At 36.2% G+C, this 257,834-nt stretch overlaps 2 protein-coding genes, 1 long non-coding RNA gene and 2 pseudogenes across 8 annotated transcripts; 2 read left to right on the plus strand and 3 right to left on the minus strand.

The window, feature by feature from the left end:
• Positions 1 to 49,201: 49,201 nt before the first annotated feature.
• On the minus strand, positions 49,202 to 69,486 carry Afp (alpha fetoprotein). Its single transcript, XM_004838012.2, has 15 exons — positions 69,322 to 69,486; positions 68,286 to 68,337; positions 67,124 to 67,256; positions 64,868 to 65,079; positions 63,457 to 63,589; positions 62,474 to 62,571; positions 60,829 to 60,958; positions 59,003 to 59,217; positions 54,625 to 54,757; positions 53,899 to 53,996; positions 53,235 to 53,373; positions 51,548 to 51,771; positions 50,411 to 50,543; positions 49,680 to 49,734; positions 49,202 to 49,353 (listed from the first exon to the last, which is right to left on the minus strand). The coding sequence occupies exons 1-14, from the start codon at positions 69,404 to 69,406 to the stop codon at positions 49,690 to 49,692; spliced, it is 1,830 nt and encodes a 609-aa protein (XP_004838069.1). The 5' UTR covers positions 69,407 to 69,486; the 3' UTR covers positions 49,202 to 49,353; positions 49,680 to 49,689.
• Positions 69,487 to 82,182: 12,696 nt separating this feature from the next.
• Alb (albumin) lies at positions 82,183 to 100,434 on the minus strand. Its single transcript, XM_004838013.4, has 15 exons — positions 100,270 to 100,434; positions 99,503 to 99,560; positions 98,553 to 98,685; positions 95,879 to 96,090; positions 95,170 to 95,302; positions 94,227 to 94,324; positions 92,363 to 92,492; positions 91,068 to 91,282; positions 89,846 to 89,978; positions 87,632 to 87,729; positions 86,346 to 86,484; positions 85,531 to 85,754; positions 84,129 to 84,261; positions 83,456 to 83,523; positions 82,183 to 82,342 (listed from the first exon to the last, which is right to left on the minus strand). The coding sequence occupies exons 1-14, from the start codon at positions 100,388 to 100,390 to the stop codon at positions 83,482 to 83,484; spliced, it is 1,869 nt and encodes a 622-aa protein (XP_004838070.1). The 5' UTR covers positions 100,391 to 100,434; the 3' UTR covers positions 82,183 to 82,342; positions 83,456 to 83,481.
• Positions 100,435 to 104,609: 4,175 nt separating this feature from the next.
• LOC147830271 (septin-2 pseudogene) lies at positions 104,610 to 105,023 on the plus strand (annotated as a pseudogene).
• A 4,944-nt stretch (positions 105,024 to 109,967) lies between these two features.
• Positions 109,968 to 196,795, plus strand: LOC110347553 (uncharacterized). 6 transcript variants are annotated; one of them, XR_002392255.2, is made up of 7 exons: positions 109,968 to 112,578; positions 141,149 to 141,230; positions 144,028 to 144,133; positions 146,756 to 146,866; positions 189,287 to 189,442; positions 191,093 to 191,127; positions 191,677 to 196,795. It is a non-coding gene; the product is annotated as an uncharacterized LOC110347553 (long non-coding RNA). The 6 variants fall into 6 exon arrangements; XR_015441653.1 differs by having other exon boundaries at positions 109,968 to 110,124; positions 191,677 to 196,793; XR_015441664.1 differs by lacking the exon at positions 189,287 to 189,442 and having other exon boundaries at positions 109,968 to 110,124; positions 191,677 to 196,793.
• LOC101705443 (translocation protein SEC62 pseudogene) lies at positions 177,416 to 179,060 on the minus strand (annotated as a pseudogene).
• Positions 196,796 to 257,834: the final 61,039 nt, after the last annotated feature.

Genomic DNA, 257,834 nt, shown 5'->3' on the forward strand with positions numbered 1-257,834 from the left:
TTGGATTCTCCTCATTTGCATTTAATTTGTCAAGCCAAATGGATTCATTCTGCTGGGTTTCCTGGGGTTGTGATCCTCATTGTCTTTTCCTAGGGTACTGTCTAAAATTTTTTGGAGTGCTGTTTTGGTATTCATGAAGTTCCTGAGGTGCTCTTTATCATGAAAGTATCTTATTTCCCCACCAATTTTGAAAGATAGTTTAGCAGGGTACATCAATCTGGGTTGGAGGCTGTTTTCCTTTAGGGTTTGAAATACATCACTCCAAGCTCTTCTTGCCTTGAGGGTTTGCATTGAGAAGTCTGCTGTGATTCTGATGGGCTTTCCTTTGTATGTGATTTGTTTCTTTTCTCTCATTGCTTGTAGAATTTTATTCTTCTGTTGGATTTTTGGAATCCTAATTATTATATGCCTATGTGTAGATTTTTTTTTATCAAGGCTAGCTGGAGTCCTGTATGCCTCACTTATCTGTATGTCAAGTTCTTTTCCCCTCCTTGGGAAGTTTTCTGCCATCACTTCTGTGAACAGTTTTTTTATGTCGTCTACACTCTCTCCTCTTTCTTCATTGACTCCAATCAGTCTTATGTTATTCTTCTTTGCATCATCTAGCAGCTGCTGGATTGATTTGTCATGTTCCCTTACAATTTTAAAGCAATTTTTCTTTTCCTGGTCACTAATTGCAATCTTATCTTCTATATCAGAAATTCTATTCTCACATTGGTTCATTCTGCTGTCCAGACTTTTGAAAGAGTTTTTAATCTACTGGAAATCTGTTTGTATCTGTTTTATGGATTCCATTTGTTTCCTATGTTGAGGTTCCATCATGTTTCTCAGATCCTCTATTTTTTTTATCTGTGTCCTCTCTAGATTTATTAATCATGTCTTGCACCATGAGCACAATCTTTGCTGTTATCTGAGAAATTATTTCTGATTTCATTTTTCCCAGATCCTCTTTTGTTGGCAGTTCAGAGAGTCCAGGTGGTTCAGTATCAGATTGTTCCATCTCGTTTCCCTTTGGGGTTGCTGTAGGTGATCCGGAAGTCTGTTTTTGACACTTATTTAAATGTCTTCTCATTTCCACGGTGAGGGGGGTGCTTTTGGCCCCTGCATGGCTCACCTTCTCTGCCCTAGGAGTGTGGGTTGGTGGTGGGGGAGCTTCCATCCAGGTGCTGGGACCAGCTCAGCTTCTCTGCCTTAGGAGCATGGGATGGTGGCAGGGAAGCGTCCTTCTGGGTGCTGGGACCAGCTCCGCTTCTCTGCCCTAGGAGCATGGGATGGTGGCTGGGGAACTTCTTTACTGTTTATCTCTATTTCTTATTTTGTAATAATATGCATTTGGGTGCACAAAAGTCTTTATTGCCAAGCACAACAGAAATCCTTTTTTAAAAATTAAGTTTATTACTACAATTTAGATATACATAATTATCACATTCATCACAGGTAATTTGTACCCGTACATGATATATTTTGATTCCCCTTTTTTTCCTATTCTACTTCCCTCCCTTCAACCCCTCTTCCCCTCCTTATTTACAAAGCTCTATTTCTATTTTATCCTTCTTTTCTTATTTTTTTCTTTCCCATTCCTTTTCCCCACCCCCCAGTTCCCATTTCCTATTGAATAATTTCTTCCTATTTCACAATATCTATTATACGGGTCCTAACACTTTCAGTTTCTCACATCAGACAATGCAATGGAGTACTACTCAGCCATAAAGAAGGATACACTTAAGACATTTCTAGGTAAGTGGATGCATCTTGAAACCATATTTTTCCTTCTATGTTGTTGTTTGTCTTATAACTTTTTGCTGCAGGGAAATTAAACATTTTTACATGGAGACCTGTCCAACACTGTACTTGTCCTGGCTGGAATTCTGAGTATCCCAACCTCAGCTCTGAATGAACTCTGGTTTGGTTCACTTGGCAATTTTGTCTCTTTCCCCTAGGTGTTTGCCTGACTATGCTCACCAGAAGGCAAAGGCTCTGAAGCTGGCTCGACCCTTGTCTCTGAGAACCTGAACATCTTATCTTCAAGGGAATGGTGTGAATGCTCTCAAGGTCCCATTTAGTTGCTCAAAGATATGAAAAAGGGACAGATAAAAAGTCCCTATCAGTCCTACAGTATGACATAAAAATGTTTGAATCAATCGCCTATATTAGTTTTTTCACCTGGATTAGTTAATGAAATAAATTAATTCATGAATAATGAAGCATACCAAGACAGACAAACATACAGAACACACAAGGAAAGATTCAGGTATTGGGATGAAATTATCTAACACTTACATGAAAAATATTTTTTTCAAGTTTAGCTTCAGTATGATTTTGTTACACAATACTGTATTTTAGGTATTCTTAAAATGATCCAAAGGCATCATGGGGAGAGGAGTGCTTGAGTCTATGGAATTTGGTCATTTTCTCCTCCTTTTTCTAGGGAAAAGTAGATACTGAGAAAGCAGAACAGGGTAACAGGAAAGAAGCCATGAGAGAAAGGGAAATATACCCTTGTGCACATAGGGAAAAGGTGTCTGTTCCCTCCTTGAAGATGCAGTCATACACATCTGCTAAGCAGTGGGCAGGGTGAGCTGGATTCCAGCCACCACTTGGCCACAAATAGCCTGCACAGCTGTAACCAACATGTCTCCAGGGGTGTTCACTCTGATGTCATGAAACCTTTCACCAAGAAGCTCAGGCCATGACCTTGCATACCTAGGGTGGAAGTCCCAAATTCTTAGTCTTTATGAAGCTGATGTCACTCCTCTATAAATACATCTTAAACCTCAAATAGTCTTATTTAGAACATTTCTCATATAATTTTGAAACTATTTTATGTATCATGCAGGATGATTCAAATAAGTAACTAGATTATTGTTTTAGGAATCATAGTATTCAGTGTATAAAAAACAGATAATAGAAGATCAATTTAAACTGCAACATTTTAATGAACTTTATAAATCAGCTTTTTTTGAGATATAATTGAGGTACATAAGTTGCATATATTTAAAGTGTACTGCCCAGGTGTGAGAGAGAAGACTCAAGCATACAGAAGTGTGGTGATGGTGGGGAGCCAGTGGACAGAGAAGTGGATGCAGGGGGCTAGACAGCTGATGAGTGACTCTGATCCAAACATCCTTAGGAGAGAATGAATGACTGGACACCATTTTGGGGTGGCACCCCCTGAACCTAGGATACAGAGCAGACACCCAGGATCAGAAAGCTGAGGTCAAGCCAGCAGAAACACCCATAGTGTTGTGGGCTGAACAGCTCAGGTCACAGGGCCAAATCTAGAGACCACAATCAGCCTGAACTTCTGCAAAGATTAATTAGGATCCCACCCTATTCCTACTATAGGCTTGATGGACATATATATCACCATTCCCTAAAGCCTAAAGCAGGCTTGCTGGGTTCATATAATATGGATTTGAGCTCTGTCTACTTCCTTTGTCTACCACTAACAACAGAGACATGCTCTGAAATGGACACTGCCACAAAACTATAGACCCCAAAGACCATCACAGGCTTGAAATCACAGAAACTTGAAGGTTTTTTGTTTTGTTTAGTTCTTATTTTTGTCTCTTCCTTCCTTATTTCCCTCCTATATTCTTCACCAGGCTCCAAAAGTGTAGGTAAACTTCCTTTGTCTTCACTTTGCTTCTAATCTCTTTCCTTTCTATATCTCTATTTTTTTCTGTCCCTTTTAAATTTTCTCCCCAGAGGGTAAAATCATTCAATTGAGGTTATATTTACTGTACAGTTTTCTAGATTGTTTTAGATTTTGTTATATAACTATAGTTATTGTTCCTATGGTTAAAGGTGACAAATTAATAGTTACCACAGTGTCATTTTCTAGGCTATGCTAGATCCTATTTTTATTACTGGTTGTACTACTTTACCCAAGGTGACATAGTAGTTCTAATTAGTTCTTCTTCCTTTTATGCCAAGACTGAGATTGTCTGAGGGTCATAAACAATACTATAGACCAGTACAAAAGAATAAAGCAACCTATTAAAAGTAATTTACAAGCACCAATGTAGAAAATAAATTTTTAAAAAATAGAAAAATGAGGAGACTTGGAAGCAAGATGCAATCCTAGACTTTCAGCTCACCTAAGGCAAATTCAGGGGGTGATGAGGTGAAACAAATGAAAAGCCATTGACCTGAACTCTCTGAAATGGTAACAGTGGAATTAACAAAGCAAATGAATGAGGCTCTAGAAATAAACAAATCAGAAATAATTTCTTAGGTAATTAAAGAGATGATAATCATGAATAAGGACATGATTAGTGAATCTAAACTAGATATTGATTAAAAAACAGAGGAAAATGATGAAAACCATGAATGTACAACATAGAAAAGAAATGAAGTCCATGAAACAGATTCAAAGAGATATCCAGGAGATGAAAAATTCTTTTGAATGTATACACAGCAGAATCAACCAATGTGAGGACAGAATATCAGATCTAAAAGACAGGTTTGCAGTTAGTGATCATGAAAAGAAAGACTTTTTAGCACAAGCAACAGCCAGAGGCAGGCCCGGATACCATCAGTAAGTGCACACAGATCCCAGTGAGCACGGGTGGACCACAGCGGTGTGGCTTCAGGCAGATCCAACCAGAACTCCACCCTGACCCCAGGGGCTTGGGGCCCAATCCCAAGCCAAAGGGATGCCTGGAAAAGAGTTGCACAGGCACACAAGTAACAGCCAGAGGCCAGCACCCAAACCATCAGTAAGTATGCATAGACATTAGCCAGAAGACTTCTCCAACACTAGGAACTGGGGTGCACTGCCCAGCCAAAAGCCCTCCCACACAAAAGCTACATAGGGGAGCAGGCCCTAGCCATAGGCATGCCTAGATACCATGCCAAGTGTACACAGGCCCCAGCCAAAAGCCTGCCCAGACAACAGATCAGTTCAGGGATCCAGAAGGCAACCATTTTGAACCCAGAAAAGAGTGCACTGGTCAGCAGCAGAGAACAGGCTCCTCCATGGCTTGCTGAGAATTGAAATCCACTGGATGAGCAAAAAAATTGCCTCAACAAGGGCACAGCAGGGAGAATCTGTTGAAATGAGAAGACCTGTAAACAAATCTCAAAACCAGACTTGCAGATCACCAAGAGCAACCCCAAAGGACAATGGGATAGAACAATGTGATACTCAACCACCTGGACACCCTGAACTGGCAATAAAAGAGGATCTGGAAAAAATGAAATCAGAAATAATTTCTAAGATAAGAACAGAGATTGCATCCATAGTGAAAGACATGATTAATAAATCTAGAGCAGACACAGAAATAAACACTAGAGGAGCAAAGAAACATGGTGGAATCCCAACATAGGAAACAAATGGAATCCATAAAACAGATGAAAACAGATTTCCAGGATATTAAAAACTCCATTGAAAGCTTATACACCAGAATGAGGCAATGTGAGGACAGAATATCAGATATAGAAGAAAGGATTGCAATTAGTGCCCAGGAAAAGAAAAATTTCTTTAACATAGTAAGGGACAATGAGAAATTAATCCAGCAGTTGCTGGATGATGGAAAGAAGAAAACCATAAAACTGATAAGAGTAAATGAAGAAAAAGGAGAGAGTGCAGATGACATAAAAAAACTTCACACAAGTAATAGCAGAAACCTTCCCAATTAGGGGAAAGAACTTGACAGACAGATAAGAGAGGCATAAAGGACTCCAACTAGGCTTGATCAAAAAACATCTATACATAGGCATATAATTGTTAAGATTACAGAAACTCAACAGAAGAACTAAATTCTACAAGAAGTTAGAGAAAACAAACAAATCACATACAAAGGAAAGCCCATCAGAATCACAGCAGACTTCTCAATGCAAACCCTCAAGGCTAGAAGAAAGAGGAGTGACGTATTCCAAGCTCTAAATGAAAACAGCCTCCAATCCAGACTGATGTACACTGAAAAACTATCTTTCAAAATTGATGTAGAAATAAGATACTTTCAAGACGAAAAACACATTCGGAATTTCATGAATACCAAACCAGCACTCCAAAAAATTGCAGACAATATCCTATGAAAAGATGATGAGGATCACAACCCCAGGAAGCACAGCAGAATGAATCCATTGGGTGCAACAAGAAATTAAATATAAGGGGGGGGGAATTCAACAAAAAGAAAAACTCATGACAATGATAAGTCAATACGTATCAGTTATAAGCATCAATGTTAATGGTCTCAACTCACCAATCAAAAGAAATAGACTGGCAGAATGGGTCAAGAAGCAAAATCCAACAATACGCTGCATACAAGAAACATTCTTAGTTGAAAAAGAAACTCATAGACTGAAAGTTAAAGGGAGGAAAGTAATACTCCATGTGATGAGAAACCAAAAAAAAAGCAGGAATGGCTATCCTCTTTGCAGATCAAGTTGATTTCAAACCAACACTGATCAAGAGAGACAAAGAAGGACACTACATCCTTGTAAAGGGAACAATCCAAGAGGAAGAGATGACAACCATAAATATCTATGCACCAAACACTAGTGTGCCTCACTATATAAAACAAATAATAATGGACATGAAAACTCGTATATGCACTGAAAGAATAGTAGTCGGTACCTCAATAGGCCACTGCCAAAAATAGACAGATCAACAAGACAAAAAAAAAAAGAAATGAACAAATGAACTTAACAGATGGTTACAGAGTGTCCCACACCAAAAAAATCAGAGTACACATTCTTTTCAGCTGCACATGGGTAATTCTCCAAAATAGACCACATACTCATAGAACATGTTTAAGTAAGTGGGAAGGAATTGAAGTTATCCCTTATGTATTCTCAGACCATACTGTGATGAAATTGAAGATCAATAGCAAAATAAACCTCAAGAATTTTATAAACACATGGAATTTGTAAAACACACTTCTGAATAACCAGTGGGTCACAGAGGAAATTAAAGAAGAAATCATACAGTTCTTTCAATTAAATGACAATGACAATACAACATATCAGAATCTATGGGACACAATGAAAGCAGTCTTACGAGGGAAATTCATAGCAGTGAATACAAATATTAGGAAAACAGAGAGAGCCCAATTAAACAACCTGATACTGAACCACAAGCTTCTAGAAAAAGAAGAGCAGGACAAACCCAAAGCTCATACAAGGGAGGAAATTATAAAGATCAGAGTAGAAATGAATTCAATGAAGACTATTAGAATGATATAAAAAATTAATGAAGCCAAGAGTTGGTTCTTCGAAAGAATAAAAAAAATTGACCAACCCTTAGCTGACCTTATCACAAAAAGGGAAGAAAAGGCCCAAATCCATGCAATTTGGAATGAAAAGAGTGAAATTAAAACAGACCCAGAAGAAATCCAGAAGATCATCAATACCTACTTCCAGAACCTATATACCAATAAGATGGAAAACATAGAAGAAATGGACAGATTCCTAGATGCGTATGAATTACCAAAGTTGAGTGAAGACCTAAAAATTTTAAACAACAAAATATCAGTCAATGAATTTGAAAATGTAATTGAAAACTTATCAACTAAGAAAAGCCCATGTCCTAATGGCTTCACTGCTGAATTCTAAAAAACATTTAGAGAGAATCTACTGCCACTACTATTTAAACTCTTCAATGAAATTGAAAGGGAAGGAATACTCCCAAATTCATTCTTGGAAGCAAGCATCACCTTGATCCCCAAAGCAGAGAAAGACCCAAGCAAAAAAAAAAAAAAAAAAAAGAACTATAGGCCAATCTCACTAATGAACTTAGATGTAAAAGTCCTTAAAAAGATACTGGCAAATTGAATGCAGAAGATTGTCAAGAAGATCATCAACCCTGACCAAGAGGGATTCATCCCAAGGATTCAGGGATGGTCCAACATATGCAAATAAATCAATGTAATGCACTATATCAATACAGCCAAGGAAAAAAACCATAAGATCATCTCAATAGATGCAGAAAAAGCATTTGAAAAAATCCAACAAGCATTTATGAAAAAATCCTACAAAAAATTGGAATACATGGTCTCTATCTCAGTCTGATAAAAAAAAAATCTATGAAAAACCAACAGCCAATATCATGCTAACTGGCCAAAAACTGAAATCCCTCACACTAAAATCAGGAACAAGACAAGGATGTCCACTATCACCACTCTTGTTCAATATAGTTTTGGAAACATTAGCCATGGCAATTAGACAAGAGAAAGAAATAAAAGGAATAAAGATAGGAAATGAAGAAGTCAAATTCTCATTCTTTGCAGATGACATGATACTCTATAGAGAAGACCCCAAGAACTCCACCAGAAGTCTTCTAGATTTTTTTTTAAATTGTATTTTATTGGTGCATTGTAGGTATACAACATAATGACATTCTTCATTGGAAATTTGCACCTTTACATAATCTCTCTTGGTCCTTATTTCCCCATTCCCCTGCCCTCCCTTCAAACCCTCTCTCTCTCTCTATTTACAAAGACTTTGTTTCCATTTTTTCATTTTCTCATATTAATTTCATTCCCTTCTTTCCTTTCCCCTACCCCTCCCACTTCCCCTTCCTCTTAATCTCTTTTTTCCCTATTTCACATTATCTATTATACCTTTTATTCCTTATTCACACTTTCAGTTTCTCATACTAGAAAAACAATTTGACGGGCCGGGGATATAGCTCAACGGTTCCGGTGCCTGCCTTGCAAGAGCAAGGTCCCAAGTACGATCCCTGGTACCAAAAAAAAAAAAATATCAACCATGTATTTAGGGCCAGGGATTTAGCTCAGTGGTTCCACTGCCTGCTTTGCAAACACAAGACCTGAGTTCCATCACTGGTACCAAAAAAAAAAAAACTAGAAAAATTATTTGGTATTTACACATGTGTGTCCTGTTTATTTCACTTAAGAGTATTGCCTCAATGTGCATCCATTTAGCTATAAATATCTCCAATTTCAGGTTTTTTATGGCTAAGTGCTACTCCAATTTATAAAAAAGCACATTTTCTTTATCCAGTCTCCACCTGATGAGCATTTTGGTTGCTTCCAAGTTTTAGCTATTCTAAATTGTGCTGCTATGAACATGGATGCACATATATCAATGTAGTATGATTCTTTTAATGCTTTGGGGAAGATACCCAGCAGGGAAATAGCTGGGTCAAATAGGACTTCCAGTTCTAGTTCTTTGAGGTACCTACATAATGATTTCCGCAGTGGTTGCACCAGTCGACACTCCCACCAGCAGTGGAGCAGGGTTCCTCTTTCCCCACAACCTCATCAGCATTTGTTATTGGTTGATGTCATGATAGCAGCCTCTTTCTGGAGTGAGGTGGAATCTCAGTGCTGTTTTCATTTGCATCTCTCAAATGTCCAATGATGTTGAATATTTTTTCATATGTTTATTTGCTGTTTCTACTTCTTTGAGAAATGTCTGTTCATTTCAGATGCCCATTTTTGGATTGGGTCTTTAAATTTGGGAGGTCTGATTTTTTAAGTTCTTTATAGATTCGAGTTAGCAGATCTTTGTCTGAGGAACAGCAGGTGAAGATTTTTTCCCACATTGTGAATTGACTCTTCACACTGCTGATGGTTTCTCTTGCTGTGCAGAAGCTTTTTAGTAAGAAGAGATCCCACTTGTTGACTGTTTGTGCTAGTTCATGGGCAAATGAGGTTTTGTTCATAAAATCTTTTCCTAGGGCTGGGGATTTAGCTCAGTGGTTCTGGTGCCTGCCTCACAAGTGCAAAGTCCTGAGTTTGATTCCCCGGTACCAAAACACAAAACAAAAAACAAATAAAATCTTTTCCTACACCAATGTCTTCAAGAGTTCTACATAACCTCTATTCAAGCCAATTCAGCATTTCTGTTTTAATATTAAGATCTTTAATTCATTTCAATTTTAGTTTAGTACATGGTGAGAGATATAGATCTAGTTTTAATCTTTGGCAAGTTGAAACTCAATTTTTCCAGCACCATTTATTAACAAGGCTATGTTTCCTCCAGTGAGGGAGTTTGGCTCCTTTGTCAAAGATGAGATTACTGAGTGTGTCTGGCATTTTTTTGGCATCTTCTAATCTGTTCCACTGGTCCTCTATTCTGATTCTTTGTCAGTACCATGCTGTTTTTGTCATAGTACCTTTGTAGTATAGTTTCAAGTTGGGGGATGTAATACCCCCTGCCATGTCTATGTTACCTAGAACTGCTTTTGCTATTCTGCATTTCTTCTTGTTCCAAATGAATTTTTGGATTGTTTTCTCAAGGTCCATGAAGTATGCTGCTGGGATTTCAATTGGGATCGCATTTAATCTATATAGCAGTTTTGGAAATATGGTCATTTTCTCTATATTGATCCTTTCTACCCAGGAGAAGAGGATGTCTTTCCATTTTCTAATATCATCTTCAATCTGTCTTTTCAGAGTGCTATAGTTTTCAGAGAAGTGGTCTTTGATTTCTTTCATTAGGTTGATTCCGAGATATTTCAGTTTTTTGGATGCTATTGTGAGAGGAATTTTTTGCTCTATTTCTGTCTCAGTGAGTCTGTTGTTCATGTAGAGGAAAGCTATTGTTTTCATGTATTGAACTTGTATGCAGCTGCTCTACTGAATTTGGTTATTAAGTCTAGAAGACTTTTGGTGGAGTTCTTGGGGTTTTCTATATACAGTATCATGTCATCTGCAAAGAATGAGAATTTGACTTCTTCATTTCCTATCTTTATTCTTTTTATTTCTTTCTCTTGTCTAATTGCCATGGCTAATGTTTCCAAAACTATATTGAACAAGAATGGTGATAGTGGACATCCTTGTCTTGTTCCTGATTTTAGTGTGAGGGATTTCAGTTTTTGGCTAGTTAGTATGATATTGGCTGTTGGTTTTTCATAGATTTTTTTTATCAGACTGAGAGACCATGTATTCCAATTTTTTGTAGGATTTTTTCATAAATGCTTGTTGGATTTTTTCAAATGCTTTTTCTGCATCTATTGAGATGATCTTATGGTTTTTGTCCTTGGCTGTATTGATATAGTGCATTACATTGATTTATTTGCATATGTTGGACCATCCCTGAATCCCTGGGATGAATCCCACTTGGTCAGGGTTGATGATCTTCTTGAGAATCTTCTGCATTCAATTTGCCAGTATCCTTTTAAGGACTTTTGCATCTATGTTCATTAGTGAGATTGGCCTATAGTTCTCTTTTCTATGCTTAGGTCTTTCTCTGCTTTGGGGATCAAGGTGATGCTTGCTTCCAAGAATGAATTTGGGAGTATTGCTTCCCTTTCAATTTCATTGAAGAGTTTAAATAGTAGTGGCAGTAGTTCCTCTCTAAATGCTTTTTTAGAATTCAGCAGTGAGGCCATTAGGACATGGGCTTTTCTTAGTTGATAAGTTTTCAATTATGTTTTCAATTTCATTGATCGATATTGTGTTTAGAATTTTCAGGTTTTCTTCATTCAACTTTGGTAATTCATACGCATCTAGGAATCTGTCCATTTCTTCTATGTTTTCTATCTTATTGGCATATAAATTCTCAAAGTAGGCATTGATGATCCTCTGGATTTCTGCTGGATCTGTTGTAATTTCACCCTTTTCATTCCTAATTGCATGGATTTGGGCCTTTTCTTTCCTTTTTCTGATACGGTTGGCTAAGGGCTGGTCAATTTTGTTTATTCTTTTGAAGAACCAACTCTTGGCTCCATTAATTTTTTGCATTCCTCTCTTAGTCTCCATTGAATTCATTTCTGCTCTGATCTTTATAATTTCCTCCCTTGTATGAGCTTTGGGTTTATCCTGCTCTTCTTTTTCTAGAAGCTTGAGGTTCAGCATGAGGTTGTTTAATTGGGCTCTCTCTGTTTTCCTAATATTTGTATTCACTGCTATGAATTTCCCTCATAAGAGTGCTTTCATTGTTTCCCATAGATTCCTATATGTTTTATTGCCATTGTCATTTAATTGAAGGAAATTTCTGATTTCTTCTTTAATTTCCTCTGTGACCCATTGGTTATTCAGAAGTGTGTTTTTTAAATTCCATGTATTTAGGAAATTTTTACAGTTTCTTTTGATATTGATCTACAGTTTTATCACACTATGGTCTGATAATATACAAGGAATAACTTCAATTGCTTTGCACTTATTTAAACATGTTCTATGAATGAGTATGTGGTCTATTTTAGAGATCAACCCATGTGCAGCTGAAAAGAATGTGTATTCTGATTTTTTTGGTGTGGAACACTCTGTAAACATCTGTTAAGTTCATTTGTTCAAGAGTTTGATAGGGTCCTAGTATTTCATTACTTATTTTTTGTTTGGTTGATCTATCCATTTTTGACAGTTGGTTATTTAGGTCCCCCACTACTACTGTATTAGTGCACATATTACTTTTCATGTCTGTTAGTATTTGTTTTATATAGTTGGGTGCACTAGTGTTTGGTGCATAGATATTTATGATTGTCATCTCTTCCTCTTGGATTCTTCCCTTTACAAGGATGTAGCGTCCTTCTTTGTCTCTCTTAATCAGTGATGATTTGAAAACCACTTGATTTGCAAAGAGGATACCTACTCCTGCTCTCTTTTTGGTTTCCCATAGCATGGAGTATTGTTTTCCAGCCTTTTACTTTCAGTCTATGAGTTTCTTTTTGAATTAAGTATGTTTCTTGTATGTTGCATATTGGATTTTGCTTCTTGACCCATTCTGCCAGTCTATTTCTTTTGATTGGTGAGTTGAGACCATTAACATTGATGGCTATAACTAACATGTATTGACTTGTCATTGTCATGACTTTTTCTCTTTGTTGGATTCTGCCCCTTTGCATTAAATTTATTGTTGTGCCTGATGGATTCATTCTCTTGTGCTTCCTGGGGCTGTGATCCTCATTGTCTGTTCCTAGGATATTATCTAAAATTTTTTGGAGTGCTGGTTTGGTATTCATGAAGTTGCTAAGGTGCTCTTTGTCATGAAAATATCTTATTTCTCATCAAATTTGAAAGACAGTTGTGCAGGGTACATCAATCTGGGTTGCAGGCTGTGGGCTCAGAATATGTAGCTCCAAGCTTTTCTAGCCTTGAGGGATTGCATTGAGAAGTCTGCTGTGATTCTGATGGGCTTTCCTTTGTATGTGATTTGTTTCTTTTCTCTAACTTCTTGTAGAACTTTGTTCCTCTGTTGGGTTTCTGGAATCTTAACAATTATATGCCTATGTGTAGATTTTTTTTATCAAGGCTAGTTGGAGTCCTATATGCTTCACTTATCTGTATCTCAAGTTCGTCTCCCCTGCTTGGGAATTTTTCTGCCATTACTTCTGTGAACAGTTTTTTTATGTCATCTGCACTCACTCCTATTTCTTTGTTGACTCCAATCACCCATGTTCTTCTTCTTTGCATCATCTAGCACCTGCTGAATTGATTTCTCATGGTCAATTACAATTTTGAAGCAATTTTTCTTTTCCTGGACATTAATTGCAATCTTATCTTCTATATCTGAAATTTTTTCCTCACATTGACTCATTCTGCTGTGTAACTTTCAATGGAATTTTTAATCTCCTTTGAGTCTCTTTGTATCTGTTTTATAAATTGCATTTTTTTCCTATGTTGAGATTCCATCATGTTCCTCACCTCCTCTATTTTTTTTAATCTGTTTCATTTCTAGATTTATTAATCATGTCTTGCACTATGGGCACAATATCTGGTGTTATCTGGGAAATTATTTCTAATTTCATTTTTTACAGATCTTCTTTTGTTGCCAGTTCAGGGAGTCCAGGTTGTTGAGTATTAGAATGTTCCATCTGCTTTCCCTTTGGGGTTGCTGTAGGTGATTCAGAAATCTGGTTTTGAGACTTCTTTATGTGTCTTCTCATTTCAGTGGGGGTGGGGTTGCTGTTGCCACCTGCACAGCTCACTTCCTCTGCACTGGGAGTGGTGAAACAGTGACCTGGAAGCCCCTTCCTCTGGCTGTGAGCAGTGGAATGGCATCCTGAAATCTCCTACCTCTGGGCTGGGAGTAGTGGAAGGGAGCCCAGCAGCCCCTTCCTCTGGGCTGGGAGTGGTGGAACAGTGGCCTGGAAGCCCCTTCCTCTGGAAGTCTTCTAGACTTAATAACCAAATTCAGTAGAGTAGCTGGATAATAGGTTAATGCACAAAAATCAATACCTTTCTTCCACACGAAAAATAGACTCACTGAGGGAGAAATAGGGCAAATAATTCCTTTCACAATAGCATCCAAAAAATTGAAATACCTAGCAATCAACCTAACAAAAGAAATCAAAGACCTCATCTCTGAAAATTATAGCACTCTGAACAGGGAGAATGAAGATGATATCAGAAAATGGAAAGACATTCCCTGCTCCTGGGTGGGAAGGATCAACATAGTGAAAATGGCCATATTTCCAAAACTGCTATACAGATTAAATGCAATCCCAATTGAAATCCCAGCAGCATACTTCATGGACCTTGAGAAAACAATACAAAAATTCATTTGGAAGAAGAGATCCAGAATAGCAAAAGCAATTCTAGGTAACAGTGGCATGGCAAGGGGTATCATAATCCCCAGCTTGAAACTCTACTACAAAGCTACTGTGATAAAAACAGCATGGTACTATCAAAGAAACAGACCTGAGGACCAGTGGAACAGATTAGAAGATGCCAAAAAAATTCCAGACACACTCAGCCATCCCATCTTCGAGAGGTGAGCCAAAGAGCCTCACTACAGGAAAGATAGCCTTTTTAATAAATGATGCTGGAAAAATTGGGTTTCAACTTGCCAAATATTAAAATTAGGCTTATATCTCTCACCATGCACTAAACTAAAATTGAAATGAATTAAAGATCTTAATATCAAAACAGAAATGCTGAATTGTCTTGAACAGAGGTTATGTAGAACTCTTGAAGACACTGATGTAGGAAAAGATTCTATGAACAAAACCTCAGTTGTCCATGAACTAGCACAAACAGTCAACAAGTGGGATCTCTTCTTACTAAAAAGCTTCTGCACAGCAAGAGAAACCACCAGCAGTGTGAAGAGACAATCCACAATGTGGGAAAAAAATCTTCACCTGCTGTTCCTCAGACAAAGATCTATTATCTCAAATCTATAAAGAACTTAAAAATATCAGACCTCCCAAATTCAAAGACCCAGTCCAAAAATGGGCATCTGAAATGAACAGACATTTCTCAGACAAAGAAGTAGAAATAGCAAATAAATGCATGAAAAAATGTTCAACATCATTGGACATTTGAGAGATGCAAATGAAAACAGCACTGAGATTCCACCTCACTCCAGAAAGAGGCTGCTATCATGACATCAACCAATAACAAATGCTGGTGAGGTTGTGGGGAAAGAGGAACCCTGATCCACTGCTGGTGGGAATGTCAACTGGTGTGACTACTGTGGAAAACAGTATGGAGATACCCAAAGAACTAGGACTAGAAATCCCATTTGACCCAGCTATTCCCCTGCTGGGTATCTTCCCCAAAGAATTGAAAGAATCATACCACAGTGATATATATACACACCCATGTTCATAGCAGCACAATTTGTTTTTCTTTTTGTTTTTTTAAATTTATATATTTATTGGTACATTTTAGGTATAAAATACATTTACATTTATCATTGGGTGTTTGTACCTGAACACGATGTATCTTAGTTCTTATTTTTTCTCCCATTACCTGTGCACCCTTCACCCCCTCCACCTTTCCCTTTTACACAGACTTTGATTCCATTTTTTTTCTTTCTCATAATTTTTCCTTTCCCTTCTTCCCTTTCCCCTTCCCCTCCTGCCACCTACAAACCCTTGGAACATTTCCTATTTCAAATTATCAATTATTAATTTTAATCATTTTCATCCTTATTTACATTTTCAGTTTCTCACACAAGAGAAACTATTCAGTATTTATACATGTGTGTCCTATTTATTTCACTTAAGAGTATGGCCTCAATATGCATCCATTTACCTATAAATGTCTCTAGTTTCTCATTCGTTATGAGCAGCACAATCTGTAATAGCTAAAACTTGGAAGTAGCCCAAATGCCCATCAACTGGAGACTGGATAAAGAAAATGTGGATTTTTTAATAAAATGGAGTACTACTCAACCACAAAAAATCTGAAATTAGAGACATTTATGGCTAACAGGATGCACATTGAGGCAATACTCTTAAGTGAAATAAACAGGACACGTGTAAATACAAAATAATTTTTCTAGTGTAAGAAACTGAAAGTGTACTAAAAGGTATAATAGATAATGTGAAATAGAAAGAAAAGCAGCAAAGGGGAAGGGGAAGTGGGAGGGGTAGGGGAAAGGAAAGAAGGGAATGGAATTAATATGAGAAAAGGAAAAAAATGAGAAAAAAGTCTTTGTAAATAGGGAGGGAGGGGTTGAAGGGAGGACCAGGGAAGGGGAAAAAATAAGAACCAAGAGAGATTATGTAAAGGTGAAAATTTCCAATGATGAATGTCATTATATTGTATACCTAAAATGTACCAATAAAATAAAAATTTTTAAAAAAGATTCCAGAAACCCAACAGAAGAACAAAATTCTACCAGCAGTTAGAGAAAAGAAACAAATCACATACAAAGAAAAGCCCATCAGAATCACATCAGACTTCTCAATGCAATCCCTGAAGGGAAGAAGAGCTTGGAGTGACATATTTCAAGCCCTAAATGAAAACACCTTCCAACCCAGATTCATGTACCCTGCAAAACTACCTTTCAAGTTTGATGAGAAATAAGATACTTTCATGACAAAGAGCACCTTAGCAACTTCATGAATACCAAACCAGTTCTCCAAAAACTTTTAGACAATATCCTCAGTAAAGACTACGAGAATCACCACCCCAGGAAGCCCAGCAAGATGAATCCATCAGGCATGACAAGAAATTAATTGCAAACGGGGAGAACCCGACAAAGAGAAAAAGTCATGACAGGGATAAGTCAATACATATCATTTATAACCATCAATGTTAATTGTCTCAATTCACCAATGAAAAGATATAGACTGGGTCAAGAAGCAAGATCCAACAATATGTTGCATACAAGGAACACAATTAATCCAAAAAGAAACTCATAGACTGAAAGTTAAAGGGAAAACAATACATCATGTGACAGAAACCTGAAAAAAAAGCAAGAGTAGCTATCCTCTTTGTAGATCATGTGGATTTGAAACCAACACTGTTTAAGAGAGTCAAAGAAGGCCACTACATCCTTGTAAAGGGAACAGTTTAAGAGGAAGAGATGACAATCATAAATATATATGCACCAAACACTAGTGAGCTCAACTATATAAAACAAATACTAATGGACATGAAAAATCAAATAAGCACTAATACAATAGTAGTGGGGTACCTCAATACCCCATTGTCACAAATAAATAGATAAATTAGACAAAATATAAATAATGAAATACTAGCACTCAAAGTCTTGAACAAATGAATTTAACTGATGTTTACATAGTGTTCCACCCCACAAAATCAGAATACACATTCTTTTCAGCTGCACATGGGTCATTCTCTAAAATACACCACATACTCACTCATAGAACATGTTTAAGTAAGTGCAAAGGAATTGAAGTTATCCCCTGTATATTAACAGACCATAGTGTGATGAAATGAGAGATCAATAGCAAAAGAAACTGCAAGAATTTCATAAAAAAATGGAAATTGAAAACCCACTTCTGAATAACCGATGGGTCACAGAGGAAGTTTAAGAACAAATCAGACAGTTTCTACATTTAAATGAAAATGGCAATACAACATATCAGATTCTATGGGATACATGACTGAAAGCAGTCTTATAAGGGAAATTCATAGCAGTGAATACTCATATTAGGAAAACAGACCAAGCTCAATTAAACAACATAATGCTGAACTTCAAGCTTCTAGAGAAAGAAGAGTAGGACAAATCCAAAGCTCATACAAGGAAGGAAATTATAAAGATCAGAGTAGAAATGAATGCAATGAAGGCTAATAGAATGATACAAAAAAAATCAATGAACCAAAGAGTTTGTTCTTCGAAAGAATAAATAAAATTTATAAACCCTTAGCCAACCTTTTTCAAAAAAGGAAAAAAGACCCAAATCCATGCAATTAGGGATGAAAAGAGTGAAGTTACAACAGATGCAGCAGAAATCCAGAGGATCATCAATACTTACTTTGAGAACCTATATGACAATAAAATGGAGAACACAGAAAGAATGGACAGATTTCTAGATACATATGAATTACCAAAGTTGAACCAAGAAGACCTAAATATTCTAAAGAACCAAATATTAATCAATGAAATCGAAAATGTAATTAAAAACATACCAGTGAAGAAAACCCTGGATCCTGATAAACTTCACTGCTGAATTCTATAAGACAATTTAGAGAAGAACTACTGCCACTACTCTTTAAACTCTTCAGTGAAATTGAAAAGAAAGTAATACTCCCAAATTCATTACCAGAAGCAAGTATCACCTTGATCCCCAAAGCAGAGAAAAACTCAACTAAAAAAGAGAACTATAGGCCAATTTCACTATAAGCATAGATGTAAAAATCCTCAATAAGATACTGGTAAACAGAATGCAGAAGATCATCAAGAAGATCATATATCTTGACCAAGTGGAACCCATCCCAGGGATGTGGGGATGGTTCAACATATGCAAATCAATAAATGTAATACACTATATTAACAGAGCCAAGGACAAAAAACATATGATCTCAATAGATGCAGAAAAAGTGTTCAATGAAATCCAGCACACATTCATGATAAAAACCCTACATATTAGAATAGACAGTCTCTATCTCAACCTGATAAAATCCATCTATGAAAAACCAACAGCCAATATCATACTTAATGGTCAAAAACTGAAATCCTTCACACTAAAGCCACAAACAAGACAAGGATGTCCACTGTCACTACTCCTGTTCAATATAGTTCTGGAAACAATAGGCACAGCCTTTAAACAAGCCAAAGAAATAAAAGGAATAAAGATAAGAAACAAAGAAGTTAAAATGTTATTATTTGCAGACATGATTCTGTATATAGAAGACCCCAACAACTACACCAAAAATCTTCTAGACTTAATAACCAAACTTAGTACTGAATACATGGTCAACGCACAAAAATCAATAGCTTTCCTGTACACAAACAACAGACTCACTGAGAGAGGAACTGGAGAAACAACTCCTTCCAAATAACATCCAAAAAATGAAATACCTAGGAATCAACCTAACAAAAGAAATCAAAGACCTCCACTCTGAAAACTATAGCACTCTGAATAAAAGAGATCAAAGAGGATATCATAAAATGGAAAGATATCCCTTTCCCCTGGGTAGGAAGAACCAACATAGTGAAAATGGCCATACTTCCAAAACTGCTATATAGATTCAATTCAATCCCAATTGAAATTCCAACAGCATACTTCACAGTACTTGAAAAAAATCAAAAATTCATCTGAAAAAATAAGGGACCTAGAATAGCAAATGAAATTCTAGGAAACAAAGACAAGGTAGGGGGTATCACAATCCCCAACTTGAAAGTATACTACAAAGATACTGTGATAAAAAAAAAAAAAAAAGCATGGTACTGGCAAAGAAACAGACCTGAGGACCAGTGAAACCAATTAGAAAATGCAGAAATAACTCCAGACATATTAAGCCACCTCACCTTCAACCCAGGAGCCAAACAACGGGAGGAAAGATAGCCTCTTTAATAAATGGTGCTGGAAAAATTGGATTTCAATTTGCCAAAGATTAAAACTAGACCTATATCTCTTACCATGAACTAAACTAAAATTGAAATGGATTAAAGATGTAAATATTAAAATAGAAACACTAAACTGGCTGGAAGAGAGGTTAGGTAGAACTCTTGAAGACATTGGCATAGGAAAAGATTTTATGAGCAAAACTTCAGTTGCCCATGAACTGGCACAATCAACAAGTGGGATTTCTTCTTATTAAACAGCTTCTGCACAGCAAGAGAAACCACCACCAGCATGAAGAGACAACCCACAATGTGGGGAAAAAATTTAACAGCTCTTCTTCAGACCAAGGTCTACTATCTAGAATATGTAAACAACTTTAAAAAGTCAGACCTCCCAATTTAAAGACTGAATCCAAAAATGGGCATCTGAAGTGAATAGACATTTCTCAGACAAAGAAGTAGAAATAGCAAATAAACATATGAAAAGATGTGCAACATCACGGGTCATTTGGAAGATGCAAATGGAAACAACACTGAGATTCCAGTTCACCCCAGATAGAATGGCTGGTGCATGAAATCAACCAATAACAGATGCTGGCAGGGCTGTGGGGAAAAAGGAATCTTTCTCCACTGTTGGTGGGAGTGTACACTGGTGCAACCACTGTGGAAATCAGCATGGTGATACCTCTAGGATTAGAGGTCTCATTTGATTCAGCTATTTCCCTACTTGGTATCTTCCAAAAAGAATTAAAAGAATCATATATCAGAGCAATATATATGCACCCATGTTCTTAGCAGCACAGTTTATAATAGCTAAAACTTGGAAATAGCCCATTTGCCCATCAACTGCAGACTGGATAAAGAAAATGTGGGTTGTTTTTTTTTAATAAAATGGAGTAATGCTCAGACATAAAGATTCAGAAATTAGAGACATTTATAGCTAAATGGATGCACATTGAGGTGATACTCAAGTGAAATAAATAGGACACATTGTGTAAATACCAAATAGTTTCTCTGGTGTGAGAAACTGAAAGTGTAAATAAGGATCAAAAGGCATAATTGATATTGTGAAATACAAAGAAAAGGTGCAAAGGGAAAGTGGGAGGGGATTGGGGAAAGGAAAGAAGGGAATGGAATTAATATGATAAAATGAAAAAAATGGAAACAAAGTCTTTGTAAATCGGGAAGGGTGGAGGGGTTGAAAGGAGGGCAGGGAAATGGGGAAAAAACAAGAACCAAGATAGATTATGTAAAGGTACAAATTTCCAATGATGAATGCCACTACATTGTATACCTACAATGTATCAATAAAATTAATTTTAAAAAGTAACACATTTAACTCAAAAAAGAAATTCATAGACTGAAAGTGAAAGGATGGAAAACAATACTCTATGTGACAGGAACCCAGAAAAAAAGCAGTGGTAGCTATTTTATTTCCACACAAATTGAATTTTAAGGAAAGACTGATCAAGAGAGACAATGAAGGTCATTACATGCATGTTAAGGTTATACTTCAAGAGGATACAATAACAATCATAAATATATATGCACCAAATGCCAGCATGCCCAACTATATAAAACAAATAATTACAGACATGAAAAAATCAAATAAGCACTAATACAATTGTGTAGGGGAACCTCAATACCCCACTGTCACAATTAGATCAACTAGACAAAAAAATCCACAATAAAATAACAGAACTTACCCAAATCTGTGAAACAAATGGACTTAATAGGTGTTTACAGAGTGTTCCATTATGCAACATCAGAATACACATTCTTCTCAGCTGCATACAAGACCTTCTCCAAAATAGGCCACATACTTTTTCACAGAGCATGAACAGTAGATGTTAAGAATTCAAATTATCTCATGCATATTATCAAACCATAGTGCAATGAAATTACAAATCAACAGCAAAAGAAACCAAAAAAACTGCATAAACAAGTGGAAATTAAATAATACCCTTCTGAACAACCAATGATTATAGATGAAATTAAAGAAGAAATTAGACATTTTTTATATTTAAGTCATAACGTCAAAACAACATACTGGAACTTATGGGACACAATGAAAGCATTCTCTTCAAGTGGAATTTATAGCAGTGAATTCCCACATCAGAAAAAACAGAGCAAGCTCAAATAAAGATCCTAATATTGAACCTCAAGCTACTAGAAAAAGAAGAGCCAGTTAAACCCAAAGCACATATGAAGGAGGTAATTTTATAAAAATCATTGCAGTGGGCCAGGGATTTAGCAAGCCCAACGTCTTAAGTTTGATTCCTGATACCAAAAAAAAAAAAAAATCTGCAGGAATCAATGAAATTGAGATTAAGAAAACACACACACACACACACACACACACACACACAATCAATAAATTGAAGAGTTGATTCACTGAAAGATTAAATAGTATAGAGAAACTCTTAGTGAAACTTATCAAATAAAGGAAAGAAAAGACTCAAATCCATGCAATAAGGAATAAAAAGGGTGAAATCACAACAGATCCTGTAGAAATCCAGATTACCAATACCTACTTCCAAAACCTGTATTCTACTAAGATGGAAAACACAGAAAAATTGGACAGATTCCTAGATACATATGAATTACCAAAACTGAATCAGGAAGATATAAAAATTTTAAATAATCCAATATTAATCAATGAAATTGAAAATGTAATTTAAAACCTACCAACAAAGAAAAGCCCAGGTCCTGATGAACTCACTGTTGAATTCTACAGGAAATTTAGAGAAGAACTATTGCCAGTACTCCTCAAACTCTTTAATTAAATGTAAAAGGAAGTGGCACTCCCAAACTCATTCTTGGAAGCAATCATTACCCGGATACCCAAATCAGAAAAGGATCTAACTGAAAAAGAGAATTACAGGCTAATCTCTCTAATGAACATAAAAAAAAAAATCCCCAATAAGATACTGCCAAACAGAATGCATGAAATCATCAAGAAGATTTTACACCATGATCAAGTAAGACTCATCCCAGGGTTGCAGGGATGGTTCATCATACACAAATCAATAAATGTAATATACCACGTTAACAGAACCAAGGACCAAAACCACGTGATTATCTCAATAGATGCAGAAAAAGCATTTGACATAGTCCAACACCTATTCATGTTTTTAAAAAACCCTGCAGAAAATTGGAATAGAATGTCTTTATCTCAATCTGATAAAAGCCATCTGTGACAATCCAAGAGCCAACGTTGTACTAAATGATCAAAAATTGAAAGCTTTCACTCTGAAACCGTGAACAAGACAAGATGTCCACTATCGCATATATATTATTCAATATAGTTCTGGAAACAGCCAGAACAATTAGACAAGAGAACAAAATAAAAGGAATGAGAACAAGAAAAGAAGAGGTTAAATTATCATTATTTGCAGATGACATGGTACTCTACACAGAAGACCCCAAAAGCTCCACCAAAAGACTTCTACATTTAATAAACAATTTCAGTAGCACAGCTGGATACAAAGCCAACACTCAAAAATCAATAGCATTCCTGTACACAAATAACAAAATGACTGAGAGAAATTAGGGAAACCACATCTTTCACATTAGCATAAAAAATGAAGTGCTGAGAAGTAAATCTGATGAAGGAAGTAAAAGATTTTTACATTGAAAATTACAGTTCTCTGAAAAAAGAGGTCAAAGAGGATATCAGAAAATAAAAAGATATTCCTTGTTCTTGGGTATGAAAGCCAACATAGTGAAAATGGCCATACTTCCAAAATTGCTAAGCAGATTTGATGCAATCTCAATCAAAATAACATACCTCACAGAATTAGAGAAACCACTCCTAAAATTTCATTTGGAACCAGAAGAGACATAGAATACCAAAAGCAACTCTGGGCAGCAAAGGCAAGGCAGGGGACATCACAATTCCCTACTTGAAATTATACTACAAAGTTACCATGATAAAAATAGCATGTTACTGGTGGGGAAACAGACCCAAAGATGAATGGAACAGATAAGAAGATTCAAAAACAATTGCCAACACATTCAGCCACCTTATCTTTGACACCTTATCTTTCACTGGAAGAAAGATAGCCTCTTTAATAAATGGGGCTGGAAAAACTGGCTTTAAATATTTCAAAGATTAAACTTAGACCCATCTCTCTCACTTATCTAAAATCAAAATGGATCAAGGATCTAAATATTAAAACAGAAACACTAAATCTGCTGGAAGATATAATTGGTAGAACTCTTGAAGACATAGAGGTAGGCAAAGACTTTCTGAACAAAACCCCAGCTGCACAAGAAATAGCACCAAAAATCAACAAATGGGATCACATCAAATTAAAAAGCTTCTGCACAGCAAAGGAAACCATTAATAGAATGAATAGACAACCTACAGAATGGGAAAAAAATTTTCCAGCTACTCCTCAGACAAAAGAGTAATATGTAAAAAATATAAAGAATTCAAAAAAAATCAGACCCCCTCAAATTTAAAGACCCAATCCAAAACTGGGTATCTGAAATGAATAGACACTTCTCAGATGAAGAAGTACAAATAGAAAATAAGTACATGAAAAAATGTTTGACATTGATGATCATTCAAGAAATACAAATTAAAACAACACTGAGATTCCATCTCATTTTGGAAAGCATGGCTATCATTCAAAAATCAACTAATAACGAGTGATGGTGGAGCTGTGGGGGGAAAGCAACACTTCTCCAGCTGTTGGTGGGAGTGTAGACTGGTGCAATCACTGTGGAAATCAGTGTGGAGATTCCTCAAAACCTAAAACGAGAGGTTCCATTTCAACCAGCTATTTCCATTTTTGGTATCTTCCCAAAAGAGTTAAAGCATTATAGCACATAGATATATCCACACCTATGTTTATAGCAGCACAGTTTGTAATAACTAAATCTTGGAAATAGCCCAAATGCCCATCAACAGATTAGTGCATAAAGAAGATGTGGAGTTTTTTTTATACAATGGAGCACTACTCTGCCATAAAGAAGATTAAACTTCAGACATTTCTAGGTAAATGGATGCACCTTGAGACCATACCCTTAAACAAAATAAATTGGACACATTTTTTAATATCACATTCCCTGGTGTGAGAAACCAAAAGAGTAAAGACAAAACTGTGTAATGGATATAGAGAAATAAGAAGAAAATGTTTAAATGGGAAGGAGAACAAGGGAGAGAGGAGAGGGAAAGGAAGGAAATGAAAGAGAAGAAAATAGAGAATAAAAGAAAAAATGGAAAAGTTTTTATAAATGAGGGAAAGAGGAGTACAAGAGAGAGGAGGGGATTGGGGGGAAAAGAAAAATCAAGATAAATTATGTAGAGGTAGAAATTCCCTATGGTGAATGTGATCACTATGTATATCTAATGTGTGCCAATAAAATTAATTTTAAAAATAAAGTGCACTATTTGATAAATCTCAAGTTATGCTTATACCCATGAAATCATCGTCATAATCAAGATAGGAAACATATCACTTACCTCCAAAAGTTTCATCTGGATGTTTAGTAATCCATCTTTCCTGCTCATTCCTTCTCTCCTCAAGAAACTACTAATCTACATTCTGTTATTATAGTTTGCATTCTCTAGACTTTTATATAGATAAGCATTTTGGGATTTTTATTCATTCATTATTATTTAGAGAGATTCATATTCCCTGTGTAGTATGTCAGTAGTTTATTTTTATTGTTAAATAATATTTTATTATATGGATATGCCACAATGTTTTTAGAACTTCACTTAGTCATGTATATTTATATAGTTTCTAGTTTGTAGTTGTTTTAAACCACCTGAAAACATTGTGTATATATGTATATATATATATATATATTATCCTATGAACATATATATTTCCTTTTCTTCTGAGTAAATATTTGTGAGTAGATTTGGATAAAATAATATATATATAGGTTTAAATTTGTAAGAAACTTTTTCTGATTATTTGAATTACATGTCCATTAGTGTTTTATGAGTTCTAGTCCTTCAAAATTCTCTTCAATAATTGGTATTGTCAGTATTTTAAATTATAACCATTCTAGTGAGTGCACACTGGTAGCTCATTCTTTCTTCTTTAATTAATATTGAATTATGTTCACCATATTTTCATCTTCTTATTTGCCCTCTATGCTATTTGGGCTGATTGTCTCATTATTCAGGTTTAGGAGATTTTTAATGTATTCTAGAAATAAATGCTTTTAACAAATATATGCTTTGTAAAAAATTTTTCCTAAGGCCAGGGATTTAGCTCAGTGGCACCATACCTGCCTGGCAAACAAAAGGTCCTGAGTTCAATCCCTGGTACTGGAAAAAAATTTTCCCAAACTCTGATTCATATCTTCTTTCTGTTAGTGGTGTCTTTTTTATAGAGCAGAAGGTTTTTAGTTTTGATGAAACCAAATTTATCAATTTATTCTTTTATGGATTATGTTTTTGGAGTCTTAGAAGATTTTACTATCTCGAAGTTCCAAATAATTTCTCTTTAGAAATTTTATAGTTTTAGTTTTCACATCATAATCCATTTTAATTAATTTTTATAATATGCTTCTTTTTTCATACAGATTTTTAGTTGTTCTAAGACCATTTGATGGAAAAACTATTCTATCTCCCCTGTTTTGTCTTTCTGCATTCGTCAAAAATAAGTTATATATAGGTAAGTTTTTCTGAACTCTTTATTACATTAAACTGTTTGAATTTATACAAATATTATACTCTTTTGGTTACTATAGCTTTGTAATAATTATTAAAATAAAATACTCAGCCCTGTTACTTTCTTTTTTTGGCATAAATTATTTCATTTTTTAAAAATTCTTTTATTGGTACATTGTAGGTATAAAACATGTTTACATTTCTCATTGGGTGCTTGTATCTGTACATGATGTATCTTTGTTCTTAATTTTTCCCCATTACCTGTGCACCCTTCCCTCCCTCCACCTTTCCCTATTTACAAAGATTTTGTTTCCATTTTTTCCTTTTCTCATAATTTTTCCTTTCACTTCTTACCTTTCCCCTTCCCCTCCCTCTTCCCCTACCCCTTTAGAACTTTTCTTTCTATTTCAAATTATAAATTATTCATTGTAATCTTTTAATTATTTACACTTTCAGTTTCTCCCACAAGAGAAACTATTTGGTATTTACACATGTGTGTCCTATTTATTTCACTTAATAGTATGTCCTCAATATGCATCCCTTTAGCTATAAATGTCTCTAGTTTCTCATTCTTTATGCCTGAGTAGTACTCCATTTTATTTTTTTTTTAAACCCTACATTTTCTTTATCCAGTTTCCAGTTGATGGGCACTTGGGCTGTTTCAAAGCTTTCGTTGTTATGAACTGAGCCACTATAAACATGGGTGCACATGTATCACTGTGGTATGATTCTATTAATTGTTTGGGGAAGATGCCCAGCAGGGGACTAGCTGGGTCAAATGGGACTTCTAGTCCTAGTTCTTTGAGGTATCTCCATACTGATTTCCACAGTGGTTGAACCAGTCTGCTCTCACACCAACAATGGAGAAGGGTTCCCTTCTCCCCACACCCCTGCCAGCATTTGTTATTGGTTGATTTCTTGATAGCAGCTATTCTTTCTGGAGTGAGGTGAAATCTCAGCATTGTTTTCATCTGTATCTCTTGAATGACCACTGATGTTGAACATTTTGTCATAAGTTTATTTGCTATTTCTAATTTTGTCTGAGAAATGTCTGCTCATTTCAGATCCCCATTTCTGAATTGGGTCTTTGAATTTGGGGGGCCTGATCTTTTTTCAGTTCATTATATATTCCATATGGTAGTCCTTTGTCTGAGGTACAGCAGATAAAATTTTTTTCCTGCAATGTAGGTTGTCTCTTAGCTCTGATGGTGGTTTCTCTTGCAGTGCTTTTTAATAAGAAGAGATCCCAGTTGTTGATTCTTTGTGCTAGTTCCCCTACCACTGAGGTTTTATTCAAAAAGTCTTTTCCTGTGCCAATGTCTTCAAGAGTTCTGCCTAACTTATCTTCCAGCAAGTTTACTGTTTCTGTTTTAATATTTAGATCTTTAATCCACTTTGATCTTAGTTTAGTGCATGGTGATAGATATGGGTCTAGTTTTCATCTCTGGCAGGTTGAAATCCAATTTTTCCAACACCATTTATTAAATAGGCTACCTTTCCTCCGATGAGGATGGTTGGCTCCTTTGTCAAAGATAAGGTGGCTGAGTATGTCTGGAGATGTTTCCGCATCTTCTAATCTATTCCACTGATCCTTGGGTCTGTTTCTTTGCCAGTACCATGCTGTTTTTTTTTATCACAGTAGCTTTGTACTATAGTTTCAACTTGGGGATTGTGATACCCTCTGCCATGTCTCTGTTGTCTAGAATTGCTTTTGCTATTCTAGGTCTCTTCTGGTTCCAAATGAATGTTTGGATTGTTTGCTCTAGTTCTGCGGAATATATTGTTGGATTTTCAATCGGCATTGCATTAAGTCTATATAGCAGTTTTGGAAATATGGCCATTTTCACTATATTCATTCTTCCTACCCAGGAACAAGGGATGTCTTTCCATTTTCTAATATTCACTTCTATTTCTTTTTTCAGAGTGCATAGTTTTCTTTATAGAGGTCTTTTGCTTCCTTTGTTAGATTGATTCCTAGATATTTCATTTTTTGGGTGATGTTGTAGAAGGAATTGTTTCTCTAATTTCTCTCTCAGTGAGTCTGTTATTTCTATACAAGAAGGCTATTGTTTTTTGAGTGTTGACCTTGTATCCAGCTACTCTACTGTACTTAATCTGTCAATTAAGTCTAGAAGTCTCTTGGCAGAGTATTTTGGGTCTTCTATGTAAAGTATCATATCATCAGCAAATAATGACTGTTTAACTTCTTCCTTTCCTATCTTTATTCCTTTCATTTCTTTCTCTTTTCTAATTGCTGTGGCTAATGTTTCCAAAACTATATTGAACAGGAGTGGTGATAGTGGGCATCCTTGTCTTGTTCCTAATTTCAGCATGAAACTTTTCAGTTTTTGACCATTTAGTATGATGTTGGCTGTTGGTTTTCCATAGATAGCCTTAATCAGGTTGAGATAAAGACCTTGTATTCCAATTTTCTCTAGCATTTTTATCATGAATGGGTGTTGGATTTTGTTAAATGTCTTTTCTGCATCTATTGAGATGATCATATGGTTTTTGTCCTTGGTTCTGTTAATACAGTGTATTACATTTATTGATTCATGTATGTTGAACCATCCCTGAATCCCTGGAATAAATCCAACTTGGTCAGGGTGTATGAACTTCCTGATGACACTCTGTATTCTGTTTGCCAGTATCTTGTTGAGGATTTTTGCTTCTATGTTCATTAGGGAGATTGGTCTGTAGTTCTCTTTTTTTGGTTGGGTCTTTCTCTGGTTTTGGAGTCAAAGTAGCACTTGCTTCCAGGAATGAATTTGGAAGAATTTCTTCCAGTTCACTTTCATGGATGAGTTTAAAGAGTAATGGCAATAGTTCCTTAAATGTCTTGTAGAATTCAGCAGTGAAGCCATCAGGACCTGGGCTTTTCTTTGTTGGTAATTTTTTTTTTTACAGGCAAAAATACATTTTAATATACTGAAAGTGCTTCCATGTGAGATCCAAAATGACATCCAAGATCATAAACATGACATCCAAGATCATATTCTTTATGGTAATTCTCAGTCTACGGTAGCTAAAATTGTGAAGTCTTAGTATAATTCATTTAGGCTGAATTTCTTTTTTTTTAAGTTTTGTTTTGTTTTTATTGCTACATTGTAGGTATATAACACAATTACATTTCTCATTGGGAATTGTACCTTTACATAATGCATCTTGGTTCTTATTTTTTCCCCATTCCTAGCCCTCCCTTCACCCCCTCCACCCTTCCCTATTTACAAAGACTTTCTTTCCATTTTTTCCATTTCTCAGCATTTTTCCTTTCCCTTCTTTCCTTTCCCTTCTTTCCTTTCCCCTGCCCCTCCCACCACCCCTACCCCTTTGGACCTTTTCTTCTTATTTTGCATTATCAATTATTCATTCTAATCATTGGTACATTTTAGGTGTACAATATAATGACATTCATCATTGGAAATTTGCAACTTTACATAGTCTCTCTTGGTTCTTATTTTTCACCCTTGCCCAGCCCTCCCTTCAACCCCTCCAGTCCTCCCTATTTACAAAGATTTTGTTCCTAGTTTTCCATTTTCTCATATTAATCCCATTCCCTTCTATCTTTTCCCCTAGCCCTCCCACTTCCTTCCCCTTTGCCCCTTTTCTTCCTATTTCACATTGCCTATTATACATTTAGTCCTTATTTACACTTTCAGGTTCTCACACTAGAGAAACTATTTGGTATTTACACATGTGTGTCCTCTTCATTTCACTTAAGAGTATTGCCTCAATGTGCATCCACTTAGCTATAAATGTCTCTAATTTCTCATTTTTTATGGCTGAGTAGTACACCATTTTATTAAAAAACCACATTTTCTTTATCCAGTCTCCAGTTGATGGGCATTGGGGCTGTTTCCAAGTTTTAGCTATTACAAACTGTGCTGCTATGAACATGGGCACACATATATCACTGTGGTATGATTCTTTCCATTCTTTGGGGAAGATCCCCAGCAGTAGAATAGCGGGGTCAAATGGGACTTCCAGTCCTAGTTCTTTGAGGTATCTCCATACTGATTTCCACAGTGCTTGCACCAGTCTACACTCCCACCAGCAGTGGAGCAGGGTTCCTCTTTCCCCACAGCCCTGCCAGCATTTGTTATTGGTTGATTTCATGATAGCAGCCATTCTTTCTGGAGTGAAGTGGAATCTCAGCATTGTTTTCATTTGCATCTCTTGAATGACCAGTGATGATGAACATTTCTTCATGTATTTATTTGCTATTTCTACTTCTTTGTCTGAGAAATGTCTGTTCATTTCAGATGCCCATTTTTCGATTGGGTCTTTAAATTTGGGAGGTCTGATCTTTTTAAGTTCTTTATAGATTCGAAATAGTAGACCTTTGTCTGAGAAAGAGCAGGTGAAGATTTTTTCCCACATTGGGGGTTGTCTCTTCATGCTGCTAGTGGTTTCTCTTGCTGTGCAGAAGCCTTTTAATAAGAAGAGATCCCATTTGTTGATTGTTTGTGCTAGTTCATGGACAACTGAGGTTTTGTTCATGAAATCTTTTCCTACACCGATGTCTTCAAGGGTTCTACCTAACCTCTGTTCCAACTGGTTCAGAGTTTCTATTTTAATATTTAGATCTTTAATCCATTTTGATTTTAGTTTAGTGCATGGTGAGAGATACAGGTCTAGTTTTAATCTTTGGCAAGTTGAAACCCAATTTTTCCAGCACCATTTATTAAAGAGGCTATCTTTCCTCCAGTGAGGGTATTTGGCTCCTTTGTCAAAGATGAGATGGCTGAGTGTGTCTGGTGTTGTTTTTGCATCTTCTAATCTGTTCCACTGGTCCTCAAGTCTGTTTCTTTGCCAGTACCATGCTGCTTTTATCACAGTATCTTTGTAGTATAGTTGCAGGTTGGGGATTGTGATACCCCGTTCTATGTCTCTGTTACCTAGAATTGCTTTAGCTATTCTGGGTCTCTTCTTGTTCCGAATGGAATTTTGGATTGTTTTCTCAAGGTCCATGAAGTTTACTGCTGGGATCTCAATTGGAATTGCATTAAATCTACATAGCAGTTTTGGAAGGATGGTCATTTTCACTATTTTGATCCTTCCTACCCAGGAGCAGGGGATGTCTGTCCATTTTCTGATATCATCTTCAATCTCTCTTTTCAGAGTGCCATACTTTTCAGAGAAGAGGTCTTTGATTTCTTTTGTTAGGTTGATTCCTAGGTATTTCAGTTTTTTGGATGCTATTGTGAAAGGAATTATTTGGCCTTTTTCTCTCTCAGTGAGTCTGTCATTGGTGTAGAGGAAAGCTATTGATTTTTGTGTGTTGACCTTGTAACCAGCTACTTGACTGAGTTTGGTTATTAAGTCTAGAAGACTTTTCGTGGAGTTCTTGGGGTCTTCTATATAGAGTATCATGTCATCTGCAAATAATGACAATTTGACTTCTTCATTTCCTATCTTTATTCCTTTTATTTCTTTCTCTTGTCTAATTGCCATGGCTAATGTTTCCAGAACTATATTGAACAAGACTGGTGATAGTAGACATCCTTGTCTTGTTCCTGATTTGAGTGTGAAGGATTTCAGTTTTTGACCATTTAGTATGATATTGGCTGTTGGTTTTTCATAGATGGCTTCTATCAGTTTGAGGTAGAGACCATCTATTCCAATTTTTTGGAGGGTTTTTATCACAAATGCATGGTGGATTTTGTCAAATGCTTTTTCTGCATCTATGGAGATAATCATATGGTTTTTGTCCTTGGCTCTATTGATATAGTGTATTACATTGATTGATTTTCATATATTGAACCATCCCTACATCCCTGGGATGAATCCCACTTGATCAGGGTGTATGATCTTCTTGATGATCTTATACATTCTGTTTGCCATTATCTTATTAAGGATTTTTGCATCTATGTTCATTAGTGAGATTGACCAATAGTTCTCCTTTTCAGTTGGGTCTTTCTCTGCTTTGAGGATCAAGGTGATGCTTGCTTCCAGGAATGAATTTGGGAGCATTGCTTCCCTTTCAATTTCATTGAAGAGTTTAAACAGTAGTGGCAGTAGTTCCTCTCTAAATGTCTTGTAGAATTCAGCAGTGAAGCCATCAGGGCCCGGGATTTTCTTAGTTGATAAGTTTTTAATTACGTTTTCAATTTCTTTGGTTGATATTGGGTTGCTTAGAATTTTTAGGTCTTCCTCATTCAACTTTGGTAATTCATATGTGTCTAGGAATCTGTCCATTTATTCTATGTTGTCCAGCTTATTGGCGTACAGGTTTTGGAAGTAGGCATTGATGATCCTCTGTATTTCTGCTGGGTCTGTTGTTATTTCACCCTTTGCATTCCTAATTGCATGGATTTGGGCCTTTTCTTTCCTTTTTCTGACAAGGTTGGCTAAGGGTTTGTCAATTTTGTTGATTCTTTTGAAGAACCAACTCTTGGCTTCATTGATTTTTTGTATCATTCTCTTAGTCTCCATTGCATTGATTTCTCCTCTATTCTTTACAATTTCCTCCCTTGTATGAGCTTTGGGGTTGTCCTGCTCTTCTTTTTCTAGAAGCTTGAGGTTCAGCATCAGGTTGTTTAACTGGGCTCATTCTGTTTTCCTAATATGCGCATTCACTGCTTTGACTTTCCCTCGTAAGACTGCTTTCATTTTGTCCCATAGTTTCCGATATGTTGTACTGTCATTGTCATTTAATTGAAGGAATTGTCTGATTTCTTCTTTAATTTCCTCTGTCACCCATTGGTTATTCTGAAGTGTGTTGTTCAATTTCCACATGTTTATGAAATTTTTTGAGTTTCTTTGGCTATGGATCTCCAATTTCATCACACTATGGTCTGACAAAATACAGGGGATAACTTCTATTCCTTTGCACTTACTTAAACATGTTCTATGTGTGAGTATCTGGTCTATTTTGGAGAATGACCCATGTGCAGCTGAGAAGAATGTGTATTCTGATTTTGTGGGGTGGAAGACTCTGTAAACATCTGTTAAGTTCATTTGTTCAAGAGTTTGATTGAGTTCTAGTATTTCACTACTTATTTTTTGTCTAGTTGATCCATCTATTTGTGACAGTGGGTGTTGAGTTCCCCCACTGCAATTGTATTAGTGCATATATGACTTTTCATGTCCATTAGTATTTGTTTTATATAGTTGGGTGCACTAGTGTTTGGTGCATAGATATTTAAGATTGTCATCTCTTCCTCTTGGATTCTTCCCTTTACAAGGATGTAGTGTCCTTCTTCATCTCTCTTAATCAGTGTTGGTTTGAAATCTACTTGATCTGCAAAGAGGACAGCTACTCCTGCTTTTTTTCGGGTTCCTGTCGCATGGAGTATTGTTTTCCACCCTTTAACTTTCAGTCTATGAGTTTTCTTTTTAATTAAGTGTGTTCCTTGCATGTAGCATATTGTTGGATTTTGCTTCTTGACCCATTCTGCCAGTCTATTTCTTTTGAATGGTGAATTGAGACCATTATCATTGATGGCTACAACTGAAACTATTGACTTGTCATTGCCATGACTTTTTCTTTTTGTTCGGTTCTCCCCCTTTACATTTAAGTTCTTGTCATGCCAGATGGGTTCATTCTGCTTTGCTTCCTGGGGTTGTGATCCTCAATGTCTGTTCCTAGGATATTGTGTAAAATTCTTTGGAGTGCTGGTTTGGTATTCACGAAGTTCCTAAGGTGCTCTTTGTCATGAAAGTATCTTATTTCTCCATCCATTTTGAAAGATAGTTTTGCAGGGTACATCAATCTGGGTTGGAGGCTGTTTTCTTTTAGGGCTTGGAATATGTCACTCCAAGCTCTTCTTGCCTTGATGGTTTGTGTTGAGAAGTCTGCTGTGATTCTGATGGACTTTCCTTTGTATGTGATTTGTTTTTTTTCTCTGACTGCTTGGAATACTTTGTTCTTCTGTTGTGTTTCTGGAATCTTAACAATTATATGCCTATGTGTAGATTTTTTTTGATCACGGCTATTTGGAGTTCTATATGCTTCACTTATCTTTATGTCAAGCTCTTTTCCCCTGCTTGTGAAGTTTTCTGCCATTATTTCTGTGAAGAGATTTTTTATGTCATCTCCACTCTCTCCTGTTTCTTCATTGAGTCCAATCAGTCTTATGTTATTCTTCTTTGCATCATCTAGCAGCTGCTGGATTGATTTCTCATGTTCCCTTATAATTTTGAAGCCATTTTTCTTTTCCTGGTCACTAATTGCAATCTTTTATTCTATATCTGAAATTCTGTCCTCACATTGGCTCATTCTGCTGTGTGGACTTTCAGTGGAGTTTTTTATGTCCTGGAAATCTATTTGCATCTGTTTTATGGATTCCATTTGTTTCCTATGTTGGGATTCCATCATGTTCCTCAGCTTCTCTCTAGATTTATTAATCCTGTCTTGCACTAGGGGCACAATTTCTCCTTTCATCTGAGAAATTATTTCTGATTTCATTTTTTCCAGATCCCCTTTTGTTGCCAGTTCAGTGGGTCCAGGTGGTTGAGTATCAGAGTGTTCCATCTCATTTCCCTTTGGGGTTGCTGTAGGTGATCTGAAAGTCTGGTTTTGAGACTTATTTCCTTGTTTTCTCATTTCGACTGGGGCAGGGGGCTGTTAGCACCTGCACGGATTACCTCCTCTGAGCTGGGAGAGGTGGGACATGGGCCGGTAGCACTGGTAGGTATGGTGATGCAAAAGCCCTTTCCTGTGGGCTGAGAGCAGGGAGAGGGATGGCGGCCGGGAAGCCCCTTCCTCTGGACCACGAGCAGTGGAATGGCAGCTCAGAAGCCCCTTCCTCTGGGCCAGGATCAGCAGGACAGAAGGTGACCCAAAAGCCCTTTCCTGAGGGCTGGGAGCAGGGGGAGGGATGGTGACTGGGAAGCCCCTTCCTCTGGACCAGGAGCAGTGGGATGGTTGCTCAGAAGCCCCTGCCTCTGGGCCTGGAGCAGCGGGACTCAGTACCTTGGTGTCATTGTCTCGTGTCCTCTGCGTCTTTGTAGTGTGGAACCAGGTGGCTGCCCGTCTGCTGCAGGGTGATTTGGCATGTTCTGTGTGACTCACGACCTCGGTAGGGCGTGCACAGACCTGCCTGTCTGCAGCAGGCTGATTCGGCGTCTTCCGCACGACTGTTGGTAAATTTTTAATTATGTTTTCAATTTCATTCATTGTAATTGGCATGTTTAGAATTTCTATATCTTCTTCATTTAACTTTTGCAATTCTTTATGTGTCAGTAATCTTTCCATTTCTTTTGTGTTTTCCCTTTTATTAGAGTACAGGTCCTCAAAGTAGGTGTTGATCCTCTGGATTTCTGCTGGGTCTGTTGTGTCTTCACCTTTTTCATTCTTAATTGCATGGATTTGAGATTGTTCTTTCCTTTTTTGATAAGGTTGTCTGGAGGTTTATCAATTTTATTTATTCTTTCAAAAAAACCAACTCTTTGATTCATTGATTTTTTGTATCATTCTCTTAGTCTCCATTACATTGATTTCTGCTCTGATCTTTATAATTTCCTCTCTTGTGCTAGCTTTGAGTTTATCATGCTCTTCTTTTTTTAGGAGATTGAAGTTCAGCATTAGGTTGTTTATTTGAGCTCTTTCTGTTTTTCTAATATGGGCATTTACTGCTATGAATTTCCCTCATATAACTGCTTTCATTGTGTACCATAAATTCCTGTGTGTACTGATATTATGATTTACTTGTACAAACTGTCTAATTTCTTCTTTAATTTCCTCTGTGACCCATTGGTTGTTCAGCAGGGTGTTATACAATTTCCATGTGTTTCTGGGGGGGTTTTAGTTTCTTATGCTATTGATCTCCAATTTTATTGCACCCTGGTCTGATAATATACAGGGGGTAACTTCAATTCTTTTACATTGACTTAGACATATCCTATGAGCTAGCATGTGGTCTCTTTTGGAGAGTGACCCATGTGCAGCTGAAAAGAATGTGTACTCTCAAAGAAGGTGAGCCAATCCCAGCACCCAGAAAGAGGCTCCTCTGCTGCCATTCCATGCTCCTAGGGCAGAGAAGGTGAGCCAGTCCCAGTACCTGGAAGGAGGCTCCCCCACTGCCATTCTACGCTCCAAGGGCAGAGAAGGTGACCCAGTTCCAGCACCTGGAAAGAGGCTCCACTGCCACTATACCATGCTCCTAGAGCAGAGAAGGTGAGCCAATCCCAGCACCCAGAAGGTGCCTCCCCCACTGCCATTCCATGCTTTGAGGGCAGAGAAAGTGAGCCAGTCCCAGCACCCAGAAGGAGGCTCCCCCACTGCCATTCCATGCTCCTAGGGCAGAGGAGGTGAGCAAGTCCCAGCACCTGAAAGGAGGCTCCCCTGACACCATTCCACACTCCTAGGGCAGAGAAAGTGAGCCAGTCCCAGCATGCAGAAGGAGAGTCCCCTACCACCTTTCCACATTCCTAGAGCAGAGGAGGTGAGCCAGTCCCAGCACCCACAAGGAGGCTACCCACCACCATTCCATGCTCCTAGGGGAGGAAGGTGAGCCCCCCTCCCTGTGGAAATGAGAAGACATGTAAACAAGCCTCAAAAACAAAGATCACCTGCAGCAACCCCAAAGGGAAAACAGATGGAACAATCTGATACTCAGCCACCTGGACTCTCTGAACTGGCAACAAAAGGGGATCTGGAAAAAATGAAATCAGGAAGCCCAGCAGAATGAATCCATTGGGCGTGACAAATTAAACACAAAGGGAGACAATCCAACAAAAAGAAAAAGTCATGACAAGGCTTTTAAAACTTTTGACTTCATCTCCCTAATGAGTGTATAATTCAGTATTATTGTACTGATTAGTATTTTTCTGATTCTAGTGTTGCACACCATTCCTTCTGCTATACTGTTGATTTATCATCTTCTTATGTCTACTTTTTAATTGGGTTGTCTGTTAATGAGCTCTAAGAATTCTTTATATATTCTGAACATAGGTTATATGCATTGTAAATATGGTCTGTTTAAGGCCTACTTTTCATTTTAATGATGTCATTTAAAGTTCTAAATTTTGATGGAATCTCATTTATCAATTTTTTCTTTTATACATCATGTTTTTTGTATCCTAGGTAGTTCTTGCCTACCGTAAATTCATAAATATTTTCCCTTATAATTTCTTCTTAAACTTTTATACTTTTAGGCTTTCTTATTTAGGTTCATAGATCCCTTCAAGTTATTTTTATGTAAGGAAATAAAAGGCTGAGGTTAATTTTTTATATACAGATACCAGGTGTTCTAGTGCCATTTGCAGAAAACAGTATCTTTTCCTTGGCTCTCGAATTGAGTTTATATTCTATAAAATGCTAATGTTAAATAATCTTTCAAAATTCAGTGGACCATATATGTGTGGTTCTATTTTTCGATTCTCTGTTTTATTCCAATGATCTATATGTCTTTCCTTACACTAACACTGCCTTGATTACTGTAGCTTTAAAAGAAGTCTTAAAATTAGGTACTAAACATCTTCCAACCCTGTTTTTGTTGTTGTTGTTGTTTTGTTGTTTTTTTTCTTTTTACTTTTCTAGGTTCTTTGTTCTCCTACATACCTTTTAAATTTCAATATCCAATTCTTCATTTATAGCAAGTATACATAGACCTGAATTTTTATATATACCTTGTGTTTTCTAATCCTGCTAAATTCAAATACAAGTTCCCAGGGGCTCCTAGAGATTTCTTAATATTTTCTCTGTAGATGATCATTTCATCTACATATAAAGATTTTGCTTCTATCTTGCCAATCCTATCCTAATTGTGTCATTTTATTACCAGACTATTTTGATTTGGGCCTATGTTTCAAAGTTTAATGGACAGATGAAGAGTAAGTATATCTGCCCTTGTTCCCCACCTTAAGGAGAAACCATTGTATCTTTTCCATTCATATAAGGCATTCTTGCTATAAGTATGGAGTACATGTCTTTATTTTTTTTTTTAATTCTTTTATTGGTACGTTGTAGGTATACAACACAATTACATTTCTCATTGGGAATTGTACCTTTACATAATGCATCTTGGTTCTTATTTTTTTCCCCATTCCTAGCCCTCCCTTCACGTCCTCCACCCTTCCCTATTTATGAAGACTTTATTTCCATTTTTTCCATTTCTCAGCATTTTTTCCTTTCCCTTCTTTCCTTTCCCCTGCCCCTCCTACTACCCCTACCACTTTGGACCTTTTCTTCCTATTTCACATACATGTCTTTAATCTGTTGAGAAGATTCTGTTCTACTTCTAGTCCTCTGATAGCTTTCACCTTGAACAGCTGTGGAATTTAGTTCAATACTTTTTCTCCAACTAGTGACAGGATCATATGGCTTTTTCCTTTCCTCTGTTAAAAGGATGACTTTTGGGGGTGGATCTTCCAATGCTGAACCAACGTTGTCATCCCTGTAATAAAACCACTTTCTACATACTGCCAGATCTGACTTCTAATAATTTGTTTTGTTCAACAAATTTCTATCTATGTTCATACTTTTTTCTTCTATTATCTTTATCCAGTTTTAGGATTAGCACAATGTTGAGTTCCTAAAATGAGTGGAGAAGTGTTCCTTTATTTTCTACTTTAAATGTTTGATATAATTTATCAGTTAAAATGTATATGATCCTGTTGTTTTCATATAGGTAGGTTTTCAAGCTAGGAATATACTTTCTTTAATAGGTGCTATTCAAATTTGATATTTCCTCCAGAGTTAGTTTCATTAATTTGTCTTCCAAGGTACTTCTTAAAAGTTGTCAAATTTATTTCAAAACAGATTTTTGAACTGTGCTTTCTATATCCTTTTAAATTCTGTAAAATCTGTGCTAATGTCTCCTAGGTCTGGATATTTTAATTTTAAAAATATATAATTGATATTGTGTAATAGGAAGTAACGGTCTAAAGGAACAGGGGAAGTGGGAGGGGTAGGGGAAAGGAAAGAAGGGGAAAGAAAAATATGAGAAAAGGAGAAAAATGGAAACAAAATCTTTGCAAATAGGGAAGGGTGGAGGGGGTGAAGGGAGGGCAGGGGAAGGGGGAAAAAATAAGAACCAAGAGACTCATGTAATGGTACAAGATCCCAATGATGAATGTAACTGTATTTTATACCTAAAATGTACCAATAAACTTAATGTGGAAAAAAATTTTTAAAAAGAATGTGTATTCTGAATTTATGGGGTGGAACACTCTGTAAACATCTTTTAAATCCATTTGTTCAATGGCTTGGTTCAGTTACAGAATTTCATTGTTCACTTTTTGTCTAGATGATCTATCTATTTGTGATAGTAGGGTATTGAGGTCCCCCACTGCAATTGTATTAGTGCTTATTTGGTTTTTCATGTCCATTAATGTTTGTTTTGTATAGTTGGTGTCATTTGTATTTGGTGTATATATATTTCTGACTGTCATCTCTTCCTCTTCGATTGTTCCCTTCACAAGGATGTAGTGACCATCTTTGTCTCTCTTAGTTTTGTTTTGAAATCTACTTTGTCTGCAAATAAGATTGCTACCCCTGCTTTTCCCCAGGCTCCTGTCATGTGGACAACTGTTTTCCATCCTTTTACTTTCAGTCTATGATTTTCTTTTTGAGTTAGGTGTGTTTCTTGTATACAGCATATTGCTGGATTTTGTTTCTTAATCCATTCTGCCAGTCTATTTCTTTTGATTCGTGACTTGCAGCCATTAACATTGATGGTTATAATTGATAGATATTGACTTGTCCTTGTCATGATGTTTTACTGTTGTTGGCTCTTTTACTTTTTATTTTCCCCCTTTCCTTTTAGTTTCTAGCCTTGCTTGGCTGCTTCCCTCTGTTGGGCCTCATGGAATTGTGACCTTCCTTGTCTCTTTCTAGGATATTGTTTAGTATTGTCTAGAGTGCTGGTTTAGTGTTCATGAAATTTCCCAGGTGTTCTTTGTCGTGGAAGTATCCAATTTCCCCATCAATTTTAAAAGATAATTTTGCAGAATACAACAATGTAGGTTGGAAGTTATTTTCTTTTAGGGCTTGAAATACTTCTCTGCAGGCTCTCCTTGATTTGAGGGTTTCTGTTGAGTAATCTGTTGTCATTCTGATGGGCTTTCCTTTGTAGGTGATTTGTTTCTTTTCTCTAACTGCTTGTAGGATTTTGTTCTTCTGTTGGGTTTCTGGGATCTTGACTATTATATGTCCAGTTGTAGATTTTTTTATCATGGCTAGTTGTTCTATATGCCTCATTTATCTGTATGTCCAATTCTCTACTTCTGTCTGGGAAGTTTTCTACTATTACTTCTGTGAACAGTTTTTTTATGTCAATTGTACTTTCTTCTGTTTTTTCGTGGACTCCTATGAGTCTTACGTTACTCTTCTTTGCATCATCTAGGAGCTGCTGGATTGTTTTCTCATGGTCCCTTACTATTTTAAGAAATCTCTGTTTTCTTGGTCACTAACTGCAATCCTGTCTTCTATATCTGATACTCTATCTTCACATTCCCTTAATCTACTGTGAATGCTTTCAATGGAGTTTTTAATCTCTTGGATATCTGTTTGAATCTGTTTCATGGATTCCATTTCTTTCTTATGTTGGGCGATCATGGTTTCCATTTCTTTCTTATACTGGGCATTCATGGCTTCCAGCATGGTTCTGAGCTCATCTACTTTTTTATCTATTTCTGTTCTAGAGCCTCTAATCATGTCTTTCACACTGGTCACCATCTCTGTAGTTCTCTGGGAAATTATTTCTGGTTTGAATTTTTCTAGAGCCTCATTCATCTGTTTTGTTACTCCCTGTGCTATCAGTTCAGGGTGTCCAGGTGTTTGATTATCATATATTTCCACCTAATTTCCCCCATGATTTGCCTTTTGTGGGGTGCAAGCCTGAGTTTGTGCCTTGCTTAAATGTCTTCTCATTTTTGCTTTTGGTACTGTCCTTGGTTTAATTCCCTGGTTAATTCTTCAAAATTGCTTATTGTAAGTATCTTTGTAGCTTGTGTTTAGAACCCTTGTGGAATGATTGCTTTTCAGAGGTGTCTTCCAGATATAGCTCGTGTTTAGGTTTTGAGTCTCTAATGACTCTGAGGCTATCTCATTTTCATTATACCAGGAAGGCAATCACAACATGTTAACCCAAATGATATAATCAGCAACACCATAGCATCAAGCACAGCTTAGAAAATAACAGTTTGTGAAAGTTATTAATCTATTACCTTTAACTGTGTGAATTAAATCAAAATTGAGGACCAACCCAACATATGTTTATAGTGAATAAACTCTTCAATATAGCAACTTTACCCTTTGGGATAGGGATTTAGACGGGGTTGGGGAGGGAGGAACAGATAGGTAGAAGGATCAGGAAAGGTTAGCAGTGAGGCCAGAAGACACAGGATGATCTCACAAACTCTAAGAAACAGTTGAAGGCAAGAAGAAAAGGCAGAATGAAAGAATAAAGACATGAACAGAACCACCTAACAGCAATAGGGAGGTGAGATACTGTATTTACTTTCCTTTAAAACTAATGATAATTGAGAAAAGGAAAAAGAGAAGAAAAGAAAAATAAAGGAGAAATCCAAATTAGGTCCAGAAAGGAACAAAAAGCAAGATGAAGAACAATGTGGGACAGTGAGAGAACAAGAGAGAGAGAAAGAAAAGAGAAAAGAAAGGAAAAAAAGAAGAGAAAAATAAAAATTTGAAAAGAGTAAAAAAAATTAAAATTAAGAATTAAAAAGAGAAAAAAATTTTTTTTGCAAATAACAGAAAATAAAAATGAAGGGCCTCCTTCAGGATGTGCCTCTGCTGTCACAATAGACAACATGGGCTGCAGTGTGCAGATATAAGTCAATGAGTCTCAGCAAGCCATTAGCAGACCTGTGAGATTCAGACAGATTTCTGGCTGTTAGTCCCAAGTTGAGCTCCCTGTCCTCCTGCAGGGTTGAACTCTGCAAGATTCTACTACAGGTTCCAGTTGCTCTTCCCCTGAAGATAGTCCAGGTTCCAATGGGAGGTGATGATCCCTCCAACTTACCAAGTATGGTGGTCTGGTGTGCCTTTATTGCAGAGATTCTCTACACTTGTCCACTGGGCGTCAGTTTTCATCAAGGAGCCTGAGAGACACCCTCTTTCTGTTGCTCACTTCTGCTTTATCTTGTGGAGCTCAGGACAGTGGCCTTTATGACCCCCTGTGCTTCTGTGGTGTGGAACCATGTAGCAGCAGAGTCAGGAGGCCAGGGAGGTGGGCAGGGCCTTGCAGGCGCCCTTGGCTAAGCTGGTTGCATTGTGCAGTGTGCAGGGATGGAGTGGGGCCTCCAAGCTGTGCCGGAGTCCTCACCCTGTACCTTCTCAGCCCTGCTACTTTCTTTTTCTTTTTAAGGGGTATTTTGGCTACTCTAGATCCTTTACATGTCAATCTAAATTTTACAATTAGTTAATTTCAAAAACATGGATCTGATAAGTGAGGCACACAAGCTTAAACACTGTATGGCTTCTCTTATATGAGAAAAAAATATACAACAGGAAATTGGGAAAATTCAAATAATTCTGTAAATTATCGATCTCATTGTTACAAAAATATGTTGACATATGCTAATTTGTTTCATTTATAATACTAGTTTCTTTTTGTTCATTGAAAAAAAAGTTTTATCCATTTGTTTCTTCTTTGTAAGAGAGAATCTTTTTTTTGTCTAATACCTGTATTCTGAGTAACATTTTGGCCATTCTTTTAAGATTATGTCACACAGTACATTAGCTATTGTTATTCTCTAATTACTTTGTTAGGAAATTTTGTTTTATTTTTTCATAGAAGTCAGAGTACTTTTTATACTTTATTAATATCTACTTGAATTACATTAAAATAAAAAACAAGAAAAAATGGGGTCTGAGATTTTGGTTAGGATTGTACTATGTCTATGGAACAATTCAGGAAATACTGATATCTTACAAACACTGTACACTTCTTCTAAATGTCTCCTTTAATCTTTCTCGGTGATATTTTGTGGTTTGCAATAAACAAGACATTCACTATTTTTGTAATATTTATCTCTAAGTGTAATGTATTTCTTTTTTTTTTTTTCTTTCGGTACCAGGCGTTGAACTCAGGACCTTGCATTTACATGGCAGGCGCCAGAACCACTGAGCTAAATCCCTGGCCCCTAATGTGATGTATTTCTATACCAGTATAAATGGTAATTTTTAAAGTTCAATTTCCAGATGTGCATTGCTAGTATATAAATATACAAATGATTTTATTAGTAATGTTTTTATTCCATAGTGATCACATTCCTTATGGGGAGTTGGTGCATGCACACCACACATTTTAATTACTTTTTGTTTTGTCATCCCCTTCCCCTCCCCACCATCCAATTGATTTTTGTTTATTATTCGTATCTTGCTAGTTCTCTTAGCATTTTTGTAGATTACATTTGATTTTTTACAAATAAAATCATGCTATATCCAAGTAAAGACAATTTTAATTCTTTCTGTCCATTCTAGGTGTCTTGTTTTTCTCATTTCATTTCTTTGGTTAGAACCTCAAAATATAGTGTCAACTAGAAATAGAGACGGAAGACGGCTTAATACATTTTCCTTTTCTTAGACAAAAGTAGTCAGCCTTGTTCAACTAAATGTAGCCTTAGCTGCACACTTTTATATGTTCTTTACCAGTATTATGGCTTAAATATGAAGAGTTGGCCAAGACTCATTTAGTGAGTGTTTGGTCCTCAATACAGATGAGAGATCTAGAGAGCTGACTGAACTGACTTCATCAATGGGTTAATCTATTCATGAGCACATGGCTGAATGGGCTTACTGGGACTCGGGGCCTAGCTGGGTGAAGAAGTTACTGGGAGTATGCCTTTAGGATGCATCTTGTCCCTGGCTCTTTCCATTCTGACTCTTTCATTCTCTGCTTCCTACTGCCAAGAGGTGACCATTCTCCTTTGCCATGGCTCCCTGCTATGATGTTTCTTCCTTGAAGCCAGCTGGCCATGGACTGAAACCTCTAGGAATACAAGCCAAATTAATCTTTCCTCCTCTAAAGTGCTTTTCTCAGATATTTGTCACTGTGATGAAAAACTAACACATCCAAACAAATATCTCTATGATGCTTATTGTCTTCCAGGCATGGTTCTAAGAAGTGAACTAAACAAATAAAAATTCCTGTCTTTGATGAGCTTATACCTTATTGGAGGTAAGTAGAAAATAAACACACAAGTAAAGTCTAGCATTTCTCAGATAGCTAGAGGTGGTGCAGGAGATAGAGGTGGGGTATGACTAAAACAGGCAGTTGAGGATGACACGATCATTCAGCAGATGTCAAGGAAGAGAAGCTTGAAGTTGGAGTCAGAGTGAGCCTGATACATACCTGAGGATTTTCCAAGTGAGAAGAATCACAGGAGCAAAACTCTGTGCAGAAAAATCAGTTGGTAACTTTGAACAATAGCAAAGAGGTCACTGTGCCTGTGCAGCAGATTAAGAGAAAAAGTCAGATGGTGCAACCACTGTGGAAATCAGTATGGAGATACCTCAAAGAACTAGGACTGGAAGTCCCATTTGACCCTGCTATTCCACTGCTGGGGATCTTCCCCAAAGAATTAAAAGAATCATACCACAGTGATATATGTGTGCCCATGTTCATAGCAGCACAATTTCTAATAGGTAAAACTTGGAAACAGCCCAGATGCCCATCAACTGGAGACTGGATAAAGAAAATGTGGTTTTTTAAAATAAAATGAAGTACTACTCAGCCATAAAAAATGAGAAATTAGAGACATTTATAGCTAAGTGGATGCACATTGAGGCCATACTCTTAAGTGAAATAAAGAGGACACACATGAATAAATTCTGAGTAGTTTCTCTGCTGTGAGAAACTGAAAGTGTAAATAAGGACTAAATGTATAATAGGTAATGTGAAATAGGAAGAAAAGAGGCAAAGGGGAAGGAACTGGGAGGGCTAGAGGAAAGGATAGAAGGGAATGGGATTAATATGAGAAAATGGAAAACTAGGAACAAAATCTTTGTAAATAGGGAGGACTGGAGGGGTTGAAGGGAGGGCTGGGCAAGGGTGAAAAATAAGAACCAAGAGAGACTATGTAAAGGTGCAAATTTCCAATGATGAATGTCATTATATTGTATACCTAAAATGTACCAATGATTAGAATGAATAATCGATAATGTAAAATAGGAAGAAAAGGTCCAAAGGGGTAGGGGTAGTGGGAGGGGCAGGGGAGAGGAAAGAAGGGAAAGGGAAAATGATGAGAAATGGAAAGAAAGTCTTTGTAAATAGGGAAGGGTGGAGGGGGTGAAGGGAGGGCTAGGAATGGGGAAAAAATAAGAACCAAGATGCAATATGTAAAGGTCCAATTCCCAATGAGAAATGTAATTGTGTTGTATACCTACAATGTACCAATAAAAGAATTCAATAAAAAAAAAAGAGAAAAAGTCAGAAATACATGAACATATAGGATCATTGTACAACTTTGGAGTTTACTCTGAGGAACATGGGAAGCACACTAGAATGTGGGAAGGTTTGGAGTGAAAACATAATGTATTTACATGTGCACAGGCATGTCTGACCCTCTGGCCATGACTGGACGCACCTGAATTGATGATCAAATCCAGGTGCAGTTCATTAAATACCATCTCCTTCTTGAAAACACATGTGCATATCTTCAGGCTGGATTTCTACCTTGATTTATAGACTCATGTGTCAGTTTCCTTCTTAATATTTGCATGCTGGTGGTAATCCACAGACTACTCAGATTTATCACATGTCTTTCCCCTGTCTTGTCCACTTTTCTGTTTGCTCAAGCCAGGAACCTTGGAATAATCAGTGATTCCTCTCTTCCAGGTTTTCCTCCACGTTTAATCCATGAGCAAAGTCTGTCAGCTCTAAATTTAAAATATATCCAGAATTTGACTATGTCTCAATAGTCATTCCACACCCAGTCATGCCCCACTTGGATTATTGCAACAGCTTCATAATTCATCTTTTTCCCAAGTATCTTTGCCCTCCTCCAGCTCCATTCTCAACATCATTATCAAGGTGATTCTTTACTCCAGCTTGTTCAACTCAGAGGCTGCAGTTTATAGATGCCTGAATGAATTTAGATTCAGGAAGAGCTGCTTGAGATCCTTCATTTAGAGGTCAAAAAGCTGAGGAGGACACAGCAAAGAAAACTAGAAGTAACCAGTGATGTTGGAGGAAAATCCAGAAATCATAAGAGAAAAACGTTTCAAGGAAAGGAATCAATTGTGTGAAATTCTACTGACAGAAATCAGGTAACAGAAAAACAAAGAATTGATTACTGAATTTTGTAGATGAAAAAATCACTGGTAATCTTGACTGGAGGAGTCATTATTTGCCTAACTTGTCCTGTGAAGAAGTAGAGATGTTTTAAAATCTCCAGTTTACTGGTGTTTATAATAATGTATCCTCATACAATAATTATTTTTAGTTCAGTGAAATGTAATTTGGTTTTATATATTTTCTGAATATATTTCAATGAATGTCAGCTGGCTTATAGATTTTCCTAAGAGTTTTGTCTTCATATGAACTTCATTTTTATTTTCATTGAACTAAAATTTTAAAAAATAGGGGCCGGGGATTTAGCTCAGTGGTTTCGCCGCCTGCTACGCAAGCACAAAGACCAGAGTTTGAGGCCTGGTACCAAAAAAATAAAAAATAAAAAATATATATATTTCCATGTTTAATGCTTTTATATTGAATTCAATTTTATTTTACTGTGGTCTCTGAATAATTCTGAATAGTCTTTCTTTTCTTTTTTTGAGACAGAATCTTGCTGTGTAGTTCAGGCTGGCCTTGAACTCACTATGTAGCCCAGGCTGACCTCTAACTGGAACTCAAGGCAATCTTCCTGCTTCAGTCATACAAGTGCTAGGATTATAGGCATGTGCCACCACACCCAGCATAACTTTCAGAATTACATCAAAATCCAACAAAGTTCACAGATTCTGCATTTGAAATGAAGGAAAAATGCAAAGAAGAAAGCAATATAGATGATACAAAGCATGTGTAGGAACTAGCTTTAGTGATAGGTGGAAATTAAAACTGAAAAAAATTGCATGAATCTACAGGCAACACTTTCCATTGAGTCATGAGTGTGACATTTTAGGGGCTCTACTTCTAGTGTAAGATGTGGATCAGCAGCTATTTCTGTCCATAGTTTCCCCTTTGCTGCTATAGCCTCCCTCGTCCTCGCAATAAGAGTAGAGAAAATTGCATACATACACTGTTTGCAAAAGAGGGTAAAGGGTGTAACTTCAACTTTCGTGGGTAAGGAGCCATGAATTAGGGTAAAGGATTCTCCCATCTCCTGCCCATGAGATTATCTGACCTATTTCAGAGGTAAAACTGAAAGCTCATTTCATTTTCAAGAGTAATAGTTTCTCCTGGAGCATGGGCCAAAGCGTGAAAATAATTTTTAGATATATATTCAAAGCTGATACTATAAACAGTCTCCCTGCTGGTGATCTGGTCTTTTGTCACCATTTACTGACTTTACCCCTCGCTACTCTTTCTTCTACCCACCACCCCCAGTACGCTCTCTCACAAGTTATCTTCCTAAAAACTAACCACTGATGATACTCCTTTGCTTGTAATATCTTTGGTCTCCTGTTACACACTACTGTCCAGCCGCTTGGGAATTTGGCTTAGTGTTCCATAGCTTCTGTATCTTGCCTGATGCTCCAAGTCCATCTTCTTTTCCTACCCACCCTGTGCTCACCTAAAACTATTCCTTATGCTTTGGAACATACTGTCCTTTGAGCCATAGTATCCACTTTCCTGAAATGGCCTTCTCCTTTACTCCAAATTATTTATGCCTCATTCTTCTAAGATTCTCTTTCAGTGATTATGGTACTTTCTCCAACCAGAATGGTCTTACAGCCCTTAGATTCCCTCACACATTTTCTGTACCTCTCCAATGCTCACAGTCTTGTGGCATTGCTATTTGCTTCCTTCTCTACTGCAATAACTGGAGACAATGACAATACCCAGAAATGGGCCTTCTACCCAGGGAGTGGCAGGAGACAGTTGTGGGATAAAAAGAATAACTGATAAAAATATTAATTGTGATGGAGACCACCCTGAATGAGCTACAAATTCATTAACTGGCTTTTCATATTAAAAGTTTGAGTCTGCTTACTAGCCTACAATGACTTGCCTAAAGAACCAGCAGTTGGTGTGTGGGAATGGAAAAACACCCAACCACTTGTTACAGTGGAGGTCTCAATGATCCGTGACACTGCAATGTCTTGGATGTCAAGACAGTAGTGCAGCTAAGGGCAGCTTGACTTGTACAGAAAACTCCTATAGAGGCAAAAATTAATCCATGGGAAGAAACAAGTTTCCCATTTACTTATGAGCTGTTCTTGCTAGATTGTCTCATTCCCTTTTTGCTAGGACCCTGCTTACATCAGTGCTCTCCATTCCACTGTTCCCTATATTGGCCTTTGCCCCTTCAAGAAGCTGTGTGTTCAATAAATAGTGACAAACTCCAGAAGACAGTGTCTCAGCCTGACAAAAGTTTTGATTGTCCTGGGCCCCCCATTCATGTATTAAGATCTTGTCTTATCTTTTATTATCCTACCACTGTACCCTGGTCAGGTGATTGGAGGTCTGACCAGCCTCTAATATAATTGCATTTAATAGAAACAACTTTAGCACAGTTGATATGTGTGTTAACATGTCTGTAAATAGAGAGCTCAATAAGATTAAGAAAAAAATTGATGTTAAATTTTTATGAATTCTATAAAATCATAATTTCTCTTCTCATCTCCAGATATGTTAGAATACATAAGTGGTCTTTGAGGAATGATGGGCCCTGGAAGTGCCCAACAGTGCTTAACTTGTAAACATTTTCTCAGGTCACCAGGTAGCCTCACCTTTAGGGTTGTAAATACCTTTGGGTGGCATTATCCTGCTACCATAGACAATACTGAATGCTTTTTGAACAGAATGTGCTTCAGATAATAGTAAACGCAACTAGAGAAATTTTCTATAAGGTTTCATAAATAATCAGACAAGAAACATTTGGAGATACTTTATTTCTATCATAGGAGATATCTCACATAAAAATCTTCATCAAAAAAATCTTCATCATTTCATTTATTTAAAGTATTGTTATTTGAAATTAAACTGGAGTTCCCACCAAACCACAAAGACTCTCTCCTCTTCCCTCTGCAATATAGACAAAAATTTATATTAAGTGCTAATTAAGTGAACAGATACAGAAGGTAACAGGGTACATTATTCTATAGCAGGAAAATGGAGACAGATAGTGAGGACTTCCAATGGCATTCTCTGAAGGCTTTGAAGTGAACTAAAAGAATTTTGCATTTGATGAGTTACTAACATTTTAGACATAATTTTGTTCCAATATGTTTTAATTGAATTTCATTGTATTTTTTGAGAAAACTAAAGTTACTTCTCAGGATCAATCTCACATGGAATGATATTTGAAGAGAATCAACATAATATGTAGATTTATGTGAATTTTTTGTTACCTGAAGTAATTTAAACTCCCAAAGAAGTACGAGTTTTTGAAATCAGTTTTGGGCCCTAAAAAATTAAGAAATAATAATTAGATAAAGGAATGGATGGTTATGCCAGTCCCACAGGTAACTCCCACAGTCTACAGTGAATTCACTGGTTTGTGGATTAATCAAATTAAAAATCAAGAAAGTAAAGACATACACCTCTGATACAAAAAACTGGGAAAGCAGAAACCAGGAAGATAAAAAAAATGTAGCCAATTACCAACCCATCTCAAACCACTAAGTAATTGCAATAAGATCAGCCCTAATTACTACTTGGTTAAAATACAAAGGCTCACTCCTAAATAAGTTCAAAAGCACTTTCCATACATATTCTCCCTATATCCCATTTATATAACTAATTTACCATTAAATTATTTTAATCCTTTTAACTAAATTAATTTTAAGCCAGAATTGTCTAAATTGTAATTGATTATTTATATATTCACTTAATAGTTTTTCCTTCTAGGAAATAAGTCAAAATTACTAATTTTCTTAATATATTTTAAAATTAGAATTCTTAATATCTGACAAAAAATGTTATTATTTTTTATATCTCATAAAATACTTCCATCTATTTTTAAATGAAATTTAAATCTTCTAACATTGTTTTTAAAGTCACAGACTTTGGGCTATTGTTTTAATTCCTCACTACAGAAGATTTCCCCAAGCATTCTGAGAGGGAAGCAAGCCTCACAGACCTCTTCTGCAAAGCAGGCTTCCTGCTCCTGATGGTGGCAGCACTTCTCCAAAAAGCCAGAGAAATCTTGAATGATGGTCTCAAGCTGTCCCTCTGTTATCTGCACTTTCTGCTTCACAAGATTAATGAGAAGCCTATAATTCAAAACAAGGAAATGTTTTATACAATGGTTTTTTTCTAAAGCCTTCCTAGTAGAGAATTTTCAGAGCCCAGAAGCCATGATGCCATCAACCCATCACCAGATGCAGCATGCACTCCTCATCTAAAGCACTTGCATCAGGAGGAACCAGGATGGAATAGGCCACATACTCTCTGGCCTGGACTTGTGCACTCCATGGGTACAACACTATTTCACAGTTCTGCCATTCTTCTATGTAGTTAAACATCTTTCTTGCATGCCTAGTATATTCTTTCCTGTTCTCTCTCCTAAAGTGTGTCTCATTCATCCTCAGCAACTCATATTTCCAGTCTCTGCAACCCACCATGGTCACACCTTTCCCTAGGCACTGATAGCCCTGGTGACTTGTTCCATAATGCATTCCTCTTGAAACTATTATTGCCTGAACAACAGGGAAAGCTTGACAGAGGAAAGAGCATTCTCAGTGTTCCTGAAACACACCTCAGACTATGATGGAGAAAAAGGAATGAGCAGTTTCCCAAGGAAGGAAGACCATTTTCAAAGCAAGTATTAAAATGCATGGGTGTTTGAAGAACGTAAGTTCAACTGATCTGCAAGACTATCGCCATTAGAGAATGCCTCATGTCATGAAACAAAATATATATTTCATTTCTTAACATCCACACTGTATTACATTTAATTATGCTCTTTAAAGCATAAAGACTTAATTCCATGATTCCTATGCTCACAATGAATGTGCCAGACTTACTATAAAGATACATCCTAACTCCCCAAGAGAGATTGTTCCTTTTCCTTAGCCCTAAAATGCATCATGAGAAGTTACAATTGAGACAATTTTGCAACAGCAAATACTGAGACAAAGCTATTTTTGAAAAGCGTCTTAATCTCTTTAAAGGTAAAATATTCTAGTGAGGGGAATGTGAGGGTTGCAAAGCAGAAGTCTCAACTGCTTCCTGGCATTGTTGGGCTTCTCCATGCTAGAAAATAACAATTTCTTACTCTTGCTTCATTTCTTGTAGTGCTACACCATGAGCTTGGCACAGATCTTTATGGAAAATGAATTTGTCAGCAGAAAATGGTGGGGAGACATATGTTTCATCCACCACCAGACTGCTGAAGCATGGTCTTCTGTTGGCATATGAAGAATTGCAGCAAATGCCCACACCAGGATTCACGGGACTTGCATCATGTCTGATACACAACTGTCCAATAATAAGATCAGCCTGGTTGGGATAATGAGAAAGAAAACAAAGAGATTGACATTTACCACAAGGTGATTTAGATTTCCAGAAAGCTCTTGTGATAATTTAATGCCTAGCAAGTTATAATTAATATTATAGGAAAGTTTGATGTCTGTGTAGCCACCTACACGAGTTTACTGTCTGATGTGTTGCCATATTATAGATCCCTGTGTTTCCATATTTATTTAGGAAAAAACACATGCATTTAGCATTTAGCCACAGATGTGACACTGAGAACAGTCCTTCCACCTTTTGGTCAACTATTTGAAACAGGCTTCCAGTTGCACAGGGGCTTATTTTCTGTATTTATGAAGTTGAACTTTACTTTAAGACACAGTGAGTCACTATCTGAAGGTAAGACTAGTCCTTTCACATCTATCTATCTAGACCTACATACATATATAGATACATGCATAAAGCTAATAGAAAAGAAATAGGGCCAATGTGTGTCTTTAAGATTTTCCTTTCTTCACCTTCCACACTTAAAGATATTTCTTAAATACCTAGCAGTACTTTCAATAAATATTAACATGTTCTGTGTGCATACTATATATCAGCCCAATGTTGCATGACTCAAATTATTTAAAGACAGTCACCTCATGAGGATGGTACAGTTTTTACTCGTAAATGTCAGATAAAACAGCTCATGGTTGGTGACAGCCAGTGTCTGTCACCTATGATGTGACTCATAAGTGGAGAAAGGAGCTTGGGAAGGAAGTTGACCTCCAAGGTCTGCACTCCTGCATCATCATGCTCACAAGGAGAAGGCTCAGCCTAGTTGAGGTGACCCCCAGCCACAGGAAACCCTCATTTTGCAGCTAATATTTTGTGAAAAGTTCCAAGATGTGAAAATTAACTAGCAAATAATTCCCCATTGTCAAGATGAGGGAGGAAATAAACAATTTTGTTTACAGTGGTGACTCTAAGGAAAAGAGTAATTTAAAATTCAATCTGTACTCACATGTATGGCATGAGTGACAAAGAAGTGAAGATTATTAGAATTACTAAGTGGAAAGTCATCCTACTCTCCAGAACATGGGACTTACTCTATCATGTTCCCTACACCCTGTCAAAGGGAATAAATTGTTCCTAACAATAAGATTATATACAAACAGCAAAAATCTAAATGACTAATTTTAGTCTGTCAAAAGTGAAGCTTTTCCTCTTTTCTAACATTAAAGTAAGCATTTAGTGAAAAAATAAAGGAAACCATGGAGTTAATAACATAACAGTCATTCCATCTTTGCTGTGCTTAACGTTCACACAGACATTGCTGAATGAACTGACTGTGCTTCCCTAGCCATCCTAGGACAGGAAGGCCAGCCACAGCACCATTCAGAGCCGAGTTCTTAGGACAGCTCTAACCACAACTCACGGAACACACCTAAAAGGCCATCGCCACATTAGCACAAAGGAGATGGGACTGAAGAAACCCAATCACTCACCGCTCCTTCCCCACAGGCCAACTGCTTGTCCCCACTGAGTTGACAACATGTGGCTGCTGTGGTCACCATTTTCCTGGTGAAGGCCATCAGCTCGGATGAGGTCAGCTGGGGGGCTTTCTTCGTGTAAGCAATGAGAAACCTGAAAGAAGCATTTTCCCCATTCCTGTTAATTTATTCATGAGTTTTTTTGACTCCTTGCTTCTTCTCACAGACCCTTCTCTGGTGTCAGAAGACAGGAGGCATTTGGACCAGGTTTTGAGATGTGCTCTACTCCCATTCACCCAGTCTGTCACCATGGGAAGGCAAACCCTGAGCGGGAGGCTGACTTCTATTTTCAGTCCCGGTTTCATTGATTCTGTGATTTCTTGGTGTTTTCACTGTGACAAGCTATGGCAGAGTGGATATCTTTACTGCAAAAATCTGCAGGATTTGGGGCACCTGCAACCAGTTCCACAGACCAGACTGTGCAGGCCATCCCTGCCCCTCCCTAAAAGGAAGAAGGGGGAGACAACCTTCTCTTGGAAACAATTAAGTCATCAGATTTTCCTGACTTCCATCCAAAAGGGCCTGAAACTAAAGGAACCACTACACTCTAATTTAGATTATATTCCCTTTACCTGTTAACAATTTTAAATCACTGAAAACACTGTTTACAAGGACATACGCATTTTGCAGGTAATATTCTCCAAGTTTCTGGAAGAGGCTACAGCTTCGAGTTGCCATTGTTTGACTCTCCTGGACATATTTCTGCAGTTCTTGTTCCTGAAAGCACAGTGTTATTACAAACATTTTTCTTTCTTTGTGAACATATAATTTTGAATATAAAATTGACCAATCTTTTATTCTACTATGAAACCATTCTGAGAGGATTTTTAAATGTTAAAGATGGTAAAGCATGAATTTTGAGAATTACAGCAAATGGACTTTGGAGGACACTAAATTTAAAACTTTGTGAATCACAAAATTATTTGGTGGCAGAACTCAATTTGGAGATCAAATGTAACAGTTCTTTTATACAGAATTCTTGTCTTTCTGAAGCTATTGAAAAATGAATATTCATTTTGTACATCAAAAAACTTTTGGTCAACATTTTTATTTCTTAAGTAAGTCAGTTGCCAATTACTAATTAATAACTACTTAATATCTAGATTATCAATTCATAGATGTAACTAGATATTTCCTTATAACTTGATGCTTTCAAACAGCTTGCTTATTTATTTGTTTATTTATTCATTTATTTTTGGTGGTGTTGCTAGGGATGGAACCCATGTTCTCACACAATAGGCCAGCACTCTACCACTGAGCTACACCCCCACCTCAAATAGTACTTTTAGTGGATGATGCTTACTCTAGATTTTCAGATTCTCCCTAAAATTCTAGAACAACTCACCCCTTTATTCTGGCATTCAAGAGTGTTTTCAGATTGGAAACACTTCTCCAATAGCTCCTGGTATCCATTAGCAACTCTTAGTATTATTGAGACAGCAAGTTCAGTATGTCTCCGTGAATATTCATGAATAAAACTGAAATATGTGGATAAAAGTATCAGAAGTTATTGGAACCCAGACAAAATGAATATATGTATAGATAGAGAGGGGGAAGAGGGAGGGAGTTCAAAATCATAAATAAAGCTGGACATCAAATATAATTTGAATTCTATGACTATCTATATAATACAAACTATAGTTCCTCAAATTGTCCTGTAAAATGGTATTTTATTATCTTTTGCACCACACTTTGGCTTTTCAATTGTGGAGTTTATGTTCATTCATTCAATAAATATGTCTTCCAGTGCTTTATGCTAACATTGTTTTAAGGAACCTATGCTATATATGATGAAATGTCTACACTCTGAAAGCACATATTAGGTAAACAAAAACATTAAACAAGATGTAGTTCATGTTTCTCAGGCAGTGATAAATCAATGAAGAGGACTAAAGAAAGGTGGAAAAGAGGAAAAAAGGTGGCCCAAGTGGAGGGGCCACTAATTTAACACGTGGTCAAGGGCAGCTGCTCTAGATGGCTCACCTGGCCAGTGTGATGGCAGTACCCTGGAAGATTTCTATTGCAAAGGCTCTTTGCAATGAAAGAATTGCTTCTATTAAACAAACAACTTTAGATGTACATAGATGTGTAAACTTAAAGGTAACTCTTGAACTTACTAATTGTATCTCCAAGTTATAGAAATTGGTTGTATTTAGTTCTACCACCACTAAATTTTCTCTTAAATGTGGTCTTTGTTCTAGTTTCTGCAATTTTATTTAGCAGTATGAACAATGTGCAATAGTCTAATTTTAATGCAACAAAAAAGTAATGTCTTCAGAGAATATTAAAAGGAAAACCAGATCATCATTTTCATTACCATGTTAGAATCAGACTCCTAAATTGAGAAAGACCTTTGGAGGTCATTAAGAATAATGTCCTAAGAGCTTTGCATATCCCTCCTCTACTAGTGTTCATGGGCACACATGCCAAAGGAAAATGTATTAACTTGACTGCTTGCTTCCCTTAAAGGCAAATAGAATAAGAATATAGCCTACAAATTATATTACAGTAGAGTAACGAGTTTGTTTCTTTTTGAGACAGGGTCTTGCTATGTAGTTCAAACTAGTCTTAAACTCACTACACAGACCAAACTGCTGGCCTCAAATTCATGATGATCTTCCTGCTTCAGCCTCCTTAGTGCTGGGACCACAGGTGTGCATCAACACATCTAGTTTAAACTATTGTTCTGCAAATGTCTCTAAACATGTTTTTACTTTCTTAAAAAAATAAAACTTGTAAAAATCCTTAATAAGATACTGGCAAATAAAATGCAGAAGATCATCAAGAAGATCATACACCCTGACCAAGTGGGATTTCTCCCAAGGATACAAGGATGGTTCAACATATGCAAATCAATAAATGTAATACACTATATTAATAGAACCAAGGACAATAACCATATGATCATTTCAATAGATGGAGAAAATGCATCTGACAAAATCCAACACCCATTCATGATAAAAACCCTCAAAAAATTGGAATAGATGGACTCTACCTCAATCTGATAAAAGCAATCTATGAAAAACCAACAGCCAATATCATACTAAATGGTCAAACACTGAAATCCTTCACACTAAAATCAGGATCAAGACAAGGATGTCCACTATCACCACTTCTGTTCAATACAGTTTTGGAAACATTAGTCACAGCAATTAGACAAGAGAAAGAAATAGAAGCAATAATGATAGGAAATGAAGACCTCAAATTGTCATTATTAGAAGATGACATGATAACTCTATATAGAAGACCTTAAGAACTCTATCAAAAGTCTTCTAGACTTAATAACCAAATTCAGTAAAGTAGCTGGATACAAGAACCACACACAAAAATCAATAGCATTCCTCTACATGAACAATAGACTCACTGAGAGAGAAATAGGGCAAATAATTCCTCTCAAGATGGCATCCAAAACACTGAAATACCTAGGAATCATCCTAACAAAAGAAATCAAAGACCTCTACTCTGAAAACTATAGCACTCTGAAAAGGGAGATTGAAGATGATATCAGAAAATGTAAAGACATCCCTTGCTCCTGGGTAGGAAGAATTAACATAGTGAAAATGGCCATATTTCCAAATCTGCTATATAGATTCAATGCAATCCCAATTGAAATCCCAGCAGCATACTTCACAGACCTGGAGAAAACAATCCAAAAATTCATTTGGAACAAGAAGAGACCTAGAATAACAAAACCAATTCTAGGAAATAAAGACAAGGTACAGGGTATCACAATCCCCAACTTAAAACTATACTGCAAAGCTACTGTGATAAAAACAGTATGGTACTGGAAAAGAAACAGACCTGAGGACCAGTGGAACCAATTAGAAAATACAGAAACAACTCCAGATGTACTAAGCCACATCATCTTCAACCCAGGAGCCAAAAAAACCTCACTGAAGGAAAGATAGCCTATTTAATAAATAGTGCTGGAAAAACTGAGTTTCAACTTGCCAAAGATTAAAACTAGACCTATATCTCTCACCATGCACTAAACTAAACTTGAAATGGATTAAAGATCTAAATATTAAATTAGAAACACTAAACTGACTGGAAAAGAGGTTAGGAAGAACTCTTGAAGACATTGGTGTAGGAAAAGATTTTATGAACAAAACCTTAGTTGCCCATGAACTAGCATAAACAATCAACAAGTGGGATCTCTTCTTATTAAATAGCTTCTGCACAGCAAGAGGAACCACCAACAGTGTAAAGAGACAGGCCACAATGTGGGAAAAAATTTTCACCAGCTGTCCCTCAGACAAGGGACTACTATCTAGAATCTATAAAGAACTTTAAAAAATCAGACCTCTCAAATTTAAAGATGCAATCCTAAAATGGGCATCTGAAATGAATAGACATTTCTCAGACAAAGAAGTAGAAATAGCAAAAAAACTTAAGAAAATACGTTCAACGTCACCGATCATTCGGGAAATGCAAATTAAAACAACACTGAGATTCCACCTCACCCCAGAAAGAATGGCTGCCATCATGAAATCAACCAATAACAAATTCTGGTGGGGCTGTGGGGAAAGAGGAACCCTGCTCCACTGCTGATGGGAGTGTAGGCTGGTGCAACCACTGTGGAAATCAGTATGGAGATACTGCAAAGCACTAGGATTAGGTCTCATTTGAGGTCTCATTTGACTCAGCTATTTCCCTGCTGGGTATCTTCTCCAAAGAATTAAAAGAATCATACCACAGTGGTATATGTGCACCCATGTTCATAGCAGCACAATTCGTGATAGCTAAAACTTGGAAACAACCAATTGCCCATCAACTGGAGACTGGATAAAGAAAATGTGGGTTTTTTATAAAATGGAGTATTAGCCATGAAGAATGAGAAACTAGGGACATTTATAGCTAAATGGATGCACGTTGAGGTGATACTCTTAAGTGACATAAATAGGACACATGTGAAAATACAGAATAGTTTCTCTAGTATGAGAAACTGAAAGTTTAAATAAGGACTAAAAGGGATAATACATAAGGTGAAATAGGAAGAAAAGGGACAAAGGGGAAGGGGAAATGGGAGGGGTAGGTGAAGAGAAAGTAGGGAATGGAATTAATATGAGAAAAAGAAAAATGGAAACAAAATCTTTGTAGATAGGGAGGGGTGGAGGGGTTGAAGGGAGGGCAGGGGAAAGGGAAAAAAATAAGAACCAATATGGATTATGTAAAGTTGCAAATTTCCAATGATGAACATCATTATATTGTATACCTTAAATGTACCAATATAATTAATAAAAAATAAAACTCATATTCAATAAATAGCAAATAAATTGTTCCAATAAAAGATCTTCTATCTAGCAATATCTATTGAGATGTATTTTGGGGAAACCTTTTGAGCATTGATAGCAAAAGAGCAAATTCTTAATCATGAGCACTTCTCCTTATAAAATATTTATAATATATTTGAAAGTGTAATGGTGACTTTCAAAGCACTAACCAATACAGTGATAATGCTTCTTATTCCAAAGAAATTGATATAAATAAAATGTATCTTCATAACTGAGCCAGTTAACAGCAGTAGTGAAAGCCTACTTATTACTGGATCCCATTCCCTGTCCCCTCGTTATCAGCTGGCATCCATTTCGCTCAGGACATCACAACTAGCACCCTCACATAATCGAGTTGAAAGCCCTGGCCCTCGCCTCCCCTTCAACACCACAGAGACCCAAGGTCACTGGAGAGCCAGGGCGTGGACGCACACTGCCAGCACGCCTTACCTTGCCAAGAACATTGTTTTCTCCCCTGGGGAAAATCGGCCGAAATCTCTGTCTCCTAGGAACTTGCTCAGGTCTGATGAGAGACCCTCAGGTTTGTCATCGTTTTCTGCATGGATTATGCAGTGGCCGAGTTCAAGGAGGGGCAATTTACAGCATTCTGCTATTTTGCTGGACAAAGTGTCTTGCTTAGAACAGATGTACGACATTATTTTCTCCTGTTACGGGAAAACAAAATATAAACTTAAGGTTTATTCTCTAAGGTAGAAACTCAGCCGCTCTGAGGAGACAGCGCTTTCGGAGACAAAGTGTGTGCCAAAGAGAGCTCTCTCCTCCTTCTGCCTTTCCTCCTCCTTTCTGATCACCACGTGCTCAACTCCTCCACAGTTTTCAGTTGAACTCCACTGATTTATTTTAATAGAAACCCTTCAGAACAAGAGGTGAAAGAATGCGCTACTCAAGTCAAACAGCACTTTCTACTGATACTTAAATTTGCCCCTGGGCAGCAACGGAAGCTGGTGTGGTAGACCAAGAGAAAAAGCTTTCTTCCCTCAGAGCCGCCTGCACTGACCCAGCGAGTCCTGCAGAGGGCGATGTGCAGACGAACTGGATAAGCGTCTGCGTTCTCAGGAGGGACAATTACAGCTCATTACTCTCAGGTGTTAAAACCCACCCTACATAGCAGACTGAAATCCATTGTTCCACTTTGAAGGAAAGAGTGGTTCTGAGCTCCAAAAATTTAAAACCTAATTATTAAAATGACTGAAAATCAATAAGATTGCCATTGAGAAAACTGCTCTCAAAGAAAAATGAAATAGTTCTTGTTGCTGTTTCTAATAAGGAGGTAAATTCTTCCACAATAGCTGGGCAGCCTCTCCCAGGTCCTCTTCCACACTCCTGCCCTTGCAGCACTCAGGGGCTGAATTTCTAGCTGCCCTGGCCTCAGCATACTGCTGAACCCAATCTGTCTGGCCAGAGACCTGTAGGAGGTGACTGTGGTAAGCACTGCATCTTCATGGCCATCATGGTTCAGCCTGGTTTTCAAGCCATGTGAACATCTGAGAAAGTGGTCCTTAGTACCTTGGAGAGGGTGCATCTCAGGAGACCACACAAGGCAGGATTGGGGTGGCATTCTCTTTCACAGCACCCAGGGGGCCCAAGATAAGCCCCAAGTAGTCACGCTTCTTCGTCTCCCTGACTATGGCACACTCCAGAAATCTGGAGCTTTGGGGTTTTGTACTCAACTTTCCCAAAGTCCTTTATTCACACATCTCTTTCGAGTGTCCTTTTTGTTGTACTTTTTCACCCCACACACTATAAGAATGCCTTTCATGTGATAGGTGTTCCAGAGATAACAGTAAGCAAAAGACCAACTCCAGCAAGTCACTGTCTTCTCTCCTATCAAACTATAAATTCCCTGTCATCAACTTATGCCTTCCTCACAAATATCCCTCACTGTGTCTTGTAATAGGAAGTATTCATTATATATTTGTCAAGTGAAGAAATGCAGGGATTGGAAAACAAATGCCTTAAAGATTAAGAGCTCCACTCCCCCTCCAAGATCTTACATTGCTGCCTCCTGAGAGATCACATCTTCTTTAGAAAAAGTGGATGGGTCCTTGTCTCACAAAATGGGAGCACCCCTAAAGTGAAAACCAGGATCAAAGATAGTTTAAAACTGTACTATCAAGAAGTCTGACACTCACTTGGTACCCTGATGACCATTCCATGACCAACCCAAGCTAGAGAGCCTTCTCTCTTTTAAAGTGAAACAGAAAAAAAGAAAAGGGAGAGGAAGTAGATCACTGGTAGGAAGCAAAACTCCTCACCCCATCATGCAGACATTCCAGCACGTTTCCATGGCAGCATTCCTCATGGATGTGGGCTACATCCAGGACCAGTTTCTGAATTTCAGAAAAATTCGCTTTCGGAAACTTCTGACTCAGTTTAGTAATAGTTCTAGGAGAGGGGATTTAAAAATCAATATTGGTTACCTATCAAAATGCAACAGTATTATTAGAGAATCACTACAGTTAAAGCTTCAAAGAGAAAGAACTAAAATGTGGTGGTGTTTAAAAAGAAAGGAAATGTGCCCTAAGTCTTGGGAATTTCTGCTCCATCTTTCAAGTCAGTAGTTCTGTGAATCATAACCTGGGCCCAAAAATGGTTTGAAAGTAATTTATCTTTTGCTTAACCCTTCCTTGGGAATTGATATGAGTTATATCTTTGCATTGTTCATCCCTGATGCTGAGCATTTGGATCATTGTGATGAGTGGAAAGACATATTAAAAATTAAGAAATTAAGAAGTAGAAAATTATTAAGTGAAAATATAATTTTCACTTGGGAGCTAAAAAATACTTCTAGGAATCTAGGGCAGGTTATGCATGTGCAAATCAATGAAATGGAGGAGGAAAGAGGAATAGACTAAGCACTCCCAACATGTCATCATGCCAAATCACATAGAGTGCCAGAGGGAAGTGAAAAATAAAAATTCTGGCTCCTTCTGCTACTCAATTCAATTTTAAGAGATGTCTGTGTGAAGCTGTTGCTCACTTGAGCAAATCAGTTTTTGCTACTGATGAAGATGGATTCTCTTTGTAAACTTAGAACATTTAACTTTAATCATTTACAGGTAAATTTTAAAGTTATTCTAACCAGATGTTAATTTCTATTTTATTACTAAGATTAAAAAAGTAGTTCATGAATCAGTCTTTAAATTTCTAATAGATTTGGAAGGTAGCTAAAGAATAAATCTGACCTCTTCCAAGAAATACTTTGCTTGGTCTTTGGAACTACCTCTATGACTCAAAACTTTCATGTAGGTGTCCACTGTGTACAATGTTTTAATATGTCATTTAACAAACAAACTCTGAATGCATATACTCACTCCTTACTGGGAGCTCAGATGTTTTCCCATATTAGAAATATTTCATGATAAAAGAGTAAATAGTACTTTAAACCAGTTATGCACTTTCAAATTTTCCCCTCACCAGACAGTAAACTCCAATACTACTGTCTCAATGGAATATTTTAAGAGGTAGCAACGGTTGACACAATGAACCTTATAGCAGGAGAGGAAGCATAATTAATATAAAGAGTTGCTTGTTAAATCACACATTTTAAATGATTCTCAGCAAAGCTCAACTTTGTTTGCAGAGAAGCTAGAAAAACATGGTCTAATGAGGTATAGTTTGATTTCAGGAGAAACTGAATGAGCTTTCCAAACTGTAGGCAACTAGTATACACTTTAATATTCTCTTCCATACACTGGCTGAATGAGGCTTTAGAGAGCATTAGGTAGCAGAATGGTCTGTTAGCTTCTTTCTAGTCGATCAAGATTTCATGATTCTAATCACAGTAGCCTTCATAAAGGCTTCCGTCTCCATAACAGCAATGATGGGAAAAGGGAACCTGAGTGGCCAGAGAGTATTTTACAGACTACAACCATCTCTCTAGCTAAAGATTAAACTTACACGGCTTGGAAGTTCCGAGGCCCAAAATTTCTGATTATTGCACATACATGTTGATTTAATAAGCTGCTTTCACTTAAATCTTTTGTAATTGATGTTGCCTAGATGTAGAAGAAATAAAATGTTAAGGAAGCTTGCATTTTGTAAACTGTAATAATGAGGAAAACAACAAGTGTAAGTAAAACATAAAGCTCCATAAAATGTTTTTTGCTAAAAATTATAAATGTCATGCACATTTGAAGAACATTATTTATTCATTCATTCTTTTAGTTCAGTTTATATGTATCTATGCAAATCAGATTTATTAAAAATACCTCAAAGAAAAACATTTTGATGTTGGTATCATGAAAAAACTTTTATAGTTTTAAAATACATTGATGCCTGCTGATTTCTGCTCAGTTACATAAAATAAGATTGTATCACAGCCTGACATTGAGAAAAGTCATGATTCTTATGAAATTTTTGTGAAGCTTTTGGAGGCAAATAGATAATTGTGGTTATTTTCTAGCTATCTGAGCCAAGAAAGCTATTTTTTTCTCTAAACCTAAGTTTCTTTGTTAAGTGACAATAATTTATTAATAAAATTTATTCTAAGGACTAAAATGATAATGAATATAAAGCATTCCTCACAGTTCTCATGAGAACAGTGTAAACATTTGCTCTCTGCTTCTCATCCTCCTCTTCTCCGCCCTTGTCTTTCCCCTTTCTGCTCACTTTCATTCACATGCATCTTTCCCTTTGTCTTTTCTTCTTTAACCCACCAAACTCATTTCCTGAATAATTATTGTGTTGGCAGAATGAATGAATGAATGAATAAAAAACAGAAAATTCAATTTTAAACACAAAGAATAACAGATCTCTGAACTATGCTCTGTTCTGAAAATGACATCCTTCACGTAAAGCATATTTTCATTTTTTTAACTTTGGTTTTTACTGAGTCACAGCCAGACTGTACATTGGTTCAGATATTCATGCAAATGTAATACCTGTGTTTGGAAACATTCAGCTGCATTTTCAGCTTTGCAACATGATGGAAATATTTTGTCATAGCGAGCAGCCAAAGAGAGAGCTGTAGGTGTGTACAGGAAGGGATGCCTCCTCGATACCTCATAGATGTACCTGTGAAGAGAGCCAAGGGGTGTTCAAAAGCATAACCACCAGACTACTACTGCTTGGAGCTGGGCTCTGGAATTTAAAAGTTCAGGTAACAGCAACAGCAACAAAATTGGACATTTTCTTTACTGTATTCTTTAGGGGAACATGGTGCTATTTTTCCAGATATTTTCAAGAAAAATACTCACTAAAGATCTTCAGGGGGACAAAAGAGCTAACACACAATATGAGAATTTATTTTGAAAAAAATAGGCAGGAATGCTATGATTCATATTATAATAATTTTTTTCCACTAAGTCTTCTCAAACATGTTGAGGAATCAGCAAAGCCAGACCTCGGCTAAACAAAGCAAAATCTTGGACTCTTTTTTCCTATTCAAATGCAGAATGGAATTATCCACCCTGGCTCTATCCACTGAAGAGACAAGAGGAAATACTCTTCCCCAGGTTTAGGCAATAACATGGAAGACAGATGCAATGATAAGCAAGACACAGATTTTCGTAACAGAAAACATGGGTTCAAACGTACACGCAGCATGCCTTCACCCTGCTCTTTACCTTCCAGATTTCCATTTCCTCATTAACAAAATTAAAAAAGGAAGAACAATGGAGAAGAACGGAGAAGCAATATCAAAAGTTGCTGGTTGGGCCGGGGATTTAGCTCAGTGGTTTCTCCACCTGCTGCACAAGCACAAGGACCCTAGTTCAATCCCCGGTACCAAAAAAAAAAAAAGTTGTTGGTTGGGCCAGGGATTTAGCTCAGTGGCGCTGGGCCTGCTTGCAAGCACAAGGTCCTGAGTTCGATCCCTGGTACCAAAAACAAAAAGTTGTTGGAGATCATTAAGCCAATCCCTGGTGCAATGAACATTTGTTCCTACAACATTCTAGGTGCTCAGTACACCTTATTCTTGTTTATCCATCTAAATTATGCCTTTCTCTAAATTATCCCTTTCTCTAATTTTTTTCCTATTTCCAGGCAATTTGTTAAACACAAACCATCAATATTTGGCTATGGATGAAATCACTTTGTGCAAAGTTAATATATTCTTGGGCAAGGTAAAATTGAGAGATTAAAGGGAAATACCAGCTGTGTCCCCTGGAACTACAGGCAGAGCTGCTGGGTCAGCTATGAGTCTTGTCTGTGGTTAGCATATGTGTCTGCAAAGTTGTTCTCCTGAGTGTCTTACACAGGCCTTTTCAGATACAATCTCAAGTGTTATTCTGACTTCTTCATAGAAATACCACATTCTACTTTGTACTGCTCCCATTCTGGGGTCTTCCTTACTTGTTTATGAACATCTCCCTGTTTTCTTCATATACTTTACAACTTGTAACCACATCTGGAGCTTGCAAGGGTGGAATGGATACTGTAGCAGCCTTTTTCCGTGCAAGAAAACACTTGTGCCTTTCTTCTTCACTGTGGGCACAGCAGTCTGCAAGTCCATACTTTCCAGCAATTGCCCTCTCATGGCAGATTTCTTCCAGAAATGCAGATAGCTGTTAAGAAAGCTCTTACGTTTAGGTGAAAGACAATCAACTTGACTTAAAAACTCTGTAAAATAAATGAGGAGTTTTCTACTATCCAAAAATCAGAAAAAAAAGATTTCCCATATAATGCAAATATATTTATTGTCAATCTGATAACACAGCTTTCTTGCCTTCCTTTTGGGAAATAGAATTTGAATTTCCCAACTTGAGTAATAAGCATGAGTATTAGACAAATTTATTTTTTTAAATAGAAAAGGTCATAAATTTTTTTTGTCTCTCTCCCTCGATTTTAAATTATTTTATTTTTCGCTTTTATGTTTTCAACAATTTGGCCCCAGGATATGTAAGTTTTATCTTTTTATATAAGCCATGTTTCAGAAATAGATACTCATTCCATGTGGCTTTCTAATGACCAGACATTGATCTAAAATTGGACATTATTTTTATTTAAAAATAAAAACAATTTCAAGATGGGATAAAACAGAAAGTCTTTTGATGGGTCACAATTACAGATTTAGCTAAAATGCACATAGTTCCTTCTTTGATGCTTTAATTTTACCAAAATCAGATGAAGATACCACTATTTTAAAGAAAGCCCCTGAGGAATATGTGTGTTTCATTGCTCTCAGAAAACTAAAATCTTAATTAAGACTTCTAATTCACAGTTCACATAAAAATACTTTAACTTTACAGTGATAAATCACCAATCTGTAGCATTACCTTGACCCTCTAATTGGACATAAAGCTGCAACTGGGAAAATATTCTGCATAATGTATATATATACAGCTTTAAAGGATTATCAGAAAAAGACATAAATATAGGTGAAAACAGAAATCTTTATTAATTCAGAAATTTCAGAGTTGGAAAGCACTTTATATCTTAAAAGGCAACTCTTCTAAAATGTTCCACACATTTCAACAGTATGAATTCTGTAGACATTCCATTCCATAGTTGGATATCTCCAATCAATATAAAGTTCATTTCTTTGTTGAGATAAAATAAACAACAACTATTATTTATTGAGCTTGTATATTGGGACAACTTTTTATTAAAAAAAAGTATTCATTGTTTATCTGAAATTCAGATTTGTTAGGTATGGTGATCCATGCCTGTAATCCAAGCTACCTGGGAGGCTGAAGCAGGAGGATGGTAAGTTTGAAGCTCTGTCTCAAATTAAAAAATTTAAAAAGAGAGGTGGCCTGGGCATATAGCTTAGTGGCAGAGTGCTTGTCTAGCATGTATGAGGAACTGGATTCAATCCACAGCATTAGTTAAAGAAATGAAAGTAAAATTTAGACTTACCAGAATATTCATTTTGATGTTATTGTTATTTTGCTAAATCTGGGAAGCCTAATCATGTGCTGTGTGCTTCATGTTTATTGTCGTATAATGAAACTGCTAAAGACATCAGCACTGGAGCCAGAGAGCCTGTTCTAAATCCCGGTGCTGTCATTTCGTGATTCCTTTAAGGAAGTTAGCCTCTCTGTCAGTTTCCTCAATTGGAATATTAGTGTCAAACCCATAGAATTATTATAAAGATTTAATAAGGTAATATTTGTAAATAAAGCTGAATTCCGCCAGTGAGAACTATCCAGAATCTCCTGACTCCCTGGACAACTGTTCTGAATCTTCAGTGCTATCCTCCATACCATAAGATAACTTGATTATCAATGTATTTGTAGCAGTCCCTAGAAGAATGCCAACCACACTGTGTACTACTACTATTATACCCATCTCCATGGCAAGTTTGAATTGGACTTAATATTAGCCCTGATGTCATAGATGAGAAAGCTGAAGCTTTAAGAGGTAACATGCCTGTAGTCAAATAATCTTATTCTGGAACCTTGACTCTTAATCATTGTGTTACATTGTTTGGTTACAATAGCCACTCACTTTTTTCAACTGCATTCTCCAGGAATTCCAAATTATTCAAACTTTCCTTTCACACAACAGATCTTCACATCTTTAAACACATCCCTTTCCTGTGTCTTGTCTTTCACATGCTAAATTTTGGTCAAGTATCATAGTGTACTTTACTTTTTACTCACTTACCCGGTTTTCGAAACACTCTGCAGGCTGCTCACTGCCAGTGGGTTTCTTGACTACAGTCAATAAGTCGGTCACCATTTTGCTTACTTCCTCATAAGTGGCTTCTTGGACAAATTGGGCAAAGAATATGGTAGCTCTGAAATAAAAATGCCTGAATTCTTAAGGAAGAGACTCATATGGGGCTTATTTTTCTAAAATATCATTCCATTTGTTTGTTTTCTTTTCTGTTTATATTCTGACTTGATTAGAGAGTGACCTGTTCTAAAAATTAGATTCTAGTCATCAAAAAAGAAATAGTAGTGCTTTTTTGGTCATCTTCCTCTGTAAGTATACATACAGCTATTAAAAATAAAAATAAGTGGATTTCCCAAAAGAATGGCTTCTCTTTCTCAGTCACTCACTCTTTTAATACACCCATAATTATATTCTTTACAGTTTTCTTCTTTTAATTTAAGCAAAGTCATAATCATTAAACCTCTGCCTCTGTCTTACTCTTAGCACAATGAAGTTCTGCTCCAGGACCATGGTTCATACACTGACTCAAAGCAGTGTTTGCACAGGTTTCTATGTGCATGCAGCAGCAGCAACACATGCCTTTAGGTTCCCTGTTAGAAATTTCAGAAATATGGAACACAGCAACAGCATTCAGAGCACAATTTGCTCTCCAATAAATAAAAAATAGAATATTTTACCTCCTATAGTTTGCTATTAAGATTTAAACAATATGCAGAAAAGAGAGCATTATATTATAATTCTACTGGTATTGATGAAAAATTTCTGAATTTTTACATAGTTGTCACTGATCAAAAATTACTCTGCAGTTTCTAAAATCTTATTTAGTTTACTCCATGGAATTCCAAATACTTTTTTTTTGGTACCTGGGATCAAACTCGGGACCTTGCACCTGCGAGGCAGGTGCCCGGAACCACTGAGCTAAATCCCCAGCCCAACTCCATGGAATTTCAAATAATCTAGAGATTAGCATCTAAGGCATTGACCAAAGTTCAACTTCTTCAGTATCACTTTATATTAAATAACTTTTCTGAAATTGTCCTATTTGCTTTTGCAATCTAAAACTCATAGAGCTAACCAATTTCATTTAATTACCTAACTGAAATCATCTTGTTTTGCATATGTAAAGTGCATTTATCTTGGCAAAACTTACATGTCAGCCAAATTCATCTCTGAAGAACACTGGGAGGAATCCAATGTGGAAGCTGAAAACAAAACAAATTTATGAAAAGTGCTGTCTTCAACAGCAAGCAGGAAAGCAAACATTGCTACTTGTAAATGTACTTGTTAGAATTATAGACTTTAGAACTGGGAAGACATCAGGAATAACCTGTCTAAACATCTTAATTTTATACTTGAGAAAACTAAATAATAAAATTATAAGAATTATTTACAGTAGACCTAATACTTAAAGTCTAGGTTTCATGGTTTCCAGTTGTTTCATTTCCCTCTGTATTCAAATGCTCTAATGGGCTTGGAAATCAAATAATATTAAAAATATTGTTTATGCATTCTTTTAAACACAATTATACTACAGTTGGCACTTCCAGATGCCAGTCACAGTATTACTGTTTCAGATAGTCAAATAACCCATTTTCCTGAATTAATGAAGATGCATCCAACATGGTGGTGCAACACGTGTAATGCCAGCTCTCTGGGAGACTGAGACAGGAGTATGGTAAGTTAGAGGCCAGCCTGGGTGATGGAGGGAGACAGTGTTTCAAATTAAAAATGGGCGGGGGAAGTTACTCAATGCAAAGGCCTTGGGTTCAGTCCCCAATACTGCCAAAAAGAAAATAAAGATATCATTTATTTTATGAGTCTAAGGAGAATCTGTATGTGAAGGAGACTGGATCCTGGCTTGTTGTGTGTGTGTGTGTGTGTGTGTGTGTGTGTGTGTGTGTGTGTGTGCAGTGTATAATGTTGGTATACTTACCAATTAAATACTCTACAAAAAATTAATTCAACATGGAATATACAAATCATCAATCATATGATTATGTTAAGCCCTGCTATGATTTTGTAAAACTCTTATTATAAGTCTTTCTTTCATTTACATATAATCACCAGTTGAATATTTTTCTTCTGTAGAACAATAAACGTGATACATAATTAAAGTCAAATGAATAATTATGAATTTAAGAATTTAAAGAATTTAGAGAAAAGGCAAAAAACGCAAAGTATCTCACCTATTCCATATGCATTTTTATGCAGTGTTCTGGAGTCAGTAAAACGTAGTAGGAAAATTAAAATAAGTGACACCAGCCACTTCATGACTGCTTGTTATCTCACTGTTGGCAGTGGTGATAGGATAATTACAATCAGGCTCAAATTCTCTTATACCTTTCACAGGCAATGCCTGTTAACTAGTAACCTTTTGTTGGTATATCCATTACTTTATTTCCTTAGGTTGAAAATGGGATGATTTGCCAATAATTAACAGCACAGGGTTATTTGTATTTTATGTTCAAGGACAAAGACCTCTTCTGAGTAGAAAAAGGGGAAAAATTTTGCAAATTCATTTCATTTTACAAATATAACAAATATTCTCTCAAACTACAAAATATTCAAATAGACGATTTTCCCTTAAATACAGAATAATTAATTCCTTTCAAATTAAAAGGTTAATGTCATTTTTGGAGTTTGTTTGTTTGGGGTTTTTTTGGTTAATGTCATTTTTAAAAGACTCCAGATTTAGCAGGCAACTAACTAAACAGAGTAATTCTTTTAAAATGTCAACTGAATGCCTATCATACAACAGGCACTAAACACATTGTTTGACGAATTCAAACTCCTTATTAAATAATAAATTTTTGGTCTTGTTCATCTTCTGCTTTGTATGGCCACTCTGCGTGTTAACAGGAATAGGTCTTGCTCATGCACTCAGCAATCAGAGGTATTACTGACTGGTTTCCCACTTGATTCCAGAGCAGTACTCATGAAGTACAGCTCTCCTATTCCTGAAGGATGATTGTACTCAAATACATGAAAACAAAGCATTAGTTATGAGGAAATGACTGATGCATCACTAAAAATATAATTCTATGACACAAATTATGTACAGCATGGCTAAGTACAGGCAAAAATATTCCAAACCCTTTCACAGGACCTAGTCCATAGACAAGATTCAGTAACAATTGCTGAATGAATAATGAGTGCATTTATTCAAAGACATTAATTTAAGGTGGAGGAAGAGGTCCCATTTGGCAAATCCCAGGTTCTGTAAGTTCTGAGATCTTTCTCTGTGGGCTCCAATTTTTCCTTTATATCCTTCCTTGGTCCTGAGGATATATCTCTCCTCTCCAAGTTGTAATATTCCAGTGTCTGGATTCCAAATCTCAGACAGGTTGATTTGTTGCTGTTTGCTGCTCTGCCATCTTCTCAGAAATCTGCTCTGAGATCTTTGTAACTTTACAAACCACATTTCAGGTTTTATTCTAATATATGTATAATCTGCAATTACTGGATAATTCAATTTCATCACCTTGTCAAAAGGTTAGCGGAGGGATTGAGGATTTAGCTTGGTGGTAGAGCATTTGTCTAACAAGCTTAAGGACCCAAGTTTGGTCCCCAACACCAGAATAAATAATAAATTAATAAATGCTGTTAGAAGGAACATGTAAAAGTTCCTGACAAGTAGCAGGCCCTTACTAAATTACCATTTTTTCAATATTATAAATACATATTCAAATAAACACATAACTACAACAAAACAATGCGTACACATCGGGCTAGAGGTGCGTGATGTCAACTGTCAATTCCCTGAAAGGCTGACACCTGGTTCCTGTCAGCCCAGGTCTTATTTGGATCTTTCTCTGATGTGGAGCTGGTTCTGTGTCACCCTAACTTCCTTTCCTATGTTAGCCAAGCAGACTTCTACTGTTCCAGGCCACAATTGTAGCAGCAGATTAGCATCATGGCTAAATACATGGTTTTGGAGACTAGGTTTGAGTTTTTACCAAGTCTCTTATTGGCTATATGACTTTGAGTGGGTTACTTAATTTGTCTGGGCTTTATTTTCATCATCTACAAAATTATAATAATATCTCTCTATTATTAAATACATTAGTATGTGTAAATGGATCATAACAGAGCCTGGCCCAGAGTACAACTCCAGATGAGGGTTTTATTTATTCATTCAACAAGAATGTTAAGTCTGTATACCAGACACTGTATTTTGCTGGAAATAATCAACCACCTGCACTCTTCCTAAGCCTACCTTCTGATAGGAGAGGCAAACAACTGCACAAGTAGCCACCACTTGGAATGATGGCTGTTGTGATGACAGGAGTGAACAGAAAACACCATACTGAGTATCTTTGGAGGGGTCAGAAAGGCTTCCAGGAGGAATCAACATCAGAGGAGAGACAGAAAAAAAGGTAGAAGTAGAGCAAATCAGGAGAAGACAGGATGGCACAAGTACGTAGATAGCAATGGAAAGGCCCACAGTAAGAGAGAGCATGATACATTTAAGGAATGAGAAGAAACTCAGTTTCCATCAAACACAAGGTTTAAGAATGAGGAAACTCACTCCGCAGAGGAAATTTCTGGCAACTTGACAGGGCTCACATCTCAAGGACCTTTAAATCAAGTTTACACCTCACACTGAGGCAATCAGGGACCACAAAAGGGAGCTAATAACAATTGTGTTTGTATTTTGAAATTGCCTTTAGTGTTATAAATAGGACAAGGCTGTGATTAAAGGGAGCAAAGGAAAGCTGTTACAATAATACGTTCCAGTAAGTGGCCTGGCTCAAAATAGTGCTAATGGGAGATAAGAGGTATGGATAAATTAAGTACTATGAATGAGACAAATTTTAAAAACTTAGTAACTGAATACATGTCCAGTTGGGGGTATATTAGCTTATGAGAGAGTGATCAGTTTATCCAAACAGTCCTAGTCTGTGCCTGTTGACTCAATGTAATTAATAGCCAAGCTCCCCTCTCAAAACCATTCTAGGCCCACCAACCTGTTTGCATGTAGAAGCATCTTTAAACTATAAATGCAGAGGTTTGTGGGCATCTGAATAGTACTTCTTGTCCATGGAACAAGAATGGGGAGCTAGAGATCAGAGATCAGAACTTCTAGAGGGTTGTTGTAGCCATATGAGCAGATGAAAGAGTGAATGTAGTAAAAAGAGGGCCTGTGAGAAAGACCAGATTTACAAGCTGAGCAGAGATAAGAGGAGCTTTGAACCAGACTGTGTATGCTACTGCAAACAGTCCTCCATTTGTCTGTGCCATTGCTCAAAGTTGAGTTCTAAGTACAGAGTTCACATCAGATAAGTTGCATTGCTCTCATTCTGATTCTGTTTACTTTGTCATAAATCTTTGAAGCTGCCCAGAGACAGCACAGCATGGCAAGCTGGACTTCGGAACCAGAAAGATTCTAGTCTAGGTTGTGACAATAATTAGCCATATGACATCAGACAAATAATCTGTCTTGTTTTTAATTTTCTCATAAAAATAAAAATATTCCCTCTAAGGATATTTTGATTCATAGATGAAATAATGTACTTTACATGCAGGCATTTTTAAAACATATCACCAATTATTATCATTATTAGCATTGGTTTAGTGAAAAATATTAGATATATTCTTTGTCAAAGCAGTCGAGCTGTACATGAGGGTTGTTAAAAAATGCCTTCTTTTCCTCACTCTTTGAGGACACCATTTCATTTCTTTCTGTGTTGGTATGGTCGGGAGTTAGTTTGCAAATGTGTTTTTTAAATATCTATTCCCCTTTCCCATCAATGCTTGTAAAAAACAGTACCACTCTTTAGGGTCTACATCACTCTAACTAGAGAAAGCCTTCTTACTTTTGATAGCTTATAACCCTTTTTAGGTTGTTTTCTCATGGAGCATCTTATTTGACTTTGTAGCATAGTCATTTGTGAGTTACGCAATTCTTTCTAGACAGTTAACTTCTTGGAGTCAGGGACTCCCCTTTGTGCTGTTTCTCTAAATATAAGGAAGTTGGAAGTTATGATCTGGATCTATCACATGTTTCTAAGGATAATTTAGCATGAAAAAGTTTCAGTCTTATAAAATCCAGTTTATTCAATATATAACCTAATTATAGGACAATGAATGTATTAGCATAACAATGTAGTGGGACCATTAAAAAAAACCCTAACTACAGGTGTCTTTATTATTTTCAGTGCCATTAGTTTATTAGCTTAGCAAAATTTTCTGCTTTTCCTTTTCCCCACCCTGTGAACATGGTGCTTACTAAAATGCTCACTGTTCTCTTTAAAAGAGCAATAGTATAGATGTGCAGTTTCCCTAATACAATTTCCATTTTAAATGTATTGTTCCATTTATCCTTTCTTTTAAGTAGTTCACTAATTGTGCCAAATTTATGTAGTGATTATTGTAATTTGGAATAGGAATTGTGATGCAAGCAATACAAATGGTTTTCCTCGAAAGAAGCAGTCACAGCAGAACACTAATCTCCAAATGAAAGGGTTGATACAGTTATTTGCTTTGGAGGTTGGATATTTTATTCTTTTTTCCTCCCTCATCCTTTTCACTTCCAGATTCTAATTAGTTGTTTTTTTTTAGGTAATTCTGATATAATCAGTAAGTTTATGTTTTAAATACTGTGTGCTTTAAGAATGAAAATGGGACCAATTTGTCTAAGAATTTGATTTTAGGGTACTATAAGAATATTAGGAAGAGATATTCAACTGGTGTTTATTCTAATTGTCTTCTGGGTGTCATCTGTGTTCCTATTTTAAAAAATAATTTAGAATTCTGCTTGCCCTTTGCAGCAGTCTAAATTTGGAATTTAATGAGCATTAAGCTGTCTTGGAAGAGTATACCTATTACTAGGTGCATTTTGGAATGAGATATTTTATTGGCATATAATTATGGCCATATGTCTCAGATTTTCTGAGGTGAACCTAATTTTAGGTACCCATTTTTGTTGATAGAACACGTGATCCCATTATTTGGGTCCCCCCCCCCATAGAAGCCTCTTTTATCCATATAGATCATACCAGCATTTATCCCAGATCAGGGTTAGAAGCTGATATGGGTATTACCTCTGTTTTTCTTAGTGTGTTTCATTGCCCACTATCATCTTTAAAAAAAAAAAATGAAAATATGGTGCCTTCCCTCCCTCCAGAAGATTGACAAATAGTTCCTTTTATTTACTGCTGCTGTGGAGTGATGAGATATGCACTTTACTCTTGAAGACTCAGCAAAAATGCTTTTCATTCCCAGTATATCCACAATAGATCGCATTTAGGACTTCAGAAAATTTAACAAGCAATCTTTGTTTTTATAGATATTAATGTTGACCCTCAGTTCAACGTTGTAAAAATAAGTAAAGCTGGCATTTATCCTCCCCCCATCTGTGGCACAGCATACAAAAATGTACCTCAATAATGTTCTATTAAAAATGGGACAGGAGCCTTACATTTTCATAATTTCCCAACAATGTACCACCCTGTATTTGCCTCAAGGGAAAAGTTTTAGCTAGCTAAAAAGTACTTCCCAAGTCCCCTGTGCTGTTCCTAACCCATAGTGCCCAAGTGTTTTGAGCAATGTGTAGTGTGTGTGTGTGTGTGTGTGCGTGTGTGTGTGTGTATATATATCTATAGTATGTCTATTTCAAGAATATATATATTCTTGAAATAGACATACCATTGGAGACATCGTTCAGAAGTAACTGATATATTGGCATCTCATTCATATTTCTGATATATGAGGTATATGGTACTAATTACCTTTTCCTTGATGTTTGCCAAATCTGAATAAAGGCATTGGTATGAAAAAAAATCTCTTTTACCTTTATATGCTATCTTTTCCCTGTTCTGAACTCCATTATTGCCTACTCACAATTGCTTTTTTTTGGTCTCTTCTTGCTTAATCTCTTTTCTAGTCCTGGCTTTCATGTCCCCTCTTGCTGATTTTAAGCAGAGCAAATAATTCTCCCTTTGTATAATTTGACCTCATTTAGAACATGCTCTAGACTAGAAGAGTTCACCTTTCATATTTGTTTTCAAAGTATTTTGCTCAAAAAAAAGTTCATTTCCTTCATCAAAGAGATTTTACTGGCCAGGGATTTAGCTCAGTGGCTCCGCCTCCTGCCTTGCAGGCACAAGAACCCAAGTTCGATCCCCGGTACCAAAAAAAAAAAAAAAAACATGTTTTCTTCCTCTACAGCAGGAACAAACTGAGAAGAGTCAGAGTCAGATTGGGAAACTGATCTGCCCACCAAACTTAAAAGGACAGAAGTATGTCAAGGTCAATAGGTGAACAAAGACATCAATAAGGTCAAGCAGAGATAGAGCAGTGAAGAGTCAATTCAAAATAGATTTCATGAAAAAAAGTATGCTCCATTAACACCACTTGTCCTTATCTGAATTGGCTGCTTAAGATAGGCGGGACATGGGTCCTTAAGACAGCAGAACCCATCCACATACTCAAATAAATTGTAAACTACTTGAAAACACTGCATGCTGCGAGCATGTCCTAAAAGTTGTAGAACAATAATTTGCACAGATACAGCCCTTCCTAAGTACTTGTCCTGTGAAGACTTTTTAACTTGGAGTCCTTCTCTTCCCAGCTTCTGTAGTGTATGTAGGAAATAATAAAAGGAGTAAAAAGGCCTTATGCTATCATCAACATAGTTGCTGGATACTCTTTCCTTAGTGTGCCTGTGTTGCTAACAAAGTATCTGAGACTGGATAATTTATAAACAATACAAATGTATTTCTTTGTTCTGGAGGCTGGGAAGTCAGAGATCAAAGCACCTGCAGATTATGTGCCTGCTGCACGTACATTCTTCACTGATAGCGCCATCTAGGTGTCCCTGTACAGCAGAAAGGAGGGAAAGACAAACAGCTAGGACACGTTTGTTAACCTCTTTTACAAGAGCACTGATCCATTTATAAGGGCATACTTAATCACCTCACAAAGTGCCCTATTTCTTACCGTCACATTGGGCGTTACAACCCAACCTATAAATTTTGGAAGTACATATACATTCAGACCACGGCATTGAGCAACATTAGTGATGACCCATTGTTACAGGTGACTCAGAAAGCCCCTGACATGGTCTAGAGATTTTACACACTATTATTGATGTTTTTGCCCCTCCCATGCATATGTTGAAGTCCTAACCCATGACGCAATGGTACTCAGAGGTGAACCCTTGGAACATAATTATGGTTGGGCTCTGGTAAGATCTTTGCCTTCATAACAAGACAGCAGTTTGTTCTCTCTGGCCTGTGAGGACATAGTAAGAAGGAGGCCATAGATAAGCCAGGAAGAAAGTCTTCAACAAAATTCTAACTCTTGGGCCAGGGATTTAGCTCAGTGGTTCCGCCGCCTGCTGCGCAAGTGCAAGGACCCGAGTTTGATCCCCGGTACCAAAAAAAAAAAATTCTAACTCTTAGACTTCCTAACCTCCAAATTATAGAAAGTAAATTTCTGTTAAGTCACCTAGTCTTTGGTATTTTTTATGTCACCTGGAGCCGAATCTTAACCCCCCCGATACACTCATACTGTGAGTATACATTCTTCTCATGGGAAATAATGAGCTTTAAAACTAGAATTATTATCTATTATTTTGAAGCAAATCCTGCTACTTTGCAGATGATAGACTACATTTCTAATTAAGCCTTATTTATTTAAAAAATAATGAAGGAGTGAAGGGAGGGAAGGGGGAAAGGAAAAACTATGAGAAAAGAAAAAAATGGAAATGAAATCTATGTAAATAGGGAAGGGTGGAGGGGGTAAAGGGCACACAGGTAATGGGGGAAAAAATAAGAACAAAGATATATCATGTACAGGTACAAGCACCCAATGATAAATGTAAACGAATTGTATACCTAAAGTGTCCCAATAAAATGTATCAATAAAATTAATTTAAAAAAAGAAAATAGCTCTTATTTTTAATGTATCTGAAAAAGAATAAGAAAATACATGCTCTTCAATATTCTGTGGAGAGTAAGAAATTTAAGAGATTCTTCTGTAGCCTTACATTTCTACCATGAGAGAAGTAATAGAATGAGTCAGATCAAAGCCTGGCTCCCATGCTCAATGCCCTGTTTTTTTCCTCACTTGGCCTCAAGTAATGCATTGCATCAGTAGTCCATCTTCATCGCACAGTTAGAGGGGTGAGACAGCCATCACCCAGGACCACTCTGAACATGGAAGAGCCACTTAGGTGGTGGGAAGAATCAGTGGAGCTGATACTAAGATATTGCTTGTGCTATTCTGTAATATTTTTTCTTATTGCAATTTTAATAACCAAGGATTGTCTTTCCCTTCATGTAGAAGCATCTTAATTTTGGCACATATTCTTCTTGACAGCTGTTGGAGCTTACTGCCTCTGCTCTCATGGCCTAGTGCCAACCTCAAAGCCATAGACTAACATCACCTGGAACTTCAGAGTGTGCATCTGCCTGTTATATTCACTATATATCACTAGAAGATGATGTGACTCCTGCCACTCAGCTGTGTGGCTCTTCAAATCACCAACCAACTTATGACATGGGGTGAGTGAGGGCTTTCCCCAACTAAGTAGCGTAGACTCCTTTGCTGTTATTTACAGAACACCAAGTCCACAACTCCTTCATCCCCAGTGCCACTCCTCCTTAATTCAGTTAAGACCAGCTTTAAAAAAAAGACAAAACCAAGTTTGTAGTGTCTACATATTAGTTGACTAGGTAAATGAAGAAAGAAATTAGGAAAATCAGAACTAAGTAACATGAATGGAGACAGAGTAAATATGGACAGATGATCTTTCAGTTGTATGCAAATTTTTAAGTGATGGGAGCAACTGTTTTATAGTCTAGAGTTGAAGAAATTGCGCAAGGTTCACATGATTAAATACAATAGACAAAATGACTAGTACTCCAACTATCCATCAACAATTATGTGTAACATTTTACTAAATATTAAGAATCTCTCATAGATCAGAAGATTCTTCCTTTCCCAGAGTATATCTCATAATGCTTAAAGCACTTTTCTTTGGTGCTGTTTATCTATAATTAATTAATTATTTACACAGAGAAAGAGAATTTGGATCATCCTAGATCAATTACAGTGACGCAAAAATGACACCACCATTACTAAATTTTTAAATATGAAGCTCTTGATGTGTTTGAATTTGGGGAAATTTTTCATTATGTCACATTATTAAATAAAATGAACCATTATTACTATCTTATAGTACAAACTTTCACAATTCAAATTTGGGTAAAATTCATTTTACTATATTTGCTATTTTGGAATTCAATCTGTGACTTCTAATTTTTGTAATTATACCATGATGCTGTGGCATCTACACATCACTAGATGGGAGGAATTTTTCAGCACTGTGATAATCTCATGGGATCATCACTAGGTGATGTAGGTGCAGTTTGTCCTTGACTGAAACATCATTATGCAATATATGATTGTACTACCTTCTTTATTGTCAAAAGTATCTCAATATTAGCTACTTTTGTATTTCTAATCCCAAGAAAAAGGTACCAATGTTGTTCTTATTCATTATTTAATGGCTCTTTGGAGTCTATTTGTATTCATACAGATACATCTTCTTACCTCTACAGTTCTCTTTTACCATTTATTTAATTTAATTCTGGTTATATTATTATTTGTAATACTGCATCATTGATTATATCACCACAAATTCTAGCTTCCAGAGACTCTCTTATACGTTACATTACACTTCTATGTTGACAACTATAAATGCCAAGTGTCTGGTTGTGTCAAATTTATCTCTCAGATTTCTTGAGCATAAATATAGAACAATACATCTTCCAACCCTGTTTTCTAAACAACTATTGCATGATAACTACAATTCTAGAATGTGATTTCTTTCAGGGTTTGTTGCACCCCTGCCTTACACAGACACCCAAGATGAAGAAAGGTGATGGGCCTATGGTAAAGCAAGAAGAGTGATCACATTCCTGAAGGGGTAGTTAACAGGGCTTAAGACCAAGCCAGGAAAACACAATGTAACCACATCATGAAGGCAAGAGAGGACATAAATTAGAAGGGCCCACTGGAATGGAAGATCAATAGTCTCTTCAGCCTCTGGAAGAGATGAGTAAAACCACCCTTGAAGATGGCAACATATTTGATGGAAACTGGAGTGACCACTGTGGGTACCACTGGCAGAGAGAGTACTGTACAAAGGCTCTCTGAGGGCCAGGGATTTAACTCAGTGGTTCTGCCGCCTGCCTCACAAGCGCAAGGACCCAAGTTCGATCCCCGGTACCAAACAAAGGCTCTCTGATACCTTTATGTACTGTGTCGGTACACGCCACTCTATTCAAACACGGGATGGAGGTGCTAAATGTACCCACATATCAGGTTAAGCCCAAGAGTCTGTCAAGGGCTGGGGATTTAGTTCAGTGGTGCCTCCGCTTGCCCCTCAAGCGCAAGGACCTGAGTTCGATCCCCGGTACCAAAAAAACACCAAGAATCTGTCAAAAACGAGGGCTCTAAATTCATCTTGTGTTCAACATGAGTCCCCCCAAATACTATCATAATCTCACTGAAGAAGGCAGGCAAAATGGAGCTGATCTAAATAAGTTTGTAAAATTATATTTTTCCTGAAAACTGTAATACTAAAGACAAAACGAACTGTATACAAGCACTGTACTCCAGTTGGTAAATTTGGTTTTCATGGAGTTGTGGGTCAATACTTTTTAAACTTCTTTACATTTATGGTGGGGTTGAAAGAACATATAAATGGAAGGTAGATACAGTATGAGATAAGTTCTCACTGTCAAAGAGGAAATTTACAGATAGGCCAGGGGGAGGTTAGAATGAACCTTATGGCTCTGGATTAGAGTCAGAGACCTCAGCATGCCTCAGACTGAGCTACATAAATGGATAGATACAGAGACACAGAGATGCAGAAACCATTAGCTATGTGCATGGGAGGGGTTACTATTCCCACCTACATTTCTCAGCTCTCTCCCCTGAAAAGACAGAGAAGCGGTGATAACCTATTAGCAATTAGCACTTCCAGTGCTCCAATCTTTGTTAACACCATTCTCTGATGAAAATAACCAGATCCCCTTGAATAAATGACTATTTGAAGGACCGGGGGATGAAAAATACAATATAAACCTGCACCTTCTTGTAGTGCCAGGAAGTAAAGAGCATTTAAAAATCAAATTCTGGGGAGGTGACCATTAATTATAATTGTCAACCTGGTTGAATTAAGAGATGGCTAGCAGATTAGAAAAGCATTTTTGGATGTGTCAGTGGGTCATGGAGATGTCACCTGGAGTCTGTCTGGTCTCCGACTCCTTCCTCTCTGGCACTGTTCCCCTGATCTGCTTCCTGCCCTCATGAAGTGATCAGCTATGCTCCACCACTCCCTCCTGCCCAGATATTCCTGCCTCAGTGCCAGCTTACCATGGGCTACAACCATGAGCCAAATCAACCTCCTTTAAGTCGTAGGTGTTGGGTACATGGTCCCAATGAAAAGGTCAACTAATACCGGGGGCACATCAAGGGATATGGGAGCCAATGGCCAAAGATGGAATAATTGCCTCAGTAAAATATACAATGTAGCCTTCAATTATAGCCCAATTTGTAAAATACATACATATTGTGTTCCTATTGATATGAATAATTGAATAAACAGCAAATCTTTCTTATCAAAGAATTCTGAATAAAATATGTAAGTATTCCCCCTTCCAGAAGCTTAATCTCCCTCCATCGCTCATTTTGAATGTGAGCTGTATTTTGTCACTTGCTTCTAAAATATGGACCATGGAAGGGGAGAAATAAGAGCTTTACAGTGGAGAAACCTGGCAAATACAACCATAACCATGTGATCAACCTCCTATTCTCAGTGAAAAGCCATATTGATAATACAGGAGGTATTTAGACTCAAATGTCTGAGATCATCTGGGGACTTGGTTGTCTCCATAGGAAGCAGGAGAAGCTAGTCTGGGAACATGACATCTTGGAGCATCTTTTTCCAAAAGCTTGAAGTCTCCCTCACTGCCTGGACTGACTGCGATGGCAGTGCCATCCAGGCAAGGACATAGATTTGGTCCCATGTCAACCCAGTTGTGTGGCACTGCCTTACTCAGAACTGCCTGTGTCTGCCTTCCAGACCTTCAACCAGCCAGGGACCCCAATATCCCTCTCCCTGTGTGGGCTCACTTCTGTCACAAATGTGATCAAATATTTGATTTGTTTGATGGGAGGCAAAAGCAGGGATTGTGAGGGCCTGAGGAGTGGGATGGTATGAGTGTGGAATATAAAAGGAATGAGAAGGAGATTTTTAAACTTGGTACCATGGCCTTTTGCAAGTATCATATTAAAAATAAAATTGTAAAGCATTACTACTACCATCAAATTATGGAGTACATACAGTATGAACCCAAGTCTATACAAATTAAAAATAAACAAATTGATATGGTTATAAATGACTAATTTCATAGACAAAGCTCTGTTAAGTCTGTAAATTTGCAGACAAAAGTACGATATGAATAATTTCCTCTGGGAACAGGTAAAACAGGCATGCATTTGGGTGAAGTTTTCTTACAAGAAACACTTACTCTCCAACTCATGCTTTTCTTCAACTCAGTATGCCTTAGTTATTCCTGATTCATTCATCCAGCTCGCCTAATCACCCCCACTAATAATGCTTTTCTCAACTTTTTTCACTTTTCATATATTGGCATCCTAAGATGCCTTGCATTTCTCCTAAAATCACTAGCTTTTCCAATTCAATAACCACCTTTAAAGTCATCTCTATTTTTGTCCCTCACTATTTCTTATAGAGTCTCAGAAGTAAAGAAGACCCACACTTTGTTACCACTATCTATACCACAGTTCCCATTCTTTCATTCAGAATTATAATAATGTTAAAATGTTACATGAAATGTTTATAATACACAACTCAGAAAATTCATGTTTATTTGCATTAGTTAGCCCATAAGCAACTAGAAATCTTTTACTGAAATGGAACCGAAGGGAAAATTGAAATTTTCACAGAATCTACAAAATTTTCAGGATGGCAACACACCTTCAGAAAATAATAGTCTTGGACCACCATGTTAGATTCTTTTCATTTTTATTAATTGCAACACAGAAAAGAGATCAAGTGTTTAAAGAAATTTGTGTTCCTTGGACAGGGTGTTGGTTTTACAGCAACAGAAAAAAAAAAAAACAGATGAGGAAGTTCTGACTCTTCATCTCTCTTTTTCTCAGGGTAGGCTGAAAAACAAAAGGAGAAATCTAAGTGCTATTCAGAAAGTAACATGTATTTTTAACTCTATTAATATAAATGCTAAATCGCTTACATAGTCTTTTGGCAATTTTACCATTGAAAACAATTTTCGCTGAATTGCCCTTTTGTGGACAAGTACAGAGAACACACCCTCTACCTCACAGCTTCCATCACACTCGTTTCCAAGTCAGAGACCTCTTTTATCACTTCTCAAAATTATTTAACATGTACTTCTTACCTAAATTATTACAAACAAAATGTATCTTCTTAAAAGAACGCCAGGAAGAAAATTCTTCCTCTTACTACTGAAACAAATCCCACTTTGAAATGACCAAATTTTGGACCTACAGTGCTATATCTTTGCCTGAATGCACAATAAGTAGTTATTATCATATGGGTAAACAACTTGTCTTTAATAGCAACTTGATTCATTGTTATTCTACTTTTTAAATCCCCTCTAAAATATTACAAACAAAATAGATCAAATACACTTATGTTCACATCGGGGTCTTTTGCTATAAGAAGAGACATTCTACTAAAATTTAGTGTGCTAACACATGAAAATGACTAGATTATTCTTTATAAAGTAGAATTACACAAAAAGTTGATCCATCTACCTTTCAACGAAGTGAATTTATTGAACTGTTAAGTTGAACCATATGAAATCATTGACATTCAACTGTTTCTGCCCTATAAAAATGCCCTTCCATATGCTTCAGCATATTGCCCAGTGTCTCCCTGTAGAGCTCTCACTAACATGAATGACTCTGTGCACTGGGTCATACATGTCAGAGTAGAACCATAGCTTATTCTTAAACTTCGCTTTCAATTTTAAATTTTAGGTCCACCCCTCAGTAGCTTCACCCTTGGGTAAACTACTTAGCCTGTGCTTTTATCTGTGTGTACATTTTCTCATCTATAAATTGGGAAGAATAATAATACTCAACTCAGCCACTAATTTGAAAATTAAATCAGTAAATATACATGTGTAAAGACAAGAATGGTGGTAGCTGTGCTAGACTGTATGGTTTTTGGCAAATGGTCACTATTTGCAATTTCAATAACAATTACAATTTTTTAAAAATCTAAAGTATAGTTACCTGAGATATTTGTGCTTGTGATGTTTTTAGGAGAAGGTATCTTTACATGCCTGAACAAAGTTTGAACCCTGAATGCAAAGAAATGCCAGATTTTGGAAAAATATTAGCATTATTATTGGAATAAAAATTGCATTTATACAGTTATTGGTGATTACAAAGTGATTTCACATGTATCCTATCTTTTAATTTCAATTTACTCCCAGAATCTCTAGAAGGAAGTTGAATATCATCTGCTGACCCCAAAAGAATTTTTTATATTATTGTCAGGTCACAGGAAGAAAATCAACTGATTCAGATATTTAAATGTAAATACCCCCTACACACACACTAACCTGTAAATATCAATCAAAGTACAACTAATACTTTTCAGGAAAATGTTTAAATAATTGCTTTACTGATCAAAATATTTCAAGCTTTAGAAATATTTTTATCTATATTCATAAACATCATAAACTTGAAAATGGAAAGGCATTATAAATATTTAATATTATGTCACAGTGAAGCAACTAGTTACATCCAAGAACTACTTACATCCTTCTGTAAGAAAATTGTATGTAAAACAAGATCTCTAGCCAAGAGGTCCTTCGATATACAAATCCCTAACCCCAACCGTTACCAAATTCACTAAAACAGAAGTTTAGACACATTGAAATGAAAAAAAAAAAAATCATACCTCTTTTGAAAAGCAGTCGTCCTTGTTCTCAGCATGGCAGCACTTTTCTAGGAAAATTCCAAAGTTTTTCATAATATCTTTCATTTGCTCCGCTGTTGCCTTGGGCTTGTGTTTCACCAGCTCAGCAAGTGTCCTGCATTTAAAAAGAAGAAACAACAGGAAAATGTTTACTCACATAAAGAAAAATGGAGGCAGTAAACATGGTGTAACACCATTTAAGATTAAACCCTTGAAGCCAAACATCTCTGAGTTTGAGGCCCAGCCACTGAATGCCTTAATATTCTCATTTACATATGAGAATAATGAAATTCATTTACTACAGTGGTATGAGGATCAAATATTGTAACTGATGCAAATCACTCTATGTTTTATGTAGTCTTAATACATCACTGGAAAAGACTATGTGGCTGCATTTGGATATTATTCAGATTTTAGAAGTGATGTCCTATTAAATTCCATAGCTATTTAAGAATTTTAAATGATTTTTTGAAATTTAATTATCTTGGCTTTATTTACAAAGCTTTTCAACTGAGAAACTTCATATTTGGTCTTTGAAATTTGCCTCATTCAAAGTTAACAGTGGAAGGCAACAGGAAATAAAACTATGCAAACAAGTGGGAGCTGGTGTTTCTTGTTCACTGCCATCTATAGAGACAACAATGCCAGAGACAGAGAGAGAGAGAGAGACAGAGAGAGAGAGAGAGAGAGAGAGAGAGAGAGAGAGAGAGTTGTAGAGTCACGATGGCAATGCTATTATTTTAAAGTCCAGACCGTGATCACAGGACATCATAAATACCAGCAACTTTCTGTTGTTCAATTTCATGCTATTTAACCCCTTGTGACAATAATAGAGCAGCAAGGCTCAAAACTTGCATTTCTAGGTGATTTATCCAAGTTCTATTCTCAAAAGTCACATTTCAGAGGTTTGTCTTATTGTAAGGTCACCATAGAGTGAACTTAAAATAGATATTCTTGCCTAGAATTTTTACAACTAATTTGCTATCCTTCACAAATTGAAAGTTAATTGTTCAAGTTTTTCCTTTGGACTTGGCCTAGGATCTCATTCTACTGTGGATTTTGGAACAATGCTACTCTGAATAATATGCAGGTAAGATTGTGATATAGTTTTTTGCTAAGAAAAAGCCATTTATTTCATTCTTGACACATTTATCAGCTCAATGAGGTCAATACTTAAGTCATTTAATATAATCATACTTCATAAAAGTTTCTCATTTCACTCTGCGTTAGGGCTGGGGATTTAGCTCAGTGGTTCTGCCGCCTGCCTCGCAAGCACAAGGACCCGAGTTCAATCCCCGGTACCAGAAAATAAAAAAGTTTCTCATTTCAGTTGACATCTCACTATCAAGACTACAATCACAGGTGATAAGGAAATAGTCCTCACATTTGTTTCATGATTTGTTGCTCCTCCTCCGGAAGGGTGCATACGTCTGCATGGATGGTGAATGTTTCATCAGTAAATTGTTTGGGAACATATGTTTCATCAAGTTGCAGAGCAGAAAAACACGGTCTCCTGTTCACCAAGGACTCAGTGCAGCATTTTGTGACTCTATCGCTCACTGGTGTCTTCTCATGCAACACGCACAACCGATTCAGGATTAGGGCCAGCTAAAGAACAGGAAAGACAGCAGAAATTGGAAAAGAGCAAAATTGAAGTTTTCCATGAACATCCTCTTTCCAGTACTCCAAAAGAAGTGCCATATGTACCTAGCAACATTGAATCCCAAGCTGGTTGAGACAGTGATTTATCTTTGGGACTAAACATAAGACACTTTAAAAATTCATCTCTCTTTTAATTAAGTATATCTACATTTAAGAATAATTACTTAAAAAAATAAGTGATGAAAATAATTTGAGATGATATAGTCTTGATATGTTTTGAAGTGAGGAGGAAATAGTCATACTAACATATTAAACAAAAACCCTGAAGAAAGTAAAAATTTAGAAAATGCCAGGATAGAATATTAAAAATTCATGAATTTTTAAAAAGAAGGTATCTTAGATATCTTATCTAAATCCCAATTTTAATAGAATAATATAAATAACCAATTTCTGGCTGCCACTACTGCAAGCACGTGCGTGTGCACACACACGCACAGACACACACAGACACACACTCATGCAACCCTGCTTCTGGAAGTTAGCTTTGTCAATATACTTAAGAACTCATCATTAACTATTATGTTTGAAAAAACTCACATAGTTTTCAGTGCAGGGCAGCCGCTTTGACTCTGGAAGTGCACAGCACTTGGTTCCCACTTTTCCTAGGTTTCTTGAAGCCTCTACGAGAGTTGCAGTTGATATCTGAGGTATTTTCTGGGTGTAACGGACTACGAGCCTTTAAAAGAAAACAGTCCATGTGTTTTCAGCTAGGCACTAAACTGTCCTTTTTAAGTAGATCAAGCAGAGAAAATTCAGCTATAGTCAATTCCAATGTTCTTTTTCATTCACCAAGGAATCCTCATCTCCAGAGCGGTAGTATATCACAGGAAGAACTTGTTCTAAGCAACTATATAATAATCATATAATCTTAGGAAAGAAAATCACTTTATTGTAATTCAGTGGCATTAATATACTTATTATTGCTTCTTTCTTAAATTCTATAGAGATCTTAATATATATCAGTACTGTGAAAAACTTGAAAGATATGGGTAAAAAAAATGGGAGGAAATGTACCTGCCTCAATAAAGATAATATAAGGTCTAAATTAAAAGAAGTAACATGTGCAACAAAGTTGACACATTATCTAACATGTAATAATCATTTATGCCAATCATTTCTGGAAGTCAGTGCTTGACTATAATCTACTCAAGGGAAGAAACTATGCCTTCTTTGCTGTTATTATGCCTAGCACATATAGTTAGAAGTGTGCTAAATAAATATCTCAAAATGTAATATTCACATCAGTTTTATTATACTTTTATGTTCAGCTATTATATTAGTTATTGGTCTATAACTATTTAAGGCCTATTGCTTCTTGTTCTGTAAAATACTGCTAGTTTTATTTGCACATAAACTATCCCTTAGCCAGGCGAGGTGGCTCACACCTCTTCACACTCGGGAGGCCGAGGCAAGAGGATCACTGAAAGTTCAAGGCCAGCCTGCACTACATAGCAAGACCCTATCTCAAAATAAATAAATAAATAAATAATAAATAAATAAATAAGTAAAATTTTAGAAGTCATAAACTATTCCTTAATTTTCAAGTGACATCCTGAGTTCTAATATACCAAGACTCGGTATTGCCCTTCCAGCTTACACGCTCTCAGTTTCAAGACCAATTTTTTAGACTGGACACAAATCTGGGCCTCTCCATCTCACCATCTGTTTTATGTTTTCTCTCCAGACCTTTTTGATAAGGAGAGATTAAAAGTATATAATTTATTTTTATTATTAAAAGTCATATGCCAGGTGACTTATACATTAAGTCTTAAATAATTACAAATTGATCAAGAGAATATCCTCTAAAATACAAAACTACTTACGCATTTTGGAATCCATACTCTCCAAGCTTCTCATAAAGTTCACAGTTCTGTTGGACTAGATTCTTAGGCTCATCTATAAGAGGCTGAAGCTCATGAAACTGGAAGATAAAAGAACTGTGTTTCAAAAAACAGTCAATACTGGCGAGGATGTGGGGAAGAGGGAATTCTCCTATGTTGTTGGTGAGCATGCAAACTAGTACAGTCGCTATGGAAATCAGTATGGAGACTCCTCAATAAACTAAAAATATAGTCAGCCAAAAAACGTATACACACTTCAGCAGTTTGTCATACTAACAAATGTCTGGAAGCTGATGGCCTCCATTTTGAGCACCTCTTGTTATTGTAGAGGCCAAAAGTAACTTACATTAATCTCATGATGTCTCAGTAAATTTAGTATTAAAATATTTATACAAGTTTTCCTTTTCTGATGTATACATTTTTTTTTTTTTGGTACCAGGGATCCAACTTGGGTCCTTGTGCTTGCACAGCAGGCGGCGAAACCACTGAGCTAAATCCCCGGCCCTGATGTATACATTTTTTTTGGTGGGCTCTGTATAAATACCGTTTGATTCAGATATATCTCTCTTGTGTATATTCCCAAAAGAAAGGCATCATATTATAGCAGTTCATGCATACCCATGTTTATATATAGCAGTCCACTTTGTGACACTTAAGCTCTGGAAACAGCCGAGATGACTTTTAAAAGATGAATGGATAAAGAATATGTGGAATATATACACAATGGCATATGATTCAGGCATAAAAAGAATAAAATCCTGTCATTTTCAGGATAATAGAAGGAATTTGAAACCGCCACACCAAGCAAAATAAGCTGGACTCAGAAAGTTAATATGGCATGTTTTCTTTTTAAGGAGAAACCTAAAATATAAATTAATTAATTAAATAAAAGAAAGATGATGGAAATTGGATAGTAGACCCTTGGAGATGGGGAAGATCAGGGGAAGAGAGGAAAAAAAGAAAAAGGAACTAAAAATGATCAAGAAATGCTAAATGAATATATTTAAAGGCTATTTTGTATTTAAAGTATGCACATGGATATAATGTTTAAAAAGAATTGTGTTTATACTATTCCTTCTGAGAACCAGATACAAGTCATTTCTCACACCTTACATATTTTGCTCAAAATCACATGAGCAGATCTTCAACATGTCTGTCCCACTGCATTCAAATTGTCCCTTTCATTTGGAGAAACTGCACAATGTAGTAGTTAAGAATCTTCAGTGGCTGTCTTTGAGCCAGGCTACCTGACTCATTTCCTAGTTGTACAACTTCACTTACCCTCTCCAAATTTCAGTATCCTCAATTCTACAATAAAGGTGAAGATACTGCTCACCTTACAGAATTGCTCATAAACTAAGTTAGTGACATTAAAGTAGCACCTGCTACACAGGAAAAGTTCAATAAATGACAACTGCAGTGTTGTTGTTATTATTGTTGTTCTTGTTGTCATTATTATCCTATCTCTATAGTTGGACCCTGAGCTCACTGAGATAATAAATTTTGCCATCAGCATCAGCTGCACTATGGTTCCTGGCTTCTTGGTAGAGGAAAGAATGACTTTCTTCTGGTTATGAATAACTTGGAAACCATTATCTATTCCAATAGGCACTCTAAAATCCTACATGACAGATTTCTTCTAATTTAACTTCTTGTAAGTTTATTCCTAAGCTTTCTCAAAAAATTTGAAAGCTTTCCAAAGAAATAGATTCCAAAAATGCTACATTGAAATCCAATATTTTGCAAAATTAATGTGCACTAAAAAATGTTTTCAAATGCTGTAAAGAAATATATTTCAAAACTTCCTTTAAGATATTTCCAGTATTGAGTAAATCTTGGCATCAGTTTAATTTGCTTGATATCTAAGTTAAATCTCTCTTAATTGTCATTTAGGTTTACTTTATTTTATTTTGTCCTTAGGAGTATAAAAAAGAAAAAATTATGGTCATGATTTTGTGAAATTAGAGATTGCCCTTTTCATAGCTTTCTTTTCTAGACTGACTATTCTAGGATTTATTAACCATTCTACTTAAGATTATTTTTCCTAAAAAGTTTAAGAACACAGAATCAGATCCATTTCAGGGGAATATCCAGATTTCACAATGTATCATTTCACAAAGTTGTGTTACTTTTTTTTCTTTCTCTTTATTGAAATCGTCAAAGAGCTACATTTTTCTTTTTCTGAAAGAGACCTACCGCTGTGGCATAGCAGGCAGGAGGGTCAGCTTCAGCACAGCACTTCTCCAGTTTGGCTTCATAGGCCTTGGCAAGTCTCAGCAGCATTCCAATAGAGTAATCAGGGTTCCTTCTTGAATATTCGAACAAAAACCTAATTAAGATGAACACAGATTTAGTCAGCAAAGAGCTAGAAAAATCACATAATTAACCTGGAAAGTAACTCTGGTTCCACATGTCTGGACTTGACTAAATCCCATGTGGTAAAACTTGGTGATAGGTCTAGAGTTAAGGATTCTTCCATTCAATTTCTGGATCTATCACTTATCTTACATATTATCTTAGGCAACTTACTAAAACAATTAGAGCCTAAATTTTCTGGTCTATAGAATGAAGATAATAACGGTATCTGTCTCATAAGGTGGGCTGTGAGAAATATATAGTATACTCTGAAAAACACACACATCTTGGCTAATGTAAAATGGTACCTGCCATTTTTACATATTTTAGTTTGATTTGATCTACATCTCAAAAGATTCCAGTAGGTGTAGAGACATTTATTGACATTTTCTTTTTCCTCTCCATACAATGAAATCTTGTAGGGTGCCTAATTTTACTAAGTATTATTTAGTGCATGGGATCCTAGCATGATCCAACAATGAAATGTAAAATTTATCACTACACTTACTGGCACCATATAGTAATTTTTCATTTAATTTCATCTACCTTGCCATGCTACCGAGCTTCTTGTCTTTTCAATCAAATGTAAAGCACCTGGTATCACACTCCATACTTTTTATATGTCTTTGCCACCATTATATAGATGGATAGATACAAAGAAATAGGTAAAATGGTTTTAAATGGTTGATAACCAATGTATATTCATATATATATTAGATTTTTAAGAAACACCCTTAGGATGAAGAAATGATTACAGGAATATATCACAAAATTTACATATACATAATTTATATACACACAGACTATTTCTAGAGATATTTCCAGAAATATTTCCAAGGAATACGGAATACTGAGCTTCTGCCATGAGTGTGTATGTGCTAGACCATGACAATGTTTCAACTTAATCACTTTTTTTCAAGTAACTTTAAAGACTGGAAGAGGGAAGGATGAAGGATTCTGAGCATCACGGAAATTGTAGTAACTCCAAAGCAAAGCCTAGCATACATTCCTAAACCATAAAACCATATGAAAGTTATGAAAGGATAATTTTTAATCTACTCACGTGCCCAAGAAGACATCCTTTGCTCCAGTGTAGTGTGTGCAAACATCTCTATCCTCTATAAAGTCAGTAGTTAATTCAGGCAAGCCATCAGGCAGCTCATCTCTTTCAGCCTCCATGATGCAGTGGGCTTTTTCCAAAAGGGGCTTTTCACAGCATTCCTTCAGTTTACTGGAGATTGTCTCTTGATTTGCACAAATGTACTTGACCAGAGACGCCTGAAAGCAAGTTGAAAATTGTTCAACATAAATTAATATTCTACACTTTCTCCCCAGACCTTACATTGGTAAAGCACAGTCATTATATCCTAAGACTCAGTCACAACCAAGTACACCCATGAACATGTTCTCAGTCAGTGCTCCTAAGCTTGGGGACTCAGAAACAGTGACTGGCTAAAACATTCCCACTTAATAAAAAAGACAAATTAGGAACAAGTTATAATAGCTTATTTATTTTAATTAATTTCAGTTATTATTTTATGTTTCTACTGTTGAGGCATTTACCCTTTTTAACTAAAATTTAGTGCTATTTTTCCAATTATTCTTCCCTAAATTAAATTCAGGCATTTTGAAACCAAATAATTAAATAAAATGTAAGAGATTTTTGAAAAATGAGTCAAGATCAGTCATAAGCCTTGCTTAAAATATGTAAAATACTGCCTTTAATTTTCCAGAAAGTGTCATATTAAATTAAGGTTCTGTTGTTATTTGGTTATTTTTTATTTCACTTTTTATTTATTAGTGCATGTTTGCAGTGCATAATGTTTACGTTCCTTGTGTGAAACTGGTATGTGTACATAATGCATCTTAATCCCTTTTTGATCCCCTTTCCCTCCCCCTCCTCCCGCCATCTCTTGGTCCCCTTCTCATTTTAATTTTGAAGAAAGGGAAACAACATTACAAGTTTAGGGAGAAGGAGACTATGTTAAATAACACAGAGAAAGAAAACAGAGGGGAAAAAAACATATCTTTTAAAGTCCTTTTCAGATACTGACCCTTCTCCAACCCTACCTATGCTTGCAAAATACCTTAGAAATCTACCTTTATAGCTGTTTTGCTTCAGATTAAGCTTTTATTCTTAGTTAGAGTGACTAGAAGGGGTTACAAATTAGTCAATGAATTTTTCAGGGCACTTTTTAAAAAGTTAAAAAAATCCCAAGCAGAGAAAACCTGGACATAGAGCAAATGAGAGCACAGAAGACCAGGCAATCTCTGTCAGTTGTCACCAAAGACACCAAACATCTTCCTTCTACCCACTCAAGCATGTGAGCTACCAAAGATAAATTAATGAGTCTTTACCCTGTCAGCTGCACATTCAAGCAGGTCACCACGGCAGCATTCCTTGTTGACTTTGGTAAGATCGTTTACTATTCTGGAAATTTCTATAAATTCAGCTTTGCAAAATTTCTGGCTCATTCGAGCTAGTGCCCTAAAACAGAAATTTCCCCCAATCAAAATATTATTTTTATGTATACTTTATGTCAAAGTACTAGGAAAAATACTACTGTATATATTACAAGAAAATTCAAGGCAGATTTAGAAATAGACATAGTTTTTAAAATTCATTAGTTATTTTAATGCTAGATCTGAGCCAAATTGTTATCTTTTTCCTTAGGCAGAATTATTCCATTATAAGAGTATGTGTGGTATGGAAAGCTAGTGATTCATAAAATCAGAAATCAAACAGGAATTCTGAAAGGGGCAATTTAGTCTGAGAAGCATCAAGTTTGCAGCCCACATCTGATTTCCAGATCCGGCTGTATCACTTCTTAGTAGTGTGACCCCAGACAAGTTACTTAGCCTCCCTGGGCTTTAGCCTTTGCAGTGTGCTAAAGTAAAAAACTATTTTTTTTTAAAGGCAGCAAGAAAGATGATGGGAGAAAAGCTAATTTAATTGTACTATCCCCAAATAACTGTTTCTTTTGGCTAGCCCATTGTGGTTTATTTTGGGAAGGAAAAAACTTGCATCAGATTCCAAGAGTTGGACTATTTTGAGGATTCTTAGATAATGCATATGAAAGTATTTTATAGTCTAGAAAGTATCATAAAAACTTATTAACCTTTTTTCTTAACTAAAACATTCTTTCTGACTTCTAAAGATCTCTGAGAAAAGAAAATTCATAGCTTCTATAGAATTACGGTCTATTTATTAAGCACACCTTTACCAAGAGATTGATCCAGCACAGCCTCTCTCTATGATAAGATGTAAAAGTCTAATATCCTTATTTTTTTCCAAAATCATTTTTAAAAGCCAGGTTAAAGAGACTTCTTTCCCAGAGCCAACCATAACTTGTATAACTAATTTTTCATGTTGAGGTTGTTTAGTTTACCTATTTGGCTGTTTAGAGTTGTTTGAATGGTAGGAATGATGAGAAAAGAATATTCAGTGGGTAATTTCTTGAAAGCATGTATAATGTCTATTACTTTCCGTTTCACTCCTATATTAAAAATTCATTGTTGGCTAACAGATAAGGAGTTGGAAGGACTGGTTGTATTTTTCACAGCTCAGATATTGAAGAATGGTCCCAGAATCAACTAAACAATATAAAAAGAGACCCAAACAAAAAAAAATCAGATTTGAGGGGAAGAATTGGATAAAATAAAATAAAATTTAATAAAAAAAAAAAAGAATTTGGGCCAGGGATTTGGCTCGGTGGTTCTGCCACCTGCCTCGCAAGCACAAGGTTCCAACTTCGATCCCTGGTAGCCAGCTTGAACTAATAACAAGACTAATATCTCAAAACACCTCCCCCCCAAAAAAAGGAAGGAATAACTTTGACTTAGTTGATGGCTACATTTAATTGTTAGGACATAAAAAGACAAATAGACACTTTCAGATCATTGCGTGTAAAGATAAAGAAAAGAACATGACCATAGCTCTATAAAAATGATGGACCATTAAAATTAGATTCTCAGGTTTTATAAATAAATAGTATTTAAATATCTGTCTCTTTTGGGATAATAAATGTACACTTCTAAATTCTTTGATAATTCAAAAATATAAGATGAAAACTAAGGTCAAATTGTAACTGATGTTCTGGTTTTTTACTCTATCATCTTTTCACATTTTAGATAAAAAGGTTTATTTGAAAACACTGTGTAAATGCTAAACCATTGTCATCTGCATTATTATAAAGGTACAAACTGTCTTAAAAATATTTACCATGCTTTGAAAGCTCTTTCCCCAAATTTCTGGATACTGGCACACTTGAGTCTCTGTTGGGCAGCTGAAGTCAGTGCTTTTTCTTTCAAAGCATCCAACTACAGAAACAAATCAGTATGAAAAAATTAAAACAAAAATATTCATAAAATACCCCTTCATAAACTCAGACAAGACAATGCCAAATTGAATTTTAAGACTAGATTAAACTTACAACTAAATTCCCAAGTATTCCTTTTATCAAATAATATTTTGCCACATAAGAAAAGGAAAAAATCAGTGTTGTCATGGTAGAGGCGCTAGGTAGTTAAAAAAAATATGGGGCCAGGGATTTGGTTCAGTGGTTCCAGTGCCTGCCTCAAAAGTGTTAGGTCCCGAGTTTGATCCCTGGTACCCCCCCCCCCAAAAAATCATGGACACACTGCCAGGGAAACAGGATCTAAAATAAGCATGTACTTATATTCCTGGTTATATCTTTGCTGACTTCTTAATTTTGTGCATAATTCATTTCAGCTCCACCCTCCAATTCTATAACATCAATGAAACTCCCCAGAAAAGAGAATGAAGCACATAATAAAATATTTACAGAAGAAATAAAATGAACTTTGGCTTTTAACTACAGTGAAATTTGAATTTCTCCCCCAATAAAAAAATCTTAACATAAACAGAAATGGTGACCCCTACAGCAATCACCAACAAGGAAAGTGATGAATGTTTAGTCAGGTGCACAGTGATTCCTGGCAGATCAGGAATCTTGTAAGGAGGAAGGAGGAAGTGAGAAGCTTTCAGGAAAAATAAAAGGTCTTTTGAGGATATGCACAAGGAAGGTGTTTTTGACCATGTGAGGAAGTTTTATCAAATTTTTAGGTTTCCTAACCTTAACCCTAAAATGATCAAATTCTGAAGTTACGTATCAAGCAGCTCTTTTGTTCTCCTGTGGGGTTACCTTTGGTGTCAGGCAGGTAGCTTTGTCAGCAGCTTGGCAGCATTCTGTCAAAACGTCCATGTACCTTTCAGCATAGTAAAGGAGTTCTGGGGCATAAAAGTAAGGATGTCTTCTGGCAACTTCATATAAATAACTAAATTTTAAAAAACAAGTAGTCATTTTCCCACAGCACAGAATATTAGAGGAATAATCATAATCAGAATTCCTACCAGAGCCTGGGAGACCCAAACATGTAATTTACAAGTTAAGCTCTATTTGTGCCTGGTGGCCTTGTCTTTGTTATCCTGAAAAAGAAAGTTGTGTGTTTGTGTGTACATGTGCTCACATCATATAGTAAATGGATAAATGTTGGTGATCTAATGTTGCTGAAAAAAATGAAATCAGTCCTGAGAACACACACACACACACACACACACACACACACATTCTATATATTTTTTTTTCTGAGAAAACAGAACATCTTAAAACCTGTTAATCTCAAACTTTTCATATAGGTCATATTCTGTTAAAAGATTCTTGGTCAATAGGTCATATTCTGTGTTGCATAGAATTTTGTGGTATCCAATATTATCACTTCAAAAAGCATTAGAAAAACAAAACTTCCAACTCTCAATGTTGAAAAGCTCTTTGAATATGTAATTGCTATAATGAGTGTTGACTTATTACTCAATAATTTTTAATTTTGAGATATAGATATTTGATTACTTACTGTCCCATGAAAAGCTGATTGTCTTCATTGAAGGAGGTACACATAGCCTCGGGCTCCGGCCGCTTAAATGGAGGAAGGGCAGGATTGTCCTCTTTGTGTTCCAGGAAGCACTCATTTCTCTCAGGTTCTTGTTTGGCACAGCAGTCCGCTAACGCTCCGTAAGTTTCACGGAGAGTCTGAATTGCACATAATTTATCTCCAAATAGAGTATGCTAGATGAGAGAGAGAAGCCTTCAAATTAGCTGGCAGTATTTTATTTTCTTCATAGCCAAAGAACAATATAAAATATTTAACATCCAGGTAAAGCTTGTTAGGAAATCATTGTATGCACATAATGTACACATGTATAGAAACATCACATGGCACCCAATATTTACAATTTGTTTATATGCACCAGTTAAAAATGTCTATACAAAAAATTTAATGAAATGTTAAAAGTTTTAAACTACAGAAAAAGGAAGTCATGAAAATCACTCTCCTCTCCTGCAGATTTAACTTCCTTTGACTATCTCTGTGTAATTTTTATAACAATCAACTGCCACAGTATTATTTATAATAAATAAAAGAAAGGGCAAATGAAAGTTAATGACTTTGACATTTATAGCTAAATGGATGCATATCAAGGCCATACTCTTAAGTGAAATAAATAGGACACACATGTGTAAATACCGAATGGTATCTCTAGTGTGAGAAACTGATAGTGTAAACAAGGGTTAAAATGAATAATTGATAATTTGAAATAGGAAAAAAGGTCCAAAGACGAAGGAGTGAAGGGAGGGGAAGGGGAAAGGAAAAGAGGGAAAGGAAAAACTATGAGAAAAGAAAAAAAAATTGAAATGAAATCTATGTAAATAAGGAAGGGTGGAGGGGGTGAAGGGTGCACAGGTAATGGCAAAAAAAAAAAAAATAACCAAGATATATCATGTACAGGTACAAACACCCAATGATAAATGTAAACGAATTGTATACCTAAAATGTACCAATAAAAGAACTAAAAAAAAAAAAAAAGAAAAAGAAAGTTAATGACTTTGAAGAACCTAACACTAAAGCCTGGGAGAGGGATCTTTAGAAAAAAAATCAAGGGAAACCAGCCTTAGGTGTAGCCAGAGTGCACAGTGGAAAGGGAGATGTTCCAGTTTCCTGTTGGTCTGCTCCTTTTCGAGAGGCCTAACTATTCTGCAGGTAGCATTTTAAAGTGGGGAGTAATGCAGTCTATTATACATTGTTACAGAATTAAAATATAGATTTTTTTGTTCTAGAAATATTTATTTCAAAACACTCATTCATTAAATAAACCCTTTGCTTCATTAGTTTTTATTATAAAAGTCACTGTAACCTCACAGTAAATATACTGCACTAGACAGAATTTATTAATTTTTTAAAATGAGTTTTAAAAAAAATTCATCTATAGAATCATAGTATTATGGAGTTGAAGTGCTGACTCTACAATGAGAAAGAATATCCAAATGGAAACAAGAAGAAGAAGGGTTTTAGTGCTAAATAAAAAATGGTCCTGGCCCTAGAGGCATATATAAATTGAACAGTGGGAGAAATACAGGCCTTTTGTCTTGAAAACTTACCTGGAAATTTTAAAAGTTTGAGTTCTTCAAAATGATCAAGTACCCTGCTTTTTACTGTATATAAAATATTAGTATTCATAAAATGAAGAAAAAATAGCTGCATTATTATTTAACCCAGATAATATAATTAGCATAGATATTAGCACTTTCTGAACATAGTATCAAGCCATTGTCTCAGAGATATTAGTGCTTCTGTGTTCATTGCAGCATGCTTCACAATAGTCAAAATATGGAAGCAACCTAAATGTCCATCAGCAGATGAATGAATAAAGAAAATGTGGAATGTACATGCAAGGGAATTCCATTCAGCCCCTCAAAGAAGTCTTCAACTGGCAGCGACATGGATGAACTATGAGAACAGCGTACCAGTGCATAATTCCATTAATATGAAGTATCAAAAATAATCAAGTTCTGAGAATCAAAGAGTAAAATGATAGTGTCCAAGGCATGGAAAGAGTGGGAAATAGGAAGTTAACCAACTGCTATAAAATTTCAATTAAGCCAGATGAATAAAGGCTAAAGATTTGCTGTGTAATACTTCGTAAATGATAAAACATTTAAGAAGGTAGATTTTATGTCGTTTTCTTACCACAATAAAACAAAGTTAATAAGTACATAAAAATGCTTTCACTATTAGTCTTTATGAAAAGAAAGCCAACTTCAGATATTGAAACAAGATTTAACAATGACATATTTCCATTTAAATAAACTGCCACTATTGTGTATAGTCTCAATGAAGAATTGTTTTTAAAACTGTCAGCCAAACTAGGGAATCTCTGTCCCAATGGCTTTACAGTTCATAAATAATTTTTTTCCATTAAGTTTATTGGTACATTTTAGGTGTACAATACAGTTACATTCACCATTAGGAGCTTGTACCTTTACATGATGTATCTTGGTTCTTATTTTTTCCCAATTCCCCTGCCCTCCCTTCAATCCCTCCAACCCTCCCTACATAAATAATTTTTGAGTGTGATTTACAAATTTGTTCATTTAATAATAATTTTTGTTAAAAATAAGGAATTTTTTTCTTTGAAATATTCAAGAATTGCTTAGAGGAGAAGAAAGAATACTTGAAATCATAATGTACGTACAATTGATTTGTCACAATTTTCAGCTGATTCATCAGCAACACATGTTTTTGCAAAGTCAGTCACTTCCTTCACTAATTTTATGTGTTCTTCAAAGGAGCACTTCTGGAGATACTGAGAAAAGGTAATCAGTGCCCTGAAATAAAAGACATAGAGACATGTACCACAACAAAACTTTAGTATAAATGACTTCTGTGGTAGGAAGCAAATCATGCATATGTATATGATCTGTATATTAACATGGCTCTTTTACAATTTTCCAGAAAACCTATTCATATGAGGTATTAGGTGAGGCCTAATGTAGTATATGTGGCTTCCTCCACAAAGAGGATATGTATTTCCACCTTGTCTAACTGTATCTGTGTGCATAGCACTGGACACACATGTTTAAGGCAAACAAGCAGATATATACTAAATAGATCTATGTGTCAAGACGAAGCATTACATAAGTCCTTTGAGTTATTTAAAACAAAAACACAAAACCCGCGCATCTCATTTAATCAGGCTGTATGATGATACTGACCTTTAAAAAATAAAAAGTTTTACTAGGTAAAAAAATTATCAAAATGTTCCTAAGAAACTATGGGACTGCTTGCTATGTAAAGGGATTCCTCTTTAGAAAGTAGGCTGCCAAAGGGGCCATATACTACAGTCCTTTCCACTGTTGCATGAATCCCAGAGTTTCAGTGTACAATAGTAGTCACTAGCCACATATGACTGTATAAATTTAAATTAATTAAAATTAAATTCAATTTGATTTTTTGTTCCTCAGTGTCCATATTGAAAGTATTCAGTAGCCACAGGGGGCCAGTGGCTACCAGAACAGACATATAGAATATTTCCATTAATGGAGAAAATTCTGCCAGATAGCACTGGGCTAGAATCTGAAGTATGAAGACTTTAGAGTAATAGCCAATGCCATCAGGAACATTAAAGTTGAATCTTTAACTTACAGGCCTTTGAAATGTTTTTCTCCCAAATCTGTAAATCGATGAGCAATCTCACTCTTGTCTGAGGGAAGGGAGAAAAAAAACATATGATATGTTTAAATACTAAGAAAAATAATTAGTTATGATGCTGATTTTAATACTTTTCCTTTTAACTTATTTATTTGCTTCAAAATATTAAACAATGATCCCTACAGAGAATCTTACAATGATGGTGAACTATATTTTCTAAATCTAAAAAATTATTCAGACACCAAGAATACTATTTTTAAAATCATTACTTATAACTTTATAAGTATTACAGCTTTATTACTATAGATATCCTATAAATTTGAATAAGATTTATTGCTTTGTGGTGCCAATGTACAGCTACTGAAAAGACATTCTAAAATAAAAGTAAATATAACTGTAAGTACTCTACATAATATTAATAGTATACTTTTCTTTAATAAAACGTGGTGCAGTGGATAGGCCTTTGAGATAGATATTGATTCTGTCTTCAGCTCTATTCTAAAATTTAAGTCATCTGCCTCACATTCCTTTAAATGCAAAAGAAAGTTAAAGACACCAAACAATTCTCACCATTTCCTTACCTAAGATGTTTAAGATAAGTTAATAGGGCAACCACATACTTTATTTTGTTCATCAATATAAAATATCATCATATTCTAGAAATAAATACTAAAAGAAAACTTAATTCTTTAAAAATATAGAATTCACTGAAACTTTCACTAGGAGAATAAAGTTAAACAATGGGAAAAGGAAATTCTTACGTGCTTCTCGACGAAACACACCCCTGGAATAAGCAGAGCTGAAAAGTAAGAGAAGGGAAATAAAGGTTACCCACTTCATTGTGCCTAGTGCTTGTGGGGTTGATAGAAAAGTGGAATGCATGGCACCAAATCAGCCCTAATATACTTCTTTAACCAATAATTGTAGATTATTAACTAGATTCATCTGGTATTTCATTGGCTTCCAAGTGATTACAAAATCACAATATTCTGGCCAAAAAATTGTTTGACTAAATCCCTTTCGTGTGTTTGCCACCCAGAACTGTTTTCTCCGTAGGACTTTGTCAACTCATTAAAGTTATGTAAAATGTCTTATCAAATTTTACATAAGAGTTTAAACGATTTGTACCTACTATTCTTTGCCATGTTCTCTATCTGCTCTTTTCCATTTGAACATTTTAAATTTTGATATTTGCAAAACTTCAACCAAACCAATGACTTTGTTTGGAAGTAAGACATATTAAAAGAACTAAGACCCAAATTACATTACTAATTCCAAGTATGATTTTATCCAGGTAATTAAAAATTTAGACACACATACATGCCTTTCATTCTTCTAAAATTGTTCTATCTGAAAAGATTATGTTGCCTCAAATGAAAACTAAGAAAAAGCCATAGCAACAGGAATAACTAAAATAGATATTTAGAAGTTCCATGTTCCTGTCCCAGCTCTGGTCTACACATAACACAGGTCCTGAGGTGGGACTCCTAGATCCAACATGAGGATCTCTCTTGGGACTTTTCAGTCAAGGAGACTTTGGGAAGAAAATGGACACAAATGACAGTGACGATCTTTGCCATTATAGTATGCACAAGGTCAGGCTGAGCCCTGACTATACCTCTAGAGGTTGTGCAAATCCTAGACCTGCAGCAGACATCTGATTCTTTTCATTACTCTTTTGTACTTTTTTCCCTTCTCCTTTAATAAAAAAAAAAATCACAAGTTCTTCTTCAATGTTACTCTAAGTTGCAAAATAGACTTAGCATTATGTATAAAAACAAAGCAAAGCAGAGATAAGTTTTTTAAATGTTTAAAAGATATTCCTTCCCCACTGCACCTTCCCAAGATGTCCATCTGTGCCTCAGAAGAGCTCTACCTTTTGCACTGGAGGTGAAGAACTACTGCTATTAACCAGCAAGAAATTGACTTTCTCTGACACTATAATTAATTATTATAATTATAATTAATGAAAAATAATTAGTATCCAGCCAGTCGTTTCACTTCATTAGATAATTCAGTCAAAACTGTCAGTCAAGTTGCCCCATGACTTCTCCTATAGAATGAGTATTAAAGAGAACCCTCACTTTCCCTGGACAGTCACACTGTGAAAGAAAATCCACTTTCTATGATCTTATTCTATTTCATCTCTGGGGAGGGGTACTAATGAAGTAGTCAAGCACAGAGGAGGGGAAAATAGATGAGAGATAGAGATGGAGTTTTATTAATGACTCAAAGGAGTCCTGAGAGGGAATAGCAGGCTTATCTTTCAAGCCGCGGATGAACAAAAGTAAAAGAACATATTCTTGTAGAATTTTTTCCATTACATTCCATTTTATAAAAAGCAAAGAAACCTACAGTGGAAAAGAGACAAACTATTCTAACTTTTTAAATACAAAAGGTAATTTTTTCTTGGATAAATTTTAAATTTTTCTTTTAAATTCTTAAAGAAGAGTGGGCACTATTTATTTAAAGTCATGTGCCAAACCTAGCCTTTCCCTAATGTGACTCCCGAGGCATAAGCAAGCATGCCGTTCTTATTGGATAATATATTTGCATTGCTAACTCATAAATTCAAGCCTTGGTCACTCAAATACATACATTGTATATTTTCACATTTAACAAATGAAAAGAGCAATATTTACCCATCTACCTTGCATTGCAATATTATAATGTCATACGACGGTAAATGCCAACAACCTATCAAACAATCAAATTCATCATGACAGGAGAAAAACTTTGGATTGATTTTCCTATATTTAATGAATATCCCATTGCTTCAAAATATAAAATTGATAACACATGAAACATCTTTCCTTAACAGTATTAATATGGTGTTTTGCTTGTGTGTACCCTTATTAATGATAAGTACATACTTAGAAACTAAAATTGGTAATTCTTAACACAAACTGCATGTTTAAAACTCATCTTAATTAATAAGCTCTTGAATAGATGTATTTATGGGTTCTCAAATAAGAATTCTTATATTTTTCACTGAAAATCCTTGCATTAATTCTGTATATGCTGTATTCTTCCAGTTTGTTTTGTTTTTTTATTTTATTTTTTCACATAGAAAGGTTTCTTTCCTTGACAAAAACATAAAATGACATATTATGAATGGAGAGAGAAACCTAGTTAGTGAAGTCTAAAGCTTATACCCTTTTAAAAATCTGTCAAATACTCCAAATCTATAATGAGAGGAATAAAGCTCATAATTATTTCTAAATATCCTATTGTTCAAATGTTTAAATCCTATTCTCAGTCAGTCATCCAAGAACTTTGGCATGAAGGTAAATCAAATCCCACAGCTTTGTTATAAGGAGGGCGATTCTGCAGGTGGCCTTTCCCTCCTCACTTCTCCCCTAGATTGTGATGCAGCCAGTCACTGGTCCACGCTGTTAGCACTTTCTGGTGACCAGAATCAGAAGTCAACTAAACCATTTTTTTAATTAAAAAAAAAGGTCTAAAAAAAGCTCTGGAACTAAAAAGTTCTGAAATAGAGTTCTAAATATAGTTCTAAAATTCAGGTTCTAGGTAAATAGAAAAATAGCTCCAATGATTTTTAAATGTTCTCCAACGTTTATATGAAAAGTTTAATACTAGAGAGTAGTTAAGAAAATTGCTTGATTTGGAAAGAATAAGAGTGCATTAATTTAGAAAAGAAAAAATACCACAATTAAAATGAAGATATAACTAGGACTTAAACCAGGACTCAGTCACTTTTGTCCTTTGTTTTTCATTTTGACAAGATGGAAAAGGCAAAGCTTTGAACTACATGAATTATCTTGTTGACCTGCCCCTCACTTCCTTGCCACCCCAATTATGACCTGAAACTGACAGCCTCCCTCTCCCCTCAGGTTCCTAAAGCTTCTCACAGACACACTCACACCTCCCGCTGGCCATCTTTTTGGCCCAGGCTTTATGACATCTCCCTCTGGTATAAAGTACTACTTCTAGATCTCCTCTTGGAAATAAGGCTAAATGTATCATCAAAATATAACAACAATTTCTAATAATATCTCCAGTATTTTAACAAGTAGCCACTTAACCACAGCCATTCCAAAATACAAGAAGGATGGATTCATTTGTAGAGAAAGTTGAGGACTGGAAAAATCTCCTCTTAACATTCTTCCTATGATGCAATGGGTGTATGCAGGCCTTACCTATCACAAAGGGCCTCGACTGCCTTCTAAAAAACACAGAAGGGTAACAATTAAAAGACCATTAAGTATCAAACAAACAAATTGAAACATAACATGCTATTTAATTTCTTATTCACTTAGGAAAATATATTCCCAATAAAAAATAAGGAAATTACCCAAAATGTATGTGTTTATATAGGCTTTCCAATGTAAGTTAAAAAAATGTAATCCAAATATCATTTGTTCCCTGCCTACTCCATAAGCTGTCCCCTGCCTACTCCATAAGCCATCCCCTCCAACAATCCCCTTGAATCAGGGAGAAATACAGTTTGCTGAAAGTTTCATTGGAGACAAAGAGAAAGTTTACATCCCAAAAACCATACTGAGAGGCAAGTCTGTGGTTCATTCACTAGGTGACTGTTGTCTGGCTGGTGGTCAGTGGATAGAAGAAATCATGAAAGAGTCTAAGATGATATCTAAGAAGGGGTAGACATCATGAAAGACATCTAAGCAATAACTAATTCTCCTTAAAAGTCCAGAAAGTTCTGGCTCTGTTGAACTTGCAAATCTTCCCAATGAAACCCATGGAAAATTGTGAAAAAGGGGTTTTGAGTAAAATCAACCCTCATAAATAGAGTATTTCCTAATTCCCCAGAAAAAAAAATCATACCTGTAGCTACAGAGAAAACTGAAAGAACTGTCCATTCGGGCTGCACATTACCCTGTTGGACACACCTGCCAACTTGGCTATCGTGATGCCATCAATTACAGAAATTGTTCTAAAGCTATTATTTCCTACATTAAGGAGTAGTTTGAATGGTATCCACATGAAAAAAGTAGTTGAACAGACAACACATCATTGAAAACAGGGGCACTGTGACTTTTATTTTACTATACCTCTTGGACATGGATGTAAGTCCTTAGATGTGGCATTTATAGATGTGATATACAGTAAGGTGAATATGTCCCTGTCATTGCAAAAGCCAACCCTCACTGTGAAGGAACAGAAACAGTTGAAGGAAAGGGTTCTAGGTAAAATTGAAAAACACAACATCAAAATCCATTTCTTATCTGATGCAGAATCAGGATCCAATGAGAATTGTAAAAAGCAGACTAGATCTCTCAAGGCCAGTGTCCTATTGTCTGTGGTTGGATCCAATCAGCAGATTGAACCTAAAGGCAAGAAGCTCAGAGGCTGCCTGTATTTGTGGGGTACTTTGTATATAAAGAGCCCAGAACACAACTATCTGGAGCTGAGAACAATGCACACCACTTACACGCAGGATCCCCAGGATGTGAGCCAGGACCTTCACCGTGAAAACTATTCTAATAAACTGAAAAAAAAGGAGGCAAGTGAGTGCAGGATGATAGCATGAGAAAAGACCAGATCTTGCTAGAAAAGGAAGTTGGACTCCACTGCCTGCAAGAAATGCTGACAAGGATGTGGGTGCAGATGGAGACATGGATACCGGCAGGGATGGTGTGACAGAGTTCTGTGAGTCACAAGTAGGACAGTGGCTCAGACTGAAAAGAAAACATTCCAAATAAATATTACAGTGTGTGTTCTCATGAGATCACTGGAAGGGTGCCCATCCATATTTTACAGGACCTATGTCTGAGAATTTAATTTGCTTAACTTTTGATGTGTTGGTTTTTTTGTGTAAAGTACATTTGTATTTCATTTCCATGTTATACTTTTATTTTGTAGGATGAACTTTCATTTTCTTTTTTCTTAGCAAACCAATATGTTAAAATTGATTTCCAAAAATCAGTCAGCATGAATAGTTATTATTGACTTTCTTTGAGTTAGTCGGCCTAATAATTACATTGTTCAACACTCTTGATTTACATCTAGAACATTCAGACTTACCCAGAATGTTCCTGTGTGGTAGAGTTTTAGGGATGAGTTTTTACACTACTGTGTACCTAGTAATATATAAATCTGTGCTGACTTTAGGAAAGATATTTACTTATCAAGTAGCACCACGTGACGACAACTTTCTGGATTTTATGTTTGTATACAACATGTAAGACCCCAGTTTTGCTGCAGTAGTTCAATATCATGATTCATCTGCACATGTACACATTTGTTAACAAAATAAAACAATTCTCTAATGAGATAAATGCTTATACTTAAGTAGCTTTTAATTATTAGTACATATTAATTGTACAAAAAGCAGGTTTCTTTGTGACATTTTCATGCAGGCATATAATGTTCTTTGATCATCTCTACCCTCCCTCTGGCCCTCCTTAGCACCATACCTTAACCCTTGCCTTTCCCTCTTTCCTTGCTTTTTCTCCTTCCCTTTCCCCTTCCCTAACAATCTCTCTTCTACTTTCATGAGGTTTTCTTCTAGATTCCACATATGAGAGAAAATATATGATACAGGTATTTCCGACTCTGGATTATTTCCTAAGATAATCATCTCCGTTTCATCCATTTTCCTGCAAAATAACATGGTTTTTTCCTCTATATGGTTATATAATACTCCGTGTGTATATATACATTTTATTTATCCATTTTTCCATTGACGGCCATTACTATTTTATTCTATTCTATTACTATTGATTCTATTATTTGGCTATTGTGAATTATCTCCTCATAAACAAAGGTATGTAGGTCTCTGTGCTGTATGTTAATAGTGGTTGCTTTGGAAATGTGCCCAGGAGTGGTACAGCTGCACTACATGGTAGTTCTATTCTTATTTCTTTGAGAAGCCTTCTTATTGATTTATAATGGCTACACTAATTTACATTCCCACCAACAGTATAAAAGACTACCTTTTATCCCCATATTTTTTATTTTTTGTTTTCTTGATAGTAGGCATTCTGACTAGGTGAGAAGCAATTTCAATGTAGTAAAAAACTATAAAACAATTTTTTAAAATAGCTTTTTCAAAACAGTTTTATTCATGAGTTTTAAGAAGTCTTTGGATTCTAATAGTGAGTCATTTTTAAATTACCATGCAGAGAACTTGCCATAAGCCACTTTTTCTAGTCTTCTCCACTCACACTTGTCAAGTGGTGCTACAGAGAAAAGCAAGTACCTATGAGCTCCAGTTTTTATATTAGAACTAAGATTCTTCACTATGTAATAAGAATCTGAGATGTAAACCATTTTTGCTCAGTTGAATTAGAAAATATTTTTTTTAGGAAAATTGGCAGTTGATTTGTTTAAAAGATAGCCTTTTCTGTTTTATACTCCACTTTAATGTAATTTCTGTATTTACTGTAAAGATGGGCCTCAGCATTGGAAACCTGGGTCCTTTGGTCAGCATACTCTGAAACCACACTTGTCCCTGGGCAGTGCTCTTGCCCCAGGTCTCAGCCCTGCAAAGCCCAGGCACTCACCAGGTTTTCTGCCACTGGTCCTATTTCAAATGATTTTCCACTGGGAGGAAAATATCAGTAGTCATTTATAAATGACAGTGCAGACTGCCTCGTGTATTTTTAGCCACTGTTATTTTCTTCACTTCTGAGATTTTTCTCAAGTCTCTCTGTGTGTGGGATAAGAATGAAAGGCACTTCAAATCTGTAGCTGAGCTGCTCAGCTGTGCCCACAGTCAGAGCTGCACATTGGTCTGTCTTTTGTGCACTGTGGCTTTGCCCTTCCCTCTCTCTTTCCTCCTGTGTCTCCCTGTAGTACACTCCAGGAGTCACTTTGTTCATCATTTCTACTGATGTCTGGAAATTCAGCCATAGAAAGAGCCAGCTAAAGGGAGACATTTGCAGAGGAAGCAAGTGCTGATTCAGGCTTGTCTTTTTGCTACAACAAGACTTGAGATGTTGAAAATGCTTAATTTAAGGATAAGACAAGATTGGGAGTTGGGGTGAGCTTCCTGTTATTATTTTGGTCAGAAAAAATAAAATATGATAGTCAAAAAGTATTATTTACATAGATGGACCACAGAAAACAATTTGATGTTCTTGCTAACTTTGCCCCTTCACTGTTGCATAATTGTGAATGGTCAAAGGCTGTGTGTTCAAGCTCATTCTGTGAAGTTCTTACCAAGAAAATAGTTCTGTGACTTTAAAATATATTCACTCAGAGTCAATTATTTCGGTTATTTTGACATTTGTAAAACTTCACTAGTAAAAGCTGAATAAAAAGCATTTTCAAGTGACCAGTGGAAGCCTCATATATGTTTGAGTAAAAATACTAGTTAGGGTGACATACCACTTCACAAGGGTTACACTGTGACACTTCTAAATACCCTTTTGTTTCGTTACCCAAACCTAAATTTTTTACTTTTTCTGATTGATGATTGCTTTTTAACTAAGAGATGACCAGTATCTATATAAATATATTTTGAAATGCATATTTTACACAGTTTTGTATCAATTTAAACTATCCTTTTCAATGCAGCACTATTGTTCAGATAATGTGTGTGAATACCCACCCGCCTACACTCTTCTTTGGCTTGTCCCATCTCTGAAGCCCCTTTCCCCAAAGCTCCCTTTAGAAAAGGGCTCTTTTTCATGCCCTGTCCTCATGTTAGATTGGGCGTCTGGAACTTATGTCTATCTCCACTCAGATTTCTTAAACATTTTTTTCAAATCTCTCACTCACCCTGTGGTTTAACTCAGTCCAATGTCAGTTCCCAGCTGCAAACTTCGACAACCAGATCCGTGTACATTTCCATATGAATCAATTCGGATAAAATTATCTTTAAGGGCCCTTCTCCCATGAATATTCTGTGTTTTGCATGCAATAGTCTAACAGAATGAGAACAGTTACAACTGGTAGGAAAGTCTATATAAATTTCAGGCATTGCCAGCATGGTGGCACATGCCTGTAATCTCAACACTTGGGAGGCTGAGGCAGGAGGATCACTGCAAGTTCAAGGCCAGCCTTGGCTACATAGTGAGTTCAAGGACAGCCTGAACTGTATAGCGAGAATCTATCTAAAAAAAAATAAAGCAAAAGACTCCTATGGATTCTAATTATCCCTCTATTTATCACAATGTTCTTCTTTGGTGTTTCCACCAGGTAAACACATGAACACTATCCACTGCAAAATAAGTTTCAGGCATCGCAATCCAAACTCAAGAGTGTGTTTATTCCTAAACTGCACAGTTGCTTCTTGGGCATTACCCTTTATGTAGATTAGTTTAATATTTTTTTAAAAAAGAAAAATTCATTTAAACTTGTCTAAACTCTATTAATAAACTATATTAATTAATAATCTGTATCTTTTTATCAACTTTTACCAATGAGAGAAATATGTAGCTAATGTGTATAACCTATGTGTATCCAGTTCATAAATTAATAAAAATAGAATATATAAACATATGAATAGAAATTAATACTCATAACTCCACTCATTATGATAGCTATAGCTGGAAATCAAACAAATGACTGCACTGTTGAGTTTATTCACATCCTGTATTTTTCCAAATGCAATTCAAGACTTACTACCCAAAAGAAGCTCAAAGTTACAAAAACAAACTATTTTGTTCTGTTGCTAAAATTCCTGTGTTGAAATCAAGTAAAGAATGTTCTCACTAAAAGGTTATTTTTTCCTCTTTGATATCTTCTAAACTTTCACCAGTTTTCCATACAACTAAAACTTGGAATTGTAGTTCTGGAATGTTCATGAATTTTTCAAGTAGCTATATATGGGCTTACCTTGATAAACTGATGACTTGATCTGAAAAACTTATAATTTTTAAGAAATATATCAAATAAATAATTGGCCTATGCTGTCTCTTTTTATAAGAAGTTCATCTCTAGCTTAAACTATGTAGTATGAATGATTGTGAAATATTATTGTGTATATAAACATTGAATTGTTTAAAATTAGTTTCTCATTATATGGACATTGAAAGGAGTAAAATTCTTTTATTAGAATAATTTTTATGGACTTGAGACTTTTGTTTGCAAAACAGTTCACTCAACACTACTTTGTTGTGAGAGAAGTATGGATTCAAACAGAATGAAGAAGGAATTTCAGTAACATGATTCGCAGCTGTGATGTATTCAGTACACTTAACACCAACAGCTTAAATAAGTGAGTGAAATGCATATCACTACCAATACAATTTTAATTTTTACATTTACAATATTTATTCTTTCGTGCATTAAAATGATATAAATTAGTCATTCTGCGTTTAATGTCTTAAAGGCAGAGGCAAATGGCTGTACTGATTAGTCCAAACTTTTTTTAAGTTATTGGAAAAGCTGATTCAAAAGTGCACATGAGGAATGATGGTATCTAAAAACAAACATTGCTCTGGCACCAACAAACACAATATTTATTCAAGAACAACAATGTTCCTGCTGACAGGGCACAAGGTACAAATGGTCATTTCTACTTATTTTAAGAAGTGCAAGCGAGGCATGGTGGTCCACTCCTGTAATCGCAGCACTCAGGAGGCTGAGGCAGGAGAATTGCCATGAGTTCAAGATCAGCTTGGGCTACACAGTGAGTTCAAGGCCAGCCTGAACTATATGGTGGGATCCTGTCTCAAAAAAAGGTGCCATTTATCCTTTTATTTATACTCAAAATTTACTGAGTGTCCACTCTATGCCAAGCATTTACTAGACTCTAAAGATACAAAAGATTAATAAGACACGTTTCCTGGCTGACAGCCCCACAGGGGAGACAGACACACTGGAAGATAACTGTTGTGCAATAGAAGTTACTGTCTATGTAGAATATGAGCCAAGATTAAGATGATAAAAAACTATAGAGGAGGTGCTCTCAATCCAAGGCAGTCTCAGACATAAATAAGAGTTGTAGGTTCTAGCCTCTTTCGCTACTATGCAAACTCAATAGACTAAAATTTCAAATTTGTATTCACTGGGCTTATTTGCACTAGTGAAGGAACTGTATCTGGAGAACTGGGATGAATAGACAGATGACCGAGGGAGGAGGATATGAGGATATGTAATTTGTAAATGTTTAGTAACAGACCAAATCAAAGAGTTAGGCTTCAATGTGGGAAACAGTGAAGCTTCCCATAGAAACTTTATGAAAAGAATGACAGACTGATTGGAAGGAAAGAAAAGCAGAATTTGCAATTATTTGACTCTTTGCAGGTAAAGTTAAGTATGTGGATATATTCATTTTACTATTACAACCCCCCCCAAGATAATATACTTGTAAAAAGCTACACATTTTCCATGGGGAGTTTGTCTAAAATAACTGGTAAAATTAGCACCCCCTGAATATTTAAAGATGAAACAGAGTTCCAGATTCAACAGCATTCACTTAACCATGCCATGCATGTAGAAATCTGAAAGGGTTTTCCTGGGGATGCAAAGTGTGAGCTGAAGATATTTATTTCTTTACTTTTTTCAATTTATTAAGACAGTCTCTTGCTATGTCATCCAGGCTGGCCTTAAACTCCCAGCAATCCTCCTGCCTCAGCCTCCCAAGTGGTGGGATTAGAGGTATGTACCACCATACCTGCTGAGAATTTTTAAATGATTGCAAATAATGAGGGGTAAAATAGCCCTTACAGTAGAAGGAATAGAGGATACAAATGCTTGAGGCATAAAAGAGCCTGAGAGGCCAAAGTTAGAGGGAAGCACAGTGAAGGACAAGATAGAAGAGCAGGAGATGGCTTTGTGCATTCTCTTAATATAATGAGTATTTTGTTTTTTATTCAAGAACAATCAAAATGCTGAATGAGTTAAGCTCAATGACATAGTCTGATTATGCTTCAGAAATATTGCTCTGGCTACATTCCAGGGGAAGAGTTTTGAGAGGCCAAGAGTATAGGTGAAGACTAGTCAGGGACAAATGCAATAATCTTACTAACAGAGAATGGGATCCAGGATTGTGTTAGTGCTGTAAGAATGGAAAAAAGTAGAAATATTAGAGAGAAATTTAATAGTTGTACTGACATTTGACCTAAGCAAGACAGCCCTTTCTCTAAAATCTAATGCTTTAGAAGACTCTCTCTGGTCTCTGCCAGCTATATTCTGCATCAGAAGGCAAAGGGTTCACAAAAGCAAGGGTGTGTATTCACCAAACCCACTCTTCTTCTTCCTCTAGGTCATTATCTAGGCAGCCTGACTCTGCAATTTTCTATCCAAATAGCCCTGAGTCTCTTCTAAGGCCTGAGAGCTTACATGAATGTATCTTAGAGTAGACAGACAATATCAATTATACATTTACACCTAAGCCTGCACAGTGGCCAGAGGCAACTGTTTAGAGGGGCAAGAACAGAGCTAGAACATGAGGAATGAGGTTTCCACAGAAGGGGAGTGGCCAAAAATATGGTGAATGTTTAAATTTTTTAAATTTTTTGACAGTAAAAGATACGTTGCCATTAATTTCTCTCAGAAAACTCCTCCTTACTTCAAACACACTTATCCCAGCATTCTTTCTGAAGCAGTTCTGGAAGTACTCCTTCATGAGTGTCTTCACAAGGTACAGTAAAAAATACAGCTAACACCATTGCCAAGTGGCATCTGACAGAAAGGTGGGCTTGTAAAAACATTAGTGTGTTCTTTCCATTTTATTCACTAAATCTGGCACCATGTGACTTCTTGTCCTTTCCTAGACAAGTGGGAAAAATCAAGACAATGTTATGCTAAGAAGCACAAGGGAAGAAAATGTTTTAAAGGACAAAGATAAATAGTCACAAATATTACTGATAATGATAGTGGATAAGAATTGAAAAACCATCTGTTGCATGAGTGTTATTGATATTCTTAAAAGAGCTGCTTTTAGCAGAATGATGAGACCAAAAGCCAGACTACAACAGATACAGAAGCACGTGGAAGGTGAAGAATAAGAAACTGGCATTGATAATTCTCCCAAGAACTTTGAGTGTGAAGGGGAAGCTGAAGAGGATTGGCAGCCAATGAAAAGTTCTGCTTCTGAGCATTTAGAAGTCAATGAATAAAACTACACTGAGAGGCAGATATTCAATACGCAAGAGAGAAGAAGCAGTTGAATTCTTGAAAAAGTTGAAGGGGTAAGATCAAAAGTACAAAAAAAGATAAGAAAAGCTCAAGTAGCAAAGCTGAAAGAAAAGAGAATCAGATGGGTGTAGGTATAATTAGATTAGCTCAATTAATATCAGAAAGATAGAGGATATCCACCTGAAGTTTCTCCAATGTTTTCTCTGTAAATTGGGAGTGGATAAGAGAAGAGTTTGGGGTTGAATATTTGAGGGAAATAGACATTGAAGTAGTCTTAAAGAGTGAGAGAATGTCCTGAGCAAAGATGTATAGTCTTGGACTCAATTGAACTGTAAGATACATCTATCCATGGCATGCATATTCCTCTCCTACCCCTCACTAGACCTCATAACGACCTTGCTCATGTATTTTCCTGCCCTCTGCACACCTGTCCTCCTCCAAACCACCCTTGACCTTCCTAGAAATAGAAGCATTTTAGAAGGGCTGTGTCCATGAATTCCTCGTGCATGGAATCACAGTCAGGTGACAAAGTGGAGAGAATAACCTGAAGCTCTTCAGTCTCACCCCAAAAGTCCCATCTCACTAGGACAGAAGGTTAACTGTCCCTTGTAAACAGCTGTTGGGGCCTGAACTTTGGCATTTGAACTTTGGAATGTATATTCTGCTGTTCAAAAACTTTTTTTTCTCTTTCTTTTTTTGGATCATGGAATTTGCTACTTTGATATTTCCATACAGTTGAAATGCTACAGTTGTGTCCCAACATAGTAAGTTTCTTGAAAGCATGAACCCTGTCTCTTGCTCGTTATATCTAACAACTGATCTAGCACATGCTTTGCATCAAGGAGCCACTCAGAACTTCCATTGACCATCAGTTTAATTTGATTGATGAAGAAACAACAGCACCCATATGGTCAATGGGTCTAAGCAACTTGATATCACCTCTTCTCACATTTTTCTTTTCTCATCAGGGTGTAATGTATGAATATGATTAAAACATGAAAGTCAACAGGTCAGCAGAAGCTGTCTTACACCCATTGTAAGACCAAAGGAAGAGACTCCAGACATTCTAGCAATCAGGCATACTTTTCAGTCTCTTTCAAAAACCCAGTGATGTACCCCATTGGCCCAGTAGTCCCAGGCTTTGTCCCATATATTGGCCAATAGTTATAAAATGTGCTCAGGGCTGGCACTTCTTTGCCTTCTTCATCCAAATTCTCAATTTAATATTAATTCCCCCTTATTTTTTCTATTCCATTTAAATTAATAACCAGAGGGGATATTGGAAAACTCAAATATGAAGATCTTTCCTCAGCATCAGCCACCCTGGGGAGCAGGTCATTTATTGTACAGTAACTTGCTCATGGCCACTTACCAGACACATGCAATTGCTTCTTAATGAGCCAAATTAGACAAAAAGCTACAATAGCCTAAGTGCACTTTTCAGAGGTTATTCTTTGGCTCATTGTCACTAAGACTTAAAATTGTGAATAAGTCTAGGAAACAGCAAATATGAAATGTGTCCACAAGAATAGAAAGGGGAACATATTGGTGATATTTCTTTACTCAATGGGAAAGATCAGGTGTAGTCAGACATTAACATAGATACCCTTCATTTTAATTCAAAACGTATGTGGTATGTGATAGAGTAAGTGATTGGATTTCATTCTAATGTTCTTTGTTATCCACCCACTAGGAAAAAGTTTAACTTATTCACGTGTTGGAAACTGCTCTTCTATTCCCTATAAACTGAAGCTTATTTTCTAATGCCATATGGCACAACTCCAAAATCTCTATTAACTTTGACTTTTCTTCAATAACAAGATCCTGAATGTCAAAATCTCTCAAAGAATATTACAATATGATCCTGATTTCTTACTATCTTTGGAACAATTTTCAAACAGGGTAATTCAATAAATTTAGGGTGCAGTAACAGCAGTTGTTAGTGAAATAAAATTAATGGACTGTAATTGATTAAAATACATTACATGTAGGAGGATAAGTACCATTCTGTGAAATGTGTGCTAAATGTCTATATTCATTTACCATGTAAAATCTGTTTCTTCCTAAAGTCACTGTCAAAAAGTTTGGGAGCTCCCTTCCTTCTCAAGAATCTCATTTGATATCAGTTCAGTGCATCATTACATTCAAAACCTCCTCATGGGTCATTGTCCCCCATGACCTTTACCTCATTTTCTTTGAATTTACTCATTTGACTTGTAATGCTATAATTCTCCAGGTTACCCATCTTAATAACTTTGGAATAACTTTATTATCTTCTTCCCTTAGCCTCCAGTATCCAATCTGTCCCTGAAAAGTTTTGACCTAGCATTTAGTTTTCCTTAGTTGAGAAGTTTTAATCCATCCTCATGTTTATCTTTATCTTCCAGTACATTGACACCACTCTGACTCAAATTCTCACAAAATCATTCCTGAATTATTACAACGAACTTTTAAAAGATGTTCATACTTCTAGTCTCTCTACTCTGATTAATCCTAAAACTTTCCTCTCCTTAATAGACTTTAATGGCTCTCCATTAATATTTTACATAAATACCAAGTTTCTTACCTTGGCATTCAAGTGGTCTGCACTCTGATTCCACTATTTTATAATGTTCCTGAAAGAAGAAGCTCTGTCTGGGTCCATCATGGCAATATCCCTACTGGCTGACACAAGACTGGCACAGAATGTGTTCAACAATATTTTTGCGTAGATAAGTAGATGAGTGGGAAAAAATGAAGGAACAGTCTCTGTATAATCTTTTATTTCTCTTTCACATATAAATTTATCCATTGTCTCAACCATGGTTGTTGTAACATTCTTTGCAAATCAACAAAGTATAAAATATCTAACACAGTGAGATGTATGGAATATTATGCATTCATTCCCTTCTTTCCAGCATGCTACATTCATTTCTGAACAAATTCTCTGCTTGTTGGGCTGTCCTCCCCCTGCTCTGTGTCTCTCTTAATCCCCTCATTTTCTCAGAGCACATCTTTGGTTTTTCTCTCCTTCAGCATTGAAGTATTCTTTATTCTGATAATCTCTCTTGGTTTTCATTCTATATATCTTAAATTTATATGGTTTTATTAATTTGTAATTATTTGATAAGACTATTTGTCCTATTCATTGTATTCCTCATATAATATCAGTTCAGTGTCATATACATAGTGAATAGACATTTACCCTGTGAATTAAAGAAAATAAGTAAAATTTTTTCGAACGGATTGTATTACGAAGAAAGAAAAGTGGTTACATGTTCATCTCTAACAAATTTTAAATTCACATAAGTAATCATATGCATTCCTTACACATTGGAAATTCTCCTTAAATATTTTTGAGTGGATGAATGTGTAAACAGTCTTCATCCACAAGGTGCCCATCAACTTCTTGATATCCATGAAAGTTTAATAAAAGTCCATGAGTTTATTGTCCATGATAATTGCAAATAATAATAATAGAAGTATAGCATTTATTTATGATACAGTTTCAAATACTAAAATCTCAAGTGTATTTACATTTGATTAGAAATATACTAACTGTACTGAAACACTAAGTGTGTATTGAGAAAGAGGACAACAGGCACTATCTGTTCATTTAGCAAAAATTTATAAAATACCTACAATGTGCCTGCCTTGGCCCCTGCATTAGCATGTTTGCTGCTCTGCAAACCTTATTTCAGGGCAACTCAGTCTCACTTCACAATTGAGGAGACTAAGGTTAAGGTAAAACAACTAAGATTAAGTAATGTTAAGAGCAACAAAGCAGAAATTACAAACTCAGGCAGTCTTGAGTCAGAAGATTGGCCTGGATTAGATTTCCTCACACTACAAAGAAATAAATTAGGATAGTCTCTCTCTTACAGTCCCTAAAAACTATGGCACTAGCAAAGCTACCTCTACTGTTACTGGCCATGGACAATTTGGAGGAGGAAGATGTGTTTGCTCTGGCATGAAATTGCACCATTTTTGTCTTGTACTTTATTCTTTGTTCTTCTCTAAGGGCCATAGAGGCCTTGGTTTATACTTTCCTGTAACAATCCCAGTGACTATAGCAGTAAGACAAATAGTTGGTAGAGGAAGCAGCAGAGCTAAAGAAGAAAGGACACTGGCAACCACTTTGGGAATGAGACAAGATCGTATCTGTGACTCAAATGAAATATTGTTCAACCATTAAAAAAAGAATGAAATCTTGTCTTTTGAGACAAGCTGGATGGAACTGGAGATCTTTATGTTAAGTGAAAAAAAGCAGGCACAGACAAGTACTGCACAATCTCACTCTTATGTGGAGTCTAAAGCAGTTGATCATGAAAACTGAGAGTTAAACGGTCATTCCTAGGAGACAGGGAGAGTAGGTAGAAGGGAGGGATAGGGAAATATTAATCGGTGGGTACTGAGTTACAGCTAGACACGACCAAGAAATGCTGGTGTGCCATTGCACAATAGAGAGACTGTAGATAACAAACACACACTGTACACTTTAAAGCAAGAACAAAGGTTTTAAAAGTTTTTGCCACAGAGAAATGTAAATGTTTGAGGAGAGAGATATGTTTAATCTGATATAAACATTACACAATGTATACATGTATCAAATGGCCCTCCACTTAAATATAATTTTTATGTATCAGTTTTGTGTATCAGTTAAAAATAAATTTAATTAAATTTATAAAAAGTATCCATAACTATTTAAAATTTCAGAGAGTTTCACAATAGATCCAAGTTGGAATCCACTATTTCACATTTCTTTGCTATTTTAAAAACCATCATGCAGAGAGAAAGTGAGCCAGTCCCAGCACCAGGAAGGAGGCTCCTCCATCACCATTCCATGCTCCTAAGGTAGAGAAAGTGAGCTAGTCCCAGCACCAGGAAGGAGGCTACCCCACCGCCATTCCATGCTCCTAGGGCAGAGAAAGTGAGCCAGTCCCAGCACCAGGAAGGAGGCTCCCCTGCCGCCATTCCACACTCCTAGGACAAAAAAGGTGAGCCAATCCCAGCGCCCAGGAAGAGGCTCCCCCGCCACCATCCCATGCTCCTAGGTCAGAGAAGGTGAGCTGCAAAGGCACCAGAAGCACACCCCCCAGCCTGTGGAAATGAGAAGACTCGTAAATAGGCCTCAAAAACAGACTTCCAGATCACCTACAGCAACCCCAAAGGGAAATGAGATGGAACAATCTGATACTCAACCACCTGGACTCCCTGAACTGGCAACAAAAGAGGATCTGGAAAAAATGAAATCAGAAATAATTTCTCAGATAACAGTGAAGATTGTGCCCATAGTGTAAGACATGATTAATAAATCTACAGAGGACACAGATTAAAAAAATAGAGGATCTGAGTAACATGATGGAATCCTAACATAGGAAACAAATGGAATCCATAAAACAGATACAAACAGATTTCCAAGATATTAAAAACTCCATCGAAAGTCTACCCAACAGAATGAACCAATGTGAGGACAGAATTTCAGATATAGAAGATAAGATTGCAATTAGTGACCAGGAAAAGGAAAATTGCTTTAAAATTGTAAGGGACCATGAGAAATCAATCCAGCAGCTGCTAGACAATGTGAAGAAGAATAACATAAGACTGATTGGAGTCAATGAAGAAACAGGAGAGAGTGCAGATGACATAAAAAAGCTGTTCACGGAAGTGTTGGCAGAAAACTTCCCAAGCAGGGGAAAAGAACTTGACATACAGATAAGTGAGGCATATAGGACTCCAACTAGCCTTGATCAAAAAAAAATCTACACATAGGCATATAATAGGATTCCAGAAACCCAACAGAAGAACAAAGTTCTACAAGCAGTGAGAGAAAAGAAACAAATCACATACAAAGGAAAGCCCATCAGAATCACAGTAGACTTCTCATTGCAAACCCTCAAGGCAAGAAGAGCTTCGAGTGATGTATTACAAGCCCTAAAGGAAAACAGCCTCCAACCCAGATTGATGTACCCTGCAAAACTATCTTTCAGAATTAATGGAGAAATAAGATAGTTTCATGATAAAGAGCACCTCAGGAACTTCATGAACACAAAACCAGCACTCCAAAAAGTTTTAGACAATATCCTAGGAAAAGACAATGAGGATCACAACCACAGAAAGCCCAGCAGAATGAATCCATTGGGCTTGACAAATTAAACACAAAGGGAGACAATCCAACAAAAAGAAAAAGTCATGACAAAGCTTTTAAAACTTTTAGCTTCATCTTCCTAATGAGTATATAATTCAATCTTGTTATTGTTCATGATTAGTATTTTTCTGGTTCTAGTATTGCACACCTTTCCTTGTGCTGTACCAGCTATTTATCATCTTTTTATGTCTACTTTTTAATTGGGTTGTCTATTAATGAGCTGTAAGAGTTCTTTACATATTCTGGTCATAGGTTATATGCATTGTAAATATGGTCTGTTTAAGGACTACTTTTCATTTTAATGATGTCATTTAAAGTTCTAAATTTTGATGGAATCTCATTTATCAATGTTTTTTTATACATCATGCTTTTTGTATCCTAGGAAGTTCTTGCCTACCCAAAATTCATGAACATTTTCCCTTATAATTTCTTCTTAAAGTTTTATAGATTTAGGCTTTCTTATTTAGGTTCATAGATCCCTTCAAGTTATTTTCATGTATGGAAATAAAGGATTGAGGTTAATTTTTTATATATGGATACCAGGTGTTCTAGTGCCATTTGCTGAAAACACTATTGTTTCCTCAGCTCTTGAATTGAGTTCATATTCTATAAAATGTTAATGTTAAATAATCTTTCAAAACTCAGTGGACCATATATGTGTGTTTCTATTTCTAGATTCTCTGTTTTATTCCAATGATCTATATGTCTTTCCTTACACCAACACTGCCTTGATTACTGTAGCTTTAGAGGAAGTCTTAAAATTAGGTACTAAATGTCTTCCAACACTGTTCTTCCTTTTTTTTTTTAACTTTTCTAGGTCCTTTGTACTCCTACATAACTTTTAAATTTCACTATCCAATTCTTCATTTATAGCAAGTATACACAGACCTGAATTTTTATATATTCCTTATGTTTTCTAATCCTGCTAAATTCAAATACAAGTTCTAGGGGCTCCTAGAGATTTCTTAGAATTTTCTCTGTAGATGATCATTTCATCTACATATAAAGATTTTGCTTCTACCTTGCCAATCCTATGCTAATTGTGTCATTTTATTGCCAGACTACTTTGGTTTGGGCCTAGGTTTCAAAGTTTAATGGACAGATGAAGAGTAAGCATATCTGCTCTTGTTCCCCACCTTAAGGAGAAAGCATTGTATCTTCTCCATTCATGCAAGGCTTTCTTGCTGGAAGTATGGAGTACATGTCTTTAATCTGTTGAGAAGTTTCTGTTCCACTTCTAGTCTCCTAATAGCTTTAACCATGAACAGCTGTGGAATTTAGTGCAATACTTTTTCTCCAACTAGTGTCAGGATCATATGGCTTTTTCATTTTCTCTGTTGAAATAATGACTTTTGGGGGTGGATCTTCCAATGCTGAACCAACACTGCCATCCCTATAATAAAACCACTTTCTACATACTGCCAGATCTGACTTCTAATAATTTGTTTTGTTGAACAAATTTCTATCTATGTTCATACTTTTTTCTTCTATTATCTTTATCCGGTTTTAGGATTAGCACAATGTTGATTTCCTAAAATGAAGGGAGAAGTGTTCCTTTTTTTTGTCTGCTTTAAATGTTTGATATAATTTATCCATTAAAATGTATATGATCCTGTTGTTTAAATATAGGTAGGTTTTCAAGCTAGGAATATACTTTCTTTAATAGGTGCTATTCAAATTTTGTATTTCCTCCAGAGTTAGTTTCATTAATTTGTCTTCCAAGGTACTCCTTAGAAGTTGTCAAATTTATTTCAAAACAGATTTTTGAACTATGCTTTCTATATCCTTTTAAATTCTGTAAAATCTGTGGTAATGTCTCCTAGATCTTGATATTGTAATGTTAAAGATGTATAATTGATTTTGTGTAATAGGAAGTAAAGGTCTAAAGGAGCAGGGGAAGTGGGAGAGGTAGGGGAAAGGAAAGAAGGGAAAAGAAAAAATAAGAGAAAAGGAAAAAAATGGAAACAAAATCTTTGCATATAGGGAAGGGTGGAGGGGTTGAAGGGAGGGCAGGGTAAGGGAAAAAAATAAGAACCAAGATACTCATGCAACGGTACAAGATCCCAATGATGTATGTAAATTTATTTTATAACTAAAATGTACCAATAAACTTAATGGGGGGGGAATAAAGTAAAAATGATCATGCAATGGCTTATTTCATATTTTTACTAATATTTTTCAATTAACACTTTGCCAGTGCTAGAAGACATATCAAAAGAGTACTAAAAACAAAATCTTTCTAACCTACCCTACCTTGTTTTACGGCAGAAGATTAGTTTTTAATTTTGTTTTCATTTTACTTTTACTGGTGATTACCTTTCAAGCTAAGTATGAAACTTCTGTAGAATTTGTTTGAAGACAGATGGTTGCTCAGATACAAAACTGCTGGATTAAGCAGAAGCAGAGTGTACTGGAATGACAAATACAAATGCAAGCCAGGTGAAGGCAGAAGCCAGAAAAAACAAGTACTCAGGGGAATGAATATTATTTTAGTAATAATTATCTAGAGGTTTTCTTAGTAAGCTATACAGCCACCCCAAAGAGCTACTGCTGCACATTTTTATTTCTTTCATATTTATTCACTGAGTTCAGTTAATGACTGTCTAGTGTCTTATTATATTTCCAGTGTCTGTTCTAGATACTTCATGCAATATTGTCCTGTACTGATTGAGATCACAAACTTAAGGATAGATGTCCCAAGTTTAAATGCCAGCTCCACTGCTAGCTGGCTCAGGGGCACTGGGAAAGGCACTTCAATATTCTGTGCCTTCATTTCCTTTCCTGATCATTTGGATAATATTACTTCATGTAGCAGTTACGAGGTCTAAATTAGTTAATGCATGTCAGTTACAAACAGTTTCTGGCATATAATGACAGGATGAATTTTAACTAACATCATCATTATTACTATGGACAAAAGCAAGCTATAATCAGTATAGGGTTTTACTTCAGAATCATTCAAACAAAATTGCAATTACAGATGTACATGCAAGAGCACCTAAGTAGCAGGGTGAAACAGCATGTGCCTAGCCATACACTGCCCTATTGTACTGTAGGTTGTCCACTCAGGATGGAAGAAAAGTCGCTGGGTCAGAGATGTGACTTAATCTAGATCTTCTAAAATGAGTACCACCTTGATATTTTACTGTCTTCATTATTTAAATCAATTCAGTTTTAAGAGAATAGAGCAGAATTTTTATATTGGAAAAGCCCTTAGAGATAGTTGGTCCCATTCCCTTTGTTTTACAGATAAGAATATAAAGACCAGTTAGATAAACAATCAACAAATATTCTTTGGTAACCTATTATGTGCCAGCCTCTGTTCCAGGTGCTAGAGATTCACTACTCTATAAAACTTATACATTCCTTGACCTAAAGGAGCTTATGTTCCAGTGGGAAAATAGAAAATAAATAAGTAGTTTCATGTATTTAGATGAGGTTAATAAAATCAATTGCTGTGAGTATGCTCCCTGAAAGTCTATGGTAGGAAAGGGCTGTCTCAGGAAGTGACACTCGCGTTGAGATCCCAGTGATGACAAGCAGAGTGAAGCTGGGGCTGGAGACACAGTAAGCAAAAGGGCTCTATGAGAGGATGAACAGAAAACCAGAGTGGCTTATGTCAAGTGAACAAGGGAGAGCAAGGGGTGAGGTCCAGAGTGAGGCAGAAGCTTGGGTCTTCAGGCTCAGTAAGGAGGTAGAACTCAGTCTGGTTGTTCTGAAAAGTTACGGGCCATTTCTTAAGAAACAGCATGACGAGATCTATTTAAGTTTTAGAAAGACTATCAGAATGTGATGGGCCACAGTGGGCAAGGGCAGAGGTCAGGCTGTAGTCCAGACAAGAGATGCTAAACGTCTAGATCAGGATTATAACAAGGGAAATGGTGAGCAGTGGTCAGATTCTGAAAGTGTTTGGGGACTGGAGCTGCCAGCAATTACTAACAAATGAGATGTGAAGTGCCAGGGGAAAAAATAAACTCAGTTATGACTCAGGTTTTGAATTAAATCACTGAGAGAATGCTGCAGGCACAGCAGATGGAAAAGAGTAGGTGAGAGTATATATATTAGAATTAAAAGAAACAATAGTTCCATGTGACCTTGTTATGCTAGACATCCTGATTGAAATGTCATGTTGCTCAATACAGAAATGTAGAACTCAGGAAAATTTGTCTGTGGATAAAAATTTGGAAAAAGTACATAGATAGTTTAAAGCCATAATTTTAAATAAGATCATCAGATCACCAGAAAGAGTATAGATAGGAATATTTGAATGGTAAGGGTAGAATCCTTGATACTCTAATATTTAGAAGTCTGGGTAGGGGAGAAGCCAGAGAAAGCCAATGAACAGGAACCTCTGTGAGGTAAGAGGTAGCCAGGAATGTGCATAGTGTAGGCCTAGGAAAGAAAACTCATACACAAGCATTGTGATGCTGCTAGTTAGTAGTCAAATTAGAATGTACATGGTAGTCTTGTAAGCAATTTATATGAACCTTGAAGACGGCGGAGACCTTACATTCTTAGTTATGGTATCTCTCTATCACAAATAGTACTTAATGGAACTAAATATGTTGAAAATTATGGTGAGATCAAGTTATTGATTATACATAAATGAAACAATGAAGTCCAAATTTGTCTTGTTAAGGAAGACAATAAGCTTCCATTTTTGCTTACTTTAGTCCTATTGGGTTCTGTGTAATACTACTTGATTATCTTCATGAACAATTATTGATTAATCATATCACACTAACCAATGACATAATTACATATCTAATAACATAATATCTATCATAGTAACCATACCTATACATCTTGACCCTAAGTCTAGATAATGTTGCGTAAAGAATGAGATATACTTATAATTGATATAGACAATGAGTAAATTCAATATTCTTACCAGGGAGTTTGTGTTGTATTAGAAACTATTTTCTTTTTTTGAATGAAACACATAAAAACCTACATGAGCATATTAACTCCTTGGAAAGATTTTATAAATTAAAAGCAATGATGTCAAAAATCTGTGATACAAAAAAGGCAATAATAAGTGCCAGAGATGTATGCAATATGCACTTTCATTCAACCCTGCTACTTTAAAATTTTGATATATATAAATATTCAATACCTTAAATTTCAAAATCAACTATGACCATGCTTTATGTTTTTTATACACAAAAACTTCTGAAGAAATATTTCAACATATTAAAGAATGGGTTCATTTAAAACTATAATATCAGCTCATCTACCACTGAAGGCCACTAGCCTGATGTTTACACTATAATCCTTTACCACAGATAATTTGCAAAGTCTAGGCAGATAGCAAATATTCTCCAACCCTAATCAACAAAGAGTGAACTATGTCCATTGAAAAGTATACTCTAGGCAAATGAATTACAGAAAGTCCACAGACTGAAAAGTGCCTTCCAAGGACTAGCCTCTCTTTAGGAGAAGGAGGAATGCTGAGTCTGGAATTTGTGTGTCAATTGAGAGATGTCCCAGGTAGAGGGTCATCAAACAAATCCAATCACTGTACTGTGTGGGTGATAGCCGGCAGCTCTGGAAAGCTCCTGATAAACATGATAAAACAATTACCCACTTAAATATGACAGTGATAAAATTGGGAAAAATACATGTTTTATTATGTCTTACAAGTTTTACTGAGCTTATTTATAACACATCAATGGAGAGATATTTGTAAGGTACAATATGGTAAAGTAAAACCAGAGTACATTGTCAGTTTTCTGTAGCACCTCTTTCAATGTGACAAAAATCCTAAACCTTTGCAATGGTTGCAGTGTTGCTCGAAAAATTTAAAAAGATTTCAGCTACATTAGGCTTATTTCAGAGAATTATTTTCGTGTCCAATCTCCTGTTAGAAGCCCATGATGTTCAAGACTTTCACACTGCCACCTCTGTATTCAGATTGAGAAGTGAGTAAGAATGTAGTCTGCCTGGGTGTAATCATCCCTCTACCATTTACTAGTTTTAGCCATTAGACAAGTTAACTTATTGTGCTTCAATTTCCTCAACTATAAATTGAGGGCCATGAGTTCATTTTGAAGGTTGAGAAATTTAATATAACTAAAGTGCCTAGAAAATACCAGGCACATAACAAGATGAAAATGTATCCATTTCAGCAGGTTCAACACAGAAATTAATTTTGCTTATAAATATTTTACTCTGAAATAATTTATTATCATTTACCTATTTCATAGACAAAGGACTAGCCAAAGGATCAGGTGTTTATGAAAAAAGTCAGGCTTATACAGGTCACTCTATGTACATGTGGGAGCAGGGCTCTTCCCACATCAGGTGCAGTAGCTCTCTTGTCTGATGCTTCTTTGCAGGAACAGACCTGGGCACACTTGGCACAGCCCATGGGGCACGATTATCATCTCTTCTTGCAGGAGATGCATTTTCACTTTTTGCACATACACAAGCTGACACGGGTGCCTGAGCTGCCAGTAGCATGGGAGGAGTTGAGGTCTGTATCGAGCCCAAGTGAGATGGGAAGTCCCGTACAGAAGGTGAAGTGGTAGGACGTTTCTGGAAGGCAAGGGAAGGATGTCTCCTCTCAATGTCGCTTTTCATTATTGTACTGGAAGTCCTGCCTGAAAAGTAAAACAGCAAGTTACCACTACTTACCTATTAGAATGGCCAAAATCCAGAACACTCACAATACCAAATGCCAGAAATGATATAGAGCAACAAGACTTCCTGTTCATTGCTGAAGGGAGTGCAAACTACACAGCCACTTTAAAGAGGAATTTTGCAGTACCTTAGAAAATGAAGCATATCCTTATGATATGATTCAGCAATTGTACTACTTGGTAGCTACCCAAAGAACTTGAAATTTTATGTCCACACGAAAACCTGTGCATAGATGTTCATATCATCTTTATTCACAAACACCAAAAAAAGTTTGCAATAACCAAGATATTCTCCAGTAGATAAGTGGGTATATACACTATACTACATCCAGACAAGAGCATACTATTCAACACTAAAAATAAATGGGCCAACAATCCATGCAAGCACATGGAGGAAACTTGAATACGTATTACTGACTTTAATAAACTGGTCTGAAAAAGTTACATACTGCATGACTCCAACTATATGACATTTTGTGAAAGGCAAAACTATGGAAACAGTAAAAAAGATCAGTGGTTACCAAAAGTTAATGGAGAGGGAAAGATGAATAAGCAAAACAAGGAGAAGTTTTAGAATAGTGAAACTACTCTGCATAATACTATAATGATGGATGCATGTAATAAGTTTTTCTAATCCCATAGAATATACAAGAATGAACCCTATTTCGTGTAAACTGGATTTGGAGTGATGATGTGTCAATATAGGTTTACTGAATATAAAAAATTGCCAGTGTGATGGGAGGTATTGATAATGGAAGACATAATGCAAGTGAAAGCAAGGGAGAATCTGTACCTTCTGCTTAACTTTGATGTGAACTTAAAATTGCTCTAAAAATAAAGTCCATTTTTAAAAACTAGGGGAAGTTTTATTCTTGCAAACTACTTTATTTACAAAACACACTCTCACACTTGCCTACATGTATTGAAGTAAATTAAAACTAATTTTGTATTAAATATTTATCTACATCTCCCTAAACTTTTAGCAAACACCAGCGGTTTCACAAATTCATGTTACATGAAAATATTCAAGATATCTAATAACTTCTTATTTAACCTGATCACCTGAAATCACTACCTATCATTTTTATTTCATTACTAATTATATTCATAGAATTTAATAAGATGAATTAATATTATATGTAGTTAATTATTTGCAAAAAAAAAATCAAGTTTACTTTTAGATACATTATCCTCCTTGGGCCGGGGATTTAGCTCAGTGGTTCCACCACCTGCCCCACAGGCGCAAGGACTGGAGTTTGATCCCCAGTACCAAAAAAAAAGATACATTATCCTCTTTGAAGCGCTGATTGTTGTAGTTAATCATTCCACCAAATACTCAATGCCTGCTGTGTGCCAGGAATTGTACTAAAAGTTAAAGCAAAGGCCCTGTTACCAATGAACAATTGTTAAATAAGACCAACAATAAATCTTTCAGTGTGTGGATTTTAACACCTTTTAATAAAATTCAGTATATATGTAGAATACAGACACGTGATTATGCAACCAGAATTCTACAGTTTACAAAAATCTTGGAAAATAAGAAAGGCTAGTGAAATTCCATTAATTTGAAAATCCATAAGAATAGCTACTCAATTATTCATTTTAATTAAATATCTCTCATGAAATTGAAAACTGACCATCTCATAGTCCATTGAGTTCACATTATTATTCAATCTTAATATACTATTAGTAGTACATATAGCATCAATTTAATAACTATAGGGAAGACAAAAAAGAAGAACATAAAATATCTTTTGCAAGAGATTCTTGATTTTAGATATGTTAAAATGATAGAACACATATGCATTTTAGATTAGAGAACTATAATAGTTTAAGAGTACATTTTAAAATCAGTATTTATTTCTATCCAAAAATATTATTTGTTCTATCACTTGAATGCAAACAGTGTAGGTCTAAATGGCCCCCTTTCTTAGAAATTCATAGACTTGGAAGATAAAAAATAGTGGAGTAGGGGCTGAGGATTTAGCTCAGTGGCACTGCACCTGCCTCACAAGCACAAGGTCCTGAGTTCGATCCCTGGTACCAGAAAAAAGAAAGTGGAGTAAAGGCTGATAGCAAAATGTAACCTCTCCAGAACCTGGAATCAAAACATCTTAGCAAACAACAACTTAGCAAAGAGAAAAACAAGTAGAGCTCCAGGAATCAAGAAAGAAATGACAGGGAAGGTAGAAACTACAAAGAAACTGAAGAAAATCCAGATTTTAAAAAATGAGGCAGTTTGAAATGCTAACCATGGCTCCTAGGGAGGAGGTCCTGTATCACCAAACACAAAGTAAGCCTAGAGAAGAAACAATAGATCAGCAGCACTAGCCCCCAAAATTCCCATAGTTATTTCAAGTTGTAAAAATAGCATGGAGTTTTATACTGAAAGTAAGTCCTTCTGTATGACAGGGTAGAGTTGGAGAAGAGATTCACTGTGGCATGTGCCATATTTGAGATATATATAAGAAGCCATTTGGGGAAGGGGTTTATTGCTTAAAATTGAGCTACTCCAGGAATCAGAAGTCACAGAATAACTATACTTTGGGTTCCCTGGGGACATTCTATCACAGTGACTGGGTGGGATATGTCCACAAGGGACAGTCAGGATAGTCTCAAGTAGTCAGGATAGTCTCAGATCCACTGAGAAATTTAAGCAGCAATGTACTCAAATTGTGAATGACATGGTTGTCCTACCCTCTGTGGTAAGAATCTAATCCAATCATGTGATTTTCTGAGTTAATCTGAAAATGCAGAAATTATATCCAGAATTAAATCTGAAAGTGCAAAAATTAAATCCAGCAGATTGCTGGAGCCCTCCTCACTGCCTATTTCCAGCAAAGAGCTCAGTGGTCTGTTTGTTTTTCCCATCTGCCAATGTGATTAGGGATATGCCTCAGTTTGGACAGTTGTCACATCCTGGGGTGTATGGACAGAGAGGTATCTAGAGCAAAGGAAATACAACACAAACTCACAGGATGTACAGGTAGTCAGAGATGGAAGTGACTTGGGATGCACAAAAGGGCACAAACACTAATAGCCACTGGAATGAATACAATGCTAAGGGAGACACCACATCATTGACTGATCATGCCCAGTAGGAAAGGCAGGCCAGGACTCGTACTCACACAACAAAAAGTGGGCATGGAAACAAAACAGGCCCTAGTTGTGACACACTATCCCCCACTCACATCTAGTGTATCTACCTGACAGGCCCTAGAAAGAAACCATTCACCCAAACATTCCAAAGAATTTTTTTCTTTGTACTCATTTCTCTTTCCCTTTGATTTTGGGGGAAGAGTTGTTTTTGTTTCCTTTTTCCTATCTTTTGCCCTCTCTCTCTCTCTCTCTCTCTCTGGTTTTTTTATTTTTCTTTTCTTTTTCTTGTTTGCTTTTTTTGTTATTTTTATCTAATTCTATTAATTTTCTTTTATTTTAATTGAATTTTTCCCTCACTTTTTTCTACTCTTTCTCATCTTCCTTTTCTTTATCTTTCAAACTTTATTTCTTTCATTTCCCTTTCCCAACATCTTCCATTTTTATTATTACTATTGTTTTATTAATTTTTACCTATTCTTTTCTAATGTTAATGGTGGCATACTTATTGTTTTTAGTAGATATTTACTGTATGTCAATATCTGGCTTGTCTTTATTTCTACACTGTTATTGCAGATCTCTTTTCTGTTGCTAAGGATAGTATAGTTGTAGCTATTATTGGTTCTTATGTCATGTCAACAACCAGTTTGTCTTTGATTCTATAATTATTGATTTCTATTGTTAATGGTGGCATAGTTGTTCCTTTTAATTGTTTTTTACTGTGTATGAATATCTGGTTTATTTTTGTGTTGTCAATATTACCGCAGTTTGTTTTCTCCTCTTTGAGTGGTGCTGGAGATCAGGCCCCCAGAAGAAGATTGGATTCTAAGAAGACCTCAAATACTGCACTGAATAGGTTGAAGAGAGGTATTAACACCAAACATAACTAAACCTAAAGACAGATCAGAGGGAGGCAGAATCTTCACAGTAATCAGAGTTTCTCTACCCTAATTGATCATCAACCCACAGAACAAAAACAATAAAAACATGAGCTAGCAAGGAAAAAAAATGCCCCCAAGTCCCTAACTTCTGCAAAACTAATCTCAGACACTGATGTACAGGAAGCTGTAGACAATGAACTTAAAAACTAAATGATCAAATTGTATGAAGAAATATAAAAAAGTATAAATGAATACATAAGATGTTTAATGAGCTCAAAGGGGATTTAATTAAAAGATAAAAGATTTTCCCAATAAAATTGTCCACAAGCTTTAAGAAACAAACAATAAATTAATTGAGCTATGCAAGACAATACAAGACATGAATAACTACTTTGGAAAAGAATTAGAAAGTACAAAAAAAAGCAGAGATAGACTACATGAAAAATTAAAAGGAAAGTATGGGTAGCTGACTTGATCAGTGTGAGGATAGAGTGTCAGAAATAAAAAACAAGGTGGATCAAAAATTCAATAATAATATAAAAATGACAAGACACCACAGAAGCTCAATTGAACAGCTGCCTGATAACTCAAAAAACTAACCTCAGAGTTATAGGAATAAAAGAAAAATTAGAAGACAACTCAAATGTTACAAAAATTATTCATTAAAGTCATAGCAAGATTTTCCAAATTTAGAGAAAAATTCAAGTATAAGAGGCATATAAACCCCAAACAGCCATGACCATAAGATAATCATATGGCATCATAATCAAAATTCAACAAAAGGAGAGAATACTGAAAAAACAGCAAGTATCTACAAAAACAAGCCTATCAGAGTAATTCCAGATTTCTTAACATAAACCTTAATGACCAGGAGAGTTTGGAGCAATGTTTTTCGACCCCTATATGAATATAATTGTCGATTCAGACAATTATTATATCTTACAAAATTAGCCTTCAAAATTTTTTTTTCCCCATTAAGTTTATTGGTACATTTTTGGTATAAAATACAGTTACATTCATCATTGGGATCTTGTACCATTACATGAGTATCTTGGTTCTTATTTTTTTCCCCCTACCCTTGCCCTCCCTTCAACCCCTCCACCCTTCCCTATTTGCAAAGACCTTGTTTCCATTTTTTTCCTTTTCTCATATTTTTTTCCTTTCCCTTTTTTCCTTTCCCCTACCTCTCCCACTTCCCCTGTTCCTTTAGACCTTTTCTTCCTCTTACACAATATCAGTTATACATTTTTTAAATTACAATATTAAGATCTAGGAGAAATTACCACAGATTTTACAGAATTTAAAAGGATATTGAAAGCATATTGCAAAAATCTGTTTTGAAATAAATTTGACAACTTCTAAGAAGTACCTTGGAAGACAAATTAATGAAACTAACTCTGGAGGAAATATCAAATTTGAATAGCACCTATTAAAGAAAATATATTCCTAGCTTGAAAACCTACCTATATGACAACAACAGGCTCATAAACATTTTAACTGATAAATTATATCAAACAATTAAAGCAGAAAAAAGAAGGAACACTTCTCCCCTCATTTTAGGAACTCAACATTGTGCGCTAATCCTAAAACTGGATAAAGATAATAGAAGAAAAAACTATGAACATAGATAGGAATTTGTTTAACAAAACAAACTCTTAGAAGTCAGATCTGGCAGGATGTAGAAAGTGGTTTTGTTATAGGGATGGCAGTGTTGGTTCAGCATTGGAAGCTCCACCCCCAAAAGTCATCATTTTGACAGAGGAAAGGAAAAAGCCACATGATCCTGTCACTAGTTGGAGAAAAAGTATTGGACAAAATTCCACAGCTGTTCATTAGCCTTCAAAATTGACGGAAAACAAATACTTTTCAAGGTAAAGAAATACGTGACCAACATTGCAGAAAATACTTAAGGGAATCCTACTGAATGAAAGAGAGGCCACCAGTACCAAAGAGCCCAAAGGAAAGTAGTTAAACAAAAGCAAAAAATAAAAATCCCAGAAAAATAACACTGGATTCAACAAACACCTTACAATAATAACTTTTAATGCCAATAGTCTCAACTCTCCAGTCAAATGACACAACCTGGCAGATTGGATCAAAAATAAAAAGCAACCACATATTTCCTACAAGAGACATACCTTATTCAAAAGAAGTATGTGGCTGGGGATTTAGCTCAGTGGTGCTGCCACCTGCCTCGCAAGTGCAAGGTCTCAAGTTCAATCCCCAGTACAAAGAAAAAAAAAAAAAGGAAGCAGATGGACTGAAAGTGAAAAGGTAGAAAATGATATTCCATTCAACTGAATAACAAAAACAAGTGGTAGAAGCTATCTTATGTACAAACACACCACACTTAATCAGAAAAGATAAAGACAGGAACTACATACTGGTAAAGGAAAAAATTCAACAGGAGGAGATAAAAATTGTAAATATATATGCACCAAAGATCAATACACCTACCCTCATAAGAGAAAAGCTATTGAACTTAAAAGAACAGACAGACACCAGTACAATCATATTGGGGGACTTCAACACCCCACTCTTACAACTAGATAGATAAATGAACAAGACAAAAAAAATCAACAAAGAAACATCAGAGTTAACCAAACCATTGAAGAGTTAACCAAACCATTGAAAAAGTGAACTTAATAGAAATCTATAGTGTTTCATCCAACAACAGAGTACACATTTTTCTCAGCAGCAAGTGGAACTTTTTCCAAGGTAGACTATAACTTGGGCTACAAAGCTTTCTTAAGTAAATACAAAAGAATTTAAATAATCCCCTGAATGCTATCAGATCATGGCAAAATGAAGCTACAAAACAACAAAAAAGAAGCCACAGAAATTATGCAAACTTGAGAGAAGCTCAGCTGGTCCCAGCACCTGGAAGGAAGCTCCCCCGCTGCCATCCCAAGCTCTAAGGCAGAGAAGGTAAGCCACATGGGACCCAGAAGCACCCCCCCACACACACGTGTAAATGAGAAGACACATAAAAAAGCCTCAAAAACAGACTTCAAGATCACCTACAGCAACCCCAAAGGGAAACGAGATGGAACAATCTGATACTCAACCACCTGGACTCTCTGAACTGGCAACAAAAGAGGACCTGGGAAAAATGAAATCAGAAATAATTACTCAGATAACAGCAAAGATTGTGCTCATGGTACAAGACATGATTAATAAATCTAGAGAGGACACAGATTAAAAAAGAGAGGATCTGAGGAACATGATGGAATCACAACATAGGAAACAAATGGAATCCATAAAACAGACACAAACAGATTTCTAAGAGATTAAAAACTCCATCAAAAGTCTGTGCAGCAGAATGAACCAATGTGTGGATAGAATTTCACATATAGAAGATAAGATTGCAATTAGTGACCAGGAAAAGGAAAATTGCTTTAAAATTGTAAGGGAACATGAGAAATCAATCCAGCAGCTGCTAAACGATGCAAAGAAGAATAACATAAGACTGATTGGAGTCAATGAAGAAACAGGAGAGAGTGCAGATAACAAAAAAAAAAACTGTTCACAGAAGTGATGGCAGAAAACATCCCAAGGAGGAGAAAAGAACTTGACATACAGATAAGTGAGGCATATAGGACTCCAGCTAGCCTTAATTTTAAAAAGTCTACACATAGGCATATAATAGTTAGGATTCCAGAAATCCAACAGAAGAACAAAATTCTACAAGCAGTGAGAGAAAAGAAACAAATCACATACAAAGGAAAGCCCATCAGAATCACAGCAGACTTCTCAATGCAAACCCTCAAGGCAAGAAGAGCTTGGAGTGATGTATTTCAAGCCCTAAAGGAAAACAGCCTCCAACCCAGATTGATGTACCCTGCAAAACTATCTTTCAAAGTTGATGGAGAAATAAGATACTTTCATGATAAAGAGCACCTTAGGAACTTCATGGATACCAAACCAGCATTCCAAAAACTTTCAGACAATACCCTAGGAAAAGACAATGAGGATCACAATCCCAGGAAACTCAGCAGAATGAATCCATTGGGCCTGACAAATTAAACGCAAATGGGGGAGAATCCAACAAAAAGAAAAAGTCATGACAAGGCTTTTAAAACTTTTAACTTCATCTCCCTAATGAGTGTATAATTCAATCTTATTATTGTACTGATTAGTATTTTTTTTATTCTAGAGTTGCACACCTTTCCTTGTGCTATACTGGCTATTTATCATCTTCTTATGTCTACATTTTAATTGGGTTGTCTATTAATGAGCTCTAAGAATTCATTATATATTCTGCTCATAGGTTATATGCATTGTAAATATGGTCCGTAAAAGGACTACTTTTCATTTTAATGATGTCATTTAAAGTTCTAAATTTTGATGGAATCTCATTTATCAATTTTTTTCTTTTATACATCATGTCTTTTGTATCCTAGGTAGTTCTTGCCTACCCTGAATTCATAAATATTTTCCCTTATAATTTCTTCTTAAAGTTTTATACTTTTAGGCTTTCTTATTTAGGTGCATAGATCCCTTCAAGTTATTTTCATGTATGGAAAAAAAGGGTTGAGGTTAATTTTTTATATACAGATACCAGGTGTTCTAGTGCCATTTGCTGAAAATACTATCTCTTCCTCGGCTCTTGAATAGAGTTTATAGTCTATAAAACACTAATGTTAAATAATCTTTCAAAACTCAGTGGACCATATATGTGTGTTTCTATTTCTAGATTTTCTGTTTTATTCTAATGATCTATATGTCTTTCCTTATACCAACATGGCCTTGATTACTGTAGCTTTAGAAGAAGTCTTAAAATTAGGTACTAAACGTCTCTGAACGTGGTTTTTTTTTTGTTGTTTTTTTTTTTCTTTTTACTTTTCTAGGTCCTTTGTACTCCTACATAACTTTTAAATTTCAATATCCAATTCTTCATTTATAACAAGTATACACAGACCTGAATGTTTATATATACCTTGTGTTTTCTAGTCCTGCTAAATTCAAGTACAAGTTCTAGGGGCTCCTAGAGATTTCTTAGTATTTTCTCTGTAGATGATCTTTTCATCTACATATTAAGATTTTTCTTCTACCTTGCCAATCCTATCCTAGTTGTGTCATTTTATTGCCAGACTATTTTGGTTTAGACCTATGTTTCAAAGTCTAATGGACAGATGAAGAGTAGGCATATATGCCCTTGTTCCCCACCTTAAGGAGAAAGCACTGTATCTTTTCCATTCATACAAGGCATTCTCGCTGGAAGTATGGAGTATATGTCTTTAATCTGTTGAGAAGTTTCCGTTCCACTTCTAGTCTCCTGATAGCTTTTACCATGAACAGTTGTAGAATTTAGTCCAATACTTTTTCTCCAACTAGTGACAGGATCATATGGCTTTCTCCTTTCCTCTGTTAAAATGATGACTTTTCGGGGTGGATCTTCCAATGCTGAACCAACACTGCCATCCCTATAACAAAACCACTTTCTACATACTGCCAGATCTGACTTCTAAGAGTTTGTTTTGTTAAACAAATTTCTATCTATGTTCATACTTTTTCTTCTATTATCTTTATCCAGTTTTAGAATTAGCACATTATTGAGTTCCTAAAATGAGGGGAGAAGTGTTCCTTCTTTTTTCTGCTTTAATCATTTGATATAATTTATCATTTAAAATGTTTATGAGCCTGCTGTTGTCATATAGGTAGGTTTTCAAGCTAGGCATATACTTTCTTTAATAGGTGCTATTCAAATTTTGTATTTCCTCCAGAGTTAGTTTCATTAATTTGTCTTCTAAGTTACTTCTTAGAAGTTGTCAAATTTATCTCAAAAAAGATTTTTGCAATATGCTTTCTATATCCTTTTAAATTCTGTAAAATCTGTGGTAATTTCTCCTAGATCTTAATATTGTAATTTAAAAAATGTATAACTGATATTGTGTAAGAGGAAGAAAAGGTCTAAAGGAGCAGGGGAAGTGGGAGGGGTAGGGGAAGGGAAAAAAGGGAAAGGAAAAAATATGAGAAAAGGAAAAAAATGGAAACAAGGTCTTTGCAAATAGGGAAGGGTGGAGGGGTTGAAGGGAGGGCAAGGGAAGGGGAAAAAATAAGAACCAAGATACTCATGTAATGGTACAAGATCCCAATGATGAATGTAACTGTATTTTATACCAAAAATGTACCAATAAAGTTAATGGGGAAAAAAAAAGAAATTATACAAACTCATGGAGATTAAATAACACTTTATTGAATAATCAGTGAATCAGAGAAGAAATCCAGGAAGAAATAAAAAATATTCCTAGAATTAAATGACAATGGAAGCACAACATACAAAAACCTATAGGACACAATGAAAGCAGTTCTAAGTGTGAAGTTTATAGCTGTATATACACACACAAAAAGAATAGTGATCCCAAATAAGTAAGCTAATGATGCATCTAAAGGTGCTAGACCTTATGAAGATCAGAGCAGAAATTAATGATATGAAACTAAAACAAAAAGATACAAATGACCAGCAAGTCAAAGAGTGGATTCTTTGAAAGAATCTGAAGGGGACCTTAGGAGATGGGAGAGAGGAAAGAGGTAGGGGAAATAAAAGGTATCAAGATGCCATACATATATGTACCAATTCTCCCATGATAATTGTATTTACTGTATAATACAAACATACACTAATAAAAAAATTTAGAAAAAAATAATAGACAACTTTTTCTGGAGAAAATGTAGTAAAATCAAAGCTTTGCTTCTTTAAATAACAAGTTACTACAACTTAACAATTGCTATTAGTACATCCAAAAAACTGAAATACCTAGGAATCAACCTAACAATCTGAAAAGAGAGATTGAAGATGATATCAGAAAATGGACAGACATCCCCTGCTCCTGGGTAGGAAGGATTCATATAGTGAAAATGGCCATCCTTCCAAAACTGCTATATAGATTTCATGCAATTCCAATTGAGATCCCAGCAACATACTTCATAGACCTTGAGAAAGCAATCCAAAAATTCATTTGGAACAAGAAGAGACCCAGAATAGCAAAAGCAATTCTAGGTAACAGAGACATGGCAGGGGGTATCACAATCCCCAACCTGCAACTCTACTACAAAGCTACTGTGATAAAAACAGCATGGTACTGGCAAAGAAACAGACTTGAGGACCAGTGGAACAGATTAGAAGATGCAGAAACAACGCCAGACACACTCAGCCATCTCATCTTTGATAAAGGAGCCAAACACCCTCACTGGAGGAAAGATAGTCTCTTTAATAAATGGTGCTGGAAAAATTGGGCTTCAACTTGCCAAAGATTAAAACTAGACCTGTATCTCTCACCATGCACTAAACTAAAATAAAAATGGATTAAAGATCTAAATATTAAAATAGAAACTCTGAACCAGTTGGAACAGAGGTTAGGTAGAACCCTTGAAGACATTGGTGTAGGATAAGATTTTATGAACAAAACCTCAGTTGCCTGTGAACTAGCACAAACAATCAACAAATGGGATCTCTTCTTACTAAAAGGCTTCTGCACAGCAAGAGAAACCACTAGCAGTGTGAAGAGACAACTCACAATGTGGGAAAAAATCTTCACCTGCTCTTCCTCAGACAAAGGTCTACTATCTCGAATCTATAAAGAACTTAAAAAGATCAGACCCCCCAAATTTAAAGACCCAATCCAGAAATGGGCATCTGAAATGAACAGACATTTCTCAGACAAAGAAGTAGAAATAGCAAATAAATATATGAAAAAATGTTCAACATCACTGGTCATTCAAGAGATGCAAATGAAAACAACACTGAGATTCCACTTCACTCCAGAAAGAATGGCTGCTATCATGAAATCAACCAATAACTAATGCTGGCAGGGCTGTGGGGAAAGAGGAACCCTGCTCCACTGCTGGTGGGAGTGTAGACTGGTGCAAGCACTGTGGAAATCAGTATGGAGATACCTCAAAGAACTAGGACTGGAAGTCCCATTTGACCCCACTATTCCACTGCTGGGGATCTTCCCCAAAGAATTAAAAGAATCATACCACAGTGATATATGTGTACGCATGTTCATAGCAGCACAGTTTGTAATAGCTAAAACTTGGAAACAGCCCAAATGCCCAACAACTGGAGACTGGATAAAGAAAATGTGTTTTTTTAATAAAATGGAGTACTACTCAGCCATAAAAAATGAGAAATTAGAGACGTTTATAGCTAAGTGGATGCACATTGAGGCAATACTCTTAAGTGAAATAAAGAGGACACACGTGTAAATACCGAATAGTTTCTCTGATGTGAGAAACTGAAAGTGTAAATAAGGACTAAATTGTATAATAGGTAATGTGAAATAGGAAGAAAAGGGGCAAAGGGGAAGGAAGTGGGAGGGCTAGGGGAAAGGATAGAAGGGAATGGGATTAATATGAGAAAATGGAAAACTAGGAACAAAATCTTTGTAAATAGGGAGGACTGGAGGGGTTGAAGGGAGGGCTGGGCAAGGGTGAAAAATAAGAACCAAGAGAGACTATGTAAAGGTGCAAATTCCCAATGATGAATGTCATTATATTGTATACCTAAAATGTACCAATGATTAGAATGAATAATCGATAATGCAAAATAGGAAGAAAAGGTCCAAAGGGGTAGGGGTAGTGGGAGGGGCAGGGGAAAGGAAAGAAGGGAAAGGAAAAATGCTGAGAAATGGAAAAAATGGAAATAAAGTCTTTGTAAATAGGGAAGGGTGGAGGGGATGAAGGGAGGGCTAGGAATGGGGAAAAAACAAGAACCAAGATGCATTATGTAAAGGTACAATTCCCAATGAGAAATGTAATTGTGTTGTATACCTACAATGTACCAATAAAAGAATTTAATACAAAAATATTGCTATTAGAATTGGTTGGCTGATTTCAATACCCCACAGATCACATGTACCTTCTCACATATTCTATCAATTCTGATTAGATGTTAAATTTATAGATCGTTGGATGGGATGTAGCTCAGTGGTGGAGCACCTGCCTAGCATGCACAAAGCCCTAGGTTTGATCCTCAGCACCAAAATAAAATATAGACAATTAAGCCTGATATGGTGACATATAGCTGTAATCCCAGAACTCTGGGAGGCTAAAGCAGGATGACTGGAAGTTCAAGTCCAGCCTGGGAAACTTATCAATGTAGCGAGAACTTGTCTGAAAATATAACATAAAGGGCCGGGGATATAGCTCAATGCAAAAGCCCTGGGTTTAGTCTATAGTACTGAACAAAAAAAGATGTATAGAATACTGCATTCTAATGGTCTGGTCTCAGCTTAAGGAATTTTAAAAATAAATTGTAACAAATTATGTGTTTATAAGAATAGGCCACAACAGGCATGCTACATAATAGGAAAACTATAGAGCTAATAAATTCTAGACGTGTTTTAACAAAATTTAATTCAATTTGACTCAAATTAAAACATAAGGTGGTGCAACTATCACCACTCCTATTCAATATAGTTCTGGAAACATTTGCCACAGCAATTAGAAAAGAGAAAGAAATAAAAGAAATAAAGATGGGAAAGGAAGAAGTTAAACTGTCATTATTCGCTGACGATATGATACTTTACATAGAAGACCCAAAAAACTCCGCCAGAAGACTTCTAGACTTAATTGACAGATTCAGTAGAGTAGCTGGATACAAGGTCAACACTCAAAAAACAATAGCCTTCTTGTATAGAAATAACAGACTCACTGAGAGAGAAATTAGGGAAACAATTCCTTTTACAATAGCATCCAAAAACATGAAATATCTAGGAATCAGTCTAACAAAGGAAGAAAAAGACCTCTACACTGAAAACTACAGCATTCTGGAAAAGGAGATTGAGGAGGATATAAGAAAATGGAAAGACACACCTTGTTCTTGGGTAGGAAGAACAAATATAGTGAAAATGGCCATACTTCCCAAACTACTATATAGATTCAATGCAATGTCGACTGAAATTCCAACAATATACTTCACAGAACTAGAGAAAACAATCCAAAAATTCATTTGGAACCAGAAGAGACCTAGAATAGCAAAAGCAATTCTAAACAACAGAGACATGGCTGGGGATATCACAATCCCCAACTTGAAACTATACTACAAAGCTACTGTGATAAAATCAGCATAGTACTGGCAAAGGAACAGACCTGAGGATCAGTGGAATAGATTAGAAGATACAGAAGCAACTCCAGACCTACTCAGCCACTTCATCTTTGACAAAGGAGACAACCATCCTCATTGGAGGTAAGATAGCCTATTTAATAAATAGTGTTGGAAGAAGTGGATTTCAACCTGCCAAAGATTAAAACTAGACCCATACCTATCACCTTGCACTAAACTAAGATTGAAGTGGATTAAAGATACAAATATTAAGACAGAAACACTAAACTCACTGGAAGATATGTAGAACTCTTGAAAACATTGACACAGGAAAAGACTTCATGAACAAAACCTCAGCAGCATGGAAACTAGCAGAAAGAATCAACAACTGGGATCTCATCTTATTAAAAAGCTTCTGCACTGCAAAAGAAACCACCAACAGAGCTAACAGACAAGCTACAATATGGGAAAAAATTTTTAGCAGCTGTACCTCAGACAAAGGACTACTATCTAGAATATATAAAGAATTGAAAAAAATCAGAGCCCCCAAATTCAAAGACTCAATTCAAAAATGGGCATCTGAAATGAACAAACATTTCTCAGACAGAGAAGTAAAAGCAGCAAATAAATATATGAAAAAATGTTCAACATCACTGGTCATTCGAGAGATGCAAATGAAAACAACACTAAGATTCCACCTCACCCCAGAAAGAATGGCTGCTATCAAGAAATCAACCAATAACTAATGCTGGCAGGGTTATGGGGGAAAAGGAACCCTTCTCCATTGCTGGTGGGAGTGTAGACTGTTGCGACCACTGTGGAAATCAGTATGGAGATACCTCAGAGAACTAGAACTAGAGGTCGTATTTGAACCAGCTATTCCCTTGCTGTGTATCTTCCCAAAAGAATTAAAAGAATCGTACCACACCGATATATGTGCACCCATGTTCATAGCGGCACAGTTTGTACTAGCTAAAGCTTGGAAGCAGCCCATGTGCCCATCAACTGGAAACTGGATAAAGAAGATGTGGTTTTTTAATAAAATGGAGTACTACTCAGCCATAAAGAATGAAAAACTAGAGTCATTTATAACTAAACGATGCATATGGCCATACTCTTAAGTGAAATAAATAGGACACACATGTGTAAATACTGAATAGTTTCACTAGTGTGAGAAACTGATAGTATAAACAAGGGTTAAAATGATTAAAATGAATAACTGATCATTTGAAATAGGAAAAAAGGTCCAAAGATGAAGGGGTGAAGGGAGGGGAAGAGGAAAGGAAAAGAGGGAAAGGAAAAACTATGAGAAAAGAAAAAAAATAGAAATGATGTCTGTGTAAATAGGAAAGGGTGGAGGGGTTGAAGGGCACACAGGTAATGGGGATAAAATAAGAACCAAGATGCATCATGTACAGGTACAAACACCCAATGATAAATGTAAATGAATTGTATACCTAAAATGTACCAATAAAAGAACTTAGGAAAATAAATAAATAAATAAATAAATAAATAAATAAATATAATAAAACATAAGGTGGTGCAAGCACAAGGACCCGAGTTCAATTCCCCGGTACCAAAAAAAAAAATAAATAAAATAAGGTGGTATTCGGAGAGCTTGCAAAAACAAACTAAGAGATATGTATACCAGTCAAATAATTAGAGAATTGGGTAGAATATAAATAGTATGAGACCTGATTCATTAGACCTAATCACGATCATCCTTCCACACTAAATATCCTTTTAAAGGTTAAAATATATGAGACAATATACAATAAACCTTTAAAATGGTCTTCCTAACTCATAATTTAACTTTCTGTATTACCACAGTAATGAATTACTGGGAAATGCTGTGAAAAACAATCCCCCAAAGCTGTGGTGAAATCAATCAGAGGCCCGATTGGCCTCTTAGGTGAGTATCTGGCATACAGGAAATGCATACTAGATATGCATGCAATGTGTGAGAGAACATCCCAACATCTCCAATTAAAATGCATGCCTTGGCACAATTACAAGATTGTACATGGGTAAAGTCTTTAAATGTGCTTGTAAACCATGAAAATGTTGAATATTTTATTTTCCACTACTCTTTTCTTTATCTGTTTTCATCATTAAAGATAGATCTTCATTGGTCATTGCGGATATGTCCTTCACTGGGAAAGTGACATAAAAAGTAAATTCATTGTCTGAGTGTCAAGAGACTCAGTTGACCTCAACAAAGAACTAATAGATAACAAAATCTTTATAGAAAATGGAAAATGGTTTTACATAAATGATCCATATAAGAAATAGCTGTCCTTGACCCAGCACATACATACTACTGTGCACATGTGATGGGTTGCATCATGGCCACTTCAAATAAAGACGCTTAGACTTTACTTGAGGTTTTTATTCCTGTGTAGCCCTGAGAAAGTCAAAGATCTTCGATCTCAGTTCAGCTTGGTAGATCTTCTAATTCAAAGTAGCTCAATAATTTCATTTCCCTTCTGAATTTTGGTGACCAGCAGGATTAAGCTGACTGGAAGACAGTGCAAGTGAGACTTGGGGAATATTGAAAGTCTCTGTATCTGCTGCTCAATTTGTTGCCAATTTATAATTGCTATAAAAATAAGCTCTATTTTTAAAAATGAAGAAAAGTTGCATTCTTGCACAGCTGCTTTATCTATAAAACACACCTGAGGCCCCCCCCAAACACACACACGTGCACAGCTACAGGTGCAAACTAGATTGAGTTGACCTGCATATAAAGTGATGTGGAACAAGTGATTCAACATTTTTATGTCTTAATTTTATCCTCCATAAAATGAAGAAATTGGGCCAGGTCTCTTTCATAATTTTGATTCTTCTGAAACTATTAGAAAGTATATATCTATGTAAAAAAACTAACCCGTTTTATAGAGTCAGGCCTGGAAAGAATAAGGAAGGGGAAATGAATATTCCCCTTCAAAGGCACATAACAGCACTTATGCTGGACCACGCAGCACCCTGCTCTACTTCACACATATGTGCATATCTAATCCTGATCATCAAAAAGTAGGTGCTATTACTATGCCCATTTAACAGATGAGGATCCTGAAGCATCAGGTTAAGAAGTGTAATTTGTTCAAGGATTATAAATAGTAGGGTTAGGATACAAATTCAGGCAGCTTGGCTTCAAAATCAGTGCTCTTATCCACTCTGCTACATGCCTAAGAGTCTCAGAGCCCACATTATCTACACGGAGAACACGGCATATTTCAAACTCATGGGAGTTTTCCAGCAACCCACACATTAACCAAGGACATAGGGTGGGCTGAACAAACATGTAGTCTTCATAAGGAAACCAATCTCAAAACTCCTGACACTGAAAATTTGACCCCCCAAAAATACTGTAACTCTGACATTCCATTTACCATTATATTGATATTTGCTGATATACTTTGAAAATGTAATTCTCATGAGGAATTCAAATATTTTGTCCAGCCTTCTTAGTACAGTCTAAATTTCATCTGAATTTTCTTCCTGCCTTTCAAAGACCTTTAATGGACCTAGCTACTTACCCTTAATTTATAAAATGTCTTTCACTCTAAGCTGTAAGATACTTAAAGATTGGGACTTTATTCATCTTAATTCTCACTCTGTCTGCAGTGGGTAAGATACTAGACATTCAATAAGAATTTATAAATGAGTGAATACAAAACCAACAAATGTTTGCAGAATTACTAATACAAAATTTTAAACTCTTTTTTAGAAAAACAGCCGATTTTCTTGTTTCCTTTTATTGCAACAAAATTACATGTTTATTACCTGTAGTATCTATTGATCAGTTTATTTAGTATATGACAAATCACCACCTGAATTTTCTGACACAGGCTGATTTTTATTTGATTTTGCATATTAATATAATATTATATTATATTATATATAATTATATTTATTATAATATAATATAATATTATATTATATATAATATAATTATATTTATTATAATATAATATCAATATAATCTTTAACCCTGACATATTGACACATGCCTATCATACCAGCACTGTGGGAGGGTGAGACAGGAAGATCCCAAGCTTGAACCCAGCCTGGACACTTTGGAGGAAGGCGCTGGAACCACTGACCTAAATCCCTGGCAAATAAAACTTTAAAAAGGGCTAATTATAACAGTCCTGGGTTTGATCCCCATGACTATGATTAAACTTGCAAAGAAAAAAGAAATTATTTCACCATGAATATTTATCTTTTGTTCAAAATGTGATCTTTAAAATTTAGTAAAAGCAGTACTAATCTTTCATTCCAGGATCTTACAAGAACTGTAATAATGCTATTTATCAATAAGGTTAAATAATTCTAACAGGACCAGTAGGCAATAAGGAAAGTCCAAGGAGAACAAACTTGCCCAAGATAAAAATACTCATAAGTGGTAGACCTGGATGGAAACCTCATTCTTCTAACTTGGAGTAAGAAGCTTTCCATTGTCTTAGTAGTCATTTAAAATACCTCCATACCCCACAGAAGAACAGGAAGGTTCACTAGCTATTGCCCAAATATACAGGAAATACATTTGTTATGTATAGTCATCAAATAAAATTTTGTCATAGCAACATCTGCCCCCAAAATTTATTTTATTTTTATTTTTAAGGCGGATAAAAGGATGAAATTAGGAAATAAGAATTGTGGTTTGGTTATGATTTATAAAATAGCAGTGAAAATCTGTCTTTCAGAAACCATTAAATAAAACTGAGAACTTATCAAATGAAAAGAGGAAATTGAGCAAAAAATCTGAAGGTGCAAGCTAAAGGGAAATTACAAGACAACCCAAGCATCAAGGTAAACATTAATGATTAAAATGTGAGTAGTGAGTCTCAGATTTTAAAACTTGTACTTAAGAGAGTCAAGGTTATCACTCTTTCTCTAAACAAAGTCTGAAGCCCACGCATGGTAACCTTTGACATTTTAACCAAGTATCACCAGGGCTGCCTGATTGCTTCAGTTTACACTGGTCAGAGAACTTTGAACTGGCCAATTTTGTTTGGAAAACATGTAGATTTTGTATCTCTTTAAGTTAAACAAACCCTTGGACATACACACATGCTGTGTAGTGGGTGTTTTCCCTAAAATGGAAAATTTCATTGGCAAGGAATTGAATGAAGAGTGCAAACCAAATCTAAATCCCCAGGATGAAAAAATACTTACATGTCCTATCTTTTCTATCATATACATCTTATATGAAAAGATACTTCTACGTTTCTGTTTTATTCTTCAAGAAAATGATCTTGTATGATCTTGCATTACAACCATTTAGAAATTAATGTTAAAATACCTTATTATGATATAAATATCATAAACCTCATTCTCTTTGCTTTACAATATCCTTTATTGAAATGCAGAGGTGTTCCTAAACAAATTTCTGGTTACCGGTATAATTCTGTTTTTCTGTTGAATTTTGTTAAAATATCAAGGTTTATTTTTATGGCGAAAAATGTAAATGCTTGATAAATTAAAGCCACGTAAGTCTATATCATAGAAAATTTGTTATTTAATTAGATAAATTAAACTAATTGTTGATAAATATTGACAGTATTGTCCAGAATATTAATATTACTACTAGGCTATGATTACTATTTCTCTCAGAGTAAAAATTCTAAAGAGAAAGTAAACGGCATTCTATTTCCCTCTTTTTTTTTTTTTTTTTTTGAGATAGGGTCTTGTCACGTAGTTCAGACTAGCCTTGAACTCATTATGTAGCCTAGGCTGGCCTTGAACTTGCAGGGATCCTTCTGCCTCTGCCTCCCAAGTGCTGGGATTACAGGCGTGCATCACCACACCTAGCTTTCCCTCTTTATTGAAGATTGAAAAACATTTAGATTTTGTGTTTGCTGTTCTAGGTTTTTCAGACAAGGCTAGATGTAAGAGAAACCTGGAATAAATGTAATTATTAATAATGCAAAAACTACCTTATTGCAAGCACTAGAATAACAATGAGGCCAGCCATGCAAACAATTCAAGTGAATTGCCATTCTTGCTTTTTAATTTCCTAGTTTTAATTCAATCGTGAGCAGATATGAAAGCTGAGGTCTAATTTACACATCTAATTTGATATAGTCCAACTTGTATGACCAGCTCATAATGCAAAAGGAGCTAAAATTCAGTGGGAGTTCCTTCCCTCTATACCTCAAACTAACATAAGTAGTATTAAACCTTTCAATAGCATAGATATTCTTGTTGTTTACCTTGCAGTGACAGATGTTTAATTTCCAATACCCTCCACATGTCATTAGGTGGAGCATGCCTACCCAGTTCACCACACAACCTCATTCCCAGCAATCTAACACTCAACCTAATTCAGACATTTGTGTTGTACTGCTCGGTCTTGGTAGGTTGTTGAGTTTCTAACTGCTGTGTTAAACTGACTTATGTTACATCAGAGCAAAGATAGCTTTGTTATCATGAAAACTAAGGAGAAGCTAGTTGGGTTTTCAAGTCTAGGAACATTTTCAGGGTTTTTTGTTTGTTTGTTTGATTGTTTGTTTTGTTTTTGTACCAGGGATTGAACTCGGGACCTTGCACTTGGGAGGCAGGTGGCAGAACCACTGAGCTAAATCCCTGACCCCATTTTCAGTTTCATAAGCCTTACCACCCCCCACCCCCAAAAAGAAAAGAGTAATTACAGCCATCCATGGAGTGTCAGGATTCCTGGAGTTCTATAAACCTCCCTTCCGCTCTGGCAAAGGAATCTGAATAGAGGCTCAGTGAGGCTGAGTGAGGCAGATCCCACAGAAGGTAGCAGAACGCTAAGATGCGATGTCCTGAGGCTTGCCCCACTCATCTCTTACAAGACACAAGAATCAACACATGAGTTGGTTCTTAACAAAAATTTTCAGTGTATCTTGTGAGATCCTTCCCTAAGGAAAAGTTCTATTCATGAGTCCTACTAGCACAATGACCTGATGATGACATTTGTTTAGCTACTCACTTCTTCAGTTTCCTCCAGAAGACTACTATCTCCATCATGACTTTGAAATTGCATTTCAAGTCACCATATTCAGTCTCAACAGGAAATAAGTTGCTATTCAGTGGCAATGAAAGGATAATAGTCAATGAAATTTAATTCATCTCTTCTATATTATCTCAACAAAATTACATTATTCTTGTTCCTATCTTCTTTATGACACAGTTGTGACCAAAGGACTTCTTTGCATCCTATTGATCAGTGGAGAAGTGATTTTATTTTTAATTCTTTCAATTTATTTGTAATTCCTGTCTCTCTCCTTCTCTTAGTTCTGTTTCATTATAGTAATGTATTAATACAAGCAATCCTGTACACTCTCACACATATTTTTGTAGAATATCATACACATTTTTTATCCTATTTCACGCCAAAACTTATAATGGATTTTTATTTCTATAAAATAAAATCCAAATTCTAATGATGTGTTCACCTCTGTTTAGCAGAAAAAGGGAAGCAGCTGAGAAATGAAAACTTTTCAGAATCTTAATCATTTGATGAACTTGAGATGACAAATGAAAGCTCTTTTAAAACACTGAGAATTCAGCAAATTGGTAAGATACAAGATGCCACTAGATGAAAGGTTTACACAATTAGTATCTGATAAATGCTCATCAATGAGAAGGGCAGCCAGATTTCAATTGGAACAAGGAGATATAAAGAAGAGGTAAGAATAAGGCAGTATATAAAGGTTGGGAGGTGAAACCATGCTACTGAACAAAGCAGGAAAACAAGAAGGAATGAGAACTTAGAGATGACTTGAGCTTTAATCTTGTTCACCCACATCTCAAAAGGTAAATTTGAATAGTCTCAACCTACAATGTTTGTTTTCTTCTTTTACAGAACTTAGATAGGGAGAAATTTGAATGTAAATAAGGGACATTTCAGTCTACCTAAAAATAAAATAAGTAAACTTTCCAGAAATTTAAAGTTCAAAAGGAATGAGAATAAGATAAATACATCACTAATGTCACTAGGAGACTTATTATCTCCTAAAAACGAAGAAGATGGAAATTCAGATAGGTTGAAAAGAAAGCCAAAAATAGTTTTGCAGTATTTCTCATTTGGAATTCTTAGAAAAGCTCTCTAACAAGTACACACCTAAGCAACATGGAAAGGCCCTTGTAGAGAAGAAATAAGTTCAATTACATAGTGACAAGACAGTTCTAAGTGGTCTAGGGCATTGTGTCTTGAAAGTTTATGATCACATCATACATGAATGAATGAATGAGAGATACGTGCACTAAGGTCATATGTCCATTCATGGGTCTGAAGTTGGGGTAGAAGAACCCTATTTCGTGAATTCATCTGCTATGATATGTGAAGACAACCAAGTCTGGTCCTCTCAGAGCTTCACAAACAGAAGGTTGAACTGTGGCATTTTCAGCCACACAGGGTTTGAAATATCCACACAGGACTGTAGAGATTTGTAGAATAAAATAACTAAATCCAAGAACACTGAACAAAAGACTAAAAAGTACTCTAGAATACTAAAATTTAGAACCTTACACTTGGCAAATTTATGATAATTCCTTTAGTTTCCTTTAGGTTATCTCCAAATTTCAGAATTCTGATAGAAATGAAGCCCTGAGGAGGACCATCATTCTTCCCTGAGTATAACATTGCCTTGGGGTAAGAACATGGTATTTTGAGCAGTTCTAGGGAAAAGTCATCCAAACCATGAAGAGGTAACAATCCCTCTGGCAGCAGTTTATCAGAAAATCCAATGTCGCAAGGAAAATCATCTAGAACATTCACAGCATGTCTTATCCTAGGGAACCCACCCCCGCATGTTTGTCTACACTGTGTTCTACCACAAAACCTCACCAGGCCAACTGAGAGCTTGTTGACTTTGGTCATGAAATTCTAACCACTGGAATTAGAGGTCATGTTAATATATTATTGTTTCAAAAATAATTAAAATAAAAATTGAACAAATATCAAAGACATAAAGTAGTCATTTTTTAATCTAATCATTGATAAACTTTGTTCAATTATCATAGTAATCATAGAAAAGTATAGCCAATCCTACAAAAGATGATGTTTAAAGTCCCATATTCCAGATACTGTTTCATATAATTGAGGCAGGAGGTGTTCTGGTCTATTTCAAAAACAGCTGCTGCTGAAGTTGGTCCATATTCTGACCAATCTTGAATCACACTGGTTATAGTTACAGAGTAGAATGAATAACTTCAGCAATGTCTTTTAAAAATTACTTCTATCTCTGATTATTTATTTTTGATTTTTGAGATAGGGTCTCACTACGTAGCCAGGCTAGCTTTGAATTCCTGGTGATCCTCCAGTCTACTTTGGAGATCTGAGGCTCAGTCCCACTGAAGACTCCCTGAAAGACTGTGTGGAACATATTTGAAAACTGTTAGAACTCCATCACTTATTGATTGAAAATTGTTTCTGGGAACGTTAATTCTCAGCCTTCCCCCATGCACCTACTTGCAATACCTTATGGGCTCAGGACATAATAAGCTACCAATAAATATTCATTAAATGAATAAATAGAATATGGAGAATTTTCTGGAGATACTAAATAAAATAGAAATAAGATGAATAAAATAAATAGGACACACGTGTAAATACTGAATGATTTCTCTGGCGTGAGAAACTGGAAGTGTAAATGAGTATCAAAATGTATAATAGATAATGTGAAAAAGGAAGAAAAGGTCCAAAGGGGAAGGCGAGGGAGGAGGGGAGGGAGGAGGGGAAGGGAAAAAATATGAGAAAAGGAAAAAACAGAAACAAAGTGTAAATAGGGAGAGGCGGAGGGGTTGAAGGGAGGGCAGGGGAATGGGGAAAAAATAAGAATCAAGATATATCATGTACAGATACAAATTCCCAATGATGAATATGATCATATTTTACACTGAAAATGTACCAATAAACTTAATGAATTTTTTAAAATAAAGAAATCCAGAAAATGTTTTAAACTTATTAATATTTTTAAAAATTAGGACTTCTGGGAAAATGGTAGAGTGGTAAGCAAACAATAGCTCAGCCTCTCTGAGGTTGAGAATCCAGATATTGGAAAATAAATTGGGGAAGAGAAAAAAAAAAGAGGAAAGTTGGTCTCAGGGAATCAGAAACACTCTGATGGAAAAATTAAAACTTACAGAGAAATGGGAGAGAAAAAACACAACACAGAAAGAGAAGGGACAGTCTGCATTTTCTCCCCAGCCCTGCCTTGTAGCTATAAATGAAGGTCAAATCTACAGAGACACAGTGAAGGTGGGGGAGTCCAGAGGACTTGAGGGAGAAACACCAGCAAGTACAGACCGCTGTGAGCTGGATATTGTAAGCTGAAACAGCTGGAAAATGACTCCAGTCCCAGCACTTGCCATACCACCTAGAGAGAGTGCTTAGTCAGAGGCCATTCCCAGAGAGTTGATTGCTTGAATCTGGAACTCAGAGCAGTCACAGAGGGCTTCAATTTGGGCTTCCAGTATTGCATGCACACAATGACTGGGTGAGAGACACCTGTGAGAGACAGCTGTGGTCAGGGAGCCATGTAAATCCCACTGCCTGCCGATGCCTCCATGCAGCACACAGGTGGGATGTGACTGCTTTTTAATCCACCAGCATGAGCAGGGACGCATCTTGACTTGGACACTCCCCTGAAATTGTAGTTCTCAGAAGAAAATCACACGTTCAAAATCACAGACAAATTTTGTTGTTGTTGTTGTTGTTGTTGTTGTTGTATTAGGGAGGGGGCTTTGATTTTTTGTGTTTTTGTTTATCTTGATTTTTTGGTTTTTGTTTTATCTGCTATGTGCAATGCTTTTAGTTTTGGTTTGGTTTTGGGTTTGTTTTTTGTTTGTTTGTTTGTTTGTTTTTCTCTCCTTTCCTCCTTTCTTTGCCAGTTTATTGGGGCTTGGAGAATTTTCCTTTGTCCTTCTTTGCTTATTTTTTTAAAGTTAATTTTATTGGTACAATTTAGATATACATAATGTTCAGGTTCATCATAGGAAATTTGTACCTGTGCATAATATATCATGATTCTTTTTTCTCCAATCCCCTCACCTCCCTTCAACCACTCTTCCTGTTATTATTTACAAAGCTTTGTTATTATTTTTCCTTTATTCTCTTTTTTCTTTTCCTTTCCTTCCTTTTTTCTCCACCCTCTCTTATTACTTTTCCCACTTGAATATTTTCTTCCTATTTCAACTTATTTATTATACATTTTGGACCTTACCCTTTCAATTTCTCACATCAGAGAAACAATGTGGTATTTAAATGTGTGTCAAATTTATTTCACTTAAGAGTATGGTCTCAAGGTGCATCCATTTACCTATAAATGTCTCAAGTTTATCCTTCTTTGTGGCAGAGTAGTACTCCATTGTGTAACTAAGAACCATACTTGCTTTATCCATTAGTCCATTGATGGGCATCTGGGCTATTTCCAAGTTTTAGCTATTACAAACTATGCTGCTATAAACATGGGTGCACATATATTACTGTGGTCTGATGCTTTTAGCTCTTTCGAGAAGATACCAAAAACAGGAATAACTGGGTCAAATTGAACCTCTAGTTTTAGTTTTTTGAGGAATCTCCATGCTAATTTCCACAGTGGCTGCACCAGTCTACACTCCCACCAACAGCGGAGAAGTGTTCCTTTTTCTCCACATCCACTCCAGCATTTTTTATTGGTTGATTTCTTTTTTCTTTCCTTTTTTCTTTCTTTCTTTCTTTCTTTCTTTCTTTCTTTCTTTCTTTCTTTCTTTCTTTCTTTCTTTCTTTCTTTCTTTCTTTTTTGTATGAGGGATCAAACTTGGGGCCTAGAGCTTGCCCAGCAGGCGGCAAAACCACTGAGCTAAATCCCAGGCCCTTATTGGTTGATTTCTTGATGGCAGCCATTCTTTCTACACTGAGATGGAATCTCAGTTATGTTCTAATTTGCATGACCAGTAGTCTTGAACATTTCTTCATGTATTTATTTGCCATTTGTACATCATCATCTGAAGAGTGTCTATTCATTTCAGATATCCATTTTTGGATTGAGTCTTTAAATTTGGGGGTCTGATTTATTGAGTTCTTTATATATTCTAGATATTAGCCTTGTGTCTGAGGAATAGCAGGCAAAAATTTCTTCCCACTCTGTAGGTTGTCTCTTCATTCTATTGGTGTTTAATTTTACTGTGAAAAAACTTTTTAATGAGACCCTTTGTTGTTGATTCTTTGTAATATTTTCTGTATGATCAGGGTTTTGTTCATAAACTGTTTGCCTATACCTATATCTTCAAGAATTCTACCTAGTCTACCCTCTAGCAGATTTAGTATTTCTGTTTTAATATTTGTATCTTTGATTTTAATTTTGTTTAGTGCTTGGTAAGAGATAAGGGTCTAGTTTTAATCTTTGGCATGTGAAAAGCCAGTTTTTCCAGCACGATTTATTAAAGAGGCTATCCTTCTTCCAGTGAAGGTGTTTGGCCCTTTTGTCAAACAAAAGGTGGCTGCGTATGTTTGGAGTTATTTCTGCATCTTCTAAACAGTTCCATTGATCCTCAGGTCTGGTTTTGTTTTGTTTTGTTTGTTTGTTTGTTTGTTTTGTGGTGGGTTTTTTTGTGCCAATACCATGCTCTTTTTATCACTGTAGTTTTGTAGTATAATTTCAAGCCAGGGATTGTGATGTCCCCTACCTTGACTTTGTTAGCCAGAATTCCTTTTGCTATTCTATGTCCCTTCTGTTTCCAAATGAATTTTAGGATTTTTTTTCTCTAATTCTGTGAGGTGTGCTATTGGCATTTTGATCAGGATTGCATTAAATCTGTGTAACAATTTTAAAAGTATGGCCATTTTCACTATGTTGGTTCTTCCTAAACAAGAGAAAGGGATATCTTTCCATGTTCTGATATCCTCTTTGATCTCCTTTTTCAGAGTACTATAGTTTTCAATGTAAAAATGTCTTTTACTTCATTTGTTACACTGATTCTTAAGTATTTTATTTAATATTTTATGCTAATGTAAAGGTATGGTTTCCCTAATTTCTCTCTGTCAGTTTGCTATTTGTGTAAAGGAATGCTATTGATTTTTAGATTTTTTCCTTAAATTATTTATTGGTACATTTTAGGTATACAATACATTTACATTTATCATTGGGTGCTTGTACCTGTACATGATGTATCTTGGTTCTTATTTTTTCCCCATTACCTGTGCACGGTTCACCCCCTCCACCCTTCCCTATTTACATAGACTTCGTTTCCATTTTGTTTCTCTTCTCATAATTTTTCCTTTCCATTCTTTCCTTTGCCCATCTCCTCCCACCACCCCTACCCCTTTGGAACTTTTCCAAAGTATCGATTATTAGACATTAATCCTTTTAATCCTTATTTACACTCTCAGTTTCTCACACTAGAGAAACTATTCAGTTTTTACATGTGTGTCCTATTTATTTCACTTAAGAGTATGGCCTCTATATGCATCCATTTAGCATAAATGACTCTAGTTTTTCATTCTTTATGGCTGAGTAGTACTCCATTTTATTAAAAAAAACCACATCTTCTTTATCCAGTTTCCAGTTGATGGGCACTTGGGCTGCTTCCAAGCTTTAGCTATTACAAACTGTGCCACTATGCACATGGTTGCACATATATCTCTGTGGTATGATTCTTTTTATTCTTTTGGGAAAATACCCAGCAGGGGAATAGCTGGGTCATATGGGACCTCTAGTCCTGGTTCTCTGAGGTATCTCCACACTGATTTCCATAGTGGTTGCACCAGTCTACACTCCTACCAACAATGGAGAAGGGTTCCTTTCTCTCCACCCCCCCACCAACATTTGTTATTGGTTGATTTCATGATAGCAGCCATTCTTTCTGGGGTGAGGTGGAATCTCAGGGTTGTTCTCATCTGCATCTCTCGAATGACCAGTGATGTTGAACATTTTTTCATATATTTATTTGCTGCCTTTACTTCTCTGTCTGAGGAATGTCTGTTCATTTCAGATGCCCTTTTTTGAATTGAGTCTTTGTATTTGGAGGGTCTGATTTTTTTCTATTTCTTATATATTCTAGATAGTAGCCCTTTGAGTTACAGCCTCTAAAAAAATTTCCCACATAGTAGGTTGTCTGTTAGCTCTGTTGGTGGTTTCTCTTGTGGTGCAGAAGCTTTTTAATAGATGAAATCCCAGTTGTTGATTCTTTCTGCTAGTTCCTACGCTATTGCACTTTTGTTCATAAAGTCTTTTCCTATACCAATATCTTTAAGAGTTCTACCTAACTTATCTTCCAGCAAGTTTAGTGTTTCTGTTTTAATATTAAGATCTTTAATCCACTTCGATCTTAGTTTAGTGCATGGTGATAGATATGGGTCTAGTTTTAATCTTTGGCAGGTTGAAATCCACTTCTTCCAACACCATTTATTAAATAGGCTATCTTTCCTCCAATGAGGGTGGTTGGCTCCTTTGTCAAAGATGAAGTGGCTGAGCATGCCTAGAGTTGTTTCTGCATCTTCTAATCTATTCCACTGAGCCTCAGGTCTGTTTCTTTGCCAGTACCATGCTGTTTTTATCACAGTAGCTTTGTAGTATAGCTTCAAGTTGGGTATGGTGATACCCCTAGGCATGTCTCTGTTGCCCAGAATTGCTTTTGCTATTCTAGGTCTCTTCTGGTTCCAAATGAATTTTTGAATTGTTTTCTCTAGTTCTGTGAAGTATATTGTTGGAATTTCAATCGGCATTGCATTAAATCTATATAGTAGTTTTGGAAGTATGGCCATTTTCACTATATTGGTTCTTCCTATCCAGGAACAAGGTGTGTCTTTCCATTTTCTTATATCCTCCTCAATCTCCTTTTCCAGAATGCTGTAGTTTTCAGTGTAGAGGTCTTTTTCTTCCTTTGTTAGACTGATTCCTAGATATTTCATGTTTTTGGATGCTATTGTAAAAGGAATTGTTTCCCTAATTTCTCTCTCAGTGAGTCTGCTATTTGTATATAAGAAGGCTATTGTTTTTTAAATGTTGACCTTATATCCAACTACTCTGTTGCTATTGAATTTTGAGTATTGACTTTGTATTCATCTATGCTATTGAATTTGCTTATTAAATGTAAAAGTCTTTTGGTGGAGTTTTTGGGGTCTTCTATTAGAGTATCATGTCATCCACAAATAATGATAATTTAACTTCTTCCTTTCCTATCCTTATTCCTTTTAATTCTTTCCCTTGTCTAATTTTTCTGGCTGATTTTTGTAGAACTATAATAAATAGAAGTGGTGATAGTGGAAATCCTTGTCTGGTTCCTGAACTTAGAGTGAAAGCTTTCAATTTTTGACTGTTTTGTATGGCGGTTGGCTGTTGGTTTGTCATAGATGACTTTTAAAAGGTTAAGATAAAGACCATCTATTTCAATTTTGCATATAGAGCTCTTATCATGAATGAGTGTTGGACTTTGTCAAATGCTCTTTCTACTCTACTGAGATGATCATGTGGTCTTTGTTCTTGGCTCTGTTAATATAGTGTATTACATTCATTGATTTGTGTACGTTGAACCATCTTTGCATTCTTGGGTTGAATCCTAAATAGTCATGGTGTATAATCTTCTTACTGATTTGCTGCATTCTGTTTGCAGTATCTTATTGAGGATTTTTGTGTTTATGTTCATTGGGAGATTAGCGAGTAGTTCTCTTTTGTGGATGGGTCCATCTCTGGTTTTGGTATCAGGATAATGATTGTTTCTAGGAATGAGTTCAAGTGTATTGCTTCCCTTTCCATTTCATTAAAGTGTTTGAGGAGTAGTGGCAGTAGATCTTCTCTAAATTTCCTGTAGAATTCAGCAATGAATCCATCAGGACCTTGGCTTTCTTTGTTGGTAGGTTTTTAATTTTATCTTCAATTTCATTGACTAATAGAGTTATTTAGAATTTTTACATCTTTTTGATTCAGCTTTGATAATTTATATGTATCTAGGAATCTGTCCATTTTTTCTGTTTTCCATCTTACTAGAATACAGGGTTTGGGAGTAGGTATTGGTAATTTTCTAGATTTCTACAGGATCTGTTGTGATTTCACCCTTTTCATTACTAATTGATTGGATTTCAGACCTTCTCTTTTTTGATAAGGTTGGTTAAGGGTTTGTCAATTTTATTTAACCTTTCAAAGAACAAATCCTTCAATTCATTGATTCTTTTATTGTTTTCTTACTCTCCGTTGCATTGATTTTGGCTCTGATCTTTATAATTTTATCCATTGTACAAGCTTTGGGCTTGACTTGCTCTTCTTTTTGTAGAAACTTGAAGTTCAACATTAGGTTATTTAAGCTCACATTGTTTTTCTGATGTGGAAATTCACTGCTATAAATTTCCCTCATAAGTCTGCTTTCATTGTGTCCCACAAGTTTCAGTATGTTTTATTGGCATTATCATTTAATTGTAGACACTAATTTCTTCTTTAATTTCATCTATAGTCCATTGGTTGTTTAATTCTCATATGTTTATATAACTTTTTATTTCTTTTGCCATTGATTTCCAGTTTCATTGCTTTATGGTCTGATAATATGCATAGGATAATTTCAATTCCTTTGCATTTCTTAAGTATGTTCTATGAGCTAGTATGTAACCTGTTTTTAAAAACATACTGTACACAACAGAGAAGAATGTGTATTAGGATGTTGTGTGGTGGAATACTGTAAACATCTACTAGGTGCATTTGTTCAAAGGTTTGGTTAAGTTCTGGTATTGTTTTGTACCTTTTTTATCTAGTTGATCTGTCTATTGGTAACAGTGGGGTATTGAGATCCCCCATTACAATTGTATTAATGCTTATTTGTTTTGTGATGTACATAAATATTTATTTGATATAATTGTCTGTGCTGGTATTTGGTGCATATGTATTTATGATTGTTATCCTTTCCTCTTGGAGTATTACCTTAACAAGTATGCAGTGACCTTGTCTCTCTTGATCAGTCTTGGCTTGAAATTCACTTTGTGTGCAAATAGAGTAGCTATCTATACTTTTTCGGGGAAGGAAGGGGTTTCTGTCACATGGAGTTTTGTTTTCCATCCTTTGACTTTCAGTCTATGAATTTATTTTTAAGTCTAATGTGTTTCTTTTATGCAGTTTATTGGTGGATCTTGTTTCTTGATGCATTCTATCAATCTCTTCCCTTTGATTGATAAATTGAGACCACTTATATTGACAGTTATAACTGATATGTATTGACTTGTCCTTGTCATATAATTTTTCTGTTGTTGGTATTGAGAACAGTTATCAAAAGCCCTGGCTTTGATGTGGTTGTTGTCCAATTCAGTTTGCAACTAGAATCATGGAAAGAATTAAGTTCATGGACCAAGGTACCACTGTACATATTGGTTAAGGGAACTATTCAACAGGAAGACATAACCATTATAAACATATATACTCCAAATACTGGTGAAACATTGAAAATAACCACCAGTAGACTTAAGAAATCAGACAAAAACAAATACAACATATTGGCAACCTTAACATCACAGTGGCACAAATGGACAAATCAACTAGACAAAAACAAAAAACAAAAAAACAGAGTTAAATCAAATCTTTGAACAAATGAACTAAATAGATATCTACACAGTGTACTACCTAACAACAACAGAATACACATTCATCCAGCAGTACATGGGAAATTCTCCAAAAAGAATGCTTATGTAAAAACAAAAGAATTGAAATTATCCTGAGCATATTATCAAATCATAGTGCAATGAAACTAGAAATGAAATGCAATGAAATAGCAAAAGATATCACATAAACTATGCAAATACATAGAAAATAAACAATACCTTCTTGAATAATCAATGGATCACAGATGAAATTAAAGAAAAAATTAGACAATTTCTACAATTATAACCAAACAATGAAAGAGGCTTATAAAGAAAATTTATAGTGGTGAATTCCAACATCAGAAAAACAGAGTGCATGCAAATCAATGACTTAATGATGCAACTCAAGACCTTAGAAAAACAAGACCAGTCCAAATCCAAAGCTAATACAAGGAAGGAAATTACAAATATCAAAGAAGAAACTAATAAAACTGAGACTAAAAAAATCAATTAATTGGTTCTTTGAAGAATAAGCAAAATAGACAAACCCTTAGCCACTCTTACCAAAAGAAGGAATGGAAAGGGCCAGATCTATGCAATTATAAATGAAAAAGGTGAAACAGATTATGCCAAAAATCCAGAAGACTATTGCTAACTACTTTTAGAACCAGTACTTTTTTTCAATTAAGTTTATTTGTACATTTTAGGTATACAATACAGTTACATTCATCATTGAGATCTTGTACAAGAACCAGTACTTTAATAAAATGGAAAATTCAGAAGAACTGGATAGATTCCTAGATATATATGACTGCCAAAGCTAAAATAAGAAGACATGTAAACCCTGAATAATACAATATCAGTCAATGAAACTGAAGAAGTACTAAAAGGGAAAAATTTACACACTAAGAAAAGACCAAGTCTCAAAGGATTCATGGACGAATTCTACATGAACATTAGGGAAGATATTTTTCAATATCAATATTAATAAAACTCACACTCCCAGCCCAGAGGAAGGGGCTTCTGGGCCACCATTCCACCACTCCCAGCCCAGAGGTAGGGGCTTCCGAGCCACTGATCCACTGCTCCCAGCCCAAAGAAAGGGGCTTCTGGGCTGCCATTCCACTGCTCCCAGTGCAGACATAGGGGCTTCTGGGCCACTGTTCCACTGCTCTGAGCCCAGAGGAAGGGCCTTCTGGGCCACAGCTCCACTGCTCCCAGTGCAGAGGAGATGAGCCGTGTGGGGGCCAACAGCAACTCCCCAATCGAAATGAGAAGACATCTAAACAAGTCTGAAAACCACACTTCCAGAACACCTAAACCAACCCAAAGGGAAATAAGATGGAATGACTTGACACTCAAATACCTAGACTCCCTGAACTGGCAAAAAAGAGGATTTGGAAAAAATGAAATCAGAAATAATTTCTCAGATAACAGCAGACATCATGCCCATAGTTCAAGACATGGCTAATAAATCTAGAGAGAACACAGATTAAAAAATAGAACAGGGGCCAGGGATTTAGCTCAGTGGTTTCGCCACCTGCTGTGCAAGTACGAGGACCTGAGTTCGATCCCAGGAACCAAAAAAAAAAATAGACGAGCTGAGGAACATGATGGAATCCCAACATAGGAAACAAATGGAATCCATAAAAAAGATGCAAACAGAATTCCAGGAGATTAAAAACTCCATTGAAAGTCTACACAACAGAATGACCCAATGTGAGGACAGGATTTCAGATATAGAAGATAAGATTGCATTTAGTGAACAAGAAAAGAAAAATTGCTTCCAATTGTAAGTGACCATGAGAAATCAATCCAGCAGGTACTAAACAATGCAAAGAATAACATAAGACTGATTGGAGTAAAAAAAGAAACAGGAGAGACTGCAGATGACATTGAAAAACTGTTCACAAAAGTAATGGCAGTAAACTTCCCAAGCAGGGAAAAAGAACTTGACATACATTGGGGCCGGGGATTTAGCTCAGTGGTTCCGCTGCCTGCCTCACAAGCACAAGGTCCCAAATTCGATCCCCGATACCAAAATAAAAAAATAAAAATAAATAAAAAGAACTTGACATACAGATAAGTGAGGCATATAGGACTCCAAAGACCCTTGATCAAAAAAAATCTACACATGGGCATATAATTGTTAAGATTCCAGAAAGCCAACAGAAGAACAAAGTTCTACAAGCTATTAGAGAAATGCAACAAATCAAATACAAAGGAAAGCCCATCAGAATCACAGCAGACTTCTCAATGCAGATTCTCAAGGCAAGAAGAGCTTGGAGTGATGTATTCCAAGGCCTAAAGGAAAACAGCATCCAAAACAGATTGATGTACCCTGCAAAACTCTTTCAAAATTGTTGGAGAAATAAGATACTTTCATGACAGAGAGCACCGTAGAAACTTCATGAATACAAAACCAGCACTCCAAAAAATTTTAGATAATATCCTATGAACAAACAATGTAGATCACAACCCCAGGAAGCACAGCAGAATGAATCTATGACAAGAAAGTAATGTAAAGAGGGAGACTACAACAAAAAGAAAAACTCATAACAGTGATAAGTCAATACATATCAGTTATAACCATCACTATTAATGGTCTGAATTCACCAATCAAAAGAATTTCACTGGCAGAATGGGTTAAGAAGCAAGATCCAACAATATGCTGTATACAAGAAACACACTTAATTCCAAAAGAAACTCATAGATTGAAAGTTAAAGGGTGGAAAGCAATGCTCCGTGCAACAGGAACCTGAAAAAAAGCAGGAGTAGCAATGCTCTTTGCAGATCAGGTGGATTTCAAACCAACACTGATTGAGAGAGACAAAGAAGGACACCAGATCCTCGGAAAGGGAACAATCCAAGAGGAAGAGATGACAATCATAAATATCTATGCAGCAAACACTAGTGCACCCAACTATATAAAACAAATATGACTGGACATGAAAAGTCATATATGAACTAATACAATAGTAGTGGGGGACCAAAATACCCCACTTTCACAAATAGATAGATCAACCAGACAAAAAATAAGGAATGAAATACTAGAACTCAATCAAACTCTTGAACAAATGAACTTAACAGATGTTTACAGAGTCTTCCACCCCACAAAATCAGAAAACACATTCTTTTCAGCTGCACATGGGATGTTCTCCAAAATAGAGCATATAATTGCTCATAGAATATGTTTAAGTAAGTGCAAAGGAGTTGAAGTTATCCCCTGCATATTATCAGACCATACTGTGATGAAATTGGAGATTAATAGCAAAAGAAATGGGAAAAATTACATAAACACATGGAAATTGAACAACACACTGCTGAATAACTAATGGGTCATAGAGGAATATAAGAAGAAATCAGACAATTCCTACAATTAAATGACAATGACAATAAAACATATCAGAATCGACTCCAGGTAAGCAAGGGGCAGATGCAGCTCCTGCCCAACTCTCCTAGGCCTTGGTGGAAGGGGGCTGAGAGCTCACTCCCCGATCTGGCCCTCTGTATGCCACTCAAGGAGGGTGGAGACCTTAGAGGACAGCCACTGGCTCAGCTCTCTCCTGGCCACACATTGCCACTGTGCCTGAAGTGAGAAGTCACTGTGGTCAAGAGCTGACCATGGAGTCACACAGAACACGTCGAATCAGCCCGCTGCAGACAGGCAGGTCTCTGGATGCTGTACCAAGGTCATGAGTCATATGGAACATGCTGAATCAGCAATCCACTGGACAACCCCCACCCCGCTCCTCTGGCCTCTTCTCTATACAGCCAACTGGTTCCACACTACAAAGACACAGAGGACACCGGACCACCAGACCACTGTACTGGGTAAGTTGGAGTCATCTTCACCTCTAATCAGAACCAGGACTATCTTCAGGGGAAGAGCAGCTGGAACCTGTAATACAACTCTGCAGAGTTCAACCCTACAGGAGGGCAGGGAGCTCAACTTGGGACTTGCAGCCAGAAATCTGCCTGAATCTCACAGGTCTGTGACTACCTTGCTGAGACTCATTGACTTATATGTGCACATTGCTACACACATTGTCTATTGTGACAGCAGAGACATACCCTGAAAGAGGCCCTTCATCTTCATTGGTATTTTTTATTCCCAAAATTAGTATTATTAGTCTGTTTTTTCTCTTTTCTTTTCTTTTGCTCCTCTTATCTTTAGTATTTTTCCCTACTTGTTGCAAATATTTGTTTTCCTCTCCTTTTTTTCCTCTTTTCTTCTTTCTTTTCTCTTTCCTTTCTCTCTCTTACACTCACACTCCTGCTCTCCCACATTGTTCATCTTCCCTTTTTGTCCTAGTTTTGGTCCTCAGTCGGAGTTCTTCTTTATTTTCCTATTATTCTCTTTTTCCTTCTCACCTGTGTCCTATGACCACACTGCTAACCTTCCCCTATTCTTCTTCCCATCTATCCCTCCCTCCCCAACCCCTTCTAACTCCCCATCCCAAAGGGTAAAGTTGTTATACTGAAGAGTTTCTTCACTATATGTTGGGTTGGTCCTCGATCTTGATTTAAGTCACACAGCTAAAGGTGATAGATTAATAACTACCACAAAATGTCATTTTCAAAGATGTCCTTGATGCAACGGGGTGGCTGATTGTATCACTTGGGCTAAGGTGTTGGTATTGATCTAGTCAATGAACCTTCCTAGTAAAAGGAAAATGAGATAGCCTTAGAATCATTAGAGACTCAAAACTTAAAGACCTGCTATATCTGGAAGACATCTCTCAGAAGAAATCATTCCATAAGTGTTCTAATTACAAGCAACAAAGATACCTACAATAAGCAATTTCAAACTATCAACCCAGGAGTTAAAACAAGGACAGTACCAAAAACAAAAATGAGAAGACATTTAAGCAAGGCACAAACGCAGGCTTCCACCCCGCCAAGGGTACATCCTGGGGGAAATGAGATGGAAAAGTCCCATAACCAACCACCTGGATACCCTGAACTGATAGCACAGGAAGTAGCAAAACAGATGAATGAGGCTCTAGGAAAATTCAAAGCAGAAATAATCTCCCAGATATCTACAGAGATGGTGAGCAGAGAGAAAGACATGATTAGAGGATCTAGAACAGATACAGATAAAAAAAAAAGAAGAGCTCAGAAACATGCTAGAAGCCATGAATACCCAGCATAAGAAAGAAATGGAAACCATGATCTAACAACATAAGGAAAAAATGGAATTCATGAAACAGATTCAAACAGATATTCAGGAGATCAAAAACTCCATTGAAAGTATCCACAGTCAAATAAGAGAATCTGAAGATAGAATATTAGATACAGAAGACAGAATTGTAGTTAGAGACCATGAAAATAGAGATTTCTTAAAAATAGCACAGGACCATGAGAAATCAATCCAACAACTGCTAAATGATGCAAAGAAGAATAACATAAGACTGATAGGAGTCCATGAAAAAACAGGAGAAAGCACAATTGACATTAAAAAACTGTTCGGAGGGGCAGTAAAGCTCAGCAAGTCCCAGCACCCGGAAGGAAGCTCCCCCGCTGCCATCCCAGGCTCCTAGGGTGAAGAAGGTGAGCCAGTCCCAGCATCCTGAAGGAAGCTCCCCACCTCCATCCCAGGCACCTAGGGCAGTGAAGCTCAGCCCGTCCCAGCACCAGAAGGACGCTCCCCCGCTGCCATCCCAAGCTCCTAGGGTACAGAAGGTGAGCCGTGTGGGTACCAGAAGCACCGCCCCCCCGGAAATGAGAAGACACATAAGCCTCAAAAACAGACTTCAAGATCACCTACCGCAACCCCAAAGGGAAATGAGATGGAACACTTTGATACTCAACCACCTGGACTCTCTGAATGGGCAATAAAAGAGGATATGGGAAAAAGGATATCAGAAATAATTACTCAGATAACAGCAAAGATTTTGCTCACGGTGCAAGACATGATTAATAAATCTAGAGAGGACACAGATAAAAAAATAGAGTATCTGAGGAACTTGATGGAATCACAACATAGGAAATAAATGGAATCCATAAAACAGACACAAACAGATTTCCAAGAGATTAAAAACTCCATCAAAAGTCTGCACAGCAGAATGAACCAATGTGAGGATAGAATTTCAGATATAGAAGATAAGATTGCAATTAGTGAGGAGCAAAAGAAAAATTGCTTTAAAATTGTAAGGGAACATGAGAAATCAATCCAGCAGCTGCTAGATGATGCAAAGAAGAATAACATAACACTGATTGGAGTCAATGAAGAAGCAGGAGAGAGTGCATATGACATAAAAAAACTCTTCACAGAAGTGATGGCAGAAAACTTCCCAAGCAGGGGAAAAGAACTTGACATACAGATAAGTGAGGCATATAGGACTCCAGCTAGCCTTAATCAAAAAAAAAACCACATAGGCATATAATAGGATTCCAGAAGTCCAACAGAAGAATAAAATTCTACAAGCAGTGAGAGAAAAGAAACAAATCACATACAAAGGAAAGCCCATCTGAATCAAAGCAGACTTCTCAATGCAAACCCTCAAGGCAAGAAGAGCTTGGAGTGATGTATTTCAAGCCCTAAAGGAAAACAGCCTCCAACCCAAATTGATGTACCCTGAAAAACTATCTTTTAAAATTGATGGAGAAATAAGATACTTTGATGATAAAGAGCACCTCAGGAACTTCATGAATACCAAACTGGCACTCCAAACAATTTTAGACAATACCCTACAAAAAGACAATGAGGATCACATCCCCAGGAAACTCAGCAGAATGAATCCATTGGGTGTGACAAATTAAACACAAAGGGACACAATCCAACAAAAAGGAAAAGCCATGACAAGGCTTTTACAACTTTTGACTTCATCTCCCTAATGAGTGTATAATTCAATCTTATTATTGTACTGATTAGCATTTTTCTGATTCTAGAATTGCACACCATTCCTTGTGCTGTACTGGCTATTTATCATCTTCTTATGTCTACATTTTCATTGGGTTGACTATTAATGAGCTCTAAGGATTCATTATATATTCTGGTCATAGGTTATATGCATTGTAAATATGGTCTGTATAAGGACTACTTTTCATTATAATGATGTCATTTAAAATTCTAAATTTTGATGGAATCTCATCAATTTTTTTTCTTTTATACATCATGGTTTTTGTATCCTAGGTAGTTCTTGCCTACCCTGAATTCATAAATATTTTCCCTTATAATTTCTTCTTAAAGTTTTGTACTTTTAGGCTTTCTCATTTAGGTTCATAGATCCCTTCAAGTTATTTTCATGTATGGAAAAAAAGAGTTGAAGTTAATTTTTTATATACGGATACCAGGTGTTCTAGTGTCATTTGCTGAAAACACTATCTCTTCCTCGGCTCTTGAATTGAGTTTATATTCTAAAAAATGTTAATGTTAAATAATCTTTCAAAACTCAGTGGACCATATATGTGTGTTTCTATTTCTAGATTCTCTGTTTTATTCCAATGATCTATATGTCTTTCCTTACACCAACACTGCCTTGATTACTGTAGCTTTAGAAGAAGTCTTAAAATTAGGTACTAAACGTCTCCCAACACTGTTTTTTTTGTTGTTGTTTTTTGTTGTTTTTTTTCTTTTTGCTTTTCTAGGTCCTTTGTACTCCTACATAACTTTTAGATTTCAATATCCAGTTCTTCATTTATAGCAAGTATACACAGACCTGAATTTTTATATATACCTTGTGTTTTCTAATCCTGCTAAAGTCAAGTACAAGTTCTAGCGGCTCCTAGAGATTTCTTAGTATTTTCTCTGTAGATGATCATTTCATCTACATATACAGATTTTGCTTCTGCTGCCAATCTTATCCTAATTGTGTCATTTTATTGCCAGACTATTTTGGTTTAGACCTATGTTTCAAAATCTAATGGACAGATGAAGAGTAGGCATATATGCCCTTGTTCCCCACTTTAGGGAGAAAGCATTGTATCGTCTCCATTCATAGAAGGAGTTTTTGTTGGAAGTATGGAGTACATATCTTTGATCTGTTGAGAAGGTTCTGTTCTACTTCTAGTCTCCTGATATCTTTTACCATGAGCAGCTGTAGAATTTAGTCCAATACTTTTTCTCCAACTAGTGACAGGATCATGTGGCTTTCTCCTTTCCTCTGTTAAAATAATGACTTTTGGGGGTGGAGCTTCCAATGCTGAACCAACACTGCCATGCCTATAACAAAACCGCTTTCTACATACTGCCAGATCTGACTTCTAATAGTTTGTTTTGTTAAACAAATTTCTATCTATGTTCATACTTTTTTCTTCTATTATCTTTATCTAGTTTTAGGATTAGCACAATGTTGAGTTCCTAAAATGAGGGGAGAAGTGTTCCTTCTTTTTTCTGCTTTAATTGTTTGATATAATTTATCAGTTAAAATGTTTATGAGCCTGCTGTGGTCATATAGGTAGGTTTTCAAGCTAGGAATATACTTTCTTTAATAGGTGCTATTCAAATTTTTTATTTCCTCCAGAGTTAGTTTCATTAATTTGTCTTCTAAGTTACTTCTTTAAAGTTGTCAAATTTATTTCAAAAAAGATTTTTGTAATATGCTTTCTATATCCTTTTAAATTCTGTAAAATCTGTGGTAATGTCTCCTAGATCTTAATATTGTAATTTTAAAAATGTTAACTGATATTGTGTAACAGGTAGAAAAGGTCTAAAAGAGCAGGGGAATTGGGAGGGGTAGGGGAAGGGAAAAAAGGGAAATGAAAAAATATGAGAAAAGGAAAAAAATGGAAACAAAGTCTTTGCAAATAGGGAAGGGTGGAGGGGTTGAAGGGAAGGCAAGGGAAGGGGAACAAAATAAGAACTAAGATGCTCATGTAATGGTACAAGATCCCAATGATGAATGTAACTGTATTGTATACCTAAAATGTACCAATTAAGTTAATGAGGAAATAAAAAAAAATAAATCTGAAGTGCAAATTGCCAGACAATTCAGAAAAAAAAAAAACAACTGTTCAGAGAAATAATAGTGGAAAACTTCCTAGGCAGAGGTAGAGAATTGGACATACAGATAAATGAGGCATCTAGAACTCCAACTAGCCATGATCAAAAAAAATCTTCATCTAGACATATAATAGGCAAGATCCCAGAAACCCAACAGAAAAACAAAATCCTACAAGCAGTTAGAGAAAAGAAACAAATCACCTAAAAAGAAAATCCCATCAGAATCACAGCAGACTTCTCAACACAAACCCTCAAATCAAGGACAGCCTGGAGTGAAGTATTTCAAGCCCTAAAAGAAAATAACTTCCAACCTAGACTGTTGTATTCTGCAATATTATCTTTCAAAATCGATGGGGAAATTAGATATTCTATGACAAAGAACACCTGAGAAATTTCATGAACACCAAACCAGCACTACAAGCAATTCTAAACAATATCCTAGAAAAAAGCAATGAAGGTCACAACTCCATGAGGCCCAACAGAGGGAAGCCACCAGGCGAGGTAAGACTCTAAAGGGAAAGGGGGAAAAAATAAGAAATAAAAGAGCCAACAAAAGTAAAACAGCATGACATGGATAAATCAATATCTATCAATTATAATCATCAATGTTAACAGCCTCAATTCACTAATCAAAAGAAATAGACTGGCAGAATGGATTAAGAAGGAAAATGCAACAATATACTGTATACAAGAAACACACGTAACTCAAAAAGAAACTCATAGACTGAAAGTAAAAGGATGGAAAACAGTTCTCCACATCACAGGAACCCAGAAGAAGGCAGGGGAAGCAATCTTATTTGCAGACAAAGTAGATTTCAAACCAAAACTAATTAAGAGACAAAGATGGTCACTACATCCTTGTGAAGGGAACAATCCAAGAGGAAGAGATGACAAACCTAAATATATATGCACCAAACACAAATGCCCCCAACTATACAAAACAAATATTAATAGACATGAAAAACCAAATAAACACTAACACAATTTTAGTAGGGGACCTCAATACCCCACTATCACAAATAGACAGATCATCTAGACAAAAAGTTAACAAGGAAATTCTAGAACTGAACCAAGCTATTGAACAAATGGACTTAATAGATGTTTACAGAGTGTTCCACCCCACAGAATCAGAATACACATTCTTTTTGGCTACACATGGGTCATTCTCCAGAAGAGACCACATGTTAGCTCACAGGACATGTCTAAGTAAATGTAAAAGAATTGAAATTACCCCCTGTATAGTATCAGACCATAGTGCAATAAAATTGGAGATCAATAACATAAGAAACCGCAAAATCCCAACAAACACATGGAAACTGAATAACACCCTCTTGAACAACCAATGGGTCACAGAAGTAATTAAAGAAGAAATTAAACAGTTTTCTCAAGCAAAGGAAAATGCCAGTACAACATTCAGGAATCTATGGGACACAATGAAAGCAGTTCTACATGGAAAATTCATAGCAGTGAATGTCCATATTAGGAAAACAGAGAAAACGCAGATAAATAACCTAATGCAGAACCTCAAGCTCCTAGAAAAAGAAGAGCATAACAAATCCAAAGCTCATACAAGAGAGTAAATTATAAAAATCAGGGCAGAAATCAATGCAATGGAGACTAAGAGAACAATACAAAAAAATCAAGGAATCAAAGAGTTGGTTTTTTGAAAGAATAAATAAAATCAATAAACCTTTAGCCAACCTTATCAAAAAAAGGAAAGAAAAGGCACAAATCCATGCAACTAAGAATGAAAAAGGTGAAGCCACAACAGATCCAACAGAAATCCAGAGGATCATCAATACCTACTTTGAGAACCTCTACTCCAATAAAATGGAAAATACATAAGAAATGGGCAGATTCCTAGATACATACGAATTGCAAAATTTAAATGAAGAAGATATAGAAATTCTAAACACCCCAATTACAATGAGTGAAATTGAAAATGCCATAAAATATTTACCAACAAGAAAAGCCCAGGTCTGGATGGCTTCACTGCTGAATTTTACAAGACATTTAAAGAAGAACTAATGCCATTACTCTTTAGATTCATCAAGGAAATTGAAAGGGAAGCAATACTTCCAAATTCATTCCTGGAAACAAGTGATACTTTGATTCCAAAACCAGGGAAAGATCCAACCCAAAAAGAACTACGGGCCAATCTCCCTAATGAACATAGATGCAAAAATCCTCAACAAGATACTGGCAAACAGCCGAGGGTCATCAAGAAGATCATACACCCAGGCCAAGTCAGATTTATCCCAGGGATGCAAGGATGGTTCAACATTCATAAATCAATAAATGTAATACACCATATTAACAGAGTCAAGGACAAAAACCATATGATCATCTCAATAGGTGCAGAAAAAGCATCTGACAAAATCCTGCCCCCATTCATGATAAAAACCCTACAGAAAATTGGAATAGAAGGTCTTTATCTTAACCTGATTAAGGCTATCTATGAAAAACCAACAGCCAACATCATACTAAATGGTCAAAAACTGAAAACATTCATGCTAAAATCAGGAACAAGACAGGGATGCCCACTATCACCACTCTTGTTCAATATAGTTCTGGAAACATTAGCCACAACAATTAGAAAAGAGAAAGAAATAAAAGGAATAGTGATAGGAAAAGAAGAAGTTAAACTGTCATTATTTGCTAATGATACAATACTTTACATAGAAGACCCAAAAAACTCCTCCAGAAGACTTCTAGACTTAATTGACAGATTCAGTAGAGTAGCTGGATACAAGGTCAACATTCAAAAAACAATAGCCTTCTTGTACAGAAATAACAGACTCTCTGAGAGAGAAATTCAGGAAACAATTCCTTTTTAAATAGCATCAAAAATATGAAATATCTAAGAATCAATCTAACAAAGGAAGCAAAAGACCTCTACACTGAAAACTACAGCATTCTGGAAAAGGAGATTGAGGAGGATATAAGAAAATGGAAAGACATTCCTTGCTCCTGGGTAGGAAGAACCAATATAGTGAAAATGGCCATACTTCCAAAACTGTTATATAGATTCAATGCAATGCCAATTGAAATTCCAAGAATATACTTCACAGAACTAGAGAAAACAATCCAAAACTTCATTTGGAACCAGAAGAGACCTAGAATAGCTGAAGCAATTCTAAGCAACAGAGACATGCCTGGGGGTATCACAATCCCCAACTTGAAACTATACTACAAAGCTACTGTGATAAAATCAGCATGATACTGGCAGAGGAACAGAAATTCAGGCAGATTTCTGGCTGCAAGTCCCAAGTTGAGCTCCCTGTCCTCCTGTAGGGTTGAACTCTGCAGAGTTGTATTGCATGTTCCAGCTGCCCTTCCCCTGAAGATAGTCCTGGTCCTGATGGGAGGTGAAGATGACTCCAACTTACCCAGTACAGTGGTCTGGTGGTCCAGGGTCCTCTGTGTCTTTGTAGTGTGGAACCAGGTGGCTGTACAGAGAAGAGGCCACAGGAGCGGGGGGGTGGGGAGGTGTCCAGTGGATTGCTGCTGGGGCATGGGCTGATTCAGCTGTTCTGCACAACTCATGACCTTGGTAGGGTGTCCGCAGAGGTGCCTGTGTGCAGCAGGCTGATTTGGCATGTTCCGTGGGAGTCGCGACCTTGGTATGGTGTCCACAGACCTGCCTGTCTACAGTGGGCTGATTTGGCATGTTCCACGGGACTCGTGACCTTGATATGGTGTCCACACACCTGCCTGTCTGCAGCGGGCTGACTTCACATATTCCGTGTGACTCGCAACCTCTAGCAATGTTTTAATATTTTTCAAATAACTGACCATTTCCTAAAGAAAGATAAAACTTCCACAGCTTGTGCAAAGTTGTATGATAGGCCATAGTCTTTGCTTCCAAGGTTTGGGTTGGGCACACAAGAGATTCAGAGCCTGACAGAATTGTCAGTTTTAGTATAACTTAATCTGAGGGTGTAGGACAAGGATCATAGCTAATGTTGTGTTCCTTATGCTCTGTTTTGCTGACAATACACTTTACATAGAAGACCCAAAAAAACTCCTCCAGAAGACTTCTAGACTTAATTGACAGATTCAGTAGAGTAGCTGGATACAAGGTCAACACTCAAAAAACAATAGCCTTCTTGTACAGAAATAACAGACTCTCTGAGAGAGAAATTCAGGAAACAATTCCTTTTTAAATAGCATCAAAAATATGAAATATCTAGGAATCAATCTAACAAAGGAAGCAAAAGGCCTCTACACTGAAAACTACAGCATTCTGGAAAAGGAGATCGAGGAGGATATAAGAAAATGGAAAGACATCCCTTGCTCCTGGGTAGGAAGAACCAATATAGTGAAAATGGCCATACTTCCAAAACTGTTATATAGATTCAATGCAATGCCAATTGAAATTCCAACAATATACTTCACAGAACTAGAGAAAACAATCCAAAAATTCATTTGGAACCAGAAGAGACCTAGAATAGCAAAAGCAATTCTAAGCAACAGAGACATGGCTGGGGGTATCACAATCCCCAACTTGAAACTATACTACAAAGCTACTGTGATAAAATCAGCATGGTACTGGCAAAGGAACAGACCTGAGGATCAGTGGAATAGATTAGAAGATGAAGAAACAACTCCAGACATGCTCAGCCACCTCATGTTTGATGAAGGAGCCAACCACCATCATTGGAGGAAAGATAGCCTATTTAATAAATGGTGTTGGAAAAACTGGATCTCAACCTCCCAAAGATTAAAACTAGACCCATACCTATCACCATGCACTAAACTAAGATTGAAGTGGGTTAAAGATCTAAATATCAAAATAGAAACACTAAACTTGCTGGAAGATAAGTTAGGTAGAACTCCTGAAGACATTGGCATAGGAAAAGACTTCATGAACAAAACCTCAGCAGCACGGGAAGTAGCAGAAAGAATCAGCAACTGGGATCTCATCTTATTAAAAAGCTTCTGCACTGCAAAAGAAACCACCAACAGAGCTAACAGACAACCTACAATATGGGAAAAAAAATTTTAGCAGCTGTACCTCAGACAAAGGACTACTATCTAAAATATATAAAGAATTAAAAAAAATCAGATCCCCCAAATTCAAAGACCCAATTCAAAAATGGGCATCTGAAATGAACAGACATTTCTCAAAGAAGTAAAAACAGCAAACAGATATATGAAAAAATGTTCAACATCACTTGTCATTCAAGAGATGCAGATGAAAACAACCCTGAGATTCCGCCTCACCCCAGAAAGAATGGCTGCTATCAAGAAATCAACCAATAACAAATGCTGGTGGGGTTGTGCAGAGAAAGGAACCCTTCTCCATTGTTGGTGGGAGTGCAGACTGGTGCAACTACTGTGGAAATCAGTATGGAGATACCTCAAAGAACTAAGACTAGAGGTCCCATATGACCCAGCTATTCCCCTGCTGGGCATCTTCCCAAAAGAATAAAAAGAATCATACCACAGTGATATATGTGCACCCATGTTCATAGTGACACAGTTTGTAATAGCTAAAGCTTGGAAGCAGCCCAAGTGCCCAATGTAAAGCAGCCCAATGTAAATGAATTGTATACCTAAAATGCACCAATAAAAGAACTAAAGAAAAAAAAAATAACTATGGTAAAATCTATAAGAACTCAGCTAGAATTTTAAATTTCTTAGTGAGATTTGTCCTTCAAATTATTTCTTCTTACAGCTAAAGCTAGAGAGACTTATGACAAAGTATCACTTATAGATAACCTTTATTAATGAAAAAAATCTAAGAGTCAACAGGTTACAATCACTCACTAGTTCAATATCTAAGTGTGACTTTCTCCCCAACTTGCCCTTCCATTCTAGTGTGCTCATGCTTAGATTTTGCATGCTCTAATTTCTTTAAAAATCTGGTTTATTATTGCCTATAGGCTGCCAAATTCAAAGTGATCATACAGATAATATCAACAATAAATGTGCTAGACATTTTTTTACCAATATCCACCATCTCTTTTTTTGTACTGGGGATTCAACTCAGGACCTTGCACTTGGGAAGCAGTCACTGGAACCACTGAGCTAAATCCCTGGCCCTATTGGGGCTACCATATTAACAAGCATGCCCTTCCTGTACTCCCTTTCCTAATGGGAGGCAGAGTTCTGGCAAAAATAGACACAGGGGTTGCAAATATCTTAACATAAACACAGTTCTATTACTCCCTATCCCAAGAGCTAAATGAAGGTATAAAATGTAGCTGACTCTCTGGTCATGCTGCAGTCCCAAATCAATTTCCTGGCAGCTGTGATACTCCAAACCAGAAGAGCTCTAGATATAATACCAGCAGAAAGAGGGGGAACACACCTCCTCCTGGGGGAAGAGTGCTGTTATTTTTTCAATCAGTCTGGCATTGTTGGAGACAAGGTGAAGGAGCTCAGGGAGTATATAGAGAAACGTAGATTAGACCTAGACTGGCTATGCTCTCTACCAGGATACTTCGACCAATGGATTCCCTGGCTTCTTCCTTTCCTGGGGCCCCTTCACTATCCTCTACGTAATCCTACTTTTTGGACCCTGCCTCTTTTGTTGTCAAAATTTCCTGCAGGAGTGATTGCAGAACTTTACCAATCAGACAGTCGGCAAACTCATTATGACTGATTATCAGCCTCTCATCATGGGAGACCACACCACCATCATGCAGGACCCAGACCTGTTACCCTTTATCAATGCCCCTGTGTCATCAGGAAGCAGCTACAGAAAAGAGACCTCCACCCCTATTCCATAATAATATCGAGTCTGGAATGATAGAGTTCTCTGATAAAGATAAAATGGCCCAAACAACCCTGCATCCTAAAATGGCCCCTGACTATAGGAAATGAGTCACTCCAGAGAGAACAAAGACCTGCTCTTTCCCACCTGACCCCCAGTCATAGCCAATCATCTGCCTCCACCACACCCCCCCAGCCCTTATAAACCTCACCCAGCCAACCTGTGGTTGCTGCGCTCGCCATTGTTCAAGACAGCCCGGCAGCTCTGCTACTTAATAAAAGTCCTCTTTCGGTGTAGAAAAAAAAAAGAAAGAAAAGAAATTAGATCAATAAATGTCAGATAAGCTAGGTAAAAATTAATCAGAAATTCTAGGTCAGATAATGCAAGAAATGAAACTGGAGAGAAGCTGAGCCAGTCCCAGAACCTGGAAGGAAGCTCCCCGCTACCATCCCAGGCTCCTAAGGCAGAGAAGCTGAGCCAGTCCCAGAACCCAGAAGGAAGCTCCCCACTGCCATCCCAGGCTCCTAGGACAGAGAAGCTGAGCCAGTCCCACAACCAGGAAGGAAGCTCCCCACCTCCATCCTAGGCTACTAGGACAGAGAAGATGAGCTGATCCCAGAACCCGGAAGGAAGCTCCCCACCTCCATCCCAGGCACCTAGGGCAGAGAAGATGAGCCAGTCCCAGCACCCAGAGGAAGCTCTCCTGCATCCATCCCAAGCTCCTAGGGCAGAGAAGGTGAGTCTTGTGGGCGCCATAAGCATCCCACCCCATGGAAATGAGAAGACATAAAAACAAGCCTCAAAAACAGACTTGCAGATCACCTACAGCAACCCCAAAGGGAAACGAGATGGAATACTCTGGTACTCAATCACCTGGACTCTCTGAACTGGCAACAAAAGAGGATGTGGGAAAAATGAAATCAGAAATAATTACTCAGATAACAACAAAGATTTTACTCATGGTGCAAGACATGATTAATAAATCTAGAGAGGACGCAGATTAAAAAATAGAGGATCTGAGGAACATGATGGAATCCCAACATAGGAAGCAAATGGAATGCATAAAACAGACACAAACAGATTTCCAGGAGATTAAAAACTCCATCAAAAGTCTATGCAGCAGAATGAACCAATGTGAGGATAGAATTTCACATATAGGAGATAAGATTGCAATTAGTGACCAGGAAAAGAAAAATTGCTTTAAAATTGTAAGGGAACATGAGAAATCAATCCAGCAGCTGCTAGATGATGCAAAGAAGAATAACATAAGACTGATTGGAGTCAATGAAGAAAGAGAAGAGAGTACAGATGACATAAAAAAACTTCACAGAAGTGATGGCAGAAAACTTCCCAAAGAGGGGAAAAGAACTTGACATACAGATAAGTGAGACATATAGGACTCCAACTAGCCTGGATCAAAAAAAAAATCTACACATAGGCATATAATAGTTAGGATTCCAGAAATCCAACAGAAGAACAAAATTCTACAAGCAATGAGAGGAAAGAAACAAATCACATACAAAGGAAAGCCCATCTGAATCACAGCAGTCTTCTCAATGCAAATCCTCAAGGCAAGAAAAGCTTGGAATGATGTATGTCAAGCCCTAAAGGAAAACAGCCTCCAACCCAAATTGATGTACCCTGCAAAACTATCTTTCAAAATTGATTGAGAAACAAGATACTTTTGGGAGCCGGGGATTTAGCTCAGTGGTTTCGCCACCTGCCTTGCAAGCGGAAGGATCCGAGTTCGATCCCTGGTACCAAAAAAAAGAAGAAGAAATAAGATACTTTCATGATAAAGAGCACCTCAGGAACTTCATGAATACCAAACTGGCATTCCAAACAATTTTAGACAATACCCTACAAAAAGACAATGAGGATCATGACCCCAGGAAACTCAGCAGAAAGAATCCATTGGGCCTGACAAATTAAACGCAAATGGGGGAGAATCCAACAAAAAGAAAAAGTCATGACAAGGCTTTTAAAACTTTTAACTTCATCTCCCTAATGAGTGTATAATTCAATCTTATTATTGTACTGATTAGCATTTTTCTGATTCTAGAGTTGCACACCATTCCTTGTGCTATACTGGCTATTTATCATCTTCTTATGTCTACATTTTAATTGGGTTGACTATTAATGAGCACTAAGAATTCTTTATATATTCTGCTCATAGGTTATATGCATTGTAAATATGGTCTGTTTAAGGACTACTCTTCATTTTAATGATGTCATTTAAAGTTCTAAATTTTGATGGAATCTCATCAATTTTTTTTCTTTTATAAAACATGGTTTTTGTAACCTAGTTAGTTCTTGCCTACCCTGAATTCATAAATATTTTCCCTTATAATTTCTTCTTAAAGTTTTATACTTTTAGGCTTTCTTATTTAGGTTCATAGATCCCTTCAAGTTATTTTCATGTATGGAAAAAAAGGGTTGAGGTTAAACTTTTATATACGGATACCAGGTGTTCTAGTGTCATTTGCTGAAAACACTGTCTCTTCCTCAGCTCTTGAATTGAGTTTATAGTCTATAAAATGCTAATGTTAAATAATCTTTCAAAACTCAGTGGACCATATATGTGTGTTTCTATTTCCAGATTCTCTGTTTTATTCCAATGATCTATATGTCTTTCCTTACACCAACACTGCCTTGATTACTGTAGCTTTAAAAGAAGTCTTAAAATTAGGTACTAAACATCTTCCAACACTGTTTTTGTTTTTGTTTTTGTTTTTAACCTTTCTAGGTCCTTTGTACTCCTATGTAACTTTTAAATTTCAATATCCAATTCTTCATTTATAGCAAGTATACATAGACCTGAAGTTTTATATATACCTTGTGTTTTCTAAATTCAAGTACAAGTTCTAGGGGCTCCTAGAGATTTCTTAGTACTTTCTCTGCAGATGATCATTTCATCTACATATAAAGATTTTGCTTCTGCCATGACAATCCTATCCTAGCTGTGTCATTTTATTGCCAGACTATTTTGGTGGGGACTAGGTTTCAAAGTTTAATGGACAGATAAAGAGTAAGCATATCTGCCCTTGTTCCCCACCTTAAGGAGAAAGTATTGTATCTTTTCCATTCATACAAGGCATTCTCACTGGAAGTATGGAGTACATGTCTTTAATCTGTTGAGAAGTTTCTGTTCTACTTCTAGTCTCCTGATAGCTTTTACCATGAACAGCTGTGGAATTTAGTCCGATACATTTTCTCCAACTAGTGACAGGATCATATGGCTTTTTCCTTTCCTCTGTTAAAATGATGACTTTTGGGGGTGGAGCTTCCAATGCTGAACCAACACTGCCATCCCTATAACAAAACCACTTTCTACATACTGCCAGATCTGACTTCTAATTGTGTTGTTAAACAAATTTCTATGTTCATACTTTTTTCTTCTATTATCTTTATCCAGTTTTAGGATTAGCACAATGTTGAGTTCCTAAAATGAGGGGAAAAGTGTTCCTTCTTTTTTCTGCTTCAATTGTTTGATATAATTTATCAGTTAAACTGTTTATGAGCCTGTTGTTGTCATACAGGTAGGTTTTCAGGCTAGGAATATACTTTCTTTAATAGGTGCTATTCAAATTTTATATTTCCTCCAGAGTTAGTTTCATTAATTTGTCTTCCAAGGTACTTCTTAGAAGTTGTCAAATTTATTTCAAAACAGATTTTTGAAATATGCTTTCTATATCCTTTTAAATTCTGTAAAAATAAGTAAATAAATAAAAATTTAAGAAAATGAAACTGATGCGTTGATCATAATGATTACATGCATGTTGCAAGAGTTAGGACAAAATTAAATCAAAATTGAGATAAACACATCATATCAGTTCACAAATCCTTCAGGAAAACATAAAGTGTTTTTATGGCCACTAAAATAATTGAAACCAAAAGAGCATTAAATTAGGGAACAGTAAATTAGGAAATAAGCAATGTCCTAATATAAGGTGTTACCAAATAACACTTTTAATCTATTTAATGAAAAAAATTTTAAATTAACTTTATTGGTACATTTTAGTTATACAATATAATGGCATTCATCATTGGAGATTTGTACTTTTACCTGATATATCTTGATTCTTTTTGTTTGTTTGTTTTCTTTTATAGCCTTTATTTTAAATTGATATTTTAGAACAGTAAATTACCTTTCACAGCAGTGCCTCCTGGTCTGAAAATACAGTACCCCATTTCTAAATGCAAAGATTTAAAATAAATCAAAATGAACATTAAGACGTACAAACAGCTACTTTTAAGTCTGCTCTTATTTGATAAGGATCAGTTTTTACTTATATTCAAATACATGGAATGTTGGCACAAAACTGAAACTGCTGTTGAAAGATTACAGATGTTCTATGAGTTATCGACACTCCCATTTCTCTAAAAACATAACCTTACATAATCTTAATTTTACAAATTTAATTTTTGAGAAATATCTAAATAATAAGTAACAATTAAAATAAAATGTTTTATTTGTAAATTATGTACAGAATATACTTTACGCTATGACAAGGAGATGGGGAAGAAGAGCCATCACCTTCCAACCAATGCTGTTTGCTTTCCTGCTGGAGATGACCATCTTTCTCTGAATCAAGTGTACAATTCAGCTTGGATTTCCTAAGTTGGAAAGGAGAATTTGTAGCTAAACCAAAAATATTCCTGCACTGTTATTAGTTGGCTTATTTCCACCAAATGTTTTTGATCCCTGCTAACTCAGAATCTTTAAGAAATTTCTGGTAGAATTTTATAATGAAATTCTGTAATTTTATAATGAAAAACAAAAGCATAACTATCAAGAACAATGAGTAAGTATTTCAACCTAAAAAAATTGTGAAATGGCTGAACTATGAATAATCTGAAATGTTGGAGTTTATTCTTTTTGATTAACCTAACAGTAAAAAGCCAAATATCTATCAAAAATGCCCTTAACCTAAAGGTCATTGTGAAAAATGCATCTTTGATAACTATCAAAATGAGACCTACTTACTGTAAAATTATCAAATGCATAAAACTTATTAATGGCTTTAGACAGTACCAACATTCTATAAAATGAAGGACTGAATAGAACTGCTTGGTTGTCAAATACTTTCAGCGAATGAACTTAAAGAATGCTACAAATGCCACATGTACAGTATAATGATCTGCCAACATAGAAAATCCAACCTCTTCCACTTATTCAGTCCCCAAATTAGTCAGATTATGATTTCTCATGTGAAGATTTAGGTGTTCCTCCATCATTGTCTTCTTCTTCCTCCTCTTCACAATTCCCATCTGTTTGCTGCTCCAGTTCCTCTTTTGTGATCATTTCAAAATCATTCCCATTTCCACTACTGTGTTGGGATGTGTCATCTTCCCTCCTGTCACTGTCTGTGTCTGAATGCCATTCTCCACCTGAGCCTTCTGTTCCACGACTTCCTGGTCCTACTTTTTCCTTCTTCATCTCCCTTTTTCTCACTGTCTGACTTTTCCTCACTGTCAGACTTCTGCAGTTTTTTGGTTTCAGATTTTTCATCTTTCTTTAAGTCTGCTTTTGGTCCTTTGTATTCATGTGTGTACAGAGGCCTGAAGGAGTCAATGAAGCCCACATCAGCAGTCAGATTAGGCAAGAACCAAAAGTGGTGCCTTCCTCCAGTTATAAGCCAAATGATGAGAAACAGAATGCACCGAGCAACAGCAAGGAGAAGAATGCTGGCTATAAAACAGCCTGCACCCACACTGTGGTAATAAACACCTACTCTCATTTCTGTTGGCCAAAGTGGGAAGAGGATGGCTGCTATTCTGGAATCGCAAGAATTAATCCCATGACAAATGTTTTAATATGAACTGGGTCATAGATCCACGCATAAACCTCATTGCCATCCAGAAAAACTTGATCATCATGTGGTTCAAGTTTGAAATTTTTCTTAGTTTCCTTTTTTTGGGGAGTTCCTGGAGTTTCTCCTTTTTGGAATCTTTCTTTTCACCGTCTTTTCTCTTTTTCTTTTTTTGTCTTTTCTTCCTTTATATTTTCTTTCTTACTCTTTTTATCTCTTTTCCACTGTCAGCTTTTCCTTTATCTTTTTCTTTCTTTATATCTTTATCATACTTCATTTTCATTACCTTAAGTGCTCAGTGAAAAAACTTTCTTTAAAAGTCTGTTGCAGTAGTCAACTACAGACTCCCTGGTTGTAAATAAAGCTTCCTCTCCTTTCTTGGCTTTTGCCCACTTTGAATCCAAAAGGCAATCCATTGCTTTTGAAGCAATAAAATAATCAACATGGTGACCCATCATATTGGTGGATTTTGTTGGACAATTGAATCAAAGATACTTGGCTACAGCCTTCTCTTCTTTAGATGGTTCACCAACTTCCTGAATCCACTTCTTGTGCCACCTGCGTTCCGCCATGTTGGCTGCTCCACCCGGTTCCTCCTCTATATCTTGATTCTTATTTCTTCCTCCATTCCCCTGCCCTCCCTTCAACCCATCCATCCCTCTCTATTTACAAAGACTGTTTCCATTTTCTCATGTTAATTCTATTCCTTTCTTTCCTTTCCCCTTCCCCTCCCAATTCCCCTTTCCCTTTGCACCTTTTCTTCCTATTTCACATTATCTATTATATATTTTGATGCTTATTTACACTTTCAGTTTCTCACACTAGTGAAACTATTCAGTATTTACACATGAGTGCCCTATTTATTTCACTTAAAAGTATGGCCTCTAAAGAAAAGGAAACTGGAGACATTGATAACTAAATGGATGCATATTGAGGCCATACTCTTAAATGAAATAAATAGGACACACATCTGAAAATACCAAATAGTTTCTCTAGTGTGAGAAACTGAAAGTGTAAATAAGGATTAAAATGAATAATTCATAATTTGAAGTAGGAAAATGTCCAAAGGTGTAGGGGTGGAGGGAGGGGAAGGGGAAAGGGAAGAAGAGAACGGGAAAATTATGGGAAAAGAAAAAAAAATGGAAATGAAATCTATGCAAACAGGGAAGGGTGGAGGGGGTGAAAGGCCCACAGGAAATGGGGAAAAAATAAGAACTAATATACATCATGTACAGGTACAAGCACCTAATGATGAATGTAAATGTATTGTATACCTAAAATGTACCAAAAAATAATTTTATTAAAAAAATATGGCCTCAATGTGTATCCATTTAGCTATCAAAATCTCTAATTTCTCATTCTTCATGGCTGAGTAATACTCCATTTTATTTCTTTCCCCCCCCATTAAGTTTATTGGTACATTTTAGGTACAAAATACATTCACATACATCATTGGGATCTTGTACCATTACAGGAATATCTTGGTTCTTATTTTTTTCCCTTTCCCCTGCCCTCCCTTCACCCCCTCCACCCTTCCCTATTTGCAAAGACTTTGTTTCCATTGTTTTCCTTTTCTCATATTTTTTCTTTTTCCTTCTTTCCTTTCCCCTACCTCTCCCACTTCCCCTGCTCCTTTAGACCTTTACTTCCTATTCCACAATATCAATTACACATTTTAAAAATTAAAATATCAATACCTAGGAGACATTACCACAGATTTTACAGAATTTAAAAGGATATAGAAAGCATATTTCAAAAATCTGTTTTGAAATAAATTTGACAACTTCTAAGAAGTACCTTGGAAGACAAATTAATGAAACTAACTCTGGAGGAAATATCAAATTTGAATAGCACCTATTAAAGAAAGTATATTCCTAGCTTGAAAACCTACCTATATTTAAACAACAGGATCATATACATTTTAACGGATAAATTATATCAAACATTTAAAGCAGAAAAAAAAGGAACACTTCTCCCTTCATTTTAGGAAATCAACATTGTGCTAATTCTAAAACTGGATAAAGATAATAGAAGAAAAAAGTATGAATATAGATAGAAATTTGTTCAACAAAACAAATTATTAGAAGTCAGATCTGGCAGTATGTAGAAAGTGGTTTTATTATAGGGATGGCAGTGTTGGTTCAGCATTGGAAGATCCACCCCCAAAAGTCATTATTTCAACAGAGGAAATGAAAAAGCCATATGATCCTGACACTAGTTGGAGAAAAAGTATTGCACTAAATTCTACAGCTGTTCATGGTAAAAGCTATCAGGAGACTAGAAGTAGAACAGAAACTTCTCAACAGATTAAAGACATGTACTCCATACTTCCAGCAAGAAAGCCTTATATGAATGGAAAAGATACAATACTTTCTCCTTAAGGTGGGGAACAAGGACAGATATGCTTACTCTTTATCTGTCCATTAAACTTTGAAACCTAGGCTCAAACCAAAACAGTCTGGCAAAAAAATGACACAATTAGCATAGGATTGGCAAGGTAGAAGAAAAATCTTTATATGTAGATGACATGATCATCTACCGAGAAAGTACTAAGAAATCTCTAGGAGCCCTGAGAACTTGTATTTGAATTTAGCAGGATTAGAAAACACAAGGTATATATAAAACTTCAGGTCTATGTACACTTGCTATAAATGAAGAATTGGATATTGAAATTTAAAAGTTATGTAGGAGTACAAAGGACCTAGAAAAGTTAAAAAAGAAAAAAAAAACAGTGTTGGAAGATGTTTAGTACCTAATTTTAAGACTTCCTGTAAAGCTACAGTAATCAGCAGTGTTGGTGTAAGGAAAGACATATAGATCATTGGAATAAAACAGAGAATCTAGAAATAGAACCACACATATATGATCCTCTGAGTTTTGAAAGATTATTTAACATTAGCATTTTATAGAATACAAACTCAATTCAAGGGCCGAGGAAGAAATACTGTTTTCAGCAAATGGCCCTAGAACACCTGGTATCCGTATATAAAAAATTAACCTCAACCCTTTATTTCCATACATAAAAACAACTTGAAGGGATCTATGAAACTAAATAAGAAAGCCTAAAAGTATAAAAGTTTAAGAAGAAATAATAAGGGAAATTGTTTATGAATTTAGGGTAGGCAAAAACTATCTAGGATACAAAAAACATGATGTATAAAAGAAAAAAATTGATAAATGAGATTCCATCAAAATTTAGAACTTTAAATGACATCATTAAAATGAAAAGTAGTCCTTAAACAGACCATATTTATAATGCATATAACCTATGAGCAGAATATATAAAGAATTCTTAGAGCTCATTAATAGACAACCCAATTAAAAAGTAGACATAAAAAGATGATAAATAGCCAGTACAGCACAAGGAAAGGTGTGCAACTCTAGAATCAGAAAAATACTAATCAGTACAATAACAAGATTGAATTATACACTCATTAGGGAGATGAAGTTAAAAGTTTTAAAAGCCTTGTCATAACTTTTTCTTTTTGTTGGATTGTCTCCGTTTGTGTTTAATTTGTCACACCCAATGGATTCATTCTGCTGGGCTTTCTGTGGTTGTGATCCTCATTGTCTTTTCCTAGGATATTGTCTAAAAATTTTGGAGTGGTAGTTTGGTATTCATGAAGTTCCTGAGGTGCTCTTTATCATCAAAGTATCTTATTTCTCCATCAATTTTGAAAGAGTTTTGCAGGGCACATCAATCTGGGTTGGAGGCTGTTTTCCTTTAGGGCTTGAAATACATCACTCCAAGCTCTTCTTGCCCCAATGGTTTGCATTGAGAAGTCTGCTGTGATTCTGATGGGCTTTCTTTTGTATGTGATTTGTTTCTTTTCTCTCACTGCTTGTAGAATTTTGTTCTTCTGTTGGATTTCTGGAATCCTAACTATTATATGCCTATGTGTAGATTTTTTTTTTATCAAGGCTAGCTGGAGTCCTATATGCCTCACTTATCTGTATGTCATGTTTTTTTCCCTGCTTGGGAAGTTTTCTGCCATCACTTCTGTGAACAGTTTTTTTATATCATCTGCACTCTCTCCTGTTTCTTCATTGACTCCAATCAGTCTTATGTTATTCTTCTTTGCATTGTCTACCAGCTGCTGGATTGATTTCTCATGTTCCCTTACAATTTAAAAGCAATTTTTGTTTTCCTGGTCACTAATTGCAATCTTATATTCTATATCTGAAATTCTATCCTCACATTGGTTCATTCTGCTGTGCAGATGTTCAATGGAGTTTTTAATCTCCTGGAAATCCATTTGCATCTGTTTTATGGATTCCATTTGTTTCCTATGTTGGGATTCCATCATGTTCCTCAGATCCTCTATTTTTTTTATCTGTGTCCTCTCTAGATTTATTAATCATGTCTTGCACTATGAGCACAAACTTTGCTGTTACCTGAGAAATTATTTCTGGTTTCATTTTTCCCATATCCTCTTTTCTTGCCAGTTCAGAGAGTCCAGGTGGTTGAGTAACAGATTGTTCCATCTCATTTCCCTTTGGGGTTGCTGTAGGTGATCTGGAAGTCTATTTTTGAGGTTTGTTTATGTGTCTTCTCATTTCCAAGGGGTGGGGGGTGCTTCTGGCACCCAAATGGCTCACCTTTTCTGCCCTAGGATCATGGAATGGTGGCAGGGGAGGAGCCTCCTTCCGGGTGCTGGGACTGGCCCACCTTCTCAATACTCCATTTTATTTTTTTTTTTTAAAAACACATTTTCTTTATCCAGTCTCCAGTTGATGGGCAACTGGGCTGTTTCAAAGGTTTAGCTATTACAAACTGTACAGCTATGAAGATGGGTGCACATATATCTCTGTGGTATGATTCTTTTAATTCTTTTGGGAAAATACCCAGCAGGGGACTGGGTGGGTCAAATGGGACCTCTAATCCTAGTTCTTTGAGGTGTCCCCATACTGATTTCCACAGTGTTTGCACCCATCTACACTCCCACCTGCAGTGGAGAAGGGTTCATTTTTCCCCATAGCCACAACAGTATTTGTTATTAGTTGATTTCATGATAGCAGCCATTCTTTGTGGGGTAAGGTGGAATCTCAGTGTTGTTTTCATTTGTATCTCTCAAATGACCAGTGATGTTCAACATTTTTTTTGTATGTTTATTTCCTGTTCCTACTTCTTTGTCTGAGAAATGTCTGTTCATTTCAGATACCCATGTTTTGATTAGATCCTTAAATTTTGGAGTTCTGATTTTTGTAAAGTTCTTTATGTATTCCAGATAATAGCCTTTTCTCTGTGGAACACACATTGTGGGTTGTCTCTTCATGCTGTTGGTGGTTTCTTTTGCTGTGCAGAAGCTTTTTAGTAAGAAGAGGTCCCACTTGTTGATTGTGCTAGTTCACACGCAACTGAGGTTTTTTAAAATGAAATATTTTGCTACATCAATGTATTCAAGAATTCTACCTAACCTCTCATCCAGCCGGGTTAGTGTTTCTGTTTTAATATTTGGATGTTTAATCCATTTTGATTTTAGTTTAGTGCATGGTGAGAGATATAGGTCTAGTTTTAATCTTTGGCAAGTTGAAATCCAGATTTTCCAGCACCATTTATTAAAGAGGCTATCTTTCCTCCAGTGAGGGTGTCTGGCTCCTTTGTCAAAGATGAGGTGGCTGAGTGTCTGGAGTTGTTTCTGCATCTTCTAATTGCTTCCACTGATCCTTTGGTCTGTTTCTATTCCAGTGCCATGCTGTTTTACCATGGTACCTGTGTAGTATAAATTCAAGTTGGGAATTTTTTTATACTCCCTATCTTGTCTTCATTGCCTAGAATTGCTTTTGCTATTCTAGGTCTCTTATTCCAAATGAATTTTTGGATTGTTTTCTCAAGGTCTGTGAAGTTATGCTGCTGGAATTTCAATTGGGATTTCATTGAATCTATATAACAGTTTTGGAAGTATGGCCATTTTTACTATATTGAATCTTCCTTCCCAGGAGCAAGCAATGTATTTCCATTTTCTTATATCCTCTTTGATCTCTTTTTCCAGTCTGTGATAGTTTTCAAAGTAGAGGAATTTTAATTCTTTCATTAGGTTGATTCCTAGGTATTTCATTTTTTTGGATGCTATTTTGAAGGGAATCATTTTTCCAGGTCCTTTTTCAGTGAGTCTGTTGTTCATATACAGGAAGGCTATTGAGTATTTTGTGTTGACTTTGTATCCAGCTACTCTACTGAATTTGGTTATGAAGTCTAGAAGACTTTTGGTAGAGTTCTTGGGGTCTTCTATATAGAGTATCATGTCATCTGCAAATAATGACAATTTTATTTCTTTGTTTACTATCTTTATCCTTTTATTCCTTTCTCTTGTCTAATTGCTGTGGCTAATGTTTCCCAAACTATATTGAAAAGGAGTGGTGATAGTGGACATCCTTGTCTTGTTCTGGATTTTAGTGTGAAGGATTTCAGTTTTTGACCATTTAGTATAATAATGGCTGTTGGTTTTTCATACATGACTATTATCCGGTCGACATAGACACCTTCTATTCCATTTTTTGCATGGTTTTTATCATGAATGGGTGTTGGATTTTGTTGAATGCTTTTTCTGCATCTATTGAGATGATCATATGGTTTTTGTCCTTGGCTCTGTTAATATACTGTATTACATTCATTGATTTGTGTTATGTTGAACCTTCCCTGCATCTGTGGGATGAATCTCACTTGATCAGAGTGTATAATCTTCTTGAGGATCTTCTGTATTCTGTTTATCAGTATCTTATTGAGGACTTTTCCATCTATGTTCATTAGTGAGATTGATCCATGCTTCTCTTTTTTGGTTGGGTCTTTCTCTGCTTTGGGGATCAAGGTGATGCTTTCTACTAGAAATGAATTTGGGAGTATTGCTTTCCTTTAAATTTCATTGAAGAGTTTAAACAGTAGTGCCAATAATTCTTCCCTAAATGCCTTGTAGAATTCATCAGTGAAGCCATCAGGGCTGGGCTTTTCTTAGCTGGTAAGTTCTTACTTATGTTTTCAATTTTGTTGATTGATATTGGGTTGTTTAGAATTTCTAGGTCTTCTTCATTCGACTTTGGTAATTCATACAGATGAATCTGTCCATTTCTTCTATGTTTTCCATCTTATTGATGTATAGGTTCTTGAAGTAGGTATTGATGATCCTCTGCATTTCTGCTGGGTCCATTGTAATTTTATCCTTTTCATTTCTAATTGCATGGATTTGGGACTTTTCTTTCCATTTTTGATAAGGTTGTCTAAGGGTTTGTCATGTTTGTTTATTCTTTTGAAGAAACAACTCTTGCTTCATTGATTTTTGCATCATTCTCTTATTCTCCATTGCATTGATTTCTACCTTGTGTGAGCTTTGGGTCTGTCCTGCTCTTCTTTTTCTAAAAGCTTGAGATTCAGCAACAGGTTGTTTATTTGAGCTTGCTCTGTTTTCCTAATATGAGTAATCACTGCTATAAATTTTCCTCATAAGACTGCTTTCATTGTGTCTCATAGTATCTCATATGTTGTATTGGCATTGTCATTTAATTGTAGAAACTCTGATTTCTTCTTTAATTTCCTCTGTGACCCATTGGTTATTCAGAAGTGTGTTGTTCAATTTCTATGTGTTTATGAAAGTCTTTCAGTTTCTTTTGCTATTGATCTCTAATTTGATTGCACTATGGTCTGATAATATACAGGGGATAACTTCAATTCCTTTGCACTTACATAAACATATTCTATGAGCAACTATGTGGTCATTTTGGAGAACGACCTGTGTGCAGCTCAAAATAATGTGTATTCTGAATTTGTGGGGTGGAATACTCTATAAACATCTGTTACGTTCCTTTGTTTAAGTGTTTGAGTTCTAGTATTTCATTGTTTACTTTCTGTCTAGTTGATCTATCTATTTGTGACAGTGGGGTACTGAGTTCACCTACTAGTATTGTATTAGTGCATGTTTGATTTTTCATGTCCCTTAGTATTTGTTTTATATAGTTGGGTCCACTAGTATTTGGTGCATATATATTTATGATTGTGATCTCTTCCTCTTGGATTGTTTCCTTTATAAGGATGTAGTGTCCTTCTTTGTGTCTCAGTTAGTCTTGGTTTGAAATCCACTTGATCTGCAAAGAAGATAGCTACTCTTGCTTTTTTTCAAGTTCCTGTCACATGGAGGATTGTTTTCCACCCTTTCAGTTTCAGTCTGAGTTTCTTTTTTAATTAAATGTATTTCTTGTGTCCAACGTATTGTTGGATCTTGGTTCGTGACCCATTGTGCCAGTCTATTTCTTTTGATTTATCTGGAATTCTGTCCTCACATTGGCTCATTCTGCTGTATAAACTTTCAATAGAATTTTTAATCTCCTGGAAATCTGTTTGCATCTGTTAAATGGATTCCATTTGTTTCCTGTGCTGGGATTCCATCATGTTGCTCAGCTCCTCTGTTTTTTTTATCTGTGTCTGCTCTAGGGTTATTAATCATTTCTTTCACTATGGACACAATCTCTGTTGTCTGAGAAATTATTTCTGATTTTATTTTTTTGAGATTCTATTTTGTTGCCATTTCAGGGAGTCCAGGTGGTTAATTTTCAGATTTTTCCATCTCTTTGCCTCTTGGGGTTGCCATTGGTGATGTGCAAGTCTGGCTTTGAGGCTTGTTTAGGTGTCTTACCATTTCAACCATTGCAGCATGCTGTACATTTATTGGGATGACTTTTTGTTCTCCCAGTGGACTTCAATTCTCAACAAGACTCAGAGAGGCATTCTCTCTACTGCTCACCACTTCACTACCTGGCTTCAGAATGATGACCTTCTCAATCCCCAAGCTGGGCTGCTGTCTGGACAGGCTTCTGTCGGCAGCCTGCATGCACTCAGTGATGGTACTGGGTAGGCCTCTGGCTGGGACCTGCACATCTGTTTTCCAGGCAGGCCTTCATCTAGGGCCTGTGTGCAAAAGCTTCTGTTGTCTGGTAGGGTGCTGGATGGGGCCTGTGCATCTGCATTGCAATTGTTTGGGTGGGCTTCTGGCTGGGGCCTGTGCCTCTTCCTATTAAAATTTTATTTTGACTTAAAAAAAGAAGTGGGGAAAAGAGTTGAGAGTTTTCATTTTTCTTATGTGCACTTTTCTTATTCCTTGAAGAATGTATCTGGGTGTAGAAACTGCTATGCGAAATAGTGTTACAGAGGCTAACAACACTGTTGATAAAATAATTTACCAAGAGAAGCAGTAAAGTGTTTAGTGGGTATGCAAGACAACAATAGATGGAATGAAAAGGATGTATGCTACTCACTTTCTCATCTTGGAGCCCTATTCTAGACACCCCCAGTTTACAGGATATTCAGTTTATTTTGTCTCATGGTAAGAGATTCTGTTGGGGTGGCTATGAGGCAGAAGTGGCATGGTGGAAAGGTCTGGAGGAGGAAAGCTCCTCACATTATGGCATCCAGGAAAGAGAGGGAAGGAAGGATCCAGGGATAGATCATACCCTACTTCATACCCACAGTGACTACCTCTTCTGACCAGGCTGCAACTTTCCACACAACATTCTGCCATCAGTTGATCCATCCACTGATGATTACATCACTTCTATGACCCAATCACCTTCCAAAAGCCTCACCTCTGAATGCATGATGTTTTGTGAGGGCATTCTCTATTTAAACCATAACAATGTAACCCAGGAGTAGAAGTAGTGCTATTTTTATTGGGTTTTGAAAGAAAGAGAGATTGGCTTGTGTTGTATAAGCATGATTGACAACCTAGGTCCTTTCTCTGACCATGAGATTATTCCGGCATTAGAGCATATCCTTTGTGTTAGATAGCAGGACAGCTGAACCATGGTAACTCAGCTTATTTTGAGATGGCTGCTGGTCCCATGTTTCACATTCCATTCACACCTGCTAAGTGAACAAAGCCAAATGTGTGACACTTGGAGATAATTCTCATCTTTAGTAACTGCTTCAGGCAAGACATGGATGGAGAGGGCCCCCAGTTGATTTGTTGAGCCATTAGGATCCATCAGACTAGGTGGGGAATAACCTTTCTGGGCAGCCCACTCTAAAGAATAAGTGGAAGATTCCAGTGAGAAACATAGGGGTCCATATTAGATCATCATCTGTAATCCCATGGATTCTAACCTTGTGGAGACAAAAGTATGTGAAAGAGACTGTCATTGAAGGGCCACACCTTCTGGTTTTGGAAGCTTATTTTTAGATCAGATGATGTTGCAAAAGAAAATGAAACACTTTCTTTTGAGAGAGTGGGCATTAAATTTTGACCAGTTTTTGAGAAGGTACCTCATGGATGAGTCAGAGCAGAGAGAGGACACAAGACACATGGCAGGTTCTATCTAGGTGCAGCCTCTTCCTAAAAGACATACCTAGGGGGAGAGTAATACCTTTTATTTGTCTGAAAGGGACCTAAGATGCACTCTAAACTGTCTCACCCCAATAGAGAGCTTCCAGAACTGAGGCTGACTGTGCTATCTTCAAAGCCCTCAAAGTGATCTTTCTGGATCAAAAAGAGGGTATGCAAGAGGAGAATCACCACTGTGGAGCAGCACTGAACCTAATGCCAAGTGCCTGTTGACCTAGCATATTGGGAAGTCGAGTCTGGAAAGATCATAAAGAAAAGGGAAGGTGGGGTGAGCTTTTCACAACATGAGTAGATTTAAGCACCATGAGCTACTGCTATTGGCTGCACCACTGGTTGAGAGTTAGTATACCTAAGTGGCAAGGAAAACAAACCTTGCTCCTCATGGGTCCATGAGGACACCTCAGTTATCTGCTTTCTGATCAGAGACCGTATTATAGCCAGAGATCCTCAGTTGCAAATAGAAAGCACACCCCACCTTCACCCCCGCCCCTACCACAAAGGATAAGAGAACTCCAGAGAATGTACTGCTGAAGGTGAAGGCAAATAGGAGCCTTTATGTAGGTCAGTGGTGGTGAACCTGTGCCATGCATGTCACAGCCAGATGTTTGTTATCACTGAAAGCTCTAAAAGTTTCTCCATCACTGCTTTAGGTCCTACTGGTGTGTAGCCCTGACTAGAAGCCTGGTTTGCTGTCATGTAGTCAACTGATCACCAAAATATTTGGAAGGAAATTTAGAAGGGGCAGTGTTTGCACCTGTGGGAGCCACCAAAACGCCAAGAGAAATGATGTTATAGAGATTACTGGTGTAAGTGTTCAAGTGATTTACCAAAACAGAAACTGAATCAAAGAAAAGTTTACTAAGTGCTCTGCACAACAGCAAGTGGGATATAAGGGAAGTTTGCAGAACAGGTTTTGTGGTATTTTTTGAGGGAGATGGAGGAGGGAAAGAAAGAATGCATAACTTTGAGCAAGCACAGTCATTCGTCCTCATCAGCCTGTGTCATGAGCAGTTCACATCATGGTCGTGAGCTTGCCCCATGGCTTTCCTGCAACATGTTCATTGTGTAAGATGTTGGTAGGGCTGAATCATGGTAACTTCATTTTGAGATGACAACGGGACCCAACATAGCTGTAGTTTATCCCGTAATGGACATAGCACAAATCCTGTATTCAAAGTGTGAGTGTTTGACGTTGGTCAGTCTCAGAAATAAAAGCAAAATAGTCATTTAAATTAGGAAAACATAGAATAAAATTTTGTTCAGATGATGACAGTCATAGTTATGAAGCCTGAGCCCATCTTGTTTCTTACAATGGCACTTGTGGCATCTGCTCTGTAGTTACTGTGGGCTTCAATGTATGGTTTCTGTGGAGATTGCATGTGTACTGAGCAATTCATTTTTAAAAAGTTATATTAGTACATGTATGTGGTACATGAAGATTGCATTCATCATGGGGAGTTTGTGCCCATACATAATGCATCTTAATTCTTTGTTGTACCTAAAAAAGTTGGGTCAAATATTTTCATTTGTAGTTTGACTTTCAGTTATTTTCTATAGGATAGCAAATCCAGGAAAATTATACCTGATGTGATTCTGGAGGCATTAAAATAATGGTCCAGCAGTGTTCAATTATATGTAAAGCAAAAAGTGAATGGTTTATTTATTAAAATCTTATTAGAATGATTTAATATAACCTGATTAAAGAGATGAATTTCTAGAGGGATAAATGCTACATTCAGACTGTTCCAAAAGGAAAAGGGATAAATCAATGCTATGGAATTGAGACTAAGTCTTAAGCCAATGAAAGTAAATCTTTTCCTTCTTTTCTGGAGCAAAGTAAGTTATTTATTTGTTCTCAATTACTGATTCCTTTTTCATCCTCAGTCCAATATCTCTTGGGTAAAAATACCAAAGCATTCTCCCATATGGAATCAGGTATATTACCCTATTGCAAAAGTGGTGTTTTGCATCAAATACTAAAGTTTTAGAATGCCATATTGTAAAAATGAAATCCCAGAAACAATCTATACTTTCTCTGTTGGTGGTTTAGAATTTAATATAGTTGTCTATTTGTTCTAGAAATATAGTTTTGTCTATCATAATTTTCATTAGCTTACATTAATTAAATTCTGTTGCTTTAGTCAAATATGTGAAGCTGAACTGTATTCTTCTCAGATTAAAAAGAGAAATACCTGAAGATGGAAAATATAGCCCTGTGGTTTTCAGCAATATGACAGATGTATTTCTCAGGAAAGTAAAATATTTGTTGTACAATGATCAAATAATATCCAGAATTTACTTAGGGAACAAATGAAAATCAACTTAGAAACTATGAAAATGTCACAATATTGTTTGTCTGAACTCTATTTTTCTTGTCTTTTCTTTTCTTTCATTTTTTAAATTTTGGCATTGTCTATAATGTCTCCTTTTGCTTGGAAAATATCTTTGGTAAATAGTCTGCCCTAAACCCTGCTCCACTTCCAGACAACAGGTGAGAGGTTTTATTATTCATATTAAAGAAAAAGTTTTGTTACTAAGAAAACATATTATTTGCAGTTACACACAATTTTAAAGGAAGAAAAATTCCTTTAATAATCTTGAAGTAAAAATATGTAAAAATTCTTTCATTTGGTTTTTGTTTTTGTTGGCTATACTAGATACATACAGTAGAGATATAATTATAAAGGAATCTGTATTACGGGCTATGCACTGAGCGTTCAGACTTTCTTTACCCATCCTTAGCTTTGCATCTGACTCACCTGGAACTATTCTTTGCTTCTCTACATTACAAATATTCTGAGTAGTTTTGAGTGTCATTACTGATTGAAAAAATGTATCATAAGGAATATAAGTGATTTTCCTGAAATCATACATTGGTAAAGTAATAAAGTTTGTTCTGTGATACAAATAACTTGCACTTGATTTTCTAATCCTAATTGTTGAGAGAAACCAGTATTCATGTTTTTTAAACCAAAATCCTCTATTACTTCTTTTATTCAGTGGAATAATTTAAATTTTCTTTTTTCTTTTTTGGTACCAGGGATCGAACTCAGGACCTTGAGCTTGAGAGGCAGGCTGCCGAACCACTGAGCTAAATCCCTGGCCCGTGGAATAATTTAAATTTTGATATATAAATTATTTTTTGCTTTAAAATGCTTTATTGATACCTTTTTGCTTTTGTGGTTGTTTTTATGCAAAAACTGTGACGAATCAAACACATTCAAATTTATACAAAGTATGACCTTTATGCAACTGTGGACAAAATATAAATCTCATTTGAAAATCAGTGCTACAGCTATAAACATAACATTCACCAACATGAGAACAATGTTATCACCTTTAATAACCACACCCCCTTGATTTTTCATAGCAGTCTTAATTCTAGATATTTTGTCTTTTACTCTTCATAAATGGAACTGAGTTTTTATACCATGTGGCCAGGATTTTGGTTAGGAAAACATTAGCTTTGCACAGGACATCCTTGGACTTAATGTAAAGGGAGATGCAGATGAAAACAACCCTGAGATTCCACCTCCCCCACAAAGAATGGCTGCTATCAAGAAATCAATCAATAACAAATGCTGGCGGGGATGTGGAGAGAAAGGAACCCTTCTCCATTGTTGGTGGGAGGGCAGACTGGTGCAACCACTATGGAAATCAATGTGGAGATACCTCAAAGAACTAGGGCTGGAGGTCCCATTTGACCCAGCTATTCCCCTGCTGGGTATTTTCCCAAAAGAATTTAAAAAATCATACCACAGAGATACATGTGTACCATGTTTATAGCGGCACAGTGTGTAACAGCTAAAGCTTGGAAACAGCCCAAGTGTCCATCAACTGGAAACTGGATAAAGAAGATGTGGTTTTTTAATAAAATAGAGTACTACTCAGCCATAAAGAATGAGAAACTAGAGTCATTTATAGCTAAATGGATACATATTGAGGCCATACTCTTAAGTTAAATAAATAAGACACACATGTGTAAATACCGAATAGTTTCTCTAGTGTGAGAAACTGAGAATGTAAATAAGGATTAAAAAGATTAATAACTAGTAATTGATACTTTGAAATAGGAAAAGGCCCAAAGGGGTAGAGGTGGTGGGAGGAGATGGGAAAAGGAAAGAATGGAAAGGAAAAATTATAAGAAAAGAAAAAAAAATGGAAACAAAGTCTATGTAAATAGGGAAGAGGGTAGGAGTGAAGGGCGCACAGGTAATGGGGAAAAAATAAGAACCAAAATACATCGTGTACAGGTACAAGCACCCAATGATAAATGTAAACATATTGTATACCCAAAATCTACCAATAAAAGAATTTAATCAAAAAAAGAGAAAATATTAGACATTGTTCATTTACAGCATTCAGTTGAAAGAGTCCAAATAAACTTATCTGAAATGTAGGTATGATGTAAAGCATTTGACACACAAATGGTGTGAAGGCTTTTTTAATCACACATACTATAATCTCACGTGATTTGGATAAACAAGTCTTTTTAAACTGTCAACAATTCTAATTTCAGAGCAACTATCAAAAGCCCTAATTTGAGAAAAGAAAATCTCAATTTGGTGAGATTAGATGAAATAGTAATTGAGTAATTTAGGTAGGCATGTTCTTGATATTTATTAGAGAATGTGATAGTTTTATTTGCATCGCACATTTACCTAAGAGAAATGATAAGACAGTTGCTCAGATAGCGTTGCATGTACAGGCACTTCTCACTCATAAAATTTAAATGAAGACATAAGGACCAAGAATATAGGTAATTACTCAAAGTAACTGTCCTATTATATTGCAATGAAAGATGTAAGAATTCTTTAATCATAGTAGTTAATACAGCCAACTAGTATCACACTAATGCATCCTGTATGATCCATTTTAACTGATTTTATAATTTTATAAAGTTTGTAACACACTTTATAAATTCAGTGACAATACAAGACGATATATCTATGTACTTGTATACATACTCACATGCATGTGCACAGATACACCCACACAAAGTGAAGTAACTCCTATTTCATATCTTGGGATAAATTTTGCTGCAACAGAACCCAAGAAAAGCTAAAGTTACTTGTAAGAAAGAACAGCATGATTACAAATTATACGTATACATATATGTTGTATATTCTATACAACGTATTGGTATAATAAATATATAATAATATCCACACATACTCTATCCACAATTGCAACATTTAGAAATTTAGTCATGTAAATACATATAATTATTTTCTTTTTCATCTGTCATTCATCTATTTACCTATACATCAATACATCTATTCAAAATTAGTATTTTTATTCATTTATTAAGTGCCATTTTAAAATTGTATATATTTATTGAGTACAATGCTATATTTTCATATATGTATGTACATTTTATGATAATCAAATCAGAGTACTTATCAAATCCACCTCAGGCATTTGTCACATCTTTGTAATGAGAATTTGTTTTTTGTAGTACTGGTGACAGAAATCAGGGGCACTCTACCATTAAGCTACATCCCTAGCCTTTTTTTTTTTTTTTTACTAAGACAGGCTATTGCTTATGCTGGCCTTGAGTTTGTAATCCTACTGTTTCAGCCTCCCAAGTAATTAGGATTACAGCAACTGTCACTGTACCCAGCTTTTGGTGAGAACATTTAAAAAATTTCCTCTTAGCTATTTTGAAATATATAATATATAATGTCTTATTGTTAACTATAATCACTCTACCATGAAATAAAATACAAGAACTTGTTCTTCCTATCTGTTTGTATCTTTTACCTTTTGACTACTCATCCCACCCTTACCTCTAAATAACTGCAATTCTTACGGAATAATTATTAACTGGAACTTGTTTTTATGAAGTTTACTTTCTAATACTTGGTATTCACTTGTTTTCTTCAACCTAGTAACAGACATATGGATCTATGTTTCTATCCATTTACTAGTCGATGTTAAAAATGAACGAAAAAGTAAAACACATGACACATCTTTAGGAAGCATCCAAATGAAAGCATGAAAGAAATATGTGGTACTACATATTAAGTGCTAAATTATTTTATTAATATATTAATTGATACTGAAATACTGAAAAGTCATTTATTTCAGCTAGAGAAGACAGAGTACATATTGCCTGTTGAAAATTACCATGCATTTCATAAAAGAAAGAAAGGGACATATTACTGTAGAATTGTTTAACTTATACCTCTTTAAGCAAACTCTCACTTCTTTATATGATATGCCAAAAGACAGGAATAAGAAAATATGGAATGAATTATTAATGTAAAAACAGTAGTGGAATGAAGAACAGAATCATATTAAATGTTAAGTGGCAAAAAGAAAACTACGTCTTCAAAGTAATTATAAGCAATTATTATGACAGAAATGTGGGCAGAATACTCCTTTTTTATTCTTGGTCTCTGTCCAGCACAGCAAACATTAAGTCCTGTGTTTCATGTCTGACATTCAGGGTACATAGTTGTAAAATGTGAGTTTCAAACAGCTTGGACAGCCATGCCTTTATGGTCTTGCCAGTTGTATCCCAAATGGCTTTTCTGTTGAGCAAGCTCCTCTCATGGCCTTCTTCAGAAGAAGTGTCATGTTCTTGGCATCTCTGACATCTGTGGTCTCCACTGGACCTTTGGCTTCATTCCACAGGTTCATCTACATCCCACTTACAGGTTCTCTACCTGGCCTGTTTGGCCTTCCTTTGTGATATGAGCAGAAGCCTCTCTGACTCCACAATTCTGACATTTTGCATGCTCCCAAAACCAGCATCATGTAGGTGATGCCAAGATATGTTGTTAAAAGAAGCAGTAATCTGGCCCATTTTGACTATTGCTGCAGTGGTCTTTGAGTATCTGAAGTCAGGGCACAGTGAAATAAATCCCAAGGAACAAATTTCCTAGGAGGCCCTTCTTGAGCAGGTTTTCTAGTGACTCTCTTCTCAAATAAAAAGTTGACACTTTGCATAACTGAGTGTGCAATGGGGCTAGGGAAGGTAGGGTGGGTCTTATTGATTCTGAGATTACCTATAGTTATCTTTATCCTTGTCCCTCTAAAAAGAGAGTTGGTTTCTTTTTAATTGTGCTAATTTCTTTAAGCAGCCACACCTGCTTTGACTCCAACTTTAGAAATGTGTATTTCTGGGCCAAACTTTAAGTTTTTAAAACTTTTCTGCTTTATGTTTTGGCCCTGAATTTCACTCTAAATATGATGAAAAGCAACCAGCAATACCCATGCCACAGCCAGAATGTTGGGAAGTCTTGAAATTTTCTCTGCCAAAAATTAGTTCACTGACCTTAATCTCGGTCTCTTGCAAAGTTCTGGGACATGGACAAAATTTAGGCAAGTTTTCTGCCATAGTATAACAAATAAATGTCTATTGCAACAGCCAGTGAAGTTCTTGTTACCAACTCAAATCATTTCTATCAGTGGTCTCCTGAGTTCTGAGCAGAATCAGCCTAGGCTGTTCTTACAGCATTCTAGGGTTTCTCCTGTCCACATCCCCAGTCTTTTCTAAAGTCTCCCCACAAACCACTTCTAAAGTACCATTACCTCTTTGTCAAATATAGACATGACAGTGATCCCACTTATCTGGTACCGGTTTCTATATTACTCAACTTTTACACACAATACATGATACCTATAGTTTAATCAAAGAAAGCCTTAATTTGGGTGACAAATGTGAGGAATTACATCCAAAGTGGGTAGGGAAGGAACATCATGTGGAAAATATGTGGTGGGGTGAAAATACTTCATCCATGGTTGGCTGGAAAGAGAGCTGGGTAGTAGCACTAGACAGGAATGGAACAATCACGTATAATACCTAAGGTCACACCTCCATCACCCACCCAGACACACCCGAAAAGATATTTTACTAATCTGCTAGGGATTGTTTAATATAATGAATTTGACACATCAGGATTCATTGTCATCAAACCAATGTGCTCATACCTCCCACTTTAGGAAACAAAGCCTCACCAGCAACTTTGAAGTTTCCTTTTCTGTTTTCCCTAAATATAGCCATCTTTTTTCCCTTACACAGATACTTACCACTTTTTACTTATATTTTATTATTAGTTCTACCATAAATTATTATTACACTTACTAGGATTTTGATGTTTGTTAACTATTTATATTGTACATCTGTATTAAACAGCATCTTATTTTCCTAACCTTTATAGTGTTTTCTCTATGCATGCTGAAGTGTCTTGTTCAGTTTCACTGCTGTAAGGCTTTACATAATGTAAATATATCATAGTTATTTATTTTCTAATTTTTCCATTTTAAAATATTCAGAATTTAACATTTTTCTTATTAATATTGACATTGTTTTCTCATGGCCAACTGTGAGAGTTACTGTAGAGTTTGTATATAACAGTAGAATTCTGTTAGTCACAATTCACATGCATCTATCATAGTTTAAATGGCTTTATCAAGCTACTATGAGATGGATGAGCATCTTTCACCTGTTATTATTCATGTAGTCTCCACTGTGAATGCTTGTATATTCACAGCCACTGCTTACTTATTTCTTTTACATATTTCTCCTTCCATGTGTGTAGTAAAAAAAATTTGTCTTTTTAACTTAATTTTTCATTTACAATCTAGATTTGTAATTTTAATGTGTTGATATCTTTGGAACTTACCCAATTATGAAGTCACACTATGTTCTATATATTTTTGTAAATATTGTCAAATTTTACTTTTTTATACTTGTGTCTAATCTTTCTATATTTGCTTTTTTTATTTGCTTTTTAGAGATACAATTCTTGTTTTTTCCATTTGACTAACCAATGCTCCAGTACCATTAATGAAATTAGTACATTATTACTCATAGAACTGCAATAATATCTAATCAATATGCTACAATCCCATGTCCATTTAGGACTACTTTTCCTTACTTATTGGCACTCACTCTTCTTTTGGGAAGTGTCTGTTCATTTTATTTCCCCATTTACTGATTAAGTTACTTGTTTTTTTCAATTAATTATTAGTAGTATATGTTTGTGATACATAAAAGTATATTCATCTCGAGTATATCTGTAAGTGTTCATACTTTACCTCATACTCATCATCCTCCATCTTCATATTCCCTTCCCACCTCCCACTTTCCTGTCATCTTTCTTCTATTTTGTTCCTTAACTTATGCTGATTTCTTGTACCTTAGGTTGAAAGTCTTTCCATTTTTTACATACAGTGTACCGTTGACTTACAAACTCAATCAATTCCAGAGGTGTGGTTGTAACTAAGTCAATACAGCTGAGATCTGGATGTTTACCTGGATACAGACTATAGATAACAAGAGGCAGATGAATCTTCCATACCTAATTAACTCAAGTTGTTCATATGTATGACTGGTTGTAACGAGGTTCCACTGTATTTTGGGTATTAATTCTATGTAACAGTAGTTGCTGGCATAGACTTTATCTCATTCTATAGGCTTTCTCATCATTCTGTTGATGGTTCCCTTTGATATACATAAGTTATTTTATTTTGATATAATTATATTGATTGATTCTTTCTAGCATTTCCTGAGCTAATGCAGTCCTACTCAAGAAATTATTATGTATTTATATCTTGAATTATTTCTCTTAGATTTTCTTCTAGCAGTTTCAAAATTTCAGATATTCCATATAGGTCTTTGATCCATTTTGAGTTAATTTTTGTATGAGGTAGAGATCTAATTTCAAATTCAATGTGGAAATCCAGTTTCCCAGTGCCATTTGTTAAAGGGGCTGTCTTTCTTCCAAGGCATTTTTTTTCAGCATTTTTGTGAAAAGTCAAATGATCTTAGCTATGTGGACATATTTTAGAGCCCTCTATTCAATTATATTGTATATTTTTCTTTTTTGCTTTTGTTATTGTGTCTCTGGAGTAATAAAAAGTTGTGAAAGTTTTCTTTTTGCATTGTTGTTCTTAATTACTTGACTTCTTTGGTTCATTAGAGATTCTACTGAATTTAAGGGTTGATTTATCTAGTTCATTAAAGAATACCTTTGGTATTTTGATGTGAATTTCACTGGATATAGAGACTGGTTTTGATAATATGGCCAGTTAACAATATTGATTATACAAATACATAAATATGAAAGATTTTCCATATTTTAGTGTCTTCCATAATTTCTTTTTTCAGTGTTTCATTGTACAGGTCTTTTTTTTTTCTTTTTTTCCCCCATTAACTTTATTGGTACATTTTAGGTATACAGTGCAGTTACATTCATCATTGGGATCTTGTACCATTACATGAGTCTCTTGATTCTTATTTTTATCCCCTTCCCTTGCCCTCCCTTCAACCCCTCCACCCTTCCCTACTTGCAAAGACCTTGTTTCCATTTTTTTCCTCTTCTCATATTTTTTCCTTTCCATTTTTTCCCTTCCCCTACCCGTCCCAATGACCCTGCTCTTTTAGACCTTTTCTTGCTGTTACACAATATCAGTTATACATTTTTGAAATTACAATATTAAGATCTAGGAGACATTACCACAGATTTTACAGAATTTAAAAGGATATAGAAAGCATATTACAAAACTCTTTTTTGAAATAAATTTGACAACTTCTAAGAAGTACCTTGGAAGACAAATTAATGAAACTAACTCTGGAGGAAATATAAAATTTGAATAGCACCTATTAAAGAAAGTATATTCCTAGCTTGAAAACCTACCTATATGACAACAGCAGGCTCATAAACATTTTAACTGATAAATTATATCAAATATTTAAAGCAGAAAAAAGAAGGAACACTTCTCCCCTCATTTTAGGAACTCAACATTGTGCTAATTCTAAAACTGGATAAAGATAATAGAAGAAAAAGTATGAACATAGATAGAAATTTGTTTAACAAACTCTTAGAAGTCAGATCTGGCAGTATGTAGAAAGTGGTTTTGTTATAGGGATGGCAGTGTTGGTTCAGCATTGGAAGCTCCACCCCCAAAAGTCATCATTTTAACAGAGGAAAGGAAAAAGCCATATGATCCTGTCATTAGTTGGAGAAAGAGTATTGGACTAAATTCTACAGCTGGTCATGGTAAAAGACATCAGGAGACTAGAAGTAGAACAGAAAATTCTCAACAAATTAAAGACATTTACTCCATACTTCCAACAAAAATTCCTTCTATGAATGGAGACGATACAATGCTTTCTCCCTAAAGTGGGGAACAAGGGCATATATGCATACTCTTCATCTGTCCATTAGACTTTGAAACATAGGTCTAAACCAAAATAGTCTGGCAATAAAATGACACAATTAGGATAGGATTGGCAGCAGAAGCAAAATCTTTATATGTAGATGAAATGATCATCTACAGAGAAAATACTAAGAAATCTCTAGGAGCCCCTAGAACTTGTACTTGAATTTAGCAGGATAAGAAAACACAAGGTATATATAAAAATTCAGGTCTGTGTGTACTTGCTATAAATGAAGAACTGGATATTGAAATTTAGAAGTTATGTAGGAGTACAAAGGACCCAGAAAAGCCAAATACAAAAACAAATACAGTGTTGGAAGATGTTTAGCACCCAATTTTAAGACTTCTTCTAAAGCTACAGTAATCAAGGCAGTGTTGGTGTAAGGAAAGACATATAGATCATTGGAATAAAACAGAAAATCTAGAAATAGAACCGCACATATTTGGTCCACTGAGTTTTGAAAGATTATTTAACATTAACATTTTATAGAATATAAACTCAATTCAAGACCTGAGGAAGAGATAGTGTCTTCAGCAAACGGCACTAGAACACCTGGTATCCATATATAAAAAATTAACCTCAACCCTTTTTTTCCATACATGAAAATAACTTGAAGGGATCTATGAACCTAAATGAGAAAGCCTAGAAGTATAAAACTTTAAGAAGAAATTATAAGGGAAAATATTTATGAATTCAGGGTAGGTAAGAACTACCTAGGATACAAAAAACATGATGTATAAAAGAAAAAAATTGATAAATGAGATTCCAACAAAATTTAGAACTTTAAATGACATCATTAAAATGAAAAGTAGTCCTTAAACAGACCATATTTACAATGCATATAACCTATGAGCAGAATATATAAAGAATTCTTAGAGCTCATTAACAGACAACCCAATTAAAATGTAGACATAAAAAGATGATAAATAGCCAGTATAGCACAAGGAATGGTGTGCAACTCTAGAATCACAAAAATACTAATCAGTACAATAATAAGATTGAATTATACACTCATTAGGGAGATGAAGTCAAAAGTTTTAAAAGCCTTGTCATGACTTTTTCTTTTTGTTGGATTCTCATCTTTAATTTGTCACACCCAATGGATTCATTCTGCTGGGCTTACTGGGGTTGTGATCCTCATTGTCTTTTCCTAGGGTATTGTCTAAAATTGTTTGGAGTGCCAGTTTGGTATTCGTGAAGTTCCTGAGGTGCTCTTTATCATGAAAGTATCTTATATCTCCATCAATTTTGAAAGATAGTTTTGCAGGGTACATCAGTCTGGGTTGGAGGCTGTTTTCCTTTAGGGCTTGAAATACGTCACTCCAAACTATTCTTGCCCCAGTGGTTTGCATTGAGAAGTCTGCTGTGATTCTGATGGGCTTTCCTTTGTATGTGATTTGTTTCTTTTCTCTCACTGCTTGTAGAATTTTATTCTTCTGTTGGATTTCTGGAATCCTAACTATTATATGCCTATGTGTAGATTTTTTTTGATTAAGGCTAGCTGGAGTCCTATATGCCTCACTTATCTCTATGTCAAGTTCTTTTCCCCTCCTTGGGAAGTTTTCTGCCATCACTTTTGTGAACAGTTTTTTATGTTATCTGCACTCTCTCCTGCTTCTTCATTGACTCCAATCAGTTTTATGTTATTCTTCTTTGCATCATCTAGCAGCTGCTGGATTGATTTCTCATGTTCCCTTACAAATTTAAAGCAATTTTTCTTTTGCTCCTCACTAATTGCAATCTTATCTTCTATATCTGAAATTCTATCCTCACATTGGTTCATTCTGCTGTGCAGACTTTTGATGGAGTTTTTAATCTCTTGGAAATCTGTTTGTGTCTGTTTTATGGATTCCATTTATTTCCTATGTTGTGATTCCATCATGTTCCTCAGATCCTCTATTTTTTTATCTGTGTCCTCTCTAGATTTATTAATCATGTCTTGCACCATGAACAAAATCTTTGCTGTTATCTGAGTAATTATTTCTGATTTCATTTTTCCCAGATCCTCTTTTGTTGCCAGTTCAGAGAGTCCAGGTGGTTGAGTATCAGAGTGTTCCATCTCGTTTCCCTTTGGGGTTGCTGTAGGTTATTTGAAAGTCTGTTTTTGAGGCTTGTTTATGTGTCTTTTCATTTCCACGGCGCGAGGGGGGGGTGCTGCTTCTGGCGCCCACGCAGCTCACCTTCTCTGCCCTAGGAGCTTGGGATGGCAGTGGGGGAGCTTCCTTCTGGGTGCTGGGACCGGCTGAGCTTCTCTGCCCTAGGAGCCTTGGATTGAGGTGGGGAAGCTTCCTTCCAGGTGCTGGGATGGGCTTACCCTCTTCTACAGGTCTTTTCTTTTTTGGTTACATTTATCCACAGTATTCGTTTATCAATTGGTTTAGAAGTTGTCATGAATGAAATTGTTTTTCTGTTTTCTTTCTCAGTAGGATTGCTACAAGTTTATTAAACAGTTGAAGAATTTTGTATGTGAGCTCTTATTCTGCCACTTGATGAACTTGTTCATTAGTCCTTTAAATCTTTCATTGGAATCTCTAGGGTCTTGGAAGTATAGAATCAAATAATCTGCAGATAGGAATAATGTCACTTTCTCCTTTCCTGTTCGTGTCATTTTATTTATCTTTTTTTATTGCTCTGCCTAAATTTTCTAACACTATGCTGAAAAAGAGTGGTAAGTGGACATCATTTTTTTGTTTCTGATTTTACAGGTAATTTCTGTTCAGTGTTCCACTAGTCAATATGATGTTGGAAGTGATTTTGTCATAAATAACCTTTATTTTGAGAGAAAACTCTTCTTTTTTTTGGTTCTTCAGATATTTTTTCATGAGGCATTATTGAATTTTGTCAGTTTCTGTCTATGGAGATTGTCATACAATTTTTGAAACTAAGTGTTTCTATATCACATTTATTGTTTTAAATACATTGAACCATTTTTCATCCATGTGAAAAAAAAGCAACTGGATCATACTGCATGACATTTAAAATTTGTTGTTGAATTGGATTTCCACATTTTTTCTTTTGGACAAGGTCTCAAATGTAGTCTAGGCTCACTTTGAAATTGTCTATGGCCCGGGGTGGACATAAGTACTGTTCTGGGTTGACCGATGGGGTAATGCTAGCTTCCAACAGTGGGTTTGGCAGTGCGCCTTCCCTTTCCATTTTATGTAAGAGTTTCAGAAGTAGTGGGGTTAAATATTCCCAGGGATTTGGTAGAATTCTACTGTGAACCCTGGAGGTACAGGGCTTTTCCTGGTAGAGCTATTACTGTTTCTGTTTCATTGCCTGTTATTGACCTTTGTAAAGTTTTTATATCTTCTAGACTCAATTTGGGTAACTCATATGTGTCTAGGGACATTTTAATTTCTTCTAGGTCACTCAATTATTTGGATTAAAAGTTTTTGAATTTTTTAGTCTTCTGGATTTTGTCAGTGTCCATTATGATTCCATGTTTTCATTTCTTTATTTTTTTCTAAGAAGAAAAAACTAAACTTTATTTTTGTTCATGCAGATTCTTTTTTTAGGTTTTTTTATTAGTACATGTTTGTAGTAGGTAATGGTTACATCCATCATGGGGAGTTGGTACGTGTACATGATGCTTCTTAACTTTTTTTAACCCCTCCTCTAGCCTTCCTGCCCCTCCCAGTATTTCATGGGTATATTTGTAATATATGGTGATTACACTCCTCATAGGGACTTGATGCATATACAAACGACTTCATACCCCAGTTTTAATCTCCTTTCCCCATCACTCCCTCTACCTACATCTCATAATCCCATTCCCATTTGTGAAAAATCCATCTCCCTATTTCCCATTATATATCATATATTTTGCTTTTTATTTATATTTTTTAATTCTCATATAAGAAAATCCATGTGCTATTTAAACTTGTGTCTGATTTATTTGACTTAACATTATGGTCTCAACGTGCATCTGAAGAAAACTAGCAAAATTACTGGTTTCATATATATGTATATACGTTGGTACTGGTGATTGAACTCAGGACCTTCCACTTGTGAGATAAGCAGCAAAACCACTGAGCTAAATCCCCAGCCCCTCCCACATATTTTTGAATTAATTATATTGGTACATTTTAGGTATACATCATAATGACATTCATCATTGGAAATTTGTACCTTTATGTAATCTATCTTGGTTCTTTTTTTTTCCATTCCCCTGCTCTCCCTTCAAACCCTCCATCCCTCCCTATTTACAAAGACTTTGTTTCCATTTTTCCATTTTCTCATATTAATTCCATTCCCTTCTTTCCTTTCCCCTATCCCCCCCACTTCCCCTTCCCCTTTGTCCCTTTTCTTCCTATTTCACATTACCTATTATGCATTTATGCAGATGGCCAGAGATCTTGAACATTATTTCATGTATTTATTTGTTTTTCTTCTTCTAAAAAGTCTCTGATCATTTTAATTGAACATTATTTGACTGGATCTTGTATTTGAGGGGTCCAATTTTCTTTTTAGTTCTTTATATATTCTAAATGTTAGTCTTCATTCAACATCACTGGTCATTCAAGAGCTGCAAATGAAAACAACGTTGAAATTCCACCTCACTCCAGAAAGAATGGCTGCTGTCATGAAATCAACCAATAACAAATGCTGGTGGGGCTGTTGGGAAAGAGGAACCCTGCTCCACTGCTGGTGGGAGTGTAGACTGGTGCAACCACTGTGGAAATCAGTATGGAGGTACCTCAAAGAACTAGGACTGGAAGTCCCATTTGACTCCACTGTTCCCCTGCTGGGTATCTTCCCCAAAGAATTAAAAGAATCATACCACAGTGATATATGTGCACCCGTGTTCATAGAAGCACAATTGGTAATACTTAAAACTTAGAAGCAGCCCAATTGCCTATCAACTGGAGACTGGATAGAGAAATTGTGGTTTTTTCAATGTTGATTTCCTAAAATGAGGGGAGAATTGTTCCTTTCTTTTCTGCTTTAAATATTTGATATAATTTATCAGTTAAAATGTATACAAGCCTGTTGTTGTCATATAGGTAGGTTTTCAAGCTAGGAATATACTTTCTTTAGTAGGTGCTATTCAAATTTTATATTTCCTCCAGAGTTAGTTTCATTAATTTGTCTTCCAAGGTACTTCTTAGAAGTTGTCAAATTTATTTCAAAACAGATTTTTGAAATATGCTTTCTTTATCCTTTTAAATTCTGTAAAATCTGTGGTATTGTCTCCTAGTTATTGATATTTTAATTTTAAAAATGTATAATTGATATTGTGTAACAGGAAATAAAGGTGTAAAGGAGTAGAGGAAGTGGGAGGGGTAGGAGAAAGGAAAGAAGGGAAAAGAAAAAATAAGAGAAAAGGAAAAAAATGGAAACAAAACCTTTGCAAATAGGGAAGGGTGAAGGGGGTGAAGGGAGGGCAGGGGAAGGGGAAAAAATAAGAACCAAGAGACTCATGTAATGGTACAAGTTCCCAATGATGTATGTAACTGTATTTTATGCCTAAAATGTACCAATAAACTTAATGGGGTAAAATAAATAATCAAGAAAATGTGGGCTTTTTATAAAATGGAGTACTACTCAGCCATAAAAAATGAGAAATTAGAGACATTTGTAGCTAAATGGATGTACATTGGGGCGATACTCTTAAGTGAAATAAATAGGACATACATGTATAAATACCGAATAGTTTCTCTAGTGGGAGAAACTGAAAGTGTAAATAAGGACTAAAGGGTATAATAGACAATGTGAAATAGGAAGAAAAGGGACAAAGGGGAAGGGGAAGCGGGAGGGGTAGGGGAAAGGAAAAAAGGGAATGAAATTAATATGAGAAAATGGAAAAATGGAAACAAAGTCTTTGTAAATAGGGAGGGATGGAGGGTTTGAAGGGAGGGTAGGGGAAGGTTGAAAAATAAGAAGCAAGAGAAATTATGTAAAGGTGCAAATTTCCAATGATGAATGTCATTATATTGTATACCTAAAATGTACCAATGATTAGAATGAATAATTGATAATGTAAAATAGGAAGAAAAGGTCCAAAGGAGTAGGGGTAGTGGGAGGGGCAGGGGAAAGGAAAGAAGGGAAAGGGAAAATTATGAGAAATGGAAAAAATGGAAACGAAGTCTTTGTAAATAGGGAAGGGTGGAGGGGGTGAAGGGAGGGCTAGGAATGGGAAAAAAATAAGAACCAAGATGCATCATGTAAAGGTACAAGTTCCCAATGAGAAATGTAAATGTATTGTATACCTAAAATGTACCAATAAAAGAATTTTTTTAAGAAAAAATGTTAGTCTTCAGTCCAAGGAATAGCTGGCAAAATTTTTTCCCATTCAGCACGTTGTCTCTTCACCCTGTCAGTTGTTTCCTTTCCTGTGCAGAAACTTGTTGTTTGATATGATCTGATTTATTGATTCTCAGTGATCTGTCTTGTACCATTGGGGTTCTGTTCAGAAAATCTTTGCCTATGTCTATGTCTTCAACAGTTTAACTACTTTATCTTCCAACAAATTAAACATTTCTCTCTTAATATCTTTGATCCACTTTGATTTTAGTTTAATAAATGATGACAATTATGAGTCTAGGTTTAATCATTGGCATGTGGATAGCCAGTTTTCCCAGCACCATTTGTTAAAGAGGCTGTCTTTCCAGAAGCCAAAATTTGCCCCTTAGCCAAAGAAAAAGTAGCTGAATGGTTCTGGAAAAAAAAACAGACCTGAGGATCAGTGGAACTGATTAGAAGACGCAGAAAAGACTCCAGACACACTCAGCCACCTCATCTTTGACAAAGGAGCCAAACACCCTCACTGGAGGAAAGATAGCCCCTTTAATATATGGTGCTGGAAAAATTGGCTTTCAACTTGCCAAAGATTAAAACTAGACCTATACCTCTCACCATGCACTAAACTAAAATCTAAAAGGATTAAAGATCTCAGTATTAAAACAGAAACACTAAACCGGCAAAATGAGAGGTTAGGTGGAACTCTTAAATACATTGGCATAGGAAAAGATTTTATGAACAAAACCTCAGTTGCCTGTGAACTAGTATAAACAATCAACAAGTGGGATCTCTTCTTATTAAAAAGCTGCACAGCAAGAGAAACCAGCAACAGCATGGATTGACAACACACAATGTGGGAAAAAATTTTCACCAGCTATCCTTCAGACAAAGATCTACTATCTAGACTATATAAAGAACTTTAAAAACTCAGACCTCCCAAATTTAAAGACCCAATCCAAAAGTGCACATCTGAAATGAACAGACATTTCTCAGGCAAAGAAGTAGAAATAGCAAATAAATACATGAAAAAATGTTCAACATCACTGGTCATTCGAAAGATGCAAATGAAAACAACACTGAGATTCCACCTCACCCCAGAAAGAATGGCTGCTATGATGAAATCAACCAACAATAAATACCAGAGAGGTTGTGGGGGAAAAGGAACGCTTCTCCACTGTTGGTGGGAGTGTAGACTGGTGCAACCCACTGTGGAAATCAGTATGGAGATACCTCAAAGAATTAGGATTAGAGGTCCCATTGGATCTGGCTATTTCCCTACTTGATATTTTCCCAAAATAATTAAAAGAATCATCCCACAGCTATATATGTGCATCCATGTTCATAGAAGTACATTTTGTAATAGGTAAAACTTGGAAACAGCCCAATTGCCCATCAACTGGAGACTGGATAAAGAAAATGTGGGGTTTTTTCTTATAAAATGGAGTATTACTCAACCATAAAGTGTGAGAAATTAGAGACATTTATAGCTAAATGGATGCACATTGAGGCCATACTCTTAAGTGAAATAAATAGGACACACATGTAAATAACTGAATAGTTTCTCTAAGTGTGAGAAACTGAAAGTGTAAATAAGGACTAAAATGTATAATAGATAATGTGAAATAGGAAGAAAAGGGGCAAAGGGGAAGGGGAAGTGGGGGGGATAGGGGAAAGGAAAGAAGGGAATGGAATTAGTATGAGAAAAGGAAAAAATGGAAACAAAGTTTTGTAAAGAGGGAGGGGTGTAATGTTTGAAGGGAGTACAAGGGAATGGGGAAAAATAAGAATCAAGAGAGATTATGTAAAGGTGCAAATTTCCAATGATGAATGTCATTCTATTGTATACCTAAAATGTACCAATAAAATTAATTTTTAAAAAGATAATGTAGCTGAATGTGCCTGCAGTTTTTCTGCATCCTCTGTTCTGTTCCATTTATCCACATGTCTGTTTTTTTGCCAATACCATACTATTTTTTATCACTATAGCTTCGTAGTACAAATTTAAGTTCAAAATTGGGGTTCCTCCCACCTTGCTTTTGTGGCTTAGATTGCTTTTGCTAATCTGGTTTGCTTCTGGTTCCATGTGAATTTTAGGATTGCTTTCTCCAGTTCTGTGAAGAATGCTATTGATATTTTGATTGTCATTGAATTAAATCTGTATATCAGTTTTGGAAATATAGCCATTTTATTATATTGTTCTGCCTATCCAGGAACAGGGGATATCTTTTGATTTTCTGATGCCCTTTTCAATCTCCTCTTGCAGAGTACGATAGTTTGAATTTTAGAGGTCTTTCATTTCCCTGGTTAGGCTAAATCTAGATATTTAATTTTTCTTTATGCCATTATGAAAGGTGTTGTTTCATTCTACCATAACTTTAAAGTAACACCAATGTTTCTCAAATTATTCTATGAAATATTAAGGGAAGAAATACTTCTAACTTGATCCTATGAGAATGACATCACCCTGACATTGAAAATAGGCAAGGGCACACACACAAAGAGAAAATGATATATAATGTCCTTGACAGGTTTAGATGCTAAAATACTCACAGACCAAATTCAACAACACATTAAAAAGTTCGAACACTGTAATCTAGTTGATTTTATTTCTAAGGATGCAAGAATAGTTCAACATATGCAAATCAATAAACATAATACATCACATAAATACAATCAAGGATAAAAATCACATTGTTATGACTTGTGTCTAGATGTCCCCCCAAAGCCTCATGAGGTCATAGGTGGGGCTTTCCAGAGGTGGCTGGATTTAGAGTATGTAATGCTGGGACTAAATGTGTGATCCTAGGATTAAGGATGAGTGATTACTAAATTAGTCCACTGATTGCTTTGGCGTAGTTCTGAGTGTGGAAGACTCACCTTGGGTGTAATTACTACCCACACTAAGGGCATGTAGTCTGGATAGAATATAAGTTACAGAAAAAAGTCTGCTGCTGTAGCTTACAGCTTGCTGTTTTGTACTTTGTTGTTTTGCTGCCTTTCTGCATTCTGCCTACCATGAACTTTTGCTCATCTGGGTTGCTCTCCTGCCATGCCACCCTGCCTTGGAGCTAGCCATTTATGAACTGAAACCTCTACAAACTGTGAGCCAAAATAAATCTTTCCTCCTTTTACCCTGGGTGTTGAGTATTTTGTCTCAGCAATGAGAAAAGTAACTAAGACACACATGATCATCTCAATTGATGCAGAAAATTTTCTCAACAAAATTCATCATCTCTTCATGGTAAAAACCTTATAAGAAACTAGATATTGAAGGATCACACCTCGATGAAATAAACACTATCTATGACAAACTCATGGTCAACATCATTCCCAATAAGGAAAATCTGAAAACATTTCTTTTAAATCAGAAATGATACAAGGATGTCCGCTCATCATTCCTGTTCAATATAGTACTAATTGATAGGGTAATTGCATAAGAGAAAGAAATAAAATGGATGCAATGGAACTTCTGATAAACATTGTTTTCTTTCAGTTAAAAAAAAACTACCAGTATTTTAAATAAAAATTGTACTTTGTGTTAAAAAAAATGGATGCAACAGGAAAGAAGGGAAGAAGTCAAATTATCCTTATTTGAAGAAAATATGGTTCTATATTTAAAAGACTCTAAAAATTCTACCCAAAAAATTTGGAGCTGATAAATTCAGCAAAATAACATGTTACAAAATCAATAGATTTTTTGTACACCAATAATGAACTTGCTGAGAAAGAAATCAGTTCCAATTGCAATAGCTTTTTAAAAATGAAATGCCTATGAGCAACATAACCAAGGAGGTGAAAACCCCCTACAATGAAAATTACAGAACTCTGAAAAAAGAAATTTAATAAGACACTAGCAGATGGAAATACCACCCATGTTCATGAATTGGCTGAATTAATATTGTCAAAATGCCCATATTACCAAAAGCAATCTACAGATTCAGTACAATTCCCATCAAAATTCTAATGACATTCTTCACAGAACTAGAAAAACGATCCTATAATTATGTGGAAACACAAAATTGCCAAAAAGCCAAAGGAATTCTAAGCAAAAAGAACAAGACCCAATTTCAAATTATATTACAATGCTATAGTAACAAAATGAATGTGGTGGCACCCATTTGTAATCCCAGCACTTGGGAGGTTGAGGCAGTAGGATTATCATGAGTTCAAGGACAGGCTGGGCTAAGAGTGAGTTTAAAGCCATCCTGATCCACAAAGTGAGACTCTGTCTCAAAAAACAAAAAATAGGGCCGGGGATTTAGTTCAGTGGTTCCACTGACTGCTTCGCAAGCACAAGGTCCCAAGTTCAATCCCTGGTACCAAACAACAACAACAACAACAAAAGAAACAAACAAAAAACCATAGTAACAGAAACAGAATGATACTGGCACAAAATTAGACAAATAGCCTATGAAACAAATCCAACCAATCACAGCCATCTGATTCTTTTCAAAGGAGCCAAAAATAAGAGTAAAGAGAGTCTCATTAACAAATGGTGCTAGGAAAACTGAATATCCACCTGGAGAAGTTTGAAACTAGATTCCTCTTTCTCTCCCTGAACAAAAATCAGTTCAAAATAGATCAAAGACCTAGGTATAAGATCTAAAGCTCTGAAATTGCTAGAAGAAAAAATATGACTCACTTGAAGTTGTAGGTGCAAAGAATTCCTGAATAGAGCTCCAATAGCACAGGAAATAAGAACAAGAGTCAACAAATGGGATAATATCACATTAAAAGTTTTTGCACAGCAAAGGAAATAATCAACATAGGGAAGAGACAGCCTAGTGAATGGGGAAAAGTCCTTGTCAACTATTTTTCCAACAGAGGATTAATATCTAGAATATATAAAGAATTTTTTAAACAACACCCCAAAATCAAATAGCTCAATCAATAAATTGGCAAATGAATTGAGCAGACATTTCTCAAAAGAAGAAGTAGAAATTGCCAATAAACATATGAAAAAAAGTTCAATACTTTTAGCCATTAGAGAAATGAAAATCAAAACTACATTGAAATTCAATCTCACCCCAGTCAGAATGGCTATTATCAAGAATACATAAAAATAAATGTTGGATGAATGTGATCATTATGTATATCTACATGACAACAATAAAATTAATAAAAAAATTTTAAAATAATAAATGTTGGTTAGGATGTGAGGGAGGTGGGGGGACCATTCTGCAGTGCTAGTGGCAATGTAAATCATTACAACCACTATGGAAATAAGTATGGAAGCTCTTCAATAAATGAAAAGTAGACCCCAAAGACACTGAAAAATAACAACTTAGGGAAGAAAAGAAGGAGGGAGATGTATCTCTGGAACCCAGGAAGGATCTGAGGGGAAAATTGGAGCCTATAGAGAAATTGAAGAGATAGACTACAATGCAGAAAAGGGGGGGGGGCAGTTTGCACTTTCTCCCAGGCTCCTGGCTCATGGCTTGTAAGAAAGGAAGATCAAATCTACACAGACATAGCAAAAGCAGACGATTCCATTGTAGTTAGGCCAACAACCAAATTCTCTGAGAATGCACTCTAGTATTGTTAATGTCACAAAGGCAATCTGAGTGTTGACTTACAGAGAAATAGTGACAATTATGTGACCCAGCTGTTGTAGTACACAGGAACTGCTGCTCTATTTCACTGATAGATGTCTTGTGAAGGCCTCTGGAGTTGCCTTCTTCGGTGAAGTAACTCAGATGCACAAGCTTAAATATTGCACGGTCTTTCATATATATAAAAAATGAAATAAAAGAAGGATAAAAGGAAAAAGGGAAAAAATATTGTAATCCAGTATGGACAATGTATCTAAAAGCGTACATTTTTTTTAGTGTACTTTGACTTAGTACAATTGCCTTACATATGTTTTATGTTCTTTAGCCTATTTTTGTTTTTAATCTGTATATGTGATAATTAACTTTATGAAGTCTTATAAGAGAAATAAATGACTCTGACTCTGATGCTGGAAAAGTAAAACAGGGGTGGAGGGAGGGGAGAAAAAGAAGGGAATTGAAATATGTTATGTATATGTACCAATTCCCAACACTGAATGTAATCATTATGTACAGTAAACATGTCCTAATAAAAGTAAAAAAAAAAAAAAAATGACCCCATTCTACCACTCCTTGGTGTATACCCAGGAAAATTAAAGCCAGCCTATTATAAGGACACCTGCATATCCATGTTTATTGCCACACTATTAACAATAGCCAAGATATGGAAGCACCCTAGGTGTCCATCAACAGATGACTATCTAAAGAAAATGTGGTATGTATACACAATGGAGCATTATACAGCCATAAAGAATAATGAAATTATGTCATTTGCAAGAACCTGGATGGAACTGGAGATCGTCATGTTCAGTAAAATAAGCTAGACCCAGAAAGACAAGTATTGAATGCTTTTTCAAATATGAGGAATCTAAAAAGATGACAGGAATGTAGGCAGAAGGCTATTATCAGACAATAAGAAGAAAATAAGGAGATGGAGGATGTGAGGGAGGGTAATAGGGGATATATATGATAAAAATTATGCATGTATTAAAATCCCACAGTAAACCCAATATTTTCTAAAATTAAGCACTAATAAAATATATTTGAAATAAAGACTAAAATTAATAAGGGTAATTAATACTGTAAAGCACTATTCAGTCACTAATACTTCTTTTCTTGAGTTGTTACTGTACTGCTTTTTGTCTCCCTGCACCACACTACTAATCTACTTTCTAAGAAAGGGCACCTCAACTCTATGTCCCTCGGAGCAGAGCCCCAAAATCATGCATACTGAGCATGTTTTACAGTTGTGCATGGTTATATTTTTATGGCGACTCCCCTCTGCAGCACTCCCTGGGGCAAGGGCGCCCTCTCCTGTTGCATCTTCGGCTGTTTACAATCCTCTACAGCTTCCTTTTCACTTGAGCCACTGTGAATAAGGCCTTTGAAGCTCTCTCCCAGGAATAATGTGAAAGGGAATATTTATTAACATTTTTTCCGTATGGAACGGAAAAGAAGCCTAGCATCTTTTTTTTCTGTTACCAAAACCACAAGAGTGTTAATGTCTGCAGTTTGTAGATTTGTTTCTATATCCTGGAAAAATGCTTACTCCTATCTTCTGAGCACTTGCTATTATTGTTTTTAGATTTTTGGGGGTTTTTTTAAATTATGTTAAAAATATAACAAATTATGATGTAGGAGCTGAAGTAAGGTAAGTATAAACCTACCATGCTCTTTCTCATAGTGGTCTATATTTAATTATAGATTCCTGCCAGGGATTTAACTCAGTGCTTCCTCTGCCTGCCTCACAAGCTCAAGGTCCCGAGTTCGATCCCCGGTACCAAAAAAAAAGGTTCTAATTATAGATTCCTAGCAAGGATTTTAAGAGGTTGCTTGAAAGTACATTATTTGATGTGTGCAAAAAAGACCACAAGCCTTTGCAGGCAGTCCAACTAGATAAATTTTTAAAAAGCATTATTGTAGAAAGAAATTTCCTTGTATTCCTGGAGAAGGACTTTGCATGGAATTCTTCTGCCTCCTCCTGCCGTGGTCCTCCACAGGCACTTTTGTTTTACTTTTTCCTTTTTGAGCTTCATGGGTTTTTTTTATATACATTGTGAAATGAGCTCCAAATACATGACTGTTTTATAGTCAAAGTAGAAGCCTATCTTCTGTCACTACACATCTAAAAATGCCACTGGATACACATGATGAATATACACCATAAACTGGTATGCTGCTCCCCAAATAAACGAATCTTTATTGAGCTCTTTCAAGTTAATAAAGATGATAAGTTTCCAAATTTGGAAAAAGATAATCATTAAAAATTACTGCAAAGTCACAATCATCAAGACTATGCAGTATTGAAATAAAGATAGATGTACATATAAGTGCAATAGAATTGAGAATCCAGAAATAAATCCATACATTTATGGCCAACTGGTTTTCAGCAAGGGTGCCAAGATCATTCAATAGTCTTATTAACAAATTGAGCTAGTAGAATCACATAGTCACACATAAAATAATGAAATTGGACCTTTGTCTCATACCAGATACAAAAATTAACTCAAAATAAATCAAATACTTAAATGTAAGACCAAAAACCATTAAGATCTTAAGAAACAGTTTCTCAGATAAAATACCAAAGCCTTGAAAGAAGTACAGCAGACAAATTATAAATAGTACTAAAATGTATACAGCTCCTTATGGTGAACTCCATATAGATGATTGATTGTTACAGAATTCTTTCATTGACTTTTACCACTCAACAGTCTCTATCATTCTGAGTTAGTCTGAAAGGAAAACTTGAGGGTTTTTTTCAGGGATGTCAATTTTATCTTCTTCATCAGATTTTAGAAGTCTCACTGACTATCTTAAATAGGTAATTACCTCTTGTAAATACTTTTAAAAACCACAAATAGAGAATATAATTTAAATGCAGATAGATGGTTAAAATTTAAATTATATATATACTATTAATAATGTAAGTCAATCTTATAGAAGAATGCAATGGAATAGTGGTCATTAGAGACTAGGAAAGACAGCGGAGGAACAGAAATAATTTCAGTAATAGTCACAAAATGAAGAGAGAAGGAATTATTTCTGAGTTTTTTGGCACAGTAAGGTAGCTATAGGTTAAAACAATCTATGATATATTTCAAAATGACTAGTAGAGTACAAAATTCCCAACACCTAAAAATAATGTGTTGATGAAATGAAAATGTTTATTGCCCTAATTTGATTATTCAGTATCTGCATTGTACTCTGTACCTACAAAGATGTGCAAACATTATTTCTCAATAAAAAAGAAATCCAAGTATCTTTAAAGTAAACATAATCAGATGTCAAATAATATTAATAATAGACTTTCAGATATTTTTTCTCATCTTGACAAGACGAATAAAGAGAAGTAAGCTTGAAGAAACTGAAGGAGAGAAAAGGCTACAAATAGACAAAAATAGGACCTCTGAGCCTTTACACTTTTTTTTTTTTTGGTACCGGGGATCGAACTCAGGTCCTTGCACTTGTGCAGCAGATGGCGAAACCACTGAGCTAAATCCCTGGCCCGCCTTTACCTTTGACATAGAAAAAATTTGTGGACTAAGATAATTTGTGACATAACTGCAGTAATAGCTTAGATTTTATAAAGGCTTTTTGGTTTTGTATCTTTTTTTTTAAGTTGAGACTGCTCTAAAGGAATTTACCTGAGGTATCAAAATGGGTAGAGTGACTTCATGTTTTTTATTTTGATATGAAAATAATTTCATAATGTAGTGCACAGAAATAAAATACTATCATATCTAGAGTTAAAAGATTAACTTAGATAAGTAAAGACTTTTTAACTTCTTAAAATGAACATAAAAATGACCATGGTTTCAAAACAAAAAAGTAAACTACTACATAGTAAAATCCTTGGGATATCTCCAAAGTGTATCAGAAGGGAAATGTAATGCCTTAACTGCATTTAGAGGGACTTTTAAAGAAAAGAAAAACCAAATTTATTAAATAAGCATATGAGTTAGAGAAAAAATAGAAAACCCAACAAAATAGTGGGAAGTATGTAATAAGGCCCCATCCAGAAAAAGAAGAACTAGCAAACAATAGAAAAGAATGAAAAGTCTGAAATTTAGCTATTTTAAAAGGCTGATAAAGTAAATACGCTTTTAGAAATCAAGAGAGACAAAAGAAAGTCACAAAAACGAGCAATATTGGGAATAAAAAGATGAGAGCTAAGTACAAATAAGGAGAAAATTCTTAAAATGTTAGAATAATTTAGGTTTTTGCCAATACTTATTATGTCTGTAAATAGTTTGCTTTTAATTTTAATAGATAGTTGTCACATGGTTCTAAACTCAAAATACTCCAATGCATAGAGAAAAAATTCTCTTCCCCACTACATTCCCATCTACTCAGCATTTCTCCCAAAGTCACCCCAGAATTATCACTTGTGAAAACTTTCAAAGATATTTTATTCATTTAACAGTTAATACAAATGTAACTTCTTTGACCCTTTTGCTCACTCATGAAATAAATTTAGTTGGTAGATTTAAAAGATCCCCCCCCCTTGGACAATAATTTGTAAGCCTATTTCATAAAACTTTCAACAGCTAATGTTTGTCATATGTAAGTGTTTTCTGATAATAGAAAATGAGAGACAGTTGCCCATACCAAAGAGGACTTGCTTACACAATATCTGTCCCTGCTCTTTTAATGAAGTAAAGCCATATAAAATTGCTATAGTTCCCAAACTCTCTCTCTTTTTCCAACCCAGTTGTGATTTGAACACTGCCATCCACCTTTACTCATTTATTAAACTTTAATTTGGAAGTGAATCAAAGAAAAGGAGTCAGAGCGTCTACTTTGCTGCACTGTACTTGACAAATTCATTGTTTCCTGAGCCAGTAGCTGAGCAACAGCATCCTGACTGCAGGTAGCTTCCTGATTCACAAAAGTTATCAGATTCTGGGCCGGGGATTTAGCTCAGTGGTTCCGGTGCCTGTCTCGCAAGCGCAAGGTCCTGATTTCAATCCCCGGTACCAAAAAAAAAAAAAAAGTTATCAGATTCTGGAACTCCAACTAGAGAAGATTCAGTGCCTTCCTCATCATGGCAGAGATAGCAGCTTCAAAATTTTCCAAATGCTTGCTTGTAGCACTAGAAGTATCTTTGTGGTTTTTTTTTTTTTTTTTTGGTACCAGGGATCAAACTTAGTCCTTGCACTTGTAGGGCAGGCGGCGGAACCACTGAGCTAAGTCCCTGGCCCTAGAAGTATCTTCTTTAATGACCTAGTCTTGCAACATAGATTTAGTCATAGTTTCTGGAAATTAAAATAAAAACTCTTTTTATAACCCTTGAAATATATGTCAAAGTAAACCATTTAACATCCTGAGGGGGCTTGGAGTGTAGCTCAGTGGCAGACTACATTCTTGGCATAAGAGAGGTCTGGGTTTGATCCCAGGCACTTGACCCACCCCCAAAAAATCCTACAGGATAAATCTCTTTTTATCTAAGGTGAAACTGTTATTTTTAACTGAAACCTGACCAATCTGCAGTTCTACTCCAATTTACCTTAAAACTGAAAAAGACAATACAAGAATGAAAGGGCCAGGATTTAGCTCAGTGGTGCTGTGGCTGCCTGACAAGTGCAAGATCCTGAGTTCTATCCCCAGCACCAAGAAAAAAAGGGGGGAAATTACATGTCTCATTTATAAGTATGGATTTAAAATGTTAAATAAAATAACAAATCAACTCTAGCTCCTAAGAAAGGAAATAGAGATATTCAAATAGGTTTTATTTTAAGAACTCCAAAATGGTTTAACTGATATGATTCACCACAACAACAAATTAAAAAAAAATTTATGATTATTTTAGTCAACATGAAAATACATTAGAAAGAAATCAACATACATTCATGATTTTTAAAAATGAAAACCAAGAATAAAAGAAAATGTACTAACAGTCATTTTTAAAAACCTTCCATATACAACACACTTAATGACAAAATACTAGAAATATGCTCTTTTACCCATAACACACAAATGAAAAGTATAACCTCTGCTTTCCAAAAATGTACTTGAGCTCTGAGACAATAAGATCAGAAAAAAATAAATATTGAAAAGAATGAAAAAGGTAAACAGCAACAAATCAACCTCTGCAAGATTCAGAATCTAGACACTTGAAAATAACAACTTGAGGAAGAAAAGAAGAGAGGGGGATCCCCAGAACCCAAGAGGGATCTGAAGGAAAAATTGGAACCAACAGAGAAAGTGAAGAGACAGACCACAACACAGAAAAAGAAGGAGGCAAACTCCACTTTGTCCCCAGCTTCCAGTATGTGGTGTGAGAGAGGATTGAGTCTACAGAGACACAGTGAGGCTGGATGACCCCAGAAGCTTCCAGGGAGAAATGCACCAGTGGAACAGAGCAAGAGATGCTGTGAGCTACAACAGCTGGCAAGTGACTCCAGTGTAGTCAAGTACAGTATCCCCCGGAGAGGGTTCTTGTCCAGATGTCATTTTAGGGAGGAGCCAACTGAAATCAGGACTCAGAGCAGCAATGTGTTACCTTTATTTTAAGTCTCCCAGTGTTGAAATCCCACAATGACTGGATGAGGAAAAACCACAGAAGATGTATAGGGTCAGTGAACCAAGGTAAGACCATCAAAAGACACCCAGAAGGTTGTAGATTGAGCAACTCAGACCCAAACCACACAGCCAGTGGACAGGATCAGCCTGAACTTCTGTGGAGTTGATAGCACCAGAATCGACACCCCACCCTAAACCTACTACAGGCTTGCTGGGATTATCTCACACCCTCCACTAATATTGTTGCAGACTTGCTGGGATCGTGGAGCCAGGATCTAGGCTATGTCTGCTGCCTTTCTCTACCAGTAACAGCAGAAACACATCCTCAATTGAACACTACTACAAAGTTGTAGACCCTAGAAGATAACCACAGGCTTTAAATTAAAGTCTCCTTTTTTTCAGTTTTCTTTGTTTTTTTTTTCTTCTTGATTGTTTGTTTTTGTTTTTTCATGAGTGTGAATGTTGGGGTTTTTTTTTATTTTTTTTGTTTGGTACCAGGGATCAAACTGGGGTCCTTGGGCTTGCAAGGCAGGCAGCAGAACCACTGAGTTAAATCCCAGGTCCATGAATGTTGTTTTTAATAATGTTGTTTTGTTTTGTTTTGGTCTTTGTTTTTTCTTCTTTCTTTTCTTCCTGACTTCTTCAACGGTTTTCCAAAGCTTGGTTAATGTTCCTTTGTTTTTCAGCCTGTTTGTAATCACTTTCTCTTTATTTCTTTATTTTTTTTCCTTTTATCCCTTTTAAATTTCCTCCCCTGAGTGTAAAATCACTCTTTTGAGTGTATAGTTATTGTATATAATTTTCTGATTTGTTTTAGATTCTGTTACATAACTATAAAACTTGTTCCTATGGTTAAAGGTGGCAAATTAACAATTATTGCAGCTTCTCAAATTCTATATTGAGCTTGATGCTATTTTTATTACTGATTGTACTACTTTAGCCAAGGTGACTAGTTTCTGTGATCAACTGATCTTCCTTGTGTGCCAACAACTAGATTATCTGGGGGACATAAACAATACTATAGTCCACTACCAGAGAACTGGGTACTAGGCCAAGCAGAATGCAACCTTTCATCCCTAATAAACAGAAGAGACAGGATCATGGAACAGACTCAAGGCCAAAGTCCAGCTATGCCAAGAACACATCTCTGAAAAGTAGTCATTTCCTAAAGAGGTCTCGATACTAGTAATAAAGCTACCTACCATAAGTAGTTTACAGGTCTAGATGCAGAAAACAAATTTTAAAAATAGAAAATGAGGAAACATGGAACCAAGATGCAGTCCCAGATCCCCAACTCACCCAAGACAAATCCAGGGGGCACTGAGATGGAAAAGGTAACAGTGGAAGTAACAAAGCAAATGAATGAGTCTCTAGAAAAACACAAATCAGATATAATAACACAGATAACTAAAGAGATGATTACTATAATGAAGGACATAGTGATTCTAGAGTAGATGCAGGTAAAAAAAAAAAAAATAGAGGAGCTTAGGAAAGTGATGGAAACCATGAATGTCCAATATAAGAAAGAACTGGATTCCATAAAACAGATTCAAGCTGATATCCAGGAAATTTAAAATACTATTGAAGGTATGCACCATAGAATCAAACAATGTGTAGAATGAAAGACTTCTTAAAAACAGTAAGAGACCACAAAAGCTGAATCAAACAGCTGTTAAATAATGCAAAGAGGAATAACATAAGAGTAATCAGAGTCAATGAAAAGTCAGAAGATAGCACAAAGGACATAAAAAACCTGTTCAAAGAAGTTATAGCAGAAACCTTTTCAAGCATGGAAAAAGAATTTGACATACAGATTAATGAGGCATATAAAATTCCAATTAGATAAGATTTAAAAAATATACCAAATAATATAATGGTTAAGATTGCAGAAATTCAACACAAGAAAAAATATTAAAAGTTCTTAAAGAAAAAGAATCACCTATAAAGATAAACCCATCAGAATCACAGATTTCCCAAAATAAAAACTTATGTCAAGGAGAGCTTGGAGTGAGTTCCTTAAAGAAAATAACCTCCAACCCAGGTTGATGTACCCCACAAAATTATCTTTCAAAATTGATGGAGAAATAAGATGTCTGTATGACAAAGAACAAAACAATGCCCCAGTTGAAATGAGAAAACATGTAAACAAGACTGAAAAGCAGCCTTCTAGATCACCTACAGCAACTCCAAAGGGAAAGAAGAAGGAACGCTCTGATGCTCAACCACCTGGACTCACTGAACTGGCAACAAAAGAGGATCTGGAAAAAATGAAACCAGAAATAATTCCTCAGATAACAGCAGAGATTGTCCTCATGCAAGACATGATTAATAAATCTAAAGAAGAGCTCAGGAACATGATGGGATCCCAACATAGGAAACAAATTAAATCCATAAAACACATGCAAACAGATTTCCAGGAGATGAAAAACTCCACTGAAAGTCTACACAGCAGAATGAGCCAATGTGAGGACAGAATTTCAGATATAGAAGATAAGATTGCAATTAGTGAACAGGAAGAGAAAAATTGCTTCAAAATTGCAAGGAACTACCAGAAATCAATCCACTAGCTGCTAGATGATGCAAAGAAGAATAGCATAAAACTGATTGGAGTCAACAAAGAAACAGGAGAGAGTGCAGATGACATAAAAAAATTGTTTACAGAAGTGATTGCAGGAAACTTCCCAAGCAGGGGAAAAGAAATTGGTATACAAATAAGTGAGGCATATAGGACTCCAGCTAGCCTGGATCAAAAAAAAATCTACACATAGGCATGTAATTGTTAAGATTCAAGAAACCCAACAGAAGAACAAAGTTCTACAAGCAGTTAGAGAAAAGAAACAAATCACATGCAAAGGAAAGCCCATCAAAATCACAACAGACTTCTCAACGCAAACCCTCAAGGCAAAAAGAGCTTGGAGTGATATATTCCAAGCCCTAAAGGAAAACAGCCTCCAACCCAGATTGATGTACCCTGCAAAGTTATCTTTCAAAATTTATGGGGAAATAAGATACTTGCATGACAAAGAGCACATTACGAACTTCATGAATACCAAACTACCACTCCAAAATATTTTAGACAATATCCTAGGAAAAGACAACGAGAATCATAACCCCAGGAAGCACAGCAGAATGAATCTGTTGGGCCCAACAAGAAATTAAATGCCAAGGGGGAGAATCCAACAAAAAGAAAAATAAGTCAAAAAATAATAAATCAATACATATCAGTTATAACCATCACTGTTGACGGTCTCAATTCACCAATCAAAAGAAATAGACTGGCAGAATGGGTCATGAAGCAAAATCCAACAATGTGCTGCACACAAGGAACACACTTAATTCAAAAAGAAACTCAGACTGAAAGTTAAGGGGTGGAAAAAAAATTACTCCATGCAGCAGGAACCTGAAAAAAAGCAGTAGCAGCTACCGTCTTTGGAGATCAAGTGGATTTCAAACGAACATTGCTTAAGAGAGACAAAGGACACTACATCCTTCTAAAGGGAACAACCCAAGAGAAAGAGATGACAATCATAAATATATATGCACCAAATGCTAGTGCACCCAACTGTATAAAAAAAACACTAAGAGACATGAAAAGTCATATATGCACTAATACAATTGTAGTGGGGGACCTCAACACCCCACTGTCACAAATAGATAGATCAACTAGACTAAAAATAAGTAAAGAAATATTAGAACTCAATTGAACTCTTGAACAAATGAACTTAACAGATGTTTACAGGGTCTTCCACCCCACAAAATCAGAATACACATTCTTTTCAGCTGCACATGGGTCATTCTCCAAAATAGACCACATACTCACACAGAGAACATGTTTAAGTAAGTGCAAAGGAATTGAAGCTATCCCCTGTATATTATCAGACCATACTGTGATGAAATTGGAGATCCATAGCAAAAGAAACTGGAAAAATTTCATAAACACATGGAAATTGAACAACACACTTCTGAATAATCAATGGGTGACAGAGGAAATGAAAGAAGAAATCAGACAGTTCCTTCAATTAAATGACAATGACAATACAACATATTGGAATCTATGGGACACAATGAAAGCAGTCTTATGAGGGAAATTCATAGCAGTGAAGATGCATATTAGGAAAACAGAACAAGCCCAATTAAACAACCAGATGCTGCACCTCAAGCTTCTAGAAAAAGAAGAGCAAGACAACCCCAGAGCTCATACAAAGGAGGAAATTATAAAGATCAGAGGAGAAATCAATGCAATGGAGACTAAGAGAATGATACAAAAAATCAATGAAGCCAAGAGTTGGTTCTTCAAAAGAATCAACAAAATTGACAAACCTTTAGCCAACCTTATCAGAAAAAGGAAAGAAAAGGCCCAAATCCATGCAATTAAGAATGAAAAGGGTGAAATTACAACAGACCCAGCAGAAATCCAGAGGATCATCAATATCTATTTCCAGATCCTATACGCCAATAAGATGGAAAACTCAGAAGAAATGGAAAGATTCCTAGATACATATGAATTATCAAAGTTGAACGAAGAAGACCTAAAAATTCTAAACAACCCAATATCAACCAATGAAATTGAAAACGTGATTAAAAACTTATCAACTAAGAAAAGCCTGGGCCCTGATGGCTTCACTGCTGAATTCTACAAGACATTTAGAGAGGAACTGCTGCCACTACTGTTTAAACTCTTCAATGAAATTGAAAGGGAAGCAATACTCCTAAATTCATTCCTGGAAGCAAGTGTCACCTTGATCCCCAAAGCAGAGAAAGACCCAACCGAAAAGGAGAACTATAAGCCAATCTCACTAATGAACATAGATGCAAAAATCCTTAAGAAGATACTGGCAACTAGAATGCAGAAGATCATCAAGAAGATCATACACCCTGATCAAGTGGGATTCATCCCAGGGATGCAGGGATGGTTCAACATATGCAAATCAATCAATGTAATACATTAAATCAATAGAGCCAAGGACAAAAACCATATGATTATCTCCATATGTAAAGATACAATTCCCAATGAGAAATGTAATTGTGTTGTATACCTAAAATGTACCAATAAAAGAATTTAACAAAAAAAAAAATGAGTAAGTGAAAAACAACAACAACAACAACAAAAAACAAAGGAAGATCAGCTTGTTGTTCCCTCCTTCGTGTCCACAGGGAAGGTCAGCTGGGCCTCAACCCTTATGTCTAGTTTTCTACAGTCATGGTGAGTGTCTTATGACCTAAACATTTGACAACAGTTACCAGATTAGTCTACATGATTTATTGGAACCAGGTCAAAGTAGATTGCTCCTGCTTTATAAACTCACTCAGGGTTGAATAAGAACTAGGAAAAACCAGTTCCTCCGAATGGGTAGAAATTTGAATATTTCAGGTAATTTTCCATTTTTTGTGGAATGGGTTGCCAAATTGAGAATCTGCACTCACTCATGGTTATTTGGGTGGAACTAAAAGGAAAAAAGATTAGAGTCATAGAGGCAAGGGGGTTTTACAGATTAAAATACATGAATGGACCTCTTGTAATGGGCCCAGAATATAATATTGTCCCAAGTGAAAGTTCATCAAAAGTCCGTAGAGGAAGGTGTGTTCATCCCCCATCCCCCACCCCCGGCCATTGAACTCAGGTTCTTGTGCTTGTGAGGCAGGCACAGCACCACTGAGCTAAATCCCTGGCCCTAGAGAAAGTTTTTAATAATCATATAGGCAAGATGACAATTGCTGTAGCGGTCAGTCGCTTCATTCCAAAGTCATATCATAGCTTTCCTAGTAGGGTCATGAATTAAATGATAACCTTTGGGGACAGAGGCTATATGAACTTATCTCCAGGTCTTACTTGTGAAGGCTTATTTGGGTACCAGATTGCTGAGTCTCCAGCTTGTCAAGAGCAAAAACTTATCAATCTTTTATGTGATATTTCCATTGGTCTTCTATTGTTGCACAAAAAGCACTACTAATGTAAGAGATTATAATAACAAATATTTATTATTTCACAGTTTCCATTGGTCATGACTCTGAACATGGCTTACCTGAGTAATTTCCTCAGTGTTTCATAAGGCTGTTTTAAAAGTATTGGGCTGACTGCATTCCATCTGGAAGCTCCCTTAGGGAAGAATCCAATTCTAAACTCTATCACACTGTTGACTGTAGAACTAGGGATCCTGGTTTTTGCTAGCTTGAGATGTAGTCTCCTTGAACACGGCCACTTACTTCATCACACCCACAAGCAGAATCGTCTTCATCAACATAGAGTCTATCTATCATAAAGGTCCCTGTACCTAGAAGCTTCACCCTTGGTTTACTGCTCTTCTGTAGGTGTTTTGAAATTGTTCTTAATAATGTTTCCACAAAGGGCTTTGCATGTTGCTTTTACACTGGTCCTCACAAATTAGGTAGCCAGTCATATCTCCAAGGAAATTACATTTAGTCTGCTAGAATGGAGACTTTATAATATAGTGCAATCACAAGAATGCCACCTGTCATGTTTCCTATATAATATAATCACAAGAGTGACATTGTATCAACTTTGTCATAGTCTATTGGTTAGGAACAAGTCACAGGTGCCACCCACACTTGAGGAAAGCAGATTATAAAAGTGTGTGAATACAAGCAGGTGGGGAACATGAGGACCACCTCTGGGGGCTTTTTGCTTCTGTACCATTAACTGGAGTAGGGCAAGTGAAGAGCAGGTAGCTAGAAAGGATTCAGATTGAATTTCTGTGCCTGCCATGCTTTTGTTAGCACCACTATTTCTTAGAATTTTAAAGTGTGTTATATTCACAGTCACTGTATTCCATACAGCATTGTTTCTCAAGACTTGATTTTACAGGAGGAAGGAAGATGGCAGGGTGGTGAGTACCAGCAACATATCTTCTCCAAGACAAAGTGCCCAGAGTATGGAAATCAACAGCCCAGAGAGAAAACAGAGTGAGTGAAGGGCACATAGGAACCACCAGGGAACTGACAGAGGAGAAGAAAATAGGATCCGTTACTACAGAAGAAATAGCTCACTGACGCAGACTGAAGATGATGGTGGGGAGGCAGCAAAAACAATTTTGCTGCACACTGAAAAATGGAGACTGGATTTGGGACAGAATTTTATGTAATAGGAGGCAGCAATGAGAACGTGAGACAATGTTTCCCGAGTGGCCTCTTCCAGAGTCAACAATTGGTGAATGAGGGGGAAGGTAGTCCCAGCACACAATGGTGCAGGAGCAGCAGCAGCAGCAGCAGGCAGGTAGGATTGCTATCTTAATTCAAAAAGCTCAGGGTTTGAATTTGGAATGGCCCCAGGGCTAATTCAATGCCAATGTCCTGGAGTAGAAGCAAGGAAGAGCTCCTTCACAGTAGTGTGTTGACAGCTGCACAGGAGACTGGGGCAAATTCTGCTGAAAAGTGGGGACTGGGACTAATCAGATTAGCCACTAAGGACTAGTGGAGGCCCCTTGCTCTGCAACCAGAGGCATGGGATGGGCAAGTGCTTTGGCTAGCAAAGGCATAGGGACATTCCTGCCATGTCCTGTGACTGGCAGCACAAGTAGGCAAGCAACCCTAGCCAGCTACAGGACAAGGGCCCCCCCACCCCGAACCAGTTCTAACTAATCTGTGGAGTGGAACTGAGAAAGCCACAAGGTCCAGGAGGGGCTGTTCACCAACCTGGGAGCAGCCTCAGGCTGGCTCCACCAGAGTGTACCACAACAACTGGGAGAGTGGTGTGGAGACAGCCTTGGTGGGGAGGTGTGGGTGAGCCACCCTGCACGATATGTGGGAAGTTGCTGGCTGAAGAATGGCCACAGTCTCCACAACTGGAGGTCAGAATGAGCCCTGTACTCAGCACTGATTTGGTGAGGTTACACAGCACATTTTCAGGCAATATTGGGGTCTTTCGGAGACAGTAACCCAGAAATGTGGATACCAGAGGAATTTTAGTATTTTTGTTTGTTTGTTTATTTGCTTGACTCACTTTCCTTTATCTTTTTTTTTTATTGTTTAGGTTTTTAACCTTTATTTTTGTTCTGTTTTACGCATCCTCTTTCTTTCCCAAACTATCTCTCTTGATTTTATGATATTTTCATGTGAATGTACGGTGTCTCTTGTCTTTCTGGTTTGCTTCAATATTCTTTCACTTTCACCTTCATTCTTTCTCTCTCAACAGAGCCAAAGATAAAAGTCACATGATCATCTTTTGACAAAGTCCAATACCCATTCATGATAAAACCCTACAGAAAGTTGGAGTAGATGGTCTTAATCTTAATTTGATTAAAGCCATTTATGACAAACCAACAGCCAACATCATACTAAATGGACAAATACTGAAAGCTTTCACTCTAAAATCAGAAACAAGACAAGGACATCCATTTTCACCACTCTCATTCAATATAGTTCTGGAAACATTAGCAAGAGCAATTAGTCAAAAAAGAAATAAAAGAGATAAGGATAGGAACGGAAGAAGTTAGATTACCATTATTTGCAGATGACCTAATACTCTACATAGAAGACCCCAAAACTCCATCAAAAGACTTATAGATTTAATAACCAAATTCAGTAGTATAGCTGGATACAAAGTCAACTCTCAAACATCAATAGCATAGGGACGGAGGCGGAACTTCACTGTCAAACGCAATTGGCTTTCTGAGTTCGATGATAGTCCTAGAAATTTTGGATCAGCCCGCTGCAGACAGGCAGGTCTGCCCACACCCTGCCGAGGTCCCCAGTCTCATAGAACACATGATGAATCAGCCCGCTGCAGACAGGCAGGTCTGTGCACGCCCTACCGAGGTCCTGAGTCACACGGAAGACACCGAAACACCCCACTGCAGACAGGCAGCCACCTGATTCCACATTAGCAAGGCGCAGAGGACACCAGACCACCAGACCAGGGTACTGAGTCCCACTGCTCCTGGTCCAGAGGAAGGGGCTTCCTGGTCACCATCCATCCAGCTGCTACCAGCCCACAGGAAAGGGCTTTTGGGTCACCATCCCTACCGCTGCTCCCGGCCCCTGTCCCACCTCACCCAGCTCAGAGGAGGTAATCCGTGCAGGCGCTAACAGCATCCCGCCCCAGTCGAAATGAGAAAACACATAAATAAGTCTCAAAACCAGACTTCCAGATCACCTACAGCAACCCCAAAGGGAAATGAGATGGAACCCTCTGATACTCAACCACCTGGACCCACTGAACTGGCAACAAAAGGGGATCTGGAAAAAATGAAATCAGAAATAATTTCTCAGATAATGGGAAATTTGTGCTCCTAGTGCAAGACATGATTAATAAATCTAGAGAGGAGCTCAAGAACATGATGGAATCACAACATAGGAAACAAATGGAATCCATAAAACAGATGCAAATAGATTTCCAGGAGATGAAAAACTCCATTGAAAGTCTACACAGCAGAATGAGCCAGTGTGAGGACAGAATTTCAGATATAGAAGATAAGATTGCAATTAGTGACCAGGAAAAGAAAAATGGCTTCAAAATTATAAGGGAACATGAGAAATCAATCCAGCAGCTGCTAGATGATGCAAAGAAGAATAACATAAGACTGATTAGAGTCAAGGAAGAAACAGGAGAGAGTGCAGATGACATAAAAAATCTCTTCATAGAAATAATGGCAGAAAACTTCCCAAGCAGGGGAAAAGAGCTTGACATACAGATAAGTGAGCCATATAGGACTCCAAATAGCCTTGATCAAAAAACATCTACACATAGGCATATAATTGTTAAGATTCCAGAAACACAACAGAAGAACAAAGTTCTCCAAGCAGTGAGAGAAAAGAAACAAATCACATACAAAAGAAAGCCCATCAGAATGACAGCAGACTTCTCAACACAAACCATCAAGGCAAGAAGAGCTTGGAGTGACATATTCCAAGCCCTAAAAGAAAACAGTCTCCAACCCAGATTGATGTACCCTGCAAAACTATCTTTCAAAATGGATGGAGAAATAAGATACTTTCATGACAAAGAGCACCTTAGGAACTTCGTAAATACCAAACCAGCACTCGAAACAATTTTACACAATAGCCTAGGAACAGACATTGAGGATCACAACCCCAGGAAGCAAAGCACAATGAACCCATCTGGCATGACAAGAAATTAAATGGGGAGAACCCAACAAAAAGAAAAAGTCATGGCAATGACAAGTCAATACGTTTCAATTATAACTATCAATGTTAATGGTCTCAATTCACCAATCAAAAGAAATAGACTGGCAGAATAGATCAAGAAGCAAAATCCAACAATATGCTGCATACAAGAAACACACTTCATTCAAAAGGAAATTCATAGACTGAAAGTGAAAGGGTGGAAAACAATACTGCATGCGACAGGAACCCGAAAAAAAAGCAGGAGTAGCTATCCTCTTGGCATATCAAGTAGATTACAAACCAACACTGATTAAGAGAGATGGAGAAGGACACTACATCCTTGTAAAGGGAAGAATCCAAGAGGAAGAGATGACAATCATAAATATCTATGCACCAAACACTAGTGCACCCAACTATAAAACAAATATTAACGGACATGAAAAGCCATATATGCACTAATACAATTGTAGTGGGGGATCTCAACACCCCACTGTCACAAATAGATAGATCAACTAGACTAAAAATAAGTACGGAAATACTAGAACTCAATCGAACTCTTGAACAAATGAACTTAACAGATGTTTACAGAGTCTTCCACCCCACAAAATCAGAATACACATTCTTCTCAGCTGCACATGGGTCATTCTCCAAAATAGACCACATATTCACACAGAGAACATGTTTAAGTAAGTGCAAAGGAATTGAAGTTATCCCCTGTATATTATCAGACCATAGTGCAATGAAATTGGAGATCCATAGCAAAAGAAACTGGAAAAATTTCGTAAGCAAGTGGAAATTGAACAACACACTTCTGAATAACCAATGGGTGACAGAGGAAATGAAAGAAGAAATCAGACAGTTCCTTCAATTAAATGACGACAATACAACGTATCGGAAACTATGGGACACAATGAAAGCAGTCTTACTTATGAGGGAAATTCATAGCAGTGAATATGCATATTAGGAAAACAGAAGGAGCCCAATTAAACAACCTGATGCTGCACCTAAAGCTTCTAGAAAAAGAAGAGCAAGACAACCCCAGAGCTCATACAAGGGAAGAAATTATAAAGATCAGAGGAGAAACCAATGCAATGGAGACTAAGAGAATGATACAAAAAATCAATGAAGCCAAGAGTTGATTCTTTGAAAGAATCAACAAAATTGATAAACCTTTAGTCAACCTTGTCAGAAAAAGGAAAGAAAAGGCCCAAATCCATGCAATTAGGAATGAAAAGGGTGAAACTACAACCGACCCAGCAGAAATGCAGATGATCATCAATACCTTCTTCCAGAACCTATACGCCATTAAGATGGACAACACAGAAGAAATGGACAGATTCCTAGATACATATGAATTACCAAAGTTGAATGAAGAAGACCTAAAAATTCTGAACAACCCAATATCAACTAATGAAATTGAAAATGTGATTAAAAACTTATCACCTAAGAAAAGCCCAGGCCTCATGGCTTCACTGCTGAATTCTACAAGACATTTAGAGAGGAACTACTGCCACTACTGTTTAAACTCTTCAATGAAATTGAAAGGGAAGCAATACTCCTAAATTCATTCCTGGAAGCAAGTGTCACCTTGATCCCCAAAGCAGAGAAAGACCCAACCAAAAGGGAGAATTATAGGCCAATCTCACTAATGAACACAGATGCAAAAATCCTTAAGAAGACACTGGCAAATAGAATGCAGAAGATCATCAAGAAGATCATACACCCTGATCAAGTGAGATTCATCCCAGGGATTCAGGGATGGTTCAATATACGAAAATCAATTAATGTAATACACTATATCAATAGAGCCAAGGACAAAAACCATATGATTATCTCCATAGATGCAGAAAAAGCATTTGACAAAATCCAACATGCATTTATGATAAAAACCCTACAAAAAATTGGAATAGATGGTCTCTACCTCAAACTGATAAAAGCCATCTATGAAAAACCAACAGCCAATATCATACTAAATGGTTAAAAGCTGAAAAACTTCACACTAAAATAAGGAACAAGACAAGGATGTCCACTATCACCACTCTTGTTCAATATAGTTCTGGAAACATTAGCCACAGCAATTAGACAAGAGAAAGAAATAAAAGGAATAAAGATAGGAAATGAAGAAGTCAAATTGTCATTATTTGCAGATGACACGATATTCTCTGTAGAAGACCCCAAGAACTCCACCAAAAGTCTTCTAAACTTAATAACCAAATTCAGTCAAGTAGCTGGTTACACAGTCAACACACAAAAATCAATAGCTTTCCTCTACACCAATGACAGACTCACTGAGAGAGAAATGGAGCAAATAATTCCTTTCACAATAGCATCCAAAAAACTGAAATACCTAGGAATCATCCTAACAAAAGAAATCAAAGACCTCTTCTCTGAAAACTATAGCACTCTGAAAAGAGAGATTGAAGATGATATCAGAAAATGGACAGACATCCCCTGCTCCTGGGTAGGAAGGATTCATATAGTGAAAATGGCCATACTTCCAAAACTGCTATGTAGAGTTAATGCAATTCCAATTGAGATCCCAGCAGCATACTTCATGGACCTTGAGAAAACAATCCAAAAATTCATTTGGAACAAGAAGAGACCCAGAATAGCAAAATCAATTCTAGGTAACAGAGCCATGGCAGGGGGTATCACAATCCACAACCTGCAACTATACTACAAAGCTACTGTGATAAAAGCAGCATGGTACTGGCAAAGAAACAGGCTTGAGGACCAGTGGAACAGATTAGAAGATGAAGAAACAACACCAGACACACTGAGCCATCTCATCTTCGATAAAGGAGCCAAACACCCCCACTGGAGGAAAGATAGCCTCTTTAATAAATAGTGCTGGAAAAATTGGGTTTCAACTTGCCAAAGATTAAAACTAGACCTATATCTCTCACCATGCACTAAACTAAAATAAAAATGGATTAAAGATCTAAATATTAAAATAAAAACTCTGAACCAGTTGGAACAGAGGTTAGGTAGAACCCTTGAAGACATCAGTGTAGGAAAAGATTTTATGAACAAAACCTCAGTTGCCTGTGAACTAGCACAAACAATCAACAAATGGGATCTCTTCTTATTATAAAGCTTCTGCACAGCAAGAGAAACCACCAGCAGTGTGAAGAGACAATCCACAATGTGGGAAAAAATCTTCCCCTGCTTTTCCTCAGACAAAGGTCTACTATCTCGAATCTATAAAGAACTTAAAAAAATCAGATCTCCCAAATTTAAAGACCCAATCCAAAAATGGGCATCTGAAATGAACAGACATTTCTCAGGCAAAGAAGTAGAAATATTAAATAAATACATGAAAAAATGTTCAACGTCCCGGGTCATTTGAGAGATGCAAATGAAAACAATGCTGAGATTCCACTTCACTCCAGAAAGAATGGCTGCTATCATGAAATCAACCAATAACCAATGCTGGCGGGGCTGTGGGGAAAGAGAAACCCTGCTCCACTGCTGGTGGGAGTGTAGACTGGTGCAAGCACTGTGGAAATCATTATGGAGATACCTCAAAGAACTAGGACTGGAAATCCCATCTGACCCCGCTATTCCACTGCAGGGGATCTTCCCCAAAGAATTAAAAGAATCATACCACAGTGATATATGTGCACCCATGTTCATAGCAGCACAGTTTGTAATAGCTAAAACTGGGAAACAGCCCAAATGCCCATCAACTGGAGACTGGATAAAGAAAATGTGGTTTTTTAATAAAATGGAGTACTTCTCAGCCATAAAAAATGAGAAATTAGAGACATTTATAGCTAAGTGGATGCACATTGAGGCCACACTCTTAAGTGAAATAAATAGGACACACATGTGTAAATACCGAATAGTTTCTCTGGTGTGAGAAACTGAAAGTGTAAATAAGGATTAAATGTATAATAGGTCACGTGAAATAGGAAGAAAAGGGGCAAAGGGGAAGGAAGTGGGAGGGCTAAGGGAAAGGACAGAAGGGAATGGGATTAATATGAGAAAATGGAAAACTAGGAACAAAATCTTTGTAAATAGGGAGGGCTGGAAGGGTTGAAGGGAGGGCTGGGCAAAGGTGAAAAACAAGAACCAAGAGAGACTATGTAAAGATGCAAATTTCCAATGATGAATGTCATTATATTGTATACCTAAAATGTACCAATTATTAGAATGAATAATCGATAATGTAAAATAGGAAGAAAATGTCCAAAGGGGTAGGGGTAGTGGGAGGCACAGGGGAAAGCAAAGAAGGGAAAGGAAAAAATGATGAGAAATGGAAAAAATTCAAATAAAGTCTTTGTAAATAGGGAAGGGTGGAGGGCGTGAAGGGAGGGCTAGGAATGGGGAAAAAACAAGAACCAAGATGCATTATATAAAGGTACAATTCCCAATGAGAAATGTAATTGTGTTGTATACCTACAATGTACCAATAAAAGAATTTAATACAAAAAAAAATCAATAGCATTCCTGTTATTCCATGAATAACAAACTCACTAAGAAAAAAGTTAGAGAAGCAACACCTTTCACAATAGCATCAAAAAAAAGAAAGAAAGAAAGAAAGAAAGAAAAGAAATATCTAGAAATTAATCTAATGAAGGAAGTAAAAGACCTCTACATTGAAAACTACAGTATTCTGAAAAGGGAGATGAAAGAAGGTATCAGAAAATGGAAAGATATCCCTTGTTCTTTTATAGGCAAAACCAATATTGTTTCCAACACTGTTATACAGATTTAATGCAATCCCAATCAAACTACCAAGAGCATATCTCACAGAATTAGAGAAAACAATCCTAAAATTCATTTGGAATCAGAAGAGACCTAGAATAGCAAAGGGAATTCTGGACATTAAAGACAAGGCAGGGGGCATCACAATCCCTGGCTTGAAATTATACTACAGAGTACTATGATTCAAAACAGCATGGTATTGGTAAAAAAAAAAAAAAAAAACAGACCTGAGGATCAATGAAATAGACTACAAGGTGCAGAAACAACCCCAAACATATTCACCCTCCTTATCTTTGACAAAGGGCCAAACACATTCGCTGGAAAAACTGGCTTTCCACATGCCAAAGACTAAAATTAGCACCATTTCTCTCACCATACACTAAATTAAAATCAAAATGAATCAAAGATTTAAATATTAAAATAGAAACACTAAATCTGCTGGAAGAGAGAACAGGTAGAACTCTTGATAATATAGGTGTAGACAAAGACATCACAAAACTCTAATCTCATGAAAATAATACAAAGAATCAACAATTGGGATCTGCTCCTACTAAAAAGCTTCTGAATAACAAAATAAATCACAGAGTACAGAGAAAACCCACAGAGTGGGAAAAAATTGTAGCCAATTGTCCCTCAGACAAAGGACTAAGATCTAGAACATACAAAAAAAAATTGACCCCTAAATTTAAAGCCCCAATAAAAAAACAAGCATCTGAAATGAATAGACGCTTCTCAGATGAAACAAACAGCAATATATGAAATAAATATATGAAAAAATATTGAACACCACTGGTCATTCTAGAGATGCAAACTAAAAGAATGTGGAGATTTAATCCCATTCCAGAAAGAATGGCTAATATCAAGAAATCAACCAACAAAAAATGCTGATGGGGCTGTGGAGAAAAAGGAACTCTTCTCCACTGTTGGTGGGAGTGCAGACTGGTGCAACCGCTGTGGAAATCAGTGTGGAGCTTCCTCAAAAAACTAGGATTAGAGGTCCCATTTGACCCAGCTATTCCTCTTCTGGCTATCTTCCAAAAGAATTAAAAGCTTCATACTACAGCGATATATGTACACTCATGTTTATAGTGACACAGTTTCTTATAACTAAACTTTAGAAACAACCCACATGCCCATCAACTGATGAATGAATAAAAAAGATGTGATTTTTTTTACACAATAGAGTACTACTCAGCTACTAAGGATAAACTGGAGACATTTATAGCTAAATGAATGCACCTTGAAGCTACACTATTAAGTGAGATAAATTGGACAACATATGTAATTATCACATTGTCTCTCTGGTGTGAGAAACTGAAAGTGTAAATAGGGACCAAAATGTATAACAGATAATGTGAAATAGGAAAAAATTGTTCAAAAGGAAAGGGGAACTACATAGGAGGGAGGGTGAAAGGAAAGAATAGGAAAAAGAAAAAAATGAGAAAAGAAGGAAAAAATGGAAAAAACTGTAAATAAGGAAGGGAGGAGGAGTTGAAAGGAGGGGGCAATGGGAAAAAAGAGGAATCAAGATACATCATGGACAGGTACAAACTTCCTATGATGAATGTGATCATTATGTAAATCTAAATTGTACCAATAAAATTAAAATAAAAACTTGATTTTACAGTTTACAATTGATACCTTACCCTTTACCTTAAAAGATTGTTACCAGATGCTGGGGAGTCCAGTGGTCCTTTCCAGGATCTTGTCCTGTTCAAAAAACTGGATGGGACAACCAAAGAACATAAAAGTTTAACATGTACTAAAAGTAGTAGAAGAAAAAGAAGTGTAAATGAAGCTCAAGAAAAAGAAGTGGTCTGAAGAGAGAAAAGATACCCTCTTCACAGAGTGGGCAACTGCAAGAGTGAGAAAACAGGGGCCATGTGGCCATTGACTGTCGTGTTTTATATCCTCCTTCTGATGTCAGATCCAGGCATGCCAGGCAGGGCTCTGAAGTGTTTCTGCACATGTGTCCTGGAAGTGATGGCCAGAGCTCCTAATTGACAGGTCACACCCATTTTCCCTGCCAGTTTGCCATGCCCTAATCTCCTGCCTTAGACTCTCAGCATGTTCTACAGTGCTAGGTAGGATAACATTATCTTGGAGGATCAGCATGTTGTCCAGCATGATTCATTATGTGATTTTAACTAGAAACCAGAATGTGGGGCTGTTTTTCTGGTAACCAGGATGTATCATAGGCTTTGGAAGCAATGACCATAAGTAGCGGTTCACACAATTACACCAATGTTCTACCTATAAAGATTTTTACATCTTCCTATATATTTTTTACTGGTTTAGTTATTAATAGCTAAGAGATATTACTAACTGAAAGATAAATACATAAAATATATCACTTAATATCTAACAAACATTATGTGTTTCCACCAGAGGACATTTAGTTCAACTATATTGAAAATGGTCACACCAAATGGCTGTTTTGAATAATTCATGCCTCTTGACAAACAGAGAAAAGGGTATTGGCAGAGGTGGTTGATGCTATTTTTTTTTTTTTTTTTTTTTTTTTTTTTTTTTTTTTTTTGGTATCAGAGATCAAACTCAGGACCTTGAGCTTCAGAGGCAGGTGTGGCACCACTGAGCTAAATCCCTGACCTGGTTGATGCTATTTATGAAGGATAATAGGTTTGTTGCTATGTAATGAGGGCTAAAAAGAATTGATAAATTGCTTCATTCTTTAAAAAAAAATTTTTTTGAAGACAGAGTCTTGCTCTGTAGTTCAGGCTGGCCTTGATCTCACTATGTAGCTCAGGCTGGTCTCTAACTCATATTGATCCTCCTACTGTGGCCTCCCAAGTACTGTGATTATAGGCATGTGCTACCACAGCCAGCATTCTTTTTACATTTTTTTCTTTTAGGTACTGGGGATTGAACTCAGGGTCTTGAGCTTGCAAGGCAGGCTGTGGCTTTTTACATTTATTTTTAAAATTAATTTTGTCAGTACACTTTTTATGTACATAATGATCACATTCATTATAGAAAATTTGTACCTGTACACAATATATCTTAATTCTTCTTTTCCTCATTCTCCTCACTTTCCCTCAATCCTTCTTCCCCTCTCCATTTAAAAAATTTTGTTTTTATTGTTTTCCTTTCATTCTTTTTTATGTTTTATTCCTATTCTCTCCCTTTTCTTCTCCTCCCATCTCTCTTTTTTCCCTTTCCATTTGAACATTTTCTTCCTAGTTCTCAATTATCCATTTGGGGTTTTTTAACCCATTGGATGTCTCAACAAGAGAATATTTAAACATATGTATCTGATTTATTTCTTCTAAAAGTATAATCTCAAGGTACATCCACTTACCTAAAAATGTCTCAAGTTTATTAGTCTTTATGGCTGAGTAGTACTCCATTGTACATAAAAGCCATGTTTTATTTATCCATTCATCTATTGATGGTTCTGGGCAGTTTCCAACATTTAGCTATTACAAACTGTGCTGTTATGAACATGGGTGTGCATGTATCACTGTGGTATGATGCTTTTAAATCTTTCAGGAAAATACCAAAAAAGGGGAATAGCTGAGGCAAATGGAACCTCTAATTTTAGTTTGTGAGGAATCTTTATATCAATTTTCATATTGGTTGTACCAGATTATGCTCCCACCAAGAGTGGAGAAGGGTTCCCTTTTCCCCACAGCTCTGCTAGCGTTTGTAATTGGCTGATTTCTTCTTCTTCTTTTTTTTTTTTTTTTTTTTTGTACTGGGGATCAAACTTGGGTCCTTGCACTCATGCAGCAGGAGGTGAAACCACTGAGCTAAATCTCCTGCCCTGTAATTCATTGATTTCTTGATAACAGCCATTCTTTCTGGGATGAGATGGAATCTCAGTGTTGTTTTAATTTACAGCTCTCAAACAACCAGTGATATTGAACATTTTTTCATATATTTATTTGCTATTTGTATTTCTTCATCTGAGAAGTGTCTATTCATTTCAGATGCTTGTTTTTGTACTGGTCTTTAAATTTGGGGGGGGCAGTAATTTTTTTGAGTTCTTTATGCATTATAGATATTTCCTTTCTCTGTGGCATACCTGGTAAAAATAATTTTCCCATTCTCTGAGTTGTCTCTTCACTCTGTTGGTAATTTCTTTTGTTGTGCAAACCTTTTTTTAATATGATGAGATTCCATTTGTTGATGCTTTGTAATATTTCCTGTGTGATTGGGATTTTGTTCATAAAGTCTTTGCCTACACCTATGTCATCAAGAGTTTTACCTATTTTATCTTCCTACGGATTGTTTTTGTTTTATTACTTAGATATATGACCCATTTTGATTTTAGTTTAGTGCCTGATAAGAGATATGGGTCTAGACTTAATCTTTGGCACATGGAAAGCCAGTTTTCCCAGCACTATTTATAAAAGAGGTTAGGGCTGGGGATTTAGCTCAGTGGTTCCGCTGCCTGCCCTACAAGTGCAAGGACCAAGTTCAATCCCCAGTACCAAAACAAAACAAACAAACAAACAAACAAAAAAAAACACCAGTGGAGGTGTTTGGCTCCTTTGTCAAAGTTAAGGTAGCTGAGTGTGCTTGGCGTTGTTTTTGTATGTTCTAATATCTTCCACTGATCCCTGGGTCTTTTTCCCCCTAGTACCACATGGTTTTTATCACAATAGCTTTGTAGTATAATTTCAGGTTGGGGTTTGTGATGCCCCTTGCCTTGCCTTTATTGCCCAGAATTGCTTTTGGTATTCTAGGTCTCTTCTGGTTCCATATGAATTTTAGGATTGTTTTCTCTAGTTCTGTTGGTATTTTGATGGAATTGCATTACATTTATATAACAGTTCTGGAAGTATGATCATTTTGAGAATATCCAGAAACAGGGAATATCTTTCCATTTTCTGATATCCTTTTTCATCTCCTTTTTTCAAAGTATTGTAGTTTTCAATGCATAGGTCTTTCATGTTCTTTATTAGATTGATTCCCAAGTGTTTCAATCTTCTTGACGCTATTGACAAAGTTGTTGTTTCCCTAATTTCTCCTTCAGTTATGTGTGTACAGAAATTCTATTGATTTTTGATTGTCGAATTTGAATCCTGCTATGCTACTGAATTTGGTTATTAGATCTAGGAGTCTTTTATTGGAGGTTTTTGGGTCTTCTTATGTAGAATATTATGTCATTAGAGAATAGTGACATTTAACTTCTTCCTTTCCATTATGGCTTGTGTCTAGATGTCCTCCCAAAGCCTCATGCAATCATAGGTAGGCCTTTAATTTAGTTTTTATTTTTTGGTGCTGAGGATCAAACTGAGGATCTTGTGCTTGTGAGGCAGGCACAGTGCCACTGAGTCAAACCCCTGGCCCATAGGTAGGCTTTTTAGAGGTGGCTGGATCTGGAGTTTGTGATGCTGGGATTAATGATGTGTTTACTGTCTAATTTTTAAAATTTAATTTATTATAAAAAATTTTGGGGTGGTACTGGGAATCAAACTTGAGACTTTCCACTTTTGAGGCAGCCAGCCACACCTCTGAGCTAAATGCCCAGCCCATGTGTTTACTTAGTCCACTGATTAGTTTGGCATTGTTCTGAGGGTGCATAATGGGAAGACCCTGGATAGAATGTAAGGGACAGAAAGAGTGTAACTGCCAATTCTTTCTGCTTGCTGCCTCTTTGCTACTTCATTGCTTTGCTGCCTATCATGAACTGTTTCTCTTCCATGATGCCCCTCTGCCATGCCACCCTTCCTTGGACCCAGCCAACTATGAATTGAAACCTCTACAAATCGTTAGTTACAATAAACTTTTCCTCCTTTAACTTTTGGTGTTGAGTATTTTGTTTCATCAATGAGAAAAGTAACAAACACTTTTCTATCTTTATTCATTTTATTTCTTTTTCTTGTCTAATTGTTCTGGTTAATATTTCCAGAACCCTATTGAATAGCAATGGTGACAGTGAACATCCCTGTCTTGTTCCTGATTTTAGAGTAAAAGCTTTCAGGTTTTGACCATTTAGTATGATGTTGACTGTTGGTTTGTCATAGATGGTTCTCATTAGATTGAGATCAAGAACTTCTATTCCAGTTTTCTTGTAGGGTTTTTATGATGAATGAGTATTAGGCTTTGTGAAATGCTTTTTCTGCATCCATTGAGAAGATCATGTCATTTTTGTCCTTGGTTCTATTAATGTGGTGTATTACATTTATTGATTTGCATCCCTGCTTTCCTGGGATGAATCCTACTTAGTCATGGTGTATGATCTTCTTGATTATTTGCTCATTCTTTTTGTCAGTATCTTATTGAGAAATTTTGCATCTATGTTCTTTAAGGAGATTGGCCTGTAGTTCTCTTTTTTGGTGGGATCCTTCTCTGTTTTTGGTATCAGGGTGATGCTTGCTTCCAGGAATGATTTTCAGAGTACTGGTTCCCTTTCATTTTCATTAAAGAGTTTGAGGAATAGTACCATTAGATCTTCTCTAAAGTTCTTGTAGAATTCAGCAATGAATCTGTCAGCACCTGGGCTTTTCATAGTTGGTTGTTTTTCACTACCAGGGATTGAACTCAGGACCTTGCACTTGCGAGGCATGTGCAGTGCCACTGAGCTAAATCCCTGACCCCCATAGTTGGTTGTTTCTAAATTAATCCTTCCATTTCATTGACTTATACTGGGTTATTTAGAATTTTTATATCTTCTTGATTTAGGTTTGGTAACTCATATGTATCTAGAAATCTGTCTATTTTTTTCTGAGTTTTCCATGTTATTAGAGTACAGGATCTTGAAGTAGGTATTGACCTTCTGGATTTCTGCAGAGACTGTTTTGATTTATCCTTTTCATTTCTAATTGCATGGATTTGAGTCTTTTATTTCCTTTATTTGATAAGATTGGCTAAGAGTTTTCTATTTTATTTAATCTTTTAAAGAAACAACTCTTCAATTGATGGATTCTTTGTGTTATTTTCTTAATTTCCATTGCATTAATTCCTGCTCTGATTTTTATAATTTCTTCCTTAAACATGCTTTGGGTTTAACTTGTTCTTTTTTTTTTCTAGAAACTGGAGGTTCAACATTAGATTATTTATTTGAGCTCACTGTTTTTCGTATGTGGCAACTCTTGCTATAAATTTTGCTTGTAGACTTCTTCCATTGCATCACATAAGTTCCAGTATGTCAGACTGGCTTTATAATTTAATTGTAGAAACTGCATAATTTCTTCTTCAAGTTGATCTGTTACCATTGGTTGTTCAGAGGAGTGTTATTTAATTTCCATGAGTTTATGTTGCTTTTGTGGTTTGCTTTGTGGATTTCCAATTTCATTGCACTATGATCTGATAACATGCATGGCATAATTTCAATATCTCTGCATTTACTTAAGTGTGTTCTAGAGAAAGTCCTGTGTGCTGCTTAGAAGAGTGTATTCTGTTGTTGTAGCATGGAACACTATGTAGATATCTACTAAGTTCATTTGTTCAAAGGTTTAGTTCAGCTCTGATATTTCTTTGTTAATTTTTTGTCTAGTTGATTTGTCTATTTGTGACAGTGTGGTATTGAGATCCCTCATTAAAATTGTATAAGTGCTTATCAGATTTTTCATGGTCATTAATCTTTGTGTTATATAGGTGAGTGCATCAGTATTTGGTGCATATATATTTTTGGTTTTTTGTTTTTGGTACCAAGGATCGAACTTGGGACCTTGCACTTGCACAGCAGGTGCCAGAACCACTGAGCTAAATCTCTGGCCCTGGTGCATATATATTTTTGATTGTTATCTCTTCCTCTTGGATTGTTACCTAAACAAGTTTTAGTGATGTTCTTTTTCTCTTTTCCTCTTCTTTTTTTTTTGGTACTGGAGATCGAACTTGGGTCCTTGTGTTTGCAAGGCAGGCAGTGGAAACACTGAGCTAAATCCCTGGCTCTCTTTTTCTCTTCTGATCAATCTTGACTTACAATCTATGTTGTCTGCAAGTAGAATAGCTACCCATACTTTTTTTGTTTGGGCTTTATTTTTTTGGTACTGGGAATCGAACTCAGGACCTTGTGCTTGTGAGGCAGGCGGTGGAACCACTGAGCTAAATGCCCAGCCCAACTCATACTTTTTTATAGGTTTCTGCTCCATGGAGCATTTTCTTCCATCTTTTTACTTTCAGTCTATGTATTTCTGTTTGAGTTAAATGTATTTCTTGTATCATTGTTGGATCTTCTTTCTTTTTTAAAAATTTTATTTTATTGGTACATTTTAGGTATACAATAGAATGACATTCATCATTGGAAATTTGCACCTTTACATAATCTCTCTTGGTTCTTATTTTTCACCCTTGCCCAGCCCTCCCTTCAACCCCTCCAGTCCTCCCTATTTACAAAGATTTTGTTCCTAGTTTTCCATTTTCTCATATTAATCCCATTCCCTTCTATCCTTTCCCCTAGCCCTCCCACTTCCTTGCCCTTTGCCCCTTTCCTTCCTATTTCACATTACCTATTATACAATTTAGTCCTTATTTACACTTTCAGTTTCTCACATCAGAGAAACTATTCAATATTTACACACCTGTGTCCTATTTATTTCACTTAAGAGTATTGCCTCAATGTGCATCCACTTAGCTATAAATGTCTCTAATTTCTCATGTTTTTATGGCTGAGTAGCACTCCATTTTATAAAAAACTCACATTTTCTTTATCCAGTCTCCAGTTGATGGGCATTTGGGCTGTTTCCAAGTTTTAGCTATCATAAACTGCACTGCTATGAGCATGGACGCACATATATCACTGTGGTATGATTCTTTTAATTCTTTGGGGAAGATCCCCTGCAGTGGAATAGTGGGGTCAAATGGGACTTCCAGTCCTAGTTCTTTGAGGTATCTCCATACTGATTTCCACAGTGGTTGCACAAGTCTACATTCCCACCAGCAGTGGAGCAGAGTTCCTCTTTCCCCACAGCCCAGCCAGTATAGCAGCCATTCTTTCTGGAGTGAAGTGGAATCTCAGCTTTGTTTTCATTTGCATCTCTCAAATGACCAGTGATGTTGAACATTTTTTCATGTATTTATTTGCTATTTCTACTTCTTTGCCTGAGAAATGTCTGTTCATTTCAGATGCCCATTTTTGGATTGGGTCTTTAAATTTGGGAGGTCTGATTTTTTTTTAATTCTTTATAGATTCAAGATAGTAGACCCTTGTCTGAGGAAAAGCAGGAGAAGATTTTTTCCCACATTGTAGGTTGTCTCTTCACACTGCTGGTGGTTTCTCTTACTGTGCAGAAGTTTTTTAATAAGAAGAGATCCCACTTGTTGATTATTTGTGCTAGTTCACAGGCAACTGAGGTTTTGTTCATGAAATCTTTTCCTACACCGATGTCTTCAAGAGTTCTACCTAACCTCTGTTCCAACTGGTTCAGAGTTTTTATTTTAATATTTAGATCTTTAATCCATTTTTATTTTAGTTTAGTGCATGGCGAGAGATATAGGTCTAGTTTTAATCTTTGGCAAGTTGAAACCCAATTTTTCCAGCACCATTTATTAAAGAGGCTATCTTTCCTCCAGTGAGGGTGTTTGGCTCCTTTATCGAAGATGAGATGGCTCAGTGTGTCTGGCGTTGTTTCTGCATCTTCTAATCTGTTCCACTGGTCCTCAAGTCTGTTTCTTTGCCAGTACCATGCTGCTTTTATCACAGTAGCTTTGTAGTAGAGTTGCAGGTTGGGGATTGTGATACCCCTTGCCATGTCTCTGTTACCTAGAATTGCTTTTGCTATTCTGGGTCTCTTCTTGCTCCAAATGAATTTTTGGATTGTTTTCTCAAGGTCCATGAAGTATGCTGCTGGGATCTCAATTGGAATTGCATTAAATCTATATAGCAGTTTTGGAAGTATGGCCATTTTCACTATATGAATCCTTCCTACCCAGGAGCAGGGGATGTCTGTCCATTTTCTGATATCATCTTCAATCTCTCTTTTCAGAGTGCTATAGTTTTCAGAGAAGAGGTCTTTGATTTCTTTCATTAGGATGATTCCTAGGTATTTCAGTTTTTTGGATGCTATTGTGAAAGGAATTATTTGCTCCATTTCTCTCTCAGTGAGTCTGTCATTGGTGTAGAGGAAAGCTATTGATTTTTGTGTGTTGACTGTGTAACCAGCTACTTGACTGAATTTGGTTATTAAGTTTAGAAGACTTTTGGTGGAGTTCTTGGGGTCTTCTACAGAGAATATCGTGTCATCTGCAAATAATGACAATTTGACTTCTTCATTTCCTATCTTTATTCCTTTTATTTCTTTCTCTTGTCTAATTGCTGTGGCTAATGTTTCCAGAACTATATTGAACAAGAGTGGTGATAGTGGACATCCTTGTCTTGTTCCTTATTTTAGTGTGAAGTTTTTCAGCTTTTAACCATTTAGTATGATATTGGCTGTTGGTTTTTCATAGATGGCTTTTATCAGTTTGAGGTAGAGACCATCTATTCCAATTTTTTGTAGGGTTTTTATCATAAATGCATGTTGGATTTTGTCAAATGCTTTTTCTGCATGTATGGAGATAATCATAAGGTTTTTGTCCTTGGCTCTATTGATATAGTGTATTACATTAATTGATTTTCGTATATTGAACCATCCCTGAATCCCTGGGATGAATCCCACTTGATCAGGGTGTATGATCTTCTTGATGATCTTCTGCATTCTATTTGCCAGTGTCTTCTTAAGGATTTTTGCATCTGTGTTCATTAGTGAGATTGGCCTATAATTCTCCCTTTTGGTTGGGTCTTTCTCTGCTTTGGGGATCAAGGTGACACTTGCTCCAGGAATGAATTTGGGAGTACTGCTTCCCTTTCAATTTCATTGAAGAGTTTAAACAGTAGTGGCAGTAGTTCCTCTCTAAATGTCTTGTAGAATTCAGCAGTGAAGCCATCAGGCCTCGGCTTTTCTTAGTTGATAAGTTTTTAATTATATTTTCAATTTCATTAGTTGATATTGGGTTGTTCAGAATTTTTAGGTCTTCTTCGTTCAACTTTGGTAATTCATATGTATCTAGGAATCTTTCCATTTCTTCTGAGTTTTCCATCTTATTGGCGTATAGGTTCTGGAAGTAGGTATTGATGATCCTCTGGATTTCTGCTGGGTCTGTTGTAATTTCACCCTTTTCATTCTTAATTGCATGGATTTGGGCCTTTTCTTTCCTTTTTCTGATAAAGTTGGCTAAGGGTTTGTCAATTTTGTTGATTCTTTCAAAGAATCAACTCTTGGCTTCATTGATTTTTTGTATGGTTCTCTTAGTCTCCATTGCATTGATTTCTCCTCTGATCTTTATAATTTCCTCCCTTGTATGAGCTCTGGGGTTGTCTTGCTCTTCTTTTTCTAGAAGCTTGAGGTGCAGCATCTGGTTGTTTAATTGGGCTCATTCTGTTTTCCTAACATGCATCTTCACTGCTATGAATTTCCCTCATAAGTAAGACTGCTTTCATTGTGTCCCATAGATTCCAATATGTTGTATTGTCATTGTCATTTAATTGAAGGAACTGTCTGATTTCTTCTTTCATTTCCTCTGTCACCCATTGATTATTCAGAAGTGTATTGTTCAATTTCCATGTGTTTATGAAATTTTTCCAGTTTCTTTTGCTATGGATCTCCAATTTCATCACAGTATGGTCTGATAATATACAGGGGATAACTTCAATTCCTTTGCACTTACTTAAACATGTTCTCTGTGTGAGTATGTGGTCTATTTTGGAGAATGACCCATGTGCAGCTGAGAAGAATGTGTATTCTGATTTTGTGGGGTGGGAGACCCTGTAAACATCTGTTAAGTTCATTTGTTCAAGAGTTCAATTGAGTTCTAATATTTCTTTACTTATTTTTAGTCTAGTTGATCTATCTATTTGTGACAGTGGGGTGTTGAGGTCCCTCGCTGCAATTGTATTAGTGCATATATGACTTTTCATGTCTGTTAGTATTTGTTTTATACAGTTGGGCGCACTAGTGTTTGGTGCATATATATTTATGATTGTCATCTCTTCCTCTTGGTTTCTTCCCTTTACATGGATGTAGTGTCCTTCTTCATCTCTCTTAATCAATGTTGGTTTGAAATCCACTTGATCTGCAAAGAGGATAGCTACTCCTGCTTTTTTTCGGGTTCCCATCGCCTGGAGTATTGTTTTCCACCCTTTAACTTTCAGTCTATGAGTTTCCTTTTGAATTAAGTGTGTTCCTTGTATGCAGCATATTGTTGGATTTTGCTTCTTGACCCATTCTGCCAGTCTATTTCTTTTGATTGGTGAATTGAGACCATTAACATTGATGGTTATAACTGAAACGTATTGACTTGTCATTGCCATGACTTTTTCTTTTTGTTGGGTTCTCCCCCTTTACATTTAATTTCTTGTCATGCCAGATGGGTTCATTCTGCTTTGCTTACTGGGGTTGTGATCTTCATTGTCTGTTCCTAGGATACTGTGTAAAATATTTTGGAGTGGTAGTTTGGTATTCATGAAGTTCCTATGGTGCTCTTTGTCATGAAAGTATCTTATTTCTCCATCCATTTTGAAAGATAGTTTTGCAGGGTACATCAATCTGGGTTGGAGGCTGTTTTTTTTTAGTGCTTGGAATATGTCACTCCAAGCTCTTCTTGCTTTGAGGGTTTATGTTGAGAAGTCTGCTGTGATTCTGATGGGCTTTCCTTTGTATGTGATTTGTTTCTTTTCTCTAACTGCTTGTAGAACTTTGTTCTTCTGTTGAATTTCTGGAATCTTAACAATTATATGCCTATGTGTAGATTTTTTTTTGATCCAGGCTAGTTGGAGTCCTATATGCCTCACTTATCTGTCCATCAAGTTCTTTTCCCCTGATTGGGAAGTTTTCTGCCATCACTTCTGTGAAGAGATTTTTAAGTCATCCACACTCTCTCCTGTTTCTTCCTTGACTCTAATCAGTCTTATGTTATTCTTCTTTGCATCATCTAGCAGCTGCTGGATTGATTTCTCATGTTCCGTTATATTTTTGAAGCCATTTTTCTTTTCCTGGTCACTAATTGCAATCTTATCTTCTATATCTGAAATTCTGTCCTCACACTGGCTCATTCTGCTGTGTAGACTTTCAATGGAGTTTTTCATCTCCTGGAAATCTATTTGCATCTGTTTTATGGATTCCATTTGTTTCCTATGTTGTGATTCCATCATGTTCCTGAGCTCCTCTCTAGATTTATTAATCATGTCTTGCACTAGGAGCACAAATTTCCCATTATCTGAGAAATTATTTCTGATTTCATTTTTTCCAGTTCCCCTTTTGTTGCCAGTTCAGTGGGTTCAGATGGTTTAGTAACAGAGTGTTCCATCTCATTTCCCTTTGGGGTTGCTGTAGGTGATCTGGAAGTCTGGTTTTGAGACTTATTTACATGTTTTCTCATTTTGACTGGGGGTGCAGGGAGGTGCTGTTGGCGCCTGCGAGGATCACCTCCTCTGAGCTGGGAGAGGTGGGACAGGGGCCAGGAGCAGTGGTAGGGATGGTGGCCCAGAAGCCCCTTCCTCTGGGCCGGGAGCGATGGGAGGGATGGTGGCCAGGAAGCCCTTTCCTCTGGACCAGGAGCAGTGGGACGGCGGTTTAGAAGCCCCTACCTCTGAGCCGGGAGCAGCCGGACCCAGTACTGTGGTCTGGTGGTCCGGTGTTCTCTGCATCTTTGTAGTGTGGAACCAGGTGGTTGTACAGAGGACCGGGGGGGGGGGGTCCAGTGGATTACTGCCAGGGTATGGGCTGATTCGGCGTGTTCCACATGACTGACTGATCCTCCTTTGACAACATGCCTGTCCCAGCATGCTGGCATGTTACAAGTTCCAGAGAAGAAGTCGACAACAGCAGAGATATAGTTTAGAGAAACACTTACCTGGATACACTTTGCAAATAATGAGAAAAAGATGAATTTTTTATTAACCTAATTGCTTACTACCATGCCAAAGTTGAATAAAAGTGAAGGGAGCCAGATGGTCAGGGCTCTTTGTCCACTATAGGCAAGAGCCCCTGGCCTCTCTTTCAAAATTATCTCTGTGTCTCCATTTGCCCTCTCTGGTTAGACATTCCCAGCAGGCTGGTTTCCTGCACAAGACTGAAAATAAGGTTGAAAGGAAAATGATAGTATATCAGAATAGTGTACTTAGAGTGAAAATCATCTGCATGTATGGCTTTCTTGTGCCTCAGACATTTTCAGGCTCAGTTCCATATAGCATACTATTTCCATTTGATGATGGAATATTGCTAGGCATCACTAAATTTTTTAGTCTTCTAGGCAGGATTAAATTTTGGGGTTATTTTTATAAATTACATGTGCTTCATCATGCTCATCTGAAAATCAAATAGTTACTTGGTCTCATGGTTAAAAAAATTTTTCCTACTGTTTTGGTAATTGTGTCAATTTGTCTTTGATTGGGTATTTTTAATTAGTTTCTGTCAACCTAGGATCTTCTCATTCTCACTGAAATCCAAGGAGCCTTCAATATGCTGGTATTTTTCTCTCCAGTGTATTTTATTTGGGGGGGAGGGAATCAAACTCGGGACCTTGTGCTTGCAAGGCAGGTGGTGGCACCACTGATGCAATGTATTTTAAATGATTTGGTTAAAAGGATATCTTATGGGCTCTCTTGAGGAAAACAATTAACTGAAAAGAGCAGAATGCACATGACAAATTAATCCAACATTTGTAACTCCCATAATTTTTTCTTTTGAGTAGTTCTATTTCTGCTCATGAGTCTAGTTTCAGTCAAGCAAAAGAAAAAACAATTAAAACTATTCCCAGATGCTTAACCTGATACATTAGAAGTCAAATTCTGATAATGTTATTCATATTGGCAAATTCAATTACATTTTAAAATATATTCTTCATTTTTTTACATAGTAGACTCAGATTCCATATATATTGATCAGATTTAATATCGACAATTTAGTCAAATCTTTTTATGAACTAAAAGAATATCTTTTATCTTTTCTTTAATAATTTTAAAATATGAGCTTTGTCTTCTTGGGTTGAAAATTGTAATTTCACTCTCCTACCATAAATTTAAGCAAGGATCTTGTTTTCTTTATTTCTCTAGAGATAATGAATATTAGGAATGGCCCCAAAAGAGAATTGACTTCTTCCTGCAAAATGTCTTCCTAAGGAAAGATATATAATACTGTCTTGAAGCAAAATAAGAACAACCTAATGAGTCATGGGAAGATAAGCCCTTCTCTAGGCAATGGAATCTCTGTTAAGTGAAGGAATTAGCATATACCAAGTCAATAAAATTAAGTCCTACCATGTACCCTGTGCACCCACTCCAATTTGGAGGTTCTATTTTTATCAAACTATAATTTTCATATAAATCAGGTAAGACTGAATTTAGCAGAGACTGGAGTTGTAAAACTTGCAAAATTAAACTTTGAGTATGGGCTTTGGCTATTTCAACCCTGTGGCTACAAGAGAGAAGATAATCCTTTAGCTACATTTCAATCTATACCCTAAAATGGAATTTGAAAATGTTATTTCTAGTTTTTTATATTCTTCAACATCTTCAGAAACAATATCCCAGCCCATTCTTAATATCAGTTTATATCCCCCAGCATTTGTTCATTTGAAACAAAAAATAAGCAAGACCAACTGATTTAAGAAGAATAAAAATGTATTTTTGGACAAGTCATAGAATGATTAGGAGCCTAGACAATTGGGAACAGGGCTTTGCATGAAAAACAGTACCCCAAATCACCTTCACCAAACAAGTGTGTCTGTACTGCCAGCACAGCTGACTCTGTATACAAAATGTTCCAACAGTTATCATCCTGCTTCACCAGCCCCCACCACTAACTAAAGTTCCACTCTTCTCACATGTTGGCTCCCAATTCCAAGTCCACAGTCAAGATCATGTGCTCGTACTCTGGTGCAAAAATATCCAAGAAAGCAAGTATTTGACATTTTCAGTGTTTTTATGGAAAGCAGAGTCTACCTCCCACCATGTTCATACTCATGAAGAATTTCCAACACAAAAACAGTAAAATTGTTTAATGAGCAGCCAAAATGAGTCACAAGTGTCACCTATGACTAAAATAGTATGTGTCAAACAGACCCACACCAGACAAGTGATGCACCTGCCCCATGGAAGCAAGCAAGCCTCACCAGATGAGCAGCACCCCTCACCCATGCCTGCAAGACAAGCAGCACACATGAGCAAGCAGATCCCTGACCAAATGAACAGCACACCCCAACACAAGAGCACCAACACCCACCAACTCCAAGCCAACTCTATATTTTGCTTCTCCATGGCACAGGGCAGCAAAAGGAAAGAATAACCAACTGACTTAATCTTGGACAAAGACAATACCCAGGGAGACAAGGGAGCAATCAGACATCATGACTGTGGACATTAAGTCCAATAGCCTATTTGAACTCTCATCCTGAGTCCTACATCCAGCAGAGGGATTATTGTGTTATCCATCTACCAATGGGAGCAAAGACACACTTTGGCTTGGAAGGTAACTGCGTTCTGGAAGAAATGGACAGAGGGGCCTCAGGTCCAGAGAGAGTACTTCAAGAACTCATAGGTCCTAAAGCTAGGCAGAGAAAATCATATGTGGTGGGATCCCAAGGCTGCAGATCTTGGAAAGAAGCCACTCATTCAATGACACAGGATTTTTTTTTTCTTTGACTCAATCATTTTTTTATTTTTCTATTTTTTATGATTTATATCTTTCCCTCATTGGGTTTTTGGGTGTTTAAGGTTTTTTCTCTTTCCCCCTTCTTTTAGTTTTTTTCTCTCCTTTCCTCTTTTCTATTTCAATTTTTTGTCTTCATTATCTTTCATTTCCTCTTCTTGCTATTTACCTTTTGTTTTTCTTTTTCTTGTTTGTTCTTTCCTGTGACTATTCTCTATCACTATTAATTTCCTTTCACTCCACAATAGGATCTCTTATCTGACTATTCTCTCCTTCTCATGTCTCATTGATTAATTTTTAAAATTTTTGCTTTTTCCATTCCTCAGTTGCCCACCTTTACTAGTATATACTAAGCTTTATGAATTTATGTTATTGCTGTTGAATACTGTTCTGTTCTTAGTAGAAGCAAAGTTATTCCATTTAGTAAATATTTACTGTAGGTCAATTGTAGGCCAGTATTTGGTCTGTCTTAGTGTTCATACCATAATTATAGATCTCTTTTCTGTGGTTATTCAGCCACAGGGTTTGTCAGTATTCAGTTTCTTTTTAGTGCTATAATTGATGCTGATTTTATTGCTATGGCCAAGGTGACATAACTGTGGCTTTTAATTGCTTCTTTTGGAATGCCAATATCTGAATTGCCTTGGGATCATTAACAATAACTGTGGCCCATTCCTGGATAACTGGGTACTGGACCAAATATGTTGCTACCTCTCATCTCAAGTAAATGGAGGTGGTTGGATCCTGGGATAGAGACAAAGGCCTTGATTTAGCCATGCCCAAAGGATACCACTGAAAAGTAGACATTAATTAAAAAGGTCTCCATACTAGAAACAGAGCTTTCCACTAAAATCAACCTGCAAGTCTCAACACACACACACACACACACACACACACACACACACTAAAAACATGAGAAGACAAGCTGACAAAATGCCTCCCAAAACTCCCAATTCCCCCAGAGTTGACCCATGAGACATCAAAGAGGACAATACCCAAACCACACACCAGAATTATTTGGAATGACATCACGGAAGATAACAGAAGTGATCAACAAAGTATTTGGCAATCTCACAAAAGATATAAGTACAGTGGTACATTGGTTTACAGACTTAATTTGTTTTATGATCTGGAGGGACATGGCTGCATTTGTGTTTGCATGTGAAAGATGTTTGTCACCTGTTGGGAAATTTGTGAATTGGAGCAAAATTTTGCAAAAATTGTTTTCAAACACAAGTGTTCATAAACCAAGTTATTACTATAATAAGATATTGGGCCAAATCTTTTTTAAAAGTTCAGCAAGTCTACACAAGGCACTGATAAAAAGCTACAATAGCTGAACAAGACACAAAACATGAATGACCAGCAAGGAAAAGAATTAAAGTCTATAAAAGGGCTCCAAATAAAAATTCAAGAGATTAAAACTCTATCCAAAGTATAGGCAGCAGAAGTGACAGATGTGAAGACAGAGTCTCAGAACTAGGAGACAGGACTCTTGTCAGAGACCAGTTAATGAGAGATACTGTAATAACAACAAAAGAACATGAAAAACAGATCCTACTGCTCCTAGATGATGCAAAGAAAACTACATTTAATTGGATTAGTGAAAAATCAGAAGACAACACAAATAGTATAAAAAATCCTGTTTACTGAAATAATAACAGAAAACTTTCCAAATAAGGAAAAATAATTTAAAATACAGATAACTGAGGCATATAGAACCCCAAGTAGGCACTTGCAGAAAAAGAAACTTTTCTACAACTCATCATAATCAAAATCCTAGAAGTCCAATACAAGAAAAGAATATTAAAAGTGGCTGAAGAAAAACAGCAAATCACTTATAAAGGAAAATCCACTCGAATTACAGGAAACTTCTCAACATAAACCTTAAAAGCCAGGAGATCTTGGAGTGAAGTGTTTCAAGCCCTAAAATAAAACACTATTCAACTCAAGCTGATATATCCTGTAAAACTATCTTTCAAAATTGAAGAAGAAATGGGATACCTTCATGATAACATGCACCTAAAGAAATCATATAACCATCAAACCAGCACTCCGAAAAATTCTCAAGGATACCCTAGAAAGAGACAATGAAGCTAACAATAACAAAAGATCTAATAGAGTAGGGGTCAGGGATGTAGCTCAGTGGCACTGCACTTGCCTGGCAAGCTCAAGGTCCTGAGTTTGATTTCCGGTACCAAAACAAACAAACAAACAAAAAGAGATCTAATAGAATGAATACACTAGGAAAGGTGAGCAGTTAAGTAAAAATTAAAGATAGGGAATCAACAATAGAAAAATAAGACAGGGATAAAAATAAGCCAATACCTGACAGTAATAACTCTCAGTGTGAATGGTCTCAATTCTCTGATCAAACAGAATGACACAGACCAGTAGAATGCATCAAGAAACAAAATCCAACAGTATGCTATATACAAGAAACGCATTTAACACAAAAAGAAACTCATAGATTGAAATTCAAAGGATAGAAAGTAATATCCCATGCATTGAGAACCCCTAGAAAATAAGGTGTAGCTATCATGCATTCAGACAAAGTGAATTTCAAGGCAAACTGATCAAGCGGCAAAGCAGGTCACTATATGTTGGTAAACATAAAAATCCAACAAAAGGAGATAACAATTATTAATATATATGTACTAGCAACAGCATAGCCAATTTTATAAAACACAAAAGACGTAAAAGATCAGATAAACATAAATACAATTATAGTGGGGGACTCAATGCCCTACTAAGAAAGAGAAAGATCCACTGGACAAAAAAAATCAAGAAAGAAATATGAGAGTAACAAAATGTTCAAACAAATGGATTTAATAGATATCTACTGAGTGTTTTACCCAACAGTGTCAGAATACACATTCTTTTCAGCAGCACATAGAGCTTTCTCCACAATAGGATACATACTAACCAATAAAGCAAGCTTAAGTAAATGTAAAAGAATTGAAATTATACCACATATATTATCAGATCAGTGTGCAATAAAGTTAGAAATCAATGGGAAAAGAAAACACAGACACTACACAAATGCATGGAAATCAAACAATACACTTTTATATAAACAATAGGTTACTAAAGAAATCAAGGAAAAAATAGGATAGTTTATAGAACAGAACAATACTGCCACTACAACATACCAGAATATATGAAACACAAGGAAAGCAGTTCAAAGAGGGAACTTCATAGCTATAAATGCCCACATCATGAAAATAAGATGATCCCAGATAAATAACCTAATAATGGACCTCAAGGTCCTAAAAAAGCAAGAACAGCCCAAACCCAAATCTAGTATGAGGAAGGAAATTGTAAAGACCAAAACAGAAGTCAATAAACTAGAGACAAAACAAAACAAAAAAAAGAGTTAATGAAAGTGAATTTGTTCTTCAAAAGAATAAGTAAAATAGACAAACCCTTAGGCACTCTAACCAAAAAAGGAGAGAAAAGACACAAATCAATGCAATTAGGGTGAAAACAGAACAAACACTGTCAAAATAAAAAAGATTATCATCACCTACTTTGCAAACCTATATGCCAAAAAACTAGAGAATTCAGAAGAAATGGATAGATTCCTAGATTCATATGAATTACCAACATTAAACCAACAAGATTTAAAACCCCTGAATAATCTAATAAAAGACAATGAAATCCAAGCAGTACTGAAAAGCTACCAACTAAAAAACTCCAAGTCCAAGTTTTACAAAAGCTTCAGGGATTTTTCTTTTTTTCTTTTTTTCTTTTTTTTCTTTTTTTTTTTTTTTTTTTTTTTTCCCGGTACCAGGGATTGAACTGGGGTCCTTGTGCTTTTGCAGCAGGTGAGCTAAATTTAGCACTGAGCTAATTCCCCAGCCCTTCAAGGATTTTCTAACACTAATACTTTGCAAGCTCTTCAGTGAAATTGAAAGGGAAGGAATACTATCAAAGTCGTTTTTGGAGCTACCATTACCCTAAATCAAAAACCACACATGGATGAAACAAAAAAGAGAATTATAGGTCAATCTCTTCAATAAATATAGGTACAAAAATCCTCAACAGGATACTGGCAAACAGAATGCAACAAATCATCAAAAATTTCATACACTATAACCAAGCAGGCTTCATCGCAGGAATGCAAAGGTGGTTCAACATACTCAAATCAATAAGTACAATGTATCACATAAAGAGAAGCAAGGACAGAATTCGCACAACCATCTCAATACACCCAGAAAAAAGCCTTCAACAAAATCTAACATCCTTTTATGATAAAAACTCTGAAGAAACTAAGTGTAGAACTTATCTCAATTTAATAAAAGCCATTTATGACAAACCTACTGCCAACCTCATATTAAATTGGGAAAAACTGAAAGCTTTCCCTCTAAAATCAGGAACAAGACATTATCATCACTCAGCATAGTACTTGAAATATTAACAAGAGCAATTAGGCAAGAAAAAGAAATAAAATAAAAGGGCTATGCATAAGAAACAATGAAGTCAAATTATCATTATTTGCAGATGAAACAATCCTAAACTAAGAAAACACAAAAAATCCAATAGATTCTTAGAATTAATAATCAAATTCAGTAGTGTAACAGGATACAAAACCAACACATAAAAGTCAATAGTTTCTGAACATTAATAATAAACCCACTGAGAAAGAAATTAGGAATCCCATTTGACCCAGCTATTCCCCTCCTGGGTATCTTCCCCAAAGAATTAAAAGAATCATACCACAGTAATATATGTGCACCCATGTTCATAGCAGCACAGTTTGTAATAGCTAAAACTTGGAAACAGCCCAAATGTCCATCAACTGGAGACTGGATAAAGAAAATGTGGGGGTTTTTTTTATAAAATGGAGTACTACTCAGCGATCAAAAATGAGAAATTAGGGACATTTATTGCTAAATGGATGCACATTGAGGCAATACTCTTAAGTGAAATAAACAGGACACATGTGTAAATACTGAATAGTTTCTCTAGCGTGAGAAACTGAAAGTGTAAATAAGGACTAAAAGGTATAATAGATAATGTGAAATAGGAAGAAAATGGGCAAAGGGGAGGGGGAAGTGAGAGGGGTAGGGGAAAGGAAAGAAGGGAATGGAATCAATATGAGAAAATGAAAAAATGGAAACAAAGTCTCTGTAAATAGGGAGGGATGGAGGGGTTGAAGGGAGGGCAGGGGAAGGGGGAAAGATAAGAACCAAGAGAGTAAGTATGTAAAGGTGCATATCTCCAATGATGAATGTCAGTATATTGTACACCTAAAATGTACCCATAAAAGGATATAAACCCCCCCCAAAAAAAGAAAGAAATTAGGAAAACAATACCATTCACAGTAGCACCAAGAAAAATTAAATACTTAGGAATTAACCTAAGGAAGTGGAAGGCATCTACAATGAAAACTATAACACTCTGAAAAAGAAAATTGAAGAGGATATCAGAAATTGGAAAGATATCTCTTATTCCTGGATAGGTAGAATATAGTAAAAATGGCCATGCTTCCAAAATTTATATACAGATTTGATGAAATTTCAATAAAAATTCCAATAGAGTTCTCACAGAACTGGAGAAAACAATCCTAAAATTTATATGGAACCAGAAAAGGCCCCATATAATAAAACAATCCTAGATAATAAGAGTGAAGCAAGAGGCATCATAATTCTGGGCTTGAAGTATAGTACAAAGCTACAATGATTTTAAAAAAGGGGGGCCTGGAATTTATCTTAGTGGTTCCGCCTCCTGCCTTGCAAGCACAAGGTCCCAAGTTCAACCCCCAGTACAAAAAAAAAACAACAAAACACCATGGTACTGGCACAAAAATAGCCATGTGGATCAATGGAACTGAATAGAGGATGCAGAAGGAACCCAATAACATTCAACTATTTGATCTTTGACAAAGAATCCAAGGACACATACTGGAGGAAAGACAGCCTCATTAATAAATGGTGTTGGGAAAACTAGCTATCTACATGCAAAAGATTGGCTCTAGATTCATATCTCTTACCATGTAGTAAACTAAGATCAAAATGGATCAAAAATCTAAATGTTAGAACAGAAACACTTACCATGATGGAAGGAAAAATAGATAAAACTCTTCAAGTCGCAGGTGTAGGAAAGGACTTTCTGAACAGAACACCAGTTGCCCAGGAAAGAGTAACAAGAATCGACAAATGGAATCATATCAAATTAAAAAGCCTCTGCACCGCAAAAGAAACAACAGATGGAGTGAAAATACAACCTGCAGAAAGGAAAAAAAATTACCAATTTTTCCTCAGAGGACTAATATCTAAATATATAAAGAATGCAAAAATTTAAACCTCCCAAAATATAAAACCAAATCAAAAATGGGCAAGTGCAATGAATAGACACTTCATAGAAGAAGTACAAATGGCCAATAAAAACATGAAGAAATAGTCAACATCACTGGCCATTAAAGAGAAATGCAAATTACAACAGTGTGATTCCATCCTTCACAAGAAAGAATGGTCAGCCTCAGGAAATCAAATAAGAACAAATGCTGACAAGGTTGTAGGGGGAAGGGTAAGGAACCCTTCTACGCTGTTGGTAGAAATGTTAACTAGTATAACCACTCTGGAAATCAGTATGGAAATTCCTCAAAAAACAAACTAGAAATTGCAGTTGACTCAGCAGTTCTCTTTCTAGGTATCATTCCAAAAGAGTTAAAGACATCATATTACCTTGACACATGGATAACAATGGTTATAGCAGCACAACTGGTAATAACTAAATCTTAGAAGTGTCCTGTATGTCCATCAACAGAGGAATGGGTAAAGAAAATGTGGTTTTACACACAATGGAGTACCACTCTACCATAAAGAAAGATAAATTTAAGGGCCGGGGATTTAGCTCAGTGATTCCACCTCCTGTCCTGAAAGCACAAGGACCCAAGTTCAATCCTCGGTACCAAAAAGAAAAAAAAAAGATAAATTTGAGTCATTTGTAGGAAAAAGGATGCACCTCAAGATCATAATATTAAGTGAAATAAATCAGACACACAAGCTTAAATATGGCATGGTTTATCTTACATGAGAAACCTAAATTATAAATAAAGAGCAAAAGAAAAGATAGATAATAGGAAGTAGGGAGATAGATCTTTCTCAAAGAGGAGCAAGAGATGGAGGGAGGAGAGTGGGAGTGAAGGAAAAGAGGATGAAAGAAGAAAGATCTATTACATACATGCACCAACTTCCCACAAAGGAATGTAATTATTATGTACTACAACCATGTACTAATAAAAAGTAAAATTGTGTGTGCCATTCGTACCCTGTGATTTACAAACTCTGTCTCTAAAATTTGTAGAGAAATTGTCATGCATGCACAAAGCAGAAGCAATGACATTTTTAAAGCACGATATAAGATAATAAATATATGAAAAGGACTCAAATGCCAAAGTGTGTTTAGTTGAGCTGCTGTGGCTGCCTCAGTGTCCTAAATCAATTCAAAACTTGGGCCTTTCACAATCATTTTGACTTTGGAGAGGAGCCAGAGGTCAGTGTCAGACCATGTGAACAAGGTGGATAAGGCCAGGTGTGATGGTGCACTCCTGTGACCCCAGCACTCAGGAGGCTGAGGCAGGAGGATCATTGTGAGTTCAAGGCCAGCCTGGGCCACATAGTGAGTTCAAGGCCACTCTGAACTACATAGTGAGGTCTTGTCTCCAAAGAAAGGAAGAAAGGGAGGGAGGGAAGAGAGGGAGGGAGGGAGGGAGAGAGAGAGAGAGAGCATAAGGACATACTGCAATGTTTTATGAGCCTGCTTTTCCATTGGATGACACTCAGCAGCAGTATTCACTGTATTTTTTATCACATTTGTAAAGACGCAAGCTGGGTTTGGTAGTACATGCTTTTAATCCCAGCACTCAGAAGGCTGAGGTGAGAGGATTTCCAGCAGTTCAAGCCCAGCCTAGGCTATATAGTGGGTTCAAGACCGGCCTGGACTACATAGCAAGACCCTGTCTCAAACAAACAAACAAACAAAAAAGGAACTCACATGCCTTTGGTAAAGTATCCAATAAGTAGGTTGTAATCCATTGGTATAGTATGGGTTTTTATTCCAGTATTATGAAACTACTGTATCAGATGCAACATTAAGTCCTGTAGACAGAGAAGAAGGTGGAATGGGAAGAGGGTTACAATCATGAATTTTTCAAAAGACTGCTTGTAAGGCATTCCTATTGGAAGAGGTAGATTAGCTCAAATGTGCATCACTAGGATACATGTAATATACCAGTGACTCAACTGGATCATATATATGATGCAGAAATGCTGGTTAGAAGAATATAAATGCCTGTGGTAGTGGGTGAGACAGAAACATC

The sequence above is a fragment of the Heterocephalus glaber genome, unplaced genomic scaffold (genome assembly GCF_053883595.1).
Source record: "Heterocephalus glaber isolate CG9 unplaced genomic scaffold, H.glaber_assembly_v1.0 deba00000281, whole genome shotgun sequence".
Classification (NCBI taxonomy): Eukaryota; Metazoa; Chordata; class Mammalia; order Rodentia; family Bathyergidae; genus Heterocephalus; species Heterocephalus glaber.

Excerpts from the sequence above, each read along its gene's own strand:
- Afp (XM_004838012.2), bottom strand. The coding sequence starts at position 69,406 with ATGAAGTGGCTGGTGTCACTTATTTTAATTTTCCTACTACGTTTTACT. Across the intron at positions 53,997-54,624 it reads TTGAATGCCAGAATAAAGGG|GAACAAGAACTGCAGAAATA; the intron begins GTGAGTTGTTCT and ends CTGTGCTTTCAG. Across the intron at positions 53,374-53,898 it reads GAATATTACCTGCAAAATGC|GTTTCTCATTGCTTACACGA; the intron begins GTATGTCCTTGT and ends TGCTTCTTTCAG.
- Alb (XM_004838013.4), bottom strand. The coding sequence starts at position 100,390 with ATGCATTCCACTTTTCTATCAACCCCACAAGCACTAGGCACAATGAAG. Across the intron at positions 98,686-99,502 it reads GAAAAACATTTCAAAGGCCT|GGCACTGATTACCTTTTCTC; the intron begins GTAAGTTAAAGA and ends CTTTTATTTCAG. Across the intron at positions 92,493-94,226 it reads GAAAGAGCTTTCAAAGCATG|GGCACTAGCTCGAATGAGCC; the intron begins GTAAATATTTTT and ends TTTCTGTTTTAG.